At 41.0% G+C, this 265,070-nt stretch overlaps 1 protein-coding gene and 1 non-coding gene across 5 annotated transcripts; one reads left to right on the top strand and one right to left on the bottom strand.

Moving 5' to 3' along the window:
• The first annotated feature begins 30,391 nt into the window (after positions 1 to 30,391).
• On the top strand, positions 30,392 to 229,928 carry ARHGEF10 (Rho guanine nucleotide exchange factor 10). Of its 4 annotated transcripts, none has more exons than XM_089679524.1 (29): positions 30,393 to 30,619; positions 79,851 to 79,944; positions 92,363 to 92,536; positions 97,851 to 98,159; positions 102,346 to 102,406; positions 104,390 to 104,469; positions 107,844 to 107,900; positions 109,415 to 109,584; positions 119,301 to 119,417; positions 119,531 to 119,645; positions 120,853 to 120,965; positions 131,547 to 131,624; positions 134,409 to 134,588; positions 139,294 to 139,410; positions 145,258 to 145,347; positions 146,079 to 146,249; positions 149,953 to 150,098; positions 153,474 to 153,646; positions 168,242 to 168,357; positions 169,700 to 169,827; positions 169,953 to 170,053; positions 179,957 to 180,078; positions 180,505 to 180,591; positions 183,446 to 183,672; positions 184,185 to 184,342; positions 200,920 to 201,062; positions 206,310 to 206,484; positions 223,008 to 223,130; positions 228,657 to 229,928. In XM_089679524.1, exons 2-29 carry the CDS (start codon positions 79,890 to 79,892, stop codon positions 229,184 to 229,186), a joined length of 4,116 nt encoding a protein of 1,371 aa, XP_089535650.1. In that variant the 5' UTR covers positions 30,393 to 30,619; positions 79,851 to 79,889; the 3' UTR covers positions 229,187 to 229,928. The 4 variants fall into 4 exon arrangements, with proteins under 4 accessions (XP_089535653.1, XP_089535650.1, XP_089535652.1 ...); XM_089679525.1 differs by lacking the exon at positions 30,393 to 30,619 and adding an exon at positions 45,250 to 45,268; XM_089679527.1 differs by lacking the exon at positions 139,294 to 139,410 and having other exon boundaries at positions 30,392 to 30,619.
• On the bottom strand, positions 56,851 to 56,954 carry LOC149460545 (U6 spliceosomal RNA). The gene has a single exon (XR_016313054.1). It is a non-coding gene; the product is annotated as a U6 spliceosomal RNA (small nuclear RNA).
• Positions 229,929 to 265,070: the final 35,142 nt, after the last annotated feature.

Below are 265,070 nucleotides of genomic sequence, written 5' to 3'. Positions count from 1 at the left end.
GGGTTCAAGCTGTGAATATTTCTGCGGGTAATTGTTTGCTGCTTGACGTTATAAGTGTTTTAAGATGAGGACATTGAAGGTGATGAGTGTGTGATTAGAGAGAGGAAAGGGATGTTTGTGAGGTTGTAGGGAGTGCAAAGATGGGAGAAAACCAGGTCTAATGTATTCCCATCAAAGTGAGTGGAGGAGTATATCCATTGTGTTAAGGCAAAAAATGAGGTTAGGTTGTAGAGCTGAGATGTACAGTATCTGGGTTGTTCACATTTATGAGAATGTTAAAATCTCCAAGAATGATAGTATTTCAGAGGAGAGAAAGTAGGGTAGCCAAGCAGAGAGGTCATCAAGAAAGAGCGACACTGGTTCAGGAGGCCGGTAGGTCACTGCAATCCTTAGAGAAATGGGAGAAAATGGCTAAATACAGGGACTCTTGAAAGTAGAGAGGGGGGGTTAGGGAGGACTTGAAAGGTGCTCAGTGGGGATAGAAGCAAACCAAGTACACCTCCTTTCCGACCACTGAGTCTGGGTGAGTCCAGAGAGAGCCTCCATAAGAAAGTGCTGCAGGAGAAGCAGAATCTGCTGCTTGAAGCCAGGTTTCTGTAATTGCTAGTAGGTTAAGGGAGTGGGAGGCAAAAAGGTCATGAACAGAGGTGAGCTTATTACAGACAGAGCAGGCATTCCAGAGTGCACGTGAAAAAGGGAGAGTGGTTTTTAGGAGCATAGGGATTGAGATTGAATTCAGTGGATTGTGGCTATTCCTGGAGGAAGGAGAGCTCCTGGTGTGGGGGTGAGATGCTGGAGGAGCAGGGTGTGAGGCGATGTTCCCAGAGGTTAGGAGGGTGAGGAAGTAATATGGGAGCAGGCTGTATATGAGTAAATTATTACCAGGAGGTGATGAGAGCAATAGTAGGGAGATGGTAGCAGTGAGGGTGATATGTATAAGATTTGGGGTGAAGCAGAGGGGTAAAGAGATGAGACTTTGAGAACAGAGAGCAATATGAAAAGTAGTAGAGGTTGCATATTAAAAGGGTACATGGAGTGGGAGTCGAACTTGTAGGAGATGTTTCCCAGGATGTTTGCTTGCAGTCCTTCCACCGTACAGTAGAGTTCTTTGTTGTATCTTCTACTGCTTGAGTTACACTGCTTTAGTTAAACTGCTGTGTTCAACTGCTGCTTTGAACTTTGGCAGAAAATGCACTCGCACAAGACAATGCCCCAACCCCTGCGACTGTACCCTCCCGGTCTGTGACCTCCCCCATAAGCTGGTCTAAATTTATAAGGAGATGATCAAATGAGCAACTCTTCTCTGCCTCAATTAGGAACTGATAAGGATCACATGAATTTGGGGGGGAGGCTGATCAAAACCAGATCAGTCGCACACACAGGCCAGGGTCATAAATTATAATTTTTATTTTTTTTTCCAGGTACTTAGCGCCGTCAATTTATGCAGCGCTTTACATATATATATTGTACATTCACATCAGTCCCTAACCCTCAAGGGGTGTACAATCTAAGGTCCCTAACTCACAATTGATTCTCTGATCACAGAAAGGCAAAGGAGGTGAGAATCAATCACCACAAACAGACAAAAAGATATAGGGCTAATTATCCTGAGTTTTGCAGAAAGTCTGTGCATAGCAGGGAGGCAGGTTAAGGTGGAGATCGCAGAACAGCATTTACCCTAAGGTTGCAGAAAGTCAGTGAATAGCAGGGAGACAGGTTAAGGTGGAGATCACAGAACAGCATTCACCCTAAGGTTGCAGAAAGTCAGTGAATAGCAGGGAGACAGGTTAAGGTGGAGATCACAGAACAGCATTTACCCATGAAAAAGCAGAGAGGACATGATCAGAGGGCTGTGTTCAACTGCTGTTTTGCACTCCAGCAAAAAATGCACTCACGCAGGACAATGCCTCCCCGTCTGTGACTGTTACCCCCCCCCCCGTCTGATTCACAAAAAGAACATTGGGGAACTGGAGAAAGTACAGGGAAGGGAAACCATACTGATAAGAAAGCATGGAGGAGCTCTCCTTGCCCAGCCGTCCACCTAAACGGACAGGCTGGGCAAGGAGAACATTAATTAGAGAAGCAGGCAAGAGGCCCATGGTAACTCTGGAGGAGCTGCAGAGATCCACAGCTCAGGTGGGAGAATCTGTCCACAGGACAACTATTAGTCATGCGCACAAATCTGGCCATTATGGAAGTGTGGCAAGAAGAAAGCCACTGTTGAAAGAGAGCCACAAACATTCCCGTTTGCAAGAAGCCATATGGGAGACAAAGCATACGGGGAAGAAGGTGTTCTGGTCAGATGAGACCAAAATGGAACTTTTTGGCAAAAGCAAAATGCTGTGTGTGGTGGAAAACTAACACTGCACATCACCCTGAACAAACCATCCCCACTGTGAAATGTGGTGGGGGCAGCATCATGCTGTGGGGATTCTTTTCTTCAGCAAGGACAGAACATCTGGTCAGAGTGGATAGGAAGATGGATGGAGCCAAATACAGGGCAATTTTAGAAGAAAACCTGTTAAGAGTCTGCAAAAGACTTGAGACTGGGGTGGAGGTTCACCTTCCAGCAGGACAACAACCTAAACATACAGCCAGAGCTACAATGGAATGATTTAGAAGATCAAAGTATATTCATGTGTTAGAATGGCCCAGTCAAAGTGCAGACCTAAATCCAATTAAGAATCTGTGGCAAGACTTGAAAATTGCTCTCCACAGACACTCTCCATCCAATCTGACAGAGCTTGAGCTTTTTTTTGCAAGAAGAATGGGCAAAAATGTCCCTCTCTAGATGTGCAAAGATTGTAGAGACATACCTCAAAAGACTTGCAGCTGTAATTGCAGTGCAAGGTGGTTCTACAAAGTATTGACACGGGGGCTGAATACAAATGCACACCAACCTTTTCAGATATTTATTTGCAAAACATTTTGAAAACCATTTATAATTTTCCTTCCACTTCACAATTATGTGTCACTTTGTGTTGGTCTATCACATAAAATCCCAATAAAATACATTTACATTTTTGGTAACAAGACAAATTGTGGAACATTTCAAGGGGTATGAATACTTTTCCAAGGCACTGTATATTTAAATTGAAGCTGTTTTTTTGGATTATTAGTATGTTTATTAAATGGCTATTTATATACACATAAAATAATAAAGAGAAAATGAACACTGGGGGAATCTTGCGCATGCGCAATACAAATTATTCAAGCCTCATTTTCATATAAGACTGCCATGTGCATGCGCGAGTGACGTAATTAGCGGGTAGGTGGAATACATTTCACAGGCTTTGACCATTAATGTGGGGGAGGGTAATGATACTGACACCAATGTTAGGGGTTACTGCATCCATCCACACCAAAGTTGGGAGGTTATTATTTATGCTTTAACCTCTTCATGCCAGCCAAAAGCAACTGTGCGGCCTCCAGGCATCTAGGCCTAGACGCCAAGCGGCCGCACATTTGCATTCTATTAAAAAAGAACATATGTGCTGAGAGTGTGCGCCCTGCGTGCTCCCAGCACACATGTCCAGTACTTCCGGAAAGATCCAGATCTCCTCTTTCGATCGGGACCTTTTCCGATCGTGTGACCGCCGTGACACACCGTCACAGCGTTCATATGACCCTTAACCCTGCCTCCCGGCTTCTGAAACCTTTAAAGGGCCAGGAGGCACTGGTTTGAAGGGGTTAATGAGTGTTGCATGATGGATTGATGGTCACTGCTTTCTGCTCTGAGCAGACCAAGAGCTGACTGATCAGCGGTCATGTGATTGTTCAGTTCTTGGTCTTAGAGCCAACATGGGACAGCTGCAGCATCACAGTGATGCTGCAACAAAAAGGATGTGAGTATGAAAGTTTGCGTTTACATAACCCCATACTTCTCCTTCAAATCATGTTCCAAGAGTACTGTACTAGAAAATAAAATGTTCCCTTACAAGCACACATACCGCCTCCCTGTTCCTCTGGATGTCTGCTCCCAGCAATCGCTGGCCTCTTCACAACTTCCACGTTCAAGCCAATAAATGGAAAAGGAGCCACTTTCTATTTAAAAGCTATGTTCTGATTTATTGAAGTATCCTATGTAGAGACTGTTACACATAGTTCGAGGAACCAGCTGCAAAATCTGTGCATCAGATACTTCAATAAATTGGAACAAGGCTTTTAAATGGAGAGTGGCTCCCTCTTAGTTTTATTGGTTTGAGCGTGATTCTTTTGTTACTAGTTCTCCTAATCATTTTATCTGTTAGAGCATCAAACTCAGTGAGATCATAAGTGTCATCTGCTACTTGTAGAGTATAGAAAGACACTGTCCTTCTGCTCCCAGGCAGTGAATAAGTAAAGCATGCTTTCTTTCAATAGTAAAGTCCTGATTAGCAGAAAATGTCATTCTCATGTATGAATACAAACAGTCACCCTAGGTTTCCATTTGTGCAGGTGGTGCCGCTGTGGATCCACACGAAAATCCGTGAAGCTGCACCACCCGCACAGAGAAATGCGGACTCGCAGGTGGGTGCCATTAGTTCTAATGGCACGCCGCCCACACTGGAAAATTAAACCGTACTGGGAACCTAGGTTCCGTGCGGGCTGCGTTTTACAAAGAAGTGCAGGGACTTCTTCCCTGTGTGTCACGGGCACAGGAGTCCATTCAAATGAATGGGCTCCCATGCCCGTGCAAAACACGGCCCACATGGCAGCATATATGTGAACCGGGGGTGAGACATTGCAGGCTCACCAGGTTGTGGAAATAAATGGGCAGGCTATTGTTGAAAAGCATAGATCTCCTCGTCGCCAATTTTGTAGTCTGGTTTGGGAGCCAGAGTACTTATTGTGCTTTATTAAGAAGTTCAAGCACCCATAATACACATGCAAGCATCTGAATGTATCACAACAGGGACTGGAACTAAGTCTAGGTTCACACCTATTCAAGTTGCGTTTCTGCATTGTGTTTTGCGTTGCATTTTGCATTTTTGCACTTGAGTTTTTGTTGTGTTTTTGATGTGTTTTGAGTTTTTTCTTTTTCTTGTTGCTAGGCAGACTTTAAACACAAAATGCATCAAAAACGCAATACATGCTTTTCTGCAGTGTTCCCATTGTAGTCTATAGAACCAAAAATGCAACGTTTTGTGTTAAAAAAAGTCCCTGACCTTTTCCAAAAAATGCAGAAGAAAACGCAGTGATGTGAACCTGTTCCATAGGAAATTATGTTAAATGGACTATACTGCGTTTCTGCAAAACGCTGCAGAAAATGCTTCAGTGTGAACCTATGGTTAGTCAGAATGTAAAAAGTGTTAGAATTGTAAATAATGGCATCTACAAGGGAGAAGTATGAACACCACGACAACATACGTGACATGTTTTCAGTATACACCAACTGTACCACAATGTTCCTCTTTACTGTATAGGTTATTTACTCCTGTTATCTAAGTATTCTCAGGACATTTTACAAATCTGTGTTTATTAATGTGCTTTATTTAAATGTCAGGTTTTGATCCATGCTTAGAATTGTGTCTCAACGTAGCACACATTGGGGATTATTTACTAAAGCTGGAGAGTCCAAACCCTACTACAGCTGCATAGAAACCAATCAGTTTCCAGGTATTATTGCCAAAGCTTAATTGAACAAGCTGAAGTTAGAAAATGATTGGTTACCATACACAGCTGCACCAGACTTAGTGCTCCAGCTTTAGTAAATCTACCCCATTGAGTTGTGGTCCTCCAGGCCAGTATTATGTGTGGCTGATTATAGATTGCAGCTGACTCTTTCTGATGACTAGTGTATTGTTTATCCTATATACTGAAGCATTCTGCAATCCTTGCACAACATCAATAAAACAGGATAAAATGGCACAAGGGTGAACAAGCCTGTTATATTGCTATACACACCTGTCCATTTTTTTTTTTTCAAATCATAATACACCAAGTCTGGCTTCCTGAGGAACAGATGGCAATATCCTATCCACTACTGGTTTTAAGCAGAGTACACCCCACCTAATGAGATATTCCCCAGAATGCACAAATCCTAGGGCTAGTTTTTACACTAGGACATTGGAACATGTAGTTAGATAAGTACAATTATCTTTCAAACTAACAATCCTTTGCTGTCCTTCCACACGAGAACCGTTCTGCATGTCCCTCTGATAACGTTATTGCTGCTGTTTAAAGGATAAGTTCACCTTTTAGGAACAAAATAATAAATGCACATATTTTTGCAGAGAAGAAAATGTGCATTTGTTATTTTTTCCCTAAGGAGCCTGGAAAGCATTGCGCTTGTAATCACTGGATCAGGGGTGCAATGTCAGACTCCTGCAGACAAGCCCTGCAGCTTTCAGCCTGTACCTCCGATATAACTAAAAGCCTTCAGCTGCAACAGCTGATGGTAGCTCTAGATCATGAATTCACAGCGCTGTGTGGGAACCCCATATGAATTGTGACAGTGGGGGCAGAGAGCAGATACCCCACCCACTGTGACAATGAGGGGGTATTGAGGGAACTAGCTGCCGGAGCTGAAACATGTTACATGTTCTACCCTAAATATGGGTGGAACATGTAACATGTTCCAAAAGTTGAAATTCTGAACTTATCCTTTAACCACTTGCCTGAACTTATCCTTTATACCCACTTCCTTACCAGGCCAAGTTTCAGCTTTCAGCGATGTAGCACTTTAAATGACAATTGCGCGGTCATGCAACATTGTACCCATATGACAGTTTTATAATTTTTTTCTCAGAAATAGAGCTTTCTTTTGGTGGTATTTACTTGCTGCTGGGAGTTTTACTTTTTGAGCTATAAACAAAAAAAGAGCAAAAAGTAAAAAAAAGTGTCTTTGTTTCTGTTATACAATTTTGCAAACAGTGAACACTGATAGGCAGCACTGATGGGCACTGATAAGCAGCACTGATGGGCACTGATAGGCGGCATTGATTGGCACTGATAGGCAGCACTAATGAGGCAGCACTGATAGGTGGCACTGATAAGCAGCACTGATGAGCTGGCACTGATGATAGGTACTGATAGTCGGCACTGACTGGTGGCACTGCTGGGCAATGACTGCTGGCACTGCTGGGCACTGACTGGCGCAACTGATGGGCACTGACTGGTGGCACTTCTGGTCTGCACTGATGGGCACTGGTGGGTGGCACTGCTGGGCACTTGTGGGCAGAGCTGGTGGGTGGCACTGCTGGGCACTTGTGGGCAGAGCTGGTGGGTGGCACTGCTGGGCACTTGTGGGCAGAGCTGGTGGGTGGCACTGCTGGGCACCGATCATCAGTGCCCTGATGATCGGTGCCGATCCCTGCTCTGACAACTGCCTGTTCTCGGCAGTACCTTCCTCATGCTCTGACAGCGTGATGAAAGTGCAGCCGAGAACCGGCAATTGCATCTCCCGGTGATCAGCATGTTATTAGACACGGCAGATCACGTGGTAAAAGGCCGCTGTGATTGGCCTTTTACCACATCATGTGATCAGCTGTGTCCGTAGGACACAGCGATCACGGAGATTGTGGGGTGCGCATATGACGTCCTCTCAGAACTGGCCGGCCGCAGTGCAGCCGTCATTCGGCTATCTGCAGTTGGCAACTAGTTAAAGCTGGGTACGCACTGTAAGGTTTTTTTTTTTTCGTTCAATCAAAAAAAACCTGTCAGATCACTATTTCAGCACAAGCGATGTTTATTCATCACTCTCTCTCTATTGGCTGCAAGCTCTGATTGGATGCTGGCTTTCCAGTGTGTTGACAAAAGCCAGCCGTAAGATCAGCTTCTGTTGGACAGACAACTCTAAACACTGACCGATTTTTGGCAAGTTTGTACCCAGCTTAAATGCCACAAGAACGAGTATAATTACCTTTGATTATTGTAAATAAAATTTTTTTCTACCATTTGCCACAACTATACAATACATGGAATTTTAAAGCAAATAACTGCTACTAGTGTGGAAAATAATTATTTGATCCCCTGCAGATTTTGTAAGTTTGCCCACCTACAAAGAAATGAAGGGTCTATAATTTTTATCATAAGTGAATTTTAAATGACAAAGAATATCAACCAAAAATCCAGAAAAAACACAGGATACAAAATGTTATAAACTAAAGTTGCAGGTCAGTGAGTACAATAAGCATTTGATCCCCTACCAACCAACAATGATTGTGGCTCCCACAGACTGGCTATGTGCCCATGTGGTACACAGATTAGTCCTGTCAATTTAAGAAGGTGCTCCTAACAACAACTCATTATGTGTATAAAAGACATCTGTCCACAGAATCTCTTTGTTCTATTCAAACCTATCTACCATTGACAAGACCAAAGAGCTGTCAAAAGGATGTCAGGGACAAGATTGTAGACCGGTACAAGGCTGGAATGGGCTACAAGACCATCAGCAAGAAGCTTGGTGAGAAAGAGACAACTGTTGGAGTTGTACCCCCCCTCAAAACAAAATCTTCCATATATGACAGAGGAGGGGGGAGGAGAAAGAGCAAAACTTTTGGGTGAGGTTCTGCTTTAAAGTTATTCAATCTAAAAGTGTTGGTTGGGAGGAGCCCAGTTGCTGGAGTTTTTTGCCAATGTATTTTGCATGGACTGAATGGCTAAAGTTTAAGTATGTATATTTTTGCATAGCTACATCTTTCTAGCTTGGACCAATGTAAGTATGCTTGTGCTATACCTAGTTGATCCCTGTGAAAGCTGGAAGTCACTATAATAGTCACTATTATTACAGTGATCACTGCTAGCTTTCAGGTCCTGTGCTAAGTGGCTGCCCTGCTACTTAGTGAACACAGGTTGCTTGCTCACCATGCAGAGAACACTTTGCATTTCCTAAATGAATGCAAAATATTTTCTGGTTAATTTAGGTTGATCGCTATGTCACAATTTCCACCTTGTCCAATTAGAGAACCTGACTACTACAGTGATTTCCAGCTTCCACAAGGATTGACAAGGCATGGCACAAACATACTTGCACTGGTCCAGCTTGAACTAATGTAACTATGTAAATTACCATTCCTAAACTTAAAGTGATTCTAAAGGTTGTATTTAGATTTTTTTCTAAATAACAAACATGTTATACTTACTTGCTTGGTGCAATGGTTTTGCACAGAGCAGCCCCGATCCTCTTTTTTTGAGTTCCCCACCGGCGATCTTGACTCCTCCCCCCTGCCGAGTGCCCCAATAGCAAACTTCTTGCTATTGGGGCATTCAAGCACGCTCAATGCTGAGCCGTGCTCCTGTGAATGGCCACATTTAGTGCTTAGACATTTTGTCAGAGTACTGGCCATTGAAATGAATAAACGCCCAAGCGCTAATCGCAGTTAGCACGTAGGCACATTTAGATGCATTTACACCTGTTTTTTCCATGTTTAGCATTATTTTGGCCAAATCGTTCCTTTCCTGAATGTGATTCTTCTATGTTCAGGAGAGGGATATTTCACTGACCCTAAAAGCTGCTGCTGTTAAACTCTGATAAAAGTCTATGTGTGCATAGACACATAGACTTTTACTGAGTTGAGTTCAGGGGCTTTGGCAAAAAAATACCTAAAGCTCTTGAACTCACATTCATGAGCAGCAGTGCACATGAGGCATTATAGTCACTCCATCATTTCTTTGAGGCTTTCAAATTCTGACACCATTGGGTTGATTTTACTAAAACTGGAAAGTGCAAAATCTGGTGTATAGTAGCCAATCAGATTCTAACTTCAGCTTGTTCAATTAAACGTTGATAATAAAACCTGGAAGCTGATTGATTTCTATGCAGAGCTGCACCAGACTTTGCACTCTCCAGTTTTAACATAAAAGTAATAATAGGTCCGGTTGGTACATTCAACCATCACATCCCTAATTATGAAAAAACTGTCAGTAGAAAACTTTAAAAAGCTGGGATTGTTTAGGTGCTGATACCTTCTTTCAGGGCAATACCAACCACTATTTATAAAATGAACAACCTTTTATTATACAATTAGTTTACAAATTGGTGGGATATGACATATTCCTATCAGATAAGATCAAAATGTACTGAGACAACAGATTCACATTTTTATCCTCAATATCACAACCCCCATAATGCACTTCATTCTTCAGACTCATTCCATTTTACGTGATGGGCTTGTGAGCTGCTAGTGTTAGAATCTGAACCCATGTTCTCCTTATTTGTATCAAACTGACTGCCTAACTTAATGCCATTATAACATGAATAGGCCATAGTAAAAAAAAACTATCTGTGGTGCCCTATTGCTTATAACATCCAGATGTATGTGAAGAAAAATTCTCCCTCCTATGTTGTGTCATGTTAGTATTCGTTCTTCCAACACCTTAAAGGAGACCTTACACTTCATGCAAGGTCTGCTGATGCAGTAAAGCTGCTCCACAAAAATGGAGAAAAAAAAACATATGTGGATGTAAAAAAAAAAAAAAGTTAGTAAATGTACTTGCCTTTTCCCAGCTTCAGTTGCATAGGGGGTGTCAGCATCATTTTAACAAGATTCTGGGAATGTCAAGAACCCCAAACATTGTTAGATGACACTGTAGAGCCTTCTATGAATATTTGGGCTACTCGATATTCCTCGGGATGTCACCAGAAGGAAGATGCTACAGCAAAGTGTGGTAATATCGTCTCATGCAAATTGCGCTACTCTGCATTCTTAGATCTTGCTGGAGGGGTGGTGACCTTACCCATGCCTGGGTGCTACAGAGGTATATTGACTAACTTTTTTTTTTTCTGTCATTTTAGTTCAGTGTCTTAAGATGAGGAAGGGAGCCCTAAATGAACAAGTGTACTTTTTATTTTAGAGCAGGGTCTGGTTTTAGAAAGGATCACTTCCCTAGATAGTGAGATGCATAATATGGACAGAGAGGACAACTGGTTTCCAAGCAGTGTGAGTGAGTATATACTGTATGTTTAATGTAATATATATATATATATATATATATATATATATATAAAATTATTTTTTTTTAAGTGCAGACATGTTTTGAAGAACCCTCGTATATCTAAAGGCAAACCTTTTTTTGTTTGCTTTGGATAGATTGGAGAGGGATCACAACATCTGTCAAGTTGGTTTATTGCTGTCTGTGCCCTGTTAGGGGCTCCCTTTTTCTTTGTCCTGTTTGCTGTTACCATCAAAAGTGAATGTAAAAGAAAATCCCAAATCTAGGGGTGTCCCCAGAACAGAAATACAGGAGAACTCTTAAAATTGGAAATCTGCTCAATGGGACACAGATGAAAATAAAAAAAAACATTTCAGGAGTTAGAACCCTCCCTTAGCCTGGCCATACACTATCAAATTTTCTGTTCAATTTCTGCCCAATTTCCTTTAGATTTACCTTCAACTATGTAGCACAAGTGCCCACCTAATTGGATACAACTGAAAGTGTTGTTTAGGTTTGACCTCGTATTATATGGTTTTTGGTAAATCTAAACCACAAATCTCAAGAAAATTCCCCCCAGCCCGGATACCACCCCCCATTGACTTCTCCACCACATCCAACAACGCCACCATCAAACCCGCTCCGCAGGCCAGAGTACTTGGTGTCATTCTGGACTCCAACCTATCCTTCCAGCCCCAAGTCCAATCTTTAACAAGCTCGTGCAGACTCCACCTCCGCAACATCACCAAAATACGCATGTTCCTAACCCCAGAAACCACTAAACAGCTCATCCACTCCCTCATCATATCGCGACTCGACTACTGCAACTCCCTCCTTACTGGCCTGCCTCGCCACAGGCTATCCCTGCTTCAGTCGATCCTGAATACGGCAGCCAGACTCATTCACCTTTCCAACCGCTCCATTTCTGCCACCCCCCTCTGCCAATCCCTCCACTGGCTTCCGATTGCGCAACGGATCAAATTCAAAATCCTAACACCTACGTACAAAGCCGTCCACCATACTGCCCCGTACTACATCACTGACCTAATATCCAAGTACCACCCAACACGCACACTCCGCTCCTCACAAGACCTCCTGCTCTCTAGTTCCCTGGTCTCCTCCTCTCATGCCCGCCTCCAGGACTTCTCCAGGGTGTCACCCATCCTCTGGAACTCCCTTCCCCAACTACTCTACTCTCCTCTCCTTTAGGCGCACCCTGAAAACCCACCTCTTCAGGGAAGCCTACCCCATCCCCTGCTAACTTGCCAACCTCCTCCACTCTTCCTACCACTCCATCCCCCACAGCTATCTCCTCCTGTGCCACCATCCCCTCCCTCCTAGATTGTAAGCTCGAAAGAGCAGGGCCCTTGATCCCCTCATGTTTTGCATTGTATTGTTGTTTTTCTGTCCCCCTTTTGTAATGTAATGTACAGCACTGAGCAAACTAGTGGCGCTTTATAAATACTGTATAATAATAATAATAATGTATGGCCAGCCTTATTCTATCCAATACGGAAAAATTGTCTATAGTTCTACTTTAAAGTGATTCTAAAAGCTTTTTTTTTTTTTAAGAAAAAATAACAGACATGTCTTACCTACTGTGTGCAGCGGTTTTGGACAGAGCATCCCATATCCTCCTCTTCTCAGGTCCCCTACCAGCGCTCCTGGCCCCTCCCTCCTGTCAGGTGCCCCCACAACAAGCAGCCTGCTATGGGGGCGCCCGCTGCTGTGTCCATTCACACATGGAACTGTGGCTCAGCCCACCCTCTCTCTCTTCTCATTGGCTCACTGGCTGTGATTGAAAGCCAATGGCTCCTGCTGCTCTCTCAGCCATTGAAACGAGGGAGTCCCATGATAACCGAGACTCCAGTGCACATCGCTGGATGGAGAGGGGGCTTAGGTGAGTATTAGGGGGGCTGCTGCACAGAGAAGGGTTTTTTTTTTTTACCTTAATGCATAGAATGCATGAACGTAAAAAACCTTGAGCCTTTACAACCACTTTAACTTTGGGGGAAAATACTAGCTTTCATTCTACAGTTTACCCACAAGGTGGCAGCATTCTAACTCTAATGGGAGCCAGCAATCTAAAACTTTTGTTTGTAACTTGATTTTCCTGGATTCAAGCACCATGAAGTACAGCTGGATACATGCAGATTTTCAGATTTGATCTGTCACATCAGCAAAACTTATCAGCAACTATGTAACATGAGGGTGTGCTGAAAAAAATTCTTTCTAACTATATTTAATCAAAATTCAATGCTATAATGTTGGCAAAGTCTGCAGATATGACAGCTCACATCAACAAAATCTGGCTGAGTCACCAGCAGGCTGTGGCTAGGCCAATGCAGAGAGAACATCTGAAGGGCAGCTGGCTGTTTTCTTGGTGTTGCTGCATGCAACAATGTATCTAACACTTCTGCAGATCTACAATGGTAAGCTTGGCTACAAAAGTAACGAGTTCACCATGCTATGACCACAGATTCACATTTCATATCAGAAGGAGAATTGATCTGCCAAAATCTCATACAGATCTCGCTGATTCAAACAAGATTGCAGCAGTTTGCACCAGAGGGATTATACCAGTTTAACTTTGGGGCAATATCCGGCACTCCTTTCCATGATGCCCTTCATATCAGGCCCTGTCCCACAGCCAAACAGGAAGGTTTGAGTCATCGTTTACAATGTCCATATGAATGTGTCCCAGTGTCTGCCTGCTTTACTGCTCAGACTTCACTTTCTTAAAGCGTTACTAAACCAACAGCAGTAAAATCAGTCTGTATATGCAGTAAAGCATGTTTGTTCTACTCACTGTGGAACCTAAGGGGTTAATCCTCTGCACTGCCTAAAAAGGCCATTTGATCCTGACTTCTGTGCTCCTCCTCTTGTTCAAATGTCCACCTCTTATTTCTTGATAACAGACTGAACCGTAGTCATTCTGCTCATGCTCAGTTTGGTGTGTATTGATAGAGAGGTTTTTTTCTTCTTGGGAGAGTGCATGTGATCAGCACAGCCCCAATCAGCACTGTCCAGACATAGGTCAGGAGTTACACATCCTCCTAGAGAAGAACGAAAACTCCTACAAGATTTAACCAGTGCTCTGCTGGACACTGACAGAAGTCACAAGACTGCTCTAACTGCTGATGAGAAAGGGTATTTAGCAGTTTATATTTACTAAAATAATTGCACTTCCATGTTGTGTGTACTGTGGGAGACCAGATATAGTGAATGCAGGGTCCTGGGTTTAGTAACACTTTAACCTTTATTTTGTTTTCTGAGTCTTCATTATCATTATCCTCAGTCTGTGCATTGCAGCACCATCAGGCCCCGTACATGTTACGGTTTGACCAACCCCCATATAATCAACTTTAGATTTACCAAAATTATGTATTATAAGGACCTACCTGAACTATCCAATCCTTTTTACCAAATCAGACAGGCTCTTGCACTCAGGGGCTGACTGACAACTCATGGGGCCCGCAGCCAATAGGGGATCATGAGGCCCCTGTGTCCTTGCCCAAACTCAACAAAGCCTATGAAAAAGGTACCAGGGGCATCTCATGGGGCCCCCTACTGACCCCAGGCCCTCGGGCAGTGCCAGAGTTTCCAAATGGTCAGTCCGCCCCTGCTTGCACTACATACTTGTTAGTATTGCTAAAGGAGATTGCACAGTCAGAATGTACCACATGTAGTGAGCTTTAGACAGAGAGCACCCCATTGCTTATTTATTATACATAGTTTTAGTTAGACAGATATCTTTCCAAAAAGGACATACAGGGAAACAACAGCCTGTCATCTATAGTTCAAGACACACCACTGTTATTTAAGACGACTCTAGGTTCACACTTACTCATCTGCATTTTCATGCAGTTCTCTTTTTTTCTTTTGTGATTTTGATGCATTTTTCATGTGCTCCCATTGAAGTCTATGGGGCCAAGAATGTGCATTGTGGCACCAAAAAAACACCTGCAGAAATAAAAAATTAACAGGTGTGAATGGTCCCCATATATATTAAAAAAAAAAAAAAAGGTTAACCTCTTGCTGTACATTGGCCAGCTCACTTAAAATTGCAACTGACTGACACCTTGGTTAACCTGCAGCAGGGGCGGACTGACCATATGGGAACTCGGGCACTGCCCGAGGGCCCGGGGTCAGTAGGGGGTCCCATGAGATGCCCCTGGTGCCTTTCATAGGCTTTTTTTGGGTGTGGTTTGAGTGTGGGTGAGGATACAGGGGCCCCATGATCCCCTATTGCCCGGGGGCCCCATGAATTGTCAGTCCGCCCCTGACCTGCAGTGAGAAGAAAGCAGGATCATTCAGATTACACAGATATCTTCCAACAAGTGGCACTGTCCTTGGCATGAACATTTGCTAAAAATGTGCCTGAGTGCGCACATTTTTGTTTTACATTCCTCCGATTTGCTGACAGATATACTCCCTATTTCACAAATCAGATCACATGGAAAAGATAGCTATTTTATTATTGCCTCCCTGTTTTCATCACTGGGCTAGAAATAGTGACCCTGCAATCATAAAGAGTTTCCTGTAGATATTCAGGCAATGCTGATAAAACTAGACTAAATGCAGTGCAGGCTTCTTTAGAGTTAGTTTAAAGCAGAACTCCAGCAAACAGTTAAATACATGCAATACATACAATATAGTATATGACAGCTGTTTTTCTTTCCAAAGGGCTTGTATTTATGTCTATCTAGTCTTGAGATGTACATTGCCCCATCACACAGCACATCCCTGTCTGGAAGGGGAGAAGACCTGGTTTTACTCTGTCACTTCAGTACAGGGGTGGACTGACAATGCATGGGGCCCCTGGGCAATAGGGGATCATGGGGCCCCTGTGTCCTTGCCCACACTCAAAAAAGCCTATAAAAAAGTAACAAGGGCATTTCATGGGGCCCCCTACTGACCCCAGGCCCTCGGGCAGTGCCCAAGTGCTCGAATGATCAGTCCGCCCCTGCTTCAGTAACACTTACAGGTCTTGTCCTTACCCCTGCCAGTGACTGGACAGTGAAAGGAGGAGCAGCACATTCATGAGTTCATCTCATGGCCATTCTGTATTTTTCTTCTATCAGCATGTTCATTGCACTAGAGCAGTGGTCTCCAAACTGCCTGCTTTGCTTGCTTTTATCCAGCCCTTGGGACACTATTTTCCTCCACTGACCCAATGCCTCAATGATGGGGAATATTTCTCAACACTGGCACAATTCCTCCCAATGACACCAACAATGGGGCCCAATGACACCAACGATGGGACACCATTGCTCAAAGTGACACTATAGATGAAGCACAATTCCTCACATAGGCACCAACAATGGGGCCCAATATTTTCTTCCACTGACCCAATGCCTCAATGATGGGGCATATTTTCCAACACTGGCACAATTACTCCCAATGACACCAACGACAGGGCATAATTCCTCCCAGTGACACTATAGATGAAGCACAATTCCTCCCAATGACACCAACAATGAGGCACAATTCCTCCCACTGACACCAAAGATGCAGCATTGTTTATTCCACTGACACCAGGACCTTTCCTACTCCCACTGGTCCCCCTTAAGTCTGAAGGACAGTGAACTGGCCCTTTGTTTAGAAAGATTGGAAACTCGTGCACTAGGGCACAACTTACTGGCTCCTTGTGCTGCTTCTCCCCCACAGTCTGAGCTCTGCTGTGCAGTTTACTGCAAGAGGTTGATGCCAGACTGCCATTTTTAGGTACTTACAGTTAAAAATACATTCAATCATATGTTAATGACTAAGACCCCCTTGCACATCAAATTCATAAAAAAGGAAACTCCCAGTTGCCATAAATGCCAAAAAGAAACCGGTAATTTCCTACACAAAACTTGGATTTGCGACAACGTCAGACCATTTGGTCTCGAATTTTCAACTTCATTGGTGCCCATTTTGATCTAACCAATATTCTTAACCCTATGTGGTGCATGTTAGGTATTTTTAAAGACCTACATATTACTGCCACATGGAGACAGTTTTTAAGAATTCTACTGTACTAGGAAAGCTGTGGTACTCTAGTGGATTTATTCTCACCTTTTAAACTTTAATATCTGGGAAGCCTCGGTTAATCAAACTTTACCATTTATAAACTTACTTACTTTCTAAATTAGGGTGTGAAGCCAGGGGCTGCCTGTTAGTATGCATTGCATACTATCATATTATGACAAAGTTACCTTAAAACGAAGCACTCCAGTGGCACGCTGTCATCCTGGAAAGGGCTTCCATCTTCACCTGGTCTTCCTTCTGGGTTCACAGGCTCCAGCCATTTTAATGGCGCTGGAGTCATAGCTCTCTCAGTGGATGGCATATCGTCCATTGAGAGTATAGTGCGCATGCTCCGGTGACATCACCAGCTGCTACACATTGGAAAATCTCCTAAACAGTGCACGTTTAAGAGATATTCACTGTACCTAGAAGTAATCCTTATTATTGGCTTACCTGTAGATACAAGAGAAAAAGCAGATGTTACTACCGCTTTAACACAGAGCACCTTTACACTCAGTAATGTATTAACACAATGCACTATGTGAAAATGCCCTAAAGCCCAACTCCATCCAAAACTTCCACCTTACTTCCTGCACAACTGTCAAGTGTCAGACAGAATAGGAAGAAAGAGAAATTATTTCTGTAAGGACACAGGTGGCAATAAAGGCTTACAGAACACGAGGAAGCCGAAAGCATTTAAAAACAGAAATTGTAACCCTTCTCTAAAATAAATAAATGGTGTAGCTGGAGCTAGTAACATTGTATACAATTGCAATTACTATTGTAATAGTACTATTTAATGACTTTTACAATTTTAGCTTCTCTATTACAATTTTTAACTGTTTTTTTTTTTTTATTTTTTTAATCAACATGCATATGCATTGGAAGATACTGTGCTTTGTCACATACTGTATATATTGATAAATCCGGTGTATGCAAACATGTCTAGCTCATTTCACTATTTACTATATTCAAACACTGGCCATGCACACATACCTGAGCTGTAATGAAATGAAACCTTATGTAAACATTATCTTTTATCCATTAGTTACAGTCTACAAAAACAGAAAAAGCAGCTGTGAGCACCTCCCATTCATCTGCAGAAGTTAATTTCATGATTGTATCTTTGGCTTGTTCCCACACAGATCTAGAACTTAGCATGTTATAGCATGAGCAGCGTGGTCATAAATTCTGACTGGAGCCAGAAGCAGTATGCTACGAATGTTACAGAACTGCTGAAAACTGATAGACAATAGACGATGACACAATGAGACGATGGAAAAAGTAACCTCAGTTTATACAGACGTCTAGCAATGTAAATCTTGCTTACAACAATGTCATAATTATTGTATGTGCACTGGTTAAAGGAACAATTCAATCAAAAATGACATTTAGGCCTTTAAATGGATATGAGGACAGGGCCATACAAGCCCAGGATGTTCAAGTATTTCTAAAGACATCATTTTTGTTCCGTGTTTTTTTTAAGTGAGGAAATGTTGGAACCCCTGTATTTATTGCTGTCTGTGTCACCACGGGGGAGAGTGACCCTTTTCTATTTGTCCTGGTGACCATTTGTTACGGAGAAAAAATTGATGGTAAATCCAAAATTTTACAACTGTCACCAGGAAAGAAAAATAGAGGAGAAATCTTCTAACTGGGACATCTGCCCCAGTGAAAATGGGGAGATATTTCCTTTTGGAAAGATTCTCTCTCCTGGACCGTTACTGAAGGTAAATCTCCTCAACAGACAGACAGACAGACAAAAAAATTTAGTTTTAGATATAATTTAAGTCTTTTATGAGCTGAGGTCATTAAAACCTAGATGCCCCAGACAAGTTTAGTAGCATCAACATGCATCAGCTATATTAACAATAACAATAATTAACAATTAACTATATTAACAATTAACAATAATTAAATAATCATTTTCTTACCTAAACTTTTTTAAGGATATGTAAGGGTTTTATTTGGTACAACCTTTCAATAGAAAGCCACTTTTTTATAGGCTGACAAATGTGGTAAAATGTAAAAAAAGAAAAAAAAATAATACCACTGTACGTCTAAAAACTGACAAGTGGTAGACAGTTATTTATCCAGGGCTTTTTATAATCAGCACTGGATAAAGCACCCTTTATTGCCTGTGAACTGAGACATCAGACACTGTGTACAGAGATTATCTGTACCTTGGGACCACTGTGATTGGTCAGTGAGAGACCAATCTTAGCAATCACAAAACTAAACAATGCAGCTTTTACAACTGTATGCCTACCCTACCTCTTACAGCAGAGTAAGGGGAAGAAACAAGAACTAGCGGATGACTTGATTACCAAATAACTTGATTATGAATGTGCATGCCTCAGGGTTGGAATCCCCTTCCATCAAGTAATGAATATTTGGTGCATCACTGACCCCAAATAAGCTTGTGAATATTAGCTGTCCTGATACCTGATATGAACGTTCTTTTTCCATTGCAATGACCAAAAATTTTGCATAGTTATTCACCCTTCAAAACTCCTTTTACATTCATTTTCTGCAAATTGGGCAAAATCGAATGCTCTTCTTCAGGGGCGGACTGACAACTCATGGGGCCCCCGGGCAATAGGGGATCATGGGGCCCCTGTGTTCTTACCCAAACTCAAAAAAGCCTATAAAAAAGGTACCAGGGGCATTTCATGGGGTCCCCTACTGACCCCGGGCCCTCGGGCAGTGCCCGAGTGCTCGAATGGTCAGTCCGCCCCTGCTCTGCTTGTATTTCCACCAAGGGTTGAATGTTATTCATTCCTAAAAAATAGTTTGTGCTGTGTCTATCCCATGCTACCAATGTGTTAATAAATAAATAAGGTCAAATAAAATATATCTCCACTATGTTATACTGTATGTATCAATCCTGTGCGTATGTATATCTGCCTAAAAAAATCTATGCATAAAAAAAATATAATAAAAAGTGGAGGCAGCTTGCAGTCAATCGTGTTCCTACAACCTACATAAACAATATATCTAATACACTACTGCCTCACCTTCCTGATGTACCCAATGTAGCAGTGCATAAAAAACATGTAAACAACCAAAAAATGAATAATCATATGCATAATATAATATAAAACTTTTTAAATACAAGTAATCAAAGTCCTTGTTGCTATTAGTGGTCCAATGTCCATATAAACTCAGTATTTCAGGATATTCACCCATGGAATCTTAATTAGTGCCTTCTGGTGCTCCCCACTACAATTCGCCATATGCGCTCACCTCTATCTGTGGACCCGCTAAATAATCATGTCAAACATGCCTTCTCCTCATCAGGGTTACTGTCAGATCCCTTCCCTGATATACCTCCAGGGGCAACTGGCTTCTCCTCTGCTAAGGGCCTATGGTAGACTCATATAGAAAAGGGTGGACCTCATGTTGTAGTATATTTATCCAGAATGCTTTATTCAGTAAAATTGCACTTACAAAAATAGCTTAAACGTTTGCATATACATAGAATACATGGGGGAGGGCCCAGGGTGAATCCGGGTGATTGGCAGCAGTAACCGGAAGTGGCGCGGGAGACGCGGCCCCGCTGTACTCTATGTATATGCAAGGGAGGGAGGGATTTCCTCTCACTTCCTGTTGGGTAATGGTTGGGAAGGGAAATCTACTCAATGAGGCATAGATGGCAAAAAAACTCCTCCCTTACTCTATCCAAAATTAAAATATTTTTTTTCATCTATTTCTACTTTAACCGCAGCATTCTGGGGGAAGCCCAACTTCAAGGGAGGGTTTTTATTTTCCCTAAGGTTACACATATGCGGTTTTTGCCACATTTTTGCTGTTTTACCGCACTTGCAGTGCCTTTCTCTCAGGACATGTAAGTAAAAAACCGCATCAAAATCCAATGCCGGTGGGTTCTTGATGTGTTTTTGCCACATATTCAATGCATTTTCATCGGAAGGTGCATTTTTGGTGCAGATTTTCTTCACCACATCAAACCTGCACCAAAAATGCAGCAAGCAGCATATCACTAAACACAGCAGACCTGCAACAGATCAGATTTACATCACACATTTTCATACCTCCCAATATTTTATATTTTGAGATGGGAACGAGGGACACCTATTAGCAAATGTATGTAGTCATAGGACCCCCCCGCCACGCCCCCTTGAAGGATCATTAGACAAAAAAAAAAATTGGTTTAGCATTCAAGTGATTTTTTTTTTTTACCACTTCTATTCCTTTATACTGGCGTATGGAGTTTGCAAATGCAACAATTTAGAAATTGGATGAAAATAAATAGAACATTTATATAGGTATACTGTAACTATATAGATCGGACCAAAATCAGGAACACATGAGGAGGAAAGAGGGACTTTGTTCCAAATAAGGGGCAGTCCCTCGAAATCAGGGACAGTTGGGAGGCATGCGTTTTTCTTCTGATTTTCTTATACAAAAGTGGAAGAAAAACAGATGAATGTGAAAGCAGCCTAAGAGTTCAGCTTTAAGCTGGCTGTAAATTAGCAATTTTCTTTTATTCAGCCCATTGAAAAAAATGAACAGATTCCTCTATCCAGCAAACGAGGTGGATGGAAGAATTCCCTTGCCGCAATATTGTATTATGACAGCTGCACCTGCACAGCTATTGGAATACACTGACCAGCAGCTGCAGCCGCAGATTGGCAAACGTTTTCCAACTTGTCTTTTCGACAGAAGTTAATCTAACAATTGACTTTTGCTGAACCAACCGAATTTCGATCCTTTGAGCTTTAAAACAAGTCACCTCTAATCTCTTTGGTTGCTTGTACTGTGGAGTAATCTGACACAAAGACGGACGTCACACAGTGATCATCCTCAGGGGCCCTTGCTACTGGACTTTGCTGCAACATTCATCTGGAGGCATCTCTATTAATAACTATATATACCTGGTTATCTGTGCACAATTCCACCAGGACTGTTGTTGGGCCCTTTGCTGATAATACCAGTTTATACATTGTATTGTACTGTTATTAACCACTTCAACTCCAGACACTTTCACCACCTTCCAGTCTAGACCAGTTTTCAGCTTTCAGTGCTATCACACTTTGAATGACAATTGTGCCATCATGCAGCGCTGTACCCATATAAATCTTTTAGCATTTTTTTGAGACAGATAAAACTTTATTTTGGTGGTATTTGTTCACCACTGGGATTTTTATTTTTTTGCTATATAAATGAAAAAGTCCAAACATTTTGAAAAAAAAAAGTGTTTTCCTTATAAAATTTTGCAAACAAATAATCTTTCTTCGTAAATCTTGGCCAAAATGTATTCATCTATCTTTTTAGTAAAAAGAAACCAAATTAATTTATAACTAAAAATTATAATTTTTCATTTTATTTTATTTTTTTATATTATTATTATTTTTTTTTTTTTTTAACCACTTGTCCTCCTGAGGATTTACCCCCCTTAATGACCAGGCCTCTTTTTGCTACTCGGCGCTGCACTAATTCAACGGATAATTGCGCGGTCATGCAATGCTGCACCCAAACGAAATTTACGTCCTTTTTTTCACATAAATAGAGCTTTCTTTCGGTGGTATTTGATCACCTGTGCGCTTTGTATTTTTCACACTATAAAAAAAAAGGCCAAACATTTTGAAGAAAAACAATATTTTTTACTTTCAGCTATAAAAAATATATAGTAAACTCAAAGTTGGTTATAAATTTAGGCCAAAATGTATTCTGCTACATTTTTTTGGTAAAAAAAATCCCAATAAGTGTATATTGATTGCTTTGTGTGAAAGTTATAGCGTCTACAAACTATGGTATAGATACTGCAATTTACACCATTTTTTTGCTAAACAGCGCTGTGCTAGTTTAACGGACAATTGCGCGGTCATGCAAAATGGTACATAAATGAAATTTACATCCTTTTATTTTCCACAAATTGAGCTTTCTTTTGGTAGTATTTGATCGCCTGTGTGGTTTTTATTTTTTGCGCTATAAAAAAAAAACACTGACAACTTTGAGGAAAAAAAACTATATTTTGGACTTTTTGTCCAGTAAAAAAAAATTTAAAAATCAAATTTAGTCATAAGTTTCTGCCAAAATGCATTCTGCAACAAGTCTTTGCTAAAAAAAACCCCAATACGTGTAAATTAATTGGTTTACGTGAAAGTTATAGCGTTTACAAATGGCGGGAAAGATACTGGGATTTTTAGGTTTTTTTATACTAATAATGGCGGCGATCAGCGACTTATGGCGGGACTGCGGTGGACATTCTGACACTGGGGGAACTGACTTGGGGTCACTGACATCCCCAGTGACACCAATACAGTGATCAGTGCAAAAAAAATCCAAAACACTGACACTGTACTAATGGCACTGGGGAGGAAGGGGTTAGGTTTATTATACAGGGAAAGGGTTAACTGTGTGAGGGGAGTGTTTTTTCTAGGGGGCGGGGTTGTGTACTGCAGGGAACACACTGATCGGGAGAGAGAAACTCTTCTGTCCCGATCAGCGTGTCCTGGAGCTGTCAGGGAACTGACAGAAAGCACAATTACTGCAGCTGTGCTCTCTGTCAGCGATTGCCGTTGATCGCCGGGACATAGCCGGTAACAACCGGCTGTGACCCGGCGACTGACATCCGCGGCTGTGATCGGCGGTGGCTGGGCGGCATGTGGTTAACATACCATCACCCTAGCAGTACAGTGTCGCCATAGTGACACTGTACTACTTGTGGGGGGTGATGAAGATTTTTTTTCTTTTTTTGACTGATTGTTTTTACACTGCAAAAGCAATCATTTCTCCTTCTCTCTGGCTGCATTTTTGCAGCCATTGAGAAATACTGTGAGAGCTGTGATTGGTCACAGCTTGTCATATGGTAAGGCTGTTGTGAATAAACTTGTACCATGTGACTTCTGTGATCATTCACAGATTTCACAAGTAGTAAGCAATAATGTCAGGAAGTGACATCTTGCTTACTACTATTCATGTGATCACTGATTGGCCAATCAGGGATCACATGAATCGGGACCTCACACAAAGGTCCCATACAGTGATCGGTGTTCCGCTGTGTCCTCCGGATCACAATGCCGCATGTTCCCAGGGAGTGCGCACAGGCAGTGAATGCGGGGGCCGTTTATAAATGGCCACCCGCCCCTGCACTGCTCCCGCCTGCTCGTTTATGTATATGGGCCAGACGGGAAGTGGTTAATCACTTCTTATATAAATCTTATACTATTCCCAAACTAGTGTGCCTCTATATACTTATGGTTAATGTTGTATGCTGGTTCATTAGTTCCTCTGCTCCAAATTACTTTGATTAGATTACGGATTCATTTCTCAAGAAGGGAATCCCCTCTGAGGCCCCATTCTGGGTGAAGGCAATGCCAACTTTATTATCAATTTCACTGTCAAGGTTTTGGACATCTTATTTACCTATAGGTTTAGTGCAATATTCTGCTTGGGAGGTCCCCCCACAACAGAGAGCTACATTTTTTACAACAATGCCACTAAACACTCACATTTTAGGAGCTAAAGCCTCCAGCTTTGTTTGGCTTCCCTGACCTTCCACTTGGGGAGCACGCTCCTAAAGTAGAGCTACAGACAAAACTTTTTTTTCATTTTGGATAGAGCAAGAGAGGGTTGTAACCCCTGTCAGATTTTTTTTTCACTATCTATTTTCCATTGTAAAGATTTCCCTTCACTTCCTGTCCCATAGCCAAACAGGAATTGAGAGGAAATCCCGACAAATTAAGGGAATCCCTTGGGGACCCCAAGGTCACCAGAACGAGTGTCCCCACTGGAAGATTTGCCCTCTATTTCTTTTCTGGGGACAACCCCACATTTAGAGTTTTCTTTTACTTTTACTTTCAATGATAATGGTAAACAGGACAAATAGTGCAGGTGAATCTCTTTAACGGGGACACAGACAGCAATACAAACTGTCCAGAGTTTTAATTCCTCTCCACTCAATCCAAAACTAAAAAAAAGGCTTTGCCTTTAGTTATACTTTAATGTAAACCAAATTCAGCAGATTACCATACTTGGGACTACATATCCCATCATTCCTAGTGCCATTGTGCATGTGTTCCACTCTGACAACATTGTTTTTGTTCCTCTGGACTTCGTTGGTGTGCCCAGCGCAGGCAAGTGGCTGCATGTACTCCTTGAGCAAGCACAAAATGGTTGTTCCAGCTGGGATCCATAGAACCCTGCAAGTCAATGAGCCATTCTGTCATTGGAAATCAGGGCCAGCAATAAGGGAGGACAGAAAAAACGTCAGAAGAAGGACAAAACGGGGAATTTCAATAACTGGAACAGCTGTACATGACAACCAGTCAGCTTCTAACTTTTGTTTTCAAAACTTAACCCCTTGTCTATGGTGTCCCCTGGCGATTTAAGAGGATCTGAATGCTGAGAGCCGGAGACAGACTTTCCAATCATGCGACCACTGAGATTGGCTGTGACAGCTGTCACTAAATCGAAAGCTCCTGATCGTAAAACGTGATTGGAAGCTGTCTGTGACATCTTAGTCACTGTGTTGGGATCATGCAGTGAGCCCACTCCCAGCTCAGATAAGCCATTCCCCATTTGTGGCATCTCATCATTAAAGGCCAGGTTTGCCTATGCAGTCTAAGGGCCCTAGTAGGGGCCTTAAAAAGTGTGCAGCTTTGTACAACACTTACTCATTTTATTGTCTGACCTGTAGACCATTTGGTCATTCTTCTGGCCAAATAAATCCCAGTTAGCAACCCATATGTCCTGTCTTGTTGCAAGGATGCTAAAACCATTGGAAGGTTTTCTCTTGTAATGTTGGAAGCAGGGATGGTGCTTCCACCAGGCAAACTAGGTAACTGCCTAGGGTGCTCTGCCACTTAGGGGAACCTGGGTGCAGCTCAGGCCGGCACTCTCTCTGTGTGGCCTATGTATCTGTTGTATGAATTCATGAATTCTTCTTTTCTCAGCAGAGTCCCCCTCTCCTCATACACAGGGAATGATGAGGGAATGATGGTACTCTTTACTTTGCATAATTGTCTCACACCCTGTCCACACACATGAACCATTTAGTATATATATACATATATATATATATATATATATATATATATATATATACATACATACTATATTGCCAAAAGTATTGGGACACCTGCTTTTACCGGCACATGAACTTTAATGGCATCCCAGTCTTAGTCCGTACGGTTCAATATTGAGTTGGCCCACCCTTTGCAGCTATAACAGCTTCAACTCTTCTTGGAAGGCTGTCCACAAGGTTTAGGAGTGTGTCTATGGGAAGGTTTGACCATTCTTCCAGAAGCACATTTGCGAGACCAGGCACTGTTCTTTCACCCCAAACTTGCTCATCCATGTCTTTATGGACTTTGCTTTGTGCACTGGTGCGCAGTCATGTTAGAACAGGAAGGGGCCATCCCCAAACTCTTCCCACAAAGTTGGGAGCATGAAATTGTCCAAAATGTCTTGGTATGCTTATGCCTAAGAGTTCCCTTCACTGGAACTAAGGGGGCAGCTTCAACTCTTCTTGGAAGGCTGTCCACAAGGTTTAGGAGTGTGTCTATGGGAAGGTTTGACCATTCTTCCAGAAGCACATTTGCGAGACCAGGCACTGTTCTTTCACCCCAAACTTGCTTATCCATGTCTTTATGGACTTTGCTTTGTGCACTGGTGAGCAGTCATGTTGGAACAGGAAGGGGCCATCCCCAAACTGTTCCCACAAAGTTGGGAGCATGAAATTGTCCAAAATGTCTTGGTATGCCTATGCCTAAGAGTTCCCTTCACTGGAACTAAGGGGCCAAGCCCAACCCCTGAAAAACAACCCCAGATCATAACCCCCCCTCCACCAAACCTTACACTGACACAATGCAGTCAGGCAAGTACCTTTCTCCTGACAACCACCAAACTCAGACAAGTCCATCAGATTTTCAGACAGAGAAGTGTGATTGGTCACTCCAGAGAACACGTCTCCATTGCTCTAGAGTCCAGTGGTGGTGTGCTTTACACCACTGCATCTGACGCTTTGCATTGCACTCGGTGATGTAAGGCTTGGATTCAGCTGCTCGGCCACGGAAACCTATTCCATGAAGCTCTCTACACACTGTTGTTGTGGTAATCTGAAAGTCTTTAGCTATTGACTCTGCAGACAGTTGGCGACTTCTGCTCACTGTGTGATTCAGCATGCGCTGACCCCGCTCTGTCATTTATATGGCCTACCACTTCGTTATAATACCACTAACAGCTGACTGTGGAATATTTAGTAGCAAGGAAATTTCACGGATGGACCTATTACACAGGTGGCAACAGGGGCGGACTGACCATTTGGAAACTTGGGCACTGCCCGAGGGCCTGGGGTCATGAGATGCCCCTGGTACCTTTTTCGTAGGCTTTTTTGAGTTTGGGCAAGGACACAGGGGCCCCATGATTCCCTATTGCCCAGGGGCCCCATGAGTTGTCAGTCCGCCCCTGCGGCAACCAATCACAGTACCAGGGGCGGACTGACAACTCATGGGGCCCCCCGGGCAAAAGGGGATCATGGGGCCCCTGTGTCCTTGCCCAAACTCAAAAAAGCCTATGAAAAAGGTACCAGGGGTATCTCATGGGGCCCCCTACTGACCCCGGGCCCTCGGGCAGTGCCCAAGTTTCCAAATGGTCAGTCCACCCCTGCACAGTACCACACTTGAATTCACTGAGCTCCTGAGAGCGACCCATTCTTTCACAACTGTTTGTAGAAGCAGTCTGCATGCCTAGGTGCTTGATTTTATACACCTGTGGCCATGGAGGTGATTGTAACTCCTGAACCCAGTGATTTGGATGGATGACCCAATACTTTTGGCAACATAGTGTATGTGAACAAGTACCATAGGAAGCAATGTTATTTCACGTCATGTCAATTGGATACAGTTCAAACTGCATCCAATCTGCATACAGTTGCAAGAAAAAGTATGTAAACTCCTTGGGATTACGTGGAGTTTTGCATGAATTGGGCATAAAATGTGCTCTGAACGTCATCTAAGTCACAACAATAGAAGAACACAGTCTGGTGAACATAATACTACACAAACATTAGATGTTGCCATGGTTTAATTGCACATAACATGTAAACATTCATAGTGCAGGGAGGAAAAAGTATGTGAACCTTTGGATTTAATAACTGGTTGACCCTCCTTTGGCAGCAATAACCTCAACCAAACGTTTCCTGTAGTTGCAGATCAGACCTGCAGAACGATCTGGAGTCATTTTGGACCACTCCTCTTCACAAAACTGTTTCAGTGTAGCAATATTCTTGGGATGTCTGGTGTGAATCGCTCTCTTAAGGTCGTGCCACAGCATTTCAATTGGGTTGAGGTCAGAACTCTGACTGGGCCACTCCAGAAGGCGTATTCTGTGCTGTTGCAGCCATTGTTTTGTTGAATTACTTGTATGCTTTGGGTCATTGTCCTGTTGCATCACCCATCCTCTGCGGAGCTTCAGTTGGCGGACAGATGGTCGTACGTTTTCCTGCAAAATGTCTTGATAAACTCTGGAATTCATTTTCCCATCAATGACAAAAATCCGTCCAGGCCCTGAGGCAGCAAAGCAGCCCAAAACCATGATGCTCCCTCCACCATATTTTACAGTGGGGATGAGGTTTTGATGTTGGTGTGCTGTGCCTTTTTTTCTCCACAGATAGTGTTGTGTGTTCTTCCCAAACAACTCAATCTTGGTTTCATCTGTCCACAGTATATTTTGCCAGTAGTGCTCTGGAACATCCAGGTGCTCTTTTGCAAACTTCAAACGTGCTGCAATATTCTTTTTGGACAGCAATGGCTTCCTCCGTGGTGTCCTCCCATGTACTCCATTCTTGTTTAATGTTTTCCTTATTGTAGATGTGTCAACAAAAATGTTAGCATGTGCCAGAGATTTCTGTAGGTCTTTAGCTGACACTCTGGTATTCTTCTTTACCTCATGCAGCATTCTGCACTGTGCTCTTGCAGTCATTTTTACAGGACGACTATGCCTAGGGAGAGTAGCAACAGTGCTAAACTTTCTCCATTTGTAGACAGTCTGTCTTACCGTGGACACATGAACATCAAGGCTTTTGGAGATACTTTTGTAACCCTTTCCAGCTTCATGCAAGTCAACAATTCTTGATCGTAGGTCTTCTGAGAGCTCTTTTCTGCGAGGCATGGTTCACATCAGACAGTGCTTCTTGAAACCAGTAAACCCAAAACAGGTGTGTGTTTTTTAAGGGCAGGACAGCTGTCAGCAACACATCCAATATCATCACACTGATTGGAGTCAAGGTTGGCTCACTCCTGGCTCCAATTAGCTCTGGGAGAAGTCATTAAGCTAGGGCCTCACATACTTTTTCCTCCCTGCACTGTAAATGTTTACATGTTATGTGCAATTAAACCATGGCAACATCTAATGTTTGTGTAGTATTATGTTCAGCAGACTGTGTTCTTCTATTGTTGTGACTTTAGATGACGTTCAGAGCACATTTTATGCCCAATTCATGCAAAACTCCACATAATCCCAAGGGGTTCACATACTTTTTCTTGCAACTGTATATATGATGTGGCACTGAGTGAATGGACATGTAGAGCTGCTTGGGTGACCCCATAGCAAGCTGCTTGCAGGAGGGGAGGGGCTAGGAGTGCCAGCGGGGGACACAGAAAAAGGAGGATCAAGGCTGCTCTGTGCAAAACCATTGTACGTGGGTATGACATAAAAAAAGCAAAAACAATCTTGCCTTTAATATCACTTTAAAGTGGAGCTCCACCCAAAAGGGGAAGTTCCACTTTAAAGACTAATCCCCCCACTCCCCATTAAGGATTGGCACCTTTGGGGAGCGGGTACCCAAAATTGACAGGTATCCGCTCCCACTTCCGCTGTGATCGCCTAGGCGATTGGAAGCGGAAGTTGCCCTCCCCGTAGTCTTCTGGGACACGTGACAGGACCATTCACAAGGCACAGCGCTACTCGCACATGTGCAGTGGGCACCTGGCTATGAAGCCGCAAGCTGTCACAGCTGGGTGCCCTCACTGAAGATGTTGGTGCCGGGAACACTGGCGACCTGTGAAACAAGCCGCAGGGAGGACACCATGGGACCGAGGGACAGGTAAGTGTCTGTATTTTAAAAGTCAGCAGCCACAGTTTTTGAAGCTGCTTTTTTTTACAATGTAACTGGAACTCTGCTTTAAGTAGCAGATGTGGATGGATGCTTTTTGGAGAATAATGATAGTGTTTAGGGTCAATGCACCATTCTCTTTTCTGGGAGTCCAGCTTTAATAGAAAAGATAGGATGACTTTATTCATTCCAATCTAGTATCAGTGCAAACCCAGGCCAGCGGTTGTGTAAAGCCCCCTCTCCTCCTCATCTATACAGGGAGGATGATGAAAGGACAGCAGACACAGCGCACAGCCCCTCCAATGACAGCTGTGGAGGGAGAAGCCATTGGGCTGGTCAGGTGACCCCGGAGGAATGTGTGGATGTTGAATTACAAGTGTGTGTAGGGGGAGACTGGGCGATCTGTACTAGTCCTCCCGTTCTCTGCTCAGACTCCCCTACACTTGACTGGCAGCCTCCTCTGCCAATAGCAAGACAGCTCCTCTGCGACTCAGCCAATCAGCTGCTCCCCAGCGCCCGGAGAGGCTCCGTTCATCCCAATCCCCGGGAGGAATGAGAAGGAAAGTTGGGAGCTGTGGTGAGGAGAGTCGGGTCACCATGCTGGAGGGATGAACGCTGACTAGGACCTGTGAATGGAGGTGTCTGCGGGGGGCTCTACTCGTTCTGCCCGGGATGGTGAGTGTGTATGTGGAGTGGGCTAATACACCGAGGGTAGTGACGTGTCTGCTCACACACTCTGCTCATTGGGATACTGCATGGACAGAGCGCTACACCCGCAGTGATAGTCTATGGACAGAGCTCTACACCCGCAGTGATAGTCTATGGACAGAGCTCTACACCCGCAGTGATAGTCTATGGACAGAGCGCTACACCCGCAGTGATAGTCTATGGACAGAGCTCTACACCCGCAGTGATAGTCTATGGACATGGACAGAGCTCTACACCCACAGTGATAGTCTATGGACAGAGCTCTACACCCGCAGTGATAGTCTATGGACAGAGCTCTACACCCGCAGTGATAGTCTATGGACATGGACAGAGCTCTACACCCACAGTGATAGTCTATGGACATGGACAGAGCTCTACACCCACAGTGATAGTCTATGGACAGAGCTCTACACCCGCAGTGATAGTCTATGGACAGAGCTCTACACCCGCAGTGATAGTCTATGGACAGAGCTCTACACCCGCAGTGATAGTCTATGGACAGAGCTCTACACCCGCAGTGATAGTCTATGGACAGAGCTCTACACCCGCAGTGATAGTCTATGGACAGAGCGCTACACCCGCAGTGATAGTCTATGGACAGAGCTCTACACCCGCAGTGATAGTCTATGGACAGAGCTCTACACCCGCAGTGATAGTCTATGGACAGAGCTCTACACCCGCAGTGATAGTCTATGGACAGAGCTCTACACCCGCAGTGATAGTCTATGGACAGAGCGCTACACCCGCAGTGATAGTCTATGGACATGGACAGAGCGCTACACCCGCAGTGATAGTCTATGGACAGAGCGCTACACCCGCAGTGATAGTCTATGGACATGGACAGAGCTCTACACCCACAGTGATAGTCTATGGACAGAGCTCTACACCCGCAGTGATAGTCTATGGACAGAGCTCTACACCCGCAGTGATAGTCTATGGACATGGACAGACCTCTACACCCACAGTGATAGTCTATGGACAGAGCTCTACACCCACAGTGATAGTCTATGGACATGGACAGAGCTCTACACCCACAGTGATAGTCTATGGACAGAGCTCTACACCCGCAGTGATAGTCTATGGACAGAGCTCTACACCCGCAGTGATAGTCTATGGACATGGACAGACCTCTACACCCACAGTGATAGTCTATGGACAGAGCTCTACACCCACAGTGATAGTCTATGGACATGGACAGAGCTCTACACCCACAGTGATAGTCTATGGACATGGACAGAGCTCTACACCCGCAGTGATAGTCTATGGACAGAGCTCTACACCCGCAGTGATAGTTTATGGACATGGACAGAGCTCTACACCCGCAGTGATAGTCTATGGACAGAGCTCTACACCCGCAGTGATAGTCTATGGACATGGACAGAGCTCTACACCCGCAGTGATAGTCTATGGACAGAGCTCTACACCCGCAGTGATAGTCTATGGACAGAGCTCTACACCCGCAGTGATAGTCTATGGACAGAGCTCTACACCCGCAGTGATAGTCTATGGACAGAGCTCTACACCCGCAGTGATAGTCTATGGACAGAGCTCTACACCCGCAGTGATAGTCTATGGACAGAGCTCTACACCCGCAGTGATAGTCTATGGACAGAGCTCTACACCCGCAGTGATAGTCTATGGACAGAGCTCTACACCCGCAGTGATAGTCTACGGACAGAGCTGTATACCCGTAGTGATAGTCTACGGACAGAGCTGTACACCCGCAGTGATAGTCTACCAACAGAGCTGTACACCCGCAGTGATAGTCTACGGACAGAGCTCTACACCCTCAGTGATAGTCTATGGACATGGACAGAGCTCTACACCCTCAGTGATAGTCTATGGACAGAGCGCTACACCCGCAGTGATAGTCTATGGACAGAGCTCTACACCCGCAGTGATAGTCTATGGACAGAGCGCTACACCCGCAGTGATAGTCTATGGACAGAGCGCTACACCCGCAGTGATAGTCTATGGACAGAGCTCTACACCCGCAGTGATAGTCTATGGACAGAGCTCTACACCCGCAGTGATAGTCTATGGACAGAGCTCTACACCCTCAGTGATAGTCTATGGACAGAGCTCTACACCCTCAGTGATAGTCTATGGACAGAGCGCTACACCCGCAGTGATAGTCTATGGACAGAGCGCTACACCCGCAGTGATAGTCTATGGACAGAGCTCTACACCCTCAGTGATAGTCTATGGACATGGACAGAGCTCTACACCCTCAGTGATAGTCTATGGACAGAGCTCTACACCCTCAGTGATAGTCTATGGACAGAGCGCTACACCCGCAGTGATAGTCTATGGACAGAGCGCTACACCCGCAGTGATAGTCTATGGACAGAGCTCTACACCCGCAGTGATAGTCTATGGACAGAGCGCTACACCCGCAGTGATAGTCTATGGACAGAGCGCTACACCCGCAGTGATAGTCTATGGACAGAGCGCTACACCCGCAGTGATAGTCTATGGACAGAGCTCTACACCCGCAGTGATAGTCTATGGACAGAGCTCTACACCCGCAGTGATAGTCTATGGACAGAGCTCTACACCCGCAGTGATAGTCTATGGACAGAGCGCTACACCCGCAGTGATAGTCTATGGACAGAGCGCTACACCCGCAGTGATAGTCTATGGACAGAGCGCTACACCCGCAGTGATAGTCTATGGACATGGACAGAGTTCTCCATTCCCTGTATATAGCTATACATTCACTATATATTGTTCAACAGCCATTGTGATAGTCTATGGGCATGCATAGGGTTCTGCATTCACTGTATGTGGTTCAACACCCATTGTGATAGTCTGTGGACATGGACAGAGTTTTTCCATTCACTGTACAGAGTTTTACAGTCATTGTGATCCTCCCTACAGACAGTATCATTGTATCATGTTATGTCTGATCACACAGGTATTTGTAAACATTTTGTTCTAGTCATACAGGTGCCTTTGTCTCTAACTACGTACCCTCCGAAAGTTTTATCCCCTTCCTGACCAGGCCATTTTTGCTATTCAACACTGTGTTACTTTAACTGGCAATTACACATTCATGCAACACTGTACCCAAACTTTATATCATTTTTTTTCCCCCCACAAATAATGCTTTCCTTTGGTATTTGATCACCACTGGGTTTTTATTTATTTTTATATACAGTAAAAAAGACCAAACATTTTGAAAAAAAAATAAAAATATGTAATGTTATAAAAGATATCCTCATAAAATGTATTCTGCTATATGCCTTTTACTTAAAAAAAAATCCCAATAAATGTATATTAATTGGCAGAGGCGGCTCTTTAATTGGAAATTAGATGGTCACCTAAGGCCTCATGCTCACATGGGCCTTGCACCTGCCTAATTTACCTATATAAAAAGCTTCTTCTGCTCCTAGACAGTTAGGACAGCTCAGTCCTCAGACAGTGTCCCAGTCTGCCCACCTGTGATTGACAGTCCTTGTCCGCCTGACACCTCCCTCCACCCCGCCCTCATCCCAGCCCACCCAGGGCTCCTCTGGGGGGTCAGGAGGTCCTGGCTCAGTCCAGTCCTCAGCCATGGAGGGCCAGGCGCTTTGCATCCTGCACTGGTACTGCCTGTTGATCGGCTTCTCCACTGCCATCTCCTGCCAGGAGCTCTTCCCACTATGATGAGTCCCGGGGGGTACTTACTGCTGCCATCTCTGTTAACTGGTTTGTGTGAAAGTTATAGTGTCTACAAATGATGGTGTATGTATAGTGGAATTTACACAGCTATTACACTATACTAGTAATGGCATTGAACAGTGACTTATAATGGGAATGTGATAGTGTACCTCCAAGCAAGGGTCTGTTAGTGCCAGATTGCCTGCCACACCAACTGACTGGCACTGACGTGAATAGTGAGACTAAAACAGTGATCAGATATAATACTGTACACTGTCACTATACTAATATCACTGGCTGGGAAGGGGTAATCAAAGGGTTAACTGTGTGCCTAACAAGTGTATTGTGTGCTGCATTTACTTACAGAGCTGGTTGGTTTTCTCCCTGCAAGAAACAGCCAGATTGCTGATCTGTGCACAGATGCTGCTAACTTCTGTTGTCACTGGCTACAGGTCCTGGCCAAGGATTTATGGCTGAGACCTGCTGATCAGCTGTAGCCAATCACAGCACAGAGCCCTGTGTTTACACGTATTGAGTATGCAGCTTCTTCATCTTTTAATCCTTGCCTGTGTTCCTGTTTAAGATGATGCCCTGACTGCTGCCCTTGGAGGTGACTCCTTTTTCTTGCAGTGTCCTATGGAGCCACCCTTGTATGCAGGGCTTAGAGTTGTGTATCCCTGCACTATGTGTCTCAATGGATATACACAGCCCCATAGCCTAGGATGGAAAGGCATTTCCCTGCCCCCCTTCCCCTTCTCCAAGTTAATAAACTTCTGACTGCACTACCCACTGTTAACTCTTTCATACAGAAACAAGACGTTCAGGGAAGCAGAACTGAGAGAGCAGGAGCCAGTAATATTGAAAGCTGAAAACCCTGGGGTAGAATTTTTAACAAATAGACTTTGGAATGTTTATTATAGTACTAAGGCTGCATTTTCCTTGCGCCAAATCAGCAATTCCATTACACAGATCTACCGTATGTGTTGTTGCGCCTGCCACGCCAAATCGATTTAGAGTAAAACTTCACAATACTTCTACGTCCAACAATCTGATGCCTATATGGTATCTCACTGACAAAGGCATCTTCTCAACATCTTTCAAGTGGGGGTCTTGAGCCATCTTAATCGGCCAGCACAGGATGACAAAACTCTTGCGCATGTACAGTAGTTCAGTTATCCTCGCAATCTGGCACCATGCCGGCAATGTAAACAGAGCTGCACATGCACAGCTCAATATATTTTTAAAGAAGACTGTTACCTGGTAAGTAGGTTTATTTTATTGCAGAAGAGAATTTCCATGTCTCATCTGCAAAAAAAGAGCCTGCCTTCTTGGAATCTTTTTATCTGGACTTTAGTTCCACTTTAGGGTCCCAGTCACACCGATCTGACTTTGAAATCAAAGTCGGATGTCATTCTGACTTGAGGTGCAACTGTAAGACATCTACTGCTTGCAAAACACAGATGTCTATGCAAGTCGCACCTCAAGTAGTGCATGCACTACTTTAGAGATCGGTGCGGCTCTGGCTAAGTCGGAATAGAACCAATATGACCACTTTAATTGCGGACAATAAGGTGCGACTTGCCATGTGATTTGCAACTCGCATGGCATGGCAAATTGCATGGCAAGTCGCATCCGGTGTGACCGGTGTACATACACACAGCTACAAGAGGCCTGTACAGCATACATTCCAGGGAAGTCGCATGATTTCAAAGTCAGGTGTCATTCCAACTTCAGGTGCGACTCGCAGGACATCTGCCCAGATGTCTATGCAAGTCGCACCTGAAGTAGTGCATGCACTACTTTAAACAATGGTGCAGCTCCGACCAGGTCGGAATCGCACTGATATGACCGCTTTCATTGCGGACAATAGGATGCGACTTTCCATGCAATTTGCAACTTGCATGGCAAGTCGCACCCGGTGTGACCGGGTTCTAAAAGTGCATAAAGAAACTGGTGCAGATTTCACCAAGCGCCAATCTTTTTTTATCCCCCACAATTGTTTGTGATGACAGGTTTTTCATAATCAAAGTGATACAGGGGAGGACTGGGGACCTGACTCTGAATCCCACTTTTGTGTTGTAGTGTGTTGGTGAGTTACAGTGCCATTCAGTTTGACTTGCTCCTCAACACACTAATAATGCAGTGCATCTCCAATGCACATGTACTGCAGTGCACTACAATGCACAGTAACTCACTTATGTGCGTTGTGGTGCACTAGATTGGGAAAAAGTACTGCATATACTGTAGATATTTTTGTGTGTGTTGACAGCCTATTCAAAATGACACGTGAACGTCAGAGTGTAAATGGGCTCTTATGCCAAGTACATACAGTTTTTATTCCATGCTACTCTCATATCGAATACTAGAGTGCTACGAAAATTCTCATACGATCCAGTACAACTTCCCATGTATGTAGCAACATAACAGAGTGTAATTGGAAGTGATGTCATGTAGGTGTGATCCCTCTGCAGATGATTACCAAATTGTAGCAATAAGATTATCACTCCATTATTGCAATTATACATATTTCTATCCTGAAAACAATATTTTTTCTTATGAAAGAGCATTTTTGTTGTATACAAAGATTGTTTTCATTGCTCCTTCTGGCAAACAGAAAATTGATGTTGCGCTAATCACAATAATGCCACAGACATTCCAGAACAAATAATGAGATGAGAAGACAATAGATAATACACCATAACATAATCAGTAAATGGAAGGAATATGGGAGTGAAGGGAAAAGTGAAATAATAAAGGTCCAAAATGAGGACCAAAAGATGTAACACACAATAAACCGTGACCGTGGGCAAAACGCACGGAAATGATCAGGGAAAAATAAAATATTAACTAAATCACAGTAATAGTGGGACATATGAATCCGTCATAACATAAATTAAATAACATGAATACTACTGATGAGAAAGTGGATCACAATGTAAAAATACAAAATGAAATGCTGAAATGTTAAAAGTGGACAAACCACTTATCACAGAAAAATGACAATAACAATGCACAGTGAGGCCAAAAATTGTGACCATGCAACTAAAGGATCATAACACAATGCGCATCAAAAGGCCATGTAACATAAAACGACTAATAAGTGACCATATAAATACCATAAATAAATGTGGCAAACATATATAGAGTGCAACTAGTATAAAACAGAAAATGGTGATACAAACGCACAGTGAAACCAAATGAATGTATTACTGTGCACCGTAAAATACAATAACACAATGAAGAAATAAATAACGTGACAAAAAAAATCATAAATGCGACATAAAGTCTATGTGCAAAAACGTCCAACAAAAACGCATCCAAAAAAATAAAAACAACGTGGATAGGTAAATGAATATTTAATCCCAAGCCAGCTAAAATACCTCCGTGCACAGACCCCAAGGGGCCAAAAGGCTTTCAGGACACTCAATGCAGGGGCCCTTTAAGTGGAATCCCAAACGGTGATGTAGGGAAGATGTCCCCCTCACTGGTGGACCATAATGTTCAGTGGTGGTAATACATCTTTCACCTTTGGACACGGAAATCAGCCAGCGCACAGAACTCCTGCCAGGGGTTCGTTGGACCAGAAAAAACAGCCAGCTCACAGTACTTCCAGGGAGACAAGAAAAAGTGCTTCCATAGTGTAATATTGTAAATGAATCAGATTTATTGTAAAGACAAATGCGCACTTACATGGGAACAGATCAAACAAGGCATCAATCACATATGCTGATATGGGTGTACTGGGTGTACCAATATGGCTGTGGCTGTTCGTGTTGGAAATTGTCACCACATTCCGCTTTCCGACCTACGCGTTACATCATTGTCACTTGACTTCATCAGGATTTTACTTTCTCCTTCTGGGTTGTATTCATATTTCTGACCATGTGTTCAATTTTTTTGCAGACAAACACTGTACTGATTGAATGAAAATATTTTTTTCTGTTACAAGAACATTTTTTTGTGCTTGTTCCTTTGGATATTTTCACATGAACTATCATGATCAGCTCTCAAAAACTGTGTACTAATGATTATCGGATTAGATTATCGGATGATCACCCTGAATTCCTTTTTTTTTTTCAATTATCCCATTGTGTACTAGGCATTAGACAAGGGGCAGCTTTAACCAAGTGGCCCTTTCATAGGTAGATGTTGGTGAGCTAAGTGTACTGAACAAAGCATGCCATGGTGCCTATATGGTGGGTGTTCTTAAAGGAAGTACAGGGCAATGTCGCAAAGGATGCTAGAGGATGTGGGTGTATAATGTCAGAAAATAAGTGTTTATATACTTTGTAGGAAACAAATCAATTACTGTACTGTGTAAGTGTTTTCAATCTTGATGTGTTGGTGTTAAAGTGCTAGTAAACTTTTTTTTTTTTGTCATTTATAATAAAGCTTACCTGTAGGTAAAATTAATATATCCTAAATGTGCACCATATAGGAGATATTCACATGTTTTGTAGCTGATGGCCTCACCGGTGCTTGTGCACCGTGCTCTAAATTGTGGGCAAACCGAATGTGCTGTCAATCAAGAGTGCTGTACCGTAACTGACTCCTGTGCGGGAGTTATTCCAGTTTGGTCATGCAATAGGCCGGAGTCTGCAAATCCGGAAGGAAGATGGTGACAGTGGTGACAGAGCACTGCTGGAGGGATCCATTACACAGGTTGGTCCTGCATAATGTGCTGGTATGCAATCCATACTAGCGCATTATGCAATTAACTGGCAGGGAGCTTGATTTTTTTTTTTTTTTTTTTAATTCAAGACTTAACTACCGCTTGCAAAAAGCTTTCTTACCACTTGAGTACAGAAACATTGTGTGAACTCTACAATGCATCTGATCAAAAACTGTGGACATTCACAAGTAATCTTGCACATTGTATGCATTAAACATCTTTGTCCCTTTTTGCAGTCTAATATGTATAGTAGAAGAGACTTGGCAAATTATTTGCCTTTATTCCTTGACATTGTTCTGACCCCATCCCAGAATCTGCGGAATATTTTCCAGCACTCTCCACATACCTGGTTTGTTTATATAACACTTACTAATCTGTAAGGTTTTGACTGAAATAAGAGGATGCAGGTCTCTGCTATCCAAGCCTGCATTATGCATATTCCATAGATTAAAGACTACCTCTTGCCCACCTTTTATAGAAAAAGACATGAATATCAGAAACGGTGCATCTAAAGAAGTACGCACATACTTTCATGCTGCCTGTCTTTCAGCCCTTTTTATGGTGCCCGCCTGCTGTCTGTGCTTTGCTGCGCCATTTTGAAAATGTATGTCTGGGGTCAGCTTGCAATATAGTCATACTGCACATGCGGAGGATGGAGCTCGTGACATTACGTGACTCATCCCATCCATCATACATCATTACATTTATTGGTTTAAAAAAAAAAGCCTTCCCATGAGATCTTGCTAGATTAAGTACAAGATCTCCCTGAAGGCATTGATGACGTTGACTTCCCTGGGGGCATCAGTGCAGCTGGGGCTATGTCATCAGTGCCTTAAAGGAAACCAGGAATTGGATAAGAAAGTAAAGCAAAGATAATAATAAAAAATGGTTGGAATATACTATATTAACATGCAGAGATGCATGCTGATGTGAATTTTAGTGAAGTGGAACTAAACCTAACTAATAAAAACTGCAAGCAGACAACTCTTTATTGCATAAAAGTCTCTCTGCAATAACAAATACTTACCTACAGCTCAGCAAACTCTGGCTGTGCTGGGATAACATCATTCCCAACCATCCAATTCAGAAGTCAAAAACCCGGGACCCATATGTAGCCCAAGAGAAAATGACAGCGTCCAGCAGAGGATTCAGCCGCAGCATCACTGGAATGAGGCGGTATTTCTGTGAGTTTAGTTCCTCTGTCTCGCTGCTCATCCATTTGTCATTTGTATACATGGGGGTTGATTTCCTAAAGGCAAGTGCAGTTGCTTTAGATCTAATGGGAAGCTCTGAAATGAAGGGAAGCTCTGCTGATTTCTATCATCCAATCATGTGCAATCAAAAATGCTGTTTTTTATTTTCCTTGCATGTGATTGGGTATTCTTTGCAAAGTGAAGCTTTACATCATTTACTAAGCTCTGGAGTAATTGCACTTGCAGTGCACTGTATGTTTGTCTTATGGTCATCTTCTTGTTAGAAGCTTTCTTTACCACTTGCCTTCCAGAGGATTTACCCCCCTTCCTGACCAGACCATTTTTTGTGATACTTTACTGCGTTACTTTAACTGGCAATTGTACGGTCATGCAACACTTACATAAATGAAATTTGTCATTTTTTTCCCCCACAAATAGAGCTTTCTTTTGGTGGTATTTGATCATCTCTGCATTTTTTATTTTTTGTGCTATAACCAAAAAAATTCAGTAAATTTGGAAAAAAAACTATTTTTGCATTTTTACTATAAAACATATCCAATAAAAAAATTTAAAAAATAAAATTTCTTCATAAATTTAGGCCAAAATGTATTCTGCTACATGTCTTTGCTATAAAAAAAAAATCCCAATATATTAATTGGATTACGTGAAAGGTATAGTGTCTACAAAATAGCGGTATATATACTTTTTTTTTATACTAGTAATGGCGGCGATTAGCTACTTATAGCGAGACTGCAGCGGGCATTCTGACACTGGGGGGAAACTAAGTGCCACTGTGATACTAATACAGTGATCAGTGCTAATAAAAAGCACTGACACTGTACTAATGACACTGGACAGGAAGGGGTTAATCTTGGGCAATCAATGGGTTAACTGTGTGCTGTGTGTATTTTACATTGTGTGCTGTTTTACTTGGGAGACATGCTGCTTTGTGTCTCTCCTGTGCAGAGAGATACAAAGCAGCATGTCCATGCTGACGGGAGAGACCTGTGGTGTTTACACACGGGTCTCTCCCCTGTCAGCTTTGCCGACGATCACCAAGCGCCGGCTGAGACCTGGTGATTGACATCCTTAGCAATAGCGGTAACCCCTACCCAGCAATGCAAATCATGTATATATATACGTGATTTTGCGCAGCCATGCTGCTCTGTAGCAGTACTTCTGCTATTGGGCGGATAGCAAGTGATAAGCTATTACAAGAAAAACCACCACATAGAATACAGCACAGCATTTTAATCTATCCATCTCTCAGGTCAGTTTATGTAGCAGCCAGTTAATTTAACTGTTGTTTATTTTTTGGACTGTTGGAAGAAACATTTATGTAAACCCTAACACTGAACTTTTCTATTTGTTGCTTTCTAGTCTGTTAAATATACCATTCAAAGAGTTTTGTTGTATCTGTTTGATAAGTGCAAAAAAACAATCCCTGATCATGTTGAACTTTGCATGGGAATTTTTCCCAGAGATTAGAGAATGTGGTGAAGCTCTGCTGACTTCCATCATCCAATCATGTGCAAGCATAAATGCTGTTTTTTTAATTTTCTTTGCACATGATTGGGCATTCTTTGTAAAGTGAAATTTCAGCACACTCACAAAGCTCTGGGGAACATTCCCTTGCAAATTGAACAGCCTATTTGCCTTTAGTAAATCAACCTCAACAAGTCTACTTAACCCACCTAGTGTTTTCTTGGGAATACATAGTAATTATGGCTTATTCACAACAGCAGTTGCGCTGAATGCATGGTCGCTGGTGTGTGATGGGAGGAATATTTATCTTTTTATTCCAGGTACTTATATAGCACCATCAATTTTTACGCAGCGCTTTTACAGATATATTGTACATTCACATCAGTCCCATACCCTCAAGGGGCATAGAATCTAAGGTCCCTAACTCACATTCATACATACACAGGGCCAATTTAGACAGGATCCAATTCACCTACCAGCATGTCTGTGGAGTGTGGGAGGAAACCCACGCAGGCACAGGGAGAACATGCAAACTTCAGGCAGGTGGTGCCGTGGTTGGGATTTGAACCAATGACCCTAGTACTGCCAGGAAGGAGTGCTAACCATTTAGCCACTGTGCTACCCATAATAGTGCTATTGCACTAATTCCGGTGCATTGCACTGTTTAATTTTTTTTTTGTATGAACATTATTGAAATGTCACAAACATTTTATTGCATTTTTATTGGCTACAGTGCTGTGTGATGCGTTGGATTGTGTTGCGCCACACCACACTGAAAATAGTAGTGCACAATTAACTTTTTTTTTTTTTTCAGCACACACAGCCTCATATGGTGGTGTGAACTGGTATTATAGGGAACAAAAATATATGCCTTGTATTCAAACTGTGCAGGGAAAGGTTGCACAGCACATCTAGCGTGAATGGGCAATTAGCCTTTATGTTGTGGAGAAGTGAGCTTAGGTGCATTGGAGTAGTTTGGCAAAAAAAATTACAAAAATGGGAGGGCTGACACCACTTAGGCCAACAACAAAGCTGTGTGTTGTCATCCGACATTGGGACCTGTTGGCAGATCAACTGGTATTTTCTGTACTTGCAAGAATAAAACATGGGAAAATGTTCATGTACTGCAGATATGCATTACATAGGTTTGCCCTGACATGCTGTACACTTTAGGAGAAAATATGTTTCCAGGCAATGATGTGATTAGAATCAAAGTAACACCATTCATTCTCAGGTTTCTAAAACTACTTTGTGATAGGAACAAAATGAAAGGCTTGATTACAACCTAATTACAATGTTCTTTATCAGCATATGTTTTGCTGCTGTTGTAAAGGACAATGAGATTTGTTAATTTGTGTGTTGAACTTGTGAACATTCTAAACATATAGCATTCTAAAGAGCGCAGACCGGTTCCTAGTTGCATTCTCATGAAAACTAGCTATGGCATCCAAGGCAGAATGGAAAATAGCCAGAAATGCAAAGCGTTCTGCCATTTTCATATTCAGTGCCATCTGTTTTATTTTGACTTGTTATTTAACCTGGACAATGGTTGGTGGTGTGGACAAACTGGTTTTAAAGTTAAAATCCAAGATCCTGTCCACCTAGTATTAGTAGATTACACTCTCTATGCTCAATTAAACTAATCAGTATTTTTTTAAATTAATGGCTTACTTTTTGTTAAAATTATTATTTTAGTCCCAATGATTCCATCAGTTTTTGTGGAAAAATGTGCTGTTTCCAGGTGCAGGGGACAACATAAACTGCCAACACATGTTGTATGCACACAGGAAAAAACCAAGTCCTACATTATTTTAATGAGAAATGTAGGAAGTGAGGGGTGTGTATGTATCTCCTAGATTGTAAGCTCCCAGGATCAGGCCCTCCTAACCCTCTTGTATTGAAATGTATTGTTGCTGTATTGTCTCCCGTTATATTGTAAAGCGCTGAGCAAACTGTTGGCGCTATATAAATCCTGTATAATAATAATAATATGTGGGTGAGGCTAAGGGCTGTCTTTGGATTACCGACCCATAACTCTAATTAAAAAGTAAAATTGCTTTAATTAAAAAAAAAAAAAAAAAAAAAAAAAAGAATCATATATACTTCGTTTTTATACTCGTATAATCAATATAATGTTAAACTGTGAAATGTTCAGACAAAAAATGCTTGTGCTGCACTTCTTGGGTCCCATAGACTTCAATGGAAGCACCATTGCAACCATTTACTAAGGCTAGCAGCATAAGGATTGAAAGTAGTTCATATTTATTGATGGAGTTTAGTTTGATGGAGTTTTAGTTTGAAGGAGTTTAGATGGAGTATCTTGGTGTGTTTGTATACTTCTTTAAACTGTTGAAAGTACAAATATGGTTGGTAAAGCATTGTGTTTGTGGGATTAGATATATGCTCATTATATCAATGTATAGATACACGGACTCTCTGTAAGATCCGAAAGGAATGGATGACACAAAAGTAAGCTTCCAACATTTTTAGCAATTTTACAATGGCTTACAAGATTAATGTGAAAACCAGGTAAGATGGACTATTATATTCTGATAGACTCTGTTGTCCTTTGCTCTGCTAGACAATAAACATTTTTTTTTTAAATGTATTGGTTGTGATATCCTTAGAACAGTCAAATGAAAACATTAAAACCGTTTAATATGCTTAAGCTGATGCTAATGATAGAAGTTGTTTCTGTTGCTGTCAACATTTTTGCCATGGATATGAGTAGAACCACATTGTCCCTTGTTATAGATATGGTTCCCACTGTGAGACTAAAGAGTGCCTGATCATTACTAGGGGTCCCCAAAGGGTGTTTTAATGTGTGTTATCAGCACTGAGCTCAGAAAAGAGACAGGATGGCTTTAATGAACCTGACAATTTTGCACTTACAAAAAGGATAGAAGTAAATAATAAATATTAGGTAATCCTTGGGAAGTAAGGCTGCATTTTCTAACAATGGAGAATCCGAGATGTTAACAATTCTGTTTGTTGAATGGATATTTGTATATGAGAACAGCTTAAATGTGGTCAGCTTAAAAAAATATTTGAGCCCCTGTATTTTAAGGGTCAAATGTTCATTTAATGTAGGTGGCATGTAATAGAAAGAATTACCTTGGTTCTCACTTCCACAGCTTTTCCTCCCTGCCTGTTCCAGTATCCATTACTGAAGCTTTTCCTTGATATCATTACATATAGTGTAGGATCAGTGGGTCTGCATTGCACTTGAGGACTTTGGAGGGCCTACCTATAAAACACAGCTTAAGTGGAGGTTGGGAACTGCGCTGAAAGCTGGGGTAGTGAAAAATAGGAATAGCATTCCATCACCTTTGACTAAACAAAGTGTGTGTGGGGGGGGGACCCAAATGTGATTTTTGTAAACTTAAAAAAGTAGGATCAGGCGTACCATGGGCTGCTTTGCAAACAATGAATACAAAACTGTTCCCATAAATGACTCCTTATGTAACAAGTGTCAGGCAACATCCGCAAGCTGAAGTCAGCTGCCAGTTTTTCTCTGTGGGCTTCAGCTTCCAGACTCTGCCAGGCATTTGATACAAGATCAGCTGTACTGAAAGCTGTAAGAACTGGAAGCAGGCTGCACAGGGCAACTAAGGAATGGCAGAGGTTAGATAGTATTTTATTGTTTACTTTGTTTTCTTTAAACATACAGTTACCCTACAATTTATAGTGTATATTGATAACCCAAAATGCTTGCTTTCTGAGAATATGCTGTACATTCCAGGTATTCTGCATGGTTCCTAATCATTTGATCACCATGTCAGCCGATTACAAATAGCTAAAAACTTTAACTGTCACCAGGTTATATAAAACAGTTTTTTTTTCTAATGATAAAGAACTGTTAAGAAATTTGTAAAATAACAGAATTATGTTAACACTTTTTTGTCCATTTGTCAATTTATAATAAAAACATAGGCACGCAAGCAGGGTATTTGTTTAAAAAAAGCCAAATAAATCCCTTATATGGCCTAAGAATGATGTAAAAAATATTTAACTATACAAATTAGTCATTGAGTTATTTTCACGTTAACAAAGATGTACTGCCACTGCAAACTTTTTTTCTGGACAGCTTCAATAGCTTCTGGTCATTGAGGGGTTAAAGTGTTACTAAACCCACAACAGTAAAATCAGTCTGTATATGCAGTAAAGTATGCTTGTTATACTCGCTGTGGAACCTAAGGGGTTAATCCTCTGCACTGTGTAAAAACGCTGTTTGATCCTGACTTCTCTGATCCTCCCCATCTTCCGGTGTCCCCCTCTTCTCTCCTGATAAGACCTATCGCGTGGCATCACTCTGCACATGCTCAGTTTGGTGTGTATTGCTAGGGAGTTTTTTCTTGGAGTGCATGCAGGGGTGTATTTACCACAAGGCAAACAAGGCATTTGCCTAGGGCAGCATTTTTCAGGGGGCAGCAGCTTTTTTTCAGGGGGGTAGTAAAGAAAGAAAGAAGGAAAGGAAGAAGGGACACACACAGCACAGAGATCTGAGAGACTGAGGTCTACTAATGGTGTATCCAGAGCCCAACTCTTGTTCCAAGGGATGTCTTGAGCTGTAAAGGTGGTGTCTTATCTCTTGCTGGAGTTGGGGGGCATTTGCCAGTGTATGGGGGGCAGTGGTAGTAAAAGACTCTCTCGGGAAGGGTTGGGGGCCTGGGGTGTTGTCGGTCAATGTCAGGCTCTCTTCGTGGGGCAGAGGGGAGCCAATTTTTGTGTTGCCTAGGGCAGCACGAAACCTAAATACACCACTGAGTGCATGTGATCAGCACAGGGCCAATCAGCACTGCCCAGACAGAGGTCAGGGGTCCTGCGTTTTTCCTAGAGCAGAATGAAAACTCCTCCTACAAGCTTTAACCAGTGCTCGGCTGGACAAGGATATGAGTCACAAGACTGCTCTAACTGCTGATGAGTTTACATTTACTAAAATAATTGCACTTCCATGTTGTGTGTACTGTGGGAGACCAGATCTAGTGAATGCCGGGTCCTGGGTTTAGTACCACTTTAAGGGGTAAAGTATAAGTGGGAGGTTTAACTGATAGGATTAGGTTAACTGTTGGGGGTAAAGGGCTAAGTATTTTTTAATGTACAAATATCTCGAGATAATATGCAAGCTAGTGATATTATTTCTAGATGCAGCTAAAAAACCTTTGATGGAAAATGTCATTTTGGCTTCACATTTATTAAATCAGCTTAAATTCTATATCAGGATCCGTTTTATAAAAATTAGAATAAATGATTGTCTCAGTTTGAATTACAACTGATCAAGGGTGCCTCCTATCTCCATTTTGAATTGGTGAAAATATTAAAGATGCTACATGCTTGGGAATGTTTTATGTTGAGAGCGATAAATTAAAAAATATGTATTGTATAGGCTAGGTTTAGAACAGCGTCTAATCCCACTGCTCCTCTGAAGAGTGGTCTACACTTGGATCACTTTTTAGAGGCGATTGACAGGCTGTAAGGAGGTGATGTGAAACCTCCTCACTGGTTGTTTAACCCAATTTTCACTAGAAAAAAATGAGCCACAACTGTGTACATTGCACGCAGTTGTGGGGCTTTTTCAGCACTTCCTTATTCACTTGAATGGGTTGGATTCGGCATGCATGTCGCCCACCGAGTGCAACATTTTGGACAGTTTTTGCTGACAGCTAGACAAGAGGCCTTACTGGGTTTCTTTTCTTTTTTCTTTTCCTGTGGTCCGAGATGTTTTTGTCTGCTGGAAAATAAATATTTTCAATATATAAAATACAAAATGGTGATTTATTATTTACATATTTGTTGTACATATGGACTTCTAGCAGTTTCAACACCACTATAAAGTGACTCTAAAGTCTCATTTTTTTTTTCTTGGTTTTGCACAGAGCAGCCCAGATCCTCCTCTTCTCCAGCACTTCTGGCCCCTTCTCCTTGCCGAGTGCACCTAGAGCAAGCCACTTGCTGTGGGGGCACTTGTGTGTGCTCGCTCCCAAGTCGCCTCTGTGTATCTATGGGACACACAGAGCATGGCTCAGTCTTGCCCCCCCCCCCCATTCCCTCCAGACTGGCTATGTTTGACAGCAGCGGAAGCCAATGAGGAGAGTCGCGGGGGAGCCTTGACTCTTGTGCACATCGCTGGATCGAGAACGGGCTCAGGTAAGTATTAAGGGGGCCTGCTGGGGGAGCTGCACACTGAGGCTAGGTTCACACCTATGCAGGTTGCGTTTGACCCGTTTCTGCATTCTGTTTTGTTTTGCGTTTTGCGTTTTTGCACCTGTGTCTTTTACACTTTTTTATGTGTTTTGGGTTTTTTTTTCACTTTTTTAAAAATTTTCTTGTTGCTGGGCAGATTTAAAATGTAAAACGCATCAAACACATGGCAAAAATGCACTACATGCTTTTTTGCAGTGTTTCCATTCAAGTCTATAGCACCAAAAACGCAACTTTTTGCATTAAAAAAATGTCCCAGACCATTTCCAAAAAAGGCACTGGGTGAAAACGCGGAGATATGAACATGTCCCCATAGGCAATCATGTTAAATGGACTGTACTGTGCTTCTGAAAAATGCAAAACGATGCAGAAAACGCTTAGGTGTGAACCTAGGGTAAAGATTTTTTACTTTCATGCATACAATGCATGGCGGTAAAAAACCTTAAGCCTTTAGAACCTTACAACCACTTTAATTTTTTTTTGGAGAAGCAGTAACTTTTTCTTTTTTTTTTTTTTGTTGCTCATAAAAGTTTGAGATGTTTGTTGATCAATTATTTATTTAGGATAATGTAATCGTGTGAAAGAGTTTAAATAAGGTTTCTCAGAAGAAGCAGAAGTATCGGGAATTAACTTGTACAGCTTTATTTATATTAGTGATTAGCAATACAATTGAGAATCTTTGTCACCACAAAGATATAAGCACCATATTGTGTGTAGGGCTGGAATCTTGTACTGGTTGCTATAGGAACACACCACTGAAGAATGTATACCCCATTGTTTGTAATGTGAATGCTCAAGTGGGACACCATGCATTCCCTTATCCCTTCATGCAATTCATCACTATAGTTATTTGCATGAATTTCTTTCACTTTCCTGTTTTTGTTTTGTCCCATCTGTTTTAATGTATCTAAAGTGTGTCATATTTTAGGATATGAAAAAAAATTAGGATAAGAACATCCCTTTATTCCCTAGTTGGACAGAGACATAAGAAATATACATGCTAATTAAAATAATGAAAAAAATATCAGTAAAATTTTCTCTTGGTCTTTAATATATTTACCCCTTCGTTTTTTAAACGTTGTTGTCCAGACCAAGTTTAGCAGTGTTGGCATGCATCAATTAAAGTGCTATTAAACCCCAAATCAAACATCTATTATATTGCAGCTTACCCATTCTTGTGATGGATGCATTCGTTTTCTTTTTAGGCTTTCTTTCCGTTATTTTCTCCTGGTGATCCAGCCAGTAAGTCTATTGTTTTTTCAAAAGAAAAACTTCTCTTCCAGATGTATCCGTTTATAGGGATGGGACAAACCATTTAATCCTGGTATGGATACTTACATTGTTTAGCTTTTATTTATTTATGGAAAACCTTTAACCCAAAAGGACAAAAAAACCTGTTTGCTGTAACTGATTATAAAGTGTGATCTGGAGTTTGGCTTCAATTTTTTTAGTTTTCTACTCCCCCACCCCCTCCCCCCAGACTGATAATGCTGCTGTCTGCTGTGCCTCCTGTGCTCATTCATCCAGAGTAATACAGGAGGTGTATTAGTGGCCAGATCACCTGATGAAACCAGATGAAAAAGCCTAAAAAAAAGACAACAAATGCAGCCACCACATCTAAGAATTTGTGCACTGTAATATATTACATTTTTGGATTTAGGTTTAATACCACTTAATGGCAGGTGCATAAAATTATCAGCTTTTATATATTTATATATGTAAAACCTTAGTATTAAATTCATTGTGTTTAGTGTATCTAAATCTGCTAGTCCATCTAACACTTTCCTCCCCCCCCCCAGACTGATAAATGGTGCTGTCTTAGGCTACCCCTGTGCTCTAATACAGGAGGTGTGTTACTGGCCAGATCATCAGGGAACGAAGCCTAAAAACAAGAAAACTAATGCAGCTACCACATCTAATGACTGGTAAGCTGCAATAGATTACGTTTTTGGTTTTGGGTTTATTACTGTTTTTACTTGAGAATAACACAATTTTTTCTGATTAGTGTTGGGCTATATGTTTGAGTCGAATGGTAGTTTGACTTGAACATCAGTAAGGGCATTCAGCACGAATGGTACGGGTATTCTGCAGGCTGTTCACCCGCCTCGCCGCACAATTCACTGCGCCCTGACCGTGCATTGTGATTGGCCAAAGCAATGCATCTGAGCCAATCACAGCGCATGATGATGTCATAAGAGGGCAGGGGTGACCCTTCTTTCATGTGACACCATCACAGTATTTAAGAACTGTCATCCCGGCACAGCTGGCAGACGGCAGGAGCCAGCGTAGAGAGCAGAGCGTTTTTTGTTTGTTTTTTGAGTCAGCGGTGGCTGCGGGCATTGTAATTGATGTGGGATCTATGTACCTCGGGGTACGTTTTTTTTTTAATATTTGTTTTCAATAAAGGACTTTTCAAAGACTTGTCTACTGTCCTTTTTAGCACTACACCTTTTTTTTTTTTTTTGTGAATGAGTAGCGGTACCATATACCCCATACTCATTCAAATGGGGGGGGATCTGGGGGCCCCCTTGTTAAAGGCGGCTTTCAGATTCCAATATGCCTCTCGCCTGCAGATCCCCACAACCACTGGAAGAAGCCCTTGTCTCCATCGAATCAACATGGGGACCAGGTGCTTTGAGGGACAAGCCTTCCCCTGCCCCAAAGCACTCCCCCCCAAGTTGAGGACATGTGGCCTGCTATGGTTCAGGAGGGGGGGTGCTCAATCATCCCCCCTTCTTTCCTGACCTGCTGGCCTGCATGCTCGGATAAGGGTCTGGTATGGATTTGGGGGGGGTGCCCACACCATTGTGTGTGTGTGCGAGTTTTTTTTGTTTTTTTAATTTTGGCTTGGTGGTTCCCCTCAAAATCCATAAAAGAGTCAAAGGGCTTGGTATTGATGAGGGGGAGGACCCCACACCTTTAAAAAAAAAACCAAAATTGTTTGATTGCCAGGTAATGCCTGCAATTCTTTTTGCATTCAGCTGTCAGCGGGGAATCCCGCTGACAACCTATACTGCACAGCTACTGAAAACATTAATGTATCTTACCTCATACTCAGATGTGGTAAGATACCGCTTAGTGAATTGTCTCGTCTGTTCGAAGTTCACGGTCGAACGTTCGTTATGTTCGACCATGAACCGAACAGGGAGTTGTTCGGCCCATCACTATTTCTGATTGACAGCAGGTTTGAAAACTAGGAGGACACAAGGTTTGATTTACTAAAGCAAGTAGGCTGTACAGTTTGCAAGTGCAGTTGCACTCAATTTCCCCAGAGCTTTGTGGATTTGGTGAAGCTTCAGGTTATACAGAATACCCAATCAGGTCCAAGGAAAAGAAAAAGACAATATTTTTTTTGCTTGAACATAAATGGATGATGGGAACCTGCAGAGCTTCACATCATTCACTAAGCTCTGGCATAAATGAGTGCAACTGCACTTGCAAAGTGCACACTCTATTTGCCTTCAGTAAATCAACCCCACAGATTTGCACATTCCTATTGCTATGCTGCATAGATCTTGAGGGATCTGGGAGGAACTTATTTCCCCTTGTGACGCAAATTGATCATGCTTTATAGGGTTTCTGCCTTCCTCTGGATCAACTGTAGGTTTATGATTCTGAATATGGAGGTTTTCTATTTCTTTTTTTTTTTAACTATTGGTGGAAGTACTGGTGTTTTTTTTTTCAACTTGACTGTGTAATTGCATTTGTAAAGATGTATTGCACTCATGAAAAGGTTTAAAGGACAAAAATTACCCTGAATGTGGAGACCAATATAAATAAAGGTATCTTTGATTTCTGACCCTGTGCCAGAATATATTTGTATATCTTGCCTCTTCATGTCCTGTTAGTATAATTGGTACCCCACAGCCTAGTTGACTCTTTAATACCACAGAACTCAGGAAATAATATATATAGGCCATATATAGGTTGAAATACCCTTACCCAGGGTAAAACAATGGCATTAAAGTGTTACTAAACCCCCAACAGTAAGGTCAGTCTCTAAATGCAGTAAAGCATGCTGGTTATACTCACTGTGGAACGTAAGGGGTTAATCGTCTGCATTATGTAAAAAGGCTGTTTGACGCTGACTTGTGTGATCCTCCCCTTCTTCCAGTGTCCCCCTCTTATCTTCTGATAAAACATATTGTGCAGAGTCACTCTGCACATGCTTAGTTTGGTGTGTATTGCTAAAGTTTTTATTTTTCTTGGGAAAGTGCATGTGGTCAGCACAGGGGCAATAAGCACTGTCCAGACAGAGGTCAGGGGTTCTGCATCCTCCTAGAGCAAAACGAAAACTTCTTCTACAAGCCTCAACCAGTGCTCTGCTGGACACTGATAGAAGTCACAAGACTGCTCTAACTGCTGAGAAAAGGTATTTAGCAGTTTATATTTACTAAAATAATTGCACTTCCATGTGCTGTGTACTGTGGGAGGCCAGATATAGTGAATGCAGAGTCCTGGGTGCAGTAACACTTTAAGGGGTACAGTATACAGTAAGTGGGAGGTTTAACTGTTGGGGTAAAGGGCTGTGAGTTCTTGGGCCTTTACAGGTTGTATATGTTTTGTTCTGTTTGAATGGGGTTTTCTCCTTCTTTTTTTTTTTTTTTTTTTTCTTTTTCTCTGTTTGCTTATCTCTTAATAAGGTGACCCCTTTTGTGCATTTTTTTTTGTTCTGCTATGAAGATGACGTGTAATATGATTCCACTGTATTAGAGATTGTTGTACTGACTTGTGAATGTGTAATTACTTTTTTTCATTATAACATGTTTTACAAAATGACACTAAATGGGTTTAATATACTGAATTCCATATATTACCCACTTGCCACCCAACCATAGTACATTTACTACAAGCAGGCTAAGCGACATACTGGTACGTTGCTCAGCACATGTGCACTGGTATGCCCCCTGGAATGCTTGGTGGCAGAATCGCTGTGCTCGGTACCCTGCTGCTTACTAACAGATTCACATACACTAACAATTTGAAGCCAAACTTCAGCTCACACTGCTATTACACAAACAGTTTACAGCAACAGTTTTTTTTTTTCCTATTGGGATAAAGGTTTTACATGAATAAATAAAAGCTAATCGTTCTAAGCATCCCATCAGTGGTAAATGGTTTGTCTCAACACTCTTAGCGGCTGCATTTGAAGGAGAGCTTGTTCTGTTGAAAAACAATTGACCTTCTGGCCAGAGCACCAGGTGAAAATAGAAGAAAAAAGCCTAAAAAAGAAAACTAATGCAGCCATCACATCTAAGAATTGGTAACCTGTATATATAATAAATGTTAGCATTTGGGTTTAATATCACTTTCAGGTTGGAATCTGATGCTTTTAGCAAGATGAAAAAAAAATAACGTAAGCTTAGTATCCTATCTGAAAATGGAACTCCAATGAGGAGGGTATGTAGATATTGGGGGAAAAAAAATTACCGAGAGGGGGGAGATATAAAAATAATAACCATAGTTCCACACCGTTCATCATTTTAAAGCATGGGGAAAAAAAGCTATGTGAAAGTTTATTTCTGAGATCTAGATGGGCGAGGTTCCCTAAGGAAAGGGTGTAAAACCTTTATTTTTCCATATTACTAACTGTAAGAGTGCAAGTTCATAGCTTGTTCGGGCATAGTATGTCATGTACAATTTCTTATTTTCTTAGAAGAACATAAAGTGGACCTACAGTATATTGAACTAATAAAGCATTTTACTATAACATAAAGTGAAACAAAAGAAAAAGTACAAATTCTTACCATAGTTCACAGTAAGATGTTCTTGGGTCACAACTCAGAAGCTCACTTGCTGTATGTGACCAATGTTGGGGCATAAGGGTCTCTGACAAAGGTAAGTGGTCACCACTGCCCTGTTGGCTAACACTACATAACCATCCCTTCTGTACTAGTCATGTGAGCAGGCATAATGCAGGCCATAGATGGGCCGAATTGTCGGCGATAAACGAAAAATCGGTCGTTGCCGATGCTGCCACCAATGTCTATGAAAAACGTCCATTTTTTATGGATTTTCCAGCATGACCGATACAAATAAACGAGAAGATCCGCGAAAAAAGGCAGACGGCATTGCCCCACTAACGAAGTGAATATCGCCCGATTTTTGCGTGCGGACGAAAATTCGGCTGCTACACAACCCGTCTATGGCCTGCATTAGTTTTGTTTTTTTATATCTTATTTGTGTTATGACTGTTATTAACTGCTTTCCCGCCGCTCTATAGCAGAAATACTGTTACAGGGCGGCAGGGGTGTGTATATACATGTGTATTCACGTGTGTATATATACGTGAGTTTGCATTTTCAGGTAGGGGGCGCGTGCCCTACCCGCGCCACCATTGGCAGCCTCACCTATCGATCACCGGGACCCGGTCGGTGATTCCCCGCCGGCACCCAGCAATCATCGTATATCAAAGATGGGGGAGAGACCTGTATGTAAACAATACACATCTCTCCCCTGTCAGCTTCTGCACACTGCTTTGTATGGCTCTGCATAGCAGAGCCATACAAAACAGTGTGCTAACAGTGTAAAGCACACAGTTAACCCTTTGATTGCCCCAGATGTTAACCCCTTCCTGCCCAGTGTCATTAGTACAATGTCAGTGCTTTTTGTTAGGACTGAGGCTAGGTTCACATCTGTGCGGGTGGTGCTGCTGCTGCTGATCTGCACGAAAATGCATGCAACCGTACCACCCGCACAGAGGAATGCAGTCCCACGGGCAGGTGCCATTAGTTCTAATGGTACACCGCCCACACTGGAAAATGCAACTGTACTGGGAACCAAGGTCCAATGAATGGGCTCTCGTGCCCACGCAAAACACGGCCCGCACGGCCGCATATATGTGAACTGGGGGTGACAGTCAGTTCCCCCCAGTGTCAGCATGCCTGCTGCAGTCCCGCTATAAGTCACTGATGGCCTCCATGACTAGTATATAAAAAAAAAAAAGTTCCAGTATATATACCGCCATTTGTAGATGCTATAACGTTCACATAAACCAAATAATTTATATGTATTGGGATTTTTTTTTAGCAAAGACATGTAGCAGAATACATTTTGGTCTAAATTGATGATGAAATTTGATTGTTTACATTTTTTTTACTGGACATGTATAATAGTAAAAAGTACAAAATATTGTTTATTATCTCAAAATTAGTGGTCTTTTTTTTGTTTTTTTTTGTTCTAGCACAAAAATTAATAACCGCAGAGGTGAACAAATGCCACCAAAAGAAAGCTCTATTTGTGGGGAATAAAAGGACGTAAATTTCATTTGGGTGTAGCATTGCATGACCGTGCAATTGTCAGTTAAAGTAACTCAGCGCCGTATCACAAACAATGGTCTTATCAGGAAGGGGGTAAATCCTCTGAAGGGCAAGTGGTTAAAGCAGAACTAAACCCTCCTATCATTTTCAGCCAAGAATCTCAAACTGCCATAGTGTTGAACATATGATCAGTTATAACATCAGCCATTGATGGTTTGACAGTTTGGTTGAAAGCACAAGTAAATGTGACAGCAATCCCAGTGTATTGGTACTGTAACTGTTTTTGATGGGTTTAGTTGTGCTTTAACTGTTATTATACAGGCTAAATCTGGCCATAGACGAGTTTGAATACCGAACAAAATTTGTGCCAATCGTTGAATAATTTGTTTTTGCATCAAAGTGTGCCAGCTGTGACAGGTGATTTTCATTCCGCAATCAAAAGTGCTTGATATAGAAACATTTTTTGTAAAGCTATAATTTGGGTCAGTTTGGTAAACAACTACAGAATAATTATAAAGAATATTTATAAAGTGCTTCTAAAGCCTAAACATTTTTACTTTTAATGCGTTGTCAGTCAAGCTACCATAACGCTGAAAACTGAAAAATGGCCAGGTAATACAAGCTAGTGCTCAAGTGGGTACATTTTAAAAAAAAAGTCCCGTATCGAGTGCTGTTGCTGCTACAAGGGTTATCTGCTTGCCTGAAACATGCATTCTTGCCTTCTTGATTTGATCTGTTACCTATACAGCCTAAAATTAGGGATTTTCCCTAACAGGGGCAGACATAGCAGGTTTTCGAATCCCTCTCCACTCTGTCCAAAACTAAAATAAGTTTTGTCTGTTAGACTTAATACAATTCATAGTAAAAAAGCAAAACCCTTTAATGGTGATAAACTTTTTTTAATTTTTTTTTTTAAACTAGAGCTTCCCTCTCTTGGTCAACATTGACTATTTTGAATCCTTACACTGCTAGCTTTAGTAGATACTGTAGATAGGAAGGTATTTTATATTTACTTGTTTCAGGGCTCGTTCACACTGTTTTTCCAACTCTTGCCAAACGCCCCTATAGTGTTTGACAAGCATTGGTCTGGCATTTGCAGAGTGTTTTTAACGCTCCGCAAACGCTGCATGCGCGGTTTAGCGGCAGTTGATAGGCGTTTGCGCCTCCCAAATGCCTATAATGAAGTTTGAATGGTGTTAACGCTCCGCAACCGCCCGGCGTTTGCGGAGCAGCACCATAGACTTGAATAGGAGGCTTCAACTCCTCCTGACTCGACCAGAGGCATCCGTTTTGCCATGACGCTAACGCTCCCGTTTGAACAGCACCATGTGCTGCAATGTGCAGGATTTTCCCAGGCGTTTGGGAAACGGTAAAAACGCTCCCCAAACGCCTGTCTGCCACTTGTTAACAAGGCTAGTATGAACGTAGCCTTAGGGTCGGTTCACACCACATGCAGTCCAGTTCATTTTATTTCTGCAAGGACTCCTGGCCGCTCCCTACTGTCGGGTGCTCCCGAGCCGCTGCTCTGTGTGTTCATACACAAAGCCATGGCTCGGCTTGCCACCTCCCTCTGCTGATTGGCGCACTGGCTGTGATTGACATCAGTGGGAGCCAATGGCTCTTGCTGCTTCCTCAGCCAATCAGGATTACGGAGTTACGGAGAACTAAGGCTCTAGTGGACATCGTTGGATCATGTTGGGGCTCAGGTAAGTATTCAGGGGGGCTGCTACACACAGAAGGTTTTTTTATTTAATTGAGCGCATCAAGAATTTGCGTGTCATCCTTGCGCAGTAGCCATGCTAATCTCTTTATTGTTCCAATTTTAGTATATGTGCTGCCGAAGCAAGCACACACAAGGTTTTTTACAGTGGAAAAAAAGGGGAAAACTGCACTGGAACACATATAAAACACATACAAAACGGGCATGCAGAAACGCATCTATGGTTTCTGTAGTGTGAAACTGTTCTTTACATTCCTTCAGTTACTTCCCGGTTTCCATGCCTAGGCAAATAATGTCATACATCCCAGGAGTCTTCAGGAGGGGAGCAGGGGTTTAGTGAGGTAAGCACACCCTCCTGCCTGAGTGCCTGAGCTAAGGGCATATGGATTCCAGGAAGTAATTGCTACATAAATCCTCTGCCCTTACTCAAGATGGCCATGACTAGAAATGCTAGGGGATGTTTTTCAAAGTGATTTCTCAGCAAAATAAAACATGGAGACATGGATGGATGGCTGAGTTTGCTTTGACTTTTTAAAATGAATTAAATAGTGTTTTTGGTTTGTGGCATTTAGACGCAGTGTAGTTCCACTTAAAGATTAAATTCACTCACTTCATTTATTTCAAGAACACACTTTGATCAGGTATAAAAATCACTGTCTGGCTTCAGTCAGTTTAGAGAATGCATCCACCCAGTTATTTTATTCAGCCATTTTTAGTGCCATTAAACTATAACATTTAACAAGGATAAGTTTGGATTTTCTGTGTCCCTGTGAGTGGTGTTGATGAACAGATTATTCCACAGTTCCCCTATCATCTGTTCCAGTCTGAGGTATCTGGTTTTACTGACATAGGAGTTTGAAAGTAATGATAGAAAAGAGCTGTGAAAGTGGGTAGGAAGCAGGCAGTGTTTTGTTACACTGAAAGAATGAGGGTACTAATATGACCAGGAGGACACATGTTTATTTCAGCTTAGTGAGTAATTGTTTTGTCTTTTATCCTTTTGCGGAACACTTTTGGATACTCTTGGCAGGATATAATTGATATTGTGCTTCTAATCAGTGCTTGGTATATACAGTGTTTATAAGAAGCAAAGAAAAACAGTAGAGGTGTTACTTACTGGATAAGTGTTGGCTGTGTAAGGTACACTATTCTGCTGAATTTCACATTTTTTTTTCTTTCCTTTTGGCAATATATATGATATATTTAAAAAGGGCAGAGATATATTTCTGGAAACAGTCTAACATCAATAGTATGTAAACTAGTGGCGGGGATGATAAGTGACCATATCCAAAAATTTGCTGAGGAAAACCATACCATTGGTAGTAATCAGCATGTATTTACGAATGGCTGTTCTTGCCAAACCAATCTGGTAACATTCTACAAGGAAGTGAGTTGCCATCTAGATAATGGAAGACCTGTGGATTTGGTGTATCTAAATTTTGCAAAAGAATTTGATACAGTCCCCTGTAGATGGTTAATTTACAAACTAAGGTCTGTAGGCATAGACCGTAGGGTTTGTATATGGACAGAAAACTGGTTACAGTGGCGTGTCCAAAGGGTAGTAATAATAGCATACAGTCAGGTCCATAAATATTGGGACATCGACACAATTCTAACATTTTTGGCTCTATACACCACCACAATGGATTTGAAATGAAACAAACAAGATGTGCTTTAACTGCAGACTGTCAGCTTTAATTTGAGGGTATTTACATCCAAATCAGGTGAACAGTGTAGGAATTACAACCATTTGCATATGTGCCTCCCACTTGTTAAGGGACCAAAAGTAATGGGACATAATAATATTCATAAATCAAACTTTCAATTTTTAATACTTGGTTGCAAATCCTTTTCAGTCAATTACAGCCTGAAGTCTGGAACGCATAGACATCACTAGACGCTGGTGATGCTCTGCCAGGCCTCTACTGCAACTGTCTTCAGTTCCTGCTTGTTCTTGGGGCATTTTCCCTTCAGTTTTGTCTTCAGCAAGTGAAATGCATGCTCAATCGGATTCAAGTCAGGTGATGGACTTGGCCATTGCATAACATTCCACTTATTTCCATCCTGTGACAGCGTGAGGAAAGTGCAGCCAATAACTGGCAACTGCATTTACTGGGGATCTGCTGTGTCAATGGACACAGCTGATCATGTGGTAAAAGGCCATTGAGATTGGCCACGGAGATCGCTGGGTGCGGGCCCCCGGGGGTGCGTTCTGGGAGGACGTCATATGACGCACTCCCTGAACTGGACAAACGCGCTGTAGCCGACATTCTGCTATAGCGCGGTTGGCAAGTGGTTAAAGGGTGGGCAGATACATGACTAATGAATTTTAATATTGAAAAATGTAAAGCAATGCACTTGGGGGCTAAAAATATGAATGCAAGTTACTCGCTAGGGGGAGAAGCTCTGGAGGAGTCCAGGACAGAAAAAGATCTGGGGATCCTAGTAGATGACAAACTCAGCAATGGCATGCAATGCCAAGCTGCAGAAAGCAAAGCCAGCAGGATATTAGCATGCATTAAAAAGGGGATTTACTCAAAGAGATAAAATCCTCAGTTATGAGGAACGACTACAAACATTAAACCTATTTTCCCTGGAGAAAAGATGCTTGAGAGGAGATATGATAGCAATATACAAATACCTCAATGGTGATTCTGGCATTAAGAATAAACTATTCAGTCTCAGGGAGTATGAGAGACACGGGGCCACTCATTGAAACTGAAGGAAAAGTGGTTTAACCTTCAACTGCGTAGGAAGTTTTTCACTGTCAGAGCGTTAAGATTGTAGAACTCACTTCCACAATTGGTGGTGTCAGTGGGAAGTATTGATAGTTTCAAAAAACTCTTGGATGCGCTTCTTAGAGAACATAATTTACAGCAATATGAGTTTTAACATGAACAGACACACACCCACCCACACGGGTTGAACTGGATGGACTGGTGTCTTTATTGAATATTACCAACGATGTAACTATATGGATAAAGGTTTTACAGAAATAGATAAATAGATTGTCAGTGTTAAATTGTTTGTCACAACCCTCTAATGACCACTTTTGCTCAGCAGCTTGGTCTGTTATAGAAAGAGCAAAATAACAGATTTACAAGCCTAGATCACCAGGTGAAAATAAAAATAACAAAAACTATTGCAGCCACCACATCTAAGAATTGGTAAGCTGCAATATAATACATTTGACTTTAATACTGCTTTAATTTGGCAGTGACAGGAACAGTTTGCTGTTGAACAATGGCTGGTACATACAGGGGATAAGTGGCATAAAAGAAAAGGACATTGTGCTTCAGAGTTCTAAATAATACAGATGTAAAAAGAAAGTAATGTAGTGATAGGGACAATGTGCAGGTACATGTGCCCCTAAGCAGTGCTTGGGATATGTATGGGAACTGGTGAAAGGCAGCAAGGAGAGGGACATTGTGCTGCTGAGCAGTGGAAGGTACTTGTAGGAAGTGTTGACAGCAAAGAGAAGGTTTGGTACTAAGAATCAGATATTATTAATATTATTATTATACAGGATTTATATAGCGCCAACAGTTTGCTCAGCGCTTTACAATATAATGGGAGACAATATAGCAACAATACAGTTCAATACAAGAGGGATAGGAGGGCCCTGCTCCTTGGAGCTTACAATCTAAGAGATACACATGTACAGTATTTGAAGTAATTACAGACCCATGGTGAGATTTATAGCTATACAATAAGGTTTATCTGCGGGTTGCTTAGCACTGTCACAGAAATATAAATACCCTCCCTGAAGTTCCTTGAATTAAAGTGTATCTAATGCCAATTTTTTTTTTTTTTTTGGGTGGGAGGGGGAGAGTAGGAAAGGGTTAAGTTGTCTCCAGAACAGGAATAAAGATAAATCGTTCAATGGGGAAACTTATTCCAGCCACAATTGTCTAAGAGATTTCTCCTTGCTTTTAAAAGATATTTTTACTTCCTGTTTTGTCAACACAACAGGAAGTGAAAGAAACTCTTCCTAATGAGAAATAGAAAAAAAGTTATGCTTTGGTGCTTTTGCTGCTGGAACGTTTAAAATATTAAAATGCACATTTTAGGCCTTAATTTTACTTCCAAAATTAGTTCGCCTTTCCTGCACATTAGAAGTGTGCCTCCAGCAGCCGCTTCTGCTTGTTTACACTGCACACATGCACCCTGTACTCTCTCCCTCTAGTAGAAGAGAGAGCCCATTTTGAATGAGTCTGAGTGGTCAATGGAGGAGCGCTTCCAATGTCATGCCCAAGCACCAAGGTGTTTTTGTTGACATGCTCTGCACAGCCTACATATATGGGGGGAAAAGGAGCACGTTTTTTAGTGGCTGAGCAGTGCTATATATTGTCCCACAGAACCCCTGTGTATAAATATACATTTTCTGAAAATGGAGACCCTTTAGAATAATTTCTAGCTGTCTTAAGGTTTTCAGGTGGTTTTCCAGCCATCTGAATCCTTTTTGCTAGATAGCTGGCAGCTCGTAGAGAAAAGTTAAAGGATCACCTTTTATAACATGTTACATCCATATTCAGGGTGTAATATGTTACAAAAGGACCACACTGGACCGGCCCACCTGCCTGACCATGTCACTCGTTCACACTGTTCTGTGAATGGGAAACTACAAGTTCTGTAGTTGTCAATGAACTACCATGGCACTATGGTAGTTCATTGATACTTCCCATCAGTATGTATTGGCTTTCCCATATCAGGTATAAGCAAGCAGATACACTGCTAGGTCTACTGGTGACCTGCGTGGCATCAGCGATCTACTAATCACTGGTGCAATGCTTTACCACATTTAAGTGATAAGATATTGCACCATCACCTCAAATTGCAAACCTGTTCATCTTCCAAGATGGAACTTATGTTACAAAATTAAGGTCAAACACTTTTTCCCAGCAACTAGGATCAGGTTCTTGGTTCTTACATCTGCTCCATCTTTTTGCTTCCTCCTCAATCATTTAAAAATAAAACACATCCAATCATAGTGTATTCCATACTTTCATTTTAAAAATTATTTAAAAAAAAAAACCCTCGCATTTCAAAATTTCAAAATGCATCTGAGGGTGGTGCACCCTGAGGTTCATTTTAAATGAAGGTGTAAAATGCAAATTTGCTAAACAAAGTATGCATACAGACTGCACTATGGTTGGATGAATTTTTAGTTTTGAGTGAGAGATACATAAATAGTAGCAAGACCTGAAAGCCTCAGATATGTTCAGGTACATATACAGTAGGAGGACTTTCTGTTGTCTCCAGTATTATAAAGAAGGATTGTCTCCAAGCTATAACATGAATATGCAATTCTTTCCACATAAGTGGCTTATGTTCTTATGTCCTACACAAGTTTTTCAACTTCAGCATGCCTTATCTTCACATGTTTTAACTATGGGGTATTGAAAACTCCACTGCTGCTCTATACATGAAACTATCATATTCTTGAACACATTGGTAGCATTCCACAATGTACAATAGATGACAAACACTGTTTTCTCTGATATTTAAAATCTGGCTTCAAACTCAAGTGTAAGAAATCGCATCCCTCAAGCATCTGTTAAGCAGATTTTCTGTACCAAGCCTTTTTCAGTCGCCTGTTTTCTCTGTGGGGTTGTTGTTTTGTGTGTAATTTTGGACAACATCTGTTTTCTCAGCACATCAGAAATAAGCACTTTCAGGCTTTAAGTAGACGAGTATAAAACAAGCGTGCACATGTGTTTGAGTTCGATAAAAGGGTGTACCTTTACCTTTTCCTTGATGTTCCCTCCGGAGCATTCCTTCTAATTAAGAGAGATGCCACACACTGTATATAAAACAGCTATAGGAAGCACAATACAAACATAAGTATGTTCTTTTAACATTTGATTGCCTTTAAAGTGTACAGTATATTATAAAACAAAGGGAGAGTGCACTGGCCTTGTGCAACACCTTCAATAAATTATTAATAAAATGACTTCAAATACTCACAAAGGTACTTGAAGGAACAGCAGATAAAATACAGCAACCATCCTAGTAAGGATCACCTCAGGTTCTGCAAAATATGGATGATCACCTTAAGGACCTTGAGGAAGATGGCTGGACCCATTAACTATTTTATGATATTGAAACAATGAACAGTCCTATTGTATATATGATCATTTGTATTTTTGAGACCTGAATTGATCCTTACCAGAATGTGTGATGTATTTTATACAGTATGTTACTCCTTCAAGTACCTTTTGTGAGTATTTGAAGTCATTTTATCAAAAAATGTGTTAAAGGTGTTGCACAAGGTCAGTGCGATCTTATTTTGTAGTGTTCTTTACTGATTTTCTCTCCTGATTCTGATGTAAACCTGTCCTGAACCTGATCTAAACCTGACCTAAACTCCTGAACAACTACTGTGTCAATTACCTGTGAAAACAGAGCTTCAATTCACACTGCACATGAAGATTCCCCCAGTCTGACAGGCTGCGCACAGCCTACACATATGGAGGGGAAAAGGAGTGCCTTTTTTTTTTACCAGCTGAGCAGTGGTATGTGATGTGCTGAGGAACCTAGAATACATAGGGGGGGTTGGAGGGAAAAGTGTAGAAAAAGTGAACTTCCCTTTTAAACTCCCAAAGCATTACATAGTTTCTGAAAGCAAGTCAAAATAGTGGCAAAGCCGAAAACCCCATCGTCTAACTATAATTCTACAGCACAGATGTCAAACTGGCAGCCCTCCAGCCAAACTACAAGTCCCATGAGGCATTGCAAGATTGACAGTGACAAGCATGACTCCCAAAGGTAGCGGCATGATGGGCCTTGTAGTTTTGCAACAGCTGTAGGGCGGCCAGTTTGACACCCCTGTTCTACAGGATCATGTGTTTGTACCTTGGACAATTGTTTACTATCCACATAAACAGCTGGCTGTGATAAATTTAGTATATTATGGGGTCAATTGACTAAGAGATAAATACTGCATGAGTTTTTGAGTTAAAATAACTGATGCAGTATTTATCTTAATAGTAATCGATTCACAAATAATAGTTGTTTTGCAATATCTATCACTTATACTTAGCGTTCTCTTTGGCAGGTTTTTTTTTTCTTTTTTTACTTGCTGTCACTGCACCAGAGGAAGAAATAAATGCACACAAGTATGAAACTGAAAACATTCCAGTGTGCTTTGTTTCATAGAACGATCTTGGGTGAAATGTTACAATTTATTTTCATTCCTGAGCTCAGGGCAGAACATTTCCACTCTGATACATTGTATAATCTTACCTTACTGGCCAGTACCCCTCATTTTGTTATTTTGTACATTGCAAAAATACTGTCTGACTACTGGCAGGTGATAAATACCAAATGTGTGTGTTCTTTAGAGAATTGACTGTAATGATTTTGCTTTTTTTTTTTTTGCGTATTTACATCACTTTCAATATTTTACTCTACTTTGATGAACTGACTCATGTAAAATTTCTGAAAAATGGCTCACATGACCTTCATATTGCATGCAGTAAGCTTTACTGATTTGACCCCTATGTTTGCAAAACAAATGTAAATCCTTTGGGATAACAAGTGGCTGAGCGCATCCATGCTTATAGTTATTAACTTCTTACCACCCATGTAACGTAAATGTGCAGCAAAGAGGGTGGCTTTACTGCCCACACACCGCACATATGCGTTCATGGGTGGCAGAGCTTTCTGCCCTGAGGGCTCCTGCTCGCGTGACCACTGTGAGAGCCAATCGTAGTGGTCACATTATCGGCAAATCTTTCCCACCCCACTGGGCATACAAACCTTATTAAAGTGACCACATGGCTGGGCAGGAAGGGGTTAAAATGCATGCTATCTTTCCTGATAAAGCATTGATAACTTTTTGGTCATGCTTATTTTTAGAAATGCTATAACGTAGAACTCCATTCAAAACCTTTTTATATCTACAGTGTGTGTATATATGTATGTATGTGTGTGTGTGTGTGTGTGTGTGTGTGTGTGTGTGTGTGTGTGTGTGTGTGTGTGTGTATGTATATATATATATATATATATATATATATATATATATATATATATATATATATATATATATATATATATATATATATATATATATATATATATAGTGTGTGTGTGTGTGATATATAAATAAATTTATTTTAGGTACTTGTATAGCGCCGTCAATTTACGCAGCGCTTTACATATATATATATATATATATATATATATTGTACATTCACATCAGTCCCTAACCCTCAAGGGGTGTGCAATCTAAGGTCCCTAACTCACATTCATACATACAGATACTATGGACAATTTAGACAGGAGCCAATTAACCTACCAGCATGTCTTTGGAGTGTGGGAGGAAACCGGAGTACCCGGGGGAAACCCACGCAGGCACAGGGAGAACATGCAAACTGCAGGCAGGTGGTGCCGTGGTTGGGATACCAACGACCCTAGTACTGCCAGGCGGAAGTGCTAACCACTAAGCCACTTTGCCGCTAAATATCAATAAAGAAATTTTATTCTCTATTGACTATAATTGTCAAGAGCTGGCCCAAGTAGTTTGCAAAGTAACTAGTTGGGTTGACATGTATCCAATGCTTTCCTTGAAATGACCCTTCAATTCTATATCTACTTAGTACTGTAACATTCTGGTATGTGTCTGTTAGTAGCAGACAGGTGCTTACTTGTTTAAAGTGTGTGTTTTATTTTTGAGGGTAGAAAACCTTACCTGATCATTGACCTTGGACAGATATGACCTTTCACAGACCTAAAGTAAAACTGTTCTTAAGCATAGTCCAGACCTATATAATTTATCATCTCGTTAATCACTCAGTTGAACAGCTGTTTGTTCCATTTTGTGTTGGCATCTTTACCTAAAATAACCCAATTCAACAGTAGTTTGTGTTTATTGCTCTCTCCCTAGGCCATAACACAGGTTTCACTGTCTGGCTGGGAATTTTGATTTCACTGCAGCCACAAAACTTCCTAAGGCGAAGTTCAAATATCTGCTGCCATGAAGGCCGCAATTTGCGCAGGCACGAGAACCCATTCATTTGAATGGACTCCCATGTCCCGGGACATAAAGGGAAGAATTTACTGCACTTCTTTGGAAATCGTGGCCCACACGGAAACCTCGGTTCCCAGTATGGTTGCGATTTCCAGTGTGGGCGGCCTGCCATTAGAATTAATGGCACCCGCCCATGGGTCCTGCATTCCTTTGTGTGTGCGGTGGGACTGCAGGTATTTGTGCAGGTCCTGCAGCGGCACCACCCGCACAGATGTGGTCTAAGCTTAAAAGATGAAAAATTAAATGTACCAGCATCCATGCAGAGAATAAAATCGGTTTAAGGCAAAATTGGTTGATTTTAAATATACATATCCATAGATAGATCTTATGCTAGCACTTCTGATCCTTTTTCTTTTTTTTTGTCTGTGCACAAAACATAAACCATATAGGAGTTTAAACCATATAGGAGTTTAAACCATATAGGAGTTTAAACCATATAGGAGTTTAAAATGCCCAGTGAAATTACTGGCCTCAGGTGATACACATAGATAAAACAAATCCTTCTACATACGTTATACCTGTTTATCTGCAGTTTTCTTTACAGGGACCACAGTCTCCTAATGTCCTAATGCACTGTGATTCATAGACATTTGCCTTTTTGAAAAAATCCTATTTTCACCTTTTTTTTTTATCATCTTTTGCATCAACATCATACTACTGATCACCTCCAACTTTTTTCAGACATTTCTGTCAACGTGCACTCACTCCAGTGTTAGTTGCAAACTATTGTTCTGGACTGTCGTCTTGGTGATGAGAATGGTGGACCATGCCTGGTCAAGGGCTACATGTTGCAAAATGACAAAGCAGGAGTACAATTGGTAGGCAGTTGTTATCTTATAACAGTAGAAAAAAATAGATTAAACTCCGGTTTCCTCCCAAGCTCCAAAGACATGCTAGTAGGTTAACTGGATCCTGTCTAAATTGGCCCTAGTATGTATGATTGTAGGCTAGGGACTTTAGAGTGTACACCCCTTGAGGGTTAGGGACTGATGTGAATGTACAATATATATGTAAAGCGCTGTGTAAATTGACGGCGCTATATAAGTACCTGTAATAGTAGTAGTAGTAGTAATAATAATAATCAGAAGAAAGCAACTTTTGAAATGTTTCAGCATGCGGTTTTCAATATACGATTTATTTGGTTTCAATTGAAAACAACAATACTTACAAAACCATTCATGAGTAATCATTACATATTCATGTAACATCAGGAAATACGGTTTCAATAGAGCTGGTTCACCTGTAATATTACAAAAAAATTCAGCTCATGTTTGGTACTGTATTAGAGAGGCATTGAACTCCAAAACAAAAATGTAACATATTACAGCTTTCTAATCATTAGATGTTGTGGCTGCCTTTGTTTATTTTTTTTTTATGTGTTTTTCCTTTGTTTGACCTGGTGATCCAACCACTAACACTCTTCTTTCTTAGTGTGTCTGCATTCTGGATGAAGTAGTACAGCAGACACCCTTGGGCAGCAGTATTGTCAGTGTGAGGAGAGGGTAGAATTAGCAGATTTAGATGGACTTGAGTAACAAGTTGAAGCTGAACTTCAACTCACACCTTATAAGCAGTTATAGTAAAAGTTTTTCTTTTCGTGATAAAGAATTTACATAAATTAATAACAACTGACCATTGTAAGCACCCCTGTCAGTGTGAAATAGTTTGTCTCAACCCTCATACTGTTCTGTTGTCTGGGCAGCTTGGTCTGTTAAAGCAAGTTGGAATATAGCAAACTTACCAGCAAAATAACATACTTTCCCAGGTTCCCAAAAAAAACAGTAGAGCCCAGAAACCACCGATGGTGCCTAGATCACTTTTATCAGAAAAGCCCTTCACTAAAAATATTCCTCAAATGCCACAGAGAATATAAGTTCAGTCCTTTTTGCACCAAATGTCTTTGCAAATTTAGTTTTTACCAAATAAAAGTAGCAGTGACATCATCACTTTGTAGTACATAGCCTGCACAGAGAGCAGAGCTCTGGGAGGGACACGGCACCCCCACCCACTACAGGCTGCCTGCAGAAAACTACAGGAGGAGGTGTATACTTTGCACAAGGAGAGAGAGTTGCAGTGACAGATCAAGAAGAAATACACAAAGCATACCAAGATTTGAAGCAAGAATATACACAACTCTTGTAGTTCGACAATATTTGCTTATTCCGGAGTTTAACTTAAAAAAAAGTAACATTTTATTTAGGGACCAATCGCACCACAACACAGGTGTGCTGCAGCAATACATTTTCATACATTTAGCTAAGTTGCAGTGCTCTGATGTAGGAAGCTCCTTTAAAATAAATGAGCTTTGGCACACAATCAAATGTGGCAGTCTGCATTTTTTTGCAGCACAACACACCACACATGACACGTGTTGGGCAGCGCCACGGTGCTATTCGTTACCAATGTGTTTAACGTGTAGTAACCCACGCATTCACTATGCGTTACCACACTGCAAGTGGTATGTATGGGCTCTAACACCTTAAAGCTTATATATGTATTTTAGTGATTTGATTTACAAATGCTTTAAGTTGCACTTTAATCAGATGGGGACTCCTCTGATTCATTTGCTTGCACGTGATTGGATGATGGATGTCAGCAGAGCTTTTACTCATTTACTAAACTCTGGAGCAACTGCTCTTGCAGAGTGCAACTGCACTTTGCAAAGTGCACAGTTCATTTACCTTTTAGTAAATCAACTCCTAAGTGTAAAATGTCATACTTTTATTTGCCAATGTGAAAGTCCAGGTCTGATTCTTTTAGAAATCACTTTCTCAGGTTGGTCCTGATATTCTGCCTATCTTTAGGTTTGAACAGGGTTTCTAAACAAAGGGCCAGTTTGCTGTCCTTCATACTTTGGAGGAGGGTGGACTGTGGCCATTTGGAGTAGAAATTGCCAATCATCAATGGGAGTAGATAGTGTTTCAGCCTTGGTGGTCAGTGGAAATAAATTACATAGAGCTGGCAGTCAGTAGGAGGAGAAATAGTGCCCCATCGTAGGCATCAGTGGGAGAAATAGTGCTCAATCGTTTATATCTATAAGAGAAATAGTGCCCCACTGTTGGTGTCAGTGGAAGACACTCTGCCCCATTGTTGGTGTTCATGGAGGAGAAATAGTGCTCCATCGTTGGTACTAGTGGGAGGAATAGTGCCCCCTCACTGGTGTCAGCAGGAGACATCATGCCCTATCATTGGTGGCAATGAGAGGAATAGTGTCCTAGGGGCTGAAAAACGGCAAACAAACATCCACAGTTTGGAGACCACTGGGTTAGAAAATTTAAATCAATGTGTCATAACATTAAATTTAGAAATGATATGCTCTGAGGAAGAGGTACATCCTCAAAATGCGTCAGCTATCCAGATGTCTACAGTCCTCCACCAGACTACCTTCAGGGGTTTTGGACCACACTGCATCTCTTGTGACATGCTTTCCATTTGATTTTAGTTCTCTTGTGAGTATTTTACTTTTTATCAATAAATCTAATTTTTAAAGGTAATGCACTAGGCCTGTGCGCCCTCCTTTTGTCTCTTCATATACAGTTAAATTTAGAAATGTGCAAACAACAAGAGCAATGAGAGAAGGTGCTCTTCAGAACTGATTCTCCTCATTCCTTGGCTCATTTTATATTATATTCTACTAATTTTGATCTCCATGCTGTCTTAATTTTATTAATATGTGTCATCTAAACAGCATGTAAGCAGATGTTTTTACTGGGATTAAGTGATGTCACTGTGGCAGAAGGCCATTTGCCTCAAAGTATGATGATGTGATGAGTACCTAGGAAATGAATACACTTTATTTTCTAAAACGGAGGTATAGCACACACAGTATAGGGTAAAATGAATCTCATTTAAAGACCAACTCTAGGGAACCTAAGAGCCCTCCCTTACAGGGGGATTGTGCCTGCAATGGTTAACTACTCATTTATCTCCTCATGTCAAATGCATCAGTCTTGATGACTTCAGAGGACTTTGGCCTGCAAGAATTCAGGGGAGGAGAGGCTGTAGGGATGGACTGGTCTAGCAGCACAAAATAGCCTGCAGAAGAGAAGGATAGGGTAAGTAAAAGGACTTTACCAAATCCCCAGATTTAAAATATTTTAAATTAAAAGTCCTTAGTCAGAGCAAGCATCTCAATGTGTCTTAGCTAGAAAACCTTCTATACTTGGTGATGTGGCCCTTTCAAATTGTGACTAATGAACTGTCTGACATGTGGCCCTGGTAGCCCCCTCTCACCAATGCTTTAAACTTAAGGTCTGCCCTATAGCAGTTTCACTGCTAAAGGGCAACCCTCCTGTGCAAAATCACCTGTATATATATATAATTTTGCACTTCCACCATAGCATGCGCTTCACTGACGGATCGCTTCTGCTGTTACAACTCTACGAGTGTTGGTGAATGGTTCCTGGGCAGGAGACGGAACAGAGCTCTGCCTGTTTTAAACCAGGCAGAGCTCTGTTCTGGTGTGTGTGTGGGGTGGGGTATAGGGGTGAAAGATCGTGTGTCCCTGCAAAACTGGGAACATGATCCTTCATTTCCCCTAGTAAAAGCACCCCACCTAGTGTACACCAAACACATAGCTAGGCACACAGTTAACCCTTTGATCACCCTAGATGTTTCTCCCCTTCCCTGGCAATGTCATTAGTACAGTGTCAGTGCATATTTTTAGCACTGATCAGTGTATTCGTGTCACTGGTTCCCACAAAGTGTCAGTTATTGTAAAAATGTCTGCTGCAATATTGCAGTCCTGCTATAAGTCGCTGATTGCCGCCATTACCAGTATTAAAAAATTAAAAAAATTCCAGTGAATGTCCTACAGTTTGTAGATGCTGCACTTTTGCGCAAACTAATCAATATATGCTTACTGGTATTTTTTTTATCAAAAATATGTAGCAGAATACATTTTTGCCTTCATTTTATGAAGAAATTAGATTTTTAAAAATGTTTTATTGGATATGTTTTTTTGCAGAAAATAAAAAATTTTTTTTTTCAGAATTATTGGTATTTTTATGTTTAAAATGCAAAAAAATTATAAACACAGAGGTGATCAAATACCACCAAAAGACAGCTCTTTTTATGGGGAAAAAGTTACATTAATTTCATTTAAGTATAGCGTTGCATGATCGCGCATACCATAATGCCAGGTCGCTGAAAATGGCCCGGTCAGTAAGGGGGGTAAATCTTCCGGTGGTTAAGTGAAAAACCCATGAGGCTAGGCTGAAAATTGTTAACCGAACAGAGGGTGCATTCAATCAGATGAAGGCACTGTTATGGTATTCTGGCTGCTGATGGTAGTGGTTGACGTCAGTGACGTCACTACCGGTCAGGCGCATGGGCACCATACCACCTAGTCCTGCAGGGGACACGGAAATACACGCTCTTGCTGGGCGCTCTTCAATCTGCACATGTACCAGGATGGAAGCAGAGCCTGTGTGTCCATAGTCCCAATGCTGGCGGCTGCCTCCGGGACTCTGGACTTGAATCCTATAATGAGAGATTATTATTATTATTATTACATCGAGTTTATATAGTGCCAAAGGGTTTGCTCAGCGCTGTACAATAGAGGAGGGGGACAATACATGAAACAGTACAGCAACAACAAACAGCACAGGAGGGGTTAGAGGGCCCTACTCTTTCGAGCTTACAATCTAGGAGGGAGGGGGTAGTGGTACAGGAGGAAGTGGCTGTGGGGGATGGAGTGGTAGGAGGAATGAAGGAGGATGGATGTTAGGTAAGGGTGGGGTAGGCTTCCCTGAAGAGGTGAAGAGAGTTACTATGCACCGTTCTTTACTCATTGAACAGGTGGTGAGTGGAACACTGCTTTCGCAGAAAAGTAATTATGGCTTTATGGTTGTCAATATTTGATATACCTAGTGACTACCACATTGACTGTCTTTCATGTCACTTATTCGCTACAGGATGGGGACAACTTTCATTATACAGCATGGATATCCTTCTCTTTACATTAGATACACAGGTGAAACTCGAAAAATTTGAATATCGTGCAAAAGTTCATTTATTTCAGTAATGCAACTTAAAAGGTGAAACTAATATATGAGATAGACTGATTACATGCAAAGCAAGATAGTTCAAGCCATGACTTGTCATAATTGTGATGATTATGGCTTACAGCTCATGAAAACCCCAAATCCAAAATCTCAGAAAATTGGAATATTACATGCAATCAATAAAACAAGAATTGTACATAGAACAATATCGAACCTCTGAAAAGTATAAGCATGCATATGTACTCACTACTTGGTTTGGGCCCCTTTTGCAGCAATTATTGCCTCAATGCGCCGTGGCATGGAAGCTATCAGCCTGTGGCACTGCTGAGGTGTTATGGAAGACCAGGATGCTTCAATAGCGGCCTTCAGCTCTTCTGCATTGTTCGGTCTCATGTCTCATCTTTCTCGTGGCAATGCCCCATAGATTCTCTATGGGGTTCAGGTCAGGCGAGTTTGCTGACCAATCAAGCACAGTAATCCCACGGTCATTGAACCAGATTTTGGTGCTTTTGGCAGTGTGTGCAGGTGCCAAGTCCTGCTGGAAAATGAAGTCAGCATCCCCATAAAGCTCGTCTGCGGAAGGAAGCATGAAGTGCTCCAAAATCTCCTGGTAGACGGCTGCGTTGATCCTGGACTTAATGAAGCACAGTGGACCAACACCAGCAGATGACATGGCTCCCCAAATCAACACAGACTGGAAACTTTACACTGGACATCAAGCATCTTGCAGTGTGTGCCTCTCCTTCTTCCTCCATACTCTGGGTCCTCGGTTTACAAATGAGATGCAAAAGTTGCTCTCATCAGAAAAGAGGACTTTGGACCACTGAACAACAGACCAGGTCTGTTTTTCTTTAGCCCAGGTAAGACGCTTCTGACGTTTGTTGTTCAGGAGCGGCTTGACAAGAGGAATACAACATTTGAAGCCCATTTCCAGGATCCGTCTGTGTGTGGTGGCTCTTGATGCACTGACTCCAGCCTCAGTCCACTCCTTGTGAAAGTCCCCAACATTTTTGAATGGCCTTTTCCTGATAATCCTCTCCAGGCTGCGGTCATCCCAGCTGCTTGTGCACCTTTTTCTTCCACACTTTTCCCTTCCACATAACTTTCTATTAATGTGCTTTGATACAGAACTTTGGGAACATCCTACTTCTTTTGGAATTACCTTTTGAGGCTTTCCCTCCTTATGGAGGGTGTCATTGATGGTTTTCTGCACAACTGTCAGGTCAGCAGTCTTTCCCATGATTGTGATTACTACTGAACCAGACTGAGAGACCATTTAAAGGCTCAGGAACCCTTTTGCAGGTGTTATGGCTTAATTAGCTGATTAGAGTGGGACACTTTGAGCCTAGAATATTGCACCTTTTCACAATATTCTAAATTTCTGAGATTGTGGATTTGGGGTTTTCATGAGCTGTAAGCCATAATCATCACAATTATGACAAATCACAACTTGAACTATCTTGCTTTGCATGTAATGAGTCTATCTCATATATTAGTTTCACCTTTTAAGTTGCATTACTGAAATAAATGAACTTTTGCACGATATTCAAATTTTTTTAGTTTCACCTGTATAATAAGGGAGACATCTAGTCCGCATGCTGGTGGTGAAGAATCCCTATATTACACTGGCAGGGCCCTGCCATTTCAACTACAGATGACGGATGTCATATGGAGAAGTCACTATTGTCATAAAGTTTTTCCCTAAGTGTTATCTCTGGACATTATTGTCAACTCATTAGTCAAGAACCACTCATCCCTGTTGAGAAAGCTATATTTTTCTGCATGAAAATGTGTGTCAATACATCACATCATCAGTTCATTGGTGCTTATATTAGCAATCAATTTTTGTGCTGCATATGTCTTTTATGGATCCTTGCCCTGATTTGAATCAGTCACTAGCATACTAGCATTGTATAGTCGGGCTCCTCAGTCCATGTTATTCTGGTGCCAATGTTTCTATATTTGCATATTTGATGCCTAGCCTTTTATGGTTACAATTTTTGTGTACATCCACTATATGGCGGTGTTTCCAATGTGCCTGTGCTGTATATACACTAGACCTAGTGTCATTATCTTTATAGCACAACTGTACTCATGGCCGGTCATGACGTCTTTCTTTTAACAATTTTTTGTTTTAAGTCATACTTTTTGGTATTGTCTCATTTTGTGGTGATGGCTAACTGTGGTATTTACCTAAATGTCTAACATGTGCATTATTTGCAATAAAGCATAATTTTTGATACATTTTTGGGTATCGATTTCTGTCCATGATGTAACCGCTTTTCTTGTGAATTTCTTTTCACCCCCCTTTTTTTGCTGGAGGTAGCGGTTGTCAGAATACTAGAGCCTGTCGGGGGAATTTGTCTATCTACACTCTATAGTATAGATGGAAGAACCCTAGTATGAATGTGAGTTAGGGACCTTAGATTGTACGCCCTTTGAGGGTTAGGGACTGATGTGAATGTTCAATATATATGTAAAGCGCTGCGCAAATTGACGGTGCTATACAAGTACCTGAAATAAATAAATCTATTTAGTTGCCTGCAAGCTGGACCAAAATAATCTATTAGTGTATGGCCAATTTAACATGTACCCTCTCATAACGAAGCCCTAATCACCTACTGTTCTCCTCTCCAGTGAAAGGGCCATTTTTGCTCACTAGGGTTCTGTCTTGAAACAGAAGGTTGATAGGTAGGAAAAGCTTGTCCCTACAGTGGCATAGCATAAGCTGCTAGTAGCAAAGGTAAACTAGAATCAAAAGGCAATACAAGAATATTTTTTGTATGTCTAAGAAAGAAAGTCCCTAAAGTATAGGTAAAGCCAAAACTTTTTTTATTTTATTAAATAGTGGTAAAGCAGGGAAGGGTTAGATTGCTCTCTCCTTGAGACATAGCAGGAAATGAGAGGTTACAGAGTGTCTCTGATATAGGATTTTACCTCACCTCTAGTCAGGGTTGCTGTTAGAAACTACGGGGCCCCATACAGTCAACCCAACAACCCCACCCCCCCAAAAAAACAAAACAAAAACAAAACACAGTTCACTATGCTTCAGTTATGAATGAACACAGTGAGTGATCGGTAGGGATCACTCGTGTTCATTCAGGAAAGGGCTGATAAATGTGACATATTTACTTGACTCTACCCCACTCTCCAGCATGAAAGATCCTATTGTGTGCTTGCAGCTGCTGGTGAGGAGAGGAGGGAAGCAGGCAGCACTGTGGGGTGGGGGGCCTGGGTAGCAGAGGGAAACGTATAGGGCACAGGAAGGGTGATGGGTTTGGAGCAGGGGGGGGGTCTATTACTGGAACTGATCCCCTGTATGGCTCTGTCTGCAGCAGCTGAAAGCCATCGGGAGGGAAAGGAGAAGAAGCCAGCTTTCACCTGCGAGGGAGCCATACAGGAGATCGGTGCCAGTAATAGCCCACCCACTGTGTTGATCACCCTCCCTGCCCACATCAGATTCACCCAGTTGCCTGGGCCCTGTACAGTACTGGTGGTACCCCCTTATCCATGGCCCTGCCTCTAGTAACGTTTTAGATTTACCCTCACTTTCTGTCTTGGTGACAATGGTTAACAGAGAGGTGAATCTCTCCAGCAAGGGGTCAGACAGCAATACAAACCTGACAGAGGGTCTAAAAAATTGCCTTGCATGGCTGCCTGCTCCACATTTTTGATGAGTACAATTGGTATGTATGTAAAACATGTACAATAATTATCAGATATTTGGACAATTAAAGCTGTCCATACATCAGATATAAATATTCTGATTAAACAGCAAAAAATACCAAATATATTCTTAAATGCTACTAGTGTGACTGGATAAATCTTGGTGATGTAGGTTCAATAGCAGCTGGAAAACTAGGGCTTCCTTCCCAGGACGGGTTAATGGTGTATATCACATCAACGCTCTTTGTCTGACTCTGGAAGAGTACAGTGGACTGTCCCTTCTCCTTCCTCTGGCACTGTAGACCGCATTTAAACTTTACTGAAGTTGTTGCACAGTCACTGCTCTGCAGAGTGAGGATTGTGTGTCTATGGAGTTACAGACAGGAAGCCTGGGATGGGCTTGGCTCAATCTGGATTTCAGTCCATGCCTGACATACTGTTTACTCCAGAATATGGAGAAGCAAAAGTAGGCTAGCTGCATGTCAGCAGCCAAGCAGTCACATCACCCAACATGCTCGTTCATGTAATACTGACTTCTGTTTGCCAAGAAACTGATGCTGCAGTGCAAACATACAGTCATTCAAGGGGAAAGGATATCCAAACCATGATGTTGGCACAGGGATCAAAGTTTTTGCTTTGGCTGGACAGAATTTTTCTAAGGATTTGTGGAGCAGTGAAGCCTATACATTTGTCCATCCTGCTGCCTGCGGTCACTGTGATTATTTGGCTGGAGAGCTACATCTCTGCATTCCTCTCCTTCAGCGTATGACAGAGTGCACTATGTAAAATATCTGCTATTAGGTGTAAGGAGCATGGGCAGGCATGTGATAGGGAGAGGGAAATTTAGCTGCAGAGAACATGTGTTGTATATAATACTTGCTGTGTATACCACATTACTTCGGAACATGTAACTCACTAATTCATAGGTTGAAAGACTTTGGGATCTATTTATATTATATTCAAAGAATGAAAGGCACACGATTTCTCTCAGCAATCACAAATTCTGACCGTATTTTGCTTCATATGTTGCTTTCCTATGATCATCAGCTCCATCTGGTGGCCATAATGCAGTATTTTCCCAACTGTATGTCAGGAAAGATCATAGGATATCAACCTATTATGTAGAATACGGTGACAACTGGGCAAATGTTTTCGACATTCATTCAGCATTTTTATAGGCCCTCTTGCATTCTGCAGCCAAAAAAAACAAACAAACATATTGTATCCTCAGAACTCTACACTTGTGGTTGACAGTAAAAATACCTTTTTGAAATGCAGTCCAATTTGCTCTATCAGGTAGAAAATGCTAAATCCTAAATTGATCTTAAAAAGTAGAGGTTACTCTCCTGAAGAATATTTTACAAGTAGTTATTTATACTTTGTATGTTTAGAAATACATTTATTAAAAATAAATCTACTTTGTTAGAACCAGCTTGTATGGACATTCTTTTAACACCTTTTATATTATGGAAACCTTTATATGATATACAGTATTTATATTTGGGAACAGAAGATATGTATGCAAACATATCAAGTCTTCCCTCTAAATATTTATGCAGTAAAGTTACTACAGCGCTTTGATTAAAGTGTATGTGCACCTCAACATTGAACTTTTCTTATTTACTCCCCTTTCATCTGTTTAATATATTGTCAGAAGCATTTTGTTATATCTGTTTGATAAGCGCAAAAAAAAAACTGTTTTGTCAGACATTTAAATCTGTCCTGTATCTCCTGCAGACTTCCTGTGGTATCTCAAAGAAACCTCCTAGTTCTTATCTTGGACTATGGTTGCCAACCTCCAGAAATGAAACTGACTGACACGGCACCAAAACTTTACTGACAGAACCACCTTTCTTACTGACAGTTTTCATTGCAAATATCAATATTTTAAGCTACAAACATGTAGCTAGTGCTATTAGCAATGTGCTTAAAGTGTTATTAAACCCAGGACCCTGCATTCACTATATCTGGTCTCCCACAGTACACAGAAGATGGAAGTGAAATTATTTTAGTAAATATAAACTGCTAAATACCTTTTCTAATCAGCAGTTAGAACAGTCTTGTGACTTCTGTCAGTATCCAGCAGAGCACTGGTTAAAGCTTGCAAGAGAAGTTTTAATTTTGCTCTAGGAGGATGAAAAACCCCTGACCACTGTCTGGACAGTGCTAATTGGCCCTGTGCTGATCACATGCACTCTCCAAGAAAAAAAATAAAAAAGCCTCTCTAGCAATACACACCAGACTAAGCATGTGCAGAGTCACTCCACACAATGTCTTATCAGGAGATAAGAGGGGGACACTGGAAGACGGGGAGGATCAGAGACGGCAGGATCAAATGGGCTTTTACACAATACAGAGGATTAAGCCCTTAGTTTCCACAGTGAGGTATAACAAGCATGCTTTACTGCATATACAGACTGATTGTACTGTTGTGGGTTTAGCAACACTTTAAGGTATAACAAAAAACACATTTCTCCTTTTACTTGAAGGTTAGGTTAAAATTAATCTGGCAGATTAATTAAACTCTGCAGGCCCTGATGTAATGGGGACACTATGGACTCTGATGTAAAGGGGAGCTCTGAAGACTCTAATGTAGGAGGGAATGCTGTGGATTGGTGTAAAGGGAAACACTGATGTAAGGGGATCTCTGGTCACCAGAGCCTCCCCCCTTCCCCAAACACACACAGGAGTCCAGTCCACAGAACTCCCCTTTTATATCAGTTCACAGTGTTTTCCCTTACATCACACTCAACAGACTTCCCCTTTACATCACAGTCCACAAAGTTCTTCCTGACAGTATAAGGGGGAACTCTGCAGACTCTGATGTAAAGGAGAACACTGCAGATCAAGGGAAACTTTGAAGTAAGGTAATCTCTGGTCACCAACCCCCCCCCACAACAGAGTCCACAGCGCTCCCCTTTACATCAGCGTTTCCACTTTTACAATCGGATCTGCAGTATTTCCCTTTCCATAAGAGCTGGAGTCAGTTGCACTGACTCTGATGTAAAGGGGAACTCTGAGGACTCTGATTTAATGGGGAACCCCAGGAACTCTGAGGTTGGGTTGACTCTGACCACATACCACCTTATGGAGAGTGAATACACTAACATACTGGGGGGTTACTGATATAAGGGGGAAACTTTTTATCAGTGTACCCCCTAACCTTAGTGTATTATTTACTCCCTCATACATCAGTGGCCCTCCCCACCTGTCTGGCTGGAAGCTGTCACTGAGCTGACCTCCTCCAAGCTCCTCTATTTCTTGCTCGTATGCAGCAGAGGCAAGCAGTCAAAAACAGTTGGAGAGGCTTGGCTCTGGCGGCTCCTCTTTACCACCTCCTGTCAAGTTTGTTTTCTTTACCTGCAAAGAAGTATCAAAGTCTGGCGCTACTGTCTTCGGAGGATGACACTCAGCACTCTTATTAGAATGATTCCAAACTCCTGCTGCTCTTTAATCTTAGGTTTACATTTGTGCAGGTTTGCGGCCTGCGTTTGTGTGGACACGGCAGCCCATTCATTTTAGTGGGCTGCCATGCCTGCATTTCGTGCAAAAAACGATGGACATTTCCATTAAATCTGATGCTGCTCCACGGAATCTATCATTGCTAAGGTTTATGGGCATCATTACCAAGTGGCATAGGAGTTTAGCTCCTACAAATGAATCGTATTGGTACCAAAGGTGAGCGAAGAACAGTCAGCTATTGGTCCAATGGAACTCTGCTATTTGTTGTTCGGTTTGTCTCCTTTTCTCCTCCAGAGTCCTCCAGTGACAGTCCCGAGTCCTCCCGCTCCTGAGTCCTGTGCTCCGGCTACCCCTCCTGTCTCGGCTGCTGTGATTCATAAAAGGCCCTATGATGTCACTGCACTCCCGCCTGACTTCAGACCTGCAAATAAATCATCTGGACAGCTTGTAAATTGGCAGATATTTACAAATTGCTGATAAATGTACTGACAATTTGCAACGTCTGTCTTGGATTACTGGGTGTTTGGGCTTTATGTTGAAGAGATTTGAGAGTTGAAGTGGCTGTGTAGTTTAGCAAACAACAGTGGGTCAGGGCTGACACTACTCAGCCTACAAAAAGGTTGTTCGTTGCCAGCCCCAACAGGATTTAGGAACTGAGTGTATTTCTGGCATATCATAGATTCTATGTAAATAGGTTTTTATATTATTGCTGTGATTATGTATTATATGTACTGTATTATTTTGCCATATGACCATTTTTGATACACAAGCATCATTTTAATAGATCTATTGTATGCCCTGTATACATATTCTGAAATAAATAACATGATCCAACATAACCATTGCATTTATTTAATGACAGGATGGCATTTCATGCTGAAAAACTGAAACACCCAGGAGGATGGGAAGTCTGGAAAATTCAGATTTTGAGGAGTTCCCTCCCCCTCCACCTGAAGGTAAAATGAGCTCTAAAATGTTTATTCATTATTTAAATACACCAGCACTTCTATTCTTATGTTTGGACTAAACGCAAGATTAAGTCGTTGGAGCTAACAGAATATTTATTTGAAGTTAAAATATTTATTTGAAATATCTCTAAAATAATGAATGCATTTGTGCATTGTTAATCTGCACTAAGTATCTTTGTCTTCTTCTGCCAGAAAACAGGAATTGCTTATTTTATTTCTGTTTTTCAGATTATATGTGGGTATTTACTGTCAGGCTTAGTCAGTGAGGCAAAATAGGACCAAGCAAAGCATAGTAACTCACAACTACCAATTCTAAATGTATTCTGTGGGTTCCTGAATTTTGCTTGTAATTTGCTATTGTCAAAATTTACTGAAAAAAGAAATCAAAAATCAGTGACCAATATAGCCACCTTTCTTTTCAATAACAGTCACAAGCCTTCCATTCATGGAGTCTGTCAGTTTCTTGAACTGTTGATAATCAACTTTTTGTGCAGCAGCAATTGCAGCCTCTCAGATACTGTTCAGATAGGTGTGCTCTTTTCCTTCACCGTAAATCTCCCGTTTACAAAGGGCCCACAAGTTCTCAATAGGGTTTAGGTCAGGTATGGAAGAGGGCCATGTCATTATTCTTTCATGTTTTAAGGCCTTTATTGGCTAGCCACGCAGTGGAATATTTTGATGCATGTGATGGAGCATGGTCTTGCATAAATATCATGGTCTTCTTGAAAGATGCAAACTTTATTCTGTACCACTGCTTGAAGAAAGTGACTTATAAAAGCTGGCAGTAGGATTGGGAGTTGATTTTGAGTCCATCTTTAACCCGAAAAGGTCAAACTAGTGTTTCTTGTGACCCTGTTGACTAATTGCAACAAAATGTTTGATGATTCTGTGATCGTGCCCCAATATCTTAGCCATTTCAAGAGTGGTGCATCGCTCTGAAAGACTTTTTACAATTTTTGACTTTTCAGAGTCAGTTAAACCTCTTTTTTGGCCTATTTTGCCTGAGGAAAAAAATCTGCCTAATAATCACACACCTTTTTATATATAGTATCTCCTTAGACCACATCCTTGCTCAGGGCTTGAAATTTCCACTCGCCTGCTCGCATTGGTGAGTGGAAATTATAGTGGGGGCAAGTGTGTCCTCAGGGCTGTCTTGCTGAGGAGGCTCGGAACGCAGGGCCTGATCTGTCACTCGCACTGGGAGTCGTCAAACTACTAAATAGTTAAGCAAAATGAAAGAAAGGAAGGCGTGTGTGCTGTGCTCTCTGCCTCCACCTAGAGTGCAGTTCCCAGATCTGAGTGAAGGTAACGAACTACTGCAAATTTTTATAGGACTGTATGTGTGTGTGTATTTGTATGTATGTTCATGTATCTGTGTGTGTGTGTATGTATGTACGTGTGTATCTGTACATGTGTCTGCGTGTATGTACATGTATGTGTGTGTGTACGTGTTTGTGTGTATGTACATGTGTCTGTGTGTATGTACATGTGTCTGTGCGTGTGTATTTCTGTGTGTGTGTGTGTACAGGTGTCTGTTTGTTTGTGTGTATGTACATGTGTCTGTATGTAAACCTACATGTATGAGCGGTTTGGTCAGGTTCAGGATTATGTGGTTATTATGGGTGGTAGAGCATGGAGCATTTGAGGTATTGCTGGGTTGGATAGTAGGTAGGATATGCTTGGTAGAGTTATGGTTTTGTGAGTGAAAGATTATGGGGGGGTTATGGTTGTATGCGGTGCATGGTCTAAGTATGATGGAGTGTTTAGGGGGACATTGGAGGCCCTGATGTAATGTGGGGGGACTCTGGGGACCCTGATGTAATGTGGGTAACATTTAACACTGTCATTTCATGAAATAATTTATGAGGGCGTGTTTAGGGGCGGAATTTGGGGTGTAGAAGGGTAGGGGTTGGGTGGGGCAACTGGTGGCGAGTAATTCTTAAGGCCTGGCTAGTAGCTCAGGACTTGAAATTTTAAGCCCTGGCTCATTACACAAATACGCATCACCTGATATGCCTCGATCCAATAAGCATTCAAGTTTATACAACTTGGAGTTGGACAATATGCATAAAAATTATGATTTGGTCAAAATACCCACTTGACTAATAATTGTGCACACAGTGCATATGGAATTATGTGCTAAAGAAATTGTAATTCTGTCCAGCCAGTCTTGTGATTTACCATACTGCAATGCCAGAAATATTCTGTACCTCACTATGTCCTGAGTCAACTTTAGTTCATCCAGAACAGTCTCCTCAATCATTGGGCAAAGATGATAATGCTGATGTGTTTTTTGGGTGAACAGGTGTCATGGGGGTTGCAAAGCTGAACCAGATGAATAGAATTGCAAATCTCTTGGCATATGAAATGGTTAGCTTGTGTATTTCAACTGTCTATTTAGCCATTTGCCTGAAATTCCACTTTAAATTTTACCCCAGAAAAATATCAAAAAGCAGATGAAAAAAGGCTTCGGTTTAGATAGTGTGGTGGAGTTTTTGTCAGGTTTTTCATTAAAGTGTTACTAAACCCAGGACCCTGCATTCACTATATCTGGTCTCCCACAGTACACAAAACATGGAAATGCAATTAGTTTAGTAAATATGAACTGCTAAATACCTTTTCTTATCAGCAGTATATAGCAGTCTTGTGACTTCTACCAGTGTCCAGCTGAGCACTGATTAAAGCTTGTAAGAGGAGTTATTTTCTGACTGTCCTATGAGGCTGCATAACCCCTGACCCTCTGTCTGGACAGTACTGAAGGTCCTGTGCTGATGAAATGCACCCTCCCAAAGAAAAAATAAATAAACCTCTCTAGTCATACACACTAAACTGAGCATGTGTAAAGTGACTCTTAGAGCTCTGTACTATAAGCAGATGGATTAGGAACCGTAGGAGAAGGGGAGGATCAGAGAAGACAGGATCAAACAGCCTTTTTACACAGTGTGAAGGATTAACCCATTAGATTCCACAGTGAGTATAACCAGCATGCTTTACTGCATATACAGACTGATTTTACTGTTGTGGGTTTAGTAACACTTTAACAAAATGATTATTGGCTGTATGCTTGTTAGAAAGACAAGAATTGCCAACAGAGGCCACATCAAGTACACAGGGTAAATATGTAGACAATGGCTGGTGAGACAACAAAAATACAGCCAAACAAGGTGCATTTAAAGAATGTTCATAATAAAACCAAAACAGAACAGAATGAGAAACCGAACGCTGCCTTGTGAAAACCGGTATAAGAGACACATATTCAAATAAAAGACCGATATGTAGATATCAGTGAAGCTTCTCCAAAAAGAAAAACGAGAAGCCCAGTTGACTAAAGGCTGCCAATACCTGTAGATAACATACCAGTAAAGGAAAACGATCAGAGGGGTACAGAAAAAAAGGGGGGGGGGAGTAGGGCTAGAAAAAAAAGGGGGAGGGGGGGGGGGGAGTCCCAGGGGGTCTTGATAGCCAACTAAATTAAATGGTTAGAAGAAGTTGGCTCTGTCTGGTTTTTTGTTCTTCCTGTCCCAATGAAACCCTTCCACATCATTTTTTGTCTTGATGTCACCAGGACAGGTAGTGAGGGACAGGACTGAAAACTTGATTGACTCTCCCCTACTCCACTAGTAACCACAACTGGTTACAGTGGGATAATAATGCAGTCAATTTCGTGCAGTGCCAGATTAAACTCTGTGCAGGCTCCTAGGTAGTCAAAACCTTGCCCCCCACCCCCCCCCCCACGGAGGTTTCATGTGCACGCCCTCTAGTGGAATAACATTGAACAAAGTAGTGTGCATGTCAGATGCTAGATGGAGATGACCATCACTAATGTACATTACTCATACGTAAGTTGCACCAACATTTTTTTACAAACTGACAGTTGAATGATGAGATTTTAAGAGACAAACTGTAATGTGAAAATGATGTCTTTGGTCTATGTACCTAATTTGTTATTGGGTACATTACATTAAGACTGTATTTTTCTATTGAGTCTTTCATGTACGTTTTTGGTTCTTTGAGTTGGTTCAAGTTTTCTATCTTTTTTTGTAAAGCTTCATTGTAATTTTCTTTCAAGGTCAAATCAATATTATTTTGATGCGTTGTCTCTGGGCCCGGTAAATGGCGTGGAGCTCATAGGCCAGTGCCTACTCTGCCTGTTTGGTAATTCAGCACTGATTACACGTATCTAAATACAAACTGATTAGTTACTGGAGGGGGACCACCAGTATCAGCGAGAGCTCTTCCACTGTGTGATGCAGTACTGTCAGTCTAACTTGAGGAAACATCCTTGTAGGATGAAAAAGCACAGAGAAAAAGAAGAGTGCTATACCTATAGTTTCTTGAAAGCCTCATTACTCCAGAGTCTCATGATTTCTCAGCCTGATGCAAGCAGTGAGCTGGCTCTTTGAGAAGGTCCGAATAATATAAAAATCCCTTGATGGGTGGATTTCAATCTGGAAGAATAGACATTCCTGGGCAGGTTGCATTGGCATGAAGAGTTCCCAAAATAATGCTCACGTGTGTTGATAAGCCTCCATGACTGAAGCCACTAAAATCCAGTGAATGAAAGGGGCAGTCAAGGGACAGTAGCCATGGAGAGAGGAAAGTGCTAGATGATGCTGAATGTCCTCCAGCCAGGAAATGATATGTGCTGTACCTGGCTTGCTCCTCTAGTGCACACTGTTAGAAGCAGTGAAATCGGAGTAAGCAGTGTCAGTATAGGAGAGGAGCCTGTATCTTGCAAGACTGAAGGTAAGGCTGGAATTAAGCTTTAAAGTGACTAGAGTTCATGCACACTGCTTTTACTGCTCATTCTAAGAAAAACATAGGGGCTGAACGTTCAGGCCTAGCTTTGACCCTTCCCTTTCCCTGATTTCATGATGTGTTTGCTAGATGTCTAGTGTTTAAATCTAACTTTAGTACACCTTCTGTTCTAGAGCCAGTTAAGTGTAAAAGTCTGCTTGTTTTTCAATGGTGCTTTCCGCCCCCTCATTTCTGGACAAGGCTTTAGGCTCTGCTTGGTAGCTCTTTGTTCACAAGTGATGTCTTTTACTAGAGCAGAAGAGAAAACGCTGGAGCAGGATGATATGAGGGGGCAGCATTGTGGAAAGGGCTGAAGACAGAATATGTATTGTTCTCATCAAAGGTCCCTTGTCATTGCTGCATGACACCCTCTGAGGCCTTCATAAAAAGGAAAGATTATTTAAATGGCAGGGCTACACAACACATCTTTGACAAATACACATCAGTTGTTTGCTTCAATAGTAGTTAGACTGAGAATTGACATTTTTTTTTCCAGTTCCTTTTTAACGTTATGCTGACACAATTCTCTTTTGTCTATTTTTAATTGATTTATCATTCTGGAATTCATAATATGTTACAGAATTAATATACATCAATGTTGTTCTTGTTTAGTGTAGGAACATTTTTGAGTGAAATCCAAATCTGTAAAAAAATAAGTGCACCTTTGAAGGACAACTGTACTTTTTTAAGTCCTCTAAATCACCCCTGACTGAATTAACCTGCATTAATGCCCCCTACCCAGCTTCTTGTATACCTCTGTAGTAGAGCCATGTCTTTTTCAGTGTTTGCTTCAGCTTGGGCAGAAATTCCATTTGGTACTGGCCACTCCTATCACCAACGAGCCTTCATAGACTTGTATGGCGCCATGCCAGAAGCAGCAGGGCCCATAAAACCCTTCCTCATTCTATCCTAATCAAATCATAGTTTTGTCTAGAGTTACTTTTTGATGAAGGGCATTTTTTATTCTTTCTCTGATTATTTCACAGTGATAAACAAGATGATGGAACAATACTGCAGACTGATGATTTTAAAGCAGTTGTAAAGGCTGTTTTTTTTCCCTTAATAAAGAAACGTGGTTTATTACCTGCTCTGTGCAATGGTACTGCACAGAGCAGCCCCTTACCTCCTCTTCTGGAGTCCCCTGTCAGTGCTATCTCCTCTTCCTCTTCTTAAGAGTGCTCCACAGCAAGCTGGCTGCTGTGGGGACACTCATCTGAGCGTGCTCCCAAGCCAGACTGTGTGTGCATCCATAAACACACACAGAGCAGCCTGGCCATGCCCACTACTCCCTTCCCATAGGATTTGACGAACAGTAGCAGGAGTTGATGACTATTGCTGCTCTCAGAGCCTTTTGTGAGTACTGGGAGAGCAAGCAGAGAGCACAGCGCTAGATCGAGAAAGGACTCAAGTAAGTGTTTTAAGAGGGGGCTTGGGGGCACAGCTATTGGATGTTTTCTACCTTTATGCAGAGAATTCAGGTTGTAAACCTCTGAAAGGAAAAATTAACAAAGCACATCCCACTATAGTGTGTATATGCCTGAATCCAAAGCATCACGTCTGGTTCCTTCCTCTCTGACCCCTCTTCTGTCTGCTATTTGCATGATTTACTTTCTAATAGATTAAAAGAGAAGTAAGGCCAAAGCTTGTTTGGCCATACTTTTCGTGTGGGTCGTAGGAGTGCACAGTCCTCATTAATTATTGTCCCATATTAGTCAGCACTTTCCTCCCTTCTGCCAGCAAAGCCTGTAACAAGAACTGCAAAGTGCTTGCTCAGCAAAAGCATCACGCAATTACAACGCCTGTTGACGTCCTCACGCCCACGCTGTGCTCCAGACCTTGCTGTCAGGCTTCCTCCATCTTGCCGGCTTGCCTGGAATGCCAACAGATGGTCTGCACTACAGCAGCTGTGTATGAACTTCCTCACAGTGGTGATTTAACCTTTGACAAATCATGTCATGCATAACATACTGTGTTTTTGTAAGTTACTTTACCTTGTGTGCAATAAACCTATACTTTTAGTCTACACTTAGAGGCCCCTTTCCTTTTTCTTTTTCTTCCACATGTTTTACCCTGGAACAAGCTTCATATCCAGAGGGAGGCAACCACTGTGGATGGACTAGTTCTGCTAATTATTAAGGACTTCAGTAGCCTAGTCCCCATAATTATTGTATTTTGATTTTGATATTCTACAGCAGTGTTTCTCAACCTTTTCAGTCAAGGCACCCTTTAAAATTATGGACAGTCCTGAGGCACCCTTTAAAATTATGGGCAGTCTTGAGGCAATCCATTCTAAAGTGGGGTGCCTCAAGACTGTCCATAATTTTTAAAAGGGCACCCCATTCTAAAATGTGAAAAACTATTCTAAAATTTTTGTATAATGCAGCAACATCCACACATGTAAACCACCCAACATTAGAGGTGATTTATTCTTCCGAAACAAATACACTTTTGCACACTGGTACTGACTAGTATCCCAATGTGTCTTTTCTCCCTCAGTTTTTCTCCATCACTGAGCTAATGTGACCCCAGAATTAATGGCGAGGGGCATGGGAGAGGCAACCTAGGATGCTGTGCAGGCAGCTAACATCCTCCTTTTACACTGATGATGTAATTGGTTGTCAGGACACCGGTGGGTAGAAGGTGCACAATGAAAACCTGTGACTTTTAGTAACTAAAATGCAGGCTTGTTGGACCCGCTGGCTTGTATACAAGTTTTGGGCAACTTTTAGAGATTTTGCCAAGGCACCCCTGAAAAAACCTTAAGGCACCCCAGGGTGCCTGGAAACCCTGGTTGGGAAAGACTGTTCTACAGTAATATTGATATTCTTACAGCTGTATTCCCTACAGTCACCATTTCATTCTAATTGGTTTTAATTTTATTTTATATTTTGCCATGATATGGATTATCTAATACAGTTTGACAAGGTTCCATAGTTCGCCTATAGTTCTATATATTTTCTTGTGCAGGAGTGCACTTACTTTTGCGCTCTTGTGACCCAGAAACAGCCAACAGTGTGCTAAAGTTTGCTGACGGCTGACTTCACAGAACTGCACCAGTCTCTGGGGATCCAGACAGAATCCTGACCGACAGCTGGCTTAGCCTCTCAGCACACCGCTGAGAGGCTAAAAAAAACTTTTGTATTTAGAACTGCTTTAACTCATCCAGTACAACACTGCAATAATCATTTCTTGTAAGAGACACAGAAACCTGCCTATTTTGTGCTAAAACATTATGGTGGATTTACTAAATTTTATCGGTGCCACCGTTAAACCCCCTTATGGGGTAATTTTACATTTTGTCAGATGGTTGTACGGATATGTAATAAAGCAGAGGGTGAGCTTAGTCTTTTAAACATGCAATAAATATAGATGTTAACCTGTTTGTTTTACAATGCTTTTACGATTAAGATGTGCCATCCATGCACTAAAACTTTCAATCTAGGTATAATTACACATGCTCTTTCCAAGTCTTCTTGTGCTAAGAGGTTAGTATTGACAATTCATAAACTGCTGCTTTTGCAATTTATGCTTGGATAGGATTTCATAGCTTAAAGACAAAAAGGGTCTGACCTAGACCCAAAAAGTAAATGGAATCATAAAATGTATTGTACATTATGAATATACTGCTTTGAAAGAGCAGATGAAATATGCCCAGCATCATTATACCCACTTACTCTAAGCCAAAGGTCTGCAAACTTTCAAAACAATGGGCCAGTTTCCTGCCCTCAAGCTTTACGGGGGCTGGACTGTAGCCAGTGGAAGAAGAAAATGCCAGTATTGGTGTCACGTACCTGGTTGGGGAGCCTGATGTGGAGAGGAGGCGTCCTCTTACTACTCCCGCTCGAAGCCCCTGATAGTGGGGACAGATGGCGCCAAGCCAGGAGTGGCACAAGTGCCGGGTGGGTCTTGAGATCACTGTAGGCAGGTGATGACCCAGAAGATTCAGATGCAGGCCAGGTGCGGGTGCAGGAACATAAGTGCAGCAGCAGGTAGGTATGGCGGCAACCAGGATACAGGCAACGTGCAGATACAGGAACATACGTGCAGCAGTGTCAGACAAGCAAGGTCAGAATCAATTGGGCAGATCAAGTACAAGGGAGCAGGTAAGCGGGTAGTCAGGGATAACACGGGTCGGTGCAGGCGGAGTTCTTTCTTAATCAGGGTCAGATCAGATACAGGCAACAGAATAAGGTTATCAAGTACAGCACATTGTAGACCAGAAGGCATAGGCTAAACTGTGTTGGTGATTTAAATTGCCGGCTTGCGGTGACGTGTATGCTATTGCTCATTCGCGTAACCACACGCTCCCATGCATGCGCACTCGCACCGCACAGCTGACAGGGATCCGGTGCCAGTGCATAGATGCGCTTTGGAGAAGGAGAGATCCCTGACAATTCATGGCAGTAAACCATGCCATAGGCTTGGTGGTCAGTGGAAGTAAGAAACAAAACCACACCACTGATTTCAGTGGAAGGAATAGTGCCCCAGAATTGGTGTCAATGGGAGAATCAGTTCTCCATCTTTGGTGTCAGTAGAAGGTATTTTGTCCCATCATTGGTGTCAGTGGGACACGTTGTGCTTTGTATTAGTGAAAGAAATAGTATCACAAGGGCTATATAAAGGCAAACAAAGGACCACATATGGCCCACAGGTCGCAGTTTGGAGACCCCTGCTTAAAGCTCATGTCCTTATAAGCACAGCCTTTGACAGGAGAGAGTTTGAGAGAGACTAGTGTAGTCACTGCTGGAGTGTGTTACTGTAGGCTTGTGTTTTTTTGAATGACAGTGCTCCTCTCCAGCTGTCGCCATTCACAATACAAGCTTCCAGCTACTATTATAGTCATCTCCTCCAGACTAGCTGGTAGCCGCAGGAAGTTGTGGGATCAGTCTTTTATCAGTATAAATTGGTAGCAGAGGAGACACAGAGCTGTATGGCATTGGGGGCTGCAGAATGGGGCAGAGGCTGTGGTTGCAGGGAAGCTACAGTGGGCACTGACAGGAAAAAAAATCCAACATTTCTAATTTCAAATTCTAAACCACAGCACAGATTTTAATGGAGACAAGTGCTAAGTGCATCAGTTCCCCTAGGGGGTCTATCACACCGTTTTATTTCTAGTGAGAGTTCTTTGAAGTAAAATTTGTTCTTCTTTCAAGATTCTTTTCACCCACTCATCACTGATGTAATGATCACTGATGTAATGATTACCCAGTTACCCTCAGATATGAAAAGGTTACTGAGCTATCTTATAGTACCTAAAATGTCCTCTTTATCTGCTGTTTTGCAGGCAAAGTAAAACATTTGTGAGTCTATGCACTACTAGCAGCAGCTTAATATAACTAGTTACCAATAAATAGTGTCTTACTATTGAATGGCATCAGGAAGTTGCTACAGAGTTATCAGGATAGTTACAAATGACTGTGTGACTGTGCAGCGTCAAAGCTGTTTGTGAATAATGTGGGTCTCCTGCTCATTTACAGCAAGCCCATTTATGGGAGAGCAGATTACAATTTTGGTTTTGCAGAATTGTCGATATAGCAAAACTTTAAAGTAGAACTGAAGGCAAAACCTTTTTTTTTTCACTTTACTCTAGATGATAATGGTAAACAGGACAAATAGAGAGGGTAAATCTTCCTAAGGAGGGCACAACCCGCAATACAAAACCTGATAGGTGTTCTAATTCCTTTTTCCCTCTCTACTCCATCTTAAAAAAAAAAAATCTGTTTAGTTAGAGAGTACTTTAATGCCACTGAGACCCTTTACACCAACACAAAATTAAAGTCAAAAACAGTAATGTTAATGTTTCCTTCCAGGGTGTTCCCAGCATCCCCCTGGGCTATTTGTTATTATTTTAACCAAGCTGTGAGTAAATCTTTACTATGAGTCTTGCCTCTTACCTTGTATCTGATTGATAACATTATCAATTGTGTGTTTAGTTATTTTACTAAATGTAGTAATATTTTCCAGGCTTAAATTGTTATATCCATTTATTCACTTGGGTGTATAATGTGGTGTGTATAATATTAAATCACAATTTCATTGCTGGCTTTTTTGTGAAGTTTAAAGCTATGATGTTTTAGGGCTCTTTTACTTGCACTATATTACCAGAAGTATTGGGACACCCCTCCAAATCATTGGATTCAGGTGTTCCAATCACCTCCATGGTCACAGATGTATAAAATCAAGCACCTAAGCATGTAGACTGGTTCTACAAACATTTGTGAAAGAATGGGTTGCTCTCAGGAGCTCAGTGAACTCAAGCGTGGTACTGTGATAGGTTGCCACCTCTGCAATTAGTCCATTCGTGAAATATTCTTGCTACTAAATATTCCGCGGTCAACTGTTAGTGGTATTATAACAAAGTGGAAGCAACTGGGAAAAACAACAACTCAGCCTCAAAGTGGTAGGCCATGTAAAATGACAGAGCGGGGTCAGCGCACAGTGCGCAGAAGTCGCCAACTGTCTGCATAGTCAATAGCTAAAGATCTCCAAACTGCGTGTGGCCTTCAGATTAGCACAACAACACGTAGAGAGCTTCATGGAATGGGTTTCCCTGGCCAAGCAGCTGCATCCAAGTCTTACATCACTAAGTGCAATGCAAAGCGTTGGAAGCAGTGGTGTAAAGCATGCCACCACTAGACTCGAGAGTAGTGTAGCCCTGTTCTCTGAAATGATGAATCACGCTTCTCTGTCTGGCAATCCAATGGGTCTGGGTTTGGTGGTTGCCAGGAGAACGATACTTGCCTGACTGCATTGTGCCAAGTGTAGAGTTTGGTGGAGGGGGGATCATGGTGTGGGGTTGCTTTTCAGAAGTTGGGCTTGGCCCCTTGGTTCCAGTGAAGAGAACTCTTAAGACATAAGCATACCAAGACATTTTGGACAATTTCATGCTCCCAACTTTGTTGGAACAGTTTGGAGATGGTCACTTCATGTGCCAACGTGACTGCGCACCAGTGCACATAGCAAGGTTCATAAAGACATAGATGGGTGCGTTTAGGGTAGAGGAACTTGACTGGCCTGCACAGAGTTCAGACCTCAACCCGATAGAACACCTTTGGGATGAAATAGAGTGCAGACTGTGAGTCAGGCCTTCTAATCTGACATCAGTGCCTGACATCACAAATGCACTTCTGGAAGAGTTGTTAAACATACCCATAGACAGACACACTCCTAAACCTTGTGGACAACCTTCCCAGATGATTTGAAGCTGTTATAGCTGCAAAGGTTGGACCAACTAAATATTAAACCCTACAGACATTTTTTAAAGTATCAGAGCTGCCATATATATGTGAACTAACTACATTGTAATGGTATTTGTTCTTTTTTCTGCTGGAAAACAGGCAAATGTTGTGTATAAATCATTTAAGAATTCCTATGGCCTTTAGCTATAAATATCATGTGCATTTATATAGTGAACATCTGTAAAAAAGTATTTTCACCTCTGTTTTTGCATAGTGGAGTAGATTTACTAAAATTGGTGAACTCATTGTTGTCTGTATTGGAGTAACTATAGTTCTTTATATGGAAATTTCAAACCCTTACTTCAGTACAGCTGTCTTTCATTTTTCTCATATAAATAAGATTGAATTTTGTTTGTATTTTTTCTTCACAGTTTTTGAAAATGAATTAAAATATCATACCTTTGCTGCCGAAGATGAAGAAGAAGATGAGGGGGAAAAATTTGAGTTTGATAGTGGAGATGATGCTCCAGAAGCTGATAGACAACCCACTCAAACAGCTGGGGGTGATCTCATTGACCTGGACTTTAAACTCCCAGATCCTCCTGGTAGGTTGATGTTTAAAGTGTATCTAACCCCAAAACCAGAAATGTAATGAATTGCAGATTACTAGTCATTGGTTCGGAGGCTGCATTGGCTTTCTTTTTTCTTTTGCTTTATTTTCACCTGATAATTTTGCAAATAATATACTTCCTGTTCCTGGGTGGCAAGGTCACTCCTCCACAGATCTAAGAAGGGGGTCATGGTTGTCACCTACTTTTGATATGGTCAAGAAACATTCCTGCATCTCTTTATCTTGATAACATGGGGGGGGGGGATACATGGCCTAACCCACCTTCGCTCTGCTAAAAAGTTTTTATGTGTGTCCCCATTGGAGAGATTTCTCATCACTTCATAGAGCAATAACTTTTCCCTGCCATAATCAAAACAAAATGAAACATTTTGGCTGGAGTTCCATGTGAGCTACATGTGAGCATTGGTTAAACTTTGTCTTGTAAAAGCAAAAGAGCATCACATTTCATCATTAACAAACTTCAAGTAGATTTCATGAAACCCTTTAAAAAAGACAGTCAGAAATTGGCATTAATGCGAATCTGTACTCTTACTTTGCTAGCGAAAAAAAGGGCAGAGCATTACCTCTCAGGGTTAGGTTACGTGCCATTATTCACTTGATAAATTGCACTCTGTCTAGGCTGCTGGAGGAGGGTAAAACAGTCAAATAACAAAGGCTTTTGTTTTATTCCATGTAATCCTTAAAGCGACCTTGGCAATATGACATTTCTGGAGTGTCTGTTATCAGAGTTTAGACAGGAGTTATGGGTGATTTCATTATGTACTTTCACAGTAATTCCATGCTGTTATAATGCAGTATTCATCTACACATTCATTTGGAATTAGAGTACTAAAGGTCACTGCATAACTGGTACAATCTGACATTTGTAAAGTGGTTGTTTCTAGCAGATTGGGTAAATCATAGAAAAAACTTTGTGTTACTATTTGAATGGAGTTTATAAAACATGATAACATTACACCAGTATTTCCGAACCTTGCATGAATGTCACAAACGAGTCCCCAAAAATATGCCACTCTTTTGTAAGCAATGTTTCCCATGTTTATCTTTGCTTAGCTGACCAAATGTGACCTTTGAGGCACTGGAGCATATTCATAAAGCATACAGCTGAACATTAGCTGGTGCATATTTATAGTGCATTCCCTTGGATTTTGTAGGGTGTAAATCTGGCCTTAGACTGGTGGAATTTTGGGGGGAAATTTTTGTTTAAAGAATGTTTCATTTTCTAATGGTTAATGGAGTCTAATCATTCATTTTTGACCACACGGACAAGAAAATTTGAAGGAGTAGGATGGAACTTTTTCTCTTGAACAAAGGAATTTCAAACAATAGATATGGTTTTTGTTTGGGAAAGTCCATTCACTCCAAAATTGAATGTTATAAGTATATATTTTTTTAAAGTACTATCAAATGACATTCATAAAGTCATTAAATGTACTTGTAATGAATATTTGATCAAAAATCCACTTGGGTATGGCCATTTTAAGATGAGCAATACTGCCAAATGGAGCTCTCCATAGTGCTGAAACGGTGTGTTAAATCTAAATTATGATTCGGCACTTATATTGATGGCAAGCTTGCAAAATATTTGGTTTTTATGATTAGTCATAATTAATATTAATATGTGTGAATGGTCTTTGACAAATGGTAGTATTTACTATTCTTCAATTATAGCTGAGACCAAAAGATATACAAGTTAAGCTGAAATAGTATATACTAGTTGAAGGTTGAGTATACTATATTTAGGCATAAAAGTATTTGGTAGTTATGTCAAGGTTATTAGAAGTGACTTACTATTACATTACGTATTTTAATGGTATCTGTGTATATTTAGTATACGTTTCTAACATTGATACATTTACGTCATTAGCTTATAATATTATGTACATCAGCATACATATGTTCCTGTCCATCAAAGACATTATGTGAGTGTCGTCCCCTCCCTTCTGTGCCATACAAGGTATTAAGATGACACACTCATGATGCATAAAGGGGGCCTTGAGGGACAGAGACACACACTTACACGCTACATAACTCTTGCATACACACGTCTGAGATGCTGGAACAGGTGCTGCAAGACAAGAGATCATCATTAACGTCACTTCCGTCTTCTCTCTCGGACTTTGAGTTGGACAAGGACATGAGAATCGCACATGGCAAGGACAGCCATGACAGATAATGGTGACTTTGTTTTAAACATTTGCTTGTCATTTTTACAGTAGTTTTATCTACATGGAACTGTTCATAATACGCTTTACATTGTTATTTGACACCATTGTGTGATAGAATAAAATCACACTTCATTTTTTATTTCAATGGCTCTTTCATTCATAATCGCCTCAAGACACTAGAAGAAGTATTATATGTGTCTAAAAATCCAACATGGTGCTCTTTTTTTTCCCTTACGGCACTGGTATTCCTAAGCAGGGAGCAGATACTCCCTGTCTTTTATTCTTCGCTAACATTCACTAGTGAATGGCATGAAATATATATTATTTATTACCAAATATTGTGTTAGGTCAGCAGTTTCACAGGAAGCCATGGAGAGACAGCTCTGTTTCACTACACACAGACACATACACATGCACACACACGCCTGGTGTTTTGGGGTGGTGGAATTCAGGGTGAGCCATGCCATGTTTGCATAAATATTTTTTGATTGAAAAAAATGAAAACTAAACTCCAACTGCTGAAAGAGTGAAAATACACTAAATCAGTTTGGATATGCTTTATAACATGGGTGAAGTTTGCCTAGCAAATGTGTTTTTAAATATATGTGCTAAACCTATAGCTATAACCTAATAATAAAAAAGTGCAGCGCTATAAATATAGATGTGACATAAAAATATAAATATATAAAAGTCCCAATGAAGGTGACCTCGGGTAACAATGCACACTGACCAGAAGTGCACATAAATAGTGCAATGTAGCAAGGATGGAGTTCAGATAGTCGTCATCAGTATGGGAAAGGGCAGATGTGTTCCCTTGATCAGTGAAGATCCACACGGTGAAGACAAAAAATGGGGCAGAATATATCCACTAGCCAGCAGAAAAGGAATTACAGCTCCACCAGAGAAAACCACCACTCCTCCACTGCACATCAACGGTATCTAGGAGAAAATGCTCCCCACCAAAGTCAGGGAGGCAGGTGAACCACTAGCAAACTTCACCTGCCTCCCTGACTTTGGTGGGGAGCATTTTCTCCTAGATTCCGTTGATGTGCAGTGGAGGAGTGGTGGTTTTCTCTGGTGGAGCTGTAATTCCTTTTCTGCTGGCTAATGGATATATTCTGCCCCATTTTTTGTCTTCACCGTGTGGATCTTCACTGATCAAGGGAACACATCTGCCCTTTCCCATACTGATGACGACTATCTGAACTCCATCCTTGCTACATTGCACTATTTATGTGCACTTCTGGTCAGTGTGCATTGTTACCCGAGGTCACCTTCATTGGGACTTTTATATATTTATATTTTTATGTCACATCTATATTTATAGCGCTGCACTTTTTTATTATTTTCATGTGAGGATTTCTTTTGGTTGTCCTGTGTGTTTCAGCTGCTTGTCCATTTAAAGCGCTCACTTTTTTGCTCTCTTCTTCATATAGCTATAACCTATAGCTGTACATTTCTGAACAGCCATATTTAAACCCATTGCCTTTGAAGTCTGCGGGACACAGACACTTACAGGAAGTGTTGATAACTTTGGTCCACTGCAGTGCTCAGTGGTTCCTCCTGCTGACCTCCACGTCATTATATGATCCATTAATGAGATGTAGGTAGACAGGAGGAACCGCTGGAGGAAGTAGGGATTAGACTTTCATTAGCTATTGATAATTTTTCAAATGTAAATGCTACTTTTATCTGAATGGCAAAAACAATTTATCAGAATATAAATACTTCTTTGTAGCGTTCACTTGAAAATACATCAAACGTGTTTGCTATAAGTAATCTGATATTTCATGGATTAACTTAAAGGCTAAGAACATATTAAATGTTACACCTGTATTTAGGGTGTAACATGTTTCTAAATCTCCCCCTACCCCCTGAGCCCTTCCCATGACAGCAGGTAAGAGTTCTTCTTCCCACAACTGCTCTCACATTTAAAATCAGTGTGGCTGTTCAGGGCTCTACCCGTACAGCCACATAATTTATTCACAGAGCCCTGTGAAAGAATAAACTACAAGTCCCGTCTGTCACTGTACTTTTCAACGAACTATGATCAGCATGCTGGTATTCAATTTTCAGGTCATTGTGATTTCCAACTGAGAGCCTGTGCAGATTGTGGGTACAATGCTTTGCAGGCTCCTGTAAATAAAAAATAATAAATGCACATTTTTTTTTCTGCAAAAACATGTGCATTTAATATTTTTTTAAGATGAACTTAGTCTTTAAAGAGTAGCTTCACTTTTGTGGAGTGATCTATGTATATTGCAAGGACTTTAACAAACATTGTGGCAGAGACTTATCTGCTTCTGTTCTACTGTGTCCTTGGAATACTAATTCCTAAATGGGAATGTCTGTGTTGAGTGCAATCAGTTGGTTCACTTTGCAGTATTCTAATGAGAAATGTTGCAGTGTTTGCATCCTTTTAGAAGTAAATAACCCTTAAGGTATATGTAAACCCTCATCTTGCAAAACAACCATTCAGTAAAAAATAGAAATGAAAAGAAAAGTGATCACAGTCCTCCCGTTCTCAACTGCATAAGAGTTGGGGGAGGAAAAACAGCATCACAGTGAACTTCACAGCAAAAGGCGGAGCGGGGGTGGGTGTCAGCAGAACTGTGGCCAGTTTTTAATAGAAAAGCAGAGGTACTGGCAAGAACACCAGGGATTTCACACAAAGGAAGCAATACAAAGAGAACAGGGTACTTTTTCAAAAAAGCACATGGTACAGCAGGTACATACCAGGAATAGGAAATGTTGGGTATACATACTCATTAAGCATTGCTTCACCAAAATAAAATTCCTATTGTAAAGGATGCCTAAAATTTTATTTGTATTGTAGTGCAGACTTCTGGAAAAATTAGAGAGCTGAGAAAATTTCTTTTTTGGGGGTATTCTGTACACCAACTGTGTATAAAAGTCCTTCACATTGCCATATTCCATTACATTTTACAGAAAATTACAGCACTGCAGATTAAAGTGGAAAGGCCATTTTTAATAGCATTAAATTACAATATGGATTGTGTAGTATTTGTATACATTATATATTTTTTTATTTTCTATATTTTTTTTCATGAAGGTGGAGTTGCCCTTTAAATCTGTCTTTTTTTCTTTTTTTTGCTATAGAATTGGATCAGCCAGACAGTGAAAATGTTTTATGTCAAGATCTGCAAGCAGAAAACGATTTGAACACAGCCCCAAGAAAGGTCAACCCTTACTCTGTGATTGACATTGCACCCTTTCAACCCTTTCAAGAAGGTGATTCTGCTACATCTCAAGAGCCTGAATCAGTGGATGGCAATACAAGTCCTCGAGTGCCAAGTGGTTATTCAGTTCCTGTGCCATGTGGGTATGCTGTGCCAAGCAACCTGCCTTTGCTGCTTCCTGCATACTCCACTCCAGTCATTATTCGTAACATATCCATAGATGAACAAGGTAAAACTGAATTGTTTTGTTTTCCCCTGCACTCTCCCTGACATTGAATAACGTAGGGAATTGTTAAGACCCCTGCCAGTTTTTTTTCACTGTCTTTTCTGTATCTTATAGATTTGCCATCACTTTCTATTTCGGAAATATTGCATGATTTTGGATTGCCCCTTATTTTCTTTCTTGGTCACAGTTACATAGTTACATAGATAGTCTGGCTGAAAAAAGACAAAAAGTCCATCCAGTTCAACCAAAAAAAAAAAAGAATTTATAATCCTATACCCAGAGGTGATCCAGAGGAAAGCAAAATAAATCCCAACAAAGCATGATCCAATTTGCTCCTACAGGGAAAAAAAATCCTTCCTGATCCCCTGAGAGGCAATCTCATATTCCCTGGATCAACTTTACCTATAAATGTTATATCCAGTTATATTCTGTTTATATAAGAAAGAATCCAGGCCTTTTTAAAAGCAATCCACTGAGCTGGCCAGAACCAACTCTTGAGGGAGTCTATTCCACATTTTCACAGCTGTCACTGTGAAGAAACCTTTCTGTGTTTTTTGGAGATTAAATTTCTTTTCCTCCAGATGTAAAAAGTGCCCCCTTGTCCTCTCTGATGACCTCAGGGTGAATAACTCTACACCGAGTTCACTATATGAACCACTGATGTATTTATACATGTTGATCATATCCCCCCCTTAATCTCCTCTTCTCAAGAGAGAATACATTCAGTTCCTCTAATCTTTCCTCATAGCTGAGCTCCTCCATGCCTCTTATCAATTTAGTTGCCCTTCTCTGTACTTTCTCCAGTTCCCCAATGTTCTTTTTGTGAATTGGTGCCCAAAAGTAAATTATATATTCCAGATGAGATTTTACTAATGATTTGTACAGGGGTAATATGATCTCTCTCTCTCTCTGGAGTCTATACCTCTTTTAACTAGCTGCCGACCGCAGATAGCCGAATGACGGCTGCACTGCGGCCGGCCAGTTCTGAGTGGACGTCATATGACATCCTCCCAGAATGCGCTCTCCTGCGCGCCCCAGGGGGCGCGCACCCGGCGATCTCCGTGATCGCTGTGTCCTACGGACACAGCTGATCACGTGATGTGGTAAAAGGCCAATCACAGCGGCCTTTTACCACGTGATCAGCGGTGTCCAATGACGCTGATCAGAGGGAAATGCAAGTGCCGGTTCGCAGCTGCACTTTCCTCACGCTGTCAGATCGTGAGGAAAGTACTGCCGAGAACCGGCAGTTGTCAGAGCGGGGATCGGCACCGATCATCAGGGCACTGATGATCAGTGCCCTGATGATCGGTGCCCAGCAGTGCCACCCGCAAGTTCCGCCCCTTCTGTGCCCAGCAGTGCCCCCACTAGCTCCGCCCACCTGTGCCCAGCAGATCACCCACCTGTGCCCAGCAGTGCACCCACCTGTGCCACTCTGCAGTGCCACCTACCTGTGCCCAGAAGTGCCACCTACCTGTGCCCACCAGTGCCACCCACCTGTGCCCACCCACCTGTGCCCACCAGTGCCACCCACCTGTGCCCACCCACCAGTGCTGTCCACCAGTGCCACCCACCAGTGCAGCCCAGCAGTGCTGCCAGTCAGTGCCACCAGTCAGTGCCCAGCGGTTGTGCCAGTCAGTGCCGCCAGTCAGTGCCCAGCAGTGCCGCCAGTCAGTGCCCATCATCAGTGTCACCTATCAGTGCCGCCTATCAGTGCTGTCTATCAGTGCCGCCTATCCGTGCCACCTCATTAGTACTGCCTATCAGTGCCATTTAGTGCTGCCTATCAGTGCCCATCAGTGCCGCCTATCAGTGCCCATCAGTGCTGCCTCATCAACGCACATCAGTGAAGGAGAAAAATTACCTGTTTGAAAAATTTTATAATAGAAACAAATAAACTTTTTTTTTTTTTTCAAATTTTTTGCACTTTTTTTATTTATAGCGCAAAAATTAAAGTGCCCAGTGGCGATTAAATACCACCAAAAGAAAGCTCTATTTGTGAGAAAAAAATGATCAAAATTTCATATGGGTGCAATGTTGCATGACCGCGCAATTGTCAAAGTGCGGCAGCGCTGAAAGCTGAAAATTGGCCTGGTAAATAAGGGGGTATAAGTGCCTGGTAGGCAAGTGGTTAATACAAGAGAGGATTTTGCTCACTTTAGAAACCGGTTATCACCAGTACAAAAAGAGGGACATGGATAACAGTAGTTCACTTCTGACCCTTCTCCACACTATTCAAAACAAAAAAAAAAAGTGTTACATTTTATTAAAATACTGCTGATGATTATACAATATAAGGAGGAGTTAGATATTGTTAAAGTGGCAACAACTTTTATTGAATTGGTTTTTAATAAAAACTTTAAATGAGGACTGCAGTTAAGGTGGTGCACCATGACAAAAGTAACTTGTGTAAAATACTTAATTTGATGTGTCACTGTGAAGATCCAGCACAGGAATGTTGTTTAGGTAATCTCCTTATTGTCCTGAGCGTGTATTGGGTGATTTTTTTTTTTTAGCAAATTCAAAGTAAATTGAGATTTTGGACTTTACAATAGTGTTATACCATAAATACAAGCCAGAGCAATTTTTACATTTCTGCTATGGATCTGTTTATTTGCCAATAACTTTGTCATTACTTAAGGTAAAAACGTAATACATATATTGTTTTTTTAAGGACAAACAATGCTTTCTTTTCATGAATATTGTCTTGCAACATTGATTTTTTTTTCACAATCCTTAATTAAACATAACAAGATGCACTTTTTCTCTTTTTGAGCTGTGTTCGTTTAAAAATAAATAGTTTTTTAATGCACATAAAAAGTGCAGATTTTATTCTGTAATTTGTCCTGTTTTAAAATGACAGTACAATTCGGATTCTGGTACAAAGCATTTCAAAATTATTTACAAATGAAATTAGTTTTTGTTTTTTTGTTTTTCAATTTTCGCCTTTTTAAATGAGAAATTTGTAAATATGTTGAAAAAAAGTGTTTAAAGGTTAAAAATATTAATGAACATAACAAACTAAAACAAAGAAAGTTTAAATATTATTAGTTAATAAAATAGAAACTAACAAAACAAAATCGGCAGGAAAGTAATAACTGAATGGAGATAAATGAGTTAATTAGGGCTGATTAGAGTAAACTAAGGGGTTAAATAGAGGAACATTTAATTAAAATTTTTTTTTTTTACTTGTCTGGTTGCTTTAACTGACTTCATCTGCAGATCAAATTCATCCCTTTTGATCTGTAGATGAATAAACAGATACAAAATGAAACATTGTTTTATATGAGCAATGTTGTTGATAAACATTTCCAGACTGCTTTTCTTTGACAGCTCCAACTGTCAGAATTTTCTTTGTGTACTAGACAATACTGCTTTGATTAATCAGAGCTGAATTGCTGAGTACTGTGACAGGAGGTCCTGGAAGCAGGGCAGAAAGACTGGATTTATTACACACACCCTGTGGACAATGATGACAATCATTCGTCAAGAGTCTGCAACTGGTTAATCCTGTTATTTTTGTCTTTTGATTTAATTTTTTTATACTTATCTTTGGTAAACCAGGTTAACTAGTAAAACCATACATAGCTGGTAAGCCTTTTGCATGCTCTTCCTTAAAATCCTCTGCATTATAAAAAAGGTACCTCTGATGAAGTGTATGCCACATCCATGATCACTGCCCATTCTTTAAAATGTACAATGTTATTCATTTCAAAAAGTATAGCTCTAACTATACTTCTGATCCACTATGGAGTGTTGTGTTCTCATACACAGGATATTGTTTATCTGCCATCTTTCTCGTTGTCCATTCACACAAAGACATGTATTATGTGAATGGTTTACAATAGAGTTCTGCTTTTATTTAGGATTTAGATGTACTTCAAGCAATAATGATCCCTATGAGAATGTATATTGTATCTAGTTCAACTCAATCTAAATCAAGTTATTTCAGTGGAAGACATGGCTGTTACAACCATTTTTTAAACTGATGATGGATTGTACATGTTGTGAATTAGGATTTTTGCTGATACTGAAGCTGTTCCTTCTTTTGCTGGTATTAGACAGTGTTGTACAGTTTCATTAAATGTAATCTTATGTGAGCTCAGTGTTAATATAAACTGTGTGATGATCCTTTTGGTTGAATATATACAAACCCTAATTTCTAGCACTTTACTTTTACTGCCATCTACAGGGGTTCAGGAGGAAGTGCCTAATCCTCACTTTCATGTTTTGACTGACAACCATCATTCAAGGTAAACCGTGATGCGAGATTAGTAACTTGTATATTGACTTTTTCATAGTCAATTCATATATATCAATTGTACTTAAATTTTTCAGAAATCACTGATTTCTCTCACACAGGAAATTAAGTGTAAAAAGAGACTGCACAAGTAAGAGAGTGAAGTTACTGATTTCCTGCACATATAGGAAGGGAAGAACAGGAAAAAACACCATTTAGATGTGTACCCTGCCCATCTCCAACTTCCATTATTTATGGCAACAATTAGACCTGCACTCCAACATACTTGCTAGTACTTAAGTATATGGTCTCAGTGCCACGGATACCTATTGTATAGTGAGATCTACATGTGGCTATGTTCATTTTATTATACTAGACCAAACCTTTTCTTCATGTAAAGGATAAGTTCATATTTTAACATAAAATAATAAATGCACATTTTTTTGCAGGTAAAAAAAATTAGCATTTTTATTTTTTGTTTTAGGAGCCTAGAAAGCATTGCACCAGAAATCAGCAGATTGCTGGTGCCATGCAGAGCTCCTGCGGACTGTCAGTGTAATCTGTCTACTTGTGCATCATACGAGCAGGTAATTTTACACTTACAGGCAGAATCAATGAACTGCCACAGTGTTCAGCAGTAACTTGGTAGTTCACTGAGAACTACAAAACGACAGCTGCAAAGGCTGTCAGGACTTGAAGATTCCCATTCACAAAATTCTGTAAATGAATGACGCAGCCGGGCATGTGTTTTTTTTTTTTTTTTTTTAAACTGTGACAGCTAGCGGGGGGAGAAAATCCCCTGCTAGCCATCACAATGGGGGATCAGCTGGGTGTGGGGGCTGGTCCTACTGTTACATGTTATTGAATATGTTAATGTGTTAAACCAATCCTGTGCTGTGAATAACGAAATTAAAACAAAATAAAAATAGTGGGTCGCCTACACATTACACATACTCATACCATTGTGTCATAGCAAATCCAGAAATATATAATAGTGTCGCGCTCCACTGACAATCAACGATGTGTGATATCAAAACCAAAACAAATTCTGCATAAAGATACAATATCACTATTGCAGCAAAACAAATGTCCTTATTTAATCCGTGACTTCACACTCCTTCTGGTGATACAACAGAAATTATTTGTGTGCAATTTGTGATATCAACCAAATGTGCACCTTCACTGGCTGTGCTCACCTGGTATATATGACCAAACTTAAGTGAGGTCATAAAAGCCTTGTACCCCTTTAGTTGGACTTAAAACTGGATGGGAATGTCACTCTTAGGACTCTTCCTCTATAGATGTATGTACCATAATGTGTAATGAAAAACATAGTGCCTTATCTTCTTTTTAAAACATTTATTTTTTAATCGTTCTCTCTGAGCATAAAGTAGTTCTTCAGTCATTGTTAGAAACATTAAAACTCATTTCCCAGTTCTTTTGGAAAATAAAAAAACACCATAAAAAGTGGATTGTAATACAAGAACTATTGAAGAATTAAAGTATAACTACAAGCAAAACCTTTTTTCTTAATTTCTGGATAGAATGGACAGGGATTAGAACCCCTATCAGTTTTTATTCCTGTCTGTGCCCCTGTTAGGGAGATCCACCCTTTCTATTTGTCCTGGTTACCATTATCATTGAAAGTGAAAATAAAAGAAATCCTAAATTTTGAGTTGTCCCCAGAAAAGTAATAGAGGGGAAATCTTCCAATGGCGACACTAGTTCTGGTAACCTGGGGGTCCCCAAATAATTCCCCTAATTTGCAGGGATTTCCTTTCACCTCCTGTTTGACTTTGGGACAGGAAGTGAAGGCAAATCTCCCCAATGGAGAAACAGGTGATGAAAAAAAAATCTGACATGAGTTGTAACCCTACCTTTGCTCTATCTAAAATGAAAAAGAAAGTTTTGCCTATAGTTCTACTTTAAAACATGTTATTTTTTTTACGCATATCATGCAATTAAATGCTCTTACAACCTTTAATTCTCTTTAAAGTGAGGACTTTCAGGCATCAAAAGAAGAGGATGTATTGGCCAAGTGGGTTTCAGATCCAGCAAACACAGAATGGATGGAAAGTAAATATTTTAATGTGCTTTTGTTTAATTATATAACCTTTTTATTATCTGCTCTTTCTGTTCATTTGCCCACAGCATTACTTTACTTATTACTGCACTTTGCATTTCACTGATTTATTTTATCCAAATGAAGAAAAAAAAAAAAGCATCTTCACTGAAATTGGCGTTCACGTTTCAGTGGAACTGGGTTTAGATTCAACCAGGTCTATTCCATTATCAAGGATGGCAACAGAGAGTGTTCTGTCCACCCCCAGTACAACTCACTGAAAGCAGTATTAAAGCCCAAAAGCAAACATTTATTATATTGCAGCTTGCCAATTCTTAGATGTGATGGTTGCATTCGTTTTTCTTTTTTTAGGTTTTCTTTCTTTTATTTTCTCCAGACATTCGGCCAGTAAGTCTGTTATTTTTCACAATAACAGGCTGTCCTGCAGATTTGACAGAGTGTTGAGACAAATCATTTAAAACTGAAAGGGGTTCTTACAATGATCAGCTTTTATTAATTTCTGTATAACCTTTTTCTCAAAAGGAACTGCTTAAAAAGTGTTAGCTGGAGGTTTATTTTGAGTTTTGTTAGTGGATCTCAATTTGTTACTACATTTGACACAACCCCACTGCCCCCCCCCCAAGATTAACAATGCTGCCATCCAAAGGTGTGCCCCTCTGCTCCTTCATCCAGAGTGGGAGCAGGCAGTATGCTACTGGCTAGATCACTAGTTAAAAACGGAGAAAAAGCCTAAAAAAAGAAAACTAATGCAGCCACCACATCTAATCATTGGTAAGCTTAAATATATAATATTTTTGGATTTGAGTTTATTATTGCTTTAAACATGTTCTTCCCATGGGTTTCTCCCTTCCATGGGTTTCCTGTGAGTACTTAAGTCATACATGGATTAAAATTCAGCTAGTTCAGCAAGGACCAGCCAATTTTTGATCCATGTATGGGCAGGCTGGTTGTACAGAAGTCGATATACTGAGCCATGCTGTTAGATTAATAAAAATAACTTTTTAATGTTGGGAAAGTGAAGGAGGGTTTTAACCCCTCTCCGTTTTTTGGTTGTTTTTTTGCCATCCCGTTTTGTGTCCCATTGGGACAGTTCCCTTCGCTTTCTGTCCCATAACCACAACAGGAGGTGAAAGGAAATTCCTCCAAAGTGAGGAAACTCCTTGGCACTCACCAGGGTAACTGGCATTAGGGCCCTTTTAAACTGTCTGCACATTAAATGAGATTGGTTTAGTGTGAGTGCAGCTGTCTGTTTCGACTGCAGTGAGCCATAGTCAGGGGTAAGTGTGACATGCACTAGTCACCACACTATGTGTGAATAGGCCCCAGTAGAAGATTTCCCCTCCTTTCCTCTTCTGGTGTCAACTCAAAATTAGGAATTTTCTCTCACTGTCACCTTCTGTGAGAACGGTCAACAGGACAAATAGGGAGGGTGATGGGGGCACAGACAGCAATACATCCCTTTTAATACCTCCACACTATCCAAAACTAAAAAAAAAAAATTGTCTTCAGATAAAGAGGTTCTAAAGGTTAATTTTTTAAATATTTTTTTTAAATAACCTGTTACATACGTACCTTCTGTGTGCAGTGGTTTTGCACAGAGCAGCCTGGATCCTCCTCTTCTCCGGTGTCCTGCAGGCTCTCCTGGTCCCTCGCTCCTGTCGGGTGCCCCCACAGCAAGCGGCTTGCTATGGGTGCACCTGCTGCTCCATGTGTGCATTCACACATGGAGCTGTGGCTTGGCTGCCCCGCTCCTCTCTCCTCATTGGCTGACTGGCTGTGATTGACAGCAACAGGAACCAATGGCTCCCGCTTGCTGTTTCAATCAATTAGGAGGCAGAGACCCCGGGACAGCCGAGACTGTCATTCACATCGCTGGATTGTGATGAGGCTCAGTTAAGTATTGAGGGGGCTGGGGGCTCTAATACACACAGAAGGTTTTCTACTCCAATATAGTGATATGACAAGTATACAGTAATCATTACTGTATACATGTCATCACTATACTGGCGTACAGGGGAGCTGGGATATACATAATGTATGCATGTCATATCACTATAATGGAGTACAGAGGAGCTGGGATATACATACTATACACATGTCATATCACTATAATGGAGTACAGGGGAGCTGGGATATACATACTGTATACATGTCATATCACTATAATGGAGTACAGGGGAGCTGGGATATACATTACTGTATACATGTCATACCACTATAATGGAGTACAGGGGAGCTGGGATATACATACTGTATACATGTCATATCACTATAATGGAGTACAGGGGAGCTGGGATATACATTACTGTATACATGTCATATCACTATAATGGAGTACAGGGGAGATGGGATATACATTACTGTATACATGTCATATCACTATAATGGAGTACAGGGGAGCTGGGATATACATTACAGTATACATGTCATATCACTATAATGGAGTACAGGGGAGCTGGGATATACATTACTGTATACATGTCACATCACTATAATGGAGTACAGGGGAGCTGGGATATACATTACTGTATACATGTCATATCACTATAATGGAGTACAGGGGAGGGGGGATATACATTACTGTATACATGTCATATCACTATAATGGAGTACAGGGGAGGGGGGTATACATTACTGTATACATGTCATATCACTATAATGGAGTACAGGGGAGCTGGGATATACATTACTGTATACATGTCATATCACTATAATGGAGTACAGGGGAGATGGGATATACATTACTGTATACATGTCATATCACTATAATGGAGTACAGGGGAGCTGGGATATACATTACTGTATACATGTCATATCACTATAATGGAGTACAGGGAAGCTGGAATATACATTACTGAGTAATGTATATCCCAGCTCCCCAGTACTCCATTATAGTGATAGGACATGTTGTATACAGTACTTACTGTCCCCCGTGGCGGTGGAGAGGGTGTCTCCTCTCCGCGTAGGAGAGCGGACCTCTCCTGCACCTGTACCCTCGGCGGCGGTGCCGCAGAAGCCAGGAAACCGGAAGTTGTAAACCGGAACTCGGCTTCACAATGAGGCTTGGAGCGCAGGTGCAGTCGCTCCATGCTTCATCTGTGCTTACCACTCGCAGCGAGGAGAAATTCCTCTGTGGCGAGCGGGTGAGCGGCTTTTTCAAGCCCTGATCTACAGTGTATGTTGATTACATTCTAACTTTACACATAATTCCTTTTCTTGTTGTATGCATTCCATAAAATACTACCACTAACCTACTAACATGTCATGCCTTTGAACGTTACATGATATTCAACAAAATATTTATTTGTGCACTGAAATTAGTTTTTTTACCTAATATGGGATGTATATTGTTTTTTTATCTTTTTAGATCCTGATGAAGTTATTTATGATGATGTACCTAGAGAAAATTCAGACTCTGCAACAGGTACTCAAATGATTACACTGCATTGTGTTCATAAAAAAGTTAATAAAGACTGTCGGGGTCAGTCCTGCTTCAGACATCCATTAGTAACTCATCAGGTGGCTCACCTGTTTGGTTTGTCTGAAATATATATATGAGGGGCGTTCAAGTCAAATCGGAACTTTTCATTTCACAGGTATACATAAGGATGCTAGCGTGGCAGTACTACACGCAGTAGTAAGTGGCAAGTGTGTCCTCTTACTTATAGGCAACACACGTCATGGGTCAGTCCAGAAATTGTTCATCAAGATGGCAGACAACAGTGTTCGTGTTAGTGATGAGATGCTCAGCTGCTGTAAGTCATTTGAATGGTGTAAACGGTTCAAAGATGGCTGTACGTTCTTCAGTGACCATCCCGGCTGTGGTGGTTCCCAGGATTTTCTACCTCGTGGTGCCACTATCAACAGTAAATATTACTATCATGTTATGTGCATACACATCTGTGGAAAAAATGGCCTGCTTTGATCTCTAAGTGTGTCCTGTTTCTCCAGGACAACGCACAAGCTCATACTGCTCACCGCACTCCGTGCACATTACAGCAACTCGGCTGAGAGGTGTTGCCACATTCTCCATTCCTGGACCCCTAAAAGAATTCCTTGGAGGTCAGCATTTCATCACTGATGACAAAAGTGAAGTGGGCTGTCGTAGAATGGTTCAGGTGTACTGACAGATATTTCTATGCCTAAGCGTTCCACGCATTAGTTAAACACTGGTATAAGTGTACGGGTAGCAGAGGAGTATGTTGAAATATAAATGCAGTTTCCACTCCTTGAAATTTGTTCTTTTATTATATAAGCTCAAAAGTCCCAGTTTGACTGGAACGTCCCGAGTATGTATATATGTGTGTGTATATATATATGTATGTATGATATATATATATATATGTATGTGTGTGTGTGTGTGTGTGTGTGTATGTATGTATGTGTATATATATATATATATATATATATATATATATATATAGCGAGAGAGAGATGGAGAGGTCTTTTTTTCATAAATTATATTAATTAAGCGCACATTTGCTGGTTATGCTTTTTTTTCCCTAAAATATTCAATGTGTTACACTTACCTGCTCTGTGCAATAGTATTGAACAAGCTGTCCCTTTCCTTCTCTTCTGGTGCTTCCCACCAACGCTCTCGGCTCCTCGTGCAGGCTTGATCCCGAGCCAGGTTGCGTGCATCTATAGACACACTCACACACACACTGCACAGCTGCACAGCCATTTTCTCTTCACAGGAATTGATTAACAGCAGCAGGAGCCAATGGCCCCCACTGCTGTCCTTAATTCCTGTGAGGAGAGAGGGCAGAGCTGCCTTGCATGCACAGTGCTGGATTGAAATATGACTCAAGGTAGGTTAGTATTTATTGGGGGGGGGGGGCTGGGAGGTAAGCTGATCATGCAGAGAATGTACACTAAAAGCCTTATACCTTTAAACCACTTTAATATTAAGTCTAACCCAGTATCCTCTTGTCTTAGATCCTGAGGAAATGATTTATGATGATGTGGAAAATGGTGAAGAAGGCAGAACCAGCTCTTTGGATTATGGCTGGAGTTCTAGTGAGTTTGAAAGCTATGAAGATCAAAGTGATTCTGAGTCAAAGCATGGAGTTCCCATTTCCTTCCTCCGAGGAGGCAGTAAAAGACATGTAAGTTTGTTACTATTTATTTATTACTATTTATTTAGCTATTTATAGTTATTTGTTTTATCTGGAAAATGTTGGCTCTACTTAGGGGCCAGTTCACTACTCCCAAGACAGGATAAAAAATATGGTTCCCCTGTAGCAAGGGGACTGATGGGAAATTTGTCCAGTACTGTATTTATACCAGCCTATATGCTACGGCTTTGAGGTCATCCTTGCCCTCTCGCCTGCCACAAGTATGTTCTAGACTGAAACCCCTATCAGAACCAATGGAGCCTACATAATATAGAGTGTGCCTGGAAATCACAGGTTTTAGTCATGTTCATTATTTATTTATTTAAATCATTTATTTTACATTGATTGATCATTTAAATTTTTTATATTTATTTAACATCAATGTTAAACTGTTATTTGCATGCTCCTGTCATTTGGTTCTTTAGACAGTGCTTTTGATATATTTTTCTTTCATGCATAATAGAACTGTACCGCTTGTGGGTACTTTGATTACATGTCTATGCTGGACGAGGGTACATTTCCCTACGCACCATCTGGCCAATTGATGAATCTAAAATATAACCTTTATTCAAATCTATAAAAAATGTATGCTCAGCTGTAATTAATGCCCATTGGAGTGGAATGTGCTGTGCGCAATATGACTGGATACCATTGCAATTATGTACCTTGCATACAAATGGTTAACACCAGACCAAATCAAATAACATACCATTTTAAATGAATTGATGGCATAAACAGAGACACTGTGGATTGATCACAAGCCTATCAGCTTGATTATATAATCTCTATTAAGGAAATGGAGTTACCCCATGGGCAAAGCTAATTAGATAGTATAATCTATCTTGCTACAGACATGTAATACGGGTACACTCATCCACAGGCTTAAATGTCAGCCTCTCATGGACAAGACCCATACATCACCATATAGAGACAAAAATACCTCACTGTCTTGAGGAATGCAAATGATGCACTGTAAAACAAAGTACAGACCTCTCCAAAAAAGGGGAGAGAGGAGTGAATACCATGTGCATTCAAAAAGTGCTCCCAAAGAAAGATCCAAAGAAAAAATTAGTTTGATTTTTTTTTTCTTTGCGTATTTCTTTGGGAGCACTTTTTGAATGCACATGGTATCCACCTCTCTCCCCCCCTTTTTTTTTTTTTTTTTTAGAGGTACTGTACTGCGTTTTACAGTGCATCATTTGCATTCCTCAAGACAGTACATTCCACTCCAATAGCCATTAATTACAGCTGAGCATACATTTTTTATATATTTGAATAAAGGTTATATTTTAGATTCATCAATTGCTCAGATAGTGTGTAGGGAAACGCACCCTCGTCTAACATTTGTTATTTGCCAAAGATGATGATTTACAATTAGGGCTTAGTTCAATAGTTACTTTGATTACATGGTCAAAACACTTCCTAGAAGAAAATGTCATATTCACGATTTCATAATTTAGTCTGGGTGTGTTGCTAAATTGTTCCGCCTGGCAGTACTAGGGTCATTTGTTCGAATCCCAACCACGGCACCACCTGCCTGGAGTTTGCATGTTTTCCCTGTGCCTACATGGGTTTCATCCGGGTACTCCAGTTTCCTCCCACACTCCAAAGACCTGCTGGTAGGTTAATTGGATCCTGTCTAAATTGGCTGTAGTATGTGTATGTATGAATGTAAGTTAAGGACCTTAGTTGGTTAGGGACTGGTGTGAATATACAATATATATGTAAAGCGCTGTGTAAATTGACAACACTGTGTACAGTAAGTACCTGTAATAAATAATAAATTCTTGAATAATCAAAGTGAAAAATGTTTTTGTTTTTATACAGGAACTGCAAGATAGCAGTGAAATAGTTGAAATTCATACATTTGAGATGTTTAACATGCTGAAATATTTGTGATTCTGTTGCTCTTGTTTTGGATTTGCAAACAGCTGCCAAACTGTGTGCCATTATTTCCTGACTGAGCTTTGTAGCCTCATGTATCACCTCCCTGTGTTTGCCTTGCTTTTTGGACAGCTGCAAAGTTGCATTGGGGTGGGGTGGGCTGTGCAGTGTGGCAAAAAATGTGAGTCACAAGATTGGCTGAACTGAATGATAGATCCTTTGTCCATTAAAAGAACCATGTATTTCACCTTGCTTAAGGTACAATTTAAAAAGTTTTTCCATTTGGGAAAAAAGGAACATATAGAGTGCTTTAGCTTTCAGAAGAAGTCGCGCATATGCGCTACTCCCAGGGGCGGACTGAACATTTGGAAACTCGGGCACTGCCCTAGGGCCCAGGGTCAGTAGGGGGCCCCATGAGATGCCCCTGGTACCTTTTTCATTGGCTTTTTTGAGTTTGGGCAAGGACACAGGGGCCCCATGATTCCCTATTGCCCGGGGGCCCCATGAGTTGTCAGTCTGCCCCTGGCTGCTCCTTTCATGTTCTAGGAAAAATACTGAATTTAATCCTTTTTTTTCTTCAACATCTGACACACTTCTGCGATTGTACAATTCCTGGTCACTTGCTGTGTTCAGTGGTCTGTTTTTGCTTTTTGCATCATTACTGTGTTCTGGAAAGGGGCATGACCAAGCCAGCCATATATACCTATTTTTGTTTATAACTTTAGATGCTTATTATATTTCTGAACCTTACTGTGTTTACATGTGGTTTTCACTGAAAGAAATAATATATGCTTAGTTAAAATTTCTAAAATTTGTGATGGGCTTGCTTTATAAGTATAGTCCACCTTTTGACAATGTTTCATTTTACACCAATAGTTTACTTATACCTCACCACACTTGTAGTTCAGTGTTTGCTTGCTCCAGCCTCCTAACGGGCTGGACGAAGTGTTTGCAGAGGTCTGTACATTGCAACTGCAATGCACCTATCACAGTTGCAATGCTGGGCAGTGTTAAACACAAAAATTCAATAAATGCACATTTTTTAATTTGGGTGCATTTATTGCATTTTTGCAAAGGATGAACTTTAAGTACTCCTTAATAGTGACCTCTGGTATGTGTATTTGGATAAAGCTATAGCCATATAACTGAGTACTGTGAATGAAGGGAAGCAGTTGATTGGCATGTTTTAATAATTTTGCGCACATATAGAAGGATGCACTAAAATAGTGGAGTTTTTTGGTTGGTATGGTTTAATATTTTTGCACATGTATAGTAGAGCTCTTGGCCTGCTTGTCTACTTAGAGCTACATTTTCTTACAAGAAAAAGCTACCTTGCTTGTGCTTCAGTTGTTATAAGTCTCATTTTACAGGCCAGAGTATGTGTTTCTCAGTTACACTCTGCAGTGAGCCAAGGAATGATGTGTTAGGCCAGGAATGCATTACATTTCTGAGAGTGAAAGAGAAAATGTGTAATAGATTTATAGTAGAAGATTTTTGTTCCATTTGTTACAGAGAATAGCTTTGTTATTCTGTTATTGTCCAATTTGATTCATCAGTTAAAGTGGGACTAAGCCTCTTAGTCAACATTTTATGCTACTAGCCTTAGTAAATAGATAGGAGGGTATACTATATTTACTTGTTTTAAAGGCAAATTTGTCTTTATTACGTTTTCAACAGTTTAACAATACATAGCATGGAGGAAAAATGAAAACAGGTACAAGTGTACATACATAAGAAAAGCCATCGCACAAATGTGACAATGATTCATGTGAATAGGTGAAAATAGTTCCAAGGATCAATAACATATGGCATGTATTACGGAGATATGAATAAATATAGTGTTAAGGAGGGCATCCACGACGAGATGTAGGAGACAAAATGAGCTAGTTCCATATAAACTAGTATATGAATCTGAATCCAAACGAAAGCAAACTAAGAACAAGACAAAACCAAAAAAAAGGGGGGGGGGAAGAAAATAGTAGGAGAAGAGAAAAAAGGAGAAGTCAGTTGGAGAGATAAAGAAAGATAAGAAGAGAGGGGGATCGGGAGATGGGGATGGCAAAAAGCAGGACCGAGGCTGTCCTCTTCCAGGATCCCATCGGGACGACCCCATCAGCCACATCCGATGTGAGCCACGGGGCCAAACCGGTGGACCCCCCCAGAAAAATGAAATCGGGGGAGCAAGCACAAATCTGTCAGGGCCCGACAGGGGAACACATCTCTATCTCTGTTCTATCATACAAGAGGGTTTACGGAAGGGTCTGGGAAACCAATCCAAGCATCTGAGCTAGTAAAGTGGCTCTATAATATAACTCACAGTCTGGCAAACCCACTCCGCCTCCGAGCTTCGGGTAAGTGAGTAAACTATATTTTATTCTGGAAAATCCTGGTGCCAAATAAATCAAATCGAAAGGGAGCATAGCGATAGAAAGCTCTAAAGCACGGTAATCAGTTTAGTTTGAAAAACGTATAGCAACTTAGGCAAGATATTCATCTTGAGGGTGTTGATGTGGCTGAACCAGGGCAGGGCCAAGGCACCCCATGAAACCAGGTCTGTGCGAATACGGCGAAGCAGGGGTAAATAATTAAGGGAGTATAGAGCATTAAGGTCAGCAGAAATCATGACCCCTAAATATGTAATAGCCTTTGGTCGCCATTGAAAAGAGAAGTTAGAACGTAGATTCACCAATATATGGTCAGGTAAGGAAATATTCAGGACCTCTGTTTTAGAGATATTAAACTTGAAGTTACTGTAGAGACCAAATCTGTGGAATTCATGGAAAAGACTAGGGAGTGAGGTAAGTGGCTGTTGGACGTAAACCAAATGGTCATCTGCATATAGGGATAGTTTATGGTGTGTGGAGGGAGTGCGGACGCCCAATATCGAGTCATTAGCTCGAACAGCTCTCGCAAGATGTTCCATTACTAAAACAAAAAGAAGGGTCGAGAGGGGACAACCCTGTCTAGTTCCATTCGATATGGGAAAGGGTGGAGAAACCGTACCATTCACCAGGACAGATGCCAAAGGATGAGAATAGAGGGACATAATCTGAGCTAGGAAACGCGGACCCAAACCTATCTGTTCTAGGGTGAGACTAAGAAAATGCCAATCTACGCGATCGAATGCCTTCTCAGCATCAAATGAAAGGAGGCAAGCCCTTAAGTCATGCTGCTTAATATAAGAAATAAGGTGAATTGTTTTGGAAGTGTTATCCCTTGCTTCACGATCATGGTGAATCAAGGTTGGTAAAAAAGGAGAGAGGCGGTTCGCTAGAGTGTTTAGCAAAAAGCTTAACGTCCAGATTAAGAAGAGAAATCGGGCGATAGCTACCGCAGAGAGAAGGGTCTTTACCTGGCTTAGGGATAACCAAAATATTGGCTGATAAAAAAGCCGAAGAAGGTACTTTCAGGTCATCAATAAGATTAAAAGCCAGGGCCAAAAGGGTGGCCAGTTGGGCGGCAAATGTTTTATAAAATCACAGGGTAAACCCGTCCGGGCCCGAGAATTAATTGCCCCAAGAACTTCCATGATAGAGAAGGGCTCTTCCAAATCTAGAGCATCTTGGACTTCTAAAACAGGCAACGCTGTCTCCGCAATATAGTGGGATATAGTTGGAAGAGAGGAAACGAGGGGCAGCGAGGTTGGTCGCAAATAAATGATAAAGTTGAGAATAATAATGCTCAAACGCAGAAGTGATTCCTTTGTTGTAGTGGAGTTTAGTGTTGTCGGGCGCCTTAATATGTTGGATCGGAGAACGGTACGGTCGAGGGTGGAGTACACGCGCCAGATGTTGTCCACATTTATTAGCTAAGGAGTAATGAGTGGTGTGTGCTTTGTCTCAGGCAACAAGGGAGGAGGAATCTAAACGTTGGTGCAAGTCTCTACGAGCGTTAGATAAGGTCACCGCGAGAACCGGATCCAGTGTGCATTTGAGGAGAATTCTAAGCGCACAATGAGTGAAAATAGTCGACACATCTCTTTCGTACGAGCCTTTTTCAGGCGAGAGCCATGTTTGATAACACCTTGAAGGACACATTTAAGGGTCTCCCATTGAGTAAAAGGGCTGGTAGTGTCCAATGCATGATCAGAAACAAAGTCTTGGATGGTTTTCTTAACTTCCGTGACACATAGAGAATCTTTGAGCAGAGTATCATTCAAGCGCCATGAGAAGTAACGTAAAGGCGAAGGTCTGTCTTGAAGTGTAAGATGGATTGGGGCGTGGTCCGACCATAAGAAATGGCCGAGAGAGGATGAAATCGGATAATCTAGAAAAGACTGTGAAACAAAGAAATAGTCTATACAACTATAGGACGCATGAGCTGCGGAGTAAAAACTATAGTCTCGCTCCAAAGGGTGTTGGATACGCCAGACGTCCACTAAGTGTAAGTTGTGCAAACATGACTTGACTTGAGATAAGACCGACGAGGAGGAAGAAGATTTACCTGCAGAGGTGTCTAAATCCAGAGAGAGAGAGCTATGTTGAAGTCTCCTCCGACAATAAAACAGGGACCCCCAAAATCGGACAACTTGGAAAGGACCGCTGTGAGAAATGTAGCCTGATTTTGATTGGGAGCTTAAACGTTCGCCACTGTAAAGACGAAATTATGATATTTCAATTTAAGGAAAAGATAGCGACCAGCTGGATCAACTAGTGAGTCCAAGACTTCCGGGCCAAACGTATGATGAAAAGCCACAGATACACCTCTGGATCTCGCCTGCGGATTAGTACTATGATACCATTGCGTATAACAGCGGTTGTGGAGGGCTGGGATACCATCTGAGCGAAAATGAGTCTCCTGGAGGAGCAAGATCTGTGATTTATGCTTATGGAAATGATATAGCATCTGGCTCAGCTTCTCTGGGGTGTTAAAGCCCCTGCAATTAATAGAGGAAAATTTGATCGGGTCAAAATTATCTGAGGTAGAGGAAAGAGGGGGAGAGTGTATCACCAATGGCGCTCTGCCAAACCGACCCCTACTTCCGAGTAGAGAGAAGAAAAAAAAAAAGGGGAAGAAAGGGAGAATTAGCGAAAAAGGAGAAAAAGCTGAGGAGAAAGGAGCAGAAAAAGTAGGAAAATGAGCGGAAAAAAACTAATAGACAAACTGTCTAGATAACATACAGTGTGGTACTATGTATTACACTGAAGGCCCAGGTGGGGAACGTTAGAGGCACATGTTTCTGATCCCGACCCAGGTCTCCCGCAGGCAAATAACCTAGGGAAAGGACACCCTCGGTGAGGATGACCTCCTCCCATGACACATGTCGAGTAAACCCTCGAACAGGCATGGGAACACAAAAAAAGGGGAGAACCCTCTAGCCCCCCCCCCCCGACAATAAACAGAAGCATAACACAGTAACAACAGGGTACGAATAAACCAAAAAAAAAATAATAATAAGGGTGCCCAGGACCTCTGAGACTATGGCCGAAGGCGTCCCCGTCCACCACAGCAAACGTCAGCGGTGGAACCCAAGGGCTAGCCCCAAGCCACAGCCCCAGAGCCCAACAAACAACTGGCTTAAGTATAAGGCACAGGTCCAAAAAAGAGCAACCAACAGGTTATATCAAAATCTTGAGGAGAAAGGAGGGGAGAAACTCCCAGTTGACTCGGAAAGAGGATCAGCCTTCTTGGATCTGCTGGGAGGAGGATCTGGAACGTTTCTTCTTCCTGCGATCAGACCACTGCCAGGACGAGGAAAATGGGAGGCCTGGGGTCGGGAGCCGGAAGGGCCAATCCGGGAGGGACACTTGAGGCAACTGGAACACACTGAGAAATGTGGGCCGGTCCCCAGTTGTATGAAATTGTGCTGATTTTCCATTCTGAGAGGCGTGTAGTTGAAATGGGAACCGCCACTGGTAGCAAATCTGCCTCTCCTGTAACATCTGAGTGAGAGGGCGCACGGCCCTGCGCATGGCTAGTGTCTGGCGGCAGAGGTCAGGGAGAAGCATCACCGGCACTTCATTGAATAGGATGGTATCCTGCGTGCTAGCTGCATGCATAATGGCGTCCTTGACCCTGAAGTAGTGGACCCTGCAAAGGGTATCACGGACAAAAGATGGATCAGGGTTTCTAGGCCCATCGTGCGATGTACTTGGTCCAGCTCAATAGGGGCGTCTTTGGCCTATTGCAACAATTGGTTGAATATGGCGTTAACCGCTGCAGCCAAATCTTTAGATTCAATGGTATCAGGTATGCCTCGAATCCGTATGTTATTACGGCAGTTCCTGCTCTCAATGTCATCCTGCTGGTACATGAGCTGTTGTATTTAAACCGTGTGGGAGTTAAGGGTCTCTTCATGGGATTGTAAGGCATTACATGGGTCGTCAGTGGTATTTTCAGTCTCTTCCATACGCACGCAAATGTTTTGTTTAAGATCAGAAATTTCCTGCTTGTATGTGCTTTCAATACGTTTCACATACTTCAAAATCTGCCTTTGTAGGGAGAGATTTGAGGTAGGAGTGCAGGGACTGCATGTGGGACTGCAGATCCCAGCCATCCTCAGAGCAGAGAGATGCTGGGGAAGGGCTGCGAGGTGTCTGTGGACCCTGTGTGGCCTGTGGGTGGCTGAGTGGATCCCTTTGTGCAGGGGGGGAGCCCCGGGGGCTTACCTGCCCGTCTTCCTGGAGCTCCGTGTCTTGGGAGGATGAGGAAGGGAGAGGTGCCGGCGCCATCTTGCCTGTCGGGGTGCCCAAGGCCTCGGCCGAGGATCGGGACATATATCTGCTTAAATCGCCATCGGACCGCCCCCCCCCCGCAGGTCTCCGGGGTTCCGGCGTTGATTTTTGCCCATGTGGAGGGCGGGAGAGAGCCCGTGGGAGGGAGAAGAGCCCGCAAGGAGATCCGGGCCAGGAGCTATGCAGAAGTGCTGCTATCGCTCCATGCGCCTGGCCACTCCCTATTTACTTGTTTTAAACTACTTTTTTTTTTTTCATGCGTCTTCAGTTGCTTTCTGACTTTCTGGTTTCTAACCTAGGCCAAAATTATACCATACATCCCAAGCGTGTACATGGGCATTTTTTTTTTCATATTGAGGAGGAGCTTTCTCAGCTAAGCGCACCCTCCTGCCTGCATGCCTGCGCTAAGGGCAGATGGATTCCAGGTAGTAAATGCTACATAAATCATCTGTCCTTGCTCGAGATGTCCATGGCTAGAAATACTGGGGGTGTTTTTGAAAAGTTTCTCAACAAAATAATGCACGGAGACCTGGATGGATGGATGAGTTTGTTTTGAATATTAAAAATGAATTAAATAGCATTTTCAGTTTGTGGTAATCAGATACAGTTTAGTTCTGCTTTAAGAATTGGTTGAATGTTGTTGGAAGTACAGTGTTGGACATGCCTAGGCAAAAGTATTTATAATTACTAATACAGGGAAAACATAGCACCGAGATAAAACAAAATCCATTTTAGTGTATATCGTATACCCAACACACAGTTGTAATGGAAGTGAAAAATATTTGTACCTTTACTCCCCTATCGAATTAGTCTGCTTTTAAAAAGCTCCACACTTTAGCCTTCTAGTTTTACTTATACATATCTATAAGACTGCTGCCATCAGATTTCAGTGGAATTCTTGATTGGGCTGTGAAGTTGAGCATGATTATCTGATGATTTATTCTTAGGTGTACTCTGACAGCATAGCAGACCTAAATACATATATGATTAAATGCATTCATTGTTGTGCCTGTACCCAGTGACTTTAAAAGTTTTTTTTTTCATTTTTTGTTTTAGTAGTAGATTTGTAGTGTAGACCAAAATAGTATTTTAATACATAAAATATTTTACATTGTTATTTATGAAGGCATGCTATATCTTTTCATATAGCTTTCTCAGGACTTAACACGTATAAAACAACACTACGAAAGAAAGATGAAAGATTTGGTGGCAAACAAAGTGGGAGGAGTAGAGATCCAACATTTAAAACATAAACATGAACTCAAGGTGATGTAGCATGTCTTTCTCAGTACCCATTAAGTGCATGAACAGTCCACCCTGGTAGTGTTTTTGTGTTGTGTTATTGTGTATTTAGCTTTATATTTTGCTTTATATTTTAGATGCAGAGGCTTATGAAGGCTGCAAAGGAGGGTACGAAAGATGGACTTGAAAAAACAAAGGCTGCTGTGAAGAAGGGTCGTTCCTACATCAGAACAAAATCCTTTGTTTTGCATGGTACAGTTAGATGACTTGTCATAAGAAAAAAGCATTTGCACACCAGATTGCTGTCCTTAAAAATCCAGTTAGCAGGATTGTTAGCAGTTTGTAATTTAACATTATAGTATAGCCATTATACATGGTAAACTATAACTTTTGCTATTATCTGACTAAACATGGTACAATTGTACAATTTTCTTTAGATCTGGCAACAACTTTAGAACTCAAGGGCCTGCCTGATTACTGATTGGAAAAATAATTTCTTTATATATTTATCATATTACATGTTTTTGCTAAAATCTAAAGAAGATTGTACAGATTGTAATGTGTATGGCCATTTTAGCAGCAGCTGTTACAGGGTTTCTGCAGTTATCCTAATAGCAAGAAACCGATGTCACTGTAACTGGACAGAAGGTGGTTGGGGCCCAGTAAAAAATTCAATAGTTTGAGGAAGCGGCCAAAGTAGCTCTAATAGGTAATAATATCAATGATTATAACATTAATAATACCACATCTTAGGGTACATGATTACTCAAGACTTTACTTGTAAAAGTTTAAAATGCCTGACAGGTGTAATTTACATTATAGATGACAAAATATAAATTTTAATGCATTAATAAGGTAATTATGAAATATTTCTTATTAAGATTTTATATCCATTATTTGAAGCCATCAGGTGGTGCTGTAAGCAAGTTTAGGTAGTATCTAAAATCTCAAGATACAACTGCTCTGCTATACAGAGACCTGAAGTCACAGGGGATTGGCACACCCAACTCTGCAAGAAAAGATAGCACATCCTTAAATAATGTGATTAATACAAATTAGCAAAAAGCATAAAAGCAGTGCTGGACTTTTCTTATTAGCAACCCCAGCACTTCTTCGAAAGCACATGTCTATGTATACATCTTGAATGTTTATTGTACAATGCTATGCAGATGACTTAAAAATAATAAACACAACAGCATATAAATGTATAGGTTAAAAAAAAAAATTACAGTAATAATATAATACTTCAGTTTCTTTGTAAACTTTTTTACATTATCATCTTTTTCTTGTCCAACGTAACATTTTAGGATGACTTGCAAATAATGTAAGACCATTATACAGAATGGAATATTTTTTGAGGGGAGGGTATGATTAAATGACCAACTTTTCCATTTTCATCCCTTGAAATATCAAATAAAAAAAAGGGTCAACATTTAACATATTTGATTTTGTGGTTTAGATCGTAAATCTGCCTGCCTTGAAGATGAAGATTTGAATGTGTTCATAGATGTGGACTGTGTACATGCAGAGGCAGTTATGTCTCCTATGCCAGAAGGATTAAGTCAGCAGCAGGTAATATTTTTTGTTTTTTTTGTTTTTGTATTTAATTTTGTAAGTTTACTTAAAACAACGTTTCATATTCCTGATTCTCTGTACCCTGGGCCAGCGCTACCACTAGATGAACTAGGCAGCCGCCTAGGGTGCAGCTACCTGGGGGGTGCTGGGATGGGCTACGCTGTAGGATTTGTGCTAAAGGAGGGGGGGGGGATTTGGGTAAATTGGGAGGATTTTATGCTGGGAAGGGTAATTTGGAGGGGTGATAGCTAGAGGAGGGATTTGGGGGAATTTGTACTAGGTGGTGATATTGAAAGAAGAGGGTTGTGCTGGGAGGGGCGATTCGTGCTAGGAGGAGGGATTGGGGGGGGGGGGGGAATTTGTGCTAGAAGAGGGGATTGGGGGGATTTGTGTTAGGAGAGGGTATGGGGGGGATATGGGGAGGATTTGTGTTAGGAGGGGGGATGGGGGGATTTGTGCTAGGAGAGGGTATGGGGGGGATATGGGGAGGATTTGTGTTAGGAGGGGGGATGGGGGATTTGTGCTAGGAGAGGGTATGGGGGGGATATGGGGAGGATTTGTGTTAGGAGGGGGGATGGGGGGGATTTGTGCTAGGAGAGGGGATGGGAGGTTGTGCTAGGAGGGAGGATGGTGGGGGGATTTGTGCTAGGAGGGGGGATTTTAGGGGAATTTCTGCTAGAAAAGGGGATGGGGGGGATTTGTGGTAGGAGAGGAGGATGAGGGGAGGGGGGTTGTGCTAAGCGGGGGGATTAGAATGGGGAGAAAGGATTTGTGCTGGGAAGGGTAATTTGGTAGGGGTTGTGCTAGGAGATGGGATTGGAGGGATTTATGCTAGGAGAGGGGATTTGGGGGAGAGGATTTGTGCTAGGGTATAACATTTAAGGGAAAGCGGATGTGTTCTAGGTGGGGTGAAATAGAACTACAGGTGAATTTTATTTATTTGGGGGGGGGGGGGGTGTAAGATGCAAGAAGTCTTACACCAGCCCTGGCTATACCATGTACTTGTATAAAAGGTATCATGTTCTTTTTTCATTCCTTCCTTTGTGTGAAATACCTGGTGTTCCTGCCAATCCCCCTGATATCCTGGGACAATGAGATACAGATGACAAAATGAACTAACACAGGTTAAACTGCTTCCTCACTCTATCCAAAATGGAAAAAAAGGAGAATCCTGCTAAAGGAGACTCTTAAATAAGTATCTCTTGCTATTTTTTTTTCTTGCTCTGGTCTCTTTAGGTACACAGTACATATAGCACTTTGTCCCATCTATGTGCTGGGGAAGCCAAGTTTCAGTGAATGACTATGCCTCCCTCACTACTTTCCAACCACACTAAATCAAAGAGACAAATAGGTAATGAAGGATGATTGATGGTGCTTACCTGAGATAAGCGCCATAACATTTGATGCAAGGATGGGGTGTGTCACACAAGCACTTTGCAGCAGAGGTGCACTCATTCATGTATATAATGTGTGCTTACTACAGCAGGAATCAGTGGCAGATGTGCTCTGCCCCAGTGACATCCAAAAATCAGTCATCTTTATGGGGAAGAGCAGAGAAGCATGAAGTTAATAAAAAATAATTGATTTTTATAGCAAGAAATTATTGTATTTCTTAATATGAAAGGTATTTGCACATGCTTTTCTGGGCACCTAGTTTATTTTAAATGACAAAGTTTTCCTTTAATACTTATCTCTGTGTGGACAGTGACAGCGGTATTCAAGGGCTATGACCTCCAACAAAATCCCTAGCATTTACCACTTCAGGGAGTGTTTGATGCCTGCATTACCCACTACATGCTGTGGTATCATCTGCTTGCTCCATGGTCACTACAGGACTCAACTGTGACATAGGGGAGAGCAGGAGAAACCACAGCAGGGGACCAGCAGGGGACCAGACACACCCAAACGTGTTGGCTGCTGAAGATTCTGCAGGGGGTGTACATAACATATGCTAAATTGCAGATTCTGCCTTCATTTCCTGAATATATGCTGCCTAACTGGGTGCAGTATATTGATCACTGGAGGCTGCACAAAGTTCCTGGCTGCTTTTTTTGCTCCAGGAGGAAAAATGAAGGGACTCCAGACGGTAAATACAATTCAGAGTGATTTATTTTTTTCCATAAGCAGCAAAAATGTATTAAATCATATTCTAGTCTGCTGTACTGTAAAATACTGGAACCTTTCCAATCATTTTGGTATGTAATAGGTTGAAAAAGGTATGCAAAATATTGCATCAGACAGAACCTTGTTGTCATTTTTGCAGGCTGCCTGCCATCTAGTGGCCATTTGTATTCCCAAAATGGCATAACAGGCTTTTAAAGTGGTTGTAAACTTGATTCTCCACACAAGGTAATATCATAATGTGCTAGTATGCATCGCATACTAACACATTATGAAGGACTTCCCTTAGAACGAAGCCCTCCAGCTGTGTGCTGTCACCATTGACAGGGCTTCCATCTTCACCCAGTCTTCCTTCCGGGTTCATGGGTTCTGGCCGCTTGATTGGCTGAGCCGTGATGATGTCACTCCCGTGCATATGTGTGGGAGCCGCGGCACAGAGCTCTGAAAGAATGGCATGGAACAGCTATTCCTTCAGTGCGCATGCAATGGTGACGCCAGCGGCTTCAGGGACACTGAATATCTCCTAAATGTTGAACGTTGTACATACAGGTAAGCTTTATTATAAGTTTACCTGTAGGTACAAGTGTCCAGTGTGGGTTTACTCCTACTTTATGATATGTACTTGGCTACAATTTTATATGTTGTTGGGTATGTAAATTCATAATATTTAACAGATCCATTTTTCTTGCTAAAATGTAGGGTTGGCAGCACATTATTTGGAGCCCTGAACCTAAGACGTTTTTGTTTTTATATCCTTTTCTTCCCAGTTTTGATATATATGTAAAATCTGAAACAAAGTGATAATAAAGGCAGATTTTTAAATGTTTTAAAAAAAATAACAAACATGTCATATTTACCTGCTCTGTGCTATGGTTTTGGACAGAACTGGACCAATTCTCTTTTTGCATCACCCTGCCAGTGTTCTGGGCTTCTACCCTCGCTGAGTTCCCATGATAGCAAGCTGCTTGCTGTGGGGGCAATCATGCATGCTCACTCCTGAGCTGCTTTTGTTTGTCCATAAGACACAGAGGTGGATTTACTAAAACTGGTTCACTCAGAATCTGGTGCAGCTGTACATGGTAGTCAACCAGCTTCTAACCTCAGTTTGTTCAATTTAGCTTTGGCAGTAAAACCTGGAGGCTGATTGATTTTTGTGCAGAAGTGCACTTGATTTTGCACTCTCTAGCTTTAGTAAATAAACCCCACAGAGTGCAGCTTTGGCCCACCCCCTTCTCACTGGCTGTGATTGACTGCTGTGTCTGACCAAATGAAGAGAGAGAGAGCCAAGTGAGCCTCTACTCCTGCATATCGCTGGATTGAGGTCAGGCTCAGGTAAGTATTTATGTGAGGCTGGTTGGGAGGGGGGGATGCATGCAGAAGGCTTTTTACCTCCTGTTTCTACAACCACTTTAGGTCTAGGTTTACACTAGTGTTGCTGCATAATCTTGCATTTATAGTGCATTTTTGTAGCACATTTTTGATGCTTTTTCATGTTTCTCGCATGTTTTTTTTTTTTTTTTTGTAGGGGAGACTGGTTGTTAGATACAAAACCCTGCCTAAAGCGCATCAAAAAACACATGCACATGTTTGTTATGCATTTTTCATACATTCATATTAACCCCTTCACACCGACGTCAGACAAATATGCGGCCTCACAGAACTGGGCTTTTTTCCTTGGGGCCACATATTTGTGTACCTGTCTTTGTGCTGGGAGCGTGCCGCAAAAAGACCAGGGTGTCACTGAGAGCCCCAGGTCCCATTCTAACGAATGTGACTTCAGACCCCCGATTCCAGGTCACATGATCACTGTGATAGCCTCTGATTGGCTAACACAGTGATTAGTCACTGTGAGGCCCCCCCCCCTTGTTTTTTCTTTCCTCTCTGAATGGAGGAGAGAGATACATTGTATCTCTCTCTCCTTGCAGAGAGGGGAAAAAAACAAGGGGGGGGGGGGGGCTTCACAGTGACTAAATATGTAAATATTAAAAAATACATAAATACCTAGATCAAGGTTTGATCTAGTTCAGTGCCAGGGTTAGTGTTTGGATCAGGGTCAAAGGTCAGGATTTTTTTTTTCTAATTGGTGTCAATGTGTTTTAGGTAAAAAAAAAACAAAATAACAAAATGCACGCTATTGTTTCTGGGCTGTAGTACAGGTACACACAACAAATAACATACACATATATGGTATCGCTGCAATTGTCAAGAGCAGGAAAATGTATTCTGGGTTGTTCTTTATGGAGCAACAAAAAAGACACAGCTAAATTTAAAAAATATATATTTTTTTATTATTTTGGGCCAGTTTTCCTTTGATATTAAAAAAAATCAGGAGATATCCATTACCATTTGCCACAAAATAAAAGCCCAATTTGTCCTGAAAAAAATAAGGTATAATTCCTAGATTGTAAGCTCGAAAGAGCAGGGCCCTCGAACCCCTTATGTATCACATTGTATTGTTTTCGTACTGTTGCATGTTCTGTCTCCCTTTGTAAGGTACAGCGCTGAGCGAACTGTTGGCACTTTATAAATACTGTATAATAATAATAATTCACCTGGCTGTACAAAGTAGCTGTGATGATATGTACGGTTTTACTAACACATATCAAAGTTGTAAAATTTTACTTAGGCTTTAATATTTGTTTTACCCTTAGGCATGAAGGGGTTAAAGTAAAAAATGTACTATGCTGCACCAAAAGAAGCACCTGCACCTTTTCAAAAATTGCTCTGCACCATGTTGCATTGGTGTGAATGGACAACAAAGAATAATTTGATTTCCATTGTTGTGCATTGCAGTACGACCGCAGACACAGGAGAAATTACACTAATTTAATCAGAGACTAAAGTAGATTTTTTTTTCTATTACAAAAATAAATATATACTGTATATGTGCTGCAACGCTTAGTGAATGTTACCCCAAATTATGGGGGTCTGTGTTTTACATATATTTTTTGATAATTGTAACCTGTTCCCCTTTCCTTCTATTCTAAACTGACCACTCCAAGGACATAAACAGATCAACCCTAGCATGGTCAGTTTGCATTTATGCCTTCTACTTAGGAGCTACAGGATACCAAGTCTATATTCCCGTGGTCAGACTTTGGCTGACAAATTTACATATGGAAATTTTAACATGGTGAGATACTTGGGGGGGGGGGTTGTTAGCTATGTGGTGAAAGCATGTTTAAAGTAGGGACTATAGGCAATTTTTTTTTCATTTTGGATGGAATAATGGAGGGTTATAACCCCTGTCAGTGTTTTTTGTGATCTGTGTCCCATTGGGGAGATTTACCTTCACTTCCTATCCCATAGCCAAAACAGGAAGTGAGAGTAAATCCCTGCAAATTAAAGGAATCCTTTGGGGCCTTCCAGGTCACCAGAAATAGTATACTCATTGGAAGATTTTCTCTCTCTTACTTTTCTGGGGACAAGCCAAGATTTGGTATTTTAACGAGGGCACAGACAGCAAAAAACCCGTTTGCACCGTTTGCACTCTATCCAAAGCTAAAAAAAAAAGTTTTGCCTTTAGTGATGCTTTAAATTCATTCCAGTCCGAACAGTGTTTTAGGGCTTGTTGCACCACTTTTATGAAACAAAATCAAAGTTCAACAGAAAAATGGTTGCCCATGCAGGGGGTTTTCAGTATCAAAAACAGGCACAGTAAAAATGTCTGGCTTTATCTTTTCAGCAGCACTGCTGCTTAGGCCTTAAAGGATAGACTCACCTTTTAGACAAAAATAATGCAGGTAAAAAAATGTCCATTTACTATTTTTGTCTATAGGAGCCAGAAAAGCATTGCACCAGTGATCAGTAGATTGCTGATGCCATGCAGGTCTCCTGCAGATCTGTCAGAATATTTGCTTGCCATACGGGATGTGCGAGCAAGCAGATTTTCTGACAGGAAGCTTCAGTGAACTACCACGGCACTCCACAGTGTGGCTATGGGAACATGTCACATGTTCCACCCTAAAAACGGGTGGAACATGTAACATGTCCCCAAAGGTGAACTTATCCTTAAAACCTTTGCCGTTGGGTGTTTAACTTGTCCCTCAGACCGTCTGTCCCACACAGTACCTCAGTGTTTCTGTGCCCCTCTCTCAGCTCACCCAGCTTTCCTGGCTCTCTCAGCTCTCCAGGCGCTCTCAGTCAAGTTTCCTTCTACACAGGCCCACTCATTAGCCTCTTGCTAGGGGATCTCTTGACACCCCTGGCTCTCTCAGTCCTCTGAGACCCCTTGATTCCCTTATTCCGCTTGACTCGCCTTCATCCCAGCCCTCCTGACTTGCTTAGACATCTCGATATTCTCAATCCTCTGGACAAGGAACCTCCGGTCTCCAGCATAGAGTTCTGTCTCCTGTCCAGAAAGAAATTACCATTTGAATTACCACAAATATGATGGGTATGACTATTTCATCTAGGAAAGGTAATGGACCTAATCCGCTTCTGATACCTCCCAAGACAGTGGTGTTTGGGTATAAAGTGCTGCTAATTAATTGATACAATACTGTGCCTTTATTCTGGTTTCATCTCAGGAGTTATCAAATACACTGAAATTTGGATTCTCCAGGAAGAGATAAATAGAAATGTGGATTTGCTAGCTACTACTAAACTATTTACGTCCAGTGATGAGCTATGATGGTCATCTGTGTAATGTTGTAATTACTTATCCTGGGCTTAAAGGTTTTATGACCGCTATTAGAGTGAGACTGGGATGTGTATTGTGTTCATTTCTGTTAGGAGGGTTTATGATGGCGAATCCCAATTCACTCAGTTGGAAATAAAGATAACCTGTGTAGATGTTTATTGTTAACAGACATGGAGATGAAAAGCAGACTACTGTAGTATCCCATTCCAGGCCTCCTGTTAAGGCATTAAATTTAGATATTTCCAATACAGCAAATCCCTGTTTTAGTTATCTGTTAAGTAATGATCAGCATAATAGTTGATGCTCCTCCAAAGTTCTTTTGACGTTTCCAGACCCTAAGCAAACTGTTTACTTAAGTAAAATGATTATAAATATGCACTGTTGGGATTATAGCTATGGTCTGAAAGGGGGGAGGGGGTGGGGGTACATATGCTCTGTCTCTTAATCTAAAAAATATCATAGCTGACCTGTGTCCTCTCATCCAGTTTTTGGGGTGCCCAGTTATCATCATCTCAACTTCTACTTACATTTTCACAGTCGCACAATAATTACGCTGCCCCACATTATGAACAGAGGAGGTTACTTTCTTGGCATGGGCGTCATTCAGGAAGCACTTTGCATTCTCTAAATAAATACAAAACTTTCTCTGATTGGACAAGGTATGGAAGCAGGGCAGTGTCACAATTTCCATCTTGTGAAATCAGGGAATTCTTTGCATTCATTGAGGAAATGCAAAACGTTTCCAGAATGGCACCTGTACTGAGTGGGTGACCTTCCGTGTTCAGAAAGCAGCAGGGCAGCTGCTTGACACGAGACCTGGAAGCTAGTGGAGATTACTGGTGTAGTGGTGCCTACTACAGTGATTCTCCAGTTCCACGGGGATCCCAAAAATTTTTCCAGAACAGCTGTGGTTGGTGAACATGACATTCTTGAAACTAATATATGAAAAAAATTATATATATATATATATATATATATATATATATATATATATATATATATATATTCCTCTTCAGTTGTATTCTTTGGCTTCATTAGCCCTTAAGACAACACTCATCTTCTGTGCTGAGTGAATTAGTCTTTATTGGTGTACCACAGCTAAAGTGATTAGTTTAGAAGGATGATGGTTCTGATATGCCTGATAGAATAAGACCCCACTGGTCCTCAAAGATGATACCAGACTTGACCTACATATTCCAGCAGAAAGACCAAGGTGAACCCTAGTAGGCTTTATTGCAATTCTTGACTCTTTTGAAGGACATCTGTTCCTTTGTCAGGTGAAAATATGCAATAAATTAGCACCTGATCCACCCTGGTTGAAGCTCCATTGCTCATTGCATCCTTATTTTGTTTTTAATATTGTTAAATTGCTATACAGGACCTTTATACCCAGACCTGCATGAGTTTCAGTACTGAAGTTCATTCTACCTATCAAATGTAAAAACAAATTTGGCTTAGAGGACAACTGCCCCATCAAAACCTTCTTCTGGGGCCCAGCCAAAGTTTAGGCATTAGTTTTGCAGCTTGTATTTAAACCATTGTCAACCAATTTCACAGAGACTGTTGGTGTTTTCATTGGTGCATTTGTATACTCTTATATCTGATAACGATCTTTGATATTGTATTTGTTAATGAAGATCTCAGTTTCATGTTTTCATCTCTAGATGTACATAACTCCCAAACCATGTCCTTTCATGTGTATAATGTCAGAGATTCTTCTCATGTTGCTGTTTTCATTGTACAACTCTCTGCTCTGCTGGCTGTGTGTAGCATATTGCTTTGCAATGCTGTCTCTGACCTTCTAGCAGTAAATGTGATCATTTTGAATGGAGAATGTGAGCTGGTGGGAGGTAATAATGTTACAGCTTGTTTCATTGTAGAAAAATCTTATTCAGACTGACTCCTCCTACACTGTTATGCAAAACAGAAAATAGCTATATTGTTAAAAAGCCGCCTTTTGTATGAATCACTTTTGTGAAATGACATAAAGAAGAGAGCCAATGCCTTTTTTTTTAAATATAAATGTTAGCAGTGTTTAAGTGTGTTTACATGGAAGTATTAGAGTTAGAAGCTGATTTACAAGACAATGTTTAACATAAAATTTATATAATAAATGTAATAATAAAGTATTACAATTTGGCACCCCAAATTCATCAGTCACTTGCATGTAAATGATGAAACTATTTCTTTCATCTGTTATGTGTTGAATAATTTGTAACTAGTGACTGGGGCATTTAAAAGAAAAAAAATAGAGCATACCTCTAACAAACACTTTAACGTGCATCTAAATCCAGAGGTTTTTTCTTTTATTTTAGATAGAGAAGAGAAGGTTTAGAACCTCTCTCAAGCTTTTTCTAGTTTTTACATTTCCTTTAATTTTCTGTCCTGTAAGCACAACCAAGATGTGAGCTGAAATTTTTCCAAAGAGAGATTTCCCATTTCAGGCAGTGTTCTTTGGAACAGGTGTCCCTGTCAGAAGATTTTCCCTTTATTCCTCTTCTGGTAACAACTGAAAATGTTGTATTTTCCCTCACTTTCATTCCAGATGAAATTCTTATCTGGCCTAATATAGAGGGTGAATATTTCCCAGTGAGGACTCAGACACCAATAAAAATCTAGCAAGTTCAAATCTCTTCCCACTTTATTCAAAATAAAAAAGAAAAAGTTTTGACTTTAGATACGCGTTAATTATGCTGCTGTTTAACTCTTCCACTGCCAATAACGTATGACACGTCCTTGTTTTTTTTTTAAGGAATGTAGCAATCTCACGGCTACCATATTTTTAGAATTTATGGGCAGACTGTAAGTTTGTTTACGAGCAGGCTGTAACTTGCCTGATCACTTCTGTATTGAAAGTTGTACCTCTTCTTTCCTCTGTGGTTTCCGGACCTTTCCCCAGGCTAAGATTTAAATTTAGTGTGTCTTTTACTGAAAATATAGCTTTGATACAGTTGTGCAAATATAGTTTGACATTAAAAATGCAACTATTCTTTTTATTTTAAAGGCTTTTAAAAAATAAATTTAATGTTTTGGAAGTTACAAGTATTTTTCATGTAAAAAAATGCACATTAAAGCAAACTCCATTCAGAGCAACAAAATTGCATTTGTTTTTTGGAATATATGATATAGTAAATAACCTGATCATTATTAACACAGCCTCAATGTTATATTGTATACATTCTTCTGGGCTGGAGTTAAAGCGATTGTAAACCATCTTATTGTTTTTGTAATAAAATAGAGGTTTATATTTGCCTGCTCTGTGCAATGCCGTTAGCTCCTCTTCTGGAGACCCCCACTGGTGCTTTCCACTCCTCCTCTCCCGTGTTTGCCCTCATAGCAAACTATGTGCTATGGGGGCACACGTGCAGTCAAGTTTCCAAGCCGGACTGTGTGCATCCAGAGACTCATGGAGCATGGCTTGGCCCAGCTCCCCACTCCCACCTCACAGGATTTGATTGACAGAAGTTCAGGGCTCTGGCTGCTACCAGAAAAGCCTGTGATAACAAGGAGAGGGGAGAGAACTATAGCTGGGCACAGGGCAGGACTGAGGCATGGGGGGGGGGGGGGGGCAACAGGCAGAGGAAGTTTTTTTACCTTGATGTATTGAATGCATTAGGGTAATAAAAAACCTTTAGCGTTTAGAACCACTTTATATTTTGCCATGGTGGAGTTTTTGTGAATGTGTGGGTGTGTATGATGTATTCCTTCTTGCAAACCCTTTGTTAAAGATATAAGTACTTATAAAGCTGTTTGCTACAGAAAGAAAAAACATTTAACATTTAACTATACTAATAACTATGGTGTTATTTTATTAGGTTGTGCGAAGGTATATTCTTGGTTCAATAGTGGAAAGCGAGAAGAACTATGTCGACTCCTTGAAGAGAATTCTTGAGGTACTATACAGATTTATAATATATTTATAACAGGGCCGGATCTAGCATGTCTGATGTGGGGTTACAGTAAAAAATGTCATGGGGCAGAGGATGCAAGGTCAGCGAGGCAGTGTATGGGGGTCTGCTGGACAGAGGACAGGGAGTCAGTAGGGAAGTGTACAGGGGTCAGCAGGATGGAGGACAGGGTGCTAGCAGAAAGGAGGATAGGGGGTCAGTAGGGCTATTTACAGGTCAGCAGGATGGGGGTCAGCAGGATGGAGGTCAGGGGGTCAGCAGGACGGAAGTCAGGGGGTCAGCAGGACGGAGGTCGGGGTCAACAGGGCAGTTTACAGGGGTTCAGCAGGACAGAGGGCCAGGGGGTCAGCAGGACAGGGTACAGAGGGTCAAATCCCCCCATTCCCCCTCTTAACCAATATATCACCAGCCTCTCCTAGCACAAATTATCCCCCCTCTATTCCTACATGTAGCTGCACAAATTCCCCCCCTTAAAATTGCCCTACCCAGTACAAATAGCTCCCCATCCCTCCTCCTCCACAAACCTTTTAATTGAACCCAAGCACAAATGATTGTTCCTAATAAAATTTATCACCTGTATGTTCCAACCCCCCTCCCAAAAAAATTACAATAAGGGAAAATGCTATAGAGCCGGAGGAGGTGTGCTGGGCTGGGATGTACTTGCCTCCTCCTGTTAGAACATTGATTCTCCATGTAGCAGATGACACAGGGATCGCTCTTAATCAGGCTGTACACACAGGTTTGATTAGCTGCCCCCTATGTCCTCCAAGGGCTGCCCATCTCTCAGCAGCGGGAGATGTGGATAGGGGGCACGTAATCAAACTTGTGTGTACAGCCCGATGAAGAGCAATCCTGTGTCACCTGCTGCATGGATGATCGCTGTGCTGACAGGAGGAGGAGAGCACAGACCGCACCTCCTCTCCACTCTGTTGCAGTGAGTTCTCTCTGACTTTTCGATTTATTTCCTGCTCCAGGTTGCCCCTCCCCCCGTCTTGTCCCAGACCTGAGTGCGGAAATGGGAAGAGGACCTCAGCAGCCAGGCAGAATTTCAGTGGGGTGGCCAGCCTGGCGGGGCACAAGTGAAATCTGTATGAGCGAAGCCCACCCCAGCACCCCGCTGGATCCAGCCATGATTTATAATTTTGTTTCTGTAGAAGTTCCACAACCTGACGCAGGTTGTTGTATACTTAACTGAATACACTAAAACTCCTGCAAGAATATACTTTCTCCAGCTTTAGCTAGAGGTTTAAAATCATTTAAAAATCATATCTGCAACAATTCACTGTAGTACTATTCTAAATACACTCACTTAGGATTTCAGTAATATTGTGTAAAACATTTGGCACCGTGTCTATACAAAGCTCACTCACCATTTATCTTTCAGCTGTGGCTAATATCCTGATTCCAGGTTTCTACAAGCTACATTTAGAACTACATAAAATAAGATCATAGCTAGGAGTACATAAAATAAGATCATAGCTAGGAGTACATAAAATAAGATCATAGCTAGGTTTTACCTACACATAGGGTTCTGTTTAGAAAAGTGCTGTGCTGGTATTTTCCTGATTGGTGTATTTCAGGAAAATACTGCACTATGGCCACTAGATGGAATATTAGGCAAAAAATACAGGGAAAGTGCTCCTTTCATAAAAGACACCCCAGGAACTCAAACTCCGATATCTCACCAATAGATGTGCTTTATCTCTGCAGTATCTACTAAACACTAAAAATATCAGCATTGATTTGACACTTTAACTGACTTCGATGGAAAGGCTGGTGTTTCAGTGACCAGTGACTGCAGTCTTTTTTTTTTTTTTTTTTTTTTTTTTTATTGATGTTAATTCTTGTTGTGTTACTTATGCTTGCAACTTTGAATGCAGACTGCAAACACCTTTGCAGCTATCATGTTCCATGATTTTATTTCAGTATATAAAATAAAAGAAAATGTCTCCCCACTAAATACTATTTACATAGACTTGTTTATACCAACTGCAGCTTTCCAAAGGTCAGTGCTACAATTTGACACCTTTTGTGTTACATAACACGTAAGATCCATTCCACTTTCATAAAACAAATCAGATCCGTGATTTAAAACCACACTATTGTAAACTAGTCAGTGATAATTTCCCAAGATAGCATTTTCCAAAATTATGTTTTAACCATGTGGGTTCACTGAGAGCAACCAAATCAACCTGAATTCCTAAAAACTAATAAGTAAATCCTATGTTGTTGTGTTGAAGCTCTGCTGAAGCAAGAATTTGCAAATAATTGAAGTGGGAAAAATGTGCCCACGGGATATATTTCCAATACAGAAAACAGTTTGCACCAAGTGAGGTTGATACACTGCACTTTCCTCTCCTTCATAATACACATCTGATGCAGATGTCCTTTACCTACCCTTAAGCAGGTTTTTGTGCTGTTAACAGATGTGTAGTTAATGTATTCTTTGTTAAGGCATTTTCAGTACAGATGTCACCTCTATTTACTGTATCCCTATAGAATCTCAGTTGACAATGCTTTTATTGCTTGTAATCATTTTTACAATCAGCAAAACATCAGGGTGCCTGTACTTTACAGAGCACAGTTACACATAGGATTATAGAAGACAAGAAACTTAAGTTATTGTTATCCTTTGTGCAAGCAAATGAAAAGAGAGTAGTTTCATATGGTGTAGCAGAAATATAATTATAGCTTCAAACTTTCGCTTTTACATTCTAACATTTGTGAAATAAAACAAATATACATCTGAACTCTTTCCTCCTGTTGCAGCAATATGAGAAGCCTCTCTGTGACATGGAGCCAAAGCTATTAAGTGAGAGAAAGCTGAAAATAGTATTTTACCGGATAAAGGAAATTCTACAGTGCCACTCGCTTTTCCAAATTGCTCTCGCCAGCCGGGTGTCTGAGTGGGATTCAACAGAAATGATTGGAGATGTCTTTGTAGCATCAGTAAGAGAAATTGCAAAATCAATATAAATGTTTTCTTTTAGTGTTTTTCAATGTATAAAGGCATGGGTCGTTAATACATAAATAATCCTGTTTGTTGGAGATATACTGTATTTGTGTTTGTTGTATTGTATATGGCCAATCGTTTGTGGGCACCTAATCATCACATCTGTCTGTATGGCCAAAAGTATGTGAACCCCCCTGAAAATTGAGTTCATGTGTTTCCAGTGAAGGGTACTGCCAATGCTACGGTGTATCAAGACATTCTAGATATTTGTGCACTTCTGTGGAAGGTCTTGTTTTGTTCCAGTATGACTGTGCCCCTGTGCATAAAGCCAGGTCCAGAAAGGCATGGTTTGACATGTTTTGTGTGGAGGAACTCAATTGGCCTGCACAGCACTAACCTCTACTGCTTGACCTTGGAATTAATTGCAATGCTGGTTTTGAGCCAGATTTCAGTATTGACCTCAAAAATTCTCATTCGGCTGAATTGCCAGAATTTCCCACAAGCTCCAAAATCTTGTAAACCGTTTCTTTCAAGAGTTGAGGCTGTTACAAAGTGATTTGTAGTTACAAAGGAATGATAGGCTCCATAATAATGCCCATGCAAGGGAAGTCCAGCAAGCTTATATTGGCATAGTAGTCTGATGTCTACAAACGTTTGGTCACATAGTATGTATGTATTTGCTGCATGAGGAACTAGAGATAGGTCTAAACTCAGTATAGCACTACAGATAAACACATTCAGTCATATTAACAGAAACACCCTTCAACATACATGAGTACTGAGTTTGTTTGACATACCTAACTCACAATTACTGACAAAACTGAAAGGTGAGTCATAATACTTTTCAGTTGCCAGATAGCGTTTTACTCTGTATTGACTATAGTAAATGAGAACTCACAGAATTCCAAAAAGTTATTTTCAAACTACATAACATTTGTCAGGATCATTAAATATGTCAATGGGAACAGCCTGAAAAATTATAATATAGGGAAAATGCTTTGGCAAAATAGTGGGATACAGTCAAAGCATACAGATAGGAAAAGCCGGACAGGTAGGGTAGGTGAATTCCACCACCACCAAGATTTCACAAAAGTAAACTTCCATTTGGTAACCTCCTCGAACCATCACTAACTCACAAAGATACATAACCTGGTGTTCGAACACCAAACATTCCTTTAGCATTGAAAAAATATGATCAAATGATTCATTGTTTACCATATTTTGTGCATTTAAACGGGTTTATGTTTGAAGAAAGCCAAAAGATGTCTTCAATCCCCAACTCCTGTTGCTAGCCCTAACACTTTGTGGGTGATTCTGAATGGTAGCAGAGGCATGCTCTAAGGTGCAAACATTATTCTCTCACAATATTCCAATATGTATTGTTAGAATTAAATACTCCCACTGGTAAATAAATTAAAAAGTGGTTTCATACACACCAGCATGAAGTCAAATGCGCTTTCCATGACCTTCACAGTTAGACGTTTATGTTGCATTTTGGAGCATGCAAATAGATTTACGTTTCATCACTCAAAGAACCTGTGGTGTGTATTCCCTGAGAATAGTTCAAAGTCCGACTAAATGCAGTTAAGATGTATCCCAACCTTCCAAAAATGATTGAAAGGTTACCCTTGACCCTTGATGTTGCCATTTGCGTGTTTGTTTTGTCCTTTTTTTGTCTGTATATTTTTTAGAATATACATTAAATCAACCTACCTACATATCTATCTAAAAGCTATGTATGTTATATCTGTGGTTCTATTTTGCCCTATCTGATGTACATAACATTCACAACCATATCTGATGCCATTTTAAGTATGCTTACCAAATGTTGATTTTCTGTAAATCTATGAATGTCTCAGTTACTTTAACCACTTGCCCTCCAGAGGATTTACCCCCCCCCCCCCCCTTCCTGACCAGGCCATTTTTGCATTACTGTGCTGCGTTATTTTAACTGACAAATGCGCGGTCATGCAACGCTGCACCCAAATGAAATTTATGTCCTTTTTTCCCCCCCATGAATAGAGCTTTCTTTCAGTGGTATTTGATCACCTGTGTGTTTTTAATTTTTTTGTGCTATAAAAAAAAAAAAAAAGACTTGACAATTTTGAGAAAAAACAATATTTTTTACTTTTTGCTATTAAGCATGTCCGGTAAACAAATTTTAAAAATCAAATTTTGTCATAAATTTAGGCCAAAATGTATTCTGCTACATGTCTTTGCTAAAGAAAAATCCCAATACATGTAAATTAATTGGTTTACGTGAAAGGTATATCATTTACAAATGCCAGTGTATATATACTAGGATTTAAAAAAAAAAATTTTTTATTAGTAATGGCGGCAATCAGCGACTTATTGCAGGACTGTGGTGGGCATTCTGACACTGGGGGAAACTGACTTGGGGGAACTATGGGGCGATCAAAGGGTTAACAGTGTGCTGTTTTACACAGTGCGGTGTCTGTATGCTTCACTGTAAGTACACTGCTTGCATGGCCATTCAAAGCAGTGTGCAGGAGCTGACAAGGGAGAGAACTGTTTTGTTTACAAACCGTTATCCCCCTCCATCAGTGATGCTTGGCAATCCCCGGGCACCGGTGAGTAATCACTGGCTGGTACCGGGTGATTGACAGCTGTGGCTGTGAAAGGCTGCAAAATCACGTGTGTATATATATATATATATATATATATATATATATATATATATGTGTGTGTGATTTTGCGCTCCCGTGCCGCCCTGTAGCAGTAGGGTGGACAGGAAGCCGTTAATCTTTTTCCTTTGCTGTTTTTCCACTATATGTTTATATGTGTTGGATTGCTTACAGATATCAACTATAACAATATAGGCAGTAAGAGCAAAGTTCTTGCAGATCATCTGACTCTAGGCCCTGGGAAACTGAAGTGTTTTTCTCGCTAACAAAACCATATTGTGGTGATGTAAGCTTCAGTTATACTGTAGTAAAGCTGACCACACTCCTTATGCTGTGATTATAATCTTCTATCGATTTACCAACAAACCAGTAGTACCAGGGTTTGCCCAATTGGGTATTCATAGAATTAAATGTTTAGGTTGGGCAGTTTAGCTGCTATAATTCAAAACATGTTGCCCGCTGCTAAATGAGCTACCTCACTTAATACTATGTTGGCAGTTGTAATTTTGTGAGCAAAGAATCGCTCCAAAATTCTCTTGTTTAAATTCTTGCCAATTTCATCAGGAGCAAATACATTATTTAACACTCTGTAGAAAATTTCAAAGGTTCCAAATCTTAACTGCTAACCATTAGATTAGAAATGTGCAGTTGCACTCTCCAACATTTTAAATGAGCATTTACTGTCCCCATGTGTGTACTGTAGTGGAACAGATGCAAATGTCATAATGGCAGTTGATTCTTGGATTTGTAATTTAGCAACACATTCAGAACCACATATGGGTAAGCCTAAAATATAAGTAAAAATCTGCTCTTACTTGATTTATATATACCTGTTGATATCAGTTATGTATACTAGATAAAAACAGATTGTTTTTGGATATAGTGGGGATGTTCTAATAAAGGCAACTTAGGCTGTTCACTTTGTACTTTGCAAGGGAAATCTCCCTTAGTTTAGTGAATAAGGTGAAGCTCTGCTGATTTCCATCATCCAATCATGTGCAAGTAAATATATATTTTTTTTCCTTGCACATTACTGGGTGTTCCTTGCATTATTAATTTTCACCACATTTACGAAGCTAAGGGAAAATTTCACTTTAAAGTGAACCGCATATTTGCTATAGTAAATCTGCCGCATTGTATTTAATAATGTAGAGCATATTGCACATAGAGAACACTTACCGTAATTAAAAAAGCTCTGGATGTGAAGTTTATTTACCAGTATGTAGTTCTAAGTTGTCAGCATTCTGCATACACCAGTCTATTCTGTCGAAGACTAAAAGGGAAGTTTCAGTCTCATACAGTGCATGCACATACTGTTCAGGTACAGGCACAGGTGCCACAGTGTACCTGATCAATTATTAATGTGTGTGTGTGTGTGTGTGTGTGTGTGTGTGTGTGTATACAGGGGCGGACTGACCATTTGGAAACTCGGACACTGCCCGAGGGCCCGTGGTCAGTAGGGGGCCCCATGAGATGCCCCTGGTACTTTTTTCATAGGCTTTTTTGCGTTTGGGCAAGGGCACAGGGGCCCCATGATCCCCTATTGCCCAGGGGCCCCATGAGTTGTCAGTCTGCCCGTGTGTGTGTGTGTGTGTGTGTATATATATATATATATATATAATTTTTTTTTTTTTTAACCGCCATTTATTTCCTCCATCTGCTCATCCCCCCCCCCCCCCCCACAAATAGCTATTACCTTTTGTATCACTTAACCCTTCCTCCTAGATTGTAAGTGCTAACAAGCAGGGCCCTCTGTTTCCTCTTGTACCAAATTGTATTGCAACTGTAATGTCTACATTCATTTTGTAAAGCGCAGCGCAAACTGTTGGAGCTATATAAATCCTGTATAATAATATAATATATTGCCAGTCTTATCAATTTATATTAATCCTTGGCTGTATTCACTGAAAGTTTCTTCTTTTAGCAGAATGCATTGACTAATTAGCATGTGTATACTATTCGCCATCCTGATAATATGAAATACATTACTGTCCTCATTTCAAATAACATCCAGGTCAAGATAATTATTACAGTTTTTTGTGTCTTTGCTTTCTAGTTTTCAAAATCCATGGTACTTGATGCATATAGTGAATATGTGAATAATTTTAGCACAGCTGTTGGAGTTCTCAGGAAATCTTGCGCTACTAAACCAACCTTTCTGGAATTTTTAAAGGTACTTTTTAACGATAAATCATACAACATAATGCATATCATTAAAGGATAAGTTCACTTTTTGGAGGTAAAAAAAATGTGCATGTATAACTTTTGTCCAAAGGAGCCTGTAAAGCATTGCACCAGCGATCAGTAGATTGCTGATGCCATGCAGGACTCCTGCAGATCAGTCAAAATATCTGCTTGCCGCACAGGATGTACAGTCAAGCAGATATTCTGACAGAAACCACCACTGTGGTAGTTCACTGAAAACTACAAGCTGACAGCTGCTAAGGCTGCTGGGACTTGTATGCACTCATTCACAGAACTCTGTGAATGAGTGACGCGGCCGTGTGGGCGGAGCCCCGCACGGCCACGCTGTTTTCAAATCTTCGAGATAGTACGGGGAGAAGTCTCCCCGAACTACTTGCCAGAGGGAGGGGGCGGCAGGCGCGGCTGCGGCTATGGGAACATGTTACATGTTCCACCCTAAAAACGGGTGAAACATGTAACATGTTCCAACGGTGAACTTATCCTTTAAAGGAAGTTTGGGGCATAAGAACAAATTGCATTTATATTGTTACCAATTGTTATATTGTTATCAAACAAGCAGTCATTAATTGCATTGGAGAAAGCAAGAAAATGGAAAGCCCGCAGGTAATCTGAACCACATGATTTCATTAACAGCCTATTCACACCACTGTGTTGTGAGGTTATGACACTACTCAGTAACACATCACTTTGCATTGGTGTACTGCTCTGCTATTTATTGCAAATGGCATCCCAGTGAACCTGCATTGCCATGCACCACATGATGAAACATCTTGTGTTGCACTGCGCTAGCAAGAAAGCTACAGAAATTATTTTTAGTACATTTTGTTTGTAAAAGACATATTAACATGTGACCTAATGCACATAAATGTGCGTACATTAAATGCACCATAACATACCACCCTGGTGTGAATGAGCCCAAATGCGTTTAAACAAATGCATTTGCCATGCCAGGAACTAGCAAAGAAAAACAAGCGAAACCCCTACTACTAATTTACTCTCCTCAAAATGACAAACAAATTTGGTTGTTGTCCCCCTCTCCCACTGGAGCTGTTAAGGTGTAAGTGGACAAAAAAGATAACATACTTATTTGTAAACAATCCTAGGTCCCTAGCTTTAGAACTGTTGTTATAAAGGATACCATTCCACTTTAGGGTGACATTACACTTGATTGGCATGTGGTCATTGATTTACAGGATTCCTAAAATATATATTTCTTTATCATCCATTGAAAGATACAGCAATTGCAAAAGTTCTTACTGCCAAGCTATTCTGATGTCTACAAGAAGTTGAAGCAAACAAAAACAGTTAATCAAGCTCCCATATACCCCTCCTCCAACTGTCATGCCTTAGTTCTGTAGCCTTTGAGGCACCTTTCCTCCCACTGATACAAGACACTATTCCTACCTCCTACAGACATCAACCGTGGGGCATACAGTATCTCACAGAAGTGAATACACCCCTCACATTTTTGTAAATATTTTATTCTATCTTTTCATGTGACAACACTGAAGAAATGACACTTTGCTACAATGTAAAGTAGTGAGTGTACAGCTTGTATAACAGTGTACACTGCCTTAACCCACTTGGTCATGGACTTCACCAGAGCTTCACAAGTTACCACTAAAGTCTTCTTCTACTCCTCCATGATGACATCATGGAGCTGGTGGATGTTAGAGACCTTGCGCTGCTACACCTTCCATTTGAGGATGCCCCACAGATACTCAATAGGGTTTAGGTCTGGAGACATGCTTGGCCAGTCCATCACCATTAAGCTCAGCTTCTTTAGCAAGGCAGTGGTCATCTTGGAGGTGTGTTTGGGGTCATTGTCATGTTGGAATACTGCCCTGCAGCCCAGCCTCCGAAGGGAGGGGATAATGCACTGCTTCAGTATGTCACAGTACATGTTGGCATTCATGGTTCCCTCAATGAACTGTAGCTCCCCAGTGCCGGCAGCACTCATGCAGCCCCAGACCATGACACTCCCACCACCATGCTTGACTGTAGGCAAGACACACTTGTCTTTGTACTCCTCACCTGGTTGCCACTACACATGATTGACACCATCTGAACCAAATAAGTTTATCTTGGTCTCATCAGACCACATGACATGGTTCCAGTAATCCATGTTCCGTGGTCTGCTTGTCTTCAGCAAACTGTTTGCAGGCTTTCTTGTGCATCATCTTTAGAAGAGGCTTCCTTCTGTGACGACAGCAATGCTGACCAGTTTGATGCAGTGTGCAGCGTATGGTCTGAGCACTGACAGGCTGACCCCCCACCCTTTCAATCTCTGCAGCAATGCTGGCAGCACTCATATGTCTATTTCCCAAAGACAACCTCTGGATATGACGCTGAGCACGTGCACTGAACTTCTTTGGTCGACCATGGTGAGGCCTGTTCTGAATGGAACCTGTCCTGTTAAACCGCTGTATGGTCTTGGCCACTGTGCTGCAGCTCAGTTTCAGAGTCTTGGCAATCTTTTTAGCCTAGGCCATCTTTTTGTAGAGCAACAATTCTTTTATTCAGATCCCCAGAGAGTTCGTTGCCATGAGGTGCCATGTTGAACTTCCAGTGACCAGTATGAGAGAGTAAGCGCGATAACACCAACTTTAACACACCTGCTCCCCATTCACACCTGAGACCTTGTAACACTAACGAGTCACATTACATCGGGGATGGAAAATGGTTAATTAGGCCCAATTTGAACATTTTCACTTAGGGGTGTACTCACTCTTGTTGCCAGCAGTTTAGACATTAATGGCTGCGTGTTGAGTTATTTTGAGGGGACAGCAAATTTACACGGTTATACAAGCTGTGCACTCACTAATTTACATTGTAGCAAAGTGTCATTTCTTCAGTGTTGTCACATGAAAGGATAAAATAAAATATTTACAAAAATGTGAGGGGTGTACTCACTTCTGGAAGATACTTCTGGGAGATGCTGTAATTCATGCTACTGACAACAATGGCACACTATTTCTCCCACTGACAGCAATGATGGGGCACATTTCCTCCCACTGACACCAATGATGGGGTGCTATTCCTCCCCCTAGTTTTTACATATACAGGGGGAGAAATTGTTTTTGTTTATTCCTACTGATGCCAGGACAATTTCTACGCCCAATAGCCACAGTCCGGACCCCAGAAGTCTGTTCTGCAAAGAAAAATTCTGACTATAGTTTTCCTAGCCTTTTGGTCCTTTTTTTTTTCATTCAGGCATTGAATCCTTCAGATACTCTTTTAGCATGATCTTCACATCTGTTGTATCCCTTGGTGGCTATTGCCTATCCTTCAGCTGGACTGCTTTTGATATCCTGACTGTTTAAGAATATTTTTACTGGTGTCCCTCAACAGATGATAAAAATAATATTTTGTACCTACTCTAAAATCCTTTTTCTGGTCCAAGTCCAGGGACTGACCCTATTGTTATTGACTCTTTGTACTTCTTGCTAAGTAAACTCAGCCATGACAGTTGGAAGTAGGGTTGTATGGGTGCTGGTTTTATGTTTGCCAGTATACAATCCCAAACTGTTGGGTGAAATTGCTGTAGGCAGCAATTTCACCCAACGGTTTAAGAATTTCTTCAATTCCTGTGTCCACACAAATCTTACAACCCTCTTCTTTTCTAGATTCCATAAATTGTTCTTATAATACATATGTGTAAGATTACTTTATTTAATGGTTCTGTTTCATATTAAAGTATTTTAGTTCATTTAACTACCAGGTTCTTGTACTACTTACCATGGACAAGTTATCCATGAACAAATAGAGCTGAGGTTTTAGATTGTATTTTATGGAGCTCTGTGCATTAGATCTATTTTCAAAAATCTAATCTCATGCTAGTATTTTAGAATATCGCTATTTTCAATTCACAAAATATAAGTTTGAAGTTTCTTACAATATTCAACACATTTGTTTCTGCATGGCTGTATTGGCTGCAGTAGAAGAAGGTATGTAAGAAAAAACTCCACCATGACTTGTGGACATACATACATATTTTATTGTCTCATGTGCCGTTTTCTTCACTGTTACAGCATGTCACGGAGATAAGTTGTCTCTATGTTTGTAGGCAAGTCAGGTGATGTACAGCCTGTGTTTTGAGTTTAAAATGCATGGTTTAAAGTCTGATGTCGTCTTGAGTTGTGGTGTGCATTTTTTGAGATGTAGCACACATGCAATGCTCTGTCTTCCATCATTATAATAATTTAGGCAATGTAAGTATGATTTATACTTACCAGATCATTAAACATTTTTAATATTAAATCCAGTACACACTAGTCTCCCAACAGTCTGTAGAGGCAGGTGTGTTCTGGGTCAGATGCTGGTGTTTCTGATTTCCTGCCAGAAAACAATCAGACCTACTTCTTCAAACCTAAGCCAATGTTATTTAAAACTATTGCTAACCAAACATTCAGATTGTTCAGCCAGCAGTATTTCAACTGTGGCCTTATGTACTACTGTATGTGGCCATTATATTACCATGTAAACTGTCAAGATCATCCAGTTAATTTTCAATAATATTCATTGATATTAATGGTCATTTTTGCACATGTTTAATAATCACCCAGTAGTTGGAAAAAAATGATTTCCTAATCTTCCCTTACACCAGCATTGCTTGTTAGTGCCTACAGGTAATTTAAGGACTTTAGGCTTTTGGCAGGCTTACATGGGAGAATGGAGCTATATTTCAACAAGAAATTGGACTCCACAGATTTCTTACCGTACGAATTGGTATAATTGTACATTTGAACAGATTGTGCTTTTCATGTCTGAACATTAAACATGATCTAAAAGTAGAGCAGTTCCCTGGCTTCTAAATTCTCATGACAAAATGTACATCTTCAAATTAGCCTTTACAGCAAGGTTACATCTGTTCTCTTGGAATGTTATGGTAACTGTTAATTGCCTGGTATACTAAAATATTGCTTTTTGTCTTTGTAATAGAAATTCATACATTTTATAGAAATCAGTTTCATTGTATGTCAAGGATAAATGCAATTAGTAGTTGGTACAGCATTTTGTAGTATTGATAAATGGCACTGTGTGGATAAGGCTTGCTTGTTTCTTTTTTTTTTATGGAATAATGTGACGGTTGAGCTCTCATCAAGTTGTTAGGTATGGCTCAATATTACATCATTGTGTTTTAAGTATAAACCAGCGAGGAAACCTTTAGGTTCATCACTATGCCTGAGCTTCCCAGACCAGTTTTAGCTGAGCTTCAACAATTCTAGTCCTATTGCCCAATCCACTGAGATTAATGCAACTCTGTAATCCTTTCTTCTGTACACGTGTAAAGCTCACTAGAATGCTCCACATGCCTGGCAATGGCAGCAATGTTATTGGGCCATCAGGCTGCATAAGGCCTTGTAGTGTGATGGGTCTGGAGGAAGAGTTTTAGCATATGCAGTCCAGCTATGTATTTCATTTTTCTGTTTGATAATGCAACCTAAACTGTTCTTTATCTAAACACATTTTATCACGGACATTTAGAATAAAATGCCTTCTAAAATGTCAGTTTTAGCAGCTAAGTGCAGAATACATGCATGATATAATTGGACTGGGAGTGAACGGCTTACATATTATCACATTAAAGGTGGATAGGTGAAGAGGCTGTAGCAAAGCTCAGGTCAGCCTGCAAACTCTGCATTTTGAAACAATAATCTTCCAAATAGCATTTTGTCAAGTGCCTAGCTTGGGTCTGCCTGTGGGAGACCATGCATGCTACTTGGTTTTGTGTTTACTACATTAATCAAATTTTCACTTAAGTTTTCCATTCTGTTGTTCTTACTGATCAGCTTGTGACTTTGTGTTGTCACAGAACCAGGATTCCAGCCCTGACCGCATTACTCTCTACGGTTTGATGATGAAGCCAATCCAGCGCTTTCCCCAGTTTATCCTTTTGTTACAGGTAAATTATCCTGTTCTTTTAGACATGTTAGATTACATACATTCTCATATGTCAATAAAACTATATGAGAAGTAATTTAATTTACATGATCTGCAGGGAATGTACAGTATTCACTGCCATTTTTTAATTTACCTATAGGTGTATCCAGTCATTAAATCTGTATAAAATCCCATGCCTATCAGGATACAGCCTTTAATGCTGTACCTGAATCATAATGTAGCCTGACACATTGTAGTAGATTTGTATTGCTGCTCAATATGTGACTTTTGTAACTTTGTATGAAAGGTGACAGGTGGTGTTTATTACTGACTGTCTTTTAGATAAGTTAGTTTCATGGTTGTAGTACATTCTGTGAAACTCCTCACTCACCGATTCTGAGCCATTATAGTCAATAATACACTTCAAATCTATAATTTTTTTAGATCCTAGTGCCATTGCTACACATTTATGCGTAGTTTAATGTACATTTGACAAGTGTAAAGGGACCTTATAGTGTATGAGTTTATTTATTATAATTTCTTTGTGAATAATAGTTACATTTACAAAATACAAAAAATATTCGAGTGGATGGTGTGTTTAACGGTTACTAGATGTATTAAATGTACCAAAACTACTCTTTCATGACATTTAAAGTATAGGTATGAATACAGTTTCACCACGGTGTGCAAATATTGTTTTAGGTTTTGCTATTTATTTTATATATTGCTTCTCTGTGGTCTTGGCTTCTGCAGGCTATGTTGAAAAATACGGTAAAGGGTCACCCTGACCGGCTTCCTCTACAGATGGCTCTTACAGAGCTAGAAACATTAGCAGACAAACTCAATGAAAGGAAGCGGGATGCAGATCAGCGCTGTGAAATTAAACATATTGCCAAAGCAATAAATGAAAGGTATCTGAATAAGGTTGGTATGCTTTTTACTTAAATAACTTGCCAGACTCTTGTCAGCCTTGCACTGATTTTCTGTTCAACTCAGTCATATTTATGTACTAAGAATTATTTTTTTTAATTCTTTATTTTGGGCAACGTACAAATAGATGCATACATGGCCAATATTCAGTCCTCATACAGTCGTATCAAACCGCATCATAAGCAGTACAAATAAAGACCAAACAAGTATACCATATATCTGAGTGACAATTTTTAAGTATCTCTAGATGATCTCTGTAGCACCTGACTCAACTAGTCTTTTATGTGCTCAAGAATAGAGTGGAGAGAAATAGTGTGGGGTGAGTCACATGTAAAAAGACAAATATGGCCATCTTTTATACGGCAAGGAAAAAAGATCACTTTGTCCGGTATTTTTTTTTACAGTGACTGTCTTGGGGGCAAATGGATCTACAAAGGAGACCTCTAAAGGGGAAGGGAAGAGGAAAGGATATGGCAGCTGGTTGAGGGGCCAGATGTGAAGTATAGAGAAAAACTTGAAAATATTTTAATGTGATCCTGCAATAGTCTTGTTAATTCAGATTGGGAGAAATAAAGAAATCCTAATCTGATTAGTTTTGTTTGTATTATGTAAAACAAAAATTATATATACTATATGACCATGACACCTACCCAGGAGGCCAAGATACACCTCTCCAAATTATTGAACTTGGATGTTTCAGTGAAGGGTATTGTTAATTCTACAGCTCACAAAGTCATTTTAGACAATTTTGCCTCCCAACATTGTGGCAACACTTTGGTAAAGGTCCTTTTCTGTTCTAGCATGGCTGTTTTCGTGTAGACAGAACTGGGTCTATAAAACATGGCTTGATGAAACTTGACTTGCCTGCATACAATGCTGACCCCAATCCTGATGAACCACTTTGGAATGAACTGGATTGTCAATTACTATCTAGCTCTCCTGCAACATCAGTACCTGACCTCACAATGCTATTTTGGTTGAATGGGCACACATTCCCAGAGACACAGGCAACATGACAAGCCTAACTGGAAAAGTGGAGGCTGTTATATCTGCAAAGGAGAGAAGGGTGGCAACTACATTTTAATGCACATGGTTTTGGAGTGTGATGTCCAGCAAGCTCATATAGGTGTGATTGTAAGGTGTCCACAAACATTTGACTGTATAGTATGCTATGCACAGTATGCCAACATCGCAAATGCTGGAAATTATGCAGCTTGTTTGTTTACCTACTTCTGTTTTACCATTTGATTAGATTATCAAACAGAACATGAAAATAGTCAGCTTTTAGTCTCTGTGTTTTCTTGAGCAGCAGAAGGTGGTTACTATTTCAGTGTATTACACATATGGGTAAGAAGTAAATTTTAACTGAGAATTCCCTTTTAATTGGTTTCTATAGGAACTGAAGCTTTTGTAATTTGTTTATTTATTACAAGCCCGCATTTTGCGCTCTGTAAGACGCACCTGACCGTAAGACGCACCTGACCATAAGACGCACCTAGATTTTAGAGGTGAAAAACAAAAAAAAAAATATTCTGAACCAATGGACTGCAGACACAGTACAGGAGATGACCAGAGACTGCGGACACAGTACAGGAGATGACCAGAGACTGCAGACACAGTACAGGAGATGACCAGAGACTGTGGACATAGTACAGGAGATGACCAGAGACTGCAGACACAGTACAGGAGATGACCAGAGACTGTGGACACAGTACAGGAGATGACCAGAGACTGCGGACACAGTACAGGAGATGACCAGAGACTACGGACACAGTACAGGAGATGACCAGAGACTGCAGACACAGTACCGGAGATGACCAGAGACTGCGGACACAGTACAGTAGATGACCAGAGACTGCGGACATAGTACAGGAGATGACCAGAGACTGCGGACACAGTACAGGAGATGACCAGAGACTGCAGACACAGTACCGGAGATGACCAGAGACTGCGGACACAGTACAGTAGATGACCAGAGACTGCGGACACAGTACAGTAGATGACCAGAGACTGCGGACACAGTACAGGAGATGACCAGAGACTGCGGACACAGTACAGGAGATGACCAGAGACCATGGACACAGTCCAGGAGATGACCAGAGACCGCGGACACAGTCCAGGAGATGACCAGAGACCGCGGACACAGTCCAGGAGATGACCAGAGACCGCGGACACAGTCCAGGAGATGACCAGAGACCGCGGACACAGTCCAGGAGATGACCAGAGACTGCGGACACAGTCCAGGAGATGACCAAAGACTGTGGACACAGTCCAGGAGATGACCAGAGACTGCGGACACACTTCGGGAGATGACCAGAGACTGCGGACACAGTACAGGAGATGACCAGAGACTGCGGACACAGTACAGGAGATGACCAGAGACTGCGGACACAGTACAGGAGATGACCAGAGACTGCGGACACAGTACAGGAGATGACCAGAGACTGCGGACACAGTACAGGAGATGACCAGAGACTGTGGACATAGTACAAATGACCAGAGACTGTGAACATAGTACAGGGAAAATGCCAGGTACTGTGGACATAGTACAGATGACCAGAGACTGCAGACAGTACAGGGAATGACCAAGAGACTGCGGACCTTTGGGGAGGGAGGGGGAGCGGGTACTTGAAGTTGTCCTTTCTTTAGTGTGGGCACGCTAGCTTCTTCCCGCGCCAGCTTCTGCCACAGCTGGGTGCCCACTGCGCATGCGCGAGAAGCGTTGCGCTTTGTGTATGGTCCGGCGCCTTCTGGGACCTGTCACGTGTCCCAGAAGTCGCCGGACCATTCACAAAGCGCAGCGCTTCTCGCACATGCGCAGTGGGCACCAGGCTATCACAGAAGCCGCCGCGGGAAGAAGCCGGCGCAGGAAGACTGTACAGCGCTCGACAGAGGAACAGGTAAGGTCCTGCAGGAGAGAAGAGCTGAGCAGCCGGCCTGGTATTCTGACATGGTGGCGGAAATACCAGACAGGTCACTCCATAAGACGCACTGACATTTTCCCCCCTTTTTTTGGGGGAAAAAAGTGTGTCTTATGGAGCAAAAAATACGGTACTTATATAGTGCCAACCATATATGCAAAGCTTTATATTGTACATTTACATCAGTCTCTCGCCTCAAAGAGCTTACTATCTAAGGTTCCCTAACTCACATTCATACATGTACATACTAGGGCCTATTTAGATGGAAAGCCAGTTAGCCTACCAACATGTTTTTTGGCAGAGAAAACTGTAGAAAACCTAGAGGAAACCCATGCAGGCACTGGGAGAACATGCATAAGTCTGCCTTATTTTCTTTACCCAAGATTGTAAAAGAATATTTTTTTATCCTGGAAAACAGAAAGCCATGCATGGCTGTAATCTGTACATATAATTCTGTATTTCCAGATGTTGTAAGCACTGTTCTTTTGCAGTGATCATGGCTATTAACAGTCCCTCATTCTGTAGTCAGTAGGCCTTTGAAAATGGCTAATGCATTTGCAAATTATATTGGAAATAGGGGAAAGCAGTTAATGGCATAGAAAGTTTACATGATACATCTATGTGCAGTTAAGTGTGTGGATGGATGGGAAACTGGTAAAGCAGTGGAATTGGGAATTACTTTACTTTCAGCTTTAAATTATATTTTTACCTTCTTATAAATGTTCTGTCCCAAAAATATTTTTTAAAAATGTGATTTTTCTTCCCTTAAATTGTAGCTCCTTAGCAATGGGAATCGATATCTCATTCGTTCAGATGATATGGTAGAAACCGTGTACAACGAGAGGGGTGAAATCCTGAAAACCAAGCAGAGGCGTCTCTTCATGCTCAATGATGTGCTGATGTGTGCCACTGCTAGTAACAGGTTAGTTTCTGCTTCAAAGTAGAGGAAAAGCAAAAACAGGAACCCCTACCTTCCTGATATATGTATTCCATAATTATAGTGTATTACTGCATCACTAACTCCATGTTTACATGTTTTGAAATATTCATACACAATAGAACTCTTGTGCTTTATGTCGATATAGCACTTAAGAACATCTGTTGTACTGTTTCTCCTAACTACTGTTAGCTGGAAGAATAAACTGGGAGTCAAAATGTAAGTGGCCAGCAGATGGCATAAGTGAAGCATCTGCCTGAACAGTGATCTGATCTGCTGACAGATGAATGTTCCCTAAATAATGGATACCTTCCTCTGTCATGAAGTAATGAGACAATCCGAAATAGAAAATATCTGCTTTACATTTTCTCTTTTGTGTACACATCAGGAACCAAACAATGAGTTTTTCCGCTTTTGGACTTACATGGTTATGAAAAGTCAGAGTAAGTGGTGCTAAATATGGAATAAATAACAGCTGGTGATGAGATCATAGGGAGAAGTGTTTTTCCTTTTTCCATAAGACACACATAGTATGCCTAATTTTATACTGAATAAAAATAAATTAGACAGTATTTGCTTAAAAAAATCTCCACCTATTATTTCAGTACTGTGATTCAAAGAACTGTGAATTCCTGTTGCCATAATTTCCTTTCATTGCTCCTGTCAGTGGGACTTATGACTTTTGGCAGGTTGGTACTGCATGAGCCTGGTGAGCCATTGAGGAATTGGCAGCATTGTGTCAGGGATCGCGGCGACAAGCGGGTCTGCGCATATGTTAAACGCCGATCCATACTAGCCGGTGGGCACTAGGACCTGGGCAGCGGCGGCCGCGCATGCGCCCTCGCGATCACGGACACTTGCCTGGCACCGATGACAGGGCAGGGCGCACTATTTAAACCTGCCCTGCACAGATTCTCATTGCCATATGGTCTGATTATCCTGTGTTCCTGTATACCTGCTGTTGTGATATGTTGCTGACTCTGCCTGATCCTGACCTCTGCTGACTTCTCCTGCTCTGACCTCCTGGCTCGTTTGACCTCTCTCCTGGATATCCCTAATCTGGTCTGAACTTCTGTTACCGACCCCCCACGAGTGTTCTGACTACTCTTTTGCCTGCTGCCTTGTGCTACGCTGACCCCACTGTTACCGACCCGGCCCGTTTGACCACGCTCACTACTCTGCCATCCATCCATCCTGCACGGATCCAACCATCCCTACTCCAGGTTTCTGCCTCTACATGTCAGGCTCTCTACCTGCATATACCTTTGGCGGATCCCTCTACCACAGGCGGGTGTACTCAGGGGCCACGACCTGGTCCCTGTCTGCTCCAAGTCCATCCCCACCACCAGGGGCCCTGGTGAACAAGCAGACTGGGGTTTAGACTCCACGCTCTGGGGAATCCTGTCCTGTGGACTGCTAGAGGTACCACCAGGCGGTTGTTAACATAGTGTGTGTAGTGGACTATGGGGTTAAATTGTAGGTAAAGGCAAAACATTTAGTTTTAAATAACATGGGTAGGGGTTTTTAGTGATGTCTTCTCCCCTGCTTGGAAGTTCTCTAATTTTCTTGGCTATCACTGGCACCAAGACAGAAACTATGGGGATAACCTAACATTTAGAGTTGTCATGAGATCAAGAAGTAAGGGTAAATCATCCAGCTGGGACTAATGTTGCAGTGACAGGTGCTGGTAATTCTCCTTACTTTGAGGAGATTTCACCTCACTTTCTGTTGTATCTCCAATACAGGAACTGAAGAGAAATCTCATTAGCATGACACAGACAGCAAAGAAACAAAAAGATCCTTTAACCTTCTCTTCTCTATCTAAGGGTTCATTCACATTATCTCCATTGTTCTGTTTTCTTCATGTCCTGTTTACACCACAAAACTGGACTGAAGTTGATTGTGGTGCACTGCATAAAAGATGCAGACCTTGCATTTTTACACAGGGTAAGGCACTGCAACACACTGTGGTGTACAAATCAGAATGAAGTGACATTTTGTGATACTTCAATAAAATAAAAAACCCTAAACCGGGCCTTTCGCTGTAACAACTTTCTTGGTCCCACCTAACAGACAGTAGACCACACAAGCTTTAATCTGTGCAAGCTCGTGTTGACAAGCCCATGAAACAAACAAGAAAAACTTTGACTATACATGCAGTACACTTTAAACATTTCACTACCACTATACATCTTTAAACTGTGAAGTGGTGGTATTCAGTGCCGTTTTATAAAGCACCATTGGATGGCCATTGATCCTATGCCTGTGAACATCAGCTCTGTGCACAGTGTTCAGGGGCATAGAGCCAATCCAAGTGGCTCTGTACCTTGATCTCTTTGATTGGTGAAAGATAGACCAATCGCAGCAATTACAAATGTAAAGAGTGTAGTGTTTTACATATGTGAGCCCATCACTTTTTCTTACAACAGAGGAAATAATAATTCAGTGCAGATCAGAGCAGCAGTAGCTGCAAGTAGTTTTTAGCATGGTCACCCCTTCTTTCTCTCCTGTAAATCTGATCTTAATTCTGCCTCCATCCTCCCACTGTATATGACCTGTACATTAACCCCTTCGCCACCTCCTTTCTCTGTGTATGACCTGTATGCCTTGTATCTAGCACCAGTTCAATACCACCATGTTTCTTCATTTTCAAAAAATGGCAGCAAAAAAAACTGATCACCATGGAGTGTCTTCTTTCCAAAAAGGGGACACTTTAGGGCGTGTGCACTGTTTTTTTTTTATTTTAACAAAAAGTTTAATAAAACTGTTTTCTGTTTAATTTTTGGTCTTTTTTCCTTTAAATAGTAAAAAAAAATGCAATGTTTTATTAAATACCAGGAAAAGAAAGCTCCACCTGTCTCAAAAAAATATATACAATTAATCTTGGTGCAGTGTTGCATGATGTCAGTTTTCATTAAGTATTACAGAACTGAAAACTTAAAAACAAAGGGGTATTACATGCTAGTAATTAAGTGGTTAAGTATACTGTTACATGAACTTTGCTGATTGCAGAACTATAGATGTGCCTAAGCAGGGGGCATGTATCTCTGAAGACAGACAAAACGCATGCTCCCTTCTGATTGGTAAACTTTAGCTATAACCAATTATGTGTATTTCTCTTCACAATTACACCATTATTTAAAATATCGTATTGCTTTTTTGACAATTTCATGAAATTTTCCATAATGATACTTTGATATTATTAAACCACTTTCAGCTCAAATCGGCTTGTAAATTATGTTTAGGGTGCTTTAAAGCATCCCTAAATGCTGGCTGTGTTTAATGAATTCTGAATCTGATCACAAAGAATTCCAATACACAGTAACAATTTCTTATTAAATCCATGTGCTTTCCTTTTAGATCTTCCAATGAAGGTAGTAACATGGTAACAGAAAGCCAGAAATACTTACTAAAATGGAGTGTGCCTCTTGGTCACGTAGAGGTTATTGAATATGGGGAAAGTGAGGAGCAAGGAAATCAGTCTCGATTTTCTTCCATACATGCATCTGAAAAGGTCATTTGTGCCAAACCAAGTAAGTGTACATAATACATTTAATGGACAAAGGGCACCCTGTGGAATGTCACTATGAGCGTTGTTCATCAGATTTGATCTAGTTGGTCGGTTATTCACTCATATATTACATGATTTAGTGTGTTATTGTTATCAATAGTATGTGTGTGTCTTTCGGTATGTATATGTGCAAGTATGATTGAGATATATTCATACACAGTGCTCAGCATAAATGAGTACACCCCAATAGATTTGTCAGAAGACCTTTACTTTTCTTTCAGAATCAACATTTTCTATGAGACACTGCAAAATACTCCCACAAATGCGGGCCATTGATTGCAAACAAGATTTGTTAATTTGCGCACACAAAAAAGTATTTTTCCTAACACATTCATTCAAAACCATGTTGCAAAAATGAATACACCTCAATGAAAGTCATATCTAAATTTTAGACAACAAAATCCTAATTAACAAGAATTTAACTACAGGTGAATCTAATTATTCATTAAACAGGTTTCCAACAGATAGTTGATTATAAAAGGGTGTTTCTTAACAAAGAAAACCACTCCCCATTTAATGCTGTCAGCAATGGCACCAGATGGAAGTGAAATGTCACAAGGCCTGAGAAAGAAAATCATTTATTTACACAAGAAAGGTGAAGGCTATAAGAAGATCAACAAAGCTTTACTTATCAGTCAGAATACTGTAGCAAAAGTGATACAAAAATTTAACAAAGATGGAACTGCAACCATCTCACAGAGACGTCCAGGCTGTCCACAGAAGTTAATACCTCGACAGGAGGGTCTTCTGATGAGCAGGGTTGAAGAAAATCGCCATGCAAGTTCACTGCAGTTAGCTAAAGAAGTAGAAAACCAAACTGTGGTGGTTGTTTTCCATGACACAATACGGCATACACTGCAGAGGAATGGCATGCATTGGTGTCGTTCATGAAGGAAGCCTCTCCTATAGCCCATGCACAAAAAAGCCCACCTAGAATTTGCCAGGGCCCATGCTGAAAAAAGACTACTAGGACTCTGTACTCTGGAGTGATGAGACTAAGATAAATGTTTTTGATACGGATGGCTTCAAAACTGAATGGCGTCAAAAAGGTGAGGAGTATAAAGAAAAATGCAGGGTGCCTACAGTGAAACATGGTGGTAGTAGTGTCCTTGAGTGCTGCCAATGTCAGCGAGCTGCATTTCATTGATGGTATCATGAATTCACAGATGTACTGCTCTATATTGAAAGAGAAGATGCTACCATCACTCCGTGCCCTTAGTCGTCGTGCACTTTTCCAACATGACAATCAAAAACACACTTCCAAGGCCACTGTTGTTTCTGAAGAAGAACAAGGTAAAAGTGATTCAGTATCACCCCTATTTTAGTGAATACAAGCTGCGCATACACTTCATAATGCTATGATCAAACATCAATTATCACTCTTATATTATGTATTATTCTTTTTCTTCACCATTAATTCTGTAACAAAAAATCTATAAATAAAAATAAATAAACTTAATAAATATGACACGATGTGATATTACACAAATACCGTGACTTGAAAATATATATATAATTTCAAAAAAAAGTCCCGTGATAAAAAAGTAATGAAGAAGAAATTAAAGTCCAGTGCTGACATAATTTCATGTGACGCACCGCATCGTCACCCCTATGAGTAAGTCAGGATATGATGAAACGCGCCAGGGCGTGACGGTGCGGCAGACCGGAAGTGACGTACATCCGTAACCAGAAGTGACGGCGTTCTGTCCGACAGTTCCGGAGATGGTGAGAGCACCATGCAGTATCTGCTTGTCACAAAGACATATCATTTGGGCTTGTTGATGTCTTTAATTTTGTAAGTGCATTACTTGGAGCAAATAAAGCCATTTATCTTGGGTAATATACTATTGGAGCGGATATTTTCTTCTCTTTTCATGATATGGTGGAGTGGAGTTTTTGAATTATCCTGGCAACCAATCATTGAGTGGGCTATTCTTGGAGGAACCTCCTGATCTAATTAATGGATATCCTCTTGATTATGCTTTAACAAAGGCAATATCTGGTGAGTGCACACCTGAGTGGGGGTGCATGGTGGGCACAGCACAAGGTTTCAACACTTTAAAGTTTTCTGCACCACATGAAATTATTTCAGCACTGGACTTTAATTTCTTCTTTATTACTTTTTATCCCGGGACTTTTTTGTAACTTATATTTTCAAGTCACAGGATTTGTGTAATATCACATCATGTGTCATATTTATTAGGTTATTTGTTTATTTTTATTTATGTATTTTTTGTTACAGAATTAATGGTGAAGACAAAGAATGATGCATAATATGAGTGATAATTGATGTTTGATGATAGCATTATGAAGTGTATGCGCCGCTTGTATTCACTAAAATAGGGGTGATACTTATATTTTTGGATTTTTGAAATGGGGTATAGTGGCAGTAATATATATAATTTTATTTAGAGGCTTAAAATCTTTTTTGCATCAGGCGCAATATAGTGATATTTGGATAACTATTTCAAGGTGGTCACTTACAGAACATATAGAAAGTGATTCAGTGGCCAAGTATGTCTCCTGATCTGAACCCTATTGAAAACCTATGGGGAATTCTGTTGAGACAAGTTGAGCATCACTCTCCATCCAGCATCCAGGCACTAAGAGGTTGTTCTTGAAGAATGGAAAAAGATAGATGTTGCAATACAGTTAGGTCCATATATATTTGGACACAGGCACAATTTTAGGTTTTGTCAGGTATTTACCAAAACATATTCAAGCTATAGTAATATAATGGATATGGGCTGAAAGTGCACACTCTCAGGTTTAATTTGAGGGTATGTACATCCAAATTGAAGGAAGGATTTAAGAATTACAGCTCTTAAAAGTAGCCATCCCCCTTTTTCAAGGGACCAAAAGTAATTGGACAATTGAATCGAAAGCTGTTTCATGGCCAGGTGTGGGCTACTCCTTCGTTATTGCTTCATCAATTAAGCAGGTAAAAGTTCTGGAGATTATTCTAAGTGTGGTATTTGCATTTGGAATCTATTGCTGTGAACCTACATCATGCGTTCTAAGGAGCTGTCCATGCAAGTGAAACAGGCCATTGTAAGGCTTCAAAAATTAAACAAATCCATCAGAGAGATAGCAGCAACCTTAGGAGTGGCCAAATCAACAGTTTGGTACATTCTGAGGAAAGAAGAACGCACTGGTGAGCTCAGCAACATCAAAAGGCATGGATGTCCTTGGAAGACAACAGTGGTGGATGATCGCAGGATTCCCTCTATGGTAAAGAAAAACCCATTCACAACATCCAGACAAGTGAAGGACACTGTCCAGGAGGTGGGCGTATCATTGTCAAAGTCTACAATCAAGAGAAGACTTCACGAGAGCAAATACAGAGGGTTCACCACAAGATGCAAACTATTCATAAGCCTGAAGAATAGAAAAGCCAGATTAGACTTTGCCAAAAAACATCTAAAAAAGCCAGACCAGTTCTGGAAAAGCATTCTTTGGATGGATGAAACTAAGATTAATCTGTACCAGAATGATGGGAAGAAAAAAGTGTGGGGAAGGCTTGGAGCAGATCATGATCCAAAGCACACAACATCATCTGTAAAACATGGTGGAGGCAGTGTGATGGCATGGGCATGCATGGCTTCCAGTGGCACTGGGTCATTGGTGTTTATTGAAGATATGACAGAAGACAGAAGCAGCCGGATGAATTCTGCAGTGTTTAGAGATATACTGTCAGCCCAGATTCAGCCAAATGCAGCAAAGTTGATTGGACGGAGCTTCACAGTACAGATGGACAATGATCCAAAACACACTGCAAAAGCAACCCAGGAGCTTTTGAAGGAAAAGAAGTGGATTATTCTGCACATGGACGAGTCAATCTCCTAATCTATACTCCATTGAGCATGCATTTCAATTGCTGAAGGCAAACCTAGAGGCAGAAAGACCCACAAACAAAGAACAACTGAAGACAGCTGCAGTTATAGGCTGGCAAAGCATCAGAAAGGAGGAAACCCAGTCTTTGGTAATATCCATGGGTTCCAGACTTCAGGCAGTCATTGCTGGTAAAGGATTCTCAACAAATATTACAAATGAACATTTTATTTATAATTATATTCATTTGTCCAATTACTTTTGGTCCCTTGAAAAAGGGGGATGGCTATAGCTAGCTTTAAATGGTACCGAGATGGTATCAACATTTAGGACCCTGTACCCTAAACACGAGTACAGGGGCGGAATGACAACTCATGGGGCCCCCGGGCAATTGGGGATCATGGGGCCCCTGTGTCCTTGCCCACACTCAAAACACACACAAAAAAGCCTATAAAATGTACCAGGAGCATTTTATGGGGCCCCCTACTGACCCCCGGGACCTCGGGCTGTGCCAGAGTGCTCGAATGGTCAGTCCGCCCCTGCACGAGTATTACTTGGTACAGCTTTCAGTCTTGTCTAGCCCCAGTCTGCCAAAGACTTTTTATAGGCTGCCTGCAGTGGAGCTGGAGGCTGCACCCGTCAAACCTGGGTGCACTAAAGCACCGAGGGGGACTCACTGTAACTGAATAACTCAGTCTGCAAGGGGCCTGAAAATAAATTGCCGCTAATGAGGTGTGTGATGTTTTCTCTAACGACGTTAGAGAAAATATTTACATTCATTCGGCTGGTACAGTACAATAAGCACTAAACTTCTGGGCCTGAAACTACAGAGATAGATGTAACACAATGATCACAGCAGGTCACTCATTCAGCACCTCTTCCATTCAGAAAGCATCTTGCATTCTTCTCACAGAATACAAGGTGATTTGTGATTGGAGAGCTCACTTTTTAGGTAGCACGGTGGTCTGCATGTTCTCCCTGTACCTGCATGGGATTCCTCCGGGTCCTCCGGTTTTCTCCCACACAACAAAGACATGCTGGTAGGTTATTTGGCTCCTGTCTAAACTGGTCCTATTATCTGTGAATGTGAGTTAGGGACCTTAGATTGTACGCTCCTTGAGGGTTAGGAGCTAACATGAATGCATAGTATACAGTATCTCACAGAAGTGAATACACCTCTCACATTTCTGTAAATATTTTATTCTATCTTTTCATGTGACAACACTGACGAAATGACACTTTGCTACAATGTAAAGTAGTGAGTGTACAGCTTGTAGAACAGTGTACATTTGCTGTCCCCTCAAAATAACTCAACACACAACCATTAATGTCTAAACCACTGGCAATAAAAGTGAGCACACCCCTAAGTGAAAATGTCCAAATTGGGCCCAAAGTGTCAATATTTTATGAGGCCACCATTATTTTCCAGCACTGCCTTAACCCTCTTGGGCATGGCGTTCAACAGAGCTTCATAGGTTGCCACTGGAGTCCTCTTCCACTCTTCCATAATGACATCACAGAGCTGGTGGATGTTAGAGACCTTGCACTCCTCCACCTTCCATTTGAGGATGCCCCACAGATGCTCAATAGGGTTTAGGTCTGGAGACATGCTTGACCAGTCCATCACCTTTACCCTCAGCTTCTTTAGCAAGACAGTGGTTGTCTTGGAGGTGTGTTTGGGGTTGTTGTCATGTTGGAATACTGCCCTGTGGCCCAGTTTCCGGAGGGAGGGGATCATGCTTTGTTTCAGTATGTTACAGTATATGTTGGCATTCATGGTTCCCTCAATGAACTGTAGCTCCCCAGTGTCGGCAGCAATCATGCAGCCCCAGACCATGACACTACCACCACCACGCTTGACTGTAGGCAAGACACACTTGTCTTTGTACTCCTCACCTGGTTGCCCCACACACGCTTGACACCATCTGAACCAAATAAGTTTCTTGGTCTCATCAGACCACAGTACATGGTTCCAGTAATCCATGTCCTTAGTCTGCTTGTCTTCAACAAACTGTTTGCAGGCTTTCTTGTGCATCATCTTTAGACAAGCCTTCCTTCTGAGATGACAGCCATGCAGACCAATTTGATGCAGTGTGCGCCGTATGGTCTGAGCACTGACAGGCTGACCCACCACTTCTTCAACCTCTGCAGCAATGCTGGCAGCACTCATGCATCTATTTCCCAAAGACAACCTCTGGATTGATGCTGCGCACTTGCACTCAACTTCTTTGGTCAACCACGGCGAGGCCTGTTTAGGGTCTTGGCAATCTTCTTATAACCTAGGCCATCTTTATGTAGAGCATCAATTCTTTTTTTCAGATCCTCAGAGAGTTCTTTGCCATGAGATGCCATGTTGAACTTCCAGTGACCAGTATGAGAGAGTGAGAGTGATAACATCAAATTTAACACACCTGCTCCCCATTCACACCTGAGACATTGTAACACTAGCAAGTCACATGAGAGCGAGGAGGGAAAATGGCTAATTGGGCCAAATTTGGACAATTTTCACTTAGGGGTGTACTCACTTTTGTTGTCAGCGGTGTAGACATTAATGGCTGTGTGTGTTATTTTGAGGGGACAGCAAATTTACACTGCTATACAAGCTGTACACTCACTACTTTACATTGTAGCAAAGTGCCATTTCTGCAGTGTTTTCACGTGAAAAGATGTGTGTGTGTGTGTGTGTGTGTGTGTGTGTGTGTATATATATATATATATATATATATATAAAATGCACTGTGTAAGTTGACTGCACTATGTAAGTACCTGTAATAAAATAAAAAAAATAAATATTGTTATCTTCTGAAGAAACACTGAATAGGCCTTGGAAATGCTGGTGTTGGTTTGAAAGAGAGAATAGTACATAGTGAACAGGGAGTGTAAAGATCAATCACTGCATTAAAGTAGGCTAGGTTAAGTGAATGGCTAAACTACTCGCATAGATTAGCCAGTCAAAAAGAAAGCAAAAAAACGTGCATTTTTTAACAGGTATATAATAATGTGTTAGATCTCAGTCTCTTTCCATACATAGCAGGCTATAATACCCTCATCATCTTCTCACCCCTGTGAGTAACATGATTAAAACTTATGGCCTGCCTTCATTACCCTTGCTTTGCACTGAAAAGTTTCTATACACAATGAGGCACATTCTTGGCAATTCATTATAAGCACTTTAACTGAGCCAGCATTTTTGAATACCAATTAGCTGTTCAGGGTACAGTCCATTCTGAACATCCTTTGCAGGACTTTTGCCCTGCACATCAATTGTGATTTGTGGCTTGCTTTGTTTGTGGCTGTGAGTTTTAAATTCTAAATCATGGGTCAGTACCTAGAAAAAGATTTTAAAGCTGTCTTGAGGCAGCTGTAGATTTTGGCATTGACTGACTGGTTTTGTTCCTCTTCTCTGAGGCTGCCAGTTAAATTGTTATATTTATACATATCTTATTTAAATAACTTTCACACATGACTGCTATGTTTAGGTTTTGAAAATTTCCCATGAGGTTTTCTACCAAGGCAATGTAAATAAAGGGTGTTGCCAGTGTAAAAAGTGGACAGCCCCCTTATAGGCCTTACTTTTATTTTAAAAAGTCCAGTCTCTTTGTGAACCATTTACTTCAATGAGGTCTGAATATGCTTCAAAATGAAAGGGAGATAAAAATTGTATGAATCGAGTGATTATAATAATTCCATAATTAATATCTATAAAATATTGCTGAGATATTTAAATGGCAATGTACAATTGTTGTATACATATTTATCCTAATTGTACAGTGAACAGGCTGAATATTCATGGTTAAAGTTTGGTACCTTTTGGATGATTGGACAAACTTTTTGAGGACACCCCCCCGGACATCCCCTGCTATAACGCTTCCACACTCCTGTGATTCCTCAGTTTTTGCTAGTGTCCTTGGATGATGGACCACTTCTTTCTTATGGATGAATCACCCATTGCTAAGTAGTTTATTACAATAGAAGCAGTGTATTTGGAACAATGTAACGTCAGTCTGACTTTGGGAGCTGTACCCAAACTCCACATTGTGGGGATGGCCTGTAATGTTGCTTTGGATGCTTGATTCTGCATGGACATTCACCTTGGCACTTTGTACAACAAGTAGCTAGCTGCAGGGTGCTATACCTGTCCAGCGCCTTGGTCCATCCTTATGGAACCCAGTCCCTGAAGACCAGTTCAGGGTTTATGCCCACTGTGATGGGCAAAGCCTGAAACCTTTATAAGGACGAGTGATATGGATAAGGTAAGACAGGGTCACCCTGTTGATTAGATCATTACTGTATCCCTTAATCCTGAATAGTTTGCGTATATACACTATGATTATTGGCAAAACATGACTGTATTTGGAATATATTCACTTAAAAGATAAGTTCACCTTTGGAACATGTTACATGTTCCCATAGCTGCAGCCTCCCTCTGACCCCAATTTAATTCCAAATCTCTCCAACAAAACATTTTGTTGGCATGGAACAAGCTTGCACCTTCTCTCAATCTACCTAGGCTCCTGTCCTACCAGGCCAGGAACTCCCTAGCCTGTTTAATTTCCAACCTGGCCGTTAAAATGGGAAGGTTGCTACTGCCATATCACTGGAAAGTAATAACGACCGATGCCAGTCTTTTCGGGCTGGGAAGGAGTATTCCAATCCTTTGTGATCCAAGGAACATTATCTCTGAGATGTTTTTCAAAACTAGCAGCCCTCTCTTTTGGCCATTCCTCATCATCCACAAAGATAAGGCCATCCTTCCTTCCTAAGGTGGTGCCAGTCTTCCACCTCAATAAAGATATTGCACTTCCTTCTTTGTGCCTTACTCTGAAGCACCCAAAGGAAATTGCTTTTCACTACCTGCACATAGAACCTTCAGAATTCAACTCAAAGCCACATCTTCTATAAGAAAAACACTCCTAATTGTCCTACTGTTTAGACCTCATTAGGGAGATCTTGCTTCGAAATGATCTCTAGAACTCGCTAGATGGATAAGACAACTCATCTAAAAAAATTGTACTCTAAAAGAAAAAGCTCCTCCTGCACTGCTATGAGCTCATTCCACCAGATAGGTGGCAGTTTCTTTGGCATTTAGACATCAATCCTCTGCTGCCCAGCTTTGTAAAGCCACCACTTCACCTTCTGTTCACACCATTTTCAAAATTCTGTTCACACCATTTTCAAAATTCTGTTCATACCATTTTCAAAATTCTGTTCATACCATTTTCAAAATTCTGTTCATACCATTTTCAAAATTGTACCAGGAGGACATTGAATCTTTTGCTGATGCAGCTTTCAGACAAAGGGTTCTTGCAGAGACACTCTGAAGTTGGATCTGTTGACCTGTAGTTGGTCCTGTTGGCACAGGTCTGTTTGCCTAACTTGTTGCCCATCCTCATTTATTGGGGATGTCCCAGGGTCTATGAATATTCAGCCTGTGGCCTGTACTGTTCCAAGTAATAAAAAAGGAATTCTTACTTAACTGTAAATTCCATATTTTGGAATACAGTACAGTACACAGGCCACCCTCACTTCTAATGCTGTGTCACTCTGCACTGCGTGCCACAAAACTGAGGACTCGGCGTAGAGTAGGTTTATGGGGGGGGAACCTAGAGAATGTATCCTCAAAAGCTTTACCAGTGTCCAGTCACTTAAAGGTACCAGCCTGTAACTCTGGTCAGAATTCCTTTTGTTATCGTCAGGACCCAACAAAAATTTACGTTTCTTTCAGGATGACTACACCTATAATATATATTTGGAAAATGTTCCCATTCACAGAGCATACCTGCAAAAAGATTAAAAAATTGCAGCTTAACTTTTATTAGATACTCCTTTCTGGAAACTCCAACACTGGAAATTCCTACTTGGTTTTCCTTATTTATGAGGGAGCTGTGTTTGCCATAATTAACCCTATTCATACATTGCTAGCAGATGCCATCTCATTGGTTATAAACTAGGTTTGAACTTTGTCAATGGCTACTCCATTGTATGTTAAAGAGAGGGAGCTCTGCCTGTCCCTAAACCTTTATTCTTGCTTGGAGTCAGCCCTGGTAATTTCTCCTAAAAAAGCATCTAAGTACTAAGAAACATTAAAGAAAAACATTTGTAAGTATGCTGTGTGAATAGGTACACATAACAAAAATAAATCGAGGGTTTCTCAAATTTTGAATGAATAAGTGGATCAAGTAGAAACAAAAAAAATGCATATTATTTTGTATTCTTCTTTTGAGTCAACAAGTAGCTTGTTAGGCTCTGTTTATGGAGTTTAAGAGCCCAAGCTGATTTAGCATATACAAGTGAGTGAGTCAGGTCTTGTTTATGCTTGCATTGCCTTCTGAAAAGCGAACCATGCTGGATTGCTTTTCACAGGGCTTTTGACAGGTAGTGAGTATGATATTTAGTGTTACTAAACCCAGGACCCTGCATTCACTATATCTGGTCTCCCATAGTACACATTACATGGAATGCATTTATTTCAATCAACTGCTAAATACCTTTTCTCATCAGCAGTTAGAGCAGTCTAGTGACTTATATTAGTGTTCAGCAGAGCACTGGTTACAGCTTGTAGGAGTTTTCTTTCTGCTCTAAGAGGATGTAGAACCCCTGACCTCTTGTCTGGACGGTGCCGATTGGCCCAGTGCTGATCACATGCACTCTCCCAATAAAAAAAAAAACCCTTTCTAGCAATACACACCAAACTGAGCATGTGGAGTGTCTCCACACGCTATGTCTTATCAGAAGATAAGAGGGGGGCACTGGAAGAAGGGGAGGATGAGAGAACCGATTATTATTAACCGATTCCCGATCACCCTATAGCAGAAGTACTGCTACAGTACGGCAGGGATGTGCAAAATCACGTATAAAAACGTGATTTTGCACTTACAGGTAGGGGGCGTGCGTGCTCCCCACTTGCGCCACTATTGGCTCCTCGGCATGTCAGTCATGGGCCCTGGCTGCCAATTCTCACCCGGGACACAGTGATCATCGGCGGAGCTGACGGGAGAGGTCTGTATGTAAACAACACAGATCTCTTCCCTATCAGCATGAACAGGCTGCTTTGTATTGCTCTGCACAGCAGAGCAATGCAAAGCAGCTTGTCTACACAGTAAATAACACACTGCACAGTGTTAACCCTTTGATCGCCCCAGATGTTAACCCCTTCCTGCCCAGTGTCATTAGTACAGTGTCAGTGCTTTTTTGTTAGCACTGATCACTGTATTAGTGTCACTGGGGATGTAAGTGGCAGTTAGTTCCCCACCAGTGTCAGAATGCCTGCTACAGTCCCTCAATAAGTTGCTGATCGCCGCCATTACTACGTAAATAAAAATTCCAGTGTATATATATACCGCCATTTGTAGACGCTATAACTTTCACGTAAACCAGTTAATTTACATGTATTGTTTTTTTGTTTTTTTAGCAAAGATGTAGCAGAATAAATTTTGGCTTAAATTTATGAAGAAATTAGATTTTAAAAATTTTTACTGGATATGTTTTATAGCAAAAAGTCAAAAATGTTTTTTTCTTTTTTCTAAATTGTCGGTCCTTTTTTGTTCATAAAAAATGCACAGGTGATCAAATACCACTAAACGAAATCTCTATTTGTGATAAAAAAAAGGAGATAAATTTAATTTATGTACAGCAGTGCATTGTCAGTTAAAGTAACGCAGCACCGTATCGCAAAAAAGTGCCTGGTTAGGAAGGGGGGTAAATCTTCCGGAGGGCAAGTGGTTAAATGTGCGCACCATTACAGTTGAAGACTACATTAAAGGGTAATTGGTATATGTGTTAGAATGGTTGTTTGAATATAGTCCAGAAACTTTAGCTCCATGTTTGATGACATCAGTATTTCCCTGTAAATCTCCTAGTTTGTAAACTAAGATTATCAATCCAGTGTGTATATTTATGTAGGATGGCAATCCAGTCGTTCTTTGAGGATCCCGTTGTTGTATATAACATTGCATATGATGAAAATATACTTCTGATATAGTTTTAGATTTTATCTTATGATAAAATAAAAAAAGATGTATTTTCTATAAGATGTTTGGCGTTTAGCAAGGAATGAAGACAACTGCTTGTTTTAAAAGCTTTTGGATTGCAACCATGCTATTTTACATTATTACATATTATAAAAAGTTGAAATTAGAATTGTGTACTAAGTTGTGAGATATGATTTGTAAAAAAAAAACAAATATTTTCAATACAAATCACAAAGTTTCTCTAAGGGACTCCTAACACTTTACTAACTGCCAGCATGCTGGGTTTCCACATTGTCTTGCCTGTTGTCACCAAGGACTATCACTATGCAATAGCAAGTCTCATTATCCATTGCACCTCTGCTAACAAAAGGTTTAATAATCAATCATGAGAGAAATACAAAGACTGCCAAAGTTGATTTCCTTCTGTAAATGCTACTTCTCTGGCTGTTATCCTGACCTTTTGACACTCATCCTTTTAGTCACTGACTTAGAACAAGAGTTCAGGTCAGGAATGTCAAGCAAAAGCAAGAATACTTAATGTGCATATTTGTCCCAGGATAGAGTATTGAAGCAAGAGAGTCACCATGATAGCCTGACAACTAATTAAAAGGAGGAGGTCAGCAATGGCATGGCAGAATGCATATTCTCTAATGGCAGATTTCTTTTAAAGCAAACAATCCATAATTACTTCATATGTTTGATCATGTACATTGCAGAATGTTGTAATTCAATGCTTCCTAAAAATAAATGTGAAAAACACATAAGGTGTACAGTTGTGTTAACAATAATAGCAGTGTGTTGAAAAAAGTGAATAAAGCTCAAAATCCTTCCAATAGCTTTTATTTCCATACACACAAATGCATTGGGAACACTACACATTCTATTCCAAATCAAAACATGAAGAAAATATATAAAATGTGTGTTGTTCCTCTAAAAAAAATTGAAGAAAAGTGAATATCAGACTGTTCAAAAAAAATAGCAGTGTTTGTATTCTTCTTTACAAACTCAAACATTCACTATATAAACTGAAAAATGTTTGAAGATTTTGCTTTCCTTTGAATCACATAATGAATATTTAGTTGTATAAGCACTGTTTCTGAGAACTGCTGTACATCTGTGTTGCATGGAGTCAACCAACTTCTGGCACCTGTGAACAGGTATTCCAGCCCAGGATGATTGGGCTACATTCCACAGTTCTTCTCTATTTCTTGGTTTTGCCTCAGAAACTGCATTTTTGATGTCACCCCACAAGTTTTCTATTGGATTAAGATCCAAGGATTGGGCTGGCCACTCCATAACGTCAATCTTGTTGGTCTGGAACCAAGATGTTGCACGTTTACTGGTATGTTTGGGGTCGTTGTCTTGTTGGAACACCCATTTCAAGGGCATTTCCTCTTCAGTATAAGGCAGCATGACCTCTTCAAGTATTCTGATGTATTCAAACTGATCCATGATCCCTGGTATGCGATAAATAGGCCCAACACCGTAGTATGAGAAACATCCCCATATCATGATGCTTGCGCAACCATGCTTCACTGTCTTCACAGTGTACTGTGGCTTGAATTCAGTGTTTGGGGGTCGTCTGACAAACTGTCTCTGGCCACTAGATCCAAAAAGAACAATCTTCCTTTCATCAGTCCACAAAATGTTTTTAGGCCAGTCAATGTGCTCTTTGGCAAATTGTAACCTCTTCAGCACATGTCTTTTTTTCAACAGTGGGACTTTGCGGGGGCTTCTTGCAGATAGCTTGGCTTCACATAGGCGTCTTCTAATTGTAACAGTACTCACAGGTAACTTTAGACCTTCTTTGATCTTCCTGGAGCTGATTGTTGGCTGAGTCCTTGCCATTTTGGCTATTCTTCTATCCATTCAAATGGTAGTTTTTGCTTTCTTCCACGTCTTTCAGGTTTTGGTTGCCATTTTAAAGCATTTGCGATCATTTTAGCTGAGGAGCCTATCATTTTCTGCACTTTATATGTTTTCCCCTCCAATCAACTTTTTCATCAAGGTACGCTGCTCTTCTGAACAATGTCTGGAACAACCCATTTTCCTCAGCATTTCAGAGGGAAATGCACTGTGACCAGTGTGTACAACATTTGCTGCCTTCCTTCCTTAAATAAGGGCAATAATTGCCACCTGTTTTTCAAAGAATGAATGACTTTACTAATAGAACTCCACACTGCTATTATTTTGAACATGCCCCTTTCAATTAGTGATTCAATTACACAGAATCAGCAGCATGCATGTCATGACTGGTGGGTTTGTTGGATTTCTATTACTCTACTACACCTGCTAGTCAATTATTTGCCATGTAGAAATATCATTTCTACCAAAAACAGTGATTGATCAGGTTAGTGATGTCTGACTGCTATTATTTTGAACACAACTGTATATTATACGTTGCAGCATCTATGGTGGTACAGCACTGGGTAGCAATCATTGTTGATTCTTGTACCCTCTATAGTGAATTTTCATTGGTGGAGCCTGAATGTTGAGGGAGAGAAACTTGATGAATAACTGAACCAATTGTCAATCACTTGAAAGTTTTGTTTATTTTCTGCTTTACAAAATTAGCATTATATATTGAAATAACAGTTTACTTTTAAATATAATTGGATACTGTACACAGAAAAAACATGCTGATATTAATATTTTTGACAAAAAGAATATACTGTCTTTGGAGTTGCTACATCATTATAACAGTTATAAAGGGTAAGGTGTTTCCTTGACACATATGTATTGCTTTATATCTGCAGATAAATTATACATGGGGCCTGGGCAGCTTTATCATGACTTACAGAATCTGCTACATGATTTGGATGTTGTCAATCAAATTTCACAATTAATATTGCAGCTAAAAGGAAACTATCAGGTAAGAATATGCACTGTGCTTTAAATGTTATTAAACTGGTAAACACTTTTTGTTGTGGTTTTTTTTTTTTTTTTTTGTTGTTTTCAACCAGCAGGCTGAACAAAAAACTAACAAATTCCTGCATCAACAAAAGCTGGGTGGATGCAGGAGTCTCCCCCACTTTTCTGTTCTGTTCTAACAGCGGGAACTCCTCTGTTGTCAGAGTACACTGATCAGTGCTGAGGCTGCTGATTGAAGGAGGTTTTCCAGCAGGACTGTTTAAGAGCTGATCTAACAATCGGTGTTTGTCAAACCAGGAGGGCTGCACACAGATCGGAATTCAGCTGGTTCAGCAGGGACTGGGCAAATTCCAATCCGTGTGTACCCAGCTTTAGACTACAGAAACATAACAAATAGATCTTTATTAGCTGTGAACGTTTAATTGTAAACTGAAGCCATGGATTTCACACACTGTACTCATAATGAGCAAATAGCCTGAAACAGCTGTATGCAATTTGGAATAAATGCCTTTTTAATATTTTCTATATATGCACTATACTCCAGCAGTTCTGGATGTGTATAAGATGCAAAGAGGTAATTTACATCTCACCACCCATTATCTTGAAATAATTAATAATCCTATTTTTAAAACGTGATTATCTTCTGTTTTAAGGCTTTACTGTGCTATGCTATTGTAAGGTGTAGAAGATTGGAAACTTTTCCCACTGAGAAAAGTGGTTGTTTCAACAGCCTGTATTGGTGTCAGTAAATGCTCCAATATAATGTTAGATGTAAGAAGAATTAGTTTAAAGTGAAAAGCAAAGTAAATGCATACTTTAAATATGACCAGCAGTTTAGTCTTACCCTTGAGTATTAAAAGCCTAAGTGTAGGTAAAATAAAAAAACACAAAAACAGAAAAATTATCACAAGGGATATGACTTACAGTTAGTAGGATGTGTCCCTTGTGCTGATTCCTCCTCTGTTTGTAGAAATCCTCTTCCATTCATGAGCCTCACCCCAACACCGCCACCATAATCTATCAGGCAGGGGTTAAGAAAACCAAAAGGCTGTCACAGGCTCTCATCAAGAGATCTTGACCATGCCGGCCCATTCCAGCCAGCTGCTTTGTTCATAGAATGTACATGCATAGTGTACTACAACTTCTATGGATAAAACAGAATGTATGAATGGAGGATGGAAGGATGATAATTCAGTGGACTTCTGGTCAGCCAGCATCCACCAATAACTAAAGTTAGGTTAGTTTTGGGTCGACGTGGTATAAATATTTGGTATTCTAAACCATTTGTAATACATTTTGAATGCTGCTTTGTTACCATATGTTGTTCTCTATTCTCCATATAGAACTTGAACCAGGTTGTAGCTCAGGATTGGTCTTCAGGTTTACAAAAGCTGATCTTGAAAAAAGAGAATGAAATTCGAGCGGCAGACCGCTGTAGAATTCAGCTCCGGCTTCCTGGCAAACATGACAAGTCAGTGGTATTTTTTTTCTGAAGATAATTTTCCAGTCAGTGTTCACATAAAAAGCACAAATTTAGAGAAACTGCAAAGCTATTTTGCATATTTATTAAAATCTTATTTTCCTAATATGTTCCAGATCAGGACGGCCAACTTTCTTCACAGCAGTGTTTAATACTTTTACCCCTGCTGCAAAGCAGTCATGGATCAATAACTTGCAGATGGCTAAACTTGCACTTGGTAAGTTGCACAGCCTTACATGTTGAGGACCTGTGCTGATTTTACAGAAAGACTGTTAGTTGTGTTTAAGAGGTATGTTATAAGAGAAGTTTGGATTGACAAAAAAAAAACCCTGGCTGGTAGTTGTGGGGGTCTGCGGGCAGGGGGCTTATCGGAATCTGGAAGCCCTCTTTAACAAGGGGGCCCCTCAGATCCTGCCCCCCCCCCCCCATGTAAATGAGTATGGGGTACATGGTCCTACTACCCATTTACAAAAACAAAGTGTAGTGTGAAAAAAAGACAAGACATGGTCTTTGACAAGTCACGTGGGGGGGGGGGCAGGATCTGGGGGCCGCCTTTTTAAAGGGGGCTTCCAGATTCCGTTAAGCCCACTGCCCGCAGACCCCCACAACTACAGGCCAGAGTTGTGGGGAAGAGGCCCTTGTCCCCATCAACATGGGAACAAGGTGCTTTGAGGGGGGGAGCCCCCCTGCCCCAAAGCACTCCCCCATGTTGAGGGCATATGGCCTGGTATGGTTCAGGAAGGGGGGGCCTCTCGCTCGTCCTCCCCTTTCCTGACCTGCCAGGCTGCATGCTCGGATAAGGGTCTTTTTTTTTTTTTTTACGTTTTGGCGTAGGAGTTCCCCTCAAAATCCATACCAGACTTAAAGGGCTTGGTATGGATGGGAGGGGGGACCCCACGCCATTTTTTTTTTTACATTTTGGCATGGGAGTTCCCCTCAAAATCCATACCAGACTCGAAGGGCTTGGTATGGATGGGAGGGGAAACCCCACACCATTTTTTTTTTTTTTTTATTACATTTTGGCGTAGGAGTTCCCCTCAAAATCCATACCAGACTCGAAGGGCTTGGTATGGATGGGAGGGGGGACCCCACGCCATTTTTTTTTTTTAAATTTATTATGGTGCCGGTTTTTAATTTTTTTTTTTTTTCTTCACTATAGCTCAGAGATTCAGCTGTCACTTTCCCCCCAGCTAAAAGAAAATTTCCTTTTAGTTTATTTCCTGAGTTAAAAGAAACAATGTTTCCTTTTAGTTTCTTAACTCCGGGGAAAGTGACAGCTAATTTTGTGAGCTATAGTGAAGAAAAAAAAAAGCCGGCAATTGCATTTAAAAATCAGCACCGACATACACTTCATATTGTGAAAAAAATGTGTAAACCAGGCATTATTTTCAATGGATTTGCATTAGTAAACTGAAAATTACATTAACCGAGGCATTTATAAACTGAGGTACACGTGTTTAATGTAGTATAAGAATGAAATCATTAATATACCCTATAAACTCACTTTCAGAAAACTTGGCTAAATGCCTATGTCATAAGATATTATTAATTGGAAAAGTTGTATTTTAAGTGATAGATACTAAAATTATGCAGTAATAACCTTTTACTTGATATAGTGTAAAGCATACAATTATTCCTGAAATCTGCAAGGTTTTGAGCTTTTGAAGCTTCCACCCGCACTTCAATTTATGACATTAATTCATTAAAGAATACTCCAGTTCTTGCATAATCCTCATCATGACTGTCTACTCATAAAGAGGAATACTGTTAAGTACTATTTGCATATTAACCGGTCATGCAAAATCGCTCCAATGCAATTAAGAAAAGTCAAAACACCATTCTATAGAAACACATATGCATGGTCTCCCTTTACCTCTAGCAGCCTAGCAGAATTGGAGGAATGGAACAAAATTGTGACTAGTAATTGGTTAACAGATTAAACCAGACATACTGTAGATATGCAGCAAATTGGGCTGAATTGTGGCAATCAGATGTTTTTGCAAACTTCCAATTTCCTCTGCTGGAAAAACTGGCTTGCTTCGTGATCTGGCAAAGAAGGTGTTTGGCTCTTTCATTTCCATTATCCAGTGTGTGCTAAAGAACCCCATCAGTCCTCACCAACCATATGATTGCTGGCTTAAGTAAACTGATAAAAAGGTACTTTCTGGCTCTTACCAGTCCACATCCTTTTAGGTCCCTATTCTTCATAGTGATACCCCCACCTGTGAAAGGACCATCATGCTGAAATGCAATGAAGGAAAGCAAGTGAACATTTAAGTTGTCCAAAAGTACCCTTTACCAGTCCACGAAATACTGGTACTCCAGTATTGCAGAAACCGTAATGAAATCTCCTGTGCTTAGTTGTAGTGCTAGGAATGTGTAGCCCATTTCTGCCTGGCTGGCTAGTAGTTATGGCGTGCCCTCATAGGACTGTGGGTGTTCTTGCATACACTGAAAACAACAAAGAGGACGCACCAACCTAGTGCATTACTAAAATAACAATGTATTTAAAATATATAAAATAGGTAATCCACTCACAAACACATGAAATGCATTTGGCATATAATATGATACAGACGAGACTGCCTCTAGGTTCACGGTACTCAACCAGTGGTGTGGGATGCCCCCATAGCATCCTAAGGCTTATGCAATTTGAGGGTTGTTCCCTCTTCTTTGGCTCTGAAGAGGCTCTGACCTTCAATGCTTAAGCCTTATAACGCTATGGGGGGTTCCCACACCACTACTGTGGACCTGGAGGTGGTCTCATCTGCACCCTATTATATGCCAAATGCATGTCATGTATTTGTGAGTAGATTACCTCTTTTATATATTTTAAATAAATTGGTAATCCAGTAGGCTGGTGAGCCCTCCTTTTGTTGTTGACTCCATAGCAAATGATCTGACTTGTAAAGCAGTACCCTGTATGGAAGATTAAACAGCTGGCTGTTCCAAGTTCTTGCAGCTGATGATTCCTCCTGCCATGTGGGGAAGCCTCCTGATACCCTCTTGATATGTGAAATCAGTATTCCAGGAGGTGGCAGGAGAACGCTTTGCATCATTCTCAAATAAATGCACTCTTCGGCCACTTTATTAGGTACAAATGTTTCCACATCTTGGTAACACAAATTGCTAATCAGCCAATCACATGGCAGCAACTGTCAAGGTCCTACCTTTTCCCTGAGGTTATGTTACTCCATGTGCTGGCGTCCATCTTGGATTTCTGCTGTGCATGGTGGGAATCCTTTTATGCCTTCAGGTCTCTGAGGTCCATCCCCCAGAGGGGTGTGGCTGATGACATATAAGCCTGTGGTCCGCACATGCTCTTTGCACTTGTGTCTTGTGTCTTTGTGTCGCTATTACTCTGTTCTGACTCTTGTGGCTCTCCTGGTATCTGATTCGGCTTGTTACTCGACTATTCTTTGTATTCTCCTTTGATCTGACCCTCTGTTGCTGAACCCAGCTCGTGACCTGTGATTCTCGTCTGCTGTCCTGTACTGTTTTGTCCTGTTGTTGTTGACCCGGCCTGTCTGACTACTCTTTTGTCTCTTCCACCAGCTACACGCCATTGGCGGCGGCCATTACCGCAGCTGGGGTGTCTCGGGGGCCGCGACCTGGTTCCTGGCTGCGTCAAGTCCATCCCCACCATCAGGGGCCCTGGTGAAGGGCAGCCTGGGACTTAGACTCCGCGCCCTGAGGGACTTCGGTCTGTGGGTGGTGGTTGTCGTCAGCCAGTGCGTTACATTGTTAGGCCTGCCTGTCCGTTCCTCGGCCCCTGCCCTTACAGCAACTCAATGCATTTAGGCATCTAGACATGATGAAGATGACTTGCTAAAGTTCAAACAGAGCATGAGAATGGGGAAGAAAGCTGATTTAAGTGACTTTGAACGTGGCATCGTTGTTGGTGCCAGACGTGCTGGTCTGAGTATTTCAAAAACTACTGATATACTGGGATTCTCACACACCACTATCTATAGGGTTTAGAGAGAATGGTCCGAAAAAGAAAAATATCCAGTGAGTGGCAGTTGTATGGACAAAAATGGCTTGTTGATGTCAGAGGAGAATGGGCAGACTGGTTTCTGCGACATTCAGATGCAAGGGTCAGAATTTGGCATAAAAAACATGACGCCATGGATCCAAACTGCCTTGTACCTAATAAAGTGGCCGGTGAGTGTAAATATCCACACACTATCTATATGTCAATGCAGCTTTATAGTAGTGCCAACAACACTGTAACATAAAACACAAAACCCCAAGTACAAAAACTGATTAAATCGCAGTGTGCAATAAATCCACCTAGAAAAACATTTTTCCACAGTATTACTTGTTGTGCTACTATCTCACACCATGCTGTTAAAGGAATGCATCACTTGTGTCAAAATAAGATTTGTTCATGAAACACAGGGGTTGATTTACTAAAGACAAATAGACTGTTCACTTTGTAAGGGAAGTTGAAGTTTGCAAGGGAAACATGCCCAGAGATTAGTGAATGAGCTGTGGTGCTGCTGACTTCCATCATCCAATTATGTCCAAGCAAAAATGCAGTTTTTTCCTTGCATGTGATTGAGTATTCTTTGCACATTGTCATTTCACAGCATTCACTAAGCTCTGAGGAAAATGAGGATGGCATAGACTGCTATTCTTGCAAAATGCATACGCTTATTTGCCTTTAATTTCAATCTTCTTGTGTCCATAATAAAATCTCTATGAAGAATATATACTTTTCTCTTCTGCAGCATACGTTTTCCCACACCTTCAGTACAAACTTGAAATCAAACCAATGTACCCAGCACCTCAGGTTATATTCAACTACGCCAGAAAAATATGATCTTACTGCAAATTTAGGCCACAATCCTTTTTTCAGTAATCCTCCCTTTAATCTCACCACTTCTTCATCCAAGCATCTTGATAATCTCAAAAATGTAAAAACATATATAAAGCTCCACATAGTGTTATATTCTTAAAAATCTTATTTAAACAAATATGCTTCATATTGCAGTCGCCTAATACAGTGCTGTAACCCGCATCAGTTAAATCTGCATTAGTATGTACTGTAGACCCATAGCCGCTGAGCTCATCAGCTAAAGTGCTGCCTTTAGTGTCTCTTACCTGCCTGGCTTGGATCGGTCTCTGGCACTTCTCACAGCCAGCATTGAGTCCATACTCAAAGCACATCATCCTTGGTGGCTGCACTTCTGTTGATGCGCTCAGCAGCTTTAGGTGATATACTAATGCAGATTAAAGTATGAGTCCTGCCTAACACTAACTATGTTTAAAAATGTCCCCTCTTCCCCCCTGCTACCTATGCTGCATAATCTGTGTAAAAAAAGTGTATACTTACCTATATCAACCAACTTCAGTCACGTGATCCTGCAGATGCAGTTCCCCTGTGTCAGTCAGCAGCTGCTGCAGGGAAGAGGAAGTAGCACCGACAATGGCTGGGATATGGGAGCCAAGGGGTGATGCAGTCGCTGCTGACTGACATGGGGAACCACATTAACAGATTAGAGCAGGTTGAAAGTAGTAAGTGTTTTTGACATTTTTTTTTTTTTACACAGGTTAGGTAGCAGGAGTGGGGGAGGGGACACTTTTAGGCATAGGCATGAGTTCTACTTTAACCAGTGCAGGCCACAGTGTCATATTTTGTGAGTGTAATTTGAAGCATATTTGTTATACATTTGTTTAACAGCACGCTGTGAGATTAGTATCACTTTTGGTAAGACTGTTGAAAAGTGTTTGGTGAATTTATTGCAGACGGTGGTTTAATCAGTTTTTTCTTTTTCGGAAAATATGTAGGGGGAGGATTGATTGATCATCAGGGGTACCACATCTCTTACTGTTTCAACAAACACATACTCCAATCATTGTGACTTTTTATGGACCCAGACAAAGATAATACATACTGTATTTCTATGTATAAAATATCTATATCTATTTTATATATAGTAAAAATTATAAACTTTTAAAAAATGGCTTTGTATGACAGACACATCAATAAAATAAAGGTTTATTTGCTACAGCCTTCATATATACCTGGAAGCCAGCTTCTGCATTAATAAGGCATTCAGTACATTTTATACATGTTACGAATAGTCACTGTCATTCTTCTTCCCATATGGGTATAGACACATGTCGCAAAGTACAGAAGAGGCGGCACAACTTTTGACATGTTTCGTGCTTAGCTTTTTCTGAAATGAGTATTGTTCACTTAGAATAGTGTGTGTGTGTATGTTGGTTGGTTATTCACTCATATATTACATGATTTAGTGTTATCAGTAGTATATGTGTGTCTTTAGGTATGTATATGTGCAAGAATGATTGAGATATATTCATACACAGTGCTCAGCATAAATGAGTACACCCCAACAGATTTGTCAGAAAACCTTTACTTTCAGAATCAACATTTTCTATGGAACACTATACTGCAAAATACTCCCACAAATGCGGGCCATTGATTGCAAACAAGATTTGTTCATTTGCACACACAAAAAAAGTATTTTTCCTAACAAATTAATTCAAGACAATGTTGTAAAAATGAATACACCCCAGTGAAAGTCTTAGGAGCATAGCTAAATTTTAGACAAAATCCTAATTAACAAGAATTCAACTACAGGTGAATCTAATTATTCATTAAACAGGTGTCCAGCAGACAGTTGCTTAGAAAAGGGCATTCCTTAACAAAGAAAATCCCTTCCCATGTCATGCTGTCAGCAATGGCACCACATGGAAGAGAAATGTCAAAGGCCTGAGAAAGAAAATAATTTCTTAACACAGGAAAGGTGAAGGCTATAAGATCAGCAAAGCTTTACTTATCAGTCAGAATACTGTAGCAAATGTGATACAAAAATGTAAAAATGTTTGAACTGCAACTATGTCACAGAGACGTCCAGGCCATCCACGAAAGTTAACACCTCGATAGGAGAAGGGTGAAAGAAAATCACCATTCCAGTTCACTGCAGTTAGCTAAAGAAATAGAAAGCCAGACTGGGGTGATTGTTTCCCGTGACACAATATGGCATACACTGCAGAGGAATGGCTTGCATGGGTGTCGCCCATGAAGCAATCCTCTCCTAAAGCCCATTCCTGCCTAGAATTTGTCAGGGCCCATGCTGAAAAAGACGACTACTGGGACTCTGTAGTAATGAGACCAAGATAAATGTGTTTGGAACTGATGGCTTCAAAACTGTGTGGCATCACACAGGAGTACAAAGAAAAATGCACGGTGCTTACAGTGAAGCATGGTGGTGGCAGTGTCCTTCTGTGGGGTGGCATGAGTGCTGCTGGTGTCAGGGAGCTGCATTTCATTGATGGTATCATGAATTCACAGGTGTACTGCTCTATATTGAAAGAGAAGATGCTATCATCACTCCATGCCCTTGGTCATCATTCTAACATGACAATGATCCAAAACACACATCTAAGGCCACAGTTGCATTTCTGAAGAAGAACAGGGTGAAAGTGATTCAGTGGCCAAGTATGTCTCCTGATCTGAACCCAATCGAACACCTATGGGGAATTCTGAAGAGACAAGTTGGGCATCACTCTCCATCCAGCATCCAGGCTCTAAAAGAGGTCGTTCTTGATGAATGAAAAAAGATAGATGTTGCAATATGTCTCCAACTTGTTCATTTCATGCCTAGGAGACTTGGTGCTGTCCTTACAAATCATGGAGGTCATACAAAATACTAGATGGAGTAGTTTTTGTTGTGGGGTGTATTCATTTTTGCATCAACTAATTTGAGTAAAATTAAGTTTTTATAATCTAGGTTATATTATTAACCTTACTTTCATGTAATGAGCTAAACAAATGTTCTACAAAACTCAAGTTTTGTCAAAATTTTGGAAATTGTTCTTGTGTTCATTGAGATATTGAATAAAATCTTACTTTTCTAAAGAGGTTTACTTATTTATGCTGAGCACCAGGGGTGGTCTGGCCATTTGGGCCCTCGGGCACTGCCCGAGGGCCCGGGGTCAATAGGGGGCCCCATGAGATGCCCCTGGTATCTTTATTTGGCTTTTTCATAGGCTTTTTTTGGCTGTGGGTGAGGACACAGGGGCCCCATGATGCCTTATTCCCCGGGGGCCCCATGAGTTGTCAGTTCACCCCTGCTGAGCACTGTATATACAATATATGGTACTAAAGTTTGTCACCATTTCACTGGTACACACAAATTTAAGGTTTGACATGTTGGGTATCTGTTTACTTAGTGCAACATGTCCCAGTGGTCTCAATTGTACCGGTAAAGTTGGACCATTTTTTTGGCTTATTGTAAAGCAACAAAGAAGTTAATCATCCAGTGGGGACACCTGTTCCTGTGACAACTCTCTAGAATGGAAATTCTTTGGAAATTTTTGGGTGATTTCATCTTATTTTCTGCTGCATTTGAAAAAAATTGTCACCAGTGAGACACAGGAAAAAACAACCTAATAGGTGGTTTGACTATTACCTTCTAATTTTAAAACAAGGAAAAAAGACCAAAAGAAAAAAAAAAGTTGGTCTTGTGTACACTTTAATATGGTGAGAAAGAGACTCGAATAAGGTGCTTTGGAACCATTCAACATTTTGCTTTCAGTTCACTTTTTGTTTATTATGTTATTCTTAAAACAATGTTACCTTTTTGTCACTGTGATTCTGCCTGTGTTTCAAAATTGCATGGCAATTGCAGCACAACATGCAGTGCGCGTTTGGGTGCCCTTTGCCAAAGGCACCCCAAATGGGATGCAGTTCTGCCGCAATTGTTGCACGACACAATCACATGGCAATCTCAGCAAACCGTGCCTTCACAAATCGTGTGAATCTTGTCACCCGAAAAAGGAGCAGATTATTTTCAGGCGAAATATACGCATAGGGAAGCCCCTTTAAGTGAATGGGCAGCCCTATGCGACATGAAGAATTGAAAATGTGAATGGGGCATATGCATTCTGCTAACAAAGTATGCCACAGCCTGTTGTTTGTGAAAAGACTAGAAGATCTTTGGAAAACCATTTACCTTTAGCCCTGGTTCATACTGCTGTGACTTCTCGTATAACTTCCTGCCATGTGCAACATAGAAGGTCGCATGACAAGTCAAAACATTCATTTCAGTACTGTCTTAATTGCTTCGACTCAAGTCACAGTGACAAAAAAAAAATTTCTCCATGCACTACTTTTCTGCTTCTTCCATGTGACATGAGTGCCATAGACTGAAATCACAAATGTCGCAAGGAAGTAATTTCTTTGTTTTATGTTTGTGACTTTGGCTGCAACTTCAAAGGGTTTTGTAAGTTCAATAATATGTGTCACACTCTGCATCGTTATGATTTGCCAAAGTAGCATGAAAGTAGCATTGAAGTCACATCAAGTCGCAAGGCAGAGTTGCACTGGAAGTTGCATGGGGGTCGCAGCAATGTAAACCAAGCCTAAGCCTGGGTTCACACTGATGCGGTATGGAATTTGCAGCGGTTTCTGTGCAAATTCAGCACCGCATCACAATCGCACCCTGTTCATGCAAACCGCTGTTGCTGTGTATGTTAAGTTAACAACACCCCGAAATCAGTCCTCAAAACGCGGTGCAGTATCCGATCGCATAGGTATGAATACCCTTGCGATCCAATTCTAGTGCGGACCAAAAAAAGGGTCCTGCACCTTTTTGGTGCGGATGCGGTGAGATTTGAGCCATACAAAATGTATGGCTCAAATCACACCGCACATAATTTGCATATGATTTGCACAGGAATGCGGTGTGGTTCCTATGTGATTCACATGCGATATGCTGTACTGCACACGTGTGAACCCAGGCTTAAACTGTCTAGCTGGTTAGAAATGGGCACACAGGTATTTTTCCTATATACTTTTATAAGTTGTTCAGGCTTATGCAAAAATGTAGTGCAAAGTCCACTGGCCATGTGCTAAATGTGGTGAGCCTATCAAATGTCATTGTTTTCCTATGACTACAGTGAACTTATATTTTGATGGTGTGGGTTACTGCATTTGGACACAGTGACTACACTTTGTATCTTACTAAATTAGCACCTTGTGTTTTTTTTTGCTTTGAATCCATTGTTCTGATGCACAGCAACAAAAGTTGAAAATAGTTAAACTGAATGGGTCCCACATTTTCTTTTCCTTTTAACTTTGTTACAGATGAGGAGAACCAGCTGGGTTGGTTCTGCCTTGAAGATGAGGGAAATCAGGTCAAAAAGGAAAAGCACCCCTTGCTTGTTAAGTATTTGCCAGTAATCATGTCAAAGCAACAAGAATTTAAGGTAGGTCATTTTTAGAACGCATACATTGGCATGTTTCAGGGTGTTGAAGAAAAACACATACACTGTATATGCTTCATGCATGGCTTTTTTATCTCATCTTTGAATTTTTTTTTATTTTCCTTTTATAAAAAAAACTCAATTGGAACTTAGTATTCAGAAGATGCAGATTTCAGGCTCCCATCTGGCCTTGTCAGTAAACGTGTAACGTATTAGCAGTGGTGTCTCACGGACTCAGATGTCAGTGCACATGCTTTACACGTCAGGCAACAACGTGTGATCTTATTTATAGTGCTCTCTTACCTTCCACATGATCGATGTCCCTGCAGGTTAAAGATATCTACTGTATATGATTTAAAGATATTTATAGACCCAGGTATGGACGTGATGTTCTATGACCCAATTAGCATTTCCCTGATTTATTTTCAGATTGAATGTGCTGTCTATAACCCTGAACATTATCTCAGTAGTGAAAATGATCCAGATACACTTTCCATGCATCATGGGTTTTTGTGGGTAAGTGAATCTTGTTAAGGTTTTTGATCTATTAGTACAAACAATTGTATATTATATACTAAACTGATTGTTTATTTTGATTTTCTAGTCCATCAATTTACAGATATATATAATTGTTAAAAATTATAAAAACACAAACGGCTAAATAAAGAACATAGTAATTCAGTCTGTCTATCCTAGATCATTGATTTGCCACAAAAAAAGCGGTTTAAAAAATAAGTGCATATCTTTCTACAAAAGATGATTCGATTGGTATGAATGGCTCCCTTGTGTGTGTGTGTGTGTGTGTGTGTAGGATGGGGGGAACATAGATCTTACAGAGTAGTATGATGGTAGGAAAAACCTTCTGAAATATCCCCTAGCTTCTTTTGAATTTATACTGTAAACAACGATTTGGAGCTGTCTGAAAAATCTTGTTCACTGTGCTGAGAGCATGCAGTGAGCACACTCTGAGCACAGAAGAGCATTTCTCCAGGGATGCATATGTGCAGCATCTCAGCATTCGGGTCCACCCACCCTGCTGCTCCATATGTGCCTATGCCAGTGGCAACTGGATAAATACTCCTTCCCCAAAAACACACTTAGGTTCATTCCCACCAGTGGACATGCATTATGGTGCACAATACACAGGTGCTGGTGTGCTTTGTGCATTAGTACTGCGGTGTGGTGTTATTTTTTTGTTTTTAAACTTTATATAAATTACACTCATTCAACACTATGTGCATCAGTACATTGTGGCCCATTTCTGAGCAGTGTTGGGATTAAATGTGTGCCCAAATCATTTTATTGCAATGCATACAAATGTAGTGCATATACAGCAATGCAGATTTGCATTACCACAAGACGAGGTGTAAAGCCAACCTCCAAATTTATAGTATTTGCTTATTTACAGTTTTGCATATGTTCACTACCACTGACTTGGAGCATGCATTTGCAGATCACGTGCTGCAGCTCCTTTTATGTTCCAAGTTAGTGACTTACCATGTAAATAGAGTTGTAAAATTTCCGAAAATTTTGAAGCCATGAAAAAAAATTAAAAATTCAACGTGGAGTAGTTTTACAAATTGAAAGTAAGGTGTCCTTTTATCATGCAGCGGTAAATGACCACTGCTCAGTTCTCCGGCATTCTCAGAGGAGAGAGTTATCCTCTGAATGCCTTTGTATGAAGCGGTGTAGATCACTTCTCCGAATGAAGGGAGAAGCGATTTACAAATTTTTAAATGCTGGAAAACGGCTGCTGTTACTATAATCTCACGAGATTACAGTAAGAGATCAGTCAAACACCGTGTACTAAGCAGCGGTAAATTATCGCTGCTTCATTTGTGGTTCCCCCTATACTCCACCTCTGGGCTGGAGAATCTGGAGGGAGAACACAGATCGCCAGTGAAGGGCTGACATCGCTCCTTCATATACTGGCCATCTGTGTGCTGAGATGATCAGTGGAGAACATGTTCTCTGCTGATCATCTCTGTTTCCTAAACCACTAATGATCGGAGATCAGCAAGGATCCTTAGGATCGCCGCTGATCTCTGTTTCATAAACGGAAATGCAGTGCTTGCTTGAAATAAAAGTACAGCTTATTCAGTAAATAACCTAAACATGATTTTTAAAATTTTATGGTGATCCAGAAGCAACAGAAAGTGTTTCTGGAATGAGAACTCTGGAGGGGGGAGTCAGTTGCACTTTCATTATGAACCTTATTTAATTCCATTAAGTATTTTAATGTCTTTAGGGCACCCCTGGCATACAAGGATCACTTTTACTGTGTTTTGTCATCCTTGTAACATTTAGAAAATATTATTTCCTCTCAGTATGTGTGAATATTTCAGCTTTGCTTTCAGCAACAATTGCACTGTGGAAATGTTTCCATACTCTAGATGCTGGTCTTACTATTTTACTGAGAGGAGGAAAAGTAAAACCAATTTACTGAGCATACTATAGGTACATTATGCTGTGATGGTGGAGAACATTAACAGGAATCATTTAAAGATTATAAAGATAAACTAATATGTCAGACAGATTTACCCTCTTTCCTGTGAATTAAGACCAAAGAGGAGGACAGAAATTATCATCTACAGGTATCCCAACAATCACCCAGCTGTAGTAGGTACAAGATGGAGCCCACAAGGAAACTAAACTGGAGCCTTTTCCCCTGCAGTTCCCACTAGGGGTAGAAAAGCATATTTCTCATGGCTGAGAACTGCATTAAGATGTACAGTGTTACTTGAATTGTATTCCAGGATCTGCTTGTTTTTATCTGAGAGAACGTGCAATAATTTAAGACTTTACGGAAAGTCTCAGGACTCTTTCATTAATGTCTTTGTTATATAGTTTGAATACTAGGTCATAGATGTTCTTTTTTTTTATCACTGTAAAAACAAATTCCACAATTTTTTTTCCATCTTTGGAAAAAAAACGGTTTCCCAATTTTTTCCGTTTATTTTCAAGGTCTTCCCATCTCTACATGCAATAAAGGAATATTATAGAAAACTATGTATTTTAAAATCAAGTGATCAGTGTCATCTTCTTTGTTTCTGTCCTGACAGATTACTCAGTAGCGTCATATAAGAACGTGTGGCACAATTTTATATTTCCTGCATATACATTTTCCAGCACTTTTACAACTTTGTTAGTAAATTACAGACAGGCCACTCACTATAGAACTAAAAGTAACAACTGTTCAAGAAACTTCTTTACTTCTTCTAGAGCTCATGCTGTGACATTGAATGTGGAAGATAACACCTGTGAAATAAAACTAGATAAACAAAGGAATTAAACCCTTTTCTGTTGATGTATGGTGATGTATCGAGCTGCGAAAATCACAAGGTGGCTCTTTGTTGTGTGTTTTGCTTAGATTGGCAGCTGCACTAATCAGATGGGTCAGATTGCTGTTGTTTCACTTCACAACCGTAGCCCGAAGGTGATAGAGTGTTTCAATGTAGAATCACGCATACTCTGCATGGTCTGTGTCCCTGAGGAAGAAAGGCACAAACAATTAAGTGATGTCCCAGATTCCGAATGTGGTTCTTCTTCGCGAGCACCAGATGTGCCCACGATTTGCCTGGGCATGGAAGAAGGAAGGTAAATGTTATTCATTCTGATATATCTGCTTTAAGTCACAATGTCTCTTAGATATTAGCTATGGAACTGTGAACTATTCGGCTGTAACCGTGTTTCTAAGATATTCCTACCAAAAGTAATAACTTCTTGAAATTACATTTTATGGCTCTTTCTAAAAACAGATTTTATGCTAATTCAAGAAAATTCAACAACTTTAAGTGCTTGGATTTAACTTCCTGGTTGCCTAGATACTTGTACTTATGTAATATATATGTGCATATTAATAATCTAAAACAGATGCTGTCGTAAAGTGAACCTGCAAGAATTGAAAGCTGTCAATGCTCAGCTCTTGATATTAATGCTATTTGTAGACCAGAGCACACCTCTTCAGCAGTATAAACGAGTGTAGCTCTATAATCTGATGAGTATTGATTTATGACCATTATTCATTTTAGTTGATGAACATAATATTTGGGAATATAGAAAGATGCCCTTGCTACATCAACTTAATGTTTGCCTTGCACTTTTTCTAGCATATGTGTCTACAAAAGTAGCCAAGGATCGAAAAAAGTTCGTCTGCAGCACTTTTTCACTCCAGAGAAATCTACAGTCATGAGTCTTGCCAGCGCATCTCACACTTTATATGCAGGTCTTGTAAATGGAAGTCTTGCAACCTACTCAAAGATGGAAGGTAAATTAACAATAATATGGCTAGCTTTAGGTTCACTCAGAACATATCATGTTGTTTCCAATGTATAAAAAAAAAAAAAGGTGTTGCAAAACAGCCCAATCGAATCATGCATCGGTTTCTCAACAAACTGCAGCCTATCTGGGCAGGTACAAATAATGTACAATAAGCAACAAGCTAAGACAATCATCAGTCATTAATAGCAAAATAGGGTCCCATTGGGACTTGAGACTGCGAGGTCAACAGCAAAAAGAGAAAACTTTTGTCGGACCATGTGCTGGAGACAGCCACAGCTTGTATGGTGTGTCGGGCTCACTTCAATTCTCTTCAGACAATGAGGGGGGGAGCCCCTTATGGCCTCGAGCTAACTATATCCAAAAAAAGGATAATGGGAGGACAAAAGGAGAGAAAAGTGTAGAAGGAGAGAAAGAAAAAGGGAAAAAGGGGGGGGGGCATAGAAGGGGAAGGATGAGAAGCAGAGTGTGGGATGTAGGGTTTGCATCCTCTGAGTTCCACACAGAACTGCAACATAGCGGCCAGCTACGCACTGAAAGATTGAGGCTGTGTTTGTAAGGAAATCCAGTCTCTGCTATGTGCTGAGTGGGGAGGAGGAGATCTGTTGAGTGCCCTGTGTGCAGTGTGGGGAGTGGCTGGACAAGGCCAGCTACAGTGGATATAAAAAGTCTACACACCCCTGTTAAAATTACAGGTATCTGTGATGTAAAAAAATTAGACAAAGATAAATCATTTCAGAACTTTTTCCACCTGAACAACAAACTGAAATATTTTAGGTGGAGGGAAGTAAAAATAAAAAACTAAAATAACATGGTTGCATAAGTGTGCACACCCTTACACTAATACTTTGTTGAAGCACCTTTTGATTTTATTCCAGCACTCAGTCTTTTTGGGTATGAGTCTTATCAGCATGGCACATCTTGACTTGGCAATATTTGCCCACTCCTGTGCACAGACATTTTCAGATCACCCCACAGATTTTCGATTGGATTCAGGTCTGTGCTCTGGCTGGGGCATTCCAAATCTTCTGGTGAAGTCATTCCTTTGTTGATTTGGATGTATGCTTTGGGTCGTTGCCATGCTGAAAGATGAAGTTCTTCTTCATGTTCAGCTTTCTAGCAGAAGCCTGAAGGTTTTGTGCCAATATTGACTGGTTTTTGGAACTGTTCATAATTCCCGCTACCTTGACTAAGGCCCCAGTTCTAGCGGAAGAAAAACAGTCCCAAAGGATAATGCTGCCACCACCATGCTTCACTGTGGGCATGATGTTCTTTTGGTGATATGCAGTGTTGTTTTTGCGCCAAAAATATCTTTTGGAATCATGGCCAAAAAGTTCAACCTTGTTTCATCAGACCATAACACATTTTCCAACACGCTTTTGGGAGACGTCAGATGCGTTTTTGCAAAATTTAGCCGGGCTTGGATGTTTTTCTTAGTTAGAAAAGGCTTCTGTCTTGCCACTCTACCCCATAGCCCAGACATATGAAGACTACGGGAGATTGTTGTCACATGTACCACACAGCCAGTACTTGCCAGATATTCCTGCAGCTCCTTTTATGTTTCTATAGGCCTCTTGGCAGCCTCCCAGACCAGTTTTCTTCTCAAATTTTCATCAATTTTGGAGGGACCTCCAGTTCTTGGTAATGTCACTGTTGCGCCATATTTTCTCCACTTGATGATGACTGTCTTCACTGTGTTCCATGGTATATCTAATGCCTTGGAAATTCTTGTGTACCATTCTCCTAACTGATACCTTTTAACAATGAGATACCCCTGATGCTTCGGAAGCTCTCTGCGGACCATGGCTTTTGCTGTAGGATGTGACTAAGAAAATGTCAAGAAAGACCTACTAGAACAGCTGAGCTTTATTTGGGGTTAATCAGAGGCACATTAAATGATGGCAGGTGTGTAATGACTTCTATTTAACATGATTTTGAATGTGATTGCTTAATTCTGAACACAGCTACATCCTCAATTATAATAGGGTGTGCACACTTATGTAATCACATTTTTAGTTTTTTATGTTTACTCCCACCAAAAAAAAAAAATTCAGTATTTTTCAGTTGAGTAGTACAGTTTATAGTTCACATTACCCCTCCTCCCAGTCCAAAATCCCCCTTCCCTGCACAAATCTTTGCCCCCCAAATCCCCCTTGCCAGCTAAAAATCCACCAAAATTCACCCCTACTAGCACAAATCTCCCCACCTAATAAAAAATCACCTCACATAACATCCTATTTCCCCTCAACCCCCCCCCCCCCCTCGTCCCCCCTCGCACAAACCCCTCCTCCTAGCACAGTCCTCTTTAAGTTACCTTTCCAAGGAGAATTGAAGGAGAGGAGAGAGCCTGGTGGAGGTATGAGCTGTGCTGTACTCTCCCCCTCCTGTCAGAACAATAATTAAGTTAATTACCTGCTTCCTCATCTCCTCCAAGGACTGCTAACCTCCTGGCAGCAGGAAATGTGGTGGATAATCAAATCGTGTACAGTCCGATCTGGAGAGATCTTGTGTCATCTGGTGTATAAAGGAGCGCTCCACTGACAGGAAGGGCAGAGTACAGCACAGCCCACACCTCCTCACGGCTCTCTCATCTCTGTCACTTCTCCTATCCGAACTTCACTATGCCAGGCTGCCCCCCCCCCCCTCCGTCCTACCATCCTAGCCCTGGGGGGCGGGGAAGGAGAGAGATCAGCAAGTAAGGCAAAATGTCCATGGGAGGGGCCAGGCTGAGGGTGCACAACTGAAATCTGGGAGGGACAGAGCCCACTCCAGCACCCCCTAGATCCGGACATGGTATATAATGTGGGAGTGTGTAATGTACAATATCATATATAAGGTACAGGAGTGTGTAATGTACAGTAAATAGTGCAGGAGTGTGTATTGTACAAAAAAGCCACATCACCCCCACAAGAGTGTCCTCTGTCCCCATTTACATCACCCCCCACTGTAGTGTCCTGTACCCCCCCAATGCAGTGTCCTCTGTCCCCTTTTCATCACCCCCCCCCCCCACACACACACATTGTAATGTCCTCTGACACCCTCCCCCCATATTGGTGTGCTATACCCTCAATGCTGTGTCCTTTTCCCCCCTCCCCCCACAGTAGTGTCCTGTACAAAGCAGTGCTCTTCCCCTCTTCACCCCACATCCCCCCAACTGTCGTATCCTCTGCCCCCTTCCCCCCCAGTAGTGTCTTGTACCCCCCCCAAACCAGTGTCCTCTGTCCCCCTCTTCACATCACCCCCGCACTGTGTAGTGTTCTCTACCCTGCCCCATAGCAGTGTTCTCTACCCCCCACAAAGTGTCCTCTGCCTCCCCATCCCCTGTCCTTTTCTCATCAAAATCCCTCCCACTGCAGTTTACTCTGGACCCCTGCCCACAGAGTCTCCTGTGTCCCCCCTCCCACAGAGTCTCCTGTGTCCCCCCTCCCACAGAGTCTCCTGTGTCCCCCCTCCCACAGAGTCTCCTGTGTCCCCCCTCCCACAGAGTCTCCTGTGTCCCCCCTCCCACAGAGTCTCCTGTGTCCCCCCTCCCACAGAGTCTCCTGTGTCCCCCCTCCCACAGAGTCTCCTGTGTCCCCCCTCCCACAGAATCTCCTGTGTCCCCCCTCCCACAGAGTCTCCTGTGTCCCCCCTCCCACAGAGTCTCCTGTGTCCCCCCTCCCACAGAGTCTCCTGTGTCCCCCCTCCCACAGAGTCTCCTGCGTCCCCCCTCCCACAGAGTCTCCTGGGTCCCCCCTCCCACAGTGTCTCCTGCGCCCCCCCTCCCACAGTGTCTCCTGTGCCCCCCCTCCCACAGTGTCTCCTGTGCCCCCCCCCCCACAGTGTCTCCTGTGCCCCCCCCCCACAGTGTCTCTCCTGTGTCCTCCCACAGAGTCTCCTGTGTCCCCCCTCCCACAGAGTCTCCTGTGTCCCCCCTCCCACAGAGTCTCCTGTGTAACCCCTCCCACAGAGTCTCCTGTGTAACCCCTCCCACAGAGTCTCCTGTGTAACCCCTCCCACAGAGTCTCCTGTGTCCCCCCTCCCACAGAGTCTCCTGTGTCCCCCCTCCCACAGAGTCTCCTGTGTCCCCCCTCCCACAGAGTCTCCTGTGTCCCCCCTCCCACAGAGTCTCCTGTGTCCCCCCTCCCACAGAGTCTCCTGTGTCCCCCCTCCCACAGAGTCTCCTGTGTCCCCCCTCCCACAGAGTCTCCTGTGTCCCCCCTCCCACAGAGTCTCCTGTGTCCCCCCTCCCACAGAGTCTCCTGTGTCCCCCCTCCCACAGAGTCTCCTGTGTCCCCCCTCCCACAGAGTCTCCTGTGTCCCCCCCCTCCCACAGTGTCTCCTGTGTCCCCCCCCTCCCACAGTGTCTCCTGTGTCCCCCCCTCCCACAGTGTCTCCTGTGTCCCCCCCTCCCACAGTGTCTCCTGTGTCCCCCCCCCCCCTCCCACAGTGTCTCCTGTGTCCCCCCCTCCCACAGTGTCTCCTGTGTCCCCCCCCTCCCACAGTGTCTCCTGTGTCCCCCTCCTCCCACAGTGTCTCCTGTGTCGTCCCCCCCCTCCCACAGTGTCTCCTGTGTCCCCCCACCTCCCACAATGTCTCTCCTGTGTCCCCCCTCCCAGAGAGTCTCCTAAGCCTCCTCCACAGTGTCTTCTGTGTCCCCTTCATGACACACACACACACACACTCACACACACACACACACTCACACACACACACTCACACACACTCACACACACACACACACACACACACACTCTCACACACACACACACACACACACACACACACACACACACACACACACACTCACACACACACACACACACACACACTCACACACACACTCTCACTCTCACTCTCACACTCTCACACACTCACAAACTCTCTGCCTACCTGTCGGCATGTGTGGAGCTGAATGGAGATCAGAAGACTACACAGTGCTGGGTGGAGGGTGGGAGCAGGAACTGCCAAGCTGGTGACTGGTTGCTAGGATAGCCTAGCAAGCAATCACGGAGCAGCTTCTGCCCCTGACCCCACCCTCCATCCAGCACTATGCTGCCTCCTGCTCTCTGGAATGTGTACTGTACAATATAGTATATATAGTGCTGGAGTGTTCAATGTGTACCTCCCAACTGTGAAATTTGTGTATGAGGGTCACTTGAGGGAGGTAGAGATCTGCGGCTCTGTGCTGGGGGGCAGATAGGGGCATTTGGAACCCCAAAGACCCCCAAAGAGATGCAGAGTGGGTGTCCCGTTTAACTACTCTAGCGTGCCCCTGTCAGGCCAGTTACTGGAGCTCAGTGCCAGAACCTTCTCCAGCACTGGGCTCTGGGACCCAGATTCAGTGGGACGTGGGGATTTAAATCACATCTTGGGACGGTTCCAGAGAATCCAGAACAGTTGGGAGGTATGGTAATGTACAATATAGTGGAGGAGTCTTTCGTATACCTTATAGTGTATATAATGCAGGAATCTGCTAAGATGTCCATAGACTGTTCATTTTTTCTTGTTCAGCCAGTAGCTTCCTCCATCCACAAATTAGGTGGATGAAGGAATCCACAGACTGATTCCTTTGCACAGATGTTTATCAAATCACTGTTTTCAATTAAAATACACTAAAATCACTATTTGCACACATAAACACAACAAAATGTAAAAAAAATCCTGTTAAGTTCCTACTAAGGCCTCATTCACAAGGGGTGTACTGAAGTTTAAGTGTGTTTAAATGCACAGAGATGCACAGGTCTTCCGTGCATCCCTGTGCAGGCGGTCCCGTTCATGTGAAATGGGACGCAGCAGTTGCACGTACACAGTTGCTGCCCCCAACCTAACATTGTAGGTGTATACACTGTAGTATGCCCCATGTGAACCAGGCTTTAGTATGTTGTATTATTATTATTATTATTTATTTTGTAATGTTGTCTTTAATATTTGTTTACTTTAATTTTTTATTTTTTTTTTAATGGAGGGGTTGGGTTGATGAAACATCAGGAGTATAGACAGAATCCTGATGTCCCTTGTTTTTGAGATCCCCCTCCAAGGTCATCTGTGCCCCAGTATAATCTACACAGGAAAGTCTGTCCCCCAGTATAATCCTCCCCTCTCCCCCAGGTCAATCTGTCCTCCAATATAATCTGCCCCCAGGTCAGTCTGTGCTCCAGTACATTCCACCTAGGTCAATCTATCCCCCAGTATAATCCCCCCTTACCTCCCCCCCCCTGCCAGGTCAATCTGTCATCCCCCAGGTCAGTGTTCCCCAGTATAATCCCCCCCAACCCAGATCAATCTGTCACCCAGTATGATCCCTCCTCACAGCAGCAGTCTGCTCCACTGGTGAAACAACGGGGTCACAGAATTTGCAATTGGGACCTGGCCCCTGCTAAAGGGAGCCCTGGGGACTCCCTGTCAATTCCTGTTCTTTGAGGCAGAAGCAGATTCTTCCCATGTATCACAATGTGCTGTTTTCCTTCTACTTTGCTGAAAGAGCTAACATCTACCCCTTAGTCATCCTGTCAAGAAGCCTTGAAATATATTATCTCCCTCTGCACAGCCCCCTTCTCACATGCCCTGTGATCTCTTATCTAGAACTGGACACAAGATGAAAAGAGAACAGGATGGAGTTGCAGATGTTTGGAGGCTGAGAGCCTGTCTTCCTGTGTCAGTCCAGTCAGTGCTCAGTGTAGTGTAGACCAGGAACAGCCCTCGGCAGGCTCTGTAGTCCAAACTCTGTGCAGACAGGTAAAATGTGTTAATGTGGCGAATGTTCACCAGACAGCAGTATTAACTTTCACATGATGGATACTACAGTCTTGCTTGCAAAGTGCTCTGGGAATGATTAGGACACTGACTGCCTGTATTATTTGAACATGTGTAATGGAAATGTCCTTCAGGGTGCAGTAAGCCAAACTTTTATTTATTTTTATTGCATACATACAAAAGAGAGAACACATAAAAAAAAAACAGGGCTGATTCACACCAGACTTGCAAAGGAATTGCACGGGAATGTGCTGTGCCTTCCTGTGCAATTCATACTGCATGCAAAACACTCTCCATTTGTGGTCTGCAGTGGGTGTCAGTAAAAAGTGAATGATACTCCAAACACAGGTCGCAAGCGCAATTTGTTTACCCACACCAGATTGCATGATACTTTTGTTGCAGTGTATTTAAAAAGTAGTGCATGCATGGCGTGGTGCGATTTCTGACCATTGAAAATGAATGGGATGTGATTGTACTGCATGGGAATTGCACAGGAACTGCAGAGTGTCACTGTACATATCACATGCAGTCTGGTATGAACAGACACTGAACTAATGGAATGAGATTAAATGAAGATGAAAAAAAAGAGAGAGAGAGAGAGCGAGAAGTGGAAAGCGAGAGAAATGGAAAGAGAAAAAGAGAGATAGCAGTAACATTTGAGAATTTAAGATATAGAGACATCAAGAGAGAAAAAGTAGAGAGCAAGATGGAAAGAGAGAGAGAGCAAAAGAGAGAGAGGAGGGAAGAGAATAGGAGAAGAGAAGAGAGAGATTTAATGATTTCATTTGGTTGATGGAAATAAAAGGTTGTAATATATTCTTGCAAGTGTTTTTGCATTCTACATTGGGGTCTGCTTACAAATATTCAGAATAATTGGAGAAGTATATCTGAATGTGGACAGCTTCTCCAAAATCTTTTGAATTACCCTCTCAATATTTAAATAAAGATCTGAAATAACTTTGAGTAGTGGAAGCAGTGGGTGGTAGTGGGGGGGCCCCAGGTCAACTTTTGCATCGGGGCCCACAAGCTTCAAGTTATGCCTCTGACTGACCTGGAGAAATTATACTGGGAGCAGGCCAGACTGCCCTAGAAGGATTGTACTAGGGATCAGACTGATCCCCAGTACAATCCAAACAATAGGCCCTGCAATAGTTATGCAAATTAAATTTCTGTTTTCACTAAAAATACATTAAAATCATGGAACACCTGTGCATTCCCATTTGAAATAGGCCTTACTATGTTTTTTTCATTTCTTTTTTGCCTCAGTTGCATGCCTCCGATGGATGAATTGAAGTCTCTGTACAAAGGCTTCCTCTTCATTCACAAACTGAAGCATAGTAAACAGAGGATTGGTGAGGGTGGCCCAGTACTGGGAGGGGGGGGGGGGGGCAACTAAGAGCAGCAGTGGGCATCCATTTGTGGAGTTAAATCCTCTTGTGGCTGCTCTGAAGCACCTGAGGCCAGTGGAAGGGGAGAGGAGGAGAAGATGGAATCTGCAAGGGAACCACAGGGTATTGGTGCTGTGGGGGGTGAGGGTCACTTTGAAGACACAGTGGGCCCCATCGCCCTCAGGTTCCTTGTGCACCACACACATAGATGATACGCCAATGATCTCAGGACAACTATCACAAAAATATGTTTTAACAAGTATATGTTTTAAAGTGATTTCAGTATGGTCGTGAGAGCTTCCAAGATAGCCAAGAGAGGTCTAAAAAGCTTCAGGCAGATTGAACTTTACTGGAGACTAAACTATAATCATCACAGTACAGATTACATTTAAACATTCATTTTAGGGTTCATTTCAGTCATATATCCTACTGTGCATAGTTTATTTAGTTTGAGTCATTTCTGTTTTCAAAATTACATGTCTTTTTCTCTTGTAAAAGTCATGTCCATTTCAGATTATCCTACCTGTATGATGACTGTAGTTGCAATTTGTAATGTTAAAGTATCATGCCTGCGCATTGCCCTCCCAATTATGCCTTTCAGTGCTCTGGCAGAAAGCTGTTTTTTTTTCTGAGCAATGACCTATTTTCTAGGTTGTATGTGTCTGGCTGGAGGGCATAGAAAGCAGATTACTAGGAAGTATTACACTCTTTGTGGAGGGCAGTGCTAAAATAACATCTGTTTGGGTATAAAGCTTCACTGTTACACATTTTATCCAAGGAATAGTGCAAAGCTAGTGTTTAAACAAAACAAAAGAGTAGACATAATATCAATGCAAATGGCTACTAGTGTCATGGTGGTCCTTATAGGATATCCCTTTATCTCTAATATAATACATCTTTTCTCTAAAATTGAATATTATATTACAAAGTGAAATAAATTGCATGTAAATAGTATCACAGTTATTTTATTAGGCTTCTTTTTTGTATGTTAGATGCTAGCTATGGGGTATTTAACACACCTATCCGTTAGATGGCATAATTCATATGACATCTGTAACAATGTCACAGGTCCTATTGGAATTGGCCTGGGTCAACTTTCACAAATGGTTTAAAGCAAAATGAAACCATATTCTAGATTGTTCCGGTATCCACCCTGGTCAGCTTGAAATGGGCCCAATACCCTACGACTTTACAAAACATTAGCACAACCTCAGCTCACTTTTCATAAGTGTTTTGCTCATAGGGCTCTTTCACACAGGTGGCTGAGCTGCAGTCTCCCCCCTCTTCCCCCCAGCAGGGCTGAACACATGCCATGGCTGCGATGCTTTGCTTCATGACAGTGGCATTTTTAACTCTGACTCACGCAGTGTGGCTCCCCACTGATCTCAATGGGCAAGTTTGACAAACGCTTGGCTTGCGGTTTGGTCCTGCAATGTAAAATTGCTGTTCTGCAAATGAAAAAAACAAAAAAAACAAAAACTGGTGTCAAGAGGCAGCAGTAGCGCCTCCTGAACATTTGTCACCCGCAGCTATACCATCCTCAGAAAAGCGATCTACTGTGGATTGCTATTCAGAGTATGGTATGCTAACCTCCTGTTTGAAAATAACCTTTTACAGGATATTATGCCCAGGCATGAAGTTACTTTCTACTCTGGCACATTTTTTTTTTTTTTTATAAAAAAAAAATCCATGGAAGAGCAATTGTAATTCCTGGAAAGCCTGATGAAAAGCTATGTAGATAGCTCATCAGATTTGATGTTTCAGATACAACAATACAACAATACAATAAAATGACTGCACCTTGCATGCCATTACTCTTCTTTAGAATATATTACAGTAGGATATAATATATACCTCAGTTCACAGAAGGTAGTGACATAGTCTTGCATAGCTCTGTCAATGTTCCCATCGCACACTTTTCTGGAAAAGCTTGGAAGTAGCGAGTGCTGCAGCAACAGCCAGCTGGGGACTGCAAATGTCACAGATAAATGTACATATTTGCCAGCATAACATGCATCTTCAGATAGCGTCCAAAGGTTTTTATTGAAGAAAGATCACATCACTGAGTAGGAAGGCACCCTTTTGGAGCCATGCAGGACCCCTTTGTCACATGCCTGTACTTTACTGTATATCTGACAGGTGCACTTGAAATTGCCATTTTATTAAGTCAGCCTAGAAGCTTTATTTTGAAATACATGTGTAAGTACTTTGACCTGTCAAACGATGAGTTCAGGCTCCACTCCGCTCACAAACAAAGATATAGACCTTTGTGGACTATTGCAGTTTTATCTGGACAATATTCAGTTCCTGCAGCATATGAACCTTTGTCTAAGCTAATGTTAAAGAATTATTCTTTTCAGAGTGATGGAATTTTTCTAGTAAGTGAAAAAGAGAGTTAAGGAGGCATTGGAAACAATGATCTGTAGGCTAACCACTGTATTTATAGCTACATGCATTTATTCAATGCTACATTCAGAACCCAACCCAGGCCTTATATACCATATTCATAGAAGATACAGTAGAATCCAGCTATTTTGACAGATCTGAGTCAACAGTCAGAAATTGAACTGCCTCTGGGAGCCATCAAATAAAATTTATGCTCTAGAGTTCATGCAGGAATACGCCTTTGCACAGCATATGCACACGGCATAAAAAAGATTATATGGTAAAATTATAGATTCATCCTTTTCAGGTATCTACAGGTACTAATACAGGTAATAATACAGTATGTGTAGGTTATCTGATTAAACCCTACTAGAAGATGTCAATTGTATATAATTATTTGTAGATTGCTTTAAAGTGATTGTAAACCAGGGGTGTCAACATTTTGACTTTCCTGGGCCACACTAGAATAGGGGGAGTTGTCTTTGGCCACATAAAATTTAATAAGAATAGCTGATGAGCAGAAAAAGATGGGCAGAGCACACGTTAATGATTGCTGATACAGATAATATTCCTTATCTGAGTAATAAACCTCATTTTTTTGTTATATTTTTATTATAAAAGTAAAAGAGGGCAACATAAAAATAGTGCGATATTTGATGCTGTTTTAAACTAACGCATCAATATCTGGTTTGATGGATGTGGTAGCAATTTCCAATGAATTCTCAAGATGCTCATCAGTTATTTTGATTCCAATTTGCCCTTCATGTGTCTCATTCTTGAAATTATTAGGATGCTGCCAAAACTCATGATATGAATAAGGCATGATTGTGATTTTATCTTCCCTTGGGATGATAAAACTTATAAAAGTCCAGTAAAGAGACACTGTAAAATTTTTCCTTGACTGCCTGTGTTTGCTAAGTGTAAATGCATTTTAAATGTCTCCCCCCTTCCCAAAAATCAACATTTTAAAGTTTACAATTTTGTGTTCGGCCACATTCATAGCTGTCTTGGGCTGCTGGATGGACACTCCTGTTGTAAACTCTATTTTCTTTAAATAACAAACAGACTTATACTTACCTGCTGTGTGCAATTTAATTGCACAGAGTGTTCCCGGACCTCCTCTTCTTGAGTACCCCACTGGAGATCCTTGCTCCTCCTCTTCTTGGTGTGCCACCACTGGAAGCCACTTCTTATTGTTGCACACTTGCAAGCTTGATCCCAAGCTGCACTGTGTGTGTCTATGGACAAAGACAAAATGGCAGAGCCCCAACTTCCTGCCCCCCAGGAGCCAATGGCTCCTCAGCAAAGCCTGTGAGAGTGAGGGGAGCTGCTACTGATGAGCACAGTGTCAGATCAAATGAGGACTCAGGTAAGTATACACCGGGTGAGGGGGCAATACTGTTACCTATACATTTTTAAGTTAAATAATGTTTAGGCTTTAGAACCATTTTAAGCATGAAAAAAATGCTCATAACTAACAGATCTAAATGTCCTTGTTGTAAAAGAAAAGTGAATATTTGTTTTACAATATTTACTATAGTTCCCTTCAAAGGGATAAAGTTGTCTGCAAAGAAGATAAATGCCTTGCCCTCAGGATCAATAGCACTTATAATTGTTTGCTCTGGCAATACTATTAATAGAGCAAACAATTTAAGCCACTGTAATGTCCCTTCATAACTGTAAATGGGTTACTACAGGTAAAAATAACTTTTCATTGGTTTTATTATTTTATAACTGTACTCACATGACAAATATGTTTTTTTATCACTGGTTTAAAACATAATTAAAATAAAGCGGTTTTGGCACATTCAGGTGAAGTGACAAAACACCAACCATGATAGCATTTAATAAAACAAGTCTCAAAATGTCTTGATACAGTATATATGCACAAAAACAGACTAGTGGTGAATTGCAATTCTAATATACTTTCAAAGTAGTATACTATTAATTTAAACATATATTAATGATATATATGTACTGCAGTTCACAGTTTTAGCATCAGAGTTTGAGATTTTCTTTAATATACAATGTTCCTAATTAGCAGTAGGGGTTGTATGCCATTTATTGCATGGCACCATGCTGTAACCACATAGAAGTTGGTGCCAGATAGTCTGTTCCAGAGGGATAATAACCATGTAGCCTGCCAATAGCAGCCATCCAGGTCTAATCTGTCCCAGCTTTGTGAATTCCAGCACATACAGAATACATATGGAAAATCCAACAATATCTTATAAATGCAGTTGAATGCAAATGTAAACAACATGACTATTTTTCGTTTCTTTCTGGTAGCATAGCCATCTAAGTTTGAGTTCAGAATAAAGTTTAACAATACAGTTCATAAATGCCTTTTCAGATAAATTGTTGCTTTCCAATAATCCTCAAATTATGACTTGAGAGTACATATATAGTGATTGGCTTTTAGGCCTCCTTCATATGAACACACTTAACCAGGGGCGGACTGACAACTCATGGGGCCCCCGGGCAATAGGAAATCATGGGGCCCCGTGTCCTCTCCCACAGTCAAACCACACCCAAAAAAAACATATGAAAGGTACCAGGGGCATCCCATGGGGCCCCTTACTGACCCCGTGCAGTGCCTGAGTGCCTAAATGGTCAGTCCGCTCCTGCTTTTAACATACACCTGTGTGAGAACCATGTTTTGCCTGCACGGGATGCACAGGTGTCCCATGAATGTTAATTGGGACGCAAAAGCTGAACAGCCGCTGCTCTAAATTTGACATCTATGTGAGTTTGAGTCCCCTCACCCACACTGTTGTTGACTGGGAGCAGTGGCTGTCTGTGCAGCTGCTTTGTCCCAAATGACTGCAGTGGGACTGCCTGCACATAGATGCTCGGTACACCTGTACATCCTGTGCAGGCAAAACATTGCCCTCCTCACAAGGGTGTACGCTTAAGCACACTCATGTGAATGAGGCCTAACTGATAAACCCCCTTGTCACATTCCATTTAAATTCAAAATGGTGTAATTGAAAGTTGTTGTATAGTAAGCATGTTGTGTGTGTATGTATATGTGTGTGTATATATATATATATATATATATATATGTATATATATATGGTAGAAATTCAAATTGTGTTCGATATCTGACAACCAAAAACTCTAGATGTGTTGATAGCGTTTGATCAGTATTTTAACCGCTTCACCGCTGCCCTATAGCAAATATACTGCTACAAGGTGGCGGGGAAACGCAAAATCACGTATATATATGTGATTTTGCATTTTAGGGTAGGGGGCACTTGCGCGGCTTTCAATCACCAGGTCCCGGCTGGTGATTCCCCGCCGTTGCCTGGTGATTGCCAAGGATCTCTGATGGGGAGGAGGGCTGCTTTGTTTACTAACAGTCCTCCTCCCTGTCGGCTCGGACACACTGCTCTGGATGGCTGTGCACAGCACACCCATCCAGAGCAGTGTGCTCACAGTGAAGCACACTGGCACGGCCCCCAGTAAAACACTTCCAGCACACAGTTGACCCTTTGATCGCCCCTCATGTTAACCCCTTCCTGCCTAGTGCCATTAGTACAGTGTCAGTGCTTTTTTTTTTTTTTTCTTTTTGTAGCACTGATCACTGTATTGGTGTCACTGGGGATGTCAGTGACACCAAGTCAGTTCCTCCCAGTGACAGAATGCCTGCCACAGTCCCGCTATAAGTCGCTGATCGCCACCATTACTAGTAAATAAAAAAAATTAAAAATTCCAGTATATATACCTCCATTTGTAAATGCTATAACTTTCATGTAAACCAATTAATTTACACGTATTGGGATTTTTCGTTTAGCAAAGACATGTAGCACAATATATTCTGACCTAAATTTATGATGAAATTTGATTTTTTTTTTTTAATTTTTACTGGACAGGTTTAATAGCAAAAAGTCAAAAATACTGGTTTTTTTTTCTCAACATTGTCAATCTTTTTTTTTTTTTTTTTTTATAGCACAAAAAATAAAAAACACATGATCAAATACCACCAAAAGAAAGCTCAATTCATTGGGAAAAAAAATTAAAAAATTATGTAAATTTAATTTGGGTGCAGTGTTGCATGACCACGCAATTGTCAGTTAAAGTAACGCAGTGCCGTAAAGTAAAAAATGGCCTGATCAGGAAGGGGGGTAAATCCTCAGGAGGGCAAGTGGTTAATTGTTTTTTTTTAACCCCTTTACGCCGGTCGCACACAAATGTTCGGCCTCCTGGCGTCTGGGCCTAGACGCCGAGCGGCCGCACATTTGCATTCAGGTAAGAAAAAACATATATGCTGAGAGCGCACTCCCGGCACACATGTCCGGTACTCACAGAAAGGTCCCGGTCTGCGCTTTCGATTGGGACCTTTCCCGATCATGTGACCGCCGTGACAGCGTGTCACGGTGGTCACATGATCCTTAAACCCGCTCCGCCTTCTGAAACTCTTAAAGGGAAGGGGTTAAACAAAGGTTTTTAAACAAATGTTTTGTCTGTTTGCAACCTTTGTGCCAAAGGATTATTAGAGCACTATGGGTTATCTTGATCAGTGTTTTTCAACCTTTTTTTATTCAAGACACCCTTTAAAATTACGGACAGTCTTGAGGCACCCCATTCTAAATTGTGAAAAATTATTCTAATAGTTTTATATAATGCAGCAACACTCACACACGTAGGACACCCAAAATGAGTGATTTATTCTACTTTATCATTCAATGTAAAGCTTATCTATTAGATTGTAAGCTCCTTATGAGCAGGGCCCTCTTATTTTTTATTGTTTTGTAACTGTCCTATCTCCTTTTATATTGTAAAGCGCTGTGCAAACTGTTGGCACTATATAAATCCTTTATAATAATATCCGGCAAAAAAGCCTTTGATATAAACTTTAATATGTACTGTAATTGTCTTCATGTACTGTATTATGGTCAGGAAAGGACTTTTGACTTACCTGTAAATTCCCTATATTAGAGTACAGTACAGGACACAGTTAACATATTCATACACCATGGGTTAAAGGCAAATACCTTCAGGTGATTGGACACTGGCAAATGTTTGAGAACACTCCCCCCTCCCTCCACCGTGGTGCATCCTCTATACCAGGGGTAGACAGCCTGCGGCTCTCCAGCTGTTGCAGGACTACAAGGTCCATCATGCCTCTGCAAGTCATAGCTGTAACTGTCCGTTTTGTAATGTTGCAATGCCTCATGGGAAATGTAGTTCCACAACAGCTAGCGAGCCACAGGTTGCCTACCCCTGTTCTATACAGTAACTCTGCCTCACTCTTTCAGTCCTGAGCTCAGCTCTGAATAAAGTTGTATGCCTTCAATATGCGTCAGTTTGCCAGCTTAGCAGGGCTGCATGTTTCCACACGGTTTCCATACTGTGGCATGTTGTGTTTGTAATGTCCTTTCCTCTTCTACTTTTGTGAGTATTCACTTGGTATTTATTGGATTTCATAAAAATGAATCGCTGGTAATGCACTAGGTGTTTGCGCCTTCCTGTTATTTCTTTTTTTTTTTTTTATTGTACTCTTGGATTGATTTATTTATTCTCATCCTCATTTTTAGAATTTTTTATGGGGGGTTTTTTCACCACACCCACACAATCGTAATCCAGCTCTGACAATCTCTTAGCTAGCGGAGAGCCTTATTGGGCTCATCACAGCTTCAGTATTTAAACTACAGGTGATATTTTATTTTATTCTATAGGGTGGGCGCAGTTTGTTACACAGGTTTTCCTGTGACACTATCCACTATGAATTTGAGTACAGTGTTGCATGACCGTGTAATTGTCATTCAAAATGTGGCAGTGCTGAAAGCTTAAAATTGGCCTGGACAGAAGGAGTAAAAGTGTCCAGTATTGAGGTACTTAAGGATGTGTGTTTGCAATATATACATTTGATTTCTGCACAGACCTTGATGTGTGTGTTTCTTCTTAAAGCTACTGTTTGACTAGAAATATTTGAAACATATTTTATTTCCACCAAAATTCAAAGTGTATGACCATTTGAACTGTATAGTGATTGTTTACCCTTGTATTTTTTTTACATATAATTGATTTTTTATTATTTATTTCTTGCATTTAGATGGGTCTTGGAATGTGGATTCTCCAAAGCTGATTAAATTAGGAGTTTTACCTGTTCGGAGTTTATTGGTAATGGAAGGAACTATATGGGCTGCATCTGGAGGACAAATATTCATAATTGGCAGAGAAACGTATAATACTGAAGTAGGTATAAACTCCTATAGAATGCATAACAAAATTAAATGAACATGGCTAAGATATATAGTATTATAATATATTATTTTACTATGCAATAGGATGCTGTTTGCTAATAATGCCATTTTGTTTGTGACATTTAACTTCAGAGTAGTTTTTTCAGCTGCTGCGGTTCCTTTAGAACATTAGAGTGGTTGGAATGTTTCTCCAGGCAAAAATGTAATTGGTTTATAGATCTTTTTGTTATATGGTACATAACATGGATAATCTCTAGAGCAGATATTACAACCAGGTATAAAATTGAAGTGTTAGATTTAATCAAAGCAATAGAAATTAGTTCAATACATTCTCCCAGATATTTTAAATGAATGCAAGGTGTTCCTGATAATGTTATCAAGGGGGTTGTCCACCCAGTGGTAAAGGGAATGTCATTCCTATATAAGAAAGTGCAATGTGCTTATGTGATAATATCACTCAGTGCTGTCTTTGTTTTGTTTTGTCGCTGTTACCACCATTACAGTAGTTTATTTTGCTGGCAGAATAGAAATATAGGAGCTCCTTACTCTACCTCTTCACTGTTCAGCCAACAAATTTTCACCCAGCTCCTTTGTTGATTGAAACATTGAGAATCATAATTATACAGTACTGGACAAGGCAACATGAGAGGCTCGTCTCTTTAGGCAAATATACCTCAACAAGCTTTTGAGAGCACCCCCCAACCCCCAGGGCCCCTCTCCTATAGCTCTACCTCACTCCGTGAATACTCAGTTTTTTGCTAATGTCTGTAGGTGATGGACCTCTTTTTCTTTCTGGAGAAACCAGTGTCCCTACTTTTATTTTTTACTAAAGATTTTTTCTAAAGTCAACCTCGCTAAAGTCAACCTTGCTGTCTACAGAAGCAGTGTATCCAGATTGGTGCAACCCTTGGTAGAACCATGGAAATTAGAACCTACAGTGTGGGAATGGCCTGTAATGTTTTGGACACTGGATCTTGCACTGGGCACTGACCTTGGCATTTGATAAAACGCTTTGACTTGGCTTCAGGTTGCTATACAGATCCAGGGTTTAGTCCATCACAATGTAACCCAGTCCCTGCAGACCCCTTTGGAGGTATGCCAACTGTGATGGGCAAAGCCAGGAATTTATATACAGTTCAGAGTTGTGAACAGGTAAGACAGTCACCCTGTATCTTTGATTGTTACTGTGTAAAATGGGGCTGGAATGTATTCACTTTACGGTGTAAACTTTTTAACCATTTGCCTACCGGGCACTTTTACGCCCTTCCTGCCTGGGCCAATTTTCAGCTTTCAGCACTGTCACACTTTGAATGACAATTGCACAGTCATGTAATACTGTACCCATATGAAATGTTTATCATTTTTTTCACACAAAGAGAGCTTTCTTTTGGTGATATTCGCCACTGGGTTTTTTAATTTTTTGCACTATAAATGAAAAAAGAGCAAAAAAAAGTTTTCTTTGTTATACAATTTTGCAAACTGGTAAATGTTCTCCTTCACTGATGTGCGTTGATGAGACTGCCCTGATGGGCAGCACTGGTGGGAATTGAGGAGGAGGCACTGATGATGCTGCACTGGTATGCAGCACTTATGGGCACTAATAGGCGGCAAAGGTGGGTAATGATGGCTGGCACTGGTGGGTAGCACTGATGGGTGGTGCTACTGGGCACTAATGGGCACCACTGCTGGGCACTTTTGAAGCTGCACTGATAGTCAAGGCACTGATAATCCAGTGCCTTGATTCAGTGCAGATGTCCTCTGTGACACCTGCTGGTTATCAGCAGTACTTTCCACACTCTGTGACAACATGAGGAAAGTGCTGCCAATAACCAGCAACTGTATTTACTTTGTGATCATCTGTCATTGGACACAGCTGATCACATGGTAAAAGGCCGCTGTGATTGGCCTTTTACCCTGTCATGTGATTAGATGTGTCCATAGGACACAGCATTCACAGACAGCGCCGGGGGCGCGTTCTGGGAGGACATCGTATGACGCTTTCCCAGAACTGAACAACCATTCTGTAGCTATCATTCAGCTATAGCCCGGTTATCAAGTGGTTAAACTTGGCACTTAAGTCTCCGGGAGGTAATCAGGTGTTATATCACACCACTGTGTGACCCTTCCTCCTGCCCTTTTGCCTTGAGGATTCATTGCAGGATGATCTGCATCTGGGTTACTGCATACTCCTACTGGACATGCTTACTCTATCTCCCTCGGTCTACTCAAGTGCCCCATGGGGGAATACCCTCACTTGTAGCTATGGCGAAGACAGTAACAGTGTTGCTGTTTTGGATCGATCAAGTGCAGCAGGCAACTGTTTGGTGTTTTTTTTGTTTTGCAGCAGTAGGCATTGTGATTGACAATGGAATTTGAATGAGGGACTCTTCTGGAGAATTTTTATTTTCTTTAAATAAAGGACATTGATGTCTTTATTTCTAGATTACATCTATTTTTGTGTGTGAATGAGTAAGGGCGCTATGTTCTTCATACCCGTTTACTTAAGGGGGAGCTGGTATATGGGGTCCCCCTTATTAATAAAGGGGGCTTCCAGATTACGATGAGCCCCATACCCCCAGACCCTCACAACCATTGTTGTGGTTGAGAAGTCGAGGCCAGGAGGGGTCTCCCCTGGCAAGGCACACCCCATGTTGAGAGCATGTGGCCTAGTATGGTTCAGGAGAAAGTCCCCCCTTTTCCTGGCAAGCCAGGCTGCATGCTTAAAGGAGAAGTCCACATTTGTGGGAATAAATGGAAAAAAAAATAATATAGCATGTACATGTGCCACACAAGTCATATTGTAATTGAATGTTATTTTAAAAAAATACCTTTCCTTTATCATCTGCAGCATAGTAATTTACTGTAAAATGCAATGCATTATGGTATACAGGGATGGTGTCATTGTTTGTCATTTCCTGCTTGTGTGATTGATTGGCTCACTGATTTTCTGAGAAGTGTGCACTAAAATACAAATCGGGTTTTGGGCATCCCCTGCAACAAAAATTGCATTTTTGGTAGGATACTGCCAAAGGGATATAATTTCTGAATAGATGCAGACCCTGTCACATTTCTCATTAGAGCCCTGCAGGTGCAGCAGCTGATTGATAATTATAAAGTCACTCCCATACAGATTCACTTTGCCCAGGGACACAGATAGACAAACCACTATTGCTTCAGAATAACAAAAGGCAGGCATCTGCAACAAAGTTTGTTTAAACCCTTACAATGTACATTGATCACCTAGAGGGAAATATTTTTTTCACAACAAAAGTGAAGTTACTTTTTTTTTTTTTTTTTTTTTGGAGTTACATTTTTTGTTGAGCCTCCATTAAAATATGTACCAGACTTAAAGGGTCTGGTATATATTTTTGGAGAACTTTTTTTTCATTCTTGCTGTAGGATGTGCAAAAATCACATTTACAAAGAAAAAAAATGACAGTTTAAATTTCTGGGAAAGAAAACTTAATTGCTGGCTTCTTTAAAAACAAAAAAGAAATAGCACACAAACACTTCAAAAGTTCCCCCACAATAGATAAAAGTCCCTTCGGAATCTACAATGTATTTTGGGGAACCCTTGGGGTCTCTGTGCCATTTTGTTTTTCAAAAAAAGAAGCAGGAGATATCATTTGCCTGCAATTGAAAAATCTTTTTATTTTTTAAATGTCAGGGTTGAGAAATCACTGCTCCCGGCTGCATGGAATTTTTTTAAATTGTTTTTGCATTGGTACATGTTTTCCAGGGTAGTAGTCATCCCCCCATGCTTTTTATGTTCCCTTCCCTAAAAGCCTACAAAATGGGCCTTTTTAATTTGACAGGTTCGTCTGCCATCGTGGAGTTCCGCATCCGAACTTCTTTGAAGTTCTGCAAACCCCTGCCGAACCGAACCCAGGAAAGTTCAGCTCAATACTACTTGCACAAATATTATTCATGTTCCTTCTTGTATCAGACCCCATTTTGGCACCCTGTGTCCCCTGACCTCAACCTACTACTTGCTCCCTTGTAGAAACAACCCTTTCAATGATTGGGACACTTTCTGTGAATCCCTGGCTAACATGGTTGTCTTTTCTGGTAACAATAGCATCTACAATATGTAACACATCTCAAAACTAGTGACTCTTTCCTGCTAAGAGCCCTGCCTGATAATTCACAATGAGAACACTGTGCTACCATCCTTAGACCTTGCTCTCAAGCATCCTAAGGAGGTCTCCACTCATTGTCTGCCTGTTATCAGAAATACTGTTTCTTCTTTCAACAGAGTTGTTTGTTTTTCCTGCTGCCATCACAAAGGGCATGCAGCTTTCAGAATCACCAGACTTGGAGGATAACTTGTTTAATCACTAGCTCTTACGTGCATCACAAATGCCTCCTTTTGCAATGTTACAGGCACACTCCACCACAATTGTTGGAGAATCCTGGACATTTAGGTTTCACTCCTCTATCATTCAACTCTGTCAGGCCATTACCTGGTCTTCAGTTCCTACTTTCAAGATACCAGGTACATGTTTTGTGTTCTAATGATGCAGGTTTCGGCAGCATAGTTCTTGCATCACCACTCTGAACCTGGGTAATTATTACTCGTGGTGTTTTTGCGCCTGTTGATGCAGGTCTGCTGTATCTTTGGTTTGTGATGTCCCATTGTGTATGAATATGTTGCATGTGTCCTGTACTGTACGAATGAGATAAGAGGAAATTTGACTTACCTGTGAATTTTATATCTTGGATTACAATACAGGACACACCTTCCATAACTCTTATTGCTCTGCATTGCTTGCTACCAAACTGAGGACACTCAGAGTGGGGTGGAGTTATAGGGCTGATGTCCCAGGGGATGTGTCCTCAAAAGCTTGTTAGTGTTCAATCACCTAAAATTACAAGCCTAAAACGCATGGTGAAAGAATACGTTGCCTGTGTCCTGTACTGTACTCCAAAATCTGGAATTTACAGGTATATCAAAATCCTTCTTTTTGTCTTGCTGGGTGGTGCCAACAAGACCACTGTCCAGATCATCATGTAAATATATTGATGAAATTGTTGGGCTTTTTTGTACCTATTGAACAGATGTAACAAAACACTTTAGTTGTTCATTTAACAGACCAAAAGGAGCAAATAAGAGCAGTTCATTGCTACAGTTTCTATACACGTTAAGTTTTTACTCTTATGAAATGGATTTACTTGCTTATACAGTGTATTTTACTATTATATTGTAAAATATTACATTTTTATTTTGCCTTTTTTTTAGCACCAGTTTGAAGCTCATCAAGAGGAAGGCATGGTGATTTCTCACATGGCGGTGGCCGGAGTGGGAATCTGGATTGCCTTTACATCTGGCTCCACATTGCGTCTGTTCCACACAGAGACATTTGAACATCTGCAAGATATTAACATAGCAACTCCAGTTCACAACATGTTGTCAGGTAGCTTTTACATTTATTTAATGGGGCTTTAAAAGTTCTCATAAATATATTGCATTGACATAACACATTCATGAATGTTTCCCATTTTTTACAAGGTATGAATGATATCCATTTTATTTAATCATCACAGCAGTTTGTACCACATGCTCTGCTACATTGCACAAAATTTTCATTCAATATTTTCTCTTCTCCGTTTTCCAAGAAGTCAGTTACTCCTATGTGAAGCTTCATACAGGTTCTAATAAATAGGTTATGAACAGAGTTCAAAATAAAAACATCACACTTGTTCACAGTTTACATTAATCACTTCAGCCCTGGAAGGTTATCCCCTCTTCCTGACCAGGCCATTTTTTGCTATTCGGCACTGCGCTATTTCAACTGATAATTGCGTGACCATGCAAAGCTGTAACCTAACAAAATTTATGTCCTTTTTTCATGCAAATATAGCTTTCTTTTGGTGGTATTTGATAATCACTGTTTATATATATATATATATATATATATATATATATATATATATATATATATATATATAGTAATACAGTGATCAGTGAACAGTTCTATATACTGACACTGTACTAATGGCACTGGCTGGGTGATGGGGCAATGATAGGGTTATCGGGGTGATCAAACTGTAAAATGTGTGTGTAAAATGTAGTTCTTTTACTTACAGCGTGGTGTTCTCTCTTCTCTCCATGGATCGACAGAGGGGGCAACGGGGGGGGTGCACGCATGTGCGTTCACACCCAGAAATAGAAAGTGACATTTGGTTATGTCGCTTTGCCCAGAGCCACCTCTTGCGGGCGGGTGGTTGGCAAGTACTTACAGAAGAAAAAAAAATTCTATATATTTTTTTAACATTATTTTTTTTATTATTTTTCAAAATACTTTCATCAGAGTAGTGCAGTATTACCATAGTAACATTGTACTTCTCTGGGGGGTGATACGGGTTTTTCTTTATACTGTTTTGCAAGAGCATTTAAGATTATTGCTCCTGCAATGCAATGCTTGCTTTGAACTTGCATGAATGGGTTAAGTTCATGATAGTTCAAAATACTAGTTATCTGGGATTAGCTACAGCTGATCACATGGAACAGGGTGCTTTGATTGACCCATGTACCATGTGAGAGCTGTGAGCCAATCACAGCTTACTAGAAAAGGAAGCAGGCTGTTATGAATCACATTGATTCATAACCGCTTTGTTGACATTGTGGGTCCTGTTAACCGGGATCTGCATTCCGCTGTGGATGCTTGGAGGGGGCTCCGGCACGCAGCACCCCCCTGTGTTGGTGCAGCCAGAGTGACGTACTGATGTTGCCCGGCCTGTAGCTGCCTGTAGTACTGCGAGCCTTTGGAAGGTGGTTAATAATGGAGATATGCAATGAAGTAAATGTAAATGCTCCCTGCTCCCATGCTTTGCATGCTATGGTGAAAAAAGGAGGAGATTTACTAAAACTGGTGCATGCTAGTGCAGCTGTACACGGTAGTCATTCAGCTTCTAACATCAGCTTGTTCAATTAAGCTTTGACAATAAAACCTGGAATATGATTGGTTTCTATGCAGAGCTGCACCAGATTTTGCACTCTTCAGTTTTAGTAAATCCCCCCTCACCCAAAAAGGCTCTAGTACATAGTGAACCATAGCGAAGCATGGGAATGATAGCACCTCAGTTTAAAAGCCTGCAGCTGTTTAAATTATTATAATATGGTCCGCTGAACAAACAGTGCTGACTATACGTAGGCAATCCTTACAATACTGGATTGGGAAATAAATGGGTAACCATAATGCATGGGCTATTGTGATAATAATGTGCAATAAATGGGTAATTGTGATAATATGCGGGCAACAAACCAACAGAAAATGGGCATTTGTGACATCATGCTTGCAGCAAACAAATTTGTAAAACCATGGGGCATAGGGGTTAATTTACTAAAACTGGAGAGTGAAAAATCTGGTGCAGCTGTGCATGACAGCCAATCAGCTTCTAACTTCAGCTTCTTAAAATAAGCTTTGCAAACATAACCTGGAAGCTGACTGGTTACTATGCAGAGCTGCACCAATTTTTGCACACTCCAGTTTTAGTAAATCAACCCCTATGCCATGTTTATTTAAAAAAAAAACTTTTTACCACGTTCGGAGCTGATGAGGGGCCATACAAGAACAGGTTCATGACTGTTGTAAGGAGCTTCCCTAACTCTCAGAATCCATTTATATCCTGTTGCAACATTAAAAAAACACTTTGTCACCTACCCCTATTGACTATGATATATTTTGTCAAGATGGTGACATTTCTTCACATTATCCATATTTGCATTATTTTAGCAAAGCGGAAATTTTCAATTTTGTACATCCCTATTAACTACTATTGCCTTAAAAGAAGAAAACACATAAAATAATATTTTACATTAAGTTCAGTGATATAATCAGATGGAAATTTAGGAGGAAACTGGAAACCTCTTTCTATAGGTTTTCCACATGTGTGTTTTGCTTATCCTGCCCTTCTGTTAGTGAGCTGGTGACAAGGTTATCACAATATAACACATGTATGATTTCTTTTGTTTCCCTTATTTATGTGTTTGAAGAAGGGAAATATTTGCTCATTATAACCATAATAAAAGAGGGGATAGCTATGATATCTAATGCATACTCTGTTATTGCAGGGTGAAAAGTGGCAGTTGCACATAAGCTGTAACACAAGGCAAGCTTATTGTTTTAAAATAAAATGCATAACATTAGATTGATGGGAACCTTTACTTAGTCTATTTTTGTCAAGTTTTTAGTTCTATGGAGCTCATCCTTGGGGTACATTGTACCCAGCAGGAAAAGAATGCGGATATCCATGTGACAAATGACAATCAACTGATCATAGATGATCTTTATTAAAGAACACTGGTATTTAGCACAACAAAGACAAAACAGGTCAATTTGATTAGATTTTCTTCTAAATTGATCTCAGATTATAGGATCATTATTCTGATTAAGCGGTCTCGTTAGCGCTGTTGTGCAGAAAATATTCATCAAAATGATCCAGCTGTACTTTTGGTATAGTTGTCCTTTGATTAAACTCCTCCCACTGCCCTCTCAAATGCAGCCTACCTGATAAAATAATTTCCTCCCTACTTCAGCAATTTTTGTCCCTGTAATCTATGTAACTTTATGTTCCAATCCAATTTATGTGTATACATTATCAGTACATATTTGTTATTAAATCTAAAGCAGAGGGTACAATCACATTGTAATGTGTAGCCAACTTAAATGGTCACTTCAAACAAAGGGGATATTTTGGCAGAGACTGGAGAGCTGAAGCAGTTCAATCATGTTATAAATCTTGAATACCCCATATTGAGAGCTCCCTGCCATTATTCTTGACACATGCCCACCTTTCATTTTTCCAGCATCTCCTTTTTCATTCTCCATAATATAAACTTTAATATTGTATGAAATCTAGCAAGGAGGGTGTGATCCCCGCGTAATGGCACAGCAGGTCTACAGACCCAAAAGCTCAGATGTAGATCAATCACCAATACACTTCCTGAGAGATAAAAGAAACTGTCAGTTAATTTAACTTCCCAGCATCCAGTATAACTAAAATATCAGTTTAAACTGCACTCCATACAGATATAAAAATACATGAATTCATGCAATTACATATAAAAAATAATGAAAAATGTTTTAATTGCACAGTAGCTGGGTAAAATATCTGGATTTGATGCAAATGTGAGTACAGTTTACATTAAATTACACGCCCGTTTAAAAGTGAGAAGCAGTTTTTCACAAGCTATTTGAAATATACTCCAAGGCCCTCACTTCAGTATGATGTTCCTTTCAGAACACCATATCATGACTACTGATTCTGAAAGAATTGTCCCCATCTCAGAGCAGCTGGCACTTAACTGCCTCTACTGCAGTACATTCTACAACTGAAAAGGGAATAACATCCTCTCTGCAGCAGAATGTGCCGCAGTTGTATTTCTCCCTGGTTTCCTGTAAAAACAAAGAGGCTTACTCAGTAAAGGAACTATCCAATAATCCACATTAACCAGTCTTTTTCCCCCCTTACGCTGACCTGACAAAATTGTGTTCATGGGTCGTGACACTTTGCACATCATTATTGCTCTTGCTTTTTTTAATTGCATTTGCTTGCACATTTTTACTTGAACATAATGGGACTGTACAAGAAGGCAGTGTGATAAATGGCTCATTCAGATAAGCATGCCATTTTCAGGTTTACAAGTGCTCTGCTTGTAGAGAGTTCAGTACAGGTAACCTAAAGTCTCCTACACACATTAAAAAAACTGACAGATTGCTGCACTCACAGGCGGTGTTAGTACAGCTATCTACCCCGCTGTGCTATTGTGTTCTGACAGGGGGACTGCCCCCCGCCAGAACACATCAGTCAGCACTCTCAGTCATTGGCTCAGAGCACGGACTGGAAGCCGGTCGGCAGACCATTTTTGGTCATGCCCTTTCGTGTTAGTACAGCTATCTCCCCCACTGTGTTATTGTGTTCTTACAGGGGGACTGCCCCCCGCCAGAACACATCAGTCAGCACTCTCAGCCATTGGCTGAGGGGCACTGACAGGAAGCCGGTCGGCAGACAATTTTTGGTCATGCCCCTTCGTGTTAGTACAGCTATCTCCCCCACTGTGTTATTGTGTTCTGACAGGGGGACAGCCCTCCACCAGAACACACCGGTCAGCACTGTCTTGGTGACTGTGGTCCCAGCTGCCTGGAGATCATTGACAAGATCCTCACGTGTAGTTCTGGGATGATTCCTCCCTGACTGTTCTCATGATCATTGACACTCCACGAGGTGAGATCTTGCATGGTGCACCAGACCTAGGGAGACTGACAGTTGTGTTGTGTTTTGTGATTGCACCAACTGTTGTCACCTTCTGACCAAGCTGCTTGGCGATAGTTTGGTAGCCCAGCCCTGCCTTGTGTAGGTCTACAATCTTTTCCCTGACATCCTTGGACAGCACTTTGGTCTTTGCCATGGTGGAGAGTTTGGAATCTGATTGTTTGATTGCTCCTCTGGACAGGTGTCTTTTATACAGGTAACAAAATGAGATTAGCAGCACTCCCTTTAAGAGACTGCTTTTAATCTAAGCTTGTTATCTGTATGAAAGACACCTGGTAGCCAGAAATCCTGCTGAATGATAGGGGATCAAATACTTATTTCCCTCATGAACATGCAAATCAGTGCATCATTTGTTAGACGTGCATTTCTTTTGAATTTTTTGTTGCTATTCTGTCAGTGTTACAATACACCTACCATTCGATTTTTAGACTGATCATTTCTTTGTGAGTGGGCAAACATTCAAAATCAGCAGGGGATCAAATACTTATTTCCTTCACTGTATCTCCCACTTGTGTGAAGTGCTCTTACTTCCTGAGATCCACTACATAATTTAGTTTGATAACTAGATAAGACAACTCCTTTTGTGGCTACTTTTCAGCAAACTCGGTTAATTTAGATATACTTCATTGTATTGTCACAGGGAATATGATGCCATAACAAAGCAATGTTTATATAACGCATAATTCTCATTGACTGCAAAATAAAAGTCATTGGTAAATATGCTATCTTTTTAAGGGCTTAATTGGTTGAAGTAATTTGTGTATTGGACCAAAAACCTTGAATTATGTGATGAGTGTCACTTGTCCACTTGTGGAATGCAGCTACATTATAGGATGTTTTTCTGTTAAAACAATAAAAAAATAAGCAATTTCCTGTTAACTGTGAAAACATGTTCTTTAATGTGAGTTTGAGTCAGCTAGGCACATTGCCCCAGTCCCACACTATTGTCTCCTCTCAAAGTATCTTTGTTACCCGGAATAAATAGCGGTATTCTTTGTAAACAGTCTGGAAAGCTGTTGAAGGTTTTCCTTGCTTAACAAAGCTGCCACTGTGCAGTTGCCAGTTATTTAGCTTCTGCAACTATGTAGTCTTCTATCTGGGATTTTTTATTATTTAGATTGAAAGTACAGCCATTTGCTGAAATGTAAATATTCATTGACATTTCTATGTGTGTTTTCTTCTATTATTATTATGCATGGTTTATATAGTATCAACAGTTTGTACAGTGCTTTTACAAAATAAAGAGAAACGGTACAGTTATGATGCAATTCAATACAAGAGAGTTCAGAGGACCCTGCCTGTGAGAGCTTACACCAGGGGTGCTCACCCTTTTGAAGAGAGAGGGCCACTTAAATTGTTACTAAACCCAGCACCCTGCATTCACTATATCTGGTCTCCCACAGTACACAGAACATGGAAGTGCAATTATTTTACTAAATATAAACTGCTAAATACCTTTTCTGATCAGCAGTATATAGCAGCCATGTAAATTCTATCAGTGTCCAGCCGAGCACATCTTAAAGCTTATGGGAGGAGTTTTCATTCTGCACTAGGAGGATGCAGAACCCCTGACCTCTGTCTGGACAGTGCTGATTGGCCCTGTGCTGATCACATGCACTCTCCCAAGGAAAAAAAAAAACATCTCTAGCAATACACACCAAACTGAGCTTGTGCAGAGCAACTCCACATGATATGTCTTATCAGGAGATAAGAGGGTGGCACTGGAAGAAGGGGAGGATCAGAGAAGTCAGGATCAAACAGCCTTTTTACACAATGCAGAGGATTAACCCCTTAGGTTCCACAGTGAGTATAACAAGCCTGCATTACTGTATATACAGACTGATTTTTACTGTTGTGGGTTTAGTAACACTTTTAGTGATTTGCTAACTGGTTGAAGGCCACAATGAAATAAAAAAAAGATTCAGAATTTATCTTTTTATTTTGAATGGCATAATGAACATTGTCCTCTTGCAGCTGCTGAATGTTGGCAGTAAGGAAGAGGAGGAGAAGCTGGCTTTCAGCAGTTTTTGGAGGAAAATGGAGAATATCACTTCCTGTCATTGCTGCCCCTGCCGTCCCGTCTTTCCAAGTGTGAAACAGAATGTGACAGGGACACTGCACAGTCTCTATTCACACAAACAGAGCTTTATTTTGGTGGTATTTGATCACCACTGTGTTTTTTATTTTTATTATATAAACAAAAAAAGACCGATAATATTGAAAAAACAAACAAATATTTTTACTTTCTGCTATAAAACATATTCAATTAAAAAAATCTAATTTCTTCATAAATATAGGCCAAATGTATTTGGCTACATGTCTTCGGTTATAGGATCTACAATCAATGATACATATACTTCAATTTTTATTTATTTTTTTTTTTATAGTTGTAATGGCAGTGCTCAGCGACTTATAGTTGGACTGTGATAGTGCGGCAGGCAATCTGACACTACCTGATGACGACTGGGAGGTACACTTACTGACTGACTGACACTGACATCATCAGTGACACTAATACAGTGATCGGTGATAATACTATATACAGTCACTGTACTAAGATATTGGCTGGGAAGGTGTTAACCTCTAGGGGTGATCAAAGGGTTAACTGTGTGCCTAAAATGCCGCTTTTACTGAATGTCTGTTTCTTCTTCCTGCTTTGAGGGAAGAGGAAACAAACAAATCGTTCCCTCTGGGGGCTGTTCTCTCAACACAGGGCTCTGTTTGGATATAGCTGATCAGCAGTTCGCAGCCATGAATCCTTGGCTATAACCTGCTGACAAAATCCGATATACAGCTACGTGATTGTGCCTGTACGAGCTGCTCACCTGTAGTAAAATGGTTAAATATCTGCCACCTCTCCCCAGATCAGCTGCAGGTATAGACAGGTACTATACCAGCTTAATATTTCTTCAGTTGACTGGTGCTCAAGTAGACTTGATGGACAAAGTGATCACTGAGGAAGTGGTAAAGGCAGCTGATTTACTTGTTGAACTTAGAATAAATATTCTAGTGGAGATCCTAGCCCTTAGACTGAATACAGTCATTCTTTCTATTTTCTATGATAACCAAACTGACATCATGGCAGGAAAGTTGACACCTATAAATATTCATAGGATGAAGATTATAGCACAATTCATGGGTCACATACCGAAGTCCTGTAACTTGGCGTCTCTTGATAACTCCAAAGCAGTTGATTTTATAGAACTGTCCTTTCTTCAGACCGATCTTAAAATTTTCTGCTTTGGTTTTGCAAGTAGCTTGCAGTTTTATATGCTCACCCATTCTCCAAAATTTTGGCGTATGGTCTGTCCCCTTCACAGATGTACATAACAAGGATGACCTTTATTTACTCCCGTTTTGCAATAGCTATTGAATCTCTAGCTATCAGAATACATTTCTTGGATTGCTTTAGGGGAATTAGATCATCAGCATAAAGACCCAATTGATCCATACTACCGTCTAAGGTAAGTCCCGTAGACTGTAGTATGGATCAGTTGGGCCTTTATGCTGATGGTCTAATTTTATATATGCAGGACACAGATCATACCCTAAACATAGCTATCCAAACCAGGAAAATGTTTGGTACCTACTCAGGTCTCAAAGTCAATTGGCATAAATCTGTCCTCATGCCACCAACCTCTACCCTTCAGATTGCCAGTCTCGCTTTCAATCCCCTCAGGTTAAATATCTTTTAAATATTTTGGAATAGTCATTACTTGGGATTCCTCTGAGATCACTGCAGTCAATATAGACCCCTTGTTACAATTTTGTAAGCATAAAGTATCAATCTGGGTTAGGCTGCTCATTTCAGTCACTGTTTGGATCAACTTAAAATGGTTGTAAACCTCACACATGAAATATGAACAAAGCATATCCCTATACAATGTGTGCTTGTCTAAATTAAGAGCACTAGGTGCTAAACACTTGATGCTTACTTACATAAATATATATTTAAAGCCAAACTGAGTGCTCTGTGAAGTCCCCACTCCCAATTCAGTGGACCAGCTGAATTTCGATCAGCATATGACCTTCCCTGCAGGTGCCACTGTTAGAATATAATGCCCTTGCAGGTTGATTCCTCCATCCACCTCATGTGTGGATGGAGGAATCTGTTTTTTTTTTTTTTCTTTTTTTGTTAAGCCCATCGGCTAAAAATAAATGATACACTATATTGCAAAAAATATTGGAATTTCTGCCTTTACGTGCCCATGAACTTTAATGGCATCCCAATCTTAGTCTCTTCAGCTTCAACTCTTCTGGGAAGGCTGTCCGTAAAGGTTTCGGAGTGTGTCTATGGGAATGTTTGACCATTCTACCAGAAGCACATTTGTGAGATCAGGCACTGTTGTCAGACAAGAAGGCCTGGCTCGCAGTCGCTGCTGTAATTCATCCCAAAGGTGTTCTATCGAGTTGAGGTTAGGACTGTGCAGGCCAGTTAAATTCCTCCACCCTAAACTCACTCATCCATGTCTTTATGGACCTTTCTTTGTGCACTGGTGCGGAGTCATGTTGGAACAGGAAGAGGCCATCTCCAAACTGTTCCCACAAAGTTAGGAGCATGAAATTGTCCAAAATGTCTTGGTATGCTTATGCCTTAAGAGATCCCTTCACTGAACTAAGGGGCCAAGCCCAACCCCTGAAAAACAACCCCACACCATAATCCCCCCTCCACCAAACTTTACACTTGGCACAATGCAGTCAAGCAGTACCGTTCTCTTGGCAACTGCCAAACCCAGACACATCCATCAGATTTCAAGACAGAAAAATGTGATTTATCACTCCAGAGAACATGTCTCCACTGCTCTAAGGTCCAGTGGCGGCGTGCTTCACAGCACGCCATCTGACGCTTTGCATGGCACTTGGTGATGTAAGGATTGGATGCAGCTGCTCGGCCATGGAATCCTATTCCATGAAGCTCTCTAAGCACTGTTGTGCTAATCTGAAGGCCACGCAAAGTTTGAAAGTCTTTAGCTATTTACTCTGCAGACAGTTGGCGACTTCTGTGCACTGTACACTTCATCAGGCGCTGACCCCACTGAGCGTGGAATATTTAGTAGCAAGGAAATTTCATGGATGTACTTATTGCACAGGTGGCAACCTATCACGGTACCACGCTTGAATTCACTGAGCTCCTGAGAGTGACCCATTCTTTCACAAATGTTTGTAGAAGCAGTCTGCATGCCTAGGTGCTTGATTTTATACACCTGTGGCCATTGAGGTGATTAGAATACCTGAATCCAATAATTTGGAGGGGTGTCCCAATATGTTTGGCAATATAGTGTATATGGCCAACTTAAGAAAATCTTGTAGCAAAAAAATAAAAGCCTGGAGTTGTGCTTTTAAACTTTATAATAGCTATAAAGATTTCATGATGCGACATTGTCCTTTTTCACTGTCCACAAAATCCAACATAAACTTTTCATTCATTATCAACCAGTTAGGTCAGGGGTCTGCAAACGTTCTACACAAAGGGCCAGTTTACTGTTCTATAGACTTTGGGGAGCTGGACTATGGCCAGTGGGAGTAAAACATGGCTCCGCATCAATGGGAATAGACCATATCCCAGGCTTGGTAGTCAGTGGAAGTAAAAAAAAAAAAAATTACAAAGCGCCTGTGGTCAGTTGTAGGAATAATAGTGCCCCAGTGTTGATGGCAGTGGAAGATATGGTGTCCTGTCGTTAGAGTCAGTGAAAGGAATAGGGCCTGTATCAGTGGGAAGGACAATGTCCCAAGGGTCGGATGAAGGCAAGCAAAGGGCCACATCTGGCCCGCTGGCCGCGGTTTTGAGACCTCTGAGTTAGGTCAGTCACCCTACAAACTCCGTCAACTGTAAAGGCTTGCTAGTTTATTTTTGTAATTTGGTTTTCATGAAGGTATATATGGATCATGAAAAGTGCACTCGTCTGACTGCTGTTGAGTAGAAAAAAATCACTAGTAAAAATGACAGATCTCTCATTCACATGCTTCCTGTTAAGGCAGTTACATTATGATCTCACACCAATGTTTCCACATGGGCCTTGATAATTCAGGTCTAAGGTTAATTGCTGATTCTTTTATTTCAAAGCAAAGTTTTCCAGGTGCATGAGAACAATGCTTGAAAGTTTACCAAGTAATGATGCATGTATGTCCTATTATCTTGTCAAAGGACTGCATGGTGAGAACATAACAAGCATGTTTTGCACAGCCAGTAAACCTCTAAAGCACAGTATATATAGTACATCATCTGTCCTTAATGTTATTGTTAACAGTTTAAAAAAAAGATGGGAAAAATAAGATCTTGTTTGTGGCAGGCTTTGTATAGTTCTTATTCCTACAATATATATTTATATATAATTCCAGGATATCAGAAAATAAGATGACAGAATGATAACTCTATATTACAAAAGTGAATTTAAAATGAAATGTCCCTTGTGATATGTTAAAAACCATTGTGATGCCACACGTTTTTTTTGTGATTTTCAAGCAAAATATCAGTATTCCTTATTTTTTATTTGTTAAGGCGGAGTTAAGCATTACTTAACCCAAAACTTAAAATGTAATCTATTTCAGCTTACCAATCATTTGATTAGGTGGCTTCATCAGTTTTGTTTCACTTTCAACCCTCTGTTTTCACCTGGTGATCTGGCCAGCAACACACCACTTGTATAAGTGAGACGACTTTGGAGGACAGAGCATAGTAAGCACAGTAGTCGGGGGGGGGGGGGGGGTGTTAAATGTATTAGATTTAGAACTACTAACAAATTGAAGCCAAACTCCAGCTCACACTTCATATTCAGCTTTAGCAAACAGTTAGGATAAAGGGTTTTACATGAGTAAATTAAAGCTGATCATTTTATGCACCTCTGCCAGTGTTAAGTGGTTTGTCTCATCCATGTAAACAGTGAAATATAACAATTTGCTGCCTGGATTACCAGATGAAAATAAAAGACAGCCTAAAAAGTAAACTAATACAGCCATCACATATAAGACTTGGTAAGCTGCAATTTAATAAATGTCTGCTTTGGGTTTTCATAATGCTTTACCTGAATTTTTGGATTTAATTTAGACTCTTTGAATATTAAACCCTTTCTCAAGAGGTCCCACATACCCTGAAACATAGGTTTATATGGCATTTTAGTTTGACTTAAAAATCCATATCTCCCTTTTGGTATTGTTGGAGCACAGGCTATGGTGACTATTTTGACTGCAGTGCCTCTTGAGCAATGCATCCAAAGATAAGTTTACATGCCATAGAGGTATATGGGCAGAATGGATTTTTCTGTTACTAGGAACATACACACAACATACACACAACATACACACAACATACACACAACATACACACATGTATGGGAGGAGCACAGCTCCTGCAAATGTCAGATTTTGAATATTGTTCAGCTAAAGATTTTTCTTCACTAGGGCAGAGGTGGGTAGCATGTACAGTGGAAGAGGTGGGCATTAAATGTTTCCTTTACAGGGCACCTTTAAAAACAAATCTGTTCACAATTAAATCCCCTACCATGTAGTTACACAAGACATTACTGGATTAGCCAGAGAAAACCCAGGGACAAAGATATTTATTAAGAGGAAAAAAACTGCAAAAGGGGGGGGGGGTTAGAAAAACTGGATGTAGATTTTTTTACCCTTTTTTTTTTTTTTTTTTACCTTTTTGCAATGCAACACCTCTTAATGCTATTATAATTTTAATGGTACCACAATGTATCTTCACTTCAGCATTACTACGTGCTTTACAAAAATGAAAAATGCACTATATTGCTAAAAAGTATTAGGACGCCTGCCTTTACATGCTCATGAACTTTAATGGCATCCCAGTCTTAGTCCATAGGGTTCAATACTGAGTTGGCCAACCCTTTGCAGCCATAACAGCTTCAACTCTTCTGGGAAGGCTGCCCACGAGGTTTGAGTGTGTCTATGGGAATATTTGACCATTCTTCCAGAAGCGCATTTGTGAGGTCAGGCACTGATGTCAGACGAGAAGGCCTGGCTTGCAGTCTCCGCTCTAATTCCCAAAGGTTGAGGGCAGGCCAGTCAAGTTCCTCTACTCCAAACTTGCTCATCCATGTCCTTATGGACCTTGCTTTGTGCACTGCTGCGCAGTCATGTTGGAACAGGAGGGGGCCATCCCCAAACTGTTCCCACAAAGTTAGGAGCATGAAATTGTCCACAATGCCTTGGTATGCTGATGCCTTAAGAGTTCTCTTCACTGGAACTAAGGGGCCAAGCCCAACCCCAACCCCTGAAAACAACCCCACACCATAATCCCCCCTCTATCAAACTTTACACTTGACACAGTGCAGTCAGGCAAGTACCGTTCTCCTGGCAACTGCCAAACTCAGACATGTCCATCGGATTGCCAGACAGAGGAGCATGATTGACCACTCCAGAGAACACAGCTCCACTGCTCTAGATTCTAGTGGCAGCATGCTTTGCATTGCACTTGGTGATGTAAGGCTTGGATGTAGCTGCTCGGCCATGGAAACCCATTCCATGAAGCTCTCTATGCACTGTTGTGCTAATCTGAAGGCCATACGAAGTTTGTAGGTCTTTAGCTATTTAGTCTGCAGACAGTTGGCAACTTCTGTGCACTGTGTGCTTCAGCGTGCGCTGACTCCGCTTTGTCATTTTACGTTGCCTACCACTTCGTGGTTGAGTTGCTGTTGTTCCCAGTTGCTTCTACTTTGTTATAATACCACAAACAGTTGACTGTGGAATATTTAGTAGCAAGGAAATTTCACGGATGGACATATTGCACTGAGCTCCTGAGAGTGACCCATTCTTTCACAAATGTTTGTAGAAGCAGTCTACATGCCTAGGTGCTTGTTTTTTTACACCTGTGGTCATGGAAGTGATTGGAACACCTAAATCCAGTGAACACCTAAATCCAGGAACACCTAAATCCAATACTTTTGGTAATAGTGTATGTAAATTTGGCCATTAATGCTGGTACATTTATTGGCCTTCTAATGGCACCATTGTACTTTTACAGTAAAAATATGTATCTCTGTAACATTTAAATACATTTTATATATTTTTTTCATTGCAAAATACAGTTGCAAGCGTTCTGATTTATAGAAAGGAAATATTAAGTGTATACTGCAGAAACTTTTTATTTCTTAGTAATAGAATTTCTTTTTCTTTCAGCTCTGTATACGTGAAACAGATTACTTTATGACACAGCTGAATGAACAACTCGTGTAGGAGTTGTCATTATCTACCATCTATTCTGCTCTATCTCAGTGAATTAGTGGGAAGTAGAATACATGCCATCCTTTATGTAACACGCTGCTGTTGATTAGAGTGCCAGTTTTTGTTTGCAGAACACCAAGGTTGGCATTTGCCTTCCAATACCGAAGTAATTTGTTGAGAAAAAAGAAACTCTAAAATTTATTATAAAAAACTACACATATATCATACAAGGTACCATAGGGGTAGAACTGAGAACATTCCAATGAATAAAGTATGTCAGAATAGTAAACTGAAGAAAAAAATATGCGGCATATATTACTAATTGGTGCATGACTCTGTGTTCTTTTTTTAAGTGAATATCTTTGAGCAACCTGTATTTAAAGGTATATAGAAGCTGCCTTTAATGACCACCTCCTAAAAATTCCAAGAATCCAAGAGCAAAATAAAATATATAGCATCTTGCCAGTCCTTTGATGTGGTGGCTACTTTTTTTTATATTTTTCACCAGCTGAGTCTGCCAATAGAAAACATTGTTCCTGGGTTAAAAGTCACTCACCCTACTGTATCTATGGAGAAACCGCCCCTTTACCTTTCTATATAACATAGAGGAAGGTGTCCTATAGTTCACAGGGATAGATGGGAACAATTTTTACTGTTAAGACCACAACACAGGAAGTTATCAGTTTATATGATTTCAAGATAAGATCCGTTGTTTTTTTTTTTTTATTCAAAAAGGTATAAACATAAGTCTAAAACACTCTTAAAGGTACAATTAAAGTTTTACTAAACCCAGGATTCTGTATTCACTCTATCTGGTCTCCCACAGTACACAGAACATTGGAATGCAATTATTTTAGTAAATCTAAATTGCTAAATACCTTTTCTCATCAGCAGTTAGAGCAGTCTTGTGACTTCTATCAGTGTCCAGCACACCACATGTTAAAGCTTGTAGGAAGAGTTTTCATTGTGTTGTAGGAGGATGCAGAACCCCTGACCTCTATCTGGATAGTGCTGATTGACCCTGTGCTGATCACATGCACTCTCTCCCAAGTAAATAAAAACACCTCTCTAGCAATAAACACCAAACTGATCATGTATAGAGTGTCTCCACAAGATATGTCCTATTAGGAGATAAGAGGGGGACACTGGAAGAAGGGGAGGATCAGAGGAGTCAGGATCAAACAGCCTTTTTACACAATGCAGAGTATTAACCCCTTAGGTTCCATAGTGAGTATAACAAGCATGCTTTACTGCATGTACAGACTGATTGTACTGTTGTGGGTTTAGTAACACTTTTAGCAGACCAAAAAAGGAGCTAGTGGCTAAGTCAGCCAAAGAGTCAGCATAGCAGTTAACACAGTTTTAGTGGTAATTATTTATTTTAAAGAGAATCTGTCACACTGCCCATTGAGGGCAAATTGACAGGTTGTCTTTAATGCTAAACCCTAACCACCTACAGTATACTAACCTTTGCCACATTCCCCTACTGCTCTGCTTGCCCATTTGGGCCATCCAGTACTTCTGATTATGATGGAGAAATTACCTTCTTTTTCTCCTAGGATGCAGTGCTTAGGCCTGAATGTCTAAATGCCAGGTTTGAACACTGTCACATGGAGGAAGGAACCATCTTAGTTACTCTGTGTATGCTCTAACACTGACCTACATGAAGCATCAACAGTTTAGGCTAATGGCTCTAATGGATGAACAGAGCCACAGAGGAGCAACAGAAAGGAGAGTATTGGTGATAGGGGTAAACTTTCACTCTGGCCTGAAAGGACAAATGAAACATATCCTGAGAAAGAAAAATGGTTAGTTGTTCCAAACTATCGGATCACTTTCCCATCCAACATAAAGTGTACAGTAAATCTTGGCTTATCTCTCCATGGTGTCAGTTTAACACCTTCAAATTAGACAAAGATAATGGGTAGTCAGCTAAAATGTTCCAACAGTGAAAAAATCTTGTTTACTGTGTGTTAAAGTCTATACATTTAAGAAGGTTTCTTTACTAGCAGGTCCTATTCTTTGAAATGTACAATGATTTTTTACAAAGTGCTTATCTTAAAACAGCATGCCGCTTTGTGAGAATGCAGCTAATTGTACTGAAAGATTTAACTAATTTACCCTCTACTGTTCTCCATAAAAGATCTACAGCTTGCAGCACTTATAGGCCATTTTCATAAGACACACTGCTAAAACTGATTACTCCAATAGCCTACAACATACACTAATAAAATTGCTAAAAATGTATCTGTGATTTTGAGTTGCTTTTTTTTCGGTTATAAGTGGCTCTATGTATCTGAAAGTCTAACCTCACCAACATAAAGCTATATTGTCACCTTTCTACTAATGCCTCTTCTTCTAGCTAATAAAATAACATTACTGTTTTCCTAGAATTGTAAAGTTTACTTGTTGAGACATTCTAATCCATTGAGTTGCATTCTCTTTGACTTGCATTATCTTTGTTTCTTCTTTGCAGGGCAACAGCATGTGTCAGTGACCAGTTTGCTTGTTTGCCATGGTCTACTAATGGTCGGTACGAACCTCGGTGTTATTGTAGCATTCCCAGTCCCCCGCCTGCAAGGAATTCCAAAAGTAACCGGTAAGTTCTGTGTACAAATCCATAAAATAATGTATTTGGTTTTGTTCTAAAAGATTTTATAGCCATTGTCTGACCACAGACTTTCAGACTTGGTGGCATTTATTAGGGTAAGTGAATGTGGAAATCAATTAATCCACAATCAGTAGATGAACCGAAGACTGGCCATGAATCTGATAATTTAGGGAATATTTCAGAAAGATTCTGTGAATATTCAACAGCTGACAAAACAAAAAGGACCAGTGATGGCAAATCCAACTTGCTGGATAATCATTCTCTACACATTATACTTTTTGAGAAATGTTATAGTACAAGTATAGTGATTATAGTATAGTTATAGTGATTATTTAATGTGCACAGCAATTACAGTCTGAAAGAGATCTACTACTGTTTATAGAGAAAATGAATGACCAATTACCACATTAGAAATAAATTGTAAGTGTCTCATAAAATCTACAATCACATTTGATTATTTAAATAGGGACATTATGTGATAAAATATCGTTTTGGGGTAGCACAGTGGCTTAGTGGTTGGCACTCCTGCCCTACATCACTAGGGTCTCCGGTTCAAAGCCTGGTAAGGACACTATCTGCATACAGTTACCTTGTGCTCCCTGTTGTGTTGGTTTCCTCCCATACTCCAAAGACATGCTGGTAGATTAACTGAATCCTGTCTAAAGAAAAGGCCTTACAATATGTCCATGTAACGTAGGGGCCTTCGCTTGGAAGAAGACTGGTGAGAATGTACAAAGGCAAAGTGCTGTGCATACTGTTGCACTATATAAATTCATGTAGTAATAATAATAATCTGTTGGGTTTGTTTTGCTCTCATTTCTTGTCCTGTGTCATTGTCAGGAAGTGAAGGGAACTGTAATGAACGTCTGACTGTTACTCAAAAGCAATGCCCTGAAATAAGCTTTAAATATTTGGTTCACATCATTTTTGTTTTTTTACTAAATAAAGGTGGGCAGTTAAATTTGAGATTGTAGTTACCATTGCATGGCAGTGTATTAACACAACAAATGTGGCACACAATTCTGCTATGTACTTTAATAACAGTATGCACCAAACATTCCTTATTTTATCCCAGTGCTGCTTTCTGTGATCTTCCCACAGTTTTAGAAGATTCAAATTTACACAGAGAGCCAATTCACATCACAAGTTCTGTGTTTTGGATGTTTTTCTGCATGCTTTTGATGCATTCCAGTGCCTCTTTCCCTCTTTTTTTCTTTATCTCTAATAAGGGCATTGTGCATCTGATGTGGTTTGCCACATTCCAGATGAGTTACATACAGAACAAATGCAACATGTTCTACATTTGTTGACTGCACTGGAACACACTGCACTGGTGTGAACTAGGCCTATTGGAATCCATGTTGAAGCATCGTCCATGTGTTTTTGATCCTGGTGTGAACCAGCCCAAAAGGATGTGTGAGCTGAGGAAAAATATAGAGGCTGCCATTGCTGACCTCATTGTGGGAATGTGATTTTCTTGGCCTTTTCTGTCTATAGTATTAGCTGAATGACTGAAGAAAACAGGCATGCAGTCAGTGAAGTCAGAGCTCCAGACCTACATACTTTTCAGTCACTGACTCAAAATGGTGGTGACCTGTAACATATTCAAAAGGTGGAGTTCGCTTTAAGGGCTCATGTACACTGCAGCTGATAAACTCACGTTTAGGAGATGTCCAGCGTTTTTTTTTCAGCAGCCCCTGAACTCGCCCTAATGTTTTCCTGTGTGTCCATGTACACATCTTCGTTTACAGTAGTTTACAGGCATTTGCGTTTACAGTCGTTTTTTTGAACGCAGAAAACGTGTGTTCAGCAGTCGATTTTATCAGCTTTTCAAATGCAAAACGCTTGTAAACATGGCAAAATGTGTTTATAAGCGTTTGCAGTTGAAATTTTTTTTTTTAACTCTTCCAGTTCCCAATGCTGTCCAGAACCTTTTTTCATCATGAAAAATGCAAGCAAAGCGTTTCCAAGGTACTCAGATGGACAAAACACTGAACACAGGATGTTCCTATCAAGCTTGTCACACATTGTAATGACCAATTCACACCTCAGACCTCTCCCACCCTTGGAAACAAAAGATATGTTAATGACCATTCACACCTCAAATTCCTCATGAAGACCCCCTGCCAGGTGGCCTTAATAACTCACTTCACCAGAAACTTCTCCAACCAAACACCATGTGTTAAAAACCAACAAAATGGCCGCGGTGACACTTCCGGTCACTGCCCTAACACGTTTTGTCCCTTCCGGACTTCGTTTTTGAAGTGTATTTTGGTTGCACGGGGTGATTATTGTTTATAAGGGTTTATATTGATTGAAATAGTTAATAATTTACCACTTTTCAGTGCATTCTGGGCATTTGGGAGGTTCTCCTGTGCTTATATTTAAAAAGGCTTCTAAATGCAAGCGCACATAAACGCGTTATGCAACGCGGCTAAACAGACTTTTTTTAACCTACGCTTTCCAGCAGTCAGTTTTCATCGTTCAGAAGTGTCTCGTGTACATGGGGCCTTATATTAATTTGTTTATCTGATGCATCAGATTCCCAGCTGGAGTCAGTCATTCTTCATTCTTTACACTACATTTTTTTTCTACCTGTGGTCAGATTGCTTGGATTGATGAGTAAAACAGAGTACCATTTATAGAGTACCATTAGGTACTGCATGAAAAAAAATAGGGCAATCAATCAGTGTTAGATTTTTTTCTTGATAAAGGTTCTGCAAACACCTGATTAATGTTAACTGTTTCTGCCTTATTCTCCCTATACTATGGCAATATTAGCAATATTAGAACATACAGTAGATTTAACAGTTTCAAACCTCAATGCGTTAAGTGAATTCCCTTACAGTTTGCAATCAGATCTATTGTTTTAATGATCTGACTTCAATAACCTAAAAACTCAGTGGCATTTCAAATACATTTTAGCTGGAACCCTTATCATTCTATTACAGTCAGTATTATAGTTGAGAGCCATAAGCAGTGTTTTGAATGAAATGTGGTAACAATGCACATTTACAAGAGCCAAAGCAGTGTCACATTGCCAGATCCAGAGAGGTGACATGCTGCACATCATAGAAATGCCAGACTACCAGGCAGAACCAGTAGTCAAGGAACCAGAGACTCTGTGTTGGTATGTTTCCAGAAGCAGGCCTCCCATGTTACTGCAGACAGCAAGGCCGTGCTTCCATGGGCAGAAAGAAGAGAGTCAATGGATGGGGTCATGATTCTAGAAACCCTATTCTAACCCTTCTCTACACCATGTTTTCATTTGATGACTGATTTTCATTTCCCCCTCAAATCTTTCTCACCTTACACCAGGAAAACAGTAAATCAGGAAAATCTCCCTAACGGGTACATACAGCAATAAAAAAAACTGACAGAGGTTCTAATTTTTCCTTACTCTATCCACAACATAAAAAAAGTATTTGAGTACACTTTTATTTAAATTGAAATAGTGGAGTGGTTGGTGTCCTTAGTAGACGGTTTCTGTGAATGCTAATTCACACATCTATAACAAGCATTCATTTTTGTGATGTGAAGCTCTAACACAAGCTCAGCAGCTTGCATATAACCCTGGCAAGTTCAAGGTATCTCTCACGAAGTTCTTTATTTTTCTTGCTGCTCAGGACATCCGGAACTTGACGATATTACTAGTGTCACAAAATGTCATTGTTTTGTTTTGCTATCAGATCAGTCAAGCTGGTTTTATATAATTTATAAATGTGTCTTTTTATGTGTGTCATTTTAAAGTCCAGTCTGTCAAAATGAGAAAAAAAATCCAGACAATCACATTGGCTGATTTGGAAAGAATTTATTTGCAAATTATGGTGGAAATTAAGTATTTGGTCACCTACAAACAAGCAAGATTTCTGGCTCTCACAGACCTGTACCTTCTTCTTTAAGAGGCTCCTCTGTCCTGCACTCATTACCTGTATCAATGGCACCTGTTTGAACTTGTTATCAGTATAAAAGACACCTGTCCACAACCTCAAACAGTCACACTCCAAACTCCACTATGGTGGAGACCAAAGAGGTGTCGAAGGACACCAGAAACAAAATTGTAGACCTGCACCAGGCTGGGAAGACTGAATCTGCAATAGGCAAGCAGCTTGGTGTGAACAAATCAACTGTGGGAGCAATAATTATAAAATGGCAGACATACAAGACCACTGATAATTTCCCTCGATCTTGGGCTCCACGCAAGATCTCACCCCGTGGGGTCAAAATGATCACAAGAACGGTGAGCAAAAATCCCAGGACCACACGGGGGGACCTAGTGAATGACCTGCAGAGAGTTGGGACCAACGTAACAAAGGCTACCATCAGTAACACACTACGCTGCCAGGGACTCAGATCCTGTAGTGCCAGACGTGTCACCCTGCTTAAGCCAGTACATGTCCTTCTGAAGTTTGCTAGAGAGCATTTGGATAATCCAGAAGATTGGGAGAATGTCATATGGTCAGATGAAACCAATATAGAACTGTTTGGTAGAAACACAATTTGTGTTTGGAGGAGAGAGAATGCTGAGTTGCATCCAAAGAACACCATACCTACTGTGAAGCATGGGGGTGGCAACATCATGCTTTGGGGCTGTTTCTCCGCAAAGGGACCAGGACGACTGATCCATGTACAGGACAGATTGAATGGGGCCATGTATCGTGAGATTTTGAGTGCAAACCTCCTTCCATCAGGAAGGGCATTGAAGATGAAACGTGGCTGGGTCTTCCAACATGACAATGATCCCAAACATACCGCCTAGGCAACGAAGGAGTGGCTTCGTAAGAAGCATTTCAAGGTCCTGGAGTGGCCTAGCCAGTCTCCAGATCTCAACCCCATAGAAAACCTTTGGAGGGAGTTGAAAGTTTGTGTTGCCCAGCGACAGCCCCAAAACATCACTGCTCTAGAGGAGATCTGCATGGAGGAATGGGCCAACATACCAGCAACAGTGTGTGCCAACCTTGTGAAGACTTACAGGAAACGTTTGACCTCTGTCATTGCCAACAAAGGATATATAACAAAGTATTGAGATGAACTTTTGATATTGACCAAATACTTATTTTCCACCATAATTTGCAAATAAATTCTTTCCAAATCAGCCAATGTGATTGTCTGGATTTTTTTCTCATTTTGTCTCTCATAGTTGAGGTCTACCTATGATGCCAATTACAGGCCTCTCATCTTTTTAAGTGGGAGAACTTGCACAATTGGTGACTGACTAAATACTTTTTTGCCCCATTGTATGCTTTGATTAATATGGCTTGCAGACAGTTAAAATGCATATATAATAATAATAATACTGACACCGTATCATAGTGAGCTAAATAATTATTCAGAAAGGTTTGGTTTAAATAAAATGCTAAAAACTGATAACTGGCAGATGCATGTAGGATATTTACAGCTTTGAATTTCAAGGCCAAAAAAAAGTAAATATATCTATGGCATTATGAAAGTTGAATCTAATTAGGAATAAGAATAATAGCATCCCACGTGACCTTGCATTGTTTTCTTTTTCAGGACGAGGAATGGTGTCTTACCATGCACACCACGGTGCAGTCAAATTCCTTGTCATGGCAACTGCTGTGAACAAAAGACATAAGCGGACACCAAGCAGATGTAGTCAAACTTCAAATATGGAACTAAAACCAGAGGACGCTCGTGTTGCCCATGTGCAGCAAAATGAGGAGGGAAATGCAGCTACTGCCAACAATAGCAATGACAGCGCCATTTGGCTCGGTGGCTCCATGGGGTCCATTGCACAAAGAAGTGACTTGTCCTCTTCGTCAGGCTCTCTCACATTGTCTCATGGATCAAATTCGTGTGACATTGGGAAGGATGATTGCACTCTTTATGATCTTTTAAGTGACCCCAGCATGCCACCACAGCATAGCAAAAGACCGCGAGCTGGGAAGTTGAAGGCAGACTCTGTCTTGGTAATCTCTGGTGGACAGGGTCACCGAAGAGTAAACAAGAAGCTCAAGCCACAGCGACAGGAAGAGCCGGTTTCTTCTGCTATGGTTTGGCAGATTCCACTGTTACACATTTAACGACCTGCGCGAATAAAGTGAATTTGTCTATAATGTATTCCACTACATTGGTATTCAAGCCTTGTCTTGTCATACACAGTAAATCCTATGTGATCTGTTGAGAATAAGGCCCTATGAAACTGAAAACACAGGGATGGTACTAAATGAAATTGATACACTTTTATCATGCACCTTTTCTCATCATGGTCCAGAAGAAATATATGCTGCTGCCTATGCATAACATCGAGCATTTTCCCTGATTCCCTGTCTGATATAATAGCTAACATTAGCTGCTTTTTTGCTTTGACTGGCATGATGAGCTGCAGAGCATGCTGTCTTTTCTTTTACAGGTAAAGTGAAAAGTAAATATGAATGAATATACAAATAATATGAAACATATTGGAATGTGATAAGCCATGTGTAACCTTAGAGGACTTACAAGGCAAACTGCCTTCTCTTTGGGAATTTCTTCTGTCAATGAATATCATTCTAGGGTCTTACATTGTTCATTGCACAATGACTGCCAGTAATCGTGTACAATAACTTTACCACTACAGTATATATGTTGGAATATGTGCACATGCAAATTGTGGGTTTCTTCAGCTGCATTAGTGTATATGTGCATGCTGGGAAGTCACAACTAATATGCCCAGGTTAATTGAAATTCTATATACTTAAACTGCCATATGATGGTTTCAAGGCATATTATAAATGAAAGAAAAACTAAAACTGTACTTAAGTAAAGAATAAAAAAAAAATGATGCTTTGGTCTCGTCTGTGAAATGGATAGTTTTTAGGGGTGTGCTATAATGAAATATCAACTAAAGGCAAAATGTTATATTGCAATCATTGCTATACAACAGAAATTTCATATTTGGTGACATCTTTTTTTTTTTGGCCACATAAAGTGATGCTGGGGCTGCAGCTTTTATAATCCCAGTACCGAGCCTGATCAGAGGGTTAAAGGTAGATTTTTTACCTAGTACTCCTTTTGAAGGGGGGGGGGGGTGTTGTGTTTTTTTTTTTTGGTTTTTTTTTATAACTTCCTCCGACTAGCTTGCCATACTGATATATGCGACAGCAAGGAGGTGGGCCTTATTCTGTGCTGCCACATAAATGCATCACTGTTTTGTATTAGGAGCACACTAAATTGCATGCCCCAGCACTGTGACTGTGCTGTCACTGACAAATTCCAGCCTTTATTGAAGATTGGGGCCATGTTATCACATGATCAGGCTATATATAGATATATATATATATAGAAAGAATAAGTATTTGATCCCCTGCTGATTTAAAATGTTTACCGACTCACAAAGAGATGATCAGTCTAAAAATCAAATGGTAGGTGTATTGTAACACTGAGATACAGAATAGCACAAAAAATTCAAAATAAATGCATGTCTAACAAATTATGCACTGATTTGCATGTTCATGAGGGAAATAAGTATTTGATCCCCTATCATTCAGCAGGATTTCTGGCTACCAGGTGTCTTTCATACAGGTAACAAGATACTGAGATTAGAAGCAGTCTCTTAAAGGGAATGCTGCTAATCTCATTTTGTTACCTGTATAAAATATACCTGTCCACAGGAGCAATCAAACAATCAGATTCCAAACCCTCCACCATGGCAAAGACCAAAGAGCTGTCCAAGGATGTCAGGGACAAGATTGTAGACCTACACAAGGCTGGACTGGGCTACCAAACTATCGCCAAGCAGCTTGGTGAGAAGGTGACAACAGTTGGTGTAATCATTTGCAAATGGAAGAAACCCAAAACGACTGTCAGTCTCCCTAGGTCTGGTGCACCATGCAAGATCTCACCTCGTGGAGTGTCAATGATCATGAGAACAGTGAGGAATCATCCCAGAACTACACGTGAGGATCTTGTCAATGATCTCCAGGAAGCTGGGACCACAGTCACCAAGAAAACAATTGGTAACACACTACGCCGACAAGGATTGAAATCCTGCAGTGCCCGCAAGGTCCATCTGCTAAAGAAAGCACATGTCCAGGCTCATCTGAAGTTTGCCACTGAACATCTGAATGATGCAGAGGAGGATTGGTTGAAAGTGTTGTGGTCAGATGAGACCAAAGTCAAGCTCTCTGGCATCAGCTCAACTCACAGTGTTTGGAGGAGGAACAATGCTGCTTATGACCCCAAGAACACCATCCCAACTGTCAAACGTGGTGGTGGAAACATTCTGCTTTGGGGGTGTTTTTCTGCTAAGGGGACAGGACAACTGCACCGCATCAAAGGGACGATGGACGGGCAATGTACCGTCAAATCTTGGGTGAGAACCTTCTTCCCTCAGCCAGGGCATTGAAAATGGGTCGTGGATGGGTGTTCCAGCATGACAATGACCCAAAACACACGGCCAAGGCAACAAAGGAGTGGCTTAAGAAGAAGCATATTAAGGTCCTGGAGTGGAGTCTCCAGACCTTAATCTGATTGAAAATATGTGTAGGGAGCTGAAAGTTGGAGTTGCCAAACGTCCGCCACCAAACCTTAATGACTTGGAGAGGATCTGCCAAGAGGAGTGGGCCAAAACCCCTCCTTAGATGTGTGCAAACTTGGTGGCCAACTACAGGAAATGTCTGACCTCTGTTATTGCCTACAAGGGATTTGCCCCCAAGTTCTAAGTCATGTTTTGTGAAGGGGATCAAATATTTATTTCCCTCATGAACATGCAAATCAGTGCATCATTTGTTAGACTTGCATTTCTGCTGAATTTTTTGTTGCTATTCTGTCAGTGTTACAATACACCTACCATTCGATTTTTAGACTGATCATTTCTTTGTGAGTGAGCAAACATTCAAAATCAGCAGGGGATCAAATACTTATTTCCTTCACTGTGTGTGTGTATGTATATGTATGTATATGTATGTATATGTGTATATATATATATATATAATTTTTTTTTTTTTTTTCCCTCTGTGTGTGTGTGTATGTATATAGCTCAGGGCTTGAATTAGGCTATTGTCAGCACTGCTGTCAGTGGCAGCATTTATATCAGGGTCTGTTTTAGGTAAGTTTAAAAAAAAAAGAATCAGATCTGCCTGCTTAGCAGGGGATCTCTCCACTGATCCTCACTGAGCAGGCGGATGACAGGTCCATGTCCGCTCCGCTGCTGCAGACTGACTTCTATGGGGCGGTCGGATGGAAACGGACCACTTGTCCATTTCTACCCGACTGTCATCCATCTGATCCACCAGATAGATGGGGAACAGATTTTTTTTGGCATACAACAGGGGTAGGCAACCTTAAATAGGTGGAGATCTACTTGAACAAGCTGAGAGAAGTCAAAGATCAGCAGGCACAGTGTTGCCTCCTCACACCTATTTAAACCTCTAATTGCCATACTACTGTGCCGTACTACCGCGTCGCAATCGCATGCTTTGCACAGCAATCATGGGTTTAAATCAGGCGGTGAAAAGGCAAAATATCACTTGCAGAGCGGCCTCATTCACTTGAATAGTTTTTGCTTGGCAGGTGCTACACCAACCAACCATGACCGGGCATATAACTCCTGCTGTAACTGTACAGCATGTGTACACCCCTGGCCACTGCAAATGTAAATGAACCCTTACTGTTCTGAGCCTCCTATAAGGATACTTTCACACTGATGTGCTGCAGTTTACCTGCACCACGGATACAGCACAGTGCATCTGAGACTTTCCTGGGTTTGCTGTACTTTGTTATAGACTTCTCTTATATCCTGCAGGTGTGGTGCATTCAGGAGTTTTGGTGCACTTTCAGAAAGTGCATCAAACCCGCAGGATATAGTAGAAGTCTATAGCTTAGCGCAGCAACCCCGGAGGAAAGATGCAGGTACACTGCACTGCATCCGCAGTGTGGGTAAATCATTGCCCTATACTATAATGTCCAGTGTATTGCTTCACACTGACCTGGCAATCTCTTCTTTCCTGCTGCTGGCACCACTCTGGAGGCCATTGCCAGGATAAGTAATGGACTGCAGTTGGTATCACTCCGAATGGGACAGGAGCCAGCACTACAGAGGAGGCATTGGTTTATGCGGTTCTTGCTCCCTACTACAGCTCCAACATTACAAGTAGTCCCCCTGCAATGCACTGTTTGATGCTCTGGGATGGCGGGTCAGCACGCCTGGTTGCTGACCCCCCCCCCCGGCGTACAGGATCAGATCGGATGCTGGCGGTTTACCTGTTCATAGAGGTCTATGGATAGTCCGATAGGGTCTGCATGAAAAACTGAGAGGTGGACCCGATTGGGCTGTCAATGTGAAAGCGGCCTCAGTGTGAGTGATGGTGCACCATTAGTGTCAAAGTATAAAATGTCAGCATTCAGGTCAGTGCAAATGTTGGTTTCATTGTCTGGGGGATTTAGGTAGGATAAAAAAAAAATATATATATATATATATATATTTAAAATGTTTTTACAATTTGGGGCTTTTTTTTAAATAATGAAAATAAATCAGGACATAATTACTAACATTTATTACCAAATGAAAGCCAAATTTGTCCTTAGTTCTACTAACAAAAGCCAATGTTGCAAAACTGGGTTCAGGTATTAGGGTTTTTTTTTTACCTCCTGTCATTTAAGGGTTAAGTAAAATGGAAGTACACACAGGTGTCCATGTACCTGGAAACTGATAAACATGACCTGTTGGTGTTCCCTGAGGTCAAATTTGAGAAACATAAAATGTGATTGAGATAACCATACAGAGCTATGCCTGGAGAATTCAGCACAGTATAGGTACACTGTGGTGGTGAAGAATGTATTTCATTTTTTTAGCTTTTAGGGCTCAAAGTCCCCGCCATGATCATTATTTCAGCCTCTGTTCTTATTTTTTACATTTTATTATCTTTATTTTGGTAAGGTGGAAAGTTTTAAAACAAGGCGGAAAAAAAGGCCAAATTCCCACTTCTGCATTTTTATTGTGGGGCATTCACAGCGTGGTGTATTTTTAAATGTGTTTTATTTTTTCATTCATCCTCCTCCCTATGGAAAGTGTGCTTTTTTTGTAAGGGCTCGTTCACATCATGGTGCAGAGATGTCAGTAGTTCTGCTCACGTTCTGCAAGGGCACAACAAAATCAATTGTTCTCTATGTGTCCTGTTCACAGCACAACACTAGTATCACGTGCAGATTTTTTTCTGCACAGGAATTTGCAACGTGTATAAAACTCATTGAAACGATCATTAAAATGGTTGTCTTTGCAAGTGAAATCCGCACATCAGTTTTTCTGCATGTATGGTGTGAAACAGGCCTAAAGCATTTTTTTTAATGCACCACGCTAAAGCGCAGACATGTCTATGGAGGGGGAGGTGGTTCAGTTAGTGATGAAGCCATTTTACCAAGCTATTGTATGTGGTAAAGCCAATACAGACAAAACTCATCAAATAAGCGCAATAGTGCGTATGTTTACTTTCCAACACCATGCATGGGCATAATATTTATACAGTCAGGTCCATAAATATTGGGACGTCGACACAATTCCAACATTTTTGGCTCTATACACCACCACATTGTATTTGAAATGAAACGAACAAGATGTGTTTTAACTCCAGACTGTCAGCTTTAATTTGAGAGTATTTACATCCAAATCAGGTGAACAGTGTAGGAATTACAACAGTTTGCATATGTGCCTCCCACTTGTTAAGGGACCAAAAGTAATGGGACAATTAGCTTCTCAGCTGTTCCATGGCCAGTTGTGTGTTATTCCCTCATAATCCCAATTACAATGAGCAGATAAAAGGTCCAGAGTTCATTTCAAGTGTGCTATTTGCATTTGGAATCTGTTGCTGTCAACTCTCAAGATGAGATCCAAAGAACTGTCACTATCAGTGAAGGAAGCCATCATTAGGCTGAAAAAACAAACCCATCAGAGAGATAGCAAAAACATTAGTCGTGGCCAAAACAACTGTTTGGAACATTCTTAAAAAGAAGGAATGCACCGGTGAGCTCAGCAACACCAAAAGACCCAGAAGTCCACGGAAAACAACTGTGGTGGATGACCGAAGAATTCTTTCCCTGGTGAAGAAAACACCCTTCACAACAGTTGGCCAGATCAAGAACACTCTCCAGGAGGTAGGTGTATGTGTGTCAAAGTCAACAATCGAGAGAAGACTTCACCAGAGTGAATACAGAGGGTTCACCACAAGATGTAAACCATTGGTGAGCCTCAAAAACAGGAAGGCCAGATTAGAGTTTGCCAAACGACATCTAAAAAAGCCTTCACAGTTCTGGAACAACATCCTATGGACAGATGAGACCAAGATCAATTTGTACCAGAGTGATGGGAAGAGAAGAGTATGGAGAAGGAAAGGAACTGCTCATGATCCTAAGCATACCACCTCATCAGTGAAGCATGGTGGTGGTAGTGTCATGGCGTGGGCATGTATGGCTGCCAATGGAACTGGTTCTCTTGTATTTATTGATGATGTGACTGCTGACAAAAGCAGCAGGATGAATTCTGAAGTGTTTCGGTAATATTATCTGCTCATATTCAGCCAAATGCTTCACAACTCATTGGACGCCGCTTCACAGTGCAGATGGACAATGACCCAAAGCAGACTGCAAAAGCAACCAAAGAGTTTTTTTAAGGGAAAGAAGTGGAATGTTATGCAATGGCCAAGTCAATCACCTGACCTGAATCCGACTGAGCATGCATTTCACTTGCTGAAGACAAAACTGAAGGGAAAATGCCCCAAGAACAAGCAGGAACTGCAGACAGTTGCAGTAGAGGCCTGGCAGAGCATCACCAGGGATGAAACCCAGCATCTGGTGATGTCTATGCGTTCCAGACTTCAGGCTGTAATTGAATGCAAAGGATTTGCAACCAAATATTAAAAAGTGAAAGTTTGATGTATAATTATTATTTTGTCCCATTACTTTTGGTCTCTTAACAAGTGGGAGGTACATATGCAAACTGTTGTAACTCCTACACTGTTCACCTGATTTGGATGTAAATACCCTCAAATTAAAGCTGACAGTCTGCAGGTAAAGCACGTCTTGTTTGTTTCATTTCAAATCCATTGTGGTGGTGTATACAGCCAAAAATGTTAGAATTGTTTCGATGTCCCAATATTTATGGACCTGACTGTATGTACATAGACACCTGGTTGTTTTTGTAAACCTGTTGTGAGTAACCTGTAGCTGGACAGTAAAATGAGAAGCCGCAGACTCAATATCTTGTCTCTCTATCATGCTACTCTCTCCGCCTATCACCATATCCCTTGTTAGCAGAGCATTGCAACACAGCTGGTTGCTCCTAGTGTGTTCACTCCCTCTCCCAGTCTGAGCTCATCTGTACAGGAGAAACAAGAGGCTGCTTCAAAGTAAAATTCAGGTCCTTACACTGTAATAACCCCCCACACACACACATTTAACAATGTACTATTGCAGGGAAGGATCTAGGAGGGTGTTGGGGTGGGCTGTGCCCTCCCAGATTTTAGTCCCCCCACCCCAGGTCTCTGAGAGCGCATTCACTGGTCTATGAGCCACTCTGATGCAGACAGTTGATGTAAAGGGGCACTCTGATGAGGACAATCCATGAAAGGGGGCACTCTGATGGCAACATCTGATATAAGGGGGCACTCTCATGGGAACACCTGATGTAGGGGTGCGTTGTCATGGGGATGACTAATCAAATGTAAGGGGACACTCTGATGGGGATACCTGATGTATAGAGGGCTTTATTAGGAACCCCAGGACACTCTGATGGGGCACCTGATGTAAGGGGGCACTGTGATGGAGACATTGATGTAAGTGGGCACTCTGATGGGGACAGCTGATGTAAGGGGGCACTGTGATGGAGACATTGATGAAAGTGGGCACTGATGGGAATACCTGATGTAAGGGGGCACTGTGATGGAGACATTGATGTAAGTGGGCACTCTGATGGGGAAAGCTGATGTAAGGGGGCACTGTGATGGAGACATTGATGTAAGTGGGCACTCTGATGGGGACAGCTGATGTAAGGGGGCACTGTGATGGAGACATTGATGTAAGTGGGCACTCTGATGGGGACAGCTGATGTAAGGGGGCACTGTGATGGAGACATTGATGAAAGTGGGCACTGATGGGAATACCTGATGTAAGGGGGCACTGTGATGGAGACATTGATGTAAGTGGGCACTCTGATGGGGACACCTGATGTAAGGGGGCACTGTGATGGAGACATTGATGTAAGTGGGCACTCTGATGGGGACAGCTGATGTAAGGGGGCACTGTGATGGAGACATTGATGTAAGTGGGCACTCTGATGGGGACAGCTGATGTAAGGGGGCACTGTGATGGAGACATTGATGAAAGTGGGCACTGATGGGAATACCTGATGTAAGGGGGCACTGTGATGGAGACATTGATGTAAGTGGGCACTCTGATGGGGACACCTGATGTAAGGGGGCACTGTGATGGAGACATTGATGTAAGTGGGCACACTGATGGGAATACCTGATGTAAGGGGGCACTGTGATGGAGACATTGATGTAAGTGGGAACTCTGATGGGGACACCTGATGTAAGGGGGCACTGTGATGGAGACATTGATGTAAGTGGGCACACTGATGGGAATACCTGATGTAAGGGGGCACTTATATGGGGACATCTGATGAAAGGGGGCACTCATATGGGGACATCTGATGTAAGGAGGCACTGTGATGGGGACACCTGATGTAAGGTGGCACTATGATGGGGACACCTGATGTAAGGGGGCACTCAGATGAATAGTTATGATGTATAGGGGGACTCTTATAAGGACATCTGATATAAGGGGGCACAAGTTCTGTTTAATAGTGTCATGACACTGTATGACAGACTGTCAGTAGCTCACACAATGTTGACATTGTGCCCCCTGACTCTTTTTACTGCACCCACAAATCAGATAGGCTAGATCTGGCCCTGTATTATTGAATACAAAGCTGCAGTAATTTGTGTCCATTATATCTGCTGAGAGTTTCTTTAATGCATTCCATGGTAAGAGCCCTAGTTTTAAAAGTATCCCATAGAACACAGTAAAAGAGTAGCCCACAGCACTTCTGTGTCTCTGCTGCAGGTTAGAAAATGAAATGGGGTAGTCAGATATGATTAGCAGGTGAAATAATCTTTGTTAACCCTATTCTGATATGTAAAATGTGAATGAAATACTACAGAATACATAAAATGTAGAACAAATAATGACTGCTGCGACCACTTAGTAGGCTACAGGCCGATTACCCCTAAAATATTCAATACAAAAAAAATCATTTTAGTATTTTAATGAGGATACAGCAAATACAGATGAATAGTAAAAGGTCACATTCAGACAGATAAATGAGGGCTGACAGGCTGCTATTTTCAGATGCAACCAAGCATCGACCTTGGAGATAGCAGCACTCTGTACTATGGCCGTATACAAATGTGATGACTAGCTGCAGCCAGTTTGTATGCACCAGAAGTGGCATCCCTATACACAAATTGCCTCCAGATCCAGAGTCCTTAATCACATAAAAACTTCAATGAACATCAATAGCTCCGGCCATGGATTTGTACAGGGAACAAATCAGGCCTCACCACTGCTGGCCTTGGCTGTTTGTACTAGGTTCTCCACTGACAACAATCACTAATTCTTGCCCACCACCACCCATGTGAATGCATATAAATGTGCCTGAATAATTGACAAAACATGCATGCACATTCATGTAATTAGGGCAAAATCAACAATACGGAGCAAAAAATTGATTGGCATGTTGAAAATAGATAGTTTTAGGGACATAACTATAGCCATAGCAGACCATGCAACTTCCATGGGGACCAGAAGCATGGGGGGCCCAGAGCTATCTGGCTGCACAATGATTTATGTAAGTAGGAATAGCACATTTATTTATTTCGGGTACTTCTATAGTGCTGTCAATTTATGCAGCGCTTTACATATATATATTGTACATTCACATCAGTCCCTAACCCTCAAGGGGTGTACAGTCTAAGGTCCCTAACTCACATTCATATACAAGGGCCAATTTAGACAGGATCCAATTAACCTGCCAGCATGTCTTTGGAGTTTGGGAGGAAACCGGAGTACCTGAAGGAAACCCACGCAGGCACAGGGAGAACATGCAAACTCCAGGCAGGAGGTGCTGTGGCTGGGATTTGAACCAACGACCCTAATACTGCCAGGCAGAAGTGCTAACCATTTAGCCACTGTGCTGCCATACATACATTAGGATGGCATGGATGTAGGCATAGTTTGGAAACCTACATACATATTAAAGCACTTCATATTCTGCTTGAGAAATTTACATCAGAGATGGTGATTAGAGAGACAAGGAGGGCCCTTTATAGTTTTGATTTGGGACTTATGGTCCTGGATAGTTAATACAATTAATTCCATGTATTAGCTGAAATCAGACAATAACCTTCAGATCTTGAGTCTGTATTTATATAACCTCACTACCACATCCCGAGCGTATTTACATAGCTTAGTTCTTTCAGTACTAGGCTTCCCATACAGCCAAACATTGCTTATAAAAGTCTGAAGCCCATTTAAGAAAAATATTTGAAAACCTTTGTGTGCCTTATGCATTTTAAATGTTTAGTAAGAGCCAAGTAATTTAATGTCCATTCTGTGATGTTATTTATGGATCAGCCAGATGGTTAGAAGAAAATCCTGCTGTAATTACAGATGTTACGTTTCCGTTTAAGAGTTCTGCCGCTTATGTCGAAGTGCACCGTTTCATGTCAGCTTTAGTAGATCTACCCTCTATGGCTTATTCAATACAGAAACCAGGAATGTGCGAAGTCAAGTAAAAAAAAACAAAATAACCAGTTTATTTTTTGTGTTCTGCTTGTTGTAAACAAATACAAGATGTGATAGTTGCTCTGGAATGCCTTAACCACCTGCTGACTGCTCAAAGTAAATATACTGCAAGCAGGTGGCAGGTGCAGGCATATAAATGTATAGGTACGTTGACAGCTTTTTTTTCTGGGTTTGGGGCGTGTATGAGTGCACCCATACTGTGATTGGACATAGCATGAGTTTGGCAGCAGCTTTCAGCCAATGACTTTGGCTGAAACCTGCTGATCAGCTGTGTCCAACCTCAGCACAGAGTTCTGTGTTTACAAACACACACAACTCTGTGTACAGAGAACATGCTAGGAGGAGTACAACTGGGGGAATCAATGGTGGAGAAGAATCTGGGGGTTCTGGTAGATCACAAGCTTAATAATGGCATGCAATGCCAAGTTGCGGTTTCTAAAACGAGCAAAACCCTCTCTTGTATTAAAAGAGGTATAGACTCCAGAGAGAAAGAGAGATATCATATTACCTCTGTACAAATCATTAGTAAGACCTCATCTGGAATATGCTGTTCAGTTTTGGGCACCAATTCACAAAAAGAACATTGGGGAACTGGAGAAAGTACAGAGAAGGGCAACCAAACTGATAAGAGGCATGGAGGAACTCAGCTATGAGGAAAGTTTAGAGGAACTGAATTTATTCTCTCTTGAGAAGAGGAGATTAACCTCCTTATTATTATTATATTATTATTTTTTATGATTATTTATTAAATTATAATTTATGATTTCGTGTTTCAAGTTTTATCATATCCGGAATGTTTAACCTCCTTAGTGGTGTTCCCGAGTGTAGCTCGGGGTAGAATTTCTATACCAAGAACGGTAACCCCGAGCTACACTCGGGCTTACCATGCAGCGTTCTCTGGGGGTCCCTGCAGCACTTACCTTGTCCTTCGCTCCCACGATGGGTCCCCTGCAGCGTCCCCGTCCATCTCCTCCGGCGGATGCCGGCATCTGGCTTCCGTGTTCCGCTCCCTGTGACGTCGGAACGTTCGGGCGGCGGAACCGGCGGGAAATTTGAAATTTTTAAAAAATGACATTTTTGCTGTCATTGCTTTTTCACTGCATTTCACATACATTTTGTCCCTAGTGCTTTGTCCTGTGCCCTGCCTGCATTTTGACTGTTCTTTCTGCCTGGAAACTTAGAAAAGTCCATGGCGGCCAAAAAGCGTCCCTTTACGTCAAAAGCGGTTTTAGAACAGCGATCGTAAATCAGAACCACTTGCAGAATTGAGTGATAATGATTTGTGGGGAAATTCGTCATCAGACACTGAAAACGATTTTGCGACTTTGCTCAGCGATGTGCGAATTTGCCTCTGTATTTCAAATTTCAGTGTTTTTGGTTTGATTATATTATTGAATTAAAGTTATTATTATTATATTATTATTTTTTATGATTATTTATTAAATTATAATTTATGATTTCGTGTTTCAAGTTTTATCATATCCGGAATGTTTAACCTCCTTAGCGGTGTTCCCGAGTGTAGCTCGGGGTAAAATTTCTATACCAAGAGCGGTAACCCCGAGCTACACTCGGGCTTACCATGCGGCGTTCTCTGGGGGTCCCTGCAGCACTTACCTTGTCCTTCGCTCCCACGATCTGTCCCCTCCAGCGTCCCCGGTCATCTCCTCCGGCTGATGCTGGCATCCGGCTCCTGTGTTCCGGTCCCTGTGACGTCGGGACGTACGGGCGCCGGAACCGGCGGGAAATTTGAATTTTTTAAAAATTTTAAAATACATTTTGTCCCTACTGCTTTGTCCTGTGCCCTGCCTGCATTTTGAATGTTCTTTCTGCCTGGAAACTTAGAAAAGTCCATGGCGTCCAAAAAGCGTCCCTTTACGTCAAAAGCGGTTTTAGACCGGCTAGAGAACAGCGATAGTAAATCAGAACCACTTGCAGAATTGAGTGATAATGATTCGTAGGGAAATTCGTCATCAGACACTAAAAACAATTTTGCGACTTTGCTCAGCGATGTGCGAATTTGCCTCTGTATTTCAAATTTCAGTGTTTTTTGGTTTGATTATATTATTGAATTAAATTTATTATTATTATATTATTATTTTTTATGATTATTTATTAAATTATAATTTATGATTTCGTGTTTCAAATTTTATCCTACCCGGGATGTTTAATAGACTCTTGTTTGGACATATTTCAGTGAGTTATTCCTAAAAATTACAGCCTACAATAAAAAACTACATATTTCCATGCAAAAAAATGGTACCGCTTTCAGCACAAAAAACCGGAAAGAATCATTACTTACCGGAAGTAAGTAATTACTAAGAATTGCAGGCCTACAATACATAACACCAAATTTCCATGCAAAAAAATGGTACCGCTTTTGGTACAAAATTCCTGACATAATCATACCGCCAGGGAGGTTAAGGGGGGATATGATCAACATGTATAAATACATCAGTGGTTCATATAGTGAACTCGGTGTAGAGTTATTCACCCTGAGGTCATCACACAGGACAAGGAGGCACTCTTTACATCTGGAGGAGAAGAAATGTAATATCCAAACATGGAAAGGGTTCTTTACAGTGAGATCTGTGAAAATGTGGAAGAGACTCCCTCAAGAGTTGGTTCTGGCCAGCTCAGTGGGTTGCTTTAAAAAAGGCCTGGATTGTTTCTTAGATACACAGAATATAACTGGATACTAACATTTATATGTAAGGTTGATCCAGTGAATATCAGATTGCCTCTCGGGGGATCAGGAAGGAGTTTTTTTCCCTGCAGGAACAAATTGAACCAGGCTTTGCTGGGGTTTTTTGCCTTTGTCTGGATCAACTGTGGGTATAAGATTATAACTTTTTTTTTTTTTAATGGTTGAACTGGATGGACTTTTGTCTTTTTTCAGCCAGACTAACTATGTAAGAGCGATACTGGTTATTTATTCTCCCTGAAAAGCAGGGAGAAAATACAGGCCAATCGGTACGTAAAAGCAGCACATATTACACACACTTGTTGAGCACACAGTTAACCATTTGATTGTCCCTAGATGTTAACCCCTTCCCAGCTAGTGTCATTATTATTACACAGGATTTATATAGCGCCAACAGTTTGAGCAGCGCTTTACAAAGTGATGGCAGACATTGCAGTTACAATACAATTTGATACAAGGGTCAGAGGGCCCTGTTCGTTAGAGCAGTATTATCACTGGTCACTGTATTAGTGTCACTAGCGACATCAGTTAGTCTGTGTCCCTTCAGGTCAGTGTCTGTTAGTGCCAGGCTGCCCTCCCAACTATCACAGTCCCACTATAAGTCGCTGATCACTGCCATTACCAGTATAGTGTCAAAGCTGCATAAATTTCAGTATATATATATATATATATATATATATATATATATATATCATAGTTTGTAGACGCTATAACTTTCAAACAAACCAATTCTTATACACGTATTGGGATATGTAGCAGAATACGTTTTGACCTAAATCTATGAAGATATTAGATTTTTAAAAACATTTTTCATTGGATATGTTTTATAGCAGAAAATATTGTGGGTTTTTTTTCAATATTTTTAGTCTTTTTTTATTTATATAATTGTACCAATTTTGTGTGCCATGGCTTTGATGGTGGTTTCTTTCCATAGTCCTTTTCTGTCTGTAGTTATTATTATACAGGATTTATATAACATCAAACGTTTGCACAGTGTTTGCAAAGTAAAGGGACACGGTGCAATTGCAATACAATTTAATACAAGAGGATTAGCTGGGCCCTGCTCATTAGAGAGCTTGCAATCTACAATATGAGGTTGTGTCTGGATTTCGTTGTGGATGCTTCATGGCTGTAGTGGTGGTCAGTGTCTAGGTCTGGTGGAAGTCATTTTCTGGTTGAAGTTTTGGTCACTATCTGGATATAATTGCCCACAGTCCTGTTACGTGATCCACTCTGGGGATATATAAAGGGAGTGATAGAGCCCAGCAGTAAGTAGCCTAGGAGTGAATCCACATCAGCTATTCAAATGCTTGCTTGTGTATCTGACAACCTCTGTTAACATTGGTTTCAAAGGAGAAGAAGTGATTCAGGACTACTAATCTACTAATAGTAATTAAATAATTGGATTTCTGTGTCTGTTAGCATGCCATTTCTGCAAAACATTAAAAAGGTGATTACAGTTAAATACATTGTACACTTTTACATGTTTTTGTTTTAATTAGACATTAATGTAGTTCAATTCCCTGTATCATTTGTTTGCCTTACGCTGTAATGATGGGCTCACATATTGTAGCTGCAGTTGGTAGTGTCATAGCTGATTGATTCTCCTATGTCCATGTAGTCATTCACCTAGCTTGTCCCTATTCGTTAAAGTGACAGGCAGTGTCCAATCAATAACATACAAGATCCAAGCACTGAACATGAGAATTGAGGGGGGGGGCACTTGCACACAGCTGCTAAAGTCACACTGTAAAAAGTGATAATGGAGTGCCAGAAAACCAGCACTAGGTGGCTTGGAAAGATGATGAATAGTAACCATAATTCAATTCCATAAAGGGAATGCTTTATTACAAGCAAATTGGGTCCAATGTAACCAGAAAAGTTCCGGATGCAGCGGTGTGTGCCAGGCACAACTGGAAGAATACAAAAGAGATAACAGGCACATGGTGTGGCAGTCCATGTATAATTGATGAGTTCCAAATGGGCAGGGGTAAGGGTAGTCCAGTAGACACTAAGGGCAAGCTGCGTAGGAGCGAAGCATAACTCTGCAGAAGGGAAAACAAACACAGCGCCTCTAAGTGTGTACTGTGAAGGTATTTAATAGAAAGATAAATAGTAACTCACATCTTAGAATTTAAAAACAGGCTCATGGGTAAGAGGGTGAGACGTCTGTAGCCAGATTGTAGTTGTGTGACTGATCCAGAGAGGAGATCGATTGAGTCCGCCAGCAGGTGGTGCTGTGCAACATGGATGGTAAACATGGTGGAGTCTCCAAGGTGTCTGCCAGCAGGTGGTGCTGTGCATATGCAGCATAGATGGTGAAACCTGGCAGAGTCTCCAAGATGTCCAGGGTCAGCACATGTGGCGTCTGACGCCATCAAACTGTGATGCGTTTCTGAGCATGTGCAGGATGAGAGTCCAGGCATGCTCTTTCATCAGGCAGGGAGGAGCTGGGGGTGAAGGAGCCTTATGTAGAGCAAGGGGCAGATGATGGACAGGGCCAGGGGTGGGGAAAGAAGGAGGATACTGTCACAGAGCAGCAGACAAGCTGTCTGTGAACAGGAAGATTAATGACACTGGTGGAGGGATAATATACTTATATAAACATATCATAAAAAATGGGTTTAACATAAAAACAAGATCAGCACAATATAAAAGGAATTAAATAGTGAATGTTGGTAACAATATGAGACACTTAGAGGTAATCTTAAAAAGCATGGCATTAGGAAAAAAAAAAAAAAAACAGCAAAAATTCAAAAAGCAAACAACAGAAAAAAAGGGGGGGGGGGGGGGGGAGGAAAACCAAAATTTTTTAAAATTATAATTGTAAAAATATTATCTCGTATGGAGAGGCATTAATATAGATAAGGAAAATAGTAAAAAGAAAATGTAGAAAATTGTTGTAAAAATGTATATAATAAAAAATATAAATATATATAATAATAAATAGGTATGTATTAAAATTATATATATGTGTGATTATATTCCCATATAAAAAGGACAGAATGGACGATTTTCATAGGAAAATAGTTTTGGTATAGGTTCCCTGCATGGAGAGGAAATTAGGGGATGTCAAAAGGGGCAAAAGGTGATAAATGAATTGCATAATTTATGGTAGCAACAGCAATGCAACGGATAAGTGGCAACCATACGCAGATAAGAAGGCATGCTGTAACGGAGGTGCATGCGTATATGGTTAGGTCAAAGGACAGGTTAGTTTGGTATGTAGTGATAGTGTGGTGATGACGCATGCATATATGGTTATGTAAAAAAAACAGGTACCGTATTTTCCGGCGTATAAGACGACTTTTCAACCCATGAAAATCTTCTGAAAAGTCGGGGGTCGTCTTATACGCCGGTATACGGTGAGCCGGTGTCAGGGCGGCACTTTTTCGAGGGGCGGTGCCGCCCCCCCCTCCTCCTCCAACGGACACTAAGTACAGGGGTGGGCAGAGGGGCTGCTGTACCTTACCTGGCTCCGGTCCCGGTCCCACGACGATCCGGTCCAGGAAGCGCGGCTGCTCCTTCTTTCATTTCGGCCACTCGATGGTTGCTCGGCTCCGCCTCCTCACCGGTGATTGGACGCCAGCACTGGAAAGGCACACAGGCAACCAATCACCGGCGAGGAGGCGGAGCCGAGCGGCCCCGCTAAAATCCAGCGGCCGAACTAAAAGAAGGAGCAGCCGCTCCTCTCCCCCACTGACACTAACGATGGGGCACTATTCCTCCTCCACACTGACACCAACGATGAGGCACTGTTCCTCCCCCACTGACACCAACGATGGGGCACTATTCCTCCTCCACACTGTGGAGGAATAGTGTCCCATCGTTGGTATTAGTGGGAGGAATAGTACCCCATCATTTGTGTCAGTAGATGAAATAGTGCCCCATCATTGGTGTCAGTGGGAGGAGTAGTGCCTCATCATTGGTATCAGTGGGAGGAATAGTGTCCCATCATTGGTGTCAGTGGGAGGAATAGTGTCCCATCATTGGAATACCATACTGAAATAGCATACCATATTGAAATCAAATCTGATGTTTTTTTATTTGGTGTGCGTTGGAAGATGGGTAGTCTTATACGGTGAATATAGCTCAAACCCTATATTTTAACAGGAAAAGTAGGGGGTCGTCTTATACGCCCAGTCGTCTTATACGCCAGAAAATACGGTAATTAGGTCTGTGATGATAATGTGGCAATGACGACCAGCATGACCGGAAGTGGTGCAAACGCATGTCTAACCGTCAGAGCCCAGGGGGGAGAATGAACAATGGAGAAGTAGGATGACTCACATGGGTTGACAATGCAGAAGGTGGTTATAATATGGTGGCAATTTCCAACTGCTCATTGAGGCCAGTGGGGGATAGGGTGTCAACTGGAAGCATGTCCGCTCACCTGTGTCTCCAGACTGGCTTGATGTGGACTCAGATGGCTAACCCGGCCAGGGACCACGGCGCACCAGAAGGGACGTCACACCACCGGAGGGGAAGCTGAAGTCAGACACTGGATGTGGACTGCAAGCTGGAGCGGTAACCAGGACAACGCGTTTCGCATCCATGTGCTTTGTCAAGTTATGCAACTAGGAGTCTTCCAGTGACTTGGTCAATAGAGCTGTTAGTGACATGAAGGCTCCGCCTCTTCCTCCGTGCCGCTTCTGCAGCTAGCCAACCAGAAAACTGGCAACATGGATGCTCCACTGTACTCTTGGCACATCCATTCAGTTGGCTGCAGACAGACGTGGAGGTGAAAGCGGTGGTGTGACGTCCCTTCCAGTCTGCTGTGGTCCCTGGCTGGGTTAACCATATGAGTCCACACCTCTCCCGGCCTGGGGACGCAGGTGAGTGGACAGTCTTCCAGTCATGTCTGGCCCACACCGCTACATCCGGAACTATTGTGGTTACATTGTACCTAATTTGCACATTATAAAGCATACCTTTTATGGAATTGAAGTAGGGTTATCATTAAGTATACTGTTTATGGAATTGAATTATGGTTACTATTCTGCATCATTCCAAGCCACGGTCACCATAGCGCTGGTTTTTTGGCATTTCAGTGTCCAATTGATGTCTTGTCATTTTTTTCTGTGTTGCATCACAAATCTAGTGTCTGTGTCAGATCTAATTACTAGCTCTCACACTAGCACTAGACTAAGAGATCCAGTGATTGTGGGGTATGTAGTTTTCTCACAGGAAGTGTCAGTTCTTAGACTACAGAGTGAGGTCATGCATTAACCTGTGCAGTATCATGCCACATGTCTTATGTTTGAGCACAAACTGAAACGTCTTACACCAGAACATGAAGAATTACTCTACTGTAGACTGTACATATAGGGCTACAGATTTACTTATTGCACATTTGGGGCCTGTTTCCTGCTTTGCAGCACTACACTGTTATTTTACTAATGCTTCTTCTCAAATTGCAAGTCAGTTGGGGGAGATTTACTAAAACTGGTACACACACTATTGGTGCAGCTGTGCATAGTAACCAATCAGCTTCTAATGTCAGCTTGTTCAATTAGGCTTTGACAATAAAACCTGGAAGCTGATTGGTTATTGTACAGAGCTGCACTAGATTCTGTGTGCACCACTTTAAGTAAATCTGCCCCTATGAGTCAGCCCAATCGAAAACAATGCACACCCCGTGTGGCTGATCTGTTATTTCAACATTTGTTAAGCAGTTAGCAGGGGCGGACTGACAACTCATGGGGCCCCCGGGCAATAGAGGATCATGGGGCCCCTGTCCTTGCCCAAACTCAAAAAAGCCTATGAAAAAGGTACCAGGGGCATCTCATGGGGCCAATATACTAAGATAGTTATTAAAGAGGTTATTAAATACATTAACGTGTCACCCAATGTATGGTCTCCTATTCAGTAGCCAAAAGAGGCATACAAAAAAGGGGGGTTGTGAAAAGAGATTCACAGAAAAGCGGCTACATAATGAACAGAACGTGACACTAAGGGAATAATTTCCAAAAATTATGCTTTATTACACACAAATGAATATGACATATGGGCATTTGCCCTGGTTTACCATCACCTCAGTATGAGACAATACACACAGACCTAAAACCATTTAAAATGACACAAAAACCGGTCTAAATGTATGTGTAGCAGGGAAAATGGCTACATGAGTCTAGTGTCCCTGCAACACAAACACACAGGTGAACACTTCCCTAGGGAGGTGTATCCAAAAATTATGCCATGAGCATACCATAATAGAGGATATAAGGGATTAAACAGTAACCATGATGGCAAATCCCTATCAAGAAATCCAAAAAATTATGCTGTAAATATATCACATGTATGCAATGGAGCAAGCACAATATGCGTCAAAAAGGAGAGTAGCAGGCCTCAGACCTGTATGAAGGAAGACATAAATGTCAAATATATTGTACAATACATTCCTGTGCCGGCACAAGTGGTTGGGGCCCATTCATCTGTAATATAGATAGCTGTTTCCTAGAGCTCTTGGATGGGAATATGCCCCATTTATTTCCAGGATGGAAGAAAAGATGCACACAGCAGCACTCTGCTTGAAATGGTTTCTTCACCACTACATGTGGACTATACACCACTTATTGTAGGAAAAAACAAGACACATCCCAAAGACTCTTCTGCCTGTTGAAATATATATGGTATATCTTGTTTCCTATACAAATCACCATGATGTCCCCATCCTGTAGTGAAACAAACAATATGTGGGAAGTCACTGACAGAGCTCACACTCTATAGAAGATATATAGGTCATATAGATCACAGAGGACCATATATCTAATGTCCTGCAACAATCCACTCACCACCTGTGCTATGGATAACGGGAATGAAAGAGAAATCCTTCATAGGTACTGCCATACAGGGCCAAGGCGGCCAAGGAACCACCGCTGACATCCGCCGATATACCGCGGGTTCCAGCCCCTTCTTGGCGCTTGTGCTGCTTAGGCTTGCCTCATGGCTTGTGAAGATGGCTTCCTCCTTATGGGTCAGCGTGCGTTCCACCTAGTGCGCATGACCGGAAGTGACGTATCTGACGTATGACGTCAACGCGTTTCGCCGATGGGCGTATCTCACTCAGCTTCGTCAGGACCAATGAAACAACCGCATTTCAATTTCCTATTTATAGTGGGTAAAGACCCACCCATTTATGCAAAAAGCCAACCTGCAGTTATTCCTAATGGAAGAAAGAAAGGGCTAAATACTTAGCACAGCTGCTGGTCATTATTGAATAAAATTAAAAAACAGATATCCGGGATGTTTAAATGTGGAAAATGTCAAATTTGCAAATATGTGGATCGTACGGATTCCTTTCATGATTCAGGAAATAATACTCATTATAAAATTCAGAGTCTCATAAATTGCTCTACAGTAAGAGTATTATACATCTTAACCTGTCCCTGTAAAAAGATGTATGTAGGTAAGACCAAAAGACAACTTAAAGTACGAATAGGTGAACATCTTAGAGATATTAGATCTAATGAACCTGATAGTAATCTATCAGGTTCTAGCCTAAGCAGCACAAGCGCCAAGAAGGGGCTGGAACCCGCGGTATATCGGCGGATGTCAGCGGTGGTTCCTTGGCCGCCTTGGCCCTGTATGGCAGTACCTATGAAGGATTTCTCTTTCATTCCCGTTATCCATAGCACAGGTGGTGAGTGGATTGTTGCAGGACATTAGATATATGGTCCTCTGTGATCTATATGACCTATATATCTTCTATAGAGTGTGAGCTCTGTCAGTGACTTCCCACATATTGTTTGTTTCACTACAGGATGGGGACATCATGGTGCTTTGTATAGGAAACAAGATATACCATATATATTTCAACAGGCAGAAGAGTCTTTGGGATGTGTCTTGTTTTTTCCTACAATAAGTGGTGTATAGTCCACATGTAGTGGTGAAGAAACCATTTCAAGCAGAGTGCTGCTGTGTGCATCTTTTCTTCCATCCTGGAAATAAATGGGGCATATTCCCATCCAAGAGCTCTAGGAAACAGCTATCTATATTACAGATGAATGGGCCCCAACCACTTGTGCCGGCACAGGAATGTATTGTACAATATATTTGACATTTATGTCTTCCTTCATACAGGTCTGAGGCCTGCTACTCTCCTTTTTGACGCATATTGTGCTTGCTCCATTGCATACATGTGATATATTTACAGCATAATTTTTTGGATTTCTTGATAGGGATTTGCCATCATGGTTACTGTTTAATCCCTTATATCCTCTATTATGGTATGCCCATGGCATAATTTTTGGATACACCTCCCTAGGGAAGTGTTCACCTGTGTGTTTGTGTTGCAGGGACACTAGACTCATGTAGCCATTTTCCCTGCTACACATACATTTAGACCGGTTTTTGTGTCATTTTAAATGGTTTTAGGTCTGTGTGTATTGTCTCATACTGAGGTGATGGTAAACCAGGGCAAATGCCCATATGTCATATTCATTTGTGTGTAATAAAGCATAATTTTTGGAAATTATTCCCTTAGTGTCACGTTCTGTTCATTATGTAGCCGCTTTTCTGTGAATCTCTTTTCACAACCCCCCTTTTTTGTATGCATCTCATGGGGCCCCCTACTGACCTCGGGCCCTCAGGCAATGCCAGAGTTTCCAAATGGTCAGTCCGCCCCTGGCAGTTAGGTAAAGTAATTTTTTTTTATCAGCCAGCTGGCTTATAAAAACAAAAAACAGATTCCCCCATCCACACAAGCGAGGTGAATGAGGAAATCCTCCCTGCTGCTCTATTGTATTTTGACAGCAAGGACCCCTCTGCTGTCAGAATACACTGATCAGCACTGCAGTTGATCAGCTGCATGTGCTGTTTGAATGAAATTTTCCAACAATTCCATTTTAGAGAAGTCAATCATTAGATCAATTCCTCTACAAAGGGAACGGCCATAGATGGTTGGAAATTTGGCCAGTCCCTGCTGAATTTGCCAAATTCCGATCCATCTATGGCCAGCTTAAATTTAGCAGCTAATCTACCCTTTCTCTAGTGGTTAATCAGCAAGCCTTTACCATTACCAAAATATAAAAAGAACCTCAAGCTTGTAAAAATGAAAAAAATCACACAAAAAATTACGATAGGATAAACTTTATAATATTGTTTCAAAATACATGGGTTCATATGTGTATTGAATTTTGTTTAAACTGATGTTTAAAAACACTTTCGACTTCCATTGTGGAAAAAATAAAACCATACCCATTGCACACTCATCTGAAAGTGCACGATCTTATCCAGGAAGACAGTCCACAGCAGTCAGTGGCTTTTCCTTTTGTAACCAGACTTTACATGGTAGCTGCTGATCTCCTCACGGATGTTTCTCCCTTTGCTCTGGCTTTCATCTCTGCACTTCTTGGGTCACGCTGACCTTCTTCCTCACTTGGGTCACACATTCCCTCAGGTGTCCTGTCTACTTGTGGGGGTGTGAACATTTGTAAAGGCGAAAGAGCAACCACAATTTTATCCTACATTTACTAAGATACACGGATCCCCTGACAGTTAAATATTCAGTTAATTAAATGGAATAACATGACTCATGTTCATAAATTGTATGCCAAGGAGATAAAAAGATTTGGTTCAATCACTTCCTTGATGACTAATTTTGTTTAGACTTGTACATTTCCACCCTTAGCAATTATATGTTATAAAATTGGTTGAAAGATAATTATACTAGTAGAATGTGTTCTAGATCATTGTCAAGAGCATGGAGCCCCAAGGAACAAATACCTTGATGGTCACAAAGAAGCTGTTCTTGACAAGGAAGTCTAAAGTGTAATGCAAAATCTGGCAATGACTACACTTTTTTTTTAGGAATACAATTTTATTGATTCATTAGAGGTCAGTCAGTAAATAATAATAATAAACTTTATATTATATATAGGGCCTATAACCACTTACCCTCCAGAGGATTTACCCCCCTTCCTGACCAGGCCATTTTTTGTGTTATGGTGCTGCGTTACTTTAACTGACAATTGTGCGGTCATGTAACGCTGCACCCAAATTACATTTACATCCTTTTTTCCCACGAATTGAGCTTTCTTTTGGTGGTGATTGATTGCCTGTGGTGCGGTTTTTTAAAAAAAAAAATCGCAATAGAAAAAAAAACGACAATTTTGAAAAAAAAAACAATATTTTTGACTTTTTGCTATTAAACATGTCCAGTAAAAAAAAATTAAAAAATCAAATTCCATCATAAATTTAGGCCAAAATGTATTCTGCGACATGTCTTTGCTAAAAAAAAAATCCCAATACGTGTAAATTAATTGGTTTATGTGAAAGTTATAGCATTTACAAATGGTGGTATATATGCTAGGATTTTGTTTTTTTTTTTAATTTTTACTAGTGGCAATCAGCGGGATTGCGGGACTGTGGTGACATTCTGACACTGGAGGAAACTGACTTGGTGTCACTGACATCCCCAGTGACACCAATACAGTGATCAATGCTAAAAAAAAAGCACTGACACTGTACTAATGGCACTGGGCAGGAAGGGGTTAACATGAGGGTGATCAAAGTGTTAACAGTGTACTGGGTTTGTTTTACTGTGGGGCGGTGTCTGTGTTCTTTACTGTAAGCACACAGCTTTGGATGGCTGTGCTGTGCACAGCCATCCAAAGCAGTGTGCCAGAGCTGACAGGGAGGAGAACTGTTAGTAAACAAAACAGTTCTCCTCCCCATCAGAGATCCTAGGTAATCAGCAGGCGAGTAATCACCGGCCGGGACCTGGTGATTGACAGCCGTGGCCGCGAATGACTGCATGGGTAGGGTGCGTGCCCACCCCCTACCCAGAAATCCAAAATCATGTATATATACGTGATTTTGAACACTCGTGCCGCCCTGTAGCAGTATTTCTAGTATAGGGCAGACGGGAAGTGGTTAAAGGTAGTTTCTTAAAGCCCTTTACAGAGACAAGAGAAACAAAAACACAAGAAATAAGAGTAAACCAAAGGAAAAAACTGACAATTATGTGAAAGTTAAGCTAAAGAAAAAAGTTTGTAGATTTGATTTGAATGAGTTTAAAGAAAATGACTCTCTGTTGTTCTTTGGAAGTGAACTCCAGAGTTTTGGAGAATAGTGTTAGAAGGCTCTGTCTCCCTTAAAGTGTAGGTCAGTAGGGGACACACATAGAAGACCAGAATTTGAGGAGCAGAGGTTACAAAGGGAAGCCTCATTCAGCATACACAAGAGTAGTACGAAGACACAGGTCCATTCAACCCAAATTGTGCATTGAGTTATGGGGTCAATCCTGCTAAATCCATCAACAGACACCCCAAAACCATCAAAGGTAGTGAAAAGACAAAAGATGGTGTAGGGGGGATGTGTGTGTTCTGCCTTAGGCCAGACTTGTGGCACAATCCCTAGTGAAATCCTTGACAGCTCAAATTATAGTAGTAGTCAAGAAGTTCTCTTAGGAACTGTAAGAAGTGGAGAGTAGACTGCCCTGGGGACTGTAAGGGTGGGAGGCAGAAGTCACTGGCATCCCCTGCTAATCCCAATCCTTAATGTGTGAAGCCAGTGAGTGCACCGTGGGCACCCTCCACCTCAGGCCCATGTGTCTGACACACACTGCACACATTGAGGTCACTCCACTGCGTCTGGTGGTCCATCTTCATCAAGAGATAAAGTTCAGAAATCAGTCTTTAATGTAGGAGACAGTGGAGGACCTCCAGTGCCTAGGGATTATGGTGCACATTGTGGCAATGAAGAAATGTAGCAGAGTCTTGAAAATCAGAACACGGGGGGCCAAGATGGATAGTCATCAGAGCAATGTGAGAGATATGAGGGATAACTATCCCTGTGACTTGGCAACATACACTGTTCAGAAAAATTAAAGGAACACTTTGAAAACACATCAGATCTCAATGGGGAAAAATATCATGTCTGATATCTATACTGATATTGATGTACCATCCTGGAGGAATTGGACTGCCTGTGAAACATCTGTAGGGTATTGCCTCATGCTATCAGTAGTGACACTGGCCCTAGCCAAATGCAAAATTAGTGAAAAACAGTCAGAAAAGATGAGTAGAGGAAAAAATGTCAGTGGCCTCCATTCCTGTTTTGGGGGTCGTCTCATTATTGCCCATCTAGTGCACCTGTTGTTAAATTCATTAACACCAAAGCAGCTGAAGCAGATTAACAACCCCCTCTGCTACTTAACTGACTGGATCAATATCCAAGGAGTTTAATTGAGTTGATGCTATACTCAGAATAAAAAGTGTTCCTTTAATTTTTTTGGAGCAGTGTATGTTAGAAAACTTTTCCCACACAGTTGTTTAATGCACGAACTGCTCAACCAAAAAGTTTGTTACATGGGGCCTAGTGAGGTGTTGCAGCAGATGGCCAGGAAAAGTTTCTGCAGAGCATTTGGAATTTTAAACCAATGTATCAGTATTTTATATTTATTATCCTGGGCTGCAGTAGCTCCAGTGCTACTCGTCATGCAGGTTGAATGACAGCCAGTGTCATTCAGCCTACTACTTGTGAGCTCAGGATGTCATGGGCCCACCCCCTTGGGGTATTCCTGGTGCAAATTTCTGATCCATCTCTTGAAAATTTGATTGTTGATAACCCTTTTGGACAGTTAAAAGTAAGAAAGTTTCAATACTAGTCACAAATGGAAGTACCACTGTATCACGGCTTCCACTTTTGAAAAAGTCTTCTTTCTGGGCTTAAAGGCAGGGCACTCCCATAAAGAATACCAAAGTATAGCAAGGTAAGCTGACCTTTGCTGTTCAGAAAATTTCCATAAACTGATTAGCTACACACAAAAAATTACAACTGTATTTTATTGTTTGCAGTCATTTTAAAAATTGTAAGCAGAAATGCTTAGTTATGGCATCTGTGTGCATAATATAATTTGACTTTCTTATTTTTAGTTTTACATTTTCTTCAGGTCTTTAGGTCTTATATTGATTGTAACATTTCCCATATGGATAAATAAACATCTTGACGGACTGTCCCGTGTAAGTGACATACATGTCAGACGGTACTAAAATCTTGTAATAAGAGAGTTGCTATGTTACAAAATTCAGGATAATACATAAAGAAAGTCATTGTGAGCTAAAAACAATATCCACATACATTTCCACTGTTTACATAGAAACTGATTCATAGATCACTCAGTGCTTATTTTAAGTGGAATATTTTTCTGGGTCACTCCCAGGCTTGGGGAAACAATTTCACATCTGATATTACTATGTACTTTCCAGTGCTTTTTATCTCTACTTGCTTTTATTCCATCCTGTATTTTAGCAGTCACAGAAAAATTGTCTATTCACTTTCCTGAATACTTGATGAAGACAAGTTCACCTAAACCTGTTAGTATCAAGTTAAAGTGAAAGTCACAGGAATCAGAATAAAACAATCTAATAATAAAAACCTCTGTTACATGTATTTAAAAAAAATGACCTATGAAAGTAAAATGAAAAATGAAAATGGAATACGAAAACATAGTATGAAAATATTACAAAATCATCTTTAAGAATTAGGATACATGATCGTGCTGTCCTTCTTGCTCTATTTTAAAACTTAGAGTCTCAAAGGAGGGACAGCTGCAGAAGCTCAAGTTGGAAATGTAATGCAGTAGTCGTCAATGGAACAACGTTTGCCGAACAGAATGCTCAACGAGGATGATACAAGAAGGTATTAGCTTCTGTTAGTTAAAGGAAAGGTGGTAATGACACTGTAGGTTTTTGTCTTCAATGACACTGTAGGTTTTTGTCTTCAATGCACATTGCACCACAGTGTCTCCCGAAGTGGTAGAATTGCTGCCATCTCATAGTAAATATTACAAGACTGAGATGATATTCACTGTCTGATACATCAAATATATGGATGAGTGAAATTGAAGGTTTTCATTTCCCTGAAATTTTGGTGAAAGTTGGACAATTTCAGTGAAAGTTCACCATTTTGTAAAAATCCATTGGGGTCAATATGGAAGGCAAAATTTGAATAGTTTTAAAGCGATACTAAAGACTTAATCTTTATTTTCCTAAAAATAACAAACATGTCTATACTTACCTGCTGTTTGCAGTGGTTTTGCACAGAGCAGCCTGGATCCTCCTCTTCTCGGATCCCCTGCAGACTCTCCTAGCCCCTCCCTCCTATGGGGTGCCCCCACAGCAAACAGCTTGCTATGAGGGCACCTGCTGCTCCGTGTGGACATTCACATACAGAGATGTGGCTTGGCTCTGCCCTTTCTCTCTTCTCATTGGCTGTGATTGACAGCAGTGGGAGCCAATGGCTGTCTCAGCCAATGAGGAGAGAGAGTCTTGGGATAGACTCCTGTGAACATCGCTGGATCGAGAGGGGGCTTAGGTGAGTATTGGGGGGCTGGGGGAGCTGCTGCACAGAGAAGGTTTTTAATCTTCATGCATAGAATGCATGAAGGTAAAAAAACATTGAGCCTTTAGAACCATTTTAAGGACTCAATGGGCTTTAAATAATCCTATGGATTACATATTTTTTAATAAAAAGGAAACGAAAGCTTTGATATAAAGAAAAATAAAAAGGAAAATTAAAAACACAAAAAAAGGGAAAAAATTGTTCTAAATCATATAAACTGAATGTTTCCACTTGGGTGAGTTTCGCTATTTACACAACCGCTTTCGCCAAAATCACTCCTCTAATACCTGATAAAGAAGCCCGGGTACAGAGTAAAGCAAAAAGGTAATGGCAATTGATGATCAGTACATATTATTACAGATTTAAAAAACTGTGCATGATTTCCATATTAAAGGGAAATGAAGTCTGTTTTATTTTTTGACTCTGCAGAGAGTCATGTTTATATGCCTGGTAAAAGACAAGTGCTACATTCAGACAGCCTGACAAATCGATAACAACCTGACATACAGTATGTAGTGGCTGCATGGATCTTCCTGCACATGTCAGTATTTAAATCCATACAGGGCCAGATGCCCAATTCTGGATCATCTGTGAGCACAGCATTGCGGCTGTCCCTGTACAGATATAAACACTAGCATGTGCTGGGAGATTCTTATGTTCGTCGTACACATTTAGAAAATTGTTTGAAAAAAACATTCAATTCGCTTGATCATTTGATTTTAGAAACGTTAGTGGGATAAAAAAACGAACCGTCATGTCGGATTTTTTGAGCGTAGACAATTGATTTTCTAAACATTAGTAATGGAATCAATCGAAAGCAGTTTGAAAAAATTGGTAGTGCTTGCGCATGATAAAATGTAACCCCAGAAGTCCAACAAAAAGCAATGAAAAGAAAGATTTTTCTCGGTGCTGACATTTCTTTCATACAGAAAAATAGGAAATATTGCAAATATTGACCAGTTTTATTTCCAGTATACTTTACCCTACCCCCCCCCCTAAAAAAATGAGGCAACACATAAAAATTATCATTGCAGCCATACTGGAAGACCAGATGAAAAGATGTGCAGAGACACAAGGATGTTTGTCAATCATATACATATATTGAGGGCTTAGACAATATGATTGTCACCTGGGCAGAGATTCATGTCGATAGATGGTTGACAAATATCGATACAATGATAGCATGTTCTACAGATCTTTTAAAATCCGACCAGTTTAAAAAAAAAAAAAGATTTTCTAACTGCATATGGCCAGCATTACAGTTGGTACATCTCTCAGGCTCTGCTTGACAGGCTGGCTACACATGGCTGTAAGGAACACCTATCACCTAGCACAACCTTCTGCATGGAGGTATAGGTCTATCAGCCCATGTGAATGAGGACTTAAAGAGATCAGTTTGTTGTGAAGTCTATTAATCTGTTTTAACCACCTTCCTTCCTCCCTGTTGTAAAAAAAGCAGGAAGGTAAACCTGTATTTCTGTTTATAATTGTTGCTCCAGAAAACACCCTTGGGGGTCAGTACAATGCGATCTAAGTCACCATTGGGCAGTTCAGATCACAAGGCGCAGGTACAAAGCTGCTCTGAGCAGCTCTGTACCTTGTGATCACTGTTATGGGCAATCACAGTGTTCTCAAATATAAACATCACTACTGTTTACATTTGAGAGCCCCCTCCCTCCTCTGCTGCTGATTCTCACAAAATATTATCTTTTTCCTGTTTTAGCAGCTCCCTTGCGATCCTGTAAGTAAAGCACCCAATGACCACCAACGCGAGGGGGGCACATTAACCATTACTGAGCAGCAGGATGGTACCAAGGAGGCATTTGAACCATAAGAGGAACACAGTGACCATGATTAGTTAAGGGCACTACTTATCTCCTATATTTAATGGGCATACATCTTTGGCCACCAACATTTAAAGGTGACCTCACCACTGACCACCACCATAAATGACTCCAACTCCTGACCACTGAAATTCACAAGCATCTCTGTTCATTACATAATCCTAGACTCTACACTCTGACTGATACTCTGTATATACTATGTCCTAGGCCCTATTTACATCTTTGTGCTGCAGAAGCACTCCGCTCACGTAAACCTGTGTGATGCTCTAGGTGTGCTGGTGTGCCATTCATTCTTATTGGCAGCTCAATGCGTGTGTAAGTTGCAGCGCACCAAAATACTTTTAGTGCACTACCATGTGTTGAAGAGAGCTGCATTACAGAAAAAAAGTAGGTACACCTTTTTGGTGTGATTTGTTGTTGTGGGCAGCCCATTCAAATAAATGGGTTGCCTCAATGGAATGAGCGTTACAGCATGGATAAGCACGTATGAATACATAGGTGTTAACACAGTGCATCAGTAGGCTTAGCCTAAATCTAAATAATTTGGAGGGAATTTCAGAGCCTCTACCATATACCATTTCTTTCAATGTTTTTTCCTTTATAGTGTATATAGTAAATAATAAAAAATAACATCAATTGCTAATAGCTAAAAATCTCTCTTTAATCTCTCTAAAAAATGATATAAAATTATTGGGGTACAGTGTTGCATGACAGAGTAATTGTCAGTTAAACGATCAAAGCATTGAAAGCTAAAAAATGGTCTGGTAATGAAGGGGTATATAAGAGACAAATATTTAAAATAAACCACGTTCCTAGACATAATGTGTAATCATAAATGTAAATGAGAGCAGCTATATTCACTCATCACATATACAGGCTCTGCTTCCTTCTTTGCAGTGATGCACAATGGTTATGGTTTACTGCTCCTGCTCAGAAAACAATCCTATGAGTTGGCCAACTTATTAAAACAGCACTCCCTATTTGGTTGATCTCTCATAGTGACTCTGTTACTAAAACTAAACCCTTGAACAAAATGTTCACATGTTAAAAGATCTAACAAAAAATTCAAAACAATTTTTACAATTATATTATCTTGTTAAAGCTTATATAATATTTTAATAATTGGATTTATATATACCGTATTTATCGCTCCATAAGACGCACCTGACCATAAGACGCACCGAGGTTTTAGAGGCAGAAAACAGGGGAAAAAAAATTCTGAACTAATGGACTGCAGACATAGTACAGGAGATGACCAGAGACTGCGGACACAGTACAGTAGATGACCAGAGACTGCGGACACAATACAGGAGATGACCAGAGACTGCGGACACAATACAGGGGATGACCAGAGATTGCGGACACAGTACAGGGGATGACCAGAGACTGCGGACACAGTACAGGAGATGACCAGAGACTGCGGACACAGTACAGATGACCAGAGACTGCGGACACAGTACAGGAGATGACCAGAGACTGCGGACACAGTACAGGAGATGACCAGAGACTGCGGACAGTACAGGAGATGACCAGAGTCTGCGGACACAGTACAGGCATGACCAGAGACTGCGGACACAGTACAGGAGATGACCAGAGACTGCGGACAGTACAGGAGATGACCAGAGACTGCGGACACAGTACAGGAGATGACCAGAGACTGCGGACACAGTACAGGAGATGACCAGAGACTGTGGACACAGTACAGGAGATGACCAGAGACTGTGGACACAGTACAGGAGATGACCAGAGACTGCAGACAGTACAGGAGATGACCAGAGACTGCAGACAGTACAGGAGATGACCAGAGACTGCGGACAGTACAGGAGATGACCAGAGACTGCGGACAGTACAGGGATGACCAGAGACTGCGGACAGTACAGGAGATGACTGCTGACTTTTGGGGAGGGGGGGGGAGCGGGTACCTGAATTTGACAGTTACCCGCTCTTACTTCCGCGGAGTTGTTCTTTGATCTTACCTGTTCCTCTATCAAGCCGCGCGCTGTCTACCCGGCTTCTGTAGTGTGGGCGCTCGGCGGACAGCCGGATGCCCAGTGCGCATGAGCGAAAAGCGCTGCGCTTTGTGATTGGTCCGGCGGCTTCTGGGATCTGTCATGTGTCCCAGGTACCGCCTTACCATGCACAAAGAGCACCGCTTCTTGCGCATGCGCACTTGACACCCAGCTGTCACGCACACTACAGAAGCCGGGAAGACAGCGCGCCGTTGGATAGAGGAACAGGTAAGATCCCACTGCAGAGCTGAGCGGCCGGCCCGGTATTCTGACACGGCGGCGGTGGAAATACCGGACCGGCCGCTCCATATTCGCTCCATAAGACGCACTGACATTTTCCCCCCTTTTTTTGGGGGAAAAAAGTGCGTCTTATGGAGCGAAAAATACGGTAATTTAAAGTTTATACATAGCCAAAACTTTTAATTTAGTTCTGATTAGGAAAGGATTAAAACCACTTTCAGTTTATTTTTTATTTTTTCTTCTATCTGTCCTGTTGTGAAGATTTGTCTTCACTTCTTGATGCAACAGGAAGTGGGAAGACATCTGTACAAACCAATGGAAATTCCCCTTTTAGATGGCTGTCATCTCAACAGGTGTCACCATTGGAACATTTACCCTCATGAGAGCTCTGTGTCAGAATGTAAATGATGTACAAGCTACCATCAGTCCTGTGTCATGCCAACAGTAAAGCATCCTGAGACCATTCATGTGTGGGGTTGCTTCTCAGCCAAGGGAGTGGGCTCACTCACAATTTTGCCTAAGCACACAGCAATGAATAAAGAATTGTACAAAAATATCCTCTGAGAATATCCCTGAGAGCAACTTCTCCCAACAATCCATGAACAGTTTGGTAAAGAACAATACCTTTTCCAACATAATGGAGCACCTTGCCATAAGGCAAAAGTAATAAATAAGTTGCTTGAGGAACAAAACATCGACATTTTGGGTACATAGCCAGGAAACTCCCCAGACCTTAATCCCATTGAGAACATGTGGTCAATCCTTAAGAGGCAGATGGACAAACCCCCCCCCCCCCAAATTCTGACAAACTCCAAGCATTGATTATGCAAGAATGGGTTGTCATCAGTTAGGATATGGCCCAGAAATCTATTGACAGCATGCCAGAGCGAATTGCAGAGGTCTTGAAAAAGAAGGGTCAACACTGCAAATATTAACTCTTTGCCTAAACTTAATGTAATTGTCAATAAAAGCCTTTGACACGTAAGAAATGCTTGTGATTATACTTCAGTATACCACAGTAACATCTAACAAAAAGATCTAAAAACACTGAAGCAGCAGACTTTGTGAAAATTATTATTTATGTCATTCTCAAAACGTTTGGCCAGGGCTGTATCCCTTGAGTAGGGCCATTTTTTTACTATTTAGTGACATGATTTAACCACTTCAACAATGTGTCTATTTTGTCACATCTACATTTTATTTTTGCTAGAAAACTACTTAGAACCCCCAAAACATTATATATTTGTTAAACAGAGGCCCTAGAGAATAAAATGGCGAGTGTTGCAATATTATATGTCATGTGATATTTGCGCAGTAGTTTTTCAAATGCAATGTTTTGAGAAAAAATACACTTTAGTGAACTTCAATGCAAAAAATTATAATAAAATACCTAATTGTTTAGTAAATTGTAAAGGTGGTGTTACACCAAGTAAATAGATACTTAACATGTCACGCTTTAAAATTGTACACGCTTGTGGAACGGCAACAAACTACAGTACTTAAAAATCTCCATAGGCAGTGCTTTATAAGCCTTTACAGGTTACCAGTTTAGAGTTACGCAGGAGGTCTGATGCTAAAACGCTATAATGTTCGCAGAGTTACATGTGTAGTGTGAACACAGCTTGCATATGTGTGCATGACCTACATATGAGTTTGCCTTTGTACACAAGCTCAGGGGGACAGGAGCGCTTTAATATATTTTGTTATTATTTATTTTATTTTTTATTTTTACACTCTTTTTGTCTCTTTAAATGTCTTTATTGCTATCACAATGGATGAACAACATCCCTTGTGATAGCATGGACAGTGACAAGTACTCCTTACTGAGAGTAAGGGCCCCAGAACTGTTCTCTGCTTGCAAAAGCATTGGATCAAACCAAGATCAGTTTGAACTGATGCTTTAACAGGCAGGTAACGTCCTGTTTACATAACCCGAAACAGGAAGAGACAAAATACTTGCAGCTTCCAGTTTCTTAGATCATAGAGATGGTAAGGGATGTTCCCATCCTTGGACATTTCTATGGTCAACTGACAGCACCACCAGCTTTAGTTCTAGGCTCCCCTGTGGAATGGGAGAGCCTGGAAAGACATTGGAAGGCGTCAAGGGGGGGGGGGGGGTTGAGAGACCTCCTTCCACCATCTGTGAAAGCGATCCAGCGGCTAATTGCTTTAGGATTGCTTTTACCTTAAAGCCCATTGCCATCTGAAAAAAAAATTACTGGGGATTATGCCTATAGATGCAGGCATCATCCTGGTATAACCCCTTCAATCAGAGTACATACAGGTACGACCTTTTGGGTGAAGTGGTTAAGCTGCAAATAAAGCTGTTCTAATCAGATAAGCATTGTTAGAAAGTCATATATTTAATGCTTTCCAATAATAGAAAAATATATATTTATAAGACATTTTCTTGTAGCTGTGCGGACTTTCAATGGGAATGAATCATGTTTAAAACATTTGGACAATGTGCAAAATCAATGTTTAATTAGGTTTACATAGAATTTGGCAGAATGTATTTGGCACCAGAAAAACTGACATCAAATCTCAAACAGAAATCACATTGGATTATAAAATCCTTGGTTTAAATATGCATTTACTAATTCTTTTATCACGTTGGCTTATATAGTAATGAAGTTAACGAGTACAGTAATCTATGGGATCCAATACGATTTTATCTTTTATCTCATCTTTTTAGATAGGATATAAGTATATGGATTAGGATTTGCAGAAATGTGTATTTTCCTAATGCAACCTCATAATTTATTTACATACAAATTATTATACAAAATGGTATACATCTCCAGGAAAATCTGATGCCCACCATCCCCTGATTTTAAAAAATACTCCAAAGAGGTTTTTACTCACCTGAGGCCACTGTCACATGATCCATGGCAGTACATCCTCCAGGAGTGATGACCAGGAATCAGCCCCTACAGTTCTGGCCCATCCTTAACCAGTATTTATGCAACCCCACTTTGTGACATCATCATCACTATCAGTCTTCAGGGTTCTGTTGTGGGGTCAGCAGTAGGAACTACCAAGTTCAGTGGGGTACACAGAAGATTGACTCTCCCAGAAGTGTGTAGAGACTCCAGGAGTGTTTCCTCTTAACTGGAGTGGTGTGTGGCAGAGAAAATGTCAGCAGAGGTAATATGTCTGTTTCTCTTTTGCAGGGGGACTATTTATTTGATGATTGATTGTTGGGAGTTTTGGCTTTTATTGCAGATTGCAGAAGTGTTAACTTGTATTTTGTCTGTAGTGGCTAGTTGCCCCCAAAAACATGGAGGCAGAAAAATGATACAGAAATGTTGCAGGTACAGGCCGGAATTGCTTACTTGCGACATAGTTAAGTGGATTTCCTTCCTTTCTTTTTACCTCTGGATACCTCTTTTTCCAGTCCCACTGTAATTATTTGTTTCTTCTATATTGTAGGTTTAGACCTATCTGTACCTTCTTTTAGTTACAGCAAAGTATGCAAAATATCATGTTACCCCAGTCTAAAATGTGAAAAACATACAGTAAATGTTGCTTAACATCAATGGAAAACCTGAGCCTGGGACAATGCACACAACTGCCTTGGTAAAATCTACTTCAAATCAGAGTTCTCCCCATCACATCAAAGGTTCCCCCTCACTTCAGAAGCCCCCTTGACAGAAGAGTCCCCCCCATCACATCAGAGCTTCCCTAAATCCCACCAGAAGTCTCCCTCATCATATCAGTCTCCCCCATTATACAAAAGTTCCCCCATTTATATCAGAGTCTCCCTGCCACATCAGGAGCCCTTCTTTACATCAGAATTTTCACTTCACATCAGAGGCCCTCCATTACATTACATATTCCTTCATATCAGAGTGCTCTATATGTCTAAGGTCCCCCCTATACATAAGAGCCCCCTATCAAATCAGAGTCTTTTGAGTCCCTTGTTCACATCACATCAGAGTAACCTCATCACATCAGAGTCCCCCATTATAGAGTTTTCTTTTCCCATCAG

This window comes from Staurois parvus, unplaced genomic scaffold, assembly GCF_062004578.1.
Source record: "Staurois parvus isolate SC_StPar_1 unplaced genomic scaffold, SC_StPar_1.0 ptg000226l, whole genome shotgun sequence".
Taxonomy (NCBI): Eukaryota; Metazoa; Chordata; class Amphibia; order Anura; family Ranidae; genus Staurois; species Staurois parvus.
This window is presented reverse-complemented; position numbering and strand designations above follow the sequence as displayed.

Coding starts and splice junctions, on each gene's coding strand:
- ARHGEF10 (XM_089679524.1), top strand. CDS start 79,890: ATGGGAAGTCTGGAAAATTCAGATTTTGAGGAGTTCCCTCCCCCTCCA. Junction 146,250..149,952: donor ATGAAAGGTATCTGAATAAG/GTTGGTATGCTT, acceptor CTTAAATTGTAG/CTCCTTAGCAATGGGAATCG. Junction 169,828..169,952: donor CTTCCTGGCAAACATGACAA/GTCAGTGGTATT, acceptor AATATGTTCCAG/ATCAGGACGGCCAACTTTCT.